The sequence below is a fragment of the Thunnus maccoyii genome, chromosome 23 (assembly GCF_910596095.1).
Source record: "Thunnus maccoyii chromosome 23, fThuMac1.1, whole genome shotgun sequence".
Taxonomy (NCBI): Eukaryota; Metazoa; Chordata; class Actinopteri; order Scombriformes; family Scombridae; genus Thunnus; species Thunnus maccoyii.
Window position 1 is genome coordinate 8917706 of NC_056555.1, and position 288358 is coordinate 9206063.

The window sequence follows — 288358 nt, forward strand, 5'->3', positions numbered from 1 at the left end:
AATATAAAATTATATTTCTAGAAAAGCATTATTTTATGTTCTGTAAATACCACCACTTTTAAAATTTGTGTTTGAATAATAATGTATGGCAACTGTATAAATAATGTTTCACAAACAATAGTAACTCTGCCGAAACTATAGATACATCAAATTATCAATATAAACTATTCAGGAAATGGCAAATATTCTCTCCCTCCCAGCTGGTGGTCCTGATGCTGGTGGTCTCTCTTCTGATTGACACACAGTTTGTAGTTTTTCTGTCAACAAAGCAGAAGACAGTGCAGCATGACGTCACCAGCCTCTACAGCCACCTAACAGCAGATCTCACTTGTGATTGGCCCGCGGCAAGGAAGTGCTGCTCCAAGCCAATTGCAGCCGCGTTTGCTCACCGATTAGGCAGTATCAACATGGCAGCTTTTTGAGTTTTAGAGGAGGGGAGCTGGTGTAAATAAACACAATATTTCACGTTTTACAAATAACGACAGCGTTCGGGTGCTTGTGTTTAGGGCTGTCAAGAAAATGTCGAGTGACGGAAACAAGAAGCAGTTCTGGAAAAGAAACGCAGCGAAGGTTCCCGGCAGGTGAGTGACGTGTTACCTCCTAGCTGGATAGCTTAGCATAGCTAGCCTTATTCATCTGACGCCGCACTGTTGAGCTTCAAACGCAAAAGTTTCACTTTCACTGACTGGCCTGCGATGCTGCACACAGTTTGCGAGTTTCACACCCTGTTATGTAGCATTGTCTGCGGCGAATTAAGTCTCACAGACACAGTTTACACCTCGCTGCTCGTAGCTGTCGAAGAGCTAACTACGTTGCTAACAGCGGCTAACACAGAGTTGTAACTAATGACACATCAACCATTTTATATCACGGAGTAGCTATGCCCTTACAACGTATTGATGCTATTTCTTATAAATCACACTTAGTCGCAGTATTACAGCGTTAACTGATATTGTTTTGAATATTAAGAAGCTAACATGACAACCACTCATGAATTAGCTCATTGGTTTACATTCTCTCTTCTCCACTTCCTCAGCATTCAGCATGTGTACGGCGCACAACACCCACCTTTCGACCCACTCCTTCATGCTAAGTAAGTTAAATGCACTTTGTCATGGTTGGTAAGGCTCACTGTGATTTTGTTGGAGTAGTTTGGCTAGTTGTAATACTTTTGCTCCTCTTAGTTTCTACTATACTTGAAACACTAGCTGAAGTTCTTGGCCCTCCTCTTTGCTCCCACATATTTTTAAAAGCTGATGTGACAAATTGGTTCTTGGTGAAATATTAGATGAAAGTATCTCCCCATATCTTGGAAGGCTCCATCAGTGCTCATTAATTAGACTACATTTTGACAAATGAACAAGTTTTTCTGGCGTGGATTAGGCCAAAGGGTACACTCTCTCCATCTTCAAATGGAAGGGGAATGATTAATCATCTGTGAGGTTAATGTGTCGATAACCATGATGGCTTGATTACCAAATGATGTGATTATCATATGGGATGACTTGTGATGTTTGGAAAAGTATAAAAAGTGGTTTTCAACCCAGTATTCCTATTTTGCCCCAGATGAAGGCGTAAGTTGAACTGTTGGGCTTTGATTCAGCACAGTGCTGTTTAAATAAAGCAGAAGTTGATGAAGCGAACAAGTCTGTGCATAAATGTGATGGGGTTGAGGTGCTTCCTCATTTGAAAACCACCAGCACCTACCTCATAGTTGATCACACAAGACCTTTAATGAACTATTAGTACTTTGGAGTTTATATAGATTTCTCACATCCCAATTGGCTGGCAGTAGACATTTAAGATGAAAAAAAACCAAACCCAAAACAACAAAAAAGATCTTAAAGAGCAGCTAACCAGCCACTCACAGAAGATAGGAAACAGCTGCTGCACTATCCTCCATGGATTGACACTTAACAACATGTTGAACTTTTGGCCACATCCCAATCAGGAATGTGGAAGCAGCTGTTTTGCAATTTGACAGGTGACTGAAGACGCCGGCTTGTGACATCACGGTTTGGGATGTTGCCAACATATTTGAATGTGTGAAACTATATATATTATATTTGGTCTTGCAGTGTAACTTTTTGCCTGCTCTTCTTCTTATGTCTGAGAAAGTGAACCTACCAGAAAATCTTGTTGGTAGCTGGCTGCATGAGTAGCTTTAAGGAAATAAGGCATGCTTTAAGTTTGTTTCATTGTAACTAAGTTGAAAGCTTGTAATCATTCTCAGTACAAATGATTACATGATCTAAGAACTGAAACAGAAGTTGGAAGTTAAATATAATTTTTTCCAGACTATAGAGTACCACTCACAGGTCTGGGATGTGTGACAGTATTAAAATAAATGACTATTCCCCATTCCCTCAAACACCCACACATTCAGAAATAGAACAACTGACTATTATTCCATAGTAATCCTTTTCTTTCTTTTGACTGATGTTTAATAATATGGATTTCCACAGAGGGTTGAGTTTAATTTGCTTGTTTTTTGTCGGGGCATAAGTTCAGACGCTCTCTTTTCTTCTAAGTTGTGATGGAAGTAAGCTAATATTGACAAGTCTCCTGCTTTATTATGGTAATCCTCGTCTTTGTAAGAAATCAGAGCACTACTTTTACCACACAGAGCACTCTTTCCTCTACTGCCCTCCTCCCACCTCCCTTTTTCTGCATTGCATGATAAAACAGTAAGTTAGTAAAGCTTTATTTATATAGCACTTCTTAAAACACACAGTTACAAAGTGCTTCACAAACACACACACATTCAAAATTAAACAAATAGATTAACAAAACAGTGTAATTTACAATATTAAAATATAACATTGCACAGAGAGAAACAGACCAAACTGAAATGAAACAAGATATGAGAGCAGGAATGGAGGTCTGTAGAAAGGCTTGCCGATATAAATGGGTTTTTAGGCACCACATAAAACAGTCCAAAAGTTCAGCAGATCTAATTGATTGTGGAAGATGATTCCACAGAGTTGGGGCTAAGACTGCAAAGGCGCGGTCACCTTTTGTTTTGTGGTTAGTGTGGGGGATGAATAAAAGGCTGACGTTTGAGGATTGTAGTGGTTGAGAAGTGGAATGAGGAACGACGAGGTCAGAAATGTAGCTAGAGGCAAGGTCATGGAGTGCTTTATACGTAATCAGCAGGATCTTGTAGGTGATTCAGAATTTTCAGGAAGCCAGTGGAGGGAAGCAAGAACAAGGGTAATGTGGGACCCACGGCTGGTTCTGATTAGAAGTCTGGCTGCTGCATTTCGGACTAACTGCATGTTTTAGAGCAGAATGACTGAGGTATGTGTAGAGGGAGTCACGGTAGACTAGCCGGGAGAAAATGAACGTGTGGATTAATTGTTCAAGATCAGTAGAGGACAATATAGGTCTTATTTTGCAATATTTCTTAACTGATGGAAACAGGACTGGACAAGCTTATGAATATGATGGTCAAATGTTATATACTGGTCAAAGATGATTCTTAGCAGTGGATTTAATGTTTGGGTGAAGTGGCCCAATAAACTGAGTAGCTACAGTGGCAAAGTTATTAGGACCAGGGTTTAGGTGGAGGAAATTTTGAGTCGTCCACTCTTTGGTGTTGGCTAAACAATCATGGAGAGAGGACAGTTGGTTCAAATTATTAGGTTTGGTAGAGAATTAGATCTGTGTATCATCGGCATAACAGTGATATGACTGACCCAGAGGAAGCATGTATAATGAGAACAGGAATGGCCCAAGAACGTCACATGATTACTGACACAGACATTAAAATATTTATTTGTTAAATATGAATGAAACCAGTTTTAAGCTGTGCCAGAAATGCCCATCAAGGCCTGTCAAGTTAGATGGCCTGATTGATGGTATAGAAGGAGGCAGCAGTTAAATCAATTAGGATGAGAGTGGAATATTCCCCTATGTCTGCATGCATGAGAATATCATAAGTTACTCTAAATAATGCAGTCTCAGTACTGTGCTTGTGATGAAAGCTGGACTGAAAATTATCAAAGATTTTATGATCCTCAACCAACTTCAGGAGTTGGTCAGTAACAATTTTTCAAGGATTTTGGACAGGAAAGGTAACTTGGAGGTTGGTCTATAATTCTCTAACTGGGCTGGGTTGAGAGAGGGTTTTTTTAAGGAGAGGCAGGACACTGGTGATTTTAAAATAATCAGGTACAGACCCAGATGTGAGAGAATAATTAATAATGGAGAGCAGGCTTGGAACTAATACAGGAAGGACGGATTTAAGAAATTCAGTGGGGATCATATCACATGAGCTGGAGGAGGGACGCATTTGGGCTACAGTGTTTTAAGGGACTGGAGGGAAATGGGAGAAAATTAGTAAAATTAGACAGCTGAATGGAGGGTAACACAGTAGGGGTAAAATGCAACCTCAGACAATTGATCTTGCCAACAAAGACAGATAAGAAGTTTTCACAGTCAGAAGAAGAAGAGGCAGGAATGGCAGGAAGAGGTGGATTTACAAGCTGGTTGATCATGCTAAACAGAAACCTTGGATTATTTCTATGACTGTTAATTAAGTCAGAAAAGTAAGCTGTTCGCGCATCTTTAATAGTTTGATTCAGTTCAAGCAATAACTCCTTCAGATGGAATTGATGAACTTCAAGATTAGTTATTTTCCATCTATGTTTTGCCTTCCTGTATTCCCTTCTTTGTTTTCTGATACTGTCATTGATCCAGGGAGTTGTGTTAATAACTGGAACAGACCTGGAAATGAATGGAGCAGAAAAATCAAGAACTGATGCGCATAAATCATTAAACCAACTAACAAAATCATTAATATTAGTGAAGTGAGGAGGGCAATAGGCCAGACTAGAGAAATAGCTTAAAAACAAGACAGCTGATTATTCATTAAAGATCTGGGAGCGGATTTTACATTTCTGAGTTATTGTAGTAGGTAGTAAGTGTACACAAAAGATAATACATTTATGGTCAGAGACTAAATCAATCGTATTCAAGGAATTAAGAGACGTGTCCAGAGTCAAAACTAAGTCAGGGGTGAGTCCGCGGTTATGGTTAAATCCAGAGACATGCTGCACAAGTTTAAAAGAATTGCAGATGTTTAAAAAAATCCAAGGCAAATGAGTTAAATGGATTGTCAATATGGATGTTAAAATCACCAACTATAATAGCCTTGTCAAATTCAACCACAAGAGAGAACAGCAACTCTGAGAATTCATCAAGAAAACCCATTTGAATTGGGTGGTCGATAAACAATTACAGAGCAAATTGGGTTGTCACACACCAGTTTTTAAAAGAAAGAATTTCAAAACTAAAAAGCTGAATGGAATACAAATAAAATTATTCTTAAAAACGGTTGCAGTGCTGCCACCATGACGTGTTAACCTAGGAGCATTCAGAAAATTATAATTTGGTTGGCAGAGCTCCACTAGGGGGAAGCATTTCCCAGGTTTAAGCTAGGCCTCAGTAAGGAATAGGAAATCGTAATTATGGGCTGTAATTAGGTCACTGAGAATAAAAGATTTGTTAGACACGGATTGAGTGTTTAAAAGAGCAAAGACAACAGAATCGAGTGACTTAGCTGAACTGGAGTTACTACAGCAGAATGCAATCAAATTATCTAGCCTAGCAGTTGAAAACACAGGACGCATAGGATGGTGGGTATTAGATCTAGGTGTAATCCTAACAGGGATACTGTATGAGGCCAGGGAGGAACAATCAGATGGATTAACCATGGGTCAGGAGGAAGTTTAATTGAGATCAGGAACAGTTAAGTTTAATTGAAATCTCTTTTTTTCTGTTTCGTTTCTTGTTCCCATTGGCAGAATGAAATGGTGTCCTTGCAGCACAAAGAAAGCAGCTCAGATTCAGTCTTGTTAGGTTTTAGAGACCTGCTTTTGATTAAGAGTCTGTGTGCGTAGAGGTGCTGACTGTGTATTATCACTGGTAGTACTATCAATTTCAGTGTGTAAAATGTTAATATTTTACAGACTTTGTTCAGGCCAAATGTTAATTTATTGATCGTTAAGCTCTTCTCTTTTTTCAAAGGGCTAGTTTTTTTTTGTTGCTTTTTGTTTATGCACCTGTCAGTGTTTAAATGATTCACTGTTTGTATCTCTGTCTTTTTCCCCCTTATCCTCACTGTCTGCTTATTTACCTTATCACCCTCTCCTTTTGTCTCCTTCTCTGCCTCTTTGCCACTTTTTCCCTTTCCCTACCCCAACTCCACCCTCACTTGCCGTTCTTTCAATTTCTCTAATCTTATCCTCTTTCTCTTATCTCCCCTGTCTTCATGGTCACGTCTCTGTTGTCCAGCTTAATTAAAGCAGGCAACAAGCCTCCTCCAGCCACACCAGGCAAACCCAAGAAGGCTACCACCTTCCAGGAGTTTGAGAGCATCACAAGTGACGCCTGGGATGTTGGGGACGATGACGACGAGTTACTGGCCATGGCTGCACAGAACCTCAACATAGAGGTAGTCATGGAGACTGCCAATAAGGTGAGTGACCAGATGCAGGAGCATCATAATCAGGAGCAGTTGCTAAAAATAACAGTTTCTCAAACAAATGTCAGTAATGTCATGTCAGGATTGAAATTGAAGTTAGGTGTCTTTAAGATGTACTGCTGTCATTTTAAGATTGGTGTATGCAAACAATTTTTAGTATAGTCACTTATAACTTTAGTCACTATAAATCTTAAGTTGCCAACTTTGTTTACCAAGTACAGAGAACTGCACACTTTTAATATTTTACATGGATTTTTAACAAGTTATATCCAAAATCAGTAAAACCTAAAGCTCATCAGTACCTTGTTTTTTCTGTCAAATTACCAGGTGATTGAGAATCACAGCAAGCAGCAGGAGAGACAGCGGCAGGATGACACAACAGAGCTGGAACAAAGAGAAGAGGACACACAGGAGGAGGTGGCAGAGGATGAGGAGGAGGATGAGGAAGATGAGGAGGACAGAGTGGAGGAGGGAGATGTGACCAGTCCAGAGGTGTCATTTGCCTCCCAGAGCAGCCCTTACACTGACGGTCGCCTTGTGAAGTCCCACAGCGAAGCTCCAATTGGGTCACCTAAAGGTTAGTGAACACCATTGCTCAGTGTCCAAAAAGTTTTTTTTTTCCTCACCTGCATAATAAAAGCTCGACTGCTTTTACTTTTAGAGCACCAGTCTTATGGAATAATAAGACTATTATCATCTAAAACTGTTAACGGTTAATCCTATGCCATAGATAGAAAATATATGTTTTATTAGATAGAAAATATATGCTTTGTGAAACATTCGCTCCAGAAAATAAACATATTCAGGGTCTTAGCTCATATCTTGCTCACTCATACAACACACTATATAATGTTTTTTTGTCTGCATCCGTTTTTTTCTTCATTTACTGCGGCATCACAGCTGCTGTGTGCCACCATATTCAAATAACATCATGTCGCAACAGAACCACCCAGCAGAGTCCAAACAGCAGAGAAATAGGAGGAAAATGTTTTGGCAGATGTTATCTGTGAGCAGAGCAGACTGCCAGTGTTGAGCTTTGATTTGACTTGCTTTTGGTTCATGGAGTATGTATAGTGCTCAGCATTGACACAGTTACATACAAAGACTGAAGTCTTTATAACCAAGGCATTCAAGTTTTAATTAAAGATACTGTTAAGTGTGGAAAATGATCCTTATTTACATATATTAGGTGTCTGTCAATGTTACTGACAAAATTATCTTACATAACATTTTAATATTATGAGGGCTGCTGCTGACGATTATTTTCATCATCGATTTAATATGTTGATTATTTTCACAATTAATGTCAATCAATCAATGATGAAAAATGTTGATCACTATTAACATAGTCGGTTTACTATCATAGAGGACTAAAGAAACCAGAAAATATTCTCACATGAGAAACTGGAACAGGAGAATTTGGGCTTTTTTTATTAAAAAAATTGACTATGATTAGTCAATTATCAAAATAGTTGGCAATTAATTTTCTATCAGTCAACTAATCGATTAGTCGACTAATCTTCTCTCATAATCACAATTTAAAAAAGCAAGAGAAAAAAAAATCTGCTGTAGTGAAGAGCAATTTTCAGTCCTTGAGGCAGGTGTTTCTGCCCCTTCCTCTGCTTTTACCTTACTGTGCTCTTACAGATAAACATCAGATGACAGTGCAACCATCCCTTCTTAGTTTGAGTCTGTTTCTCCTGAGCATGTCCTTTTAACCTACACAACAACTACTCTCAAAAAAGGAAAGTTGTGAAGAGATTGTACTTTTGCTTTATAGACTGTAACATCAGTAGCAGCAGCGGCAGACGCTGTACATCATGAACGTCTGGCTGACTGTTGGCCCGTCTTGTAGGTCGTCTGCCTGCTTGTCTGCCATTCGGCTTGTTGCTGAGTGTGTTTAGATATAGATTACATAAGCAGTTCCTAGGCAGTTCCTCTTATCTCCTCAGAGGAGACACAGCACAGGCCTGCGTGCGCTGTCACGTCATGCGCGGACAAGGATATCTGTAAGACGACACCCTTTACGCCTTTAGTGGGTATCTTGAGAAAACACAGACGCTTATCAATACAAGACTTAAGTAAATACACACCTAATGTACTTGGCGGGTGGGTAAACAATGTGACGTACAGTACAGTAAGTCAGACAGCTGGTATGCTGGAAACTGTATATTTGATTTTCATTTATTCCAAGGCTTTGCCCTCTCCTCTCGTCACCTCTCCTCCTTCAGAATGTATGTACTGTATGTGTGTGTGTGATGACAGTAAAGGATGCTTCACCCAGCCTAATTAGATACAGCATGGCTGTCATTAGAGAGCCCTGGACTCCCTCCGTATACTCATATACAGTATATACTCATACTTGGCACTCACCATGCCACTACTCTGGAACTAAGAGAACAAGGGCCTCACAAACACACTCACACAGAGAAATCGGTGGCCAGTGGGCTCTCTGCAGCCTCTTGCGTCCCTTGAGTGTTCTGGAAAAAAAATACACACTATGCTACAGTAATTGTCCATAATAGGCGTTTGGGAGAGTGCTCTCTGTTTGTTTGTGCACTTGCATTCATGTATTTTTCCTTTCCTTATTTGTAATAAGTGATGCAGCATATTGTGGCAGACAAGTGAGCATTACTTGTCTAACTTGGCTTTTTCTTTTATGGCCCTTTTGGAAGATAAAATTTATTAAATGCACTATAAAGAGGGCATATTGTTAAAATCACACAAGAGGTTCCACTACAAAGAAGCTGCCACTGGCTTTAATAATCTTTTTTAATTTTTGTAAGTGCAAATAAAGCAGTTGAGAACAGATTGTAGGTTTTTATTTGTTCTTGTAAAAATTGAAAAGGATATTAAAATAGGCAGCATTCCAGTTCTCTTAATTGCAATGTGGTGTTTGTGTGACTCTACCTGCAGCGGATTTGTGGTGATTTGCGCTGAGAAATATTGGCAGCACTCCTCACAGGGATCTTTAATAAACTTTTGCTTAGCGTCCAGTGTGACAGTATGCGTCCCTCTCCACATCGAAGTCCCAGCCTCACCATCTAGCTTGTTCATGACTCGTCTGCAGTGTCTCTGTTTCGCTCTGTGTAACTCTGTCTTTTTTAGTGCATCTGGGGGAACATGTGGTCCTCAGCAGACTGAATTAATATATTAGTCTACCCATTACAGAGGCTGCACAGTTGAATCACAAAGATTTTGCAACAACTGCTGCCATCCTGGAGGCTCATTGCAAAACAAGCCACAGTAACTGCATTCATTACTACTGGGCTAAAAAAGCCAAACAATGTTATAGCTAAAAGGCAATAGTCACATTGGCTTCTAAATTTAGGTTACTGTGGCATGATGTAGTACATAGTCTTGTCTTTGCTATATTCCTACTCTCAAGTGCAATATGAATTACATGTTGCATATCGCAGTATACTTAATATAGCTCAGTTCAACTGAAAAAGCAGCCCCTCTATTTTTTACTCTTATAACAAACAAGCTAACAAGGAAGCAAACCAACATGGAAAGTTACAGTACATTAATACAGGGATACAAAAACTGTACAAGACAGAATCAAAGAGGCTCTGTTCAGAGGAAAGTTAATGTTGGACTACCATGTAGCTTCGGTGTAAACCACAGGGTCTTTTGTAATCACAATTATCCTGGGCACAGTTCACTGATTAAAGTTTTAAGGATGGCGATGTTGGTCTGTTGGCTGGTCGGTCCACCCCTTTTCAAAGTTTTCAATATCCAGTGAATCATGTCAAAATCCAAAATCTACTTAATGGATCAACCCAAGATTTGGTGCCAACATTCATGATCCTCTCATGATGAATTGTAATCAGTTGGTGATCTCATGACTTCATCTAGTGCCATCAACAAGTCATATTTTGGGTTTATGATCAAATACCTGCAAAACTTATGAGTTATGACTAAACTTTGTGATTTGTGTGCTAAAACACTAAACTAAGGTGGTGGTGAACATTGTAAACATTGGACCTGCTGAACATCGGCATGTTAGCTTTCTGACATTAGCATTTTTAGCTTTAAGACGAGCAAATTCTTTGTTTGGATACAAAACTTCTCACACTCTCCAAACGCATAATCCCCGATCCCCAAACATGGGTGTTTACGTGTATTGACAGATGTTCTCATCAGTTTGGAAAAAAGCTATAGACCTTTACAATACCCACAAGATCATGTGCAGCATCATCTGAAAGCCCTCTGTTTGTTGTCTGTGTGTTTATGTAACCTTTTTCCCTCTCTCATCTCTTGATCCTTCCACCAGATGCAGCTGGTGAGCACGCAGCTCTGCACAGACAGCGGTCTCTGCCCCACCGGCCGCCCGTCATCCCGCTAGTGGCTCGCATGGCTGACCAGAACACATCTGGCACTCCGGCCATGACCGAGAGGGAAGCATCCCGTCTGGATAAGTTCAAACAGTTATTGGCTGGGCCCAACACAGATCTGGGTAAGAGATACTCATCCTGCAGCGTCCACATAACTCTTAGTGTGTGTTACAGTGTGTGCTCTTGCACGGTCCACTTGTCGCGCTACTGTTGTGTGTCACGCTACATCTTTGAGCTTTTTTTTTCTCAATGCTCCTTTACTTTTTCATTTCCTTGCGCTCTTTTGCTTCTCACTCTTAGTTTGCTCACTCTCAGTCTGCCAGCTGTGCCGCGCTTTTAACGATGCTGTGAGGGGGAAAGTCATCCAGCCATCTGGACATGCAGATTACGAGGGGAAAAAATACCACCAACAACAAAAGCAAATGACAGGCCTTTGTTCTAAGCAAACGACAGGCCTTTATTGTTTATCCAACCCTAGAGACTTTGTTTCCTACCACTGGCACCCCAGTGGCCATGAAATCCCCACAGACCCCCCTCTCAGCAGATGACTTTCTGTCCTCTGAAACTAACTTTTGGCGACTGCTGCGCACCAACAAGTCTGAGTATATGAATGTTTAGATCCATCCAGCGACCAGTCTGTAATTTAAAGGAAGGATATTATGTGGTGAAGTGCTTACACTCGCGGAAACAGAGTATTAACTGTCAAGGATCTATAGAGTTATATGTAGTTATTAAAGCTATGGTTGCATGTCAGGAAGGTGGAAAAGCAATTACTTAACATCTGGTTAGACCACAGCAGCATTTGCAGTTACACCAGCTCTTTTATAGAAACAAACATTGAGAGGATAGGGCTGCCAAAGTAGCACATTTTTTATTTAAACAGTTGGTAAACATATATTGTTGGTATATCATTAGTAATAAGACATTTAATTTAAAATGGAAAATAAAAACTAAAGATGTTGATGTAAAATGCAAACTGTGCAGTTAAATATTGTGTTCCTTGAGTTAGAAATATTAATTATGATTATGAATTAGGATCACAATCTGTAGGAAAACTGTGGTTATACTTTTAGCCAAATGAAATCCTGTTACACCAGTTAATTGCCTTAATGATGCTGTCAACATACAGGTTAAGACAATGTATTTTTATCTGTATCATCTCATTAATTTAGCAGTAATAGTTCTCGGATTTCCAAATACTGTTTTTATACACCGTATGCTCTGGGTGTGCTGTTAAAATTTGTGCCGAAAGAAAAATTTTGCTTGAAATTGTAGTTGGTAGCTTGTCGCCCTGACCTCAGCTAGTCAGTTTGGTTAAAAGCACAGAGACTTACTCATAAGAAAATATCAGTGATGTGCTGATTATTAGTGGATGGCGTACTCTTGAACTCTCTGTAAAATCTCTGTTAAAAGCCTCTTTACTTTCATATATGCTCGATGTTAAGACTTAAAATGCACATCTGTTGTCCTTGAGTAGAGTGTGAGAGCGTGACAAAAAGGGAGCATGAGGAGAAGAAGAGTGCCTGAAGAGAATCAGAAAAGTGCTGTGTTTAACAAATAATGGCTTATGCACCTAAATACTCTAAATATGCTAAACACCAAGAGTGTGTCAGAAATATTTCAGTGCAGAAATGACACAGTTTAAATACCGTAGCCTCCTTTCTCAAATAGTGGCTGTGGTCTTAATTTACCTTTACTGAAGAGACTAGCAGGCATTTATTTGAGGCAGTGCTGGGCCTTTTATTCAGATTGACTCTTTTTTATAATTGTATTTATATTTTAGTAAGAATCTTGTCAGTTTTATTAATCTGCTCTTGTTTCTTGGATAATTTAATAAAAGTGCAGCACCTTCTCCATCTGTTTCACATTAAAAGCCTTTCAGCGTTTCAGAAGGCATTGATTCCTGAAATATTTGCAGTGTAGCTCGACAGATAACAGATTTTTGAGGCTGACACCGACATAGATGTTTGAGAGTTTAAAAAAGTCAATATCAAGGGATCAAGATAATAATATAATAGCTGATATCATTAGAATTTTTTTAAAGGAACAAACATTTTTGATGTTTGCAATAAAGATGCGTACTAAGCAGATATGTTTTACAATTGATAACATAGTTTTGTCATTTCTGTACTGACATTTCTCGTTACTTATTGTCCTACATATATGGCTATATGAAGATAAGATCTTAAAATATCAGCATTTAGCCAAAATATCGGCTCGGCTGATTTATCCGTTAGGCTCTGATTTGCAGAAAGCTCACCTGAATTGTGCATTTAAACTATTTCTCAGTACATTTGTGATATTATTGTTGATTAATGATGCCACCACTAGATTATCTTGTCCACTATGTTAACATGCATCCGCAGATCCTATGGCATTGGCAGACATGGCTGATAGATTTGCATTTGTTTGAGTTAGGACCCCTGGTTCCCTTTGCTTCTGCTTTACCTGGCACATGTAGATTACTCTAAGGTACACACAATAAGAGCATTGGCTAAGATCCTAAAATGTAAATGCTAGATTTCATTAAGTTTGAATGGCCTTAGTCAGCACAGCAGTTCACCTCTACGTGTGATCCCCTTGAAAACTTTTCAAACAAAACAAACTGGTTCACAAGTCATCAGCGTTGGTCAACGATGGTTGCGGCCCGCTGGGGCAGAGTGTATCCTGTACATCAGCAGAGTGTCTTGAGATGTCAGCCCTCATTAGGGCCTGCCAGGCATCACAAGCCGGCTGTCTAAATTTAGTTTAGTCTCAGCGCCATGATTAGATAGCCCAGAACGGGCGAGCCACGCTGCCGGCTGCTGGCAGCATGAAAGATGAACTTCATTCACGGGACATAATTAAGTGAAGGATAGGGGTGTGGGGGGTGATAGGGAAACGGAGAGGGATCGGGGCAGATAAGATAAGATAAGATGAAACTTTAATGATCCCCGTGGGGAAATTGGGTCATTGCAGCAGCAAAGAATGGGATATAGATGAGAACACAAAAAGAAAAAATGAAATCGTCTGAAGGAATTTAAGCCTAATGTAACAAAATATTTTTGGGACAAAAGTAAATATCACTGCTCTCATAAGTATGAGTCACTTTTGGACCTTGGTTTGCAGAGTTGCCCTGCTTTTGGGCATCAAAATATCTGAGTTTGAAATACTGATTTGATTTTTTTCCACTTAAAGACCCCATGAACTAGAAGTTAGAGCATACAAACATACTATGCAATGCCCTATTCCTTAACGGAGTTACGATACCAATAGTTTCCGAGGTAACGACATAGAGATAGACTCACGTACTGGAACAGCGCTGCACAGAGACTCCCAAACTCTATTGATCTCTGAATGAATGGATATTTGGCATTATTTTTGGCATTAAAAATATTTTTTGACCTAGCAGTTTCCATTAGGTTGGACGAGTTCAAAATTGTGAAAACAACGGGGGTGTTTTGAATACACATTCGTTTGACATTTTCACAGGTAATTTGTTAGTCTGTCCCTCCCGCCGCAGGAAATAATGGATTAATCCTGGAACGCTGTTGATGTAGCATTTTTCTCCTTATGAAAGTTACACTGCAATTATTCAACCAATGAGAATTTGGTCGGACGAGAGCATATCGACCAACTAATCGACCAGTCGACCAGGAGACTACAGCCCTAAGTATTTGAGCAGTGTACAGTTACAAGAGGGATTTAAATCAAATCCTTCACATTCAATTGGACTGCTAAAAAAGTGGGTGGGGCTTAGAGTTTCATGTGATGCAGAGTTGCAGAGAGAAACGGAGCTATGGAGGACTGTTGGCTCCACACACACATCCTCAACTGTTGTGAGATCACGAGGGAGAGATGAATGAATTAGACCTCAGCCACACTGTTTTGGAAATGAAAACAAACTTTTTGCCCACTGATATCCAAACACACATCTCTTTCTGTCTCTCTGAATACTGCTCTGTTAACTGCTACGACCCACAAATGGTGAAGTGCGGTTTTATATGACCAGAGTGGCTAGCTACTCGCCCAAAGTCACATTTGGTTGAATGAACTTTTGTAAACACTCCTGAGTGCAGGATGAGTCATCAAACATTTGAAAGTGTTTTACAGACAGAGAAAAGACAGGGATTTTGATGTAAAAATACACTGATACTGATTTTTTGACATATACTTGGCATTTAACAAGAGATAAATGAAAAATTAACACAGGGACACAGAGTTAAAACTGGGAAAATGTATTTTTCATTGCATGGGGCCTATAAAATAAACTTTTTAGCCTTTAACTTTTCACAGAAAGAATAGGTGAAAAGGAAGATGACATGACGGATTAAACTCCTTGTCCTTAAAGGGAGGTCATCATCCCTGTACACGGCAGGGTGGGTAATTAACTTTTTAAAATGTGAACATCTACCAGCCACTGACAGATAAATGTCCAACTTCACCAGCTACTCAGTAGTAAATCATTATTTTGTGTCTGAGATCTACCAGCCACTTTCATATTTTACCAGCATTTGGCTGGTGGCCGGTGCTAATTTCCCACCCAGGGTCTGCGACACATTTACATTCATACAAAATTCTCGCACTTACCAGCAGACGCTGTCGGTAGGGATGACGCCCCCTTGTGTAAAAGAGAAATTCGACCGACTGTCCTTGAGCTCAAAGGAGGGGTGCAGGGATGATCCATCGGCTGGTTCCTCACTTGAATGGTGTAATTAATTGCAGAGGCAGCCATGTTTTTGGGACAAGCCCCCCGACATGTCAGGGCTGGCAGTCTCTGGAGTCCACAGGTGTGTTTGTCTGACTGTGTTGGTCAGTGTGTTAATGTGTGGGATTTTTCTAAAATCGATGGACAGCATTACAGCCAAGTCGGTTTAGTGGTACAGCCAGGCTAATCTAGTCAGGGACTGCAGCAGAGTGCACTGAGCAGTGTAAAGTTCTCTTCATGCTTCGATACTTTGCCAAACTGGTAGTTTGAAGAATATTGTATTGAATTTAGAGGGATGATGGTAAAGAAAGACATATCCATTTTCTGCCTTTTTTTCCCCCTCACTTGTCAGTTTCTTCTTCTCTATTTCTTGATCATGTAAAATCTGCCCAAGTTGCTTTCATGATCTCCTTTGCATTCTGATCCTTCACACCTATGTCAGCTTCCTACTATCTCTCTCTCTCCCTCTCTCTCTCTCTCTCTGTCTCTCCCTCTCTCTCTCTCGACAGGTTGTGACAGCGGTCTGTTTAGCATGTAAGGTCATGTAGAGGGTGGTGACCTGTGCGTGTGCGAGAGCGAGGTGATTGATGTCAGGTTGATCTCAGCTAATTATTCCTGGTGTCCTGAGGCGAGCGTGTCTGTTGTGTGAACCTGAACACAGCACCCACTGTATGCACAGTATGGAGGGAGCTACTTCAGCTGAAACTGAGGGAAAAAAATGAGCCGATATAGCTAACCCCATCATGAGTTTCACTTCTTGTTTCCATAACTGAAGAGTAAAGTCAGATTGGAAGAATATGCCTTAATATTTTGCCAATTACTAGACTTTCCTGCATAACTTGACCCAATCCAAAACAGCTCTTATGAGTCCAGGTGAAATGAAAATCATACCTTGATGGACCAAATTTCTACCAAATGACAAGGGGAAACTGCTTCACAAATACAATACTAGGTGATGTGTCTTATTGTTTTTAGCTGTTCAGTTTTCACCTTTTTCAGTCGGTAAAATGATCTGATTGCCACCTGAAATTCAGGAATAAGCAGCGTTTGTGTCTGTGTGTGTATTGAAGTGTGTATGGCTGTAAGTCACAAGGCCAGATTTGACAGACTTTGTGCATAGCTTTTTTTCTTTTTAATAGATTTTAAGACTCAGAGCTGGCATCTAACATCAAGCAGTTATTGCTGGATGGCAGAAATACTGCTGTTGCTATGGCAATGGTCCTTTCTCCTCTTCTCTTTCCTGGCAATTTATCCTTACTCTATCTTTTACTTCCTCTTTTCATCATTTCCTTCCTTTGTTTGTCTCATTTTCTTCTTTTTTTTCCTCTCTTTTTGCTGGCTCTTTGTATTGAGATCACCTCACACATGTACATATTACAAAAAAAAAAGAACTGCCCACACGAATATACACACATTTCCTTTCATCGCGTTGCTGCCTGTCGGTGTGTCTCTACCCTCTGTTGGGGGTGCTGCAGCTCTTTGTTACACCTCCACCGCTACAGTATGCTTCTCCCCAACTGCCGTCACCTTCACTGCAGCAACTACGGTTAGGAGGCTTGCTACTTTCTGCCACGGTTGCTCGATTCAAATTGTAGTGCTACAATCCGCAATCCTGTTACACAGCAGCCACCATATGATAGGCTTACCATCAGCGCTGTTTGCAAAGTTAATAGCCGCCATCAAAGTGGGACGAGGCGATGTAATTCAATTTAACTTAGTCCTAATGCCTCGTTCAAAAGCACTGTCCATGTGTGACAATTTCAGAGGTGTCTGTCACAGGCTGAACAGTGTAGAAGAAGAGATAATTTGGCATTAGACTGTGTAGGTAGATTAATATCTGGGAAATATGGCAACTTCACTAAGAGAAAGGTTTCTCTGTTTTGAAACCTCAACAGCATCTATTTGATTATAATTATACTCCACTATGTGTTCCCTGCATAGTAACTGTTTTAACAATCGGGGGCATATGTATGTGCGCATGTCATGAATGTTCATGTGTGTGTTCTGCCTCCTAGCATGTCCCCAGGCAAAACACCTGACTTAATAAGGTTGGTCCAACCACCAGCTGTCTCCTGTGTCAGTAGTCTCCCGGATTGTCTGGCTTAGTTTATTCATATGTTACACCATGCGGTCTTCGGTGTGAATTTTTCATCCTTTCTTCTCTAAGAGAAGGTTGACTGAGCACACTTTTTACAGCCCTTACAGTTCACACCTGTGCTCCGCTGGCCACCGGGAAGTGAAGAATTGCTATATGTGCACGGAAGACATTTTGTGCCCAGAGCAAAACCGTTTCAGTATAATCCTACAATTCATTATCTACTTTTAGTGATTTATTAACTCAAGGATTTAGAAAAGAATGACACCTCCATCTAATTAGATATAGCCAGAGGTTTATTTGTAAAAAAATTCTCTTAAGTCTACTCACAAGCTAAAACAGCATTGTAAGTTTAGCTCTGATTAAAAGCACAGCCTCATGTCACAAACCTGCTTTAATAATGTTAAAGTTAATAATACCATTTTCTATACCAGTGCTACTGATTCATCCAGTAAACAGATAAGTAAGCTGTAACCTTGGTAGAAGTAAGACCAGATATAGATATACAATAGTTCATGAAAAGCATCAAGGTTTGACATCTTGTCTCACCATAATAAATGCAACTATGGTTTATGGTTTGAGTAACCATAAACCTACTTGAAATAGAAATAGTATGTATACTTAACTGCATAGACTGTTAAAGTGCAGGGAGTACTATAAGCCTTTGATTGACAAAAAAACAACAACATTCCAGTCAGTTTATTCACCATCTTTTAGTTTAGGAAACAAAGTATTCACCTACTCTTGGTGATTTAAAAGCCTTTGGAGAATTTGGAGGGGATAATTGAGCATTGACAGTCTCAGTATGGCATTTTTTGGTCAATGCCACAATGTGGGGAGCAGGTTTCTTTGTAACTTAATATTACAGCCTCCCTATTAACATTATTTTCACTGAATTCCACATCTGCCAGTTGCACTGCGGTAGCTCATTATCCTTTGAATCTGCACTGGTTTCATTGAGTGTATTAATTATTAATTTTTTCTTTTTAACAGTTCCTCCCAAACCAAAATATTCATTACCTGCAACAGTAACATAACTGAAATTCTGAAATGTCTGCATATTCCCTCATAAACTTTTCTTAAAAAAAACATAGAGTCACCAGGTCAGATATTTTGGAACCTGTTTCATCTAAATCACTTAAAGGCAAGGCAAGCTTCAGGGACTTGACTATACAAGTCCTTGTTATAGCACACAAGAGAACACACACACATACACGCACACTCCCACACCTGTACGCTCATCTATGCTCGGTGTCCTCTCCCAGCCATCTGGGCCATCCATCAGGTCTCCTGAGCAGGTATAATCCAGGGGGAAGTATCTTTTTACAAGACTCCCATTAGTTTACGGGCCGTCTGCTCCCTGGCGCCATCACTTTGTCCTTTAGACGAGTTAGACCATTCAGGACTTTCTCATAGCATTCAAGGTTTATAGGAGGGGAGCTTAACTTTTTAATACACTGCATGATAAAGGTGTCTGTCCTTTATAGTATTGTTTTTCTGACCTCAGTCGCCAATTGCGTCAGATGACACTGGGACAATGTCTGCAACGAGGGAGAAGAAGTGATGGCGTTAACCTACTTTTGATCATAGCAATAATATCTAAGACAGGTGCTTTGGATGACACTACTGGCACACATTGTAGTAGCGTAGAATACACCTGTAAGTGTTCTGACTTTTCCATATACTGTGGAAAAGCCTTTATTCTAATTCCATATATAAAGAAGATACAGAGATGGCTTTTAAAGACAAAGCAAGAGCTACTAGTTAAAGTTAAGGCTGTGCTTGTCTTTTAGTTTGGTACTACAGTAATGTCAAGTATATACTACTGTATTTAAAGCAACTGACAAAATTATTGATAGCTGTGCTACTGAAGTTTCAGACCACAATACATATGAAAACCTTAGTGCCACAGTCCTGATGTCGGATTTGCTGAGGCAGCTCCTGTTGCGGAATATAAACGCCATTTTTTTTTGGCAGGTGTGTGTGGTATTCACGTGCGCGCAAGTTGCCCAGAACCTTGTGGTGTTTTGCCCCAGTGGTCGCGCTCCGTCTGAATGATGCCTGAATAGTGCATGGCTCCGGCCCGCCAACCGTCTTCCCTCCTGCTCCCGTCAGCTCCCTGCTCAGCCAGCACTGACTGACAGCACTTTTTCCCTTCTCGCTGTCTTCTACTCTTCTTACTGGCCGTCACACAGAACCATGCACACAGGGCAGGTAGACTGACTGACAGGCAGGTAGACAGACAGACATGGCAGTGGTGCAGGTACACACACTGACATACACACACTTACAATCATCCATATACACACTTCCATACTTCATTTGATTTTTTTTTTTTCCCCTCAACACAAGAGCCCTCTTCTGGAGCCCTATTGTTTCTTTCCTCTCAGGAAGCAAACAGTCTAATGAATGCATGCATGACTCTAGTAGTGGTGCTTAACTGTATTCTTGGCTTTTTGTGTATGAGATTAAGACCCTAAATCCTTAGATCCAGCCCCAGTGTAGGCCCTTGCCTTCGAAAAATGTTGTTTTGTCGCCAAAATGTCAAAGAAATGTTCCTCTGACCCAAATGTAAGTGGTTCAAATCCCCAACCAGCCTTGGAGAATCTGGGCCAGAGAGGTGAATAAGACACATTCTTTCCTCCCTCAGCAAGTACAATCGAGGTGGCCCTTATCAAGACACCCAACCCCATCTGCTTCACTGGAGCTGCTGTCGGCAACGGTACATGAGTGCCTGCACCGGGAAACTCCATCATTTGTACATCTGATGTGACCTTCCCTCCTCTTCTAACTACTCTCGAGCCGCATATTACTTTTGATTATCCTGGCTGGTTAAATGAATGAAATACAAACATGATATTTAGTTGTATTTTGCCCTCTGAATGTTGCAAGAGTCATTGAGCATTCATTAGCTGTGAGGGTCCCATATCAGAGCAGCTGTTGTGGGTGTTCAACAGAAGGTACATGGTGTCCTAATCACCCCCTGTGGTCCCTAGCTTAACTCCAGCCAAGACAAAGTGCACCCCTGTAAGTTCATGCATAATGGAATACAATAGTCAAGAACACAGGGAAGACTTGCAGCAGTTGTCCTTGAGTCGCACATTACCGATGTTACAGGTGTTTTTCATGCCAGTGAGGAATACCGCTTCCTCCAGGGCTGAGTCTGTACCTCCAGACCAATCCCCCGAGCTCTGTGCCTGCCAGCATGATAAACACCCACAGCACTGATCACACTAATTCCAAAGCATGTATATAATAATGTGATGTTTTATTGGTCCCAGTAGGGAAATTCTGTTTTCGCTTGGCCCCTGCTTGCACTTGTATATGTATACTTTAAAATTTGATTGCCTGCAGGGTGACTTGACTGTAAATTGAGTTTTAACCTTAGTGAGTTGCCTTTGCATAGTTTCTATAGAGACCTGTTAAAGGAATGTCTTCACAATTTCAATTAGTAGAGTTTTTTTTTTTAATAGTTATACAGATTAAAGATGTGTGAGGGGGGGAGATGACAAATTTGTCAGCTAAAAATGGCTTGTTTGCATTGTTAACTTTGTTCACCGAAACTGACGGGGACAGCTAGTCCCTCGCCGCCTCGAGGACAGTTGCAGAAACTTTTCGCCCACATTGTGACAAGTGCCCGCTGAGCAAAAACAACAGATTAATTTTCAAAATGTCACGAAATGCCTTTAATTTATTCTAGTGGAGCTAGGGCCCGGCTGTCTCATTCATAATACACAAGAGATGCCCTAGAGAGTCAGATATGTTTTCTGAGAGATGAGCTAGCCTCACACTAATGAAACGACATCTGCAATTTAGCCTGTACGTCAACTATGCTCATGTCGCCTTCTCTGTCTCTGCCCACGGTAGGAAATGGAATTTTACTCCTCAGAAATGATTTCCCCGGCATTGGAGCGGAGATGAGTATGGCTATAGAGAAAGCATTTAGGAAATGGTGGGGGGGGGGGGGGGGGGGGGGGGATGGACATATTCCCATGTGAGTGTATTTGCATTAGAATTAAGCATCACCACAGAGTGTATTTCACAGATGGATGATAGATTACATATTTCCTTCTGTAGATCTCCTCTCAAATCAGCCTTTAAGGCAAGGACTAATTAAAATGTGTGAAACTGGAAGAATAGGATGAAACATTCTTTCCTAGTAGACATTGTCCTTTGATATACTGTACAAGCGCAGTGCATCAGTACTCTGACAGTCAAGCTGTGGGTCTATAAGTCATCTAGACTCATCGGGTGAACTGTGAATTTGGATTCCGCAGCGGTCCGGCTCACTGCTGGAGTGTGAGGAAGGCAGCGAATTGCAGGAGTATAGAGGCTGTGTCTGCGGTTTTCTGTCTGTGATGCATGGTTCTTACCGGGCACATCTGCTTGTTCTGCCGGCCACATGGTGCCAAATAAATAAACACCCCTTACTTTTTCTACACACTTACACATGCCCACACACATACACTTGCATAGATGCCCCCTCTGACACACACATTCTTTCTTCCACTAGCTGTCCCTGCAATGGTTAAGTGTTTGACCAGAGGGGACGGGGCTCTGTGGAGATCACTGCAGCATCAGGATGTAAAGACCATTAGCCAACTCGTGCCTCACGCCCCTTCACCCCTCCTCTCTATACCCCCTATGGTGAGATTAATGCCAGGTGGGGGAAATATAACATAGTTTAATTAAGCCCGTGCCCACAAGATTCATGGACTCATTTCTTTGTCTGACAGTGCAAATGAAGGTTCAAAGGGTGCTAGGCAAGAGGAGAGACACCCTTGACTTGCTGTTAGGAGCGTAACGAATGTAGAGCTGCACATAGGATAACGATTTCACCCTTAAAGACTCGGACTTAGTAGTTCCTACGTAACTTCACTGCAGCTGACCCGTTCCACATAAAGGTGAATGTCATCGAAAGCAGCCGAACGGTGCATTCAGACATTTTAATGTAAACACGCACACATGAGATTTAAAGATATAAAAATTCACCCAGGCGATAAAAGGGATCTGTGAAATTTTTATGCTAATTTCTAAAATTTATGCAAGTGTCCTTTGACACGCAGTAGTGTCAATCAATAGCCACAGCTCTCGAATCAGTCTTTCATGAGCCTGCAAAACGGGATGTACCCTAACAAACCACATCGGGACTGGCTGTGATTGCAGCACAAAGACAGGACTGCAATGCCAATTAAGTTTGCTTGCACTGGCTATTATTGTATTATTTATTATATGTCAGTAACATGAGGTATTGTATAATAAAGAGGATTTCCTTACAAAACAGAAAAAACAGCAGTTAATGAACTAATTTGTAAAGTGCCATTATACAATGGTACTCTGTCTTTCAAAGAAAAAAAAAAACAGACAAATTGAATGGAGAGTATGTACATTGAATACTACACATGCCTAAGAGCTCCTGATTCAGAGGGAGGCAAAACATAGCTTGTTCCTCTTTATCTGTATGTCTGAACTCACACCGTAACTCTGCGCTTTCATACATGTTGCCTTCCATTTGTAGTCCTGAGGAGAGGAGATAGAGCCAGGAGACACGGAGAGAATCAGTGGAAAACCTGCAGCACCTTTCCTTTTTGTAATTTTTAAGGTGTGTGTCACATCTGAGAGACTTTTTCTATCAGTTTTTGAATGAGACTTGCTGCTGCACAGGTAGCCTTGGGGTAATCGAAACCTTCCCATACTGCTGGGCTCTGACTCCCTCCAAACCAGCAAAGCCACGCTGTGCACTAGATCACTGTATTGAATATCTATATAATTAAAGTCACAAGGGACAAGGTAAGGGAGAAATTTTAAGTGGAAGATGCAGAGGAACTATAGTGAATAAATAGCTACTCCCATCAGCCGAACAAGCTCTAATGCGTTTCACTCAATTTAGCCAATGGACTTAGCCCATTGCTGTTTATCTGATTGCTATTTCCTATTCTGCTATCTGTCACTGACGCTCCGTTGCATTTGCCTTGAAGAACAGGCAAGGCAGAGTCATTTGGCAGCACTAATCAATACCGTTCACTCTGCGCGAAGGGCTTATCAATTTCCAGCCAGCGCCTTGAATAAGAGTCTAGGAAGAATTTGGCTTATTCATTAGGTACATTTGTTGTTTTTTTTTAACCCAGAAAAGTATGTTAAGGCAGTGCCATTTGATTTGCACTGAAATCAATTTCCCCTCTTTCCCTTCACTCTTGGAACGCAGGTAAAACAGTGGCAGTGCAATTACAAGTGAAGAGATTTCCACTGCGTTTTCATGTTTGTCTCAGTTCGGCTGTGGGAACTCATCCTGTTGAATGCTAATGGCTGTTTGTAGACTCGCAGGGCCTGGGCAGAGGGAGACCTATCTGTGAATAATGGATGAGTTAATGCTAGCGAGAACCCATCCAGGAACCTCCTGCTTCTTAGAAAACAGTGGTGGACAAGCGCACAGTCATACATCTTGAATATCCTAAGCTGCCTGGTCTCAGTAGATAAGATCACTTAATAATTTAACTTGCCTTTCAGGGCAGTTATTTGGATATGTTGTGAAGAAAATGTATCAAGGATTCCACAGAATCATTATTTCTGTGGATCTGATGATGTAAGACAGATTACCTTCTACTTGTGAGGCTTAATTGTTTTCAACTCGTGTGACTTGACTATTATGTCATAACACAAAAGAAGCCCCAAGGTGGGTCAGAATCAGGCAGACTGACAAAGAATGTGTTAATGCACTGGAGGTAGACATCATGGATAAGGTAAAGGTAAACAAACAATAGCTTTAACTCTAATTACAAACATGATCTCTTTATGGTGCAGGGAAAATTACATCCTACACTCTTATTGTAGTCTGGTTATTATATTTGATTCACTGAAACTAGGATGAAAGACAAGACAGTGTTTCCCCTCGGATTTTGTTCAGTAGCGGTGCTGTTGTTCACGCAGAATCCATGTTGCCAGGACCCGTATTTGCGCACACTAGCAGTGAAATAACTTAAAAGTACAGATAGATAGATTTATTTTATGTTCATCGAGCCATGTGTGTGAAAATTTACAGGAGCTTTTGACACCAGAAGCACTCTGGAGGCCCAGATAGTTATAGTTGTAATAAATGTCAAAGAATGAAAGGCCCCAGCATAGTCGGGGGGTGATGATGATGTTATTTGACTAAAAACTATGCATTTTCACATCATTTTAGACCTTACAATATTAATAAAAAAACAACACTGGTTGTAGTATTTCAAATTACACTCAGACATTAGCAAGAAGTGAAGTGAAACAAATATGCTCACTGATGAAGTAAACACCTGAAGTAATCCTAATTAAGAGCAGGATTAGAATTGATTTATATTTTAAATATCACAAAATATTGTTTCCAGAGCAGCAACTGTAATGTTTACAACAGCAAAGTCACTGTATAAACTCAATAATATCTCACTGCAAAGAAAAATAACATGTCAATAAGATAAATGTCTCTGACATGAAAAATACTGAGTGAAGTTTAGAAACACTTAAGAACACAGACATCAGTCACTGTCAGTCATTCATCCTGTCCGGCCGCTTGAAGTGGAGAAAGCGTGCGTGGTTTGCATTCGTCATGACTATTATGTACAATGTGAATTTTCAGCAGTGGCTTTCATCATTTAGCAGCAATGCTATGCTGCTTTTAAAAGCATATATGAGAAACACTGCAAGATCCAAGTTACCAGATACCAAGACAATGTATTTTCTCTTGAGCCACTGTTGATCTCTACCTCACACCCTCCATCCCCTATTACTATCAAGATGAGTGTGTCAGAGAGGTTGGATGTAATATGTAGCATTGAGCCATATTTTCTTGGTCTTCATGGACCCATAGGGAACTGCTCTCCTCCAATTCAAAAGTTCAATTTGCACCTCTCCATCAGATTTATTTTACGTTATAGCCTGCCGGCTCTCCCACCTGGCCAGGAGAGAATGTAGTTAATAATCCACTTCTAACCCCATCAGATAATTTCAGCGAAGAGAGAGTGAGAGGCAGGATAGAAAGTTTGGACATTGAGGACATGGCTGGTTGGTCGGTTGATTGATTGATTGATTCAGCTGTTCAAGAATGACTTAATGATCCTATAATGATTTTAAAATTGTTCTTAATGGCTCTATTTTATGTCATGGTAAATTGATTTCTTTTATCACAGTGAGTCTGTATTTGTTAGCATACAAGAGAGGTTATGACGTCAGTATTTGGTTTGCTGCCACTACTGAAAACAGATGGGGCAATCATTTATGCAACGAGTGTTTACTGATAAAAATACAAACTGTTATTGTGGAATTTTATTGTTTATTTTGCAATCAGCTCAATAACTGATAATGAACACATCTACACAGTGGATCACAGCTGCATGATGGTAAATACATATGTTAAGCCCGGTGGAAGGTGGAGAAAGCTGTTTTTATCGGAGGCTGAAACAGAAACCGTGGTTCTCACCACCATGAAAAACTGTCAGCAATGAACTATCTTTGATTGTATTCCAAACTGGATAACTGTTGAACTGAACATCTAAGTCTAATAAATCCCCAAATAAATAAATCAGTAAATAAATCAATCTGGATGAACTAGATTCGGTTTTCCAGAGCAGCAACTGTAATGTTCACAACAGCAAAGTCACTATATAAACTCAATGATATCTCACTGGAAAGAAAAATAACATGTCAATAAAATAAATAATATTTCTGACATGAAAATAGTGAGTGCAGCTTAGATAGGATGAAGAACACAGACATCAGTCACTGTCAGTCATTCTGCTGCTGATGTGATTCACTGCTGCAGGTATCACTGGTAGAGGGAGGGGCTGGTTTCAGAGGGAGGGCTGCCATATCTGCTTGTAGCTAAGTTGACAAGAATTTGCCAAATCGGCCAAACCAGTTAATCGGTTGACCTCTACTCGGCATCGCTCTCAGATGGACAAACTATGTGATAGAGACGCTGTTTATAAATGACCTCACTCATATCTCTGGTTGTCTATCAACTGACATACTATATATATAGGCTACGATATATCGTGAAAACCTACAGCCATATAGTGAATAATATTGCCTCATCAATGTATCTGTCATGCTCTGGAGGGAAATCGAAGTCTTTGTCCAAAAACTGCTCAATCTAACATGGACCCTCTGGAATTTTTTGTTGTCTTTCTACAGAAGAGCTACGGAAACTCAGCTGGTCAGGAATCCCACGACAGGTTCGACCAATCACGTGGAAGCTCCTTTCAGTAAGTTCCATGCAGACACACACACACACACACACACACACACTGCATATATATGTTCAAATATCAGCAACATCCTGAAACAAATACAAATTTATGCAAAACGTGAAAACACTCACAGCTCACAAAAACACTCGGATACAAGCACACTCAGATGAAAAAACTATGTAACCACATACATAAACACCAATGTGAAGACACAGATTCATCAAAAGCACACACACACACACACACACACACACACACACAAAATTGCACAAATAATAAACCCATTACAGATGATCTCAACCACTCACACACACATGCACACAAAGTTGCTGTCATGTTCTCTCTCCCAACCCCCTCCCCCTTTTGATTTATGAAGACTGGTAACAGTCCTGCTTTTTTTTTTTTTTTTTTTTTTTTTAACTTCAAAAGGGAAAATTAATTGCGAGGCACAAATAATTTATTCATGAGACGCGTGGTGTGTTTACTCATTAAGCCATTGTTGTGGTGTACAGCTCTTAGTCTGCAGAGAGACGACTGGCTTTTTGAACGCCATGACTCTCCCATTAATTACCGCACAATAGCTAATGTGCCGCAGAAAAGATGTCATTAAAGGTGTGTGTGTGGATGTATGTGTGGCTGTTTGTGTTTTTTGGTGGTGGGAGGTTACCAACTGGGCGCTTTAAGCATTAACGACCGCTTTGTTTGGTACTCTGTTGAAGTGAGGGCTCATAATGTCGTATGAAGTTGCAAAGCATTGGCTGCAGTGTAGGCAGCCAGGCATAGGGGACGGGAGGGGCACCTCTGTACTTTAGTTAACTGTTTGTGTGTGTGTGTGTGTGTGTGTGTGTGTGTGTGGATGTTTTAGCTAATGTACCATAGATAACACCCTGTTAATGGTTTGTTTGTGTCTGTGTGTTGTGTTTGGCTTTCTGTGTTTGTGTGTATACATATTACAGTATGTGTGGGTAGCTATTGTGTGTGCACATGTATGTATGTATACGTACATACAGTTGGTACATATATATGAATGAAGAGAACACTGCTGTGAACTTTGGAGTTGCAGAGCACAGCTGCCCTGTAGCCTATATAAATGATGGTTGGACCGCCTCTGCTTCCCTGCAGATGAAAAGATGGAAGGATCAAAGATGAGTATTGTGTGGAGGGCAAAGAAGCACGAGAAAAACACAAAACACAAAAAGCTGTGTTTTTATGTTGTAATGTTAATAGGAATATGAGAAAGAGAAATACAAGTATGATCCATCCTCTACAAGGTCTTCCTTCTCTGTTACGAAGCTTCGTCTGAAAGGAGTAGTTTGATATTTTTGTCATGTCTTGTGATTTCTGTTTGTTTATGTTAAATAATCAGTTTTAGAGGTGCTGTATTTTTCTAAATTTTGATAGGGCTAGGCTAACTGTATCCCACTGCCTCCAGTCTTTATGCTTCATATTTACCACAGAGTCATAAGAGTGGTATCAATCATCTAACTCATGGCAAGAAGGCAAATAAATGTATTTGCCAAAAGTCATACTTCATCTAAAATGCTTGAGTGTTCATATATTCACCCTGTGTAGGATTACAAGTTTTAGTTTTTGTCTTTATAGATTAATTAAATGTGGTGAGCTTGAATTCCATGGAGAGGGTTCACAGAAATCCCTCAAACCTCTTCTGCAGTAATCTATGTGTCTGTTGTCCAACAGTGTGCAAAATACGTTCCAACAGTCATCTTTATGCCACAATAAATGCTGCTAAATGCATAACTGCAGTGTCACACTCACCTTTTTTAAGCTCCGAAGCCTGAAAGCACCTCAGTTCAGGAGACAGTCTCAATATTTGATTTGCAATTTTTTCGTCTGTTGTTAAAAACCAAGGTGGTGCTTTGCTCTCCAACATGGTTACAACAAGCTGTGAAATTTAAACTCTTGTGTCTCTCTTTCAAGGACAAATTGGAAGTGAGATTTTAACAAGTTGAAAAGAGCTATAAAGGAATACAACTCACATCTTCATTGAGGATATTTGTCTCCATATGATAAATATGTAGGGGCTATTTTGACCATGATGATCCATATCTGAACTTATCTCTGCCCCACCTTGCAAGATTTTCAATAGATTAAAGCAGGAATAATCCTCAGGTTAAACCCAAGGCTTGGATTAAAGCTAAAAGTGGGCATAGTGTCAAAAGCACTCATATCTTCTGAAGTGTCATAACACTTGACTGCCTTTTCTGTCCTGTCTGGGGTATGATCCAGTGGAGAAATAGATAGGAGGGATCAGGCTCGAAAAATCTATTCTCTGTCTCGCACGCATACACACATACACACACACACACACACACACATTCAGACTCCCTGCCCACGCTGTATTCCATAAACTTGGCAGAGGCACCTAATAAAACTTCACTCCAGTGGTGTCCCTTGTGCCCTTCTCCTGCTCACCAGTGTGCACCAACTTATTTGATTTTTTCCTCCCCTCCAGCAGGCATGCTTGAGCCACGCTCGTCTTTGCCCGACAAAGACGAGAAACAAGTTTTCCCACTGCGGTCAGAGCTCGGTAATGCTCCCCCAACGGCCCGCATTTACCGCCACATCACAGAAACTGTACACAAAGGTCTCCACTGTTATTAACCAGTGTGGAAATTAAAAAGCAGGAAGCAGGTGGAAAAAAAAAAATGGAGAGAGGGAGAGAGTAGTTTTTATTCTCACTAGATAGCTTCCCTCTGCCTCTTTGCAATATATGAGCACGAGGCTTCACGGGTTGCCCCTGGCCTCAGAAACACATCCGGTTGAACTTCCCATTATTTCAGAAATAATACCATCTTATTTCATTTGTTTAAAGAGCACTTGGTGTTGGAGCCTGAAGGAGAAGGGAAAGAAATTAAATGGCTTTTCTGCTTTGTGAAAGAATGTCAGCCTGTGGCAATATGTACATTTGCTAATGGAGTGTGGCTGTTAAATGTGAAGTGGTGGGAGAGGAGAAAACTAACTGGCTGTGGAAATATTGATAAGGCTAAAGGGTTATATGAGATGTATCAGGAAGCACCGGCAGCAGAACTGATTTAGAGATTATTATGTTTAACTGTTACTGTATAACAGTACATATAATTATATTGCCAGAGAGAAAAGAGTAGGGTTGGTTTTTTTTTTTTTTTTGTCTGGGTATGCACAATCTTAAAGCCATCTCACACCTCGCTAGAACACGCTGTGCCTTTTTCAGTACATTCATAAGAAGCGCAGATTCAATGTCACCTCTCAAGATTACCAACTAAGTCCATAGAAAATAGTTTTTCGTAAACAAGACAAGAAGCAGGAGAAAAATGTTGCCTTTGTGTACGCAGAACTTCAGTTTGTACATTTGTGAAGAAATACACTCTGTATTTCACCTACTCCGTTAATGAAGATCAACAGTGAAGATGAGCCAAAAGCAGCGCTGCCCACCACTGACTGCGTAGTACGTGGTCCTCTTTTGGATCATATCAGTGGTGTATTGACAAAGAACGAGGGGGATGTCATTTTATTTTTTCTTAAAAACTTGAAGGGCTTGACTCCAAAGCCTTCTTTAAACCTTAAAGTCTCCCTCCAGTCATAAATGTGTTTTTCATGTTCTTCCTTCAGTCGGATGTTTGAGCTTCTCTGTGCAGAATGATGTATGTGCAGTTTGACACTAGAAGGCTGTTTTTTCATTCATCTTCTGAAAGCGGAAAGTTTCTCTTTGGTCATGGAAAATCAGAGTTAAAGGCGTGAACCTACAGGAAGGATTTGTGACATCTCAACTAGTTTAGAGCCAATCGAGGGCCGGTATACAACCTACACAAGTGTGATGTGGATACTTGAAACCTCCAGTGCACATATACTGAGAATAGATAGTAAATCCATTAAAAGTCCACTGAGGTCTTCTATCAGCTTATGTTGGCTAAAGTCGGTCATTTTTGGTTAAAAACCTGTAGCGGCAATAAATATGACACAGTGAAACCCCAGTGAATCTTTTGCATATTTATATTTGTTTTAATTCAGTTTGCAAAAATGAATTTAAAAAGCAAAACTTGTCTCACAAGATGCAAGTGCAAAATGGAGACAAATAAACATAGAGACGAGCCTTTTTAAAGTAAGATAAGTTTTGTTTCTTCGACCTTTGCTGTTCCCATAGCAGGACAGTTTGTTTCCAGTCTACTTCCACGATAATGCACTCCTGCTAAGTAAAAAATAATTTAGATTCAGAGTAAGCTTACTAAAAAAAAACCCAACAAAAAACAATTTCATTTAAATTCCCCAAATGGATTCCCCAAGCATATTTGTCCTGTTTTTTTTTTTACAGAGTTTACTGAAGTGGAGGATCCATTAGAGGGATGGAAGGATTGAGGAGTTAGTAGATTGATGCAGGGAAGAATGAAGAGATGAAGTTTATGCAGACAGATTAACAGAGGCAGGAGGAAGCACTGCACTGCCACATTTTGTACCACTGGCAGGTCACGCAGATCTCCACTCATTCACCCTTTTTAACCAGTAGACCAAGACATATTGCAGCAGACACATTGAAATGTTTCAATTATGATTAGTAATAAAGAGTAGTAATGAAATAAAACCACCAAGTTGTGCATGACACACTTAATTGTACTACCACAGTTTCGTCCTCTTCATTGTCTTCAAATCTCCCTGTGTGTGTGTGTTTGCGTGTGTGCGTGTGTGCGCGCATGGTCCTGCCCTATCAAGCAGTAATGCAGCTGCAGTGATTGACCTCTATTAAGCTGTCCATTAACCTTCAACACACGCATGCTCTCTTCTTCTTCATTTGGCAGAGTGCACATAACACCAGAGCCTACTGTTTTGTAGCTGGCCTGTTTTGTCTTGCGTGTACGCATGTGTTTTGTGTGTGTGTGTTTGCATATGGAGCAGTTTCAATATGTGACGGATGGGCTTTTTGGCAGACAGCTACTGTGAAAAAGTCACAGTCATTGCTTAGGCGGATTTCTGCGGGCAGAGATGTGACCGTCTGGCTGACTGGCAGCACCGATGGAGAAGCAGCAGTCAGGTAGATGGGACGGGAGGTGTCTGCCATCTTTTGGTTGTGAAAGGCTGACAGTTTTGTTTTTCAGGGCTAGTGACTTAAACCAACAGATAAAGAGAATGAGAAATACTTCGAATGGTGGTGCTGTGAAGGGTTGGGATAAGATGGATGGGCTGACAGAGAATATAAAATGAGATGTGTGTTTATATGTCATATCATCCGCATGTGAGTGTGTTGAACCAGGGTCTTACTGAGTGTATTTTTCACATTTTAGTTCGCCTATGACGTTTGTTTCCAGTGTTTGTATGTGTTAGCCATGTGTGTCGTACGTGTGTTTATGTGTCTGCAAGCAAAGTTGTTGAATGCAACAAATAAACCTCTAGACTCTCCAGACATCTCTTGGGGTCTTGTCTAGGAAAAAAAAAAGAATATCTCTATATAAAGCAAGGAATCTCCTTCTGTCTGTTTGTATGTGTGTTTGTCCTTCGCATATCTTGAAAACCATTCATCCAATCTACTTCATACCTGGTTGATGTATTGCTGGGGACCCAAGAAAGTGCAGTGTCAAGTATGAAGTTGTTTGGATGAGCGCTTCTCAAGAAATATATAAAAATACCTCACAAACAACATTGATTTACTTTTTCTTCTGCTGGTGGAGTCAACGGGTGGAAATATCAACAGTGCCATCGCAACCCACATTGTGGTCGGACCTCGAATTGCATTCGTTGTGGACTTGGAAAAAGTTTAAGTGACTTAAGCACTATTATTTAATTGTGAAATGTGAATGAAACTTTGCCTGTCCGTTCAAGACTCACTCAGGATGTCTCAGACACGTTTTGAACGGGCACTGCAGTTCATCTAACTAAAAAGCAAGGAATCTCTGTCTGTCTGTATATATGTATGTGTGTCTTTTGTATATCTTGAGAACTGTTCATCCGATCTACTTCACACCTAGTGAGTGTATTGCTGGGCACCCAAGGATGTGCAGTGTCAAATATGGTGCAATTTGGAGATGTGACATGTTTAATATTAATGAGCTTCGAATAAACAAGCAAATAGTGAGACTCTTAGCTCCGTGTCTGAACGCAACGGGGACTGTTTGATATAAACACTGTCACGTCACAGCGGGGTCAGTTAAATTGTCCAAGAAAGAAGAATGAGTGCACACAGGAGAAAAAAAAATGGAGGTGGAGTCAGTAAAACTAGCCAATAAGAGTGCAGGCACGTTTGATTGGCAGCAGAATCAACCAATGGAAGATAAACTGCTTGTGCAGTTCAACCTCTGTTTAGTCTTACTGGTAAAGTTTCTTTCTGGATTTAGACCATTTAATTTATTAATTCCTTTTTAAATTAAAAAAATAAATTTTAAATCCTTAATTACAAACCAGTTTGCTGTCTCTTTTTCGTGGATCTGAAACCTGCATCTCCACTCTTCATATGCCTGCTCACCAAAACTTTGTTCAGTGCTCCATGAGAGTAGTTAACGTCATGGATATGATTTGGATTGTGATATTAAAAATAAGATAATAATGTTAAATGGGACATGATGTTATGATATTGTTGTACCAAGCACAGACACACAGACGCATGCTGTGATGTAATGCCCCCACCCCTCCTTCTTCTGCTGCCCCCTTGATATTGCATCTCCTATCAGTGATCTCGATTAGCCACAACTGGACGATATGAAAATAGAAATGATCGCCCAGCCCTATAGCAGAGTCACAAGAAAGACAGAGGTCCATGTAGATGACAAACACACACAGGAAACATCGGCCTTTTAAGGTCTGTTATATTTTTCAGAGACTGTGTGTGCAGGTAGATGAGTTTAGTTTGGTGGTGATTCCACTAAAGCCAGTCCAAAACAGAGTTAATCTCAGATGTGACTGAACAGCAGCCAAATGTGTTCTCAGAAAAACCCGCTTCCAATTTAAACAGTTTAAATTGGAAGTGATGTCAAATAAATGAGAGACAGACAGACTGATAAAAGGGAGCAGGTATACAACAGCATCTGTCTACTTAAAAAATCCTTCACAAGGGAATACAAGTAAGATTTGATCATAAAAAAATATTTACTCAGTGTCCAATTACCAACTTTTTCCTTTCAATTGCCTCTCACGTCAAGGTCTTCATCAGTGAATGGAGTTTGCTCAGTTTTCATGGAGACGGCTCAGTAGTTACTCAACAGGTGGTTGTTTATCACGTGACCTGTCATCATATGGGTGAAGGACCATGTATGCCTAATGGATGAAATGATGCCTTAAAAAAACTTAAAGGAATAGTTTGACATTATTTCTTTTGTTGCTGAGAGTTAAATCAGAAGATCCCAGTAGCTGGAGCCAGCAGTTGGTTAGCTTCGCTTGGCATAAAGTCTGGAAACAGGGAAAATAAGCTTGCCTGGCTCTGTCCGAAGTTAATAAAACCTGCAAACCAGTATCTCTTAAGTTCATTCATTAGTTGGGCTTTAGCTAAGCTAACAGCTTGTTGGCTATAACAAAGTGATGTCAATCTTTGCAACTAACTCTGTTATTCATAATGTGCACTCAGCTCTTGTCTTGTCAAAAGGAATGATACAAAGTAGAAAAATCGATCTTAAGTGCTCAAAAGGGTAACAAAATAGATTAAGTTAAGATAATGAAATTAGGAAAGATTAATTACACCCTACTCAGATGAATGTGATGAGTAACTTTTATCATCATATTGTTGAGAATTAACATAAGAACAAAATATCCCTAACCAATACACGCACATGCAAATAAGACAATTTAAAACACATCAACAGCTACGATATGGATGACAAGTTTTCAGAGCAAGCAGGCGTGTTTGAGCTCTGTTTTGAAGACTTTAACTTTGTGAATATTTTAGAGCCCCTGGTCCCAGCTCTCGTTTTTAATAGACTTAAGATTTGTTGTTCAGTTTGGAGTTGACTTTCTCCTCATTGCATAAGCCTGACCGCACAAGGACAACGAAACACACTTTCACAAATGTATGCTCACATAAATTGTCTGACAAACATGTTCCCAGAAGTATACACACACACACACACACACACACACACACACACACACACAGAAAGGTAGCTCCCTTAAGAGGTGGCAAACATTTTGTCAAGAAAGCAGAAAGTTTCCTTTGCAAAGTGAAGTGTGTCATTTACAGACTATGTAATCCCAGGTGGAGGAGTTTGGTTTGTGATTGAACTCGGCTAACAGACTCAAAGCAAACAGTCGAGGTTTTAAAACAAGAGTTTAGAAATAAAACCTCATTAAATAGTGAATACTGACAGACAAATAAATAAGAAAGAGACCGACAACATAAAACGCCATGTGGTTTCAGAAACTGAAGAGACTTTCTTACTGAATATCTACAGAGCTGAATTAATGAGTCCCATGTGGAACCCACTAGCACTAGCGTGTGTGAGAGTGTGTCTGTGTGCATGTGTGTTACAAATAGACAGGTGTGTTAGTAGAGACCATTACCAGTTACTTTCTAAAGTTTTTATTTGGGCCTGTACAACTATCTGTACACAAGTGCCAGGGAGTTATGGTAATGCATATATAAAATGGTTTAGTGCTTTTAATTTTGATGCAATGTTGTAGCATGCCTTAATTGGACAGTACAATGATTGAAGTTATTGCCATTTCAATGAGAACAGATTTTATGATGTTGGACATTTAAAGGCATACTTCAACGTTTTGGGGAGTATGCTTATACACTTCCTCATGGACACAGTCAGGAGACAGTTAGCTTAGTTGGGACATAGCCTGGCTCTGTCTAAGAGTAACAAAATCAACCTACCAGAACCTCTAAAGCTCAAAATAATGCATCATAGTGTTTGTTTAATCCAAACAAATCCGTTTTTCGAGACAGATCCGAAACGTTATTTAATCTAGTTAGTAAGAAGAAATAGATAAACAGAGAAATACTGTATTTTGGACAGTATGTATGATGTTAAATATGGTATATCAAAGAACAAAACAGAGGAAAAGATTGTATTTCACGCCAAATTTAATTTTTCATCACAAAAGTATATATTTTTCTTGTTCAATCATTATTTTTTCATCAGTGTAAGCTTGTAAGACTGAATTCTTTCTTCTATCTCCTCTATTTCCTTTTCTTTCTCTGCTTCCTTTCTTCTCCTGTCTCTTTTTCAAACTCTCTCTCTCTCTCTCTCTCTCTCAGGGTTACCTGCCAGCTAATGCAGAGAGGAGAGAAAGCGTCCTACAGAGGAAGAGACAGGAATATTTTGGCTTCATCCAGCAATACTACGACTCCCGCAACGATGAACACCATCAGGACACATACAGACAGGTATACATGCTCATGCACTCCAAACCACACACAAACATATATTTTTTCTTCATGTAATGATTTCTATTACATTGCTTTTTTCCTCCCCCGCACACCTGTCTGAATCCCAGAATTTGAAGGACAGGAATGAGAGAAGGACAACAAAAGGCTCCATTTCCAATTACAAGAACAACTTCTTGTCACTAATGTATTCCCTCAGCAAAAACCCAGGACACAAAGATATTCATGTGTATGTTTGTGTGTGTGTGTATCTGAGAAAGAGTGTGTCTTGACAGGGTTGCGCCCTGCAGCCTGGATTACTGAAACCAGTTATCTGGCAAAAAGTGCTTTTCCATGTTTTTTTCCGCTCTCTGTCCCTTCCTTCTTCCCCTCATGTACTCATAGGACCGTTGTCTGTCTGTCTGTGTTGACATGGAGGCAGTGTGGTCGAGCTCTGTTCACAGAGCAGACACAACCCGCCCCGAGCTTCAGAGAGCTGCTTAAATGAACTCTTGTGTTTGGCTTTGAAAATAATATCTAGTTTTACTGTCTTTTCTGTCTGTATTTATCTCTCTCTCTCTTTCTCTGTCCCCCCAATACTCTTTCATTTTAACACTCAACTACTTCCCATTCATTTCAAGCCGATAAGCAACATCAAAGTGGGCTGTAGATAGCGAAAACCCACATTTTTCATATTCTGTCCAATTTCCCATTGATCTCTTCTGCACTGTGCCAGAAAGCCAGCATACTTTGTTTTGATGATTGTTTGGCTCGCATCTTGAAGCCTCTTTTTCTGCCAAATTCCGCTCATTCAAGCACTGTTTGTGTTGATGGAGAAAGGGATGATTTCTAGTGATTTTTTGTTGTTGCCGTGTGTGATTACGTGTGTTTGTTCATATGTCAGTTTATGTTTTGTGTCTAATGTGTTTAAGTGGCTTTAGATATATTTACGTACATGAACCTATATGTTTGTCTGTTTATGTGTCTGTATTCATACAGGGTGGTCCATCAGCCAGTCTGAATTTCTCCATCTGTGTCCATAGTTTGTGTCTCTTCTCGTGTCTGTCCATCTGTCTCCTTAATTTATCCGTTTATGTAGTTGGTAACCTGCCCAAACAGCTTCTGCATGTGTATACATATGCATATGGATGTAGCCACTGTAGAAGTCCCAGCCTGCACTGCAAGCTTTTTGAAGTACTGCTGCAGTTTCATTCCATCCCAAAAGAAAGTGTTAAAAAAAAAAAAAAAAAAAATCAAGCTTTGCCTTTTATAAAGCTGTCAGAATACACAAGATAAGTCTGGTAGCTTGTTGGATGAAAGACACTGGAGATGTGTGTTTGAAGCAACTGTTAAAGTTGCATTAAACTGCCCCCACTAAGGGGCAGTAAAACCAAACATTTGCTTGTTATATTTTGGGTTTGTCAAGCTCTGGTGGCTAAAGTTTAAGCAATCATCCAGCAGTAAAAACGTTGGCAACCCAGTGGAATCCTTCCCGCTACCGGTCAGATGTAAGCTCAACATTCGTTTGCTTGTCTGTTTGTCTTGGTTTCTTCCACTCTTTTAACCAGTCGCTTATTGACGTCGTCACTCAGTCATTTTGCACTTTGCAGAGGCAGATTGAACTCAACCATACAGGCAAGCAACTCAACGAACTGAATGCTGCTGGAAGTCGTATAGAAATGTTGATTCCCAGTGGGATCAGTAGTATAAGCATTATACAGAATCAGTTTACTCAGTGTCATTTGACTAAGTTTTAATATCACACATAACACTCCTTGAGGGCAGTACATTTGCATTCACTTGTTGAAGGAAAATTCCAGATTTTCTTTTGTAGATGACTGTATTGGGATCTACTTTAGTCAGTTGATCCTCATTTATTAGAATAAGGTTGATGGATCTTAGAATTTTCCTTTAAATCTTGACATGCTCATTTCCTACAGCTAGTTAAAAACTGCTCTAAACGCCGAGGACAAGAGCATGAAGGGGACTTCTACAGTGGTACTCGTGAGTGCAAATGTGCGCGTATGTGTGCGTGTGAGTGTGTTTATCTAACACTTTCTCTCCCATGTTGCTGTCAGATCCACATAGACATTCCTAGGATGAGTCCTGAGACTTTGGTGCTGCAGCCAAAGGTGACAGAGGTAAGGTGGACAGGACTGTGAATATAGCTCAATCCCCCAGTCCTGTCAGCAACAAGCCACACACTCTCGCAAACAGTCCGATGCAATCTGGACTATTTTCAGTTGGCTTGGCTCCAGCTGCTGTCCCGCATCCGTCTGGCTCCCTTCTGACGAATCTGTCCTCCTGTTATATTGTTAATCTGTGGGGTAGACACTCTGAAATGGTGGAAACGTGGTCTTATACACACACACAAGCACATATTGTACTATCACAGATATAACTTGACATGCATAGACACATATGAGCATTTAAGATCACTGCCGCCATCCATTTCAGACCACCGAAACCCCCCGTCCGCCTTCAATCAAGGACACCAATCCACTAACTGTTGCTCTCTCTCTCTCTGATCTGTGCTAACCTGCCCGTTGCTTCAGTGTTTGTCTTTTTTCTCTCTTTCTCTCTCTGCAGATTCACATTGACATACCGAGAACTAATCCTCTTATTCCTCTCTTTCAACAAGCTTCTGTCCAAGAGGTGAGACCCCCCCTGCTGCACACACACCACCTCACCTAGCAGGGTTTTCCCCTCTGCTTTTGGGCAGATTTGGGTGGTAGCCAGTAGCGACTAGCTGTATGACACACTGACATTGTATGAAATACAGAGAAATAAGGCTAGACTGAAAGTCAATGAGGAATCATAGTCTAGATACAGAATAAATGATCTTATGGGGTGTGTTTATGGTATCAGTGGGTGTCATGTTAGTATAATCATAAAACTAAAGAAAAGAACATTCAGAAAGGAGAGTGCAGCATGAAAAATATTCATGAGTCAAGAACAACACGTAGAGTTTTTTTTGGTGTGTTTTCCTTTAACATCTGCCTAGGAGTTTGAAATGGGAAAACCCTTGCTGTTGCACACTGCATGACCTGGCATGGACGAACAACAAACACACATACAGACGGCCCACAGAACTAAGAACACACAGAGAAGAACCGAATCATACCTGCAGTCATGCATGATATCAGATACACATAAACCTCCACCCTGCATGGTTAGCACTCTCATGAAAGCTTCTTTGTTCTGCTTTGTTAGTGCTACTGAACAAAGCATATCTTGTCACTGCTGGGTACTGTGTTGTAGGGGATATAGAAACTAATTATCTTAAAAGCCTCTTAAGCATTATCTTTGATAAAACAATAACTATCAGAGGTAGTTAGAGCACATTAGAAAAACATACGGCAAGGCGGACATTACTGGACCAAGATGCTGAATCCTTACTCTTTGTAAGTTGCTTTTGGATAATAGTGTTACTCACGGTAAATATTTGAAGTGTAAATGTGGTTCGAGTCACTTTTTGTTTCTGCTGCGGTGTAAGAATAAGCATGTGTGTTAGAGGTCGGCTCAGCAGGCCTACGGGACTATTAGCACAGCTCCTCAATACAACTTAACACTAAAATTAACTCGACGCCATTCATTTCTATGGGGTTAAGTAGATCGTATTATTACAGTGCTTCTGGGAGGCCCTGCCATACATAGAACCACTGGCCTGAGAAGCAGCAGAGGTAGAAATATCTCATAATGAGGTGCAGGCTAATGAGGTGGCCAGGGCTCTCTTACCTTCAGTGTGTGTGTGAATACACCTACACATACAATAGGTGTGAGCAAACACACGCATATACACTCCTAAAAGCACAGACACCGACGTATGCATGGTTATACACACGTAAATAAAGGCAATCGGAGCACAAACTCATACATAAGCACATGAATTCATACACACTCAGTCACACACAGTTCTGCAGGTAACGCCACCTCCCGTTGCCCCTGTATTGTTAAGGATACGACTCTGTAACCTGGGTGGTAAGGAGGGAATAAATAAGATCAGACGAGGAGAGTGGCTCTGTATGCTTACCTCTCTCTTTGCTTTCTTTTGTACAGTATATACTATGACCGTCTATATTCTTTTTTATTTCCCCCCTTACCTCCTTTTCCCCTCTTGTCCTCCCAGAAGCCGTGTCTCTCTCCCTCGCGGTCCCTGTTTACCAGCTCCCCTCTCTTTGCGTGCCAAATGAAAGCCACCAGAGTGCATTGAAATATTCAGGCAGCGTTGCTCCTCTTATATTTTGGTATTCAACTGACTCCAATGGCCCCCCCGTTTTTTTTTTTTTTATACGGTTATACTTGCTGCGGCGCCACCTGAAAATCACCTCTGCTTCATTTCATTCAGTTGTTTGTCTCTGCGCTCCCCTCATGGGGCTCGGGGAGATTTAGCCAAGATGGAAGGCAGTCAACAGTCTGTTCCATTTTGGGGAGAGAGGGATATTGAAGCAATTCTGCAGTGATTTCCTAAGTGGTATCTAAGTGTTTGAGTTTTTCTTGTTTTGGAGAACAATGCAGTCTTCACAAGATGCAGATAATCAGCAATTACAAGTTCCCGACGTGAGAAGAAAACGCTCACTTTTGCCTCCAAATTGTGATTACAGGCTGAATGAGCAGGATTTATTATTAGAGCTTGGTGTCTTTTTTTTTTATTTTTTTCATTTAAACATTTAACTGATGCCTTTCAAGTAAAGAGTGCATGCACATGTAGCAATTTGAGATACTGAACCTATCGTCTTTTGACAGTGGGATCGTCTTTTAAACCTCCAGACCCCCCTTTTTACTCCTTTTCACTTTGTGTGTGAGATGTCAATGAAGAGTTCTTTGACTTGACACCATTTTTGTTGTATCAATTTCCTTCCTACCCCTTGAGATTACCCTTATCAGGGTCCCAAGGGGTCTGGAACTAATGGGATGGAGCCAAAGCATTATGACACAGGAGACTCGGGAAAGCTGATTTCCTGTCCTGGAGATGCACGGCATTACCAGAAGAATATGAAATTAATGTGAGATTAACAACATTTACAGGAATCTAGTTTGCCGTCTTTTGAAGACTAAATGAACTTCGGTCAAACCTGAAGACAACATTGTTCGGTTTGAAGCCGGTGCTTTCTCCTTGTCTTGGTTTTCCGTCATTCACATTCAAATGTTGCTGCACACAAACACACACAGGTGGGATTCTTTGCCAATAGTAAAGTGGGTATGGGAAGGGTAGAGTGTGTATCAGTGGCGGCTGGTGAGGACAGGAGGAAAACCAACCCATGGTGTCTTGTTATTTTAAACTAGTCGGCTATTTATCTCTATTTTCTTTTGTTCAAAGTTAAAAGAGGCACATGGAACAAGATTTTAAAACACCAACATAATTTATAGCATAACATGTTAAATAATAGCAGCCCATATTCAAACAGAATGTAACATGGAATATTACAACAAACCGTATCAAACTATATCATTGTCACCCACCCGATGAAATTGAATGGGGGACAATTTTATATAAAACAATTTGCTTTCAAAAACGAAAACCCCCGAGTGGTGAAAAGGCTGCTTCTTTAATGAAATATAGCATATACATATCTTAGTATACAGAAATATATTAAGTACCACAAAGCTTATAATCTGATACAGGTACAGATCAGTGCTGAATACAAGAAATTACTTTAATCTTATTACTCAATATACAGCTCAGCTTAAAAACAAACAAGAATGAAGAAACTGTCAGAAGCAAGCAGCCAGACCTCCTGCACACTCATTCACTAATCACACAACATCAACAGGTGACTGAACAACAACTCAATGAAAAACTGGATCAATTCCAAAAGAATCAGACTCCTTCCATGTGAGACGAGACAGTTCACTGTAACTTCAACAAGCAAACTACCTGCAGCACATTATATGATCTCTGCTGCATTCTGGTTAAGGAGATAAATTCACACAGCAGCCACACAGAGAGACATTTAACAATCCGAGATGAAATTAGTGACCAAAGAGACAGAGAGAGAGAGAACATGTATCTGACTCCTGTTATCTAATGTCCTCATCCTGTCATGGAGATGAAGTATTCATGTCATAACACTGCATTTATGGCTGTTGGTCATCTTGTTTGTTTGTTAACAGAACTGTGTCGCTGCTGGTTAACCGGTCTGATATCATTAGCAACAATGACAAACAAGCTAACTCTCCTGGTTGTTTCATTTAAATAATGTTGTTAACTTTCTATTGTTGATGAGAGGAGTTCACTTTAGAACTCCACCGTAGTCCCGCTGTGTGTCGAGCCCGGACAACTGAGGCAGATAGGCCCGAGGCTGCACCAGCAGAGCATAGCTCTCTATCCGCTCCCCTTCAGCTTCCTGCCACTCTTGCGCCGCCCCTGTCCAAATCTATTCTCCTGTTAGCTTAACTGCAGTCCTTAACAGTCCTTCAGGGCTGCAACAACAAGCTAACTGTTGCGTTTGCCAACACAAGTAGCTATCTACTGCTCTATAATAAAGGGAAATGTAAATCTGAAAAAAGGACTCTGTTGAAAAGGTCTAAATAAAATGTAATTTCTCAGTGATGTGTTTAAAAGTAGTTTGCAATTTGGACATTATCATTTCTTTTCTAATATGCTACTATATGAAATATGAATCTATTGCTTTACTGCCAGTTCATCACACTCACATACAATACAGTGGTGGAGAATTGAAGATGAAATTTGGAAATGATCATTGGATCAACACGATGTCAATATTGTATTCTGGTTGTTGATTTGTTAGGGAGGACGTCCTTTTGCAGTGTCATTTTACTTGAATTGGTCCATAACAGATTAGCATGAAAAAAATGAAGTACATGAAATTGATATGAAATCCCGCCCTGAGGAGGACAGCAGGAGCCCGTTCTCCTCCTCCGCTCTCCTCTCCTCCCGCCCTGCAGGTGTCCCTGTTGAAGCATTTTAATCAGCATTTCAATAATGGATTTTTTTCCAAAGAAGACAGAAAAAATATGTTATAGATGACACTGAGATTTGCTATTGGTTTATTTCAACCAATTACTCTTTTTTTTAATATTTTGGTCTCCCTTTTACCTCTCAAAAATAGAGGAGGAGCAACCTCCTCTGCCTCTATGGAGGAGCCTCCTGCGGTGTGTGTGTGTGCATGGGTTCACATGCAGCGCTTCTCTGTGTCGGTGCCAATGTGAAATATGTATGTCAGCTTTTGAGGTTGCATGAAAAGAAAGTCCCATTACCCACTCCCCCTGCTAGCACCAGCACCTCTCCATGTTTGATGGATAGGGCTTTGATAAGGAAAGAGGAGGTGAGAGGTGTGGAGGCAGGTAAAGGGGATTTGAGGAGAAAGTGGCACAGGGAAAGCCAGAGAAAGTTGCATCTTCCCAATCTGTCTGACTGTCTTAATGTTGATGGAATTACTTTAAATAAAAATGAGGGGTTTTGTGCGCTCAGCTTTCAAAAAAACCAATATCACCATGACTGTGTTTTTTTCCCTTAAAACAATGAGCTATGAGGTTATTTAGAAAGTGACAGAGACATGACATACCCCCCAAAAAATATGAAGGTGTTTGATGGGTGTGGTGCAGAAAGGTGTGAGTGGGTTTCTGTATTTTTGGGAAAATCCATTTGAGCACTAGAAAAACAAGCTGAACATCAAGCCTCCTCTAATTCACTGGGGCTGACAGCATTAAACAGCCACCCATAACGAAGATGGAAGTGTTTGCTTTGCAAAAAAATATTGAGGAGCAGGGAGAGAGCCAGAGAGAGGAAGAGATGGAGGAGGTGCTCAGATGGGAAAAGCAAGAGACAGAGACAAACTGAGTGAAAAACAGAAGAGAGGAAGGACGAGACCAACAGCAAAGCAGAGTTTATTAGATTTCACTGTGATTGTACCTTATATGATTACATGTGACAAATAAACTTGATTGATTGATTGAGAACAAAGTTCCAAGTGAGCTTTTGGTGCACAAAATAATGCAGCTGAGAAAGTGATGCGTGAGGTGTCGCTCTGTGCTGAGAGAGAGGAGTTAGCAAAGAAAATGCCATCATAGATAAGACTCTGCTCACCCCGTTTTAACATCCGAAATCCTTAGTGCAGATTCTTATTCTAAATAATTTATTTGAAAATCTTTAATTAAAAAAAGTTATTTGGGCAAACAGTCATAACCTAATTTGAAAACAAGTGTTTTAATTTGCAGATTACCTAAAATACATTTAGACAATAAATACCAATATGAAGGTGAGACTATTCAAATACCTATTGCACACACACACAAAAATAAACAAAAACAAAACAACACATACATTAAACATTTAACTTTAAGGGTTGAAGATAGAATATTTTATTCACATCTCATGTAACATTGAACTCAAGTATTGAGGGTTTTAAGTCAGTGATACTGTTGTTAGAATATATGCTATTAAAGGTGCCCTGTGGAGTTTTCTTATAAACACAAAAGTTTTGTTTACATAATTTTTTTTTAACTTAAATGCAGCGTGTGTATCCTAGAGACCTGATAAATATTTTGAAGGCATTTCTTTCCTCATAAAACATTTGAAAAACCAATTTTTAAAAAATATTGTAAATCCTCCATCGTTTAATCAATGTTTCCTAACACGCTTCTCTTGCTTGTCTTTGTTGGCGCATTCCTTCGCTTCTGTGCGCATTACTACCATCAGCTGTCAATTAGTAGGATAACTAAGCACATATGTGTCCTGCGTTCATAATACACCCCCCCCCCCCAAAAAAAAAAAAAACAGGACATTGCTCTATAGCACTACTAGTGTTCAAAAACTTCACAGGGTACCTTTAATGTTGTTCTTCCAACACATCCACCAACAAAGGAGATGAGGTTAAACAAAAATATGTTCAGCTTATGTGGAATGATGACTGCAAAAAAAAAGTCAATGTTTGAACCAAATGAATAATACCTTTAAAAAGGAAAGTCTACATCTATAGTTTTCCAACAAGGTCGTCCTCATTCAGCCGCTTTCCTCTCCTCGAGCTTGGCATGCCTCAAATTGTTTCGATTTCTATAACCACCCTCCACACCTCACTCACTTTCTGAAGTGTACACGTTTATGGAAACCTGTAATTCTAACCAGATGTTTTCTATGGCATGCCTTATTTGCTGTGCGAGAATAACTTTTAAAGGTGTCAGAAGATGTGAAATCTTTTACAGTGGAAATGATGAGTTGATTTTTCAATTGGTTGATTGATAGATAACTCAAAAGATCAGGGGAGGGTTCATTGTTAGAGTTAAAATGTTTTAGTAAAGTCTTTAGTTTTATACTAAACATTTCCAGATTGTAGCCACTCTAATAGAGAGGTTAAATGCTTTTCTGTTTGGTGTTAGTGTAAATTCAATACATTTGTGCATTAGTGTTCAATCTACAGACTATTCTGACAGTATGTCTCTGTGTATGTTTGTGTGTAAGATTTTTGAACGGATCCTGTTTATTTGGGCCATCCGCCACCCGGCCAGCGGCTACGTGCAAGGCATCAACGACCTGGTCACGCCGTTCTTCGTCGTCTACGTCTTCGAGTACATCGGTGAGTAGCACCTCTCACTCTCTCTGCCTCTGATCTTTCCCTTTTAAAACTCCTAAATCTTTTATGTGATATGCTATTTATGTGAGGTCATGTGTGTCATCTTTTTTCCTGCCCCTCTATTGCAAGTGCTCCTCTCCTCAGTATAGAGCGGCACCTTTTGTAGCCGGCAAGACTCCGATTTATTTGCCGGTTCATCACCACAGGTCACAGGGAGTCGACCCCAGGACTCTCAAGACAGTCTGTGTTTTAATATCTTTCTGGCCGTGGAACTATTCCTCCACCTCTGCCTCTTCTTTTTTTCTTCAGTTTATGTTTTAAATGTGCTCTATTTATCAAAGCGCTGTGTTTAATCGTTATGATTAGACGGGATGTGTTGAGTATGAGCGAGAGAACATGACATGTGTAGGCGTGCGCGTGTGCTCGTTTGCGCACGCTACATCGTTTTCTCCAGAGTTCTCCTGCTGTGTGCGTTTATGTTGAAAGTACAAACATACTTCGTCAAATACAAAGCACACACAGACTCTCAGCAGCTGAAACGGAAAACCAACAGTTAACATTTCAGGAATGTACATTGTATGGATTGTATGGATTGTAATTGTAAAAACTGTTGAGCTTATTTTCCACCTCAATAATACTTTATTTTCCCTTGTATTTTTTCTTTTATGAGATAGCTGACAGTATAGAAAGTAGTGATTCTGTGTTTGTATAGACAACATCAAATGCACAAAGTTACTATTGGTGCATAACATACTTTATAGTCAGTGTTTTTTTGTTCATGTGTCAAGGATTCCTCCATATTTTTCAGGAAGTTTATGAACAAACCCCACATATATTTATTATAAGTTTCTTTTACTTACTGCAAAAGTTATTTATTCCTATAGAATGAGACCACCTACTGACAGTTGTTTTTCTTCCAGTATAGAGCGAATGCTTTATTTTTGCAACATACTCCTTTTCTTTGTGTGTTCTGGTGATAATCGGCAGTAAAAATAGCTGCTGAAGCACACACATTATACAGAAATGCAACCGTAAGCAATGGGAATTGACCCCTTGCTGTCATGACAGGTTTTTAAGTAGTAACAGCTCTACCGGACATGTCCAGCCCCTATTAATGCATCCCAGCAATATACTGTGTTTGTGTAGTTTTTTTTTTTTTTTTTAATGTTTTGGCCCATCAAGCTCTCTTTGAAGCCATTCAAAGTAGAACTACCGAATGGAAACCACAATGCTCTGTGGAGTACCTAGCACACTCTGAACCAGCCGCGGTCACGGAGGTACAATTAGGATCCACACGTTAAGTGCTTGTAAGCACGCAAGAGGTTGGAATCTCTGACCCCTGTTCTCATTTGGCACACAGCACTTTACTCAGCGTTAGTGAGAGTTTAAAGAAAATCTTAACTTCTACTTTAACTTCTTTTTAGTATAATGCAATACAGCACAGAAGCAGCATCACAAGCTACAGTCCAACCTTCAGAATGACCATGAAGTTCAACTTGGAGCCCTCCATAAAACAGTTTCAACAAAATCCTGAACATTACACCCTTCACGAGGATATGATTTATTGCTTTGCTCTTGTATTAGACTACATTAGTTTTTATCTAGCTGTCCCTATTAAACTGTAAACTATTCCAAAACGGGATTTCTGTCGATTGAAAATATGACTGATATTAGATCCAGTTAGAGCTGCGATGATCAGTCGATTCATCGATTAGTTGTCAACTATTAAATGAATCACCAACTATTTTGATAATCGTTAATCATTTGTGATCATTTGTAAGAAAAAAAATTCTCAGATTCCAGCTTCTCAAAGGTGAATATTTCTTGGTTTCTTTCGTCCTCTGTCATAGTAAACTGAATGTCTTTGGTCGGGACAAAACAAGACATTTGAGAACGTCACCTTGTGCTTCAGGAACAGTGATCGACATGTTTCATTTTCTGACATTTTTGACAAACAATTGAGATTAAATGAGAAAATAATGGACAGATTAGTCAATAATAAAAATAATCATTAGTTGCAGCCTTAGATGCGGTACGACTTTAAGACGTTCACTCACAAAACAGCTTATAAAACAGTGTCTTACAAATAGAATTATCTATAAATATGAAATCTTTACACATCAAATGTAATGATTTTCTTTTATGAAACAGTTGGTAAACAGCGCTGTTGTAGTGAGGAAACATACGCAGATACATAAAGACTGCATGTTTCTTAACCACAGTGACTAGTTGTGAGCACAATGACGTGCGAAGACGTGACCCACCTGACTGTTTTTTTTTCTTCATTTAGCCTCTCTTGTCCTTCACTTGTTCCTTTCTTTTCCTTTATCATATTCTCCTGTGTCTTGTTCCATCTGCCTCGTCTGTAACTCTTTCATTTTCCGACTTCTCCTCTTCTTCATCCCTACCTCTCTCTCTCTCTCTCTCTGCATTTGTTTCTCTTCCTTTCTTTGCCTTTTTCTGTGGGCGAGTCAGATTCTTGTCAGATCTTCAAAGCATCACCCCGTGCTTTGTTCCCCTGCATCTCCATGTGCTGATGAGCCTCGAATAACACACACAGCCAACAAACCTTCAAATGTGCCTGGCTGGCATTGTACATGATGGGTTGATGCGCTGTGTTGTTGTTGTTAGGTGCTCTTGTTTTCTGATGCAGAGAGAGGTTTGGCTTTTTCATGGGCCTAATTTTGGTCCTTTGTGGAGGAGTAGGAAGTGTGAGATATACTCTCTGATGCTTTCCTGTTCTCTCGCACTCTCTGGCTGTCTCTCTTCTTCTCTCTCAATCTCTCTTTCCCCTCCCTGCATTGTAAGTATGCTCATGAATGCATCTTGAAAGTGGGAAGTTTCTTTTAAGTCGGAATGTATTTCTTCAAGAATCATTATTAAAAAAAAAAAAAAAAAATACTCATACACCCCATGGGTAACGCAAACATATAACTATAACACTTGGCACACAAACAAACATTAAAATAGTCATGTTTGAAGGTGTTTGTAGGTCATACACCCGAGATACTCATCTCTACGACTTTTCCTTTTCTTCTCTGAATGAGGTCAAAGATACAGGAGGCCTGAGAAACAAAAGGGCCTTTGAATTTCAAGTGAATTAAATCTATAATTTAATGTATTTTTTCTCTCTATGAATCTCTCTCTCTTTTTATTTTTTTTAGCATGAATCAGCAGCCATACACAATGTTACCTCCACGTGGGGAAAACATGCGCAGGAAGACTATTTATTCCAATCAGGGAGAAACAATACAGATGAAGTGTTTACACGGTTATTAGGTGTTAATATTTTCCTGTTGAAAGGATTATCAAAGGTTTACACCAGCCCTCTCTACCAGATTGAAAATTCCTTCCAGTCTCTTCCGAATGAAATGGTGACACAAGGGATTTTTATTCTGATCGGACTCTTATTCTGATAATTATTGGACTATTAGGGTCCATGTAAACGTAGCCTATGTCTCTGTTGTTTTTGAGTCTCTTCAGTCATTATTTGTCAAAGGTTTTTATTTCTTTCCGCCACCACATCTGTACAGGTGGCCCTCAGCAGCAGGCAGGGATTATGTGGCTTGCTCAAGGACACACCAATAGTGAGGAAGCTTGAACACAGGGTCAAAGAAACCACCCCCCCCTAAAATGTCAGTCAAACTCTGCCGCCCACAAAATGCCCCTGAATGTTTGTTAGTTTGTGTGAATTAACTTGTCTTCTTTTCGTCGTGAGATTTTTAAACTGTCACTTTGTTAGCGTCTCTTGTTTTTCTTTTTAGCTCCTTCGCTCTATTTCTCTGTCTTCTTTTTCCAAGTCACATAACAGCCTCAGTCTGGCACTGCAGCGCTTGTTCAGCTGCCATACACTCCATTTACCTTTTGATGATGCAATACAGGGTGATGGCTCGACCTCTTAAACACTCTACACATCTTCGCAGCACTTCTCCTTTTCTTCCTGTCGCCAGCTTTCATCAACACCCGACTGTTAATCCAGACTGAAAAGTTCCAATTGGTAGATTATTGATAAACTCCTCCGATGCCATGAAAGGAAAAAATACCACTAATGTCGTTGTGTATCCAACTGGACTGTTAAGCAATCTAGCAGGTCTCCCTCTTATCAAAGGAGAAATTGATCCGGAGAGTCTATCGTTCCTGTTCCCCAGCTGTGAGGCATTACTTTGCTTTTGTCTCCTCTCTAACTTCCACAGTGTAGTGCCTCTCCCATTAGTCGACAATAATAGTCATCTAATTAAGGCCAGGATGGGCCATGACGGGCCAAGGAACAGGGCCAGTTCTCCTTTAATGTGGAGCGGAAATTGATCGGCCAGTGGATCCATAATGTAATCTGCATGCCAATGTCTAAGTATGGATCCACACTGAAGAAAGATGAGAACAAGAGAGCAGGTTAGTGAGACAAGGAAAGAGATGAAGTAGTATATTAGAAGGTGGCCAAAAATTAAAAAAAAAACAAAACTCAAGAGAGGTAAAGGTTCAACAGAAAGAAGAGAACAGTGAGTGAAAGATAATCAGAACATGAACGGAGACAAACACAGCATCAGAAAATAACAGTAGCCTCTTGGTGTCTCTCTCTTGCAGGCTTAAGAGAGAGAAAGAGTGAGGGCATGTAGAATGACAGAGAGGGACAAACAACAGAGCAGGAAAACAAGATTTTCAAAAAAGGAGAAAATGACCAGCTTAGAAAATGCCCCCATGCTGTCAGGAAGCAGCCGAGCCAGGCAGTCCTTCCTCCTATCAACAAAGAGATGAATGGCCTGGCGCGCCCTATCACCATTCTCCACTTTGAAGCTGTACTTGTCATAGCAGGCCGAAAGTGGCTAGCAACAGCTCCTCTGTTAACAGCTTCTCTGTTGCTAGGATTTTATGAAAAAAAGTCAGCAATTAGCTCAGTTCTGAGAATGTTGGTCACCGCTGTGAGAAAGCACTGTATAGGATTTATATGACTCCCTGAAGAGCCAACCAAGAGCTTCATGTATATACTATGGTTCATAGAATAACAGTACGTACTATATCTGCTCCCACAGTGAAGTATATTGTTTTTTTCCCTTCTTTTTGTTAGCATGAAGGGAGTTCTGAATGCCAGTTTGACAGGATATATTGTAAAGTATGAACCACAATAGCTCCTTAAAGCTGCTATAATCAATAGTTTCATAGTAATAATACATCAAATGACTGTTTGTAATGTGAATGGTTTTCCAGGTAGTGTTGAACCCAGAGAGAATTGTCACCCCAACTCTGTAGTTCCCCTCAGTTAAACGAAGCTTGACAGCGCATTTCAACTTATCGTTTTGGCTTTCGGGCTGGCAACTTCACTGCTTGGTTCACCGCTCTCATCAGCGTCCAGCATCCAGCTGAACTAGCTCTTGGTGCACGCTACCTGCCGAGCACCAAATGGCGACTAGCAGGTGAACTTAGTGGAGCATTTAGCTGCTAAAAGAGCCACATATTTTTCTCAGGACAGCAAAACCTGACTATAAAGAGAGTGAATATTGGACTCCCATTCATTAGGATTAGGATTAGGACACAAATATCACTCCAAATGAATGCTTATGTGGCTCTGTATCCCTAACAATTTACACACATCAGCTTGAAAGGTGATTATATGTCAGTTTTGTATTTTCTGCTCGTTTCACCTGAATTTCATGAAGATGTACTGTGTGCAGTGTTAATGTTAACACAATTTTCACCTCATGAAATAAAACATATGGGCTCATCAGTAACATAAATTCCATTCATTTGCCAAAAGAAAATGAAACATAGTGTTTTTTGGTTAACTTCCGCAAGCCATTGTCTATACACCATAGACTGTATATAAAGATGGATGCAGCGAGGTGTGACATCACCAATTGGTTTGCACTGGAGCTGGTCTGAAGACCAGTGTTGCAGCTTATTATGCACCTTAGTACTGTCTAAGGGTAGTACTTATTATACAGCCAAAGGCAGTTACCTAGAGAAAGAAAAAGCACTCTGTATGCGACATTAGAAAAAAAAAAGAGTTAGCAGGGTCAAAAGTTCTCAAACTTTTTCTTAATTTTAAAAAATCATGATGTACTTTATACCATTTTGTAGGCATATGTTGGAGCTCTTGTAGAAATAGGATAATGTAGTGAGCAGGGCCCTTGAGGAAGAAAGGACGAGGACAAACCTAAAATGTTCTAGGTTAAGTGTATTTTGAAATTTTAAATGCATTTCATCGCAACAGAAGCAGAGGCTCTTCATAAAACGGAAACGGCGAATTACTCAAGAAAAGGGTTTGAAATGCAGTAGGCACTTACACAACTCAACTCACATCACTTAGCGAGGGAGGCAAACAGCCGTAAAGGGACAAATAAGGTGTCTAACCAACCAGAGCCATCAGTAAAGTCAGATTCTGCAGATGTGTACTTGTGGGTTATTAAGGGAGATGGAGGAAAGGAGGAGCAAGAAGAGCATTATGCCTGTGTGCTGGTGCAACCGGAGGTCTGGATAGTGGAGCGGAAGATTGTGTATGTGTGTCTTTCAGCCAGCCTTTTTAAACCATAAAGCCTCCTCAGATCCCTAGACATGTGCCTTTTTCTCCAGAAGCTACTTAAAGCTCTCACAAATGCAGACAAATATGTACTTTTCTTCACAATATACTCTTCAGCATTCGCTTCTGTATCGCAACTGGTGTCTGCCTAGGGCACATTTGCAAATTATACATGCAATTTTTATTCAGCCTTTCGTATGAAAGAATTTTGTCACCCACTTTTTCTTTGGCATTTTACAATGTTTTAAGAAGTTTTTCTCAGTCACTTGTCGCAAAATATGTTTCACAAATTGAGAATACTGCTCAAACCAGAGAAGAAAATGAGAGATGAGTGAGAAGTGCAACATTAGTCTTCTGTGATGATGTTTATATATTTTCCTCACTCAAGGAAGAGAGGGAACTGTTATGCAGCTATTAGGGGAATGTGTGTGTTTTTGCGTACCTGGTCTACCTGTGTGTGTGTGTGTGTGTCTGTGTGTGTGTGGTGTGCATTTGGTCAATATAAAATTAAACGTGCTGTTTTCTGTTGAGAAGTCTTTCTTACTTTTTACACCTGTTTTCATTTTGACATTGGAAAATGAATGTCAATTACAAATATGCCCTTTTCAGATGGGGGATATATACATTTGCTGGCTATATCTATTATTTAAAAGGGCTTTTGGTGAGTCAGATGTGAGTGTCTTTGATGTAAATCTTTCTTACAGATTTATCCAGACATGGCAGGATATTCACAGAATGCAAAATTGGACACCTGATGCACAAGAAGAAGTGGTAGCACAGCTGGAAGAACTTAGTTTAAGGAGTTATGATATGAGAGACATTTTAAAACATATTTTGCCGCTTAAGCTTTAATATAAGTCATACATTTTCTCATCAGTTTCAACATTATTAGACAGCGAATTCTAATGCTTGTTATATAATGTCAGTCAGCGCACACGTATTGCACGGCAAGATTAGCTCACATGCTATAAGTAAAGCGCTTTGCAGGATAGTCGTTCATTCATTTGTTCAGTTAGCTTTAATGAAACTTGAACATAAAGAGAGAGTGCGCCGCTATGATTATTATAGCGCTTGTACATGTATTTTTATCGCCTCTTCTGCCTTCTTTTTTTAACCTCTTTGTTTATAGACTGATCTCGAGGAGAATGATCCCCTCAGAGACTTCAAATCAACTCATTCACAGTGTTTATTAACAATTTTATTTTCTTAGCGCACAGGAGATAATTAAGTGATACATTTATTGCAGTGATCTTAGAAGGCAGAAGAAGAGCGCAATTAATATCTCTCCATGCATGCTTTACCTTGTGCTGCTGCAGATTTTACATTAATATGACACCATTCAATTCAGACCTGTGAAGTGTTTTACAAGCGTTAGAGGAATATTACGGTCGAGACTTTTCTGATAAAAGTGACTTATTCACTTACAACGTCCGATGCGTGTCGTACTTTATTCATGCACGTGTCTGCGCTGGCCTTATGTACCATCCATTCCACATAATGCTAACGTATGGTAATGCAGCATATAATTTTCTCCACATGAAGCCAACTGGCTGTAATTGTAGATCCTGACGGGGTCCAGCTGTGAAACTACATGCTACTAATGTACCACAAGTTGGTTATTAAAGAACATATATCTCTTTATAGAATTGTACAATGCCTCAGAGCTGAGGGAGGGAGCTCCGCTGGATGTCTCTTTGAGAAAGTCACTTATACATGCACATACACACAAGCAGAGGCCCTGCATTGTCACTGTGTGTTGGGGGAAGAATGTGTGTGTGTGTGTGTGTGTGAAGGGCTTGGAGTGGGAGTTGGGGGGTTGGGAGGGGTGCAGTATTGCAGATAGACTGGCTAGGTGGAGCACCCAGGGACAAAGCTGGGAAGATGGAAACATAGTGTCAGTCAGCTGTGATGAAAAGCCTGCAGGAGTGTAACACTACACACACAAACACAGGGCACAAGCTGGTGAGCCACCACTAACACAAACACAGTCCGAAGCAGATATCTCTCTTATGTACAGAGAAACGCCGATGAAAACAGAAACTCGAATCCGAACGACACCGGAATTGAAATTCTTCTTCTTTTCTGATGCTTCACTCAATTTTTGTCCATTACATCTTCATCATCTTTTTTTTTCCCTCCCTATCTCTTCTCCACATCATCTCCTCTGATCTGTTGTTCGTCCACCGGCATGAAGCTTCAGTCACTTGTATTTCAATTGCATCCTCACATCAGGAGAACACACTACCGAACCATTACGTAACGATCGACTCGACGTGCGGTCGTCGAAAGATGGTGACAATTTTAGAGGACACGCAGGTCTCGGTAGTTTTTTTTTGTAGCTGGAGTACAACATGAGACAGATAGGAGCAGCAGAGCTGTGATGAATCGTGTACTGCTGCTTTGAACTAGGGAGACACCCATCAGACTTGTTCTCCTCCAGTACTGATACCTCAACTTACGGTATCCGCAGTCACAGAGTACAGATCCGATGTCAGTGCTTTTTCCCCCCCGAATTCAAAACCTTTATACCTCACCGGAACGGAACTCAGTAGACTCATTTTTATGAAAGGTAACTATAAGATCAGGGACTCCTCTCCTCTCCTCTCCTCTCCTCTCCTCTCTTCATCCATCTGCCTGTTTGTCTGTCTATAGATTGAGCAATCTGTGGAGTGGATCTTGGCCAGTAGGCGGTTAACTAATATTGGCTTCTTTCTCCCCGTGGTCTGGCTACTGTTGGTCGAGCCTTCTATTCTAAGTCTCCCTCTGATTAACGGCTGTTATTAGCTCTAATGAGCTGCTTAGTGATTGCCCAAGCACAGCTGCTGACATCCAGCAGGAACACTGTCTTTTCTACTTTGTTCCTTATCTACTTTTGCTTTCTCTAATTTCTCCTGCTTTAATCATTCATTGAGATTATTGACTCGGCGTAGGCATTATTTCCCCCTCCTCCCCAGACAGTTTGAGATTTGTTCTTCAATATTCTTTGACGCTGTCTCTCTTTGTTTCTCTCCTGGCTTGAGCTTTGTCTTGGTCTCCTCCCCTCTCTTTGGTTTAGAATGCAATCACCATGTTTTCTGGGGTTAAGTAATAGCATTTGGAGCGGCAGAAATTGAATCAGCTGTGCGGTTTTGACCCCTCAGTCTCTGTCTATCTCCATCTTTAGCTGTGTCAATGTCTCTATTTCATTCCTCCTAAATATGTTCTTTATTTTCAGGCTCTTTTTGATGGTTGTCATTTTAGATTCATTTTCTAGCTATTTTTCATAAGTGGTGGAATGTTTAACCTTTTGGTTGTGGAGCACCATAACACTTGGTTGCCACTGGATTTCTTGTTTTCATGCAGAGAGATTTTATTCCTTTTTATCTGGTTATTTATTTGTTTCAATGTGTCCATCTAACAACAGCCGTGCTGTTGCTTTCTAAGCATGTATCTGTTTGCATTTTCTTAGAAAGGACTGTACACTATAGACCATACTATTTAATCTGGACCAGGAACAATATTTAACCACAACCTGACCTCACATCTCCTCAGCTATCATCATTCAGCCGTCCACTAGGTGCCGGTTGTTGTTTGCAAGGTTGTTGTGGAATTTAGGAGCTCTGGTTGATAAAGTAAAACGGCTTGTTCAAAACTAGCCGAAACAAAAAAAAGAAAGGTTGACAGTGAAAAACATGCGCCTAAGGATGACTGGACCGAGAAATATGTGTTCATTTTTCCCCGAGAGAAGTAGGAGACCATTGTGCTTGATTTGCAATGAAACAGTGTCCATAGTGAAGAGCGAGAAAGCGAAGCGCCACCACAACACCAAACACGCCTGTTTTGAACAAAACTATCCAAGAAATGCGGAGGTAAGAACCACAAAACTGAACCATTTTAAGTCATGAAATCAAGAATCCAGCAGAATAAAGTGTAAAATCAAACATTTTCAGCAATGAATGCAGTGAAGAACCCATTAATGAACACTTACATCAGTGTCTCTGCCTGGCCATCACACATTTTTATACTCAAGTTTAAGGACTCGGTTACACAATGAAGGTGTCAAGTGTTCTTGAGTTTATATATTGAATTATCATCATGTAATGCACCCTTACTGGACCTACTGGACCTACTGGACCTTTGATGCAGTGGATATTTATTAAGTGGACTTCTAAGACTTGTATTTAAGTACCCCTAAAGAAATAGTTTCAACCCAGAGGTGAAGGGAAGCAAGGAAGTATTTTAGCCATTTAAAACAAATTATTTTCACTGGTGTTGTTTCTAAAAATAAAAATATGTGACAAAAAATAGGACACAACTGTGGTAATTGTTTTCAGGAATGCAAAAAAATGCTCAGTAGGAAGTGGCATAAAATATGATTACAAAACTGTAATATTGTATTACATGGAAAATCTCCTCTTCGAGCTATTTGATAGCCATTTGCAAAGGGAACGTACCACATTTGTTGCTTTGTTGCTTTTAATAGTGTGTTGTGAAGTGAACATGTTTTAGCCTGTGGTATAGAAATGACCAGTGAAGTCACAGAGACCGTAGTCAGTGCTTGACAATAGGATATATAAAGCCTGAAAATCAATAGCTTTCATCTGCATCCGGCCTGATCTTATTTCCCAGCATTACCAGAGATTCTCTCATCGCTCCTGATAAAAAGCAATAGAGCTCAGAAATGATCCAGAGAAATAGTTCTGTCAAAAAATGATTTATCTTCTGTGAATAATCGCAGGGGTTATTGAATATTTTTAGATCAAGTTAATTACTTGACTATAAAAAGCCATAAATTGAAGCTCTCCTCACTGAGAAGCTTCAGATCCCTCCAAGTCTCTGTTTCTCGTTCTCTCTGTCAGCCGTGTGATTGGGAAAAAGAAAAATCTGTTTTATCATTCTGTCACCAGCGAGACGCGTTCCGCTTGACCTGATGCAATTGCAGGCAATTGAAACAGTCATCTTACTTGCGCGGCTGCGATGGTGGTGTGTGGTGTTTTGGGTTGCATCATGACCATGTGCACACGCATGCACACACACACACACACACATACACACACACACACACACACACAGATGTATTCGCACGTTTGCACAGACACAGATATGTTGGCTCTTTTGAAACAAGTGAACTCACCCACAAAGACATTCACCCATGTATACAAAAATACACACAGACACAAAGGATTTGGACCCTTACATACCGTATATGCACACACATACACGCGGGAATACACTCTCAACAGCGTATGCAGCAGCACAGGATTACATCTCGAGGTGTCTCTTTTACCGCCGCGCCTGTGTGTTCAAATGTGTCTGCTGCCGTTCATAATGTCTGCTTATTACTGCTCCCCTAATGTTTTTTCTTCCCTAACTAAGCCTGCAGATTACACACGCTAATGACTTAATGGACTGATCCTTCACTTACATCTCAGGAAACTTTCCTTCAGCTCCCAAATGTGTCTTGTGCATTAGGCAGGCAGATTTATTATGCTTCAACTGGATTGGACATCTTAAGTGATTAAACAATGTTTATGCGTGTTAAAGGAGGCAGCCTATATAAAGTGGCAATGAAGATGTGATTGAATTCTTCACTTTATCTGCTTGGCATGTGTGCTTTTAAACCATTTTAATATAGGAAACCTGTACGATGATGCAGAACCTAGTTATGCATCATTGTGCATTAGGCTGCTTATAGAAGTAGAAGGGTATTACATTACATGCACTGAAAGAAGTACTAAAAAGAATAGTCAGTAGTAAGACAGTTGGAATAGTATAAGAAATAAATAAGAAATATCAGTTTAAATATACAGTATAAATATACACCACGGTATTGCACAGTTGGATTGTTGCACAAAATTTTTGTACTGTTAAGTCAGTATTGCACAGCTGAAAATATAAATTATAAATGATGGGGTTATGAAGCTGCTGACATGGGTGAAATAAATACAAAGGGCCAGTCTATTGACTCAGAGTGTCTGACACTCTGAGGGAGGAGTTGAAAAGTTTGATGGCCACAGGCTGGAACGACTTCCTGTGGCGCTCTGTGGTGCATCTTGGTGGAATGAGTCTTGCACTGAATGTACTCCTGTGTTAGAGCAGCGCATCATGGAGTGGGTGGGAGACATAGTCCAAAAATGACACGTAAGTTGGACAGCATCCTCCTCTCTGACACCGCCGTCGGACAGTCCGGCTCTACCCCCACAACGTCACTGGCCTTGCTGATCAGTTTGTCGAGTCTGTTGGCGTCTGCTGCCCCAGCACACAAGAGCAAACAGGAGAGCACTTGCTACCACAGACTCATAAAACATCTTCAGCATTGTCCAGCAGATGTTGAAGGACCTCAGCTTCTTCAGAAGGTAGAGACAGCTCTGGCCCTTTCTTGTAGAGGGCTTCAGTGTTCTTAACCTAGTCTAGTTTATTGTCAGTGTACACTCCCAGGTACTTGTAGTCCTGCACAATGTCCACACTGACCCTCTGGATGGAAACAGGGGTCACCAGTGCCTTGGCCCTCCTCAGATCCACAACCAGCTCCTTTGTCTTTGCCGTGTTGAGCTGCAGATGGAGCTGCTCACACCATGTGACAGAGTTTCCCACCACAGCCCTATACTCAGCCTCCTCAGCTTTGCTGATACATCCAACTATAGCAGAGTATTCAGAGAACTTCTGAAGAAGGCAGGACTCCGTGTGGTAGTTGGAGTCCGTGGTGTAGAGGATGAAGAGAAAGGGAAGAGCAGTATGTATCCTGAGAAATAGTTACAGAAGGGCACAACTTAGAAACTTAATTAGTTACTTGACTAAGCCAAAAAGAACAAGATAGAAATAGATATTTAGGAAGTGCGAAAAGAGCAACTGCATTAAGCGGCTGTCCCGGTTGATGCCTGTGTACATACATGCATTCAAACCCATCTTACTCGACCAACTCTTCTGTCGTTTGTGACAGAACAAGTCATTTCCAGTGCATAGAGCAAAGTAGGGCTGCAGCTAATGATTATTTTAATTGCAGATTATTCCGTTGACTATTTTTCAGATAAATTGATAAAACTTTTACTCTTTAAAATGCCATAAATATTTGAAAAATACCCATTGCAAAGTTGAAACAGCCCAAGGTTACATCTTAAAATTGCTTGTTTCATCCAACCAACAGTATAAAACCCAAAAGTATTGAATTAACATTGATAAGAGCAGAAAACCCTCAAATTTGAGAAGTCGAATCTGTGTTTTAAATCTTTTTTAAAACTTAAATAACTTCTGAATGAATGAATTTTGATTTTGATTAATATTTGGTCAACTAGCTGAATAATAACTTAATCAATCATTTCAGCTTTATACTTCAGATTCACTACTTAATACAAATGTTAAACAATACACATCTGGTTAATGAGACCAATTGTTGCCTCATTTTTCAATGCCTGCTCCCCCTTTTGTGTCATCACTGTGGAATTGGAAAGCTTTGGTGTAACGCACAAACGAACCAAATCCCAGGCAATGTTGCGTCTCTCTGGCATCGCTACGGCGACACCATCGTAGAGCTGAGTATGTCGCCAGCTTTGCGTATGTTAAATTACATTTTCACACACATCTGTGCTGTACAAACGCGCCACAGGCCAATATCAGGGGGTGGCGTTGAGGAGGGCTTGTAGTCTGAATAGAGACATTGGCAGCAGTAGCAACAGTTAATGCAATGCGGTGGCCTTAGCTTCCTCATACAAGACACCATCTCACCTCGGGGTAAGTGGATCGTTATGTGTCTGCACATAGGCAGATATGGTATTAATAACTGTATTCCATTTGATGTCAAGGACTTACATTATCTTGCCAACAGCTGTGGGGCCTACTGTTTGATGTATGGACACACAGCTTATAGTGCTGATAGTGGGAGATGGGAACATGGTTGTAGTGATTGTGTAGATTTTATGGCCTAAAGCCTTCCTTATCACTGGCGAGGCTGACGTTCAATGCTTTGAATGAGTAAGCTTTGTGGTGTACTTTGAAGGAAAACCTTGTAACTTCTAAGAGCTATGAAATAAAGACATTAGATGACTTCCCATTGACTTGCTTTTTTGGAAACTAGACAGCAGACTTGCAATAAGTTTCTTGGTCTCATGACGGCAAAGATTCATGGAAATCAAAGGGCTTGTTTCACGAGAAAGATTATTCACTCAAATTATGGAAACAATTATCTTTTCTTTCTCCTCCACTCATATCACCTGTTCTCACACACACACACACTCCTACCCTTACCATCCTTCACCTCCAGCTGTCTATTTTCATATCTTCACATCTTGTTTCTTGCACCACCATAATTCTATTCTCATTGCACTCTCTCAGTCTCCTGTGTTTCCGTATATTTCCATATATGTGTGTGTGCGTGTGTGCTGTCAGTGCGGTGGTGACACCAGGTTTGCCAGGTTGACTCGCCTCTTAATTATCCGACAGTATGAATGCCACCTCTCTGGAAAATGTTCAGCTCTCATTAACAACAGTGTTATCACACTAATTGTACCACGGTGAGGAAATCTTTTTTTTTTTTTTTTTCCCCCTTGCAGAAGCCTGAGTGAGAGGTGGGATGGGGGTTCGTCTGAGGTGTGGGGAGGTGGCAGTATTACACGTCTCTCCAGCAGCTAACGCGTGTCTCATTTTTAAGTGTCAAGCCTTCGGCTCTGTCACTTGGGTGTCATTCTGAAAGTGGAAAGTGGATTGTAACATGTTTGGAATCCGCACCCAAATTGTAAGTCATTAGATTCATTAGATTTAAGCTGAACCGCTGCTGTAAATGATAAGTAATGACTGCACCACTTCATGTGATCTTATGAGCTTTGGTGGTGAAATCTTGTTAAAACCAACAGCTCTGGCGGTCGGCAACTCAGGTTTGCTTGTGATTAATCTGAACCAACAGAAGGTTGTCAAATGGGACTGTTTTTTATTGCCAATTGCTGTCTGCACAGACACACTCTGACTCACCACACACACACACACACAGACTTTATGATTACATCAGGCTAAACTAGCTCGTTTATCATCTTACATCACATTACCTTGTGGCCCATAGTTGTAGAGGGCAGATGGCAGCACTGGCGTGCGTGTGTTTGTTGTGTGTGCTCGGGTGCGTGCACGCTTGTGCGCATGTAGGCCCCCGCACTCGGTCTCCGGAGGTGTAACCCGGCTCTGCATGCCAAGCTGTGCCAAGTGCTCACAGCTGGCAGTGACCAAGCAGTTGGTCTCTCTGGACAAGTTGCCCCCTGCGCCAGGACAAACAGGAAATGAGCCCTGGGGCCTGGCAGGAAACTGGCTCTGTGGCCACTAGGAAGGAGAGGCGTGGAGAGGGGCAGGAGAACAGCTTGGAGAGGCAGCAGGGCTCGAGACTAACAGCGTCCTGTCGTCCTGGAGATGGTAGAGAATGTGTCTGGGACGAACAGAGATCTTCCCTGGGACGCCTCAGGGACGAAAGGGATTATTTATTTATTTATCTGTTTGTCTAAAACTACTGCAAATGACAAACTGAGCTCTGACTACAACAGAGCACGTCTTCTCATGCTCTGACTATAGTCACTATCACTGCACTGGTTAAACTAAACACAATGCTGCAGCGCTGCGTGTGAGTATATTAGCTAAAGCATACATTTAGACGATTTCAATATATTATTCTGGTCTTTTTTGTTATAAACTAGCCTTGAACACTTCAGGTCATAAAAAGTTACATTCTGATTAATAGCAGATGGCTCACGGGTAGTGAAATAATACACCATTTGTAAGGAAAATATGAATAACATTCTCTAAAATGTGAACATAGCAGAGAGCAGAGCAGAGCTGCAGTCAGCTGTTGCTCAGCTTCATTTTTCGTCAGGCTCGAATTACTGACTCACAACTAAGCAAACTAACAACAGGGAATACTAAGAAATATACAGACACTAATAACAATCATTTTTACAATTATACAAGAGAGATTACAGGAGAAATTGGTGCACTTAGTATGCTACAATCTTGCGGACCACAGGGATTACCAGGAGCAGAAACGGGACCGCAGCAAACATAGTACATAAATATGAAACTGTATTACCAAGGTACAGTTCACCATGGAAACGTTCACAATTACTGAAAGAAGCATCCCTAATCTTTAAAGTAAAAAAACCACTCATACATCAACAGTGGTGGATTTAGTGATTTGGGGCTCCAGGCAAACTCTGTCTTGCTTTACAAAGTAAAGAAACATTTAGATTTTTGGACGGTTTACATTCACTTCGGAGCGATTCGGGACGGTGGTGAAAAAAAGTGCCCTGAGAGGCAGGATAGCGATAGCAACAGAATAGATGTCAAATGGTTGTATAGAAGAAGTGGAGGGAACGAGGGAGGAGAGAACGTGGAGAGGAAAAGCACTGATGTACCGAAGGAGAGATCACCAGACTACTAGAGTAAAGCCAACATATAAAATGAGATAAGAGAAGGAGACATGAAGTGGCAGAGTTGAAACTATGTCAAGAGAATAATAGTTCACCTAAAATTCGGGTTGTTGGAGAAAGTTTGGATTCCTGAATTAAACATTTCCCTCCGCAACAATCAGTTTTGGGGTTTTTCTCTGTCACATCGAGACCAAACATCAAAGAAAATGTATGATTCTGACTTCAAGCAGACAATTACAGCTCTGTGTTGTGTACGTTTGTTTCTTCTGTGTGTGTGGATGCATGTGGCACTCCTTGGCTCTGCCTCCCGAGTCTGTGGTCTGCAGTGCCGTTCTGCCAATTTGATCACAAAATCTTTCGGAGCATCTTTGTTTGCGCCGAGACAAGCGAGTTTGTTTGTCTGAGAGAGTTGGCTTCATCAAACAAGCCCTCTTCTCCTACTAAGGTGAGTTCACGCCAGACCCGCTTTTCTCAACAGCTGCCACTCTTCCTCTGAAGAATAATATTTGGTGAAAGATGACTTAAGGGGGGCCCCATCTCACACAGAACTAATGCCACTGAGACTACCATCCTCTGGTGCGAGGCTCACTGAAGCTTGAACTTCCACAAATTCCCTTGGTTCTTATTTGTAAAGAATTTCTACTGAGACACGGATCATGTCCCAGACATGTATTGTCAGCTGGTCCTTAGTGTGGAGGCAGAGCTCCAAAAGTAATCACCAAGAGAATATCTTGAAGGAATTTCTACTGAGGCATGGATCTAGTGAAAGTAATTAGCGGTTTCTTCTTTTGAAGGCAGGGCAACTGAGACACACACTCCGAGGTATTCAAGGTGGCCTACTGGGGCCTTTTTTTTTATTATTATTCTACCAAAACACTAGTTTAAAGATGGATCAAGTGGGTCATGAAAACTGAATTCAACTACTCGGTGTTAAATTATCAGACATTTAGCACACAGCTTTGATTCTTTTATCCTTTAAACAGTGAACAGAAAGAGCTGTCTGGACTACCTGGCCATGAAAATGACTAATGACCTGAGCTTTGACTGTTTTTGAGCATTCATCCGTGTAAAGCCACTTATTGGGTGTTATAATCAGTTCCACCAGTGATCACAGGGGGCACTGTTGCCTCGCCATCCAGCCGCAGTGAGTCCCAGCGCGCGGCCTCAGTTCTCTCCTCCTCTTAGCCCTTCCTCATGTGTGTCCTTGTTATTGTGATGAGCTATGCCCAGTTCCAATATGACCACTGGATTCTTGGAAGCCGTCCCTTTCAGTCTGCTCCAGAGTCAAGGTCTACGGTTGAAACCGAGCCTGACAGCAAGGCTTTAGCCATGACAAAGACTGATTTGAGACTTTGGGACACTCAGGGTCTCCCCAAACGGCAGAGCGAAGGCACTTCAACACCTTGTTAATCAGCAACGACACCGTGCGAATTGCCAGTCAGATTGTTTACAATTAATCTTTTCAACTACAAATTTAATACCACGACCGGTGCCCAGAGCCACCGCATCCCTCAGAGAAAGGCTGCATTCATGTAACGTCATTGTGTTGTGCATGACTATAGAGGAGCTATCAAATTAAATACTGACTCAAAATTGGTCAGATGGTGGCCTCCTTTGTCTCTGCCTTGCTGGAATAGCAAGCTGCTCTGACACTACATTTAGGTCTAGTTGATTGTAGTTGACTTCTGCTGTGGCCTCAATTTAAGAGTTTTTATCCCATCAGCTGTCTCTGACTCATAATATTTCTTGGTGGATGACCTCTTCTTCTCTGGCTACACAATCCAATACACTGGAATTTTTTTTTTTTTTAAGATCTCATTCCAATAATTGGATTTTATGAGATTATATATCTGTATATTTTACTAATAATAGCTGTTATGTGTCCTGCAGCTGTATTACATTTTGCTTTTCTGTTGTTTTTTTCCCCCCTCTTTGCTTGTGTTGGTATCATGGTTAGAATGAACTATACTGACATTTAATCAGAATACAGCCCTGACCACTTCCATATCTGTTATTAAAGATCTGGTAGCTATGTGAACAAAATTTGATTTTTTTGCACGTCTGGAGACCTCGATCCGTCCCGGTGCGATAGGATGAAAGGTCTCACTGAAATGAATGAACTGTAGCCTCTTTCTCTGCTTTCTGTCCGTCCTAACCTGACTTCAAGCAGACCATACAATGATGAGAGCGCCTCCATGGCAGGATGTTGAACGAGCGCACACACATATACACACGCACGCACGCGCATGCAGCCTAGTTGTTAGTGGCTTTGTAGTCCTGGCCCACTGCCAGCTCCCTGTCTGTCTGTCTGTCTGTCAGACTGAGCATGCTCATTACAACCTTGACAACATTCCACTGGGGTTGCCAAGGATACCAAGCAGAGCTGCCAGGTCCTGTGTATGTGTGTGCGCGCGCGTGTGTGTGTCTAGTAGGAACGCACTACCTCGCACAAATTCATATACCAAACTCCGTTTTTTTTTTTTTTTGTAATATGACCACACACACATACACACACTTTCCTTTTTTCTCTCTGTCCTCCACTCTCTCTTTTCTTCTTCTCTCTAGATCATTGTTAATCAGTCTCGTCCCATCTCCTCTCCACTGGCTGTCAGTGGCTTGTCAGAAGCCCGTCAAAGCCCCTGCAGTCCGTCACACACTACTGCCGTTAATGACATCTGATGACACCCATCGTTGAAGTCACCCACTGGAGATGACTGGGGACTCAGTGTGCTCGCTGCTTGGATATTGTTTTTGCTCTGTAGTTTTACCACATTTCTAGGATATGTCTGAAAATTTGAAAATTCTGCTTTATTTATCATCTTACATATTTCATTTCCCTCTTTACAATTGCTGTGCCCGCGCCCCCCCCTTTCTAGTCAAAGTAAAAGTGTAAAGTCATAAAATGCAGACAAATCTCAGCAAAAATAAAAAAAAGTATAAGAATGCAAGGTAAAACTAAATAAAGAGTGCGTTATGCAGTATGGAGGCAAGACTTGGAAAAACTAACAACATGAGTGGTAATTTAACTTCAATAAGTTCAGTCGCTCAGACAGAATATATGTTAAATACATTCACTGTGTCCGCAGTATAAAAAGTATATATTATGCTGTGTGCGTGGAGACCGTGTGACATTTTCTAAATGCTCAAAGTAGCCATGGAAAACGGTTGAAGCGCTGTTTTAAAAGATGATAATCGTTTGGCTGCTCCATTACTCTTTTACCTCGCTATTTATTTTCTTCCCACACCCTCAGCCGCCGTACTCTCCGCATTGTTTCATCCCTACTTTATTCTTGAGCTTCAATTTGTCAGCTTCTTCATTTCTTTTCATACACCTCTTTCATAACCCGCCCCCTTACCTCTTCCCTCGCTCCCTCTCTCCCCGTTCAGTTTGTCCTCCCTTCGTACCGCTGACTTTCTTGTTCCCTTCCTGAGTGGTGGGCTTATGACGGAGCCCCTGCTGAGCTGGTAGACCTGAATTGCTCTTTACCTCTCTCTCCCCATTCCCTATTCCCCCCCCCCACCCCCGCCCCATTTTGCTTTCCCGCCTCAGGCTGTCTCTCTCCTTCTTTCCATCTCTTCCCACTGCACCGCTTTTTTCTCACTCTCTCTGTTCTCCTTTCTCTTCTCTAGAGGAAGAAGTGGAAAACTTTGACGTGTCCAGTCTCCAGGAAGAGGCTCTGAGGAACATTGAGGCTGACAGCTTCTGGTGCATGAGCAAACTGCTGGACGGCATCCAGGTAAGCATATGTGTATGTGTGTCGAAAAGATGTAGGTTGTCTAAGAAGAAACTCTGATAAATCGCTCACAACATACTTTTATACTTTCATATCAACACACTGTACATGCTCATTCTCCCACTGTCTCCTACAAGAATGTAGCCCATGGGTGAAATCTTACCAACCATATAGGCCGTTGATCCAAAAAGAGAGGTTTTCAAACTGCGAGGCGAGCCTCCCCGGGGTGGCACAAGGGAGTTGAAGGCAGGCGGGCGCGGTGGGAGAGATGTGAGCCGCAATTTGCGTCAGTACTCACACTCAATACTCCGTCTTTGAGTCATAACTCAGTCAAATCTGAACACACAGACGCGATACACGTATTTTTATGCCTCTGTGCTGCAGACAGCCTTGGTCAGAGGCATTATGATTTCAGGTTGTCTGTCTGTATATCCATCTCATTCTTGTGAACACAATATCTCAGGAATGTCCAGAGGGAATTTCTTCAAATTTGGCACATACATCCACTTGGACTCAAAAATGAACAGAATTTGTTAGTCAAAGGTCAAGGTCACTGTGACCTGACAAAACACGTTTTTGGTCATAACTCAAGAATTCACACACTAATTATAAAGTTTCAGAAAAAATGTCTAATAGGATAAAATGATGAAGTGATGACATTTTATATCCCAGAGGTCAAAAGTCAACTTTACATCATAATGTTCTGCAAAAACACTTTTCTGGCCATTATTCAACACCATAACTCACTACCGAATTGGTGACACTAATCTTGGGTGCCCATATTGAAACTGTGGTGATTGTTTAGATCTTCTGTCCTGCCGGATTGAAGGTGTGTGTGAAACATCCATGTTTTAGAATTTGTGGCTTCTTAGCAGCAACATCCACATCTGAAGCTTTGTCTACTGTCATGGCTACAACTTTGTGTTCAGAATCAGCTTTATTGGCCGAGCATGTGAACACATACAAGGAAAATACACTTAATACTTTTTATTTCATTCCTTTAAAGTCTTCACTACAAATATGAGTCTGGACAGACATGTATGTAAACTGCAACTTGACTGTAGACTGGTTGGTGGAGGCATACTTACACTTCCCAGATATATCACCATATATGATGTGCATCGCAAATAAACCATAAATCCATAAATCTGCTAAAAGCCAGAGCATTATGGGAACTGTAGTTCTAAAACTGAGAGCATGATTATCCCTCAAATCGAAGTAAGACAAGCAGTTGTCTCAACATTGTCTGAGAGCGGGACAACAGTGTCAGACTTTGATAACCCATGATCCAAAACAATGAGCTGACAGTGGCTGGAAGCTGTGTACAACAGTACGTTGGGATGTTGCTTCTCAGTAGTATTAACAGCATTGGCGAGTCTTTCACATTACAGGAAGGTCATATTAACATGTGGTTTTAAGCTAAATCACTTGTTTCTTTGTTGTTAGTGCTGTAGCTTTTACATTCAGTTTATTGCAATTTGCATACTAACTGCTCGGTGCCACTATCCTACAAACTGGTTCTTTAAACACCCAAGGTTGTATTGTTGCTCAGCCTTCGGCGTGTGTGCCTGACATATCAATACAAAAAACCCTAAAAAAGCATGTTTACATGTACAGTGTTAAACGTTCAGGTGGTTTGAGACTCCTGTTCCTTGTGAAGCCTGCAGGACTTTTACAGTGTGAGCATTGCAGTATGTATGAAGCAGCTTTTCTGTGGGTTTAAGGAATATGATTGTCTTGCATATTCTAAAGCAGGCTTGAGTGTCTGGAGACCAGATAATTGCATACGGACCGCAGCACAAAACTTCATTTTGTTTCATCATTTTTTTTTCTCAAACCCTTTGCCCACCAGCTTTCTTAATCGACCTCGCTCTCAGCAATCATGGTTGAGCCATCTGTCAATTCTGAACGTGCCTGCCTGGGCTGGCGGTAGATTCTCCCTCAACAGCAGCACTGTTACTTACAATCCTCAATTCTGTCTCGGTTGTAAAACACGTTTTAACCATCTCTCTATGCTTGATTAAAGCACCAATTCTTCTGCAATGCAGCAGAGTACCTTTGTCTGCTATTATTGCTGTGAGGAAAAAGTGGAAAACGTTAAAACATTTTGACACATTTGACTACATTCTAATATCTTTCGGTGCTGAAAATGATTCTGTTTGGTTCTAATAGTTATGGCCTGAGTGTTACAGGTTGTGTTTGTATTTCAACACAGCTACTCTAATCATTCGTTTCTGGCACAGTTAAAGAAGCATGTGCCAAGTCTCCCCAGCTGGGTCAATGACCCTAATCTAAAGTAACACTTAAGAGGAACAGCCGCAGCAGTTAGTCTTTCAACGTATTGATTTGGCAGTATGCTTACTGTTGTATGGAAATTAGTGTTAAAGGGGTGAAAGAAACGCCCTGAGTCTGGCTGTAGTTACATTTTCATATTGTGCGTCAAAAATACACTACATAATATGAAACCTGATATATTGCCCGGCCCGACACTAAAGGTAATTGTGTGTGTGTGTGTGTGTGTGCACATCCATAAATTACAACCAATTGCTAGGCTATTCATTTAAGAAATTAATAGACACTGTGGCTTGTTGCCCCGGAGAGAGCAAGAAGGAGAGAAAGCAGAGGAAGTAAAAGAGAAGAATAGGGTGTGTGTGTGTTTGTTTGTGTGTTGTCCCCGTGCTTGTGTTTGTTTGTGACCTTGGCTCCGAGCTAATTATGTGCAATGCATCAGGGAAGGCCATGTTTCCCCCCCTAATGCTTTCTAAACAATCTGACGGAGGCTGAGTGCCTCAGCACCGTAATTAGTTGGTGATCCTTTGCCCTGACCTCATCTCAAACCCTCTCACATCCACTACACACTACACTTAACTGGGGGCCTAAAGGTGGGGGTCTGGGGGTTAGAGAGAAAGGTAGTCTGTCAGCGCAATTACATTTTCCCACTGCCTTTAAAGCACCTTTATATATCCAGTATATCCTCTGGAAATGGTGCCACACTGTTTTGGACCAATTTGTGTAAAATATTTAAAGGAGTTTAATTGCATCACAATGCTCATAGAAGGATGCTTTGGAAACCACTAAATGGTCGGGAAACCTTTTCGTGGTTTGTTGTGGAGAGAAATTAACTTTTTCCCATCCATCCATGAACCATAGCTAGTGTGCTTTTCCTGCAATTTTATATAATTACCTGATGTACAGTGAAAATACTTGAAAGTTGTTTTTTTTCTTATCTTTTAATACAGTAAATTGGCCATTAACTCTGGTTTTAGAGATTCACTACCATGCTTCTCTATATACTTACTTACTTACTTATACTTCTGCTATTTTGGCTGTCAATTCACTTAAGCAGCTTCTTTAATGAGCTGCTGTTTTAATTGGCAGCGCCGCAACCCCCTCCTCCAACGGCGCAGGCTGGGGTAGAAGGTAGTTTAGAGCGATCAGTCGTTTTCAGGCAAGTTTAATGTCAGATTTACTTGTAAAGATGTCTTGTACAAAAAAAAGGATGTTTTATTTTGTGAGTAACACATTTTTTCTGTTAGACTTCACACTTCAAAAGGACTAAAATGCACAAAAATTGTCATGTTCACATCCTTGAATGCCCCCTTTAATGGCTTGGGACTGTAAGACAACCATTGATAAAATTAAAGCTGTCATCTAGGCCTACACACACACACACCAGAACATAGTGCACACAATCCTCCCCCCCCCCCCCCACATCGCTTGAGCAGACAGTGAGTGACAGTTTCAGGGGTAAATGAGTGAAGACAGCAGTTCCTCTATCCTGGCACGACCTTTAAGGCACCGTTAAACGGACAAGCATTGGTGTGAGCGTGTGTATATGCGTGTGTGCCATCACACAACAGCATCAACGGGGTAACAGCACACACAGCTTCTCCACAGCCCATTTACACATCAAACAGGCAGCTCACAGTAGCCACATTGACTGTAGTTCTGACATGATCAAAAAACATGTCTGAACCACCTAAGCTACCGGACTGGAAAGGGGCACATTAGTCATGTTGAAATGGGCCAGTGTTTGTTCATTATTATCCAGCCATGTGATCCATTAAAGTGCTTTTAAAAACTACTCTTCCTCACCTGCTAACCCATCATAATTATCTAAGAATTAGGATGAATTAGATTGACAGCTAAACATAAAACCGATGAGCAAAAATGGATCCTCCTCTACATTTACCCATTTGAGACACAACTCTGTTAATTCGACCTCAATGTTACCCCAGTCTCTCCAGCAGCCAATTAGTCTGTGCTGTGCTAAATTGGACAGCGCCTCTGGCTCACTTGATTAATTTAACTTGTTAAAATGGTTCCATATCTGCCGTTTCAAAGACTTTAAATGGAACTGTCATCTCCGTCCAATATTGTGCTGTTGATTTAAACATGTCCTGTTAATCCCAAACCGTAATGTATTATTAATGTGCGCAGTAACAGTCACTCAAAGCGTCAGAGTGATTCTAATCTTCCTTACAGTTTACAGGTATAGACAGCTGGAAGCGCACTCAGTATGTAACAGCTATGTGCTGCCCATGCACAGCCGGCGAGCGCGTGTCTTACCTGCCATGCCCAGAGAGGGAAATGGAAGTCAAAAAGTTTAAAAAGTCCATTATTCCACCAGCACACCCCCGAGGGTTCTGTTTTAAAGCCAGCAGATGAAAACCTGCCTTTTATGCTAATTCTGCAGATATGCCTTTTACAGCAGGGGCTCTGAAATGTATTTTTTCCACCGAAGACCTAACTTTGAGAAATTTAATTTCACCCTGGGATCTGAACTTATTATATTTCAATGCTAGTCATGACAAATGGGGGTCCAACACGAAAATGCCTCTGACCCTTTTTTTGGTTTGCATGCCGCAGTTTGACATACTACTCTGTTGCATGATGCAAACTTGTTAGAAAATCTGTTAAGCAGGCACACAGTCGGAGCTTTTAATTTAACCTCAAAGAACATAAAAGATACTTGTATACATTCAGTTGACTACAACTTTTTGGCTACAAAGTTTTAACAGACAACCTAGCAATAATAATACTTTAAGTTTTGAATCAGGTATTGTATGTCAGGTTCTCTGCTAACATGCTCCAGATGCTAAAAAAGATCAGCTGTTTAACTTTATCACAAACTCTTATCAAGTGAACCCGGCTGCAGTTAAGGCATCAACACAATCAATAAACAGAATTTAATTAGTGTAAAATATGCAACGATTTAATGGTCAACAGCTCCTTCTCTTGCTCCTCCACGTCTGAGCTGTCTCCATCCCCTCCCTTGGAGCACAAACCAGTCGGTGTGTGTCTGCTCATTGTCAAGGCAACCATCTGTTTCCACGGTGCCAGCTAGAGATGGGGTCTCCCTCGAGCGGGAACAGGGGTCCGAGAACCGACGTCTAGCAGACGGTAGCCAGACCAAACCAGACGCCATGTCCTGTTCTGAGGTCCCAAAGGGATCCCTACCGTCACCTTGGGCTGTCACTCAATCTGCCACCTACACACACACACACACACACACAGCCAGCTGGTGTGTCTATGTGTGTGATGCTTGACAGCGTTCTTGTATACATGTTTGTATTGTCTGTCTTCTGAGCCTTATTGGTGTGCAACTAAATGTAGCCACTGTTAGAGAACAACTTAGACCTTAAAACACTCAACCTCCCTCTGATTTTCTTGTTCTCACTTGTACATACTTTCTCTCCTCTTTGTTTCCTTTTCTTTCACACATTAAAAGGCATCATGTTAGCTAAGCTATCTTACATGCAGGTCAGTAGAGATGGAAGCAGTAACAGCTGCTGGAAGGGGGGGGGGATGAGGATAAAGGCTATAGCTGGAAAATCAGGCACAGGAAGGATGGATGGAGACAGTTATGTAATAAGAGTAGAAAATTCACTGTTATGCTGGATGAAAACTTGTTAGCAGACTGACAAGTGGTGTTGATTACGTTATGGGGTCATGAAAGGCAAGACAGGTTTATTTATATAGCACAATATGTTCACAAGGGCAGTATCAAAGTGCTTGTTAACTATCTCCAACATGTACTTTCTTGTGATAGAACAAAACAGCTGTTGCATTTGCCGTTGTAAATAAGCAGTTCTGAGTTGGTCTTTGTTGATGATGTGAAAGATGTGAAAGCAATAGGTCAACGTTTTGAGAGTTAGCCAGTGTTTCATTGCTTTAATATTAGCAGTGCTCGGTCAGCAGGGATAAGACATTGCTGATCTCATCTATGCCTCGAAGTCTTCTACCTCCTCCAATATATAGTATCTATCAGATGCAGGAAAAACAAACAGAGAGAGAAAGCAAGAAATTAAACAAAGATTATATGACCATTATGTTCCCATCATCCATCTCAACAAGGGTATAATAAACCCTGTACTTCAATAATTTTGTGTTTGGCTGTGAAGGTCCATGATATCATTAGTTCATAGTCTATAGTGAGTATATGAACAACCCAGACTGTTGAAAAGAGTCTGTTACTTTCTGAAAAACCAACAGTCCAACAAGCACCTCATTCAGCCTTTGGCCAGATGTGCCAAATGTGAGAAAGTGGGCATTTCTTTTTCAGCTCGTATTTGTATACTTTTTTGTGTGTAAAACCGAGTGCAACACCATGAATTGCACGCTTAGCAGCGACTGTGTGAAGACCATCATTTGTAAGATGAATTGCCTCTCTCTGATGGCAGGCTTTTCACACTTGTTTGGGATGTGGCCACTCAAAACCGCTATTGTATGCTTGCTGGGTCTGAAAGTTGTGGACTGCCAACACACAGTCAAGTTTACTGCCCTCAAACTTGAGACCATAAACGTTCACACACACACACACACACACACACACACACACACACACATGAGCGAGACAACGGACTGAAATATGGCCAGTCCTCTTGTAGCTTTGAACAACTGTAATTACCTACACCTTTGTCTACACCTTATCGCAACCTGTCATCTCTCTCATATAATCACTTTTCTGCCTCTCTCTCTCTCGCTCTCACACACCGACACACACGTACCAGAGAATAACGGATCACTGCCCTGTCCTTCAGTCTTCTCTCCAACAATGAACGTCCATTATTGTCTACCCTTTATCTTTACCTGTCATCTCTCTCTTTCTCTCTCCTCTCTCCTCTGTCCTTACGTCTCTTTTTCTCTCTCTCTCTCTCACACACACACGTACCCTCGCAGCGTTGTTGTGTTGGTTCTGTCCAACTCGCTGATAGACATCCGGTGCCACAATAGGAGGCAATCTTAGTCCAGCGTGGAGCCATTGTTGTCTCTAATAGAATGGACTGAGAGGTGAAGAGGAGCTATTGATTCAGCTGACTGAGAGAGAAGAGGGGGAGAGCGAGCGACGGAATGAACAAAGAAGGAGAGAACGAGAGGCTGTTGACACCTGGATGAGAAAGAGAGACTTTATGTGCTTGTGTGTCCTTTCGTTCAGCGGACCGGGTCGGTTCCACTTTTCTTGCTGGGTCAGATTTAGTGGATGGACAGATGGCGGGAGAAGAGGAGAATGTATGAATAATGAAGATGTGAGAGTTTCCTCCTGTTGCCTCAGCTGATCAAAGATCCAACATATTGGATTTGACAAAGAGAAGGGAGTGAGTGGAAGAAGGAAGGCATAAAAAGGGAGAAAATAGAAAATGAGACCAAAAAAAAAAAAGGATTAAGGAGGTGAGAGAGTGAAAGCAAGGGAGGGGGATTGGAATGGGGAATAGGAGAGGAGAGGAGGAAACAAGGTGAGAAAAAAGGAAGGGAAGCAGGTGAAGACAGAATAAGAGGGAAGTAGAGGAATAGAGATTAATATGATGGAGTAATAAATGTGCTGAAAAGGGAGGAAAGAATTAGAAAAAAAGAGAAATTTCTCCATCGTATCTCATGGGGGGAAAAAAAATCCCCAAATCTAACTAAACATCAATCGATCACAAAATAAAATGCAGTGCAGCATGGAACAAAATAAAACACCAGGGAACAAAACAAAGCAGAGGAGACATAATCACATGTTCAAAACACTTACTCAAGTCTAGCCTCATTAGCACCACCAAAATGATGAAAATAAACAAGGAAATGAAAAATGTGGGCAAGGGGAAGAGTTGGAGTTTGATAGAGGGAAGGAGGAAAGATGTAGAAGATGAGGAAGGGGGGATAAGTGAGAATAGAGAAAAAAGAATGGAGAGTGCAATGAAGGGAAGGGAGACAGTCAGAGAGCAGCAGAGGGTCAGAACAAAGGAGGTAGATGAAGCGAGGAACCTGAAAGCACAGATAGACAGGAGTTTTAAAAACCTCCCTGCCCTTAAATGCATTACCATCTTTTTCTACATCTAGTTGAGATTACATAACCCGAAGTGGGGAAAAAAAGTAAAATAATCATAATAGCACAATGAGATACTATTTATAATATTAAAAGTAAAAGTCCTGCTGATAAAAGTTGACTCGGAAGAACATATAATATAAAAGTACTTATTTGGAAGAATTTTAGCACAACTAAGTCCTTTACTTTGCACTTGCATAACAGGAACTGTGATCAGAATAAAAGCCAGATTTAGAGGGACTGCAAGCACACACAAAGATGCAAACTGATTCCAGTTCAGTCTCAGTGGCGTGAATCAAGGCAGACGTCGGTCTAAATGAGTAGAAATAGGTGCTGGGAAAAATAAATGAATAAATAAATAAATAGAATAAAAATAAAAAGTACTGTGTCTGCACTTCACTGCTTCCAGGAAATGGTCACAGTCTCTCAGTCTTAGTCCATCATTGACAGCTGCTGCTGCTACCATCTCCTCTACATTCTTGCTGCCCTCAACGTTTCCTATACATGCTGAGCTGCTGCACGTATACTGAGGAGACCGCCTGGGTGCTTTTGGGCTCATCAGTTTGGCGAGATTCGCTGCTGTAGTTTGGATGATAGACCAGTAATGTGTGTGGTTACTGTCTCCATTCATTTGTTGTTACTGCTGCTGTCATTAAACAACATACATATTTGTTCATAGAATATTGTAGATTTACTGTAAAAAGTAGAATTAACACAATCATTACAGAAAGTAATGTAAAGCACGCCGTACTTCATAAGTTATTAGCTTAATGTAGACTTCAATTTCATATTTTGGAAGCATAATGAAAGTAAATTGCTTGATTTTCTCTCATTACCAACACATCCTGTTAGCTTTCGCTGTGCCGTGGCCTAAAAGGTGCACAATGTCTTATACTCAGAAACCTGAAAAACTTGAAAATTCTATATATTCAGAGATATAAGCTCTATAGAAATTTGCATACATTTTAAACTGAAAGATCTACCAGACGGGATGTAAAATGTTAAAGCTGAGGAACAAGAAGAGCAGTCATACCTTTAACAACAACTTCATACAAGTAATCATTTTATAAGTCGAAAGGTGGAGACTGTGACAGACAGATAGACAAAGTGAAATTGTCTAGAAAGCCAGACAGAGGTATGAAATATGAAGAGAGTGTGAAAAAAAGTCACAGAAGACAGAGGAATCACATCACCCCTGTCCTCCAGAACCTCCACTGATTCCCTGTCCCACAACCCATCCAATTCAAAGACCTTCTCTTCACTCATAAAGCCTCCGTAACCAGGCTGATGTGTGATTAATGTTGTGTGTTATGTTTTCCATTTTGTCGCTTTCTTATTTTAACTTATGTTAAGTGTCTTTGAGTACCTTAAAAAACTATCTATAAATAAAATGAGATAAAGAGAGAGAGAGACAGAAAATAAGAGTGATTGAAAAGCATTACAGAGAGTGGCAGAGAAGAAAGCACGAAAAGTAAAGTGAGCAGTTGAGAAGGGGTATAGAGAGTTTTCAAAAGCAAGATAGAGAACTTGAAAGTGTTAGAAGGTGATTTTGAGGGAGGTTCACAGAAATGAACAAAGAAAGAGGAAGCTGGTGAGAGAAGAAGAGAGAGAGAGAGCAGGGCAGTTGATTAAAGCCAGCAGCTTCAATAATGCAAATGTAATTACTTGTACCGGCCCTCACACTTGCTTAGCACCTAACCACGTTAACGTCGGTGTAACAGAGAGAGACAGAAAGAAAGAAAGAAAAGAGAGAGCTAAAGAAGCGATGTACAAAGAAGAAGTGACGATGTACAAATGTAAAATTCACAAAAAAAGCAGTGAAGTAGAAGGGCACAGTGAATCGGATGGTGGAAAGAAAAGTGCGATGGAGGAAATATGAAAAATATATAAAGGAGGAATCAAAGAAAGGTTGATGGAAGGAGGAGGAGGACAGATATGTGAAAGAAGAAATGGAGTGATGGAGAAGAGATGGGTACAGAGCCTGGCAGGTGTCATGGGGGGAAAGATTGGGAGGGAGACAAATTTGTGCACACGAATTTATCATTTGTGGTCTTGAATTAACAATTTGTGGGGGCAAATGGCTACTTATTACCATAGCTATATTATTTACTGTATTAGTTACACTGGTCAGTTAGGAAGGAGAACCAGAAGTGTTGGTGGCTGACTAGCGGCCATGTCTATAAATAGTGAATAAATTCCTTCATATTTACATCGTTAGGTCATGGACATAGTGTGGATTTTTCACGATAAACAAAGTGTTGTCTTAGATATCCCTTCAATGTAGAGCTGCAGTGATTAGTTGATGAACAAAAAATTAATCGGCAACTATTTTGATAATCAAATAATGGTTTTAGTGATTTTTAAAGCAAAAATGCCAAACAGGTTGCAGCTTCTCAGATGTGAGAATTTGATATTTCTTTGGATTTTGGACTGCTGATTGGACAAAACAAGACATTTTAAGAAGTCACAATGAGCTGAAATGATAACAGGCATTTTTTACTATTTGACATTTTATAGACAAAGTAATTAATTGATTAATCAAGAAAATAACTGACATATTAATTGATAATGGGAATAATCATTAGATGCAGCCCTATTTGTATGTATGTTAAAATATTAACAATACTGTACATCATGTTGTGTTCATTCATTTGCACAAATTCAAAAATTTGAGAGCAAGAATTAGAGATTTGTGCACACACATTATAATTTTTCCCCCCTATGACAGATAAATGGATAAGAAAAGGGATCAAACAAAAACATCATCTGATGAGGAGCAAGAGAGAAACTTTGGTCAATGAGAAAGAATGGGGAGAAGAGGGCTGCTATAAATGGAGGAATGGAAAAAAAAAAAAACCAGGAGAGAATGCGGTTTCTACCCTGCCAGCCTCTGATGGACTCAGGAGGACACACACGCCTTGGTTCTGCTGAGCCTGAAGGACAACCGGAGCTGTTTATTACTAAATGACCCCCCTCCCCTCTCTCTCTCTCTCCCTCTCTCTCACTCTCTCTCTCTCTTTCTTTCTTTCTTTTTCTCTTTCTCCTTCTCATTTTCTCTTTCCATCCCCTCTCCCCCTCTCCATCTGTTGGATAGTTTGCCACATCAGCTGTTCTCTAGCCACACTGAAATGACCCCTCAAGGAAACGTAATCCTCGTTCTATGTGTGTGTCTGTATACACACCTACAAAATGCTTATGTGCTGTTCTCCCATGTATTGTATTCTGCAAGTTCAACCGCCCTAACACTGCCCACACACTGTTATTATATTATGATTCTTTCAGTCTGCATATCCTAAAATATCTTAATTAAAAATCATTTTTATATGCTGTTTTAAATAAAGACAATTTGTCATACATATGTTAAAACGCACAGATTTTTAATTAAATGATAAAAAGGTGACGCATAGACATGTTTGAATACATATTGAGTACTCTAAATTAGTAAAATGACAATAAATCATAGCATGTTAGCAGCCAGGAGTGGAATAAAATCAAAAATAAGAGTCACAGCGTTAATAAAAATCAGTAAAATGATATCTTTTAAATGTAGCAAAGCTTTTCTAGCACACAGAATATTAGATTAATGCTTAAATGACCATTTAGGACATTAGAGACTTAGTGTCCATTTCCCTACATTTGGCTTCACTTGTAGCTTTATAAACACCTCTCTTGCCATCTAATTTTCAAGCTTTATTAACCAGCTGGCATTAACTAGACTGGAAATTGAGGCACAATAACTACTTGAAGGGAACGAGGAGTGAAATGAAGTCCTCAGCCATCAGCTCTTTGGAAAATTTTATTATCTTACCACTTCACACCAAATATGAGGCCAGGACCCATTCATCGCTCACATGTTATTTTTTTCTTACAGCCGCATTCACAGTCAGCTCTCCACTTTCTTTTCAAGGCTACATGTTTTGTCATGCCAGCGTTAGTTAGGCAGCCTATTTTTTATTTTTTTTAATCTTTATTGATGGCTCAGGCTTTGTGTGAGGTGTGAATCGCGGCCCTGGCAAACACTTGAGATCTGTAATAGTTACTGCACCTTTCTGTAAATGAACCATCAAAGTGAAAATGTGAAATTTCAAACCCCTTTGAGTATGTGCTATGATACAGGCCAAACGGCCGCAAAACGTCAATGTGGAGACAAATCATGTTCATTTTCTCAACAAGGGATCAATTTCACAGTTTATCTAACTATAAAGCAAGGAATCTGTGTGTGTGTATGTATGTATGTCCTTCAAATATCTCGAGAACCATTCATCCGTTCTACTTCACACTTGGCGGGTGTATTGCTGAGGACCCAAGGAAGTGTAGTATTGAGTGCAAGCTCATTATACTCATTATAACTGATGAATTATTGAGAATTATTACATTTTGACGGAGCGTTTCTCTTTTGACGGGCGCAGCTTTTCCAGCCTTTACGGCACTGGTTTAGCGGCCCAGGAAACTCATAGACCAGTTGCATGCATTGTAAATCATCTCATGTGATGCCACTCAGCCAATCAAATCTGTGCATTCCGACAAGCACACAGGGGAGATTTTTCTCATGCATTGAAGCAGCAATAACAGAGGCCAAGCAATCAGCCCGTTCCAAACAGGCCTGTTCTGAATGGGCACTGCGCTAGTCTAAGAGCGAAATTACAGAGAAATATCATATGTAATGTAATTTTTCAGTAATAAAATATCTGCTTGATTGTTTCAGCTCTAGTTTCGGCTGCTTTGCCCTGCACTTACTTGTTATGTGGTCATTCTAGGTTCAAAGAGTATTATCCACTTACCAGTCTGACCTCTGTACTCTTTAGTGTGGGTTGCTTGTAATAATTAAAAATTGTCTTTGAAGCCAATTTAATTCCTGCATTTATTCACTTAAAATATTTAAAATAATCTATATTTCAGACCAATTATTTTTAGTTTTTTCACTGTTGTAAATGTAGAGAGCCTCTGTCCATATTGACTCTCTCTGGTTTTTCTACTTCTCAGGACAACTATACATTTGCCCAGCCAGGCATCCAGAGGAAAGTCAAGGCCCTGGAGGAGCTGGTCAGCAGGATTGATGGTGAGTCATCTGCCTTGCCTCCATCCATCCATCCTTCCACCCATCCATAAAGTACTTTCTGCTCACAGCCCTCCCATCTTTACTTGATTTCCACTTACTTTTACCTCTTCTCTTCTTCTCTCCTCTCCTCTCCTCTCTTCTGCATATCAGTTCAATTTTCTCCCTTTTATTTTGACTTTCGTGAATACCTAAACTTTCTTTGACAGCTTTGTGTTAGAACTAGATACACACCAGCAAGTAACATTTGTTTTCTCGCTTCGATTCTTCAGTGGTTTTCATTGGCTTGTAATTGCTCGACACTGTGATTGCGTCTTGCTAATTTTCATTCCACTCGGCTGTCTGGTAAATATGGTGATTATTAGTACAAAACAATGGCCTGCTGAGGGCTGGAAGTTAATATATGCACACAGAGTGTACTCACAAACAGCTCGATGACATTTCACATACACTCCCAACTTAGTGTTAATTAACAATGCACTTTTTTCATTACCCCCCCTTCCCTTTCCCATTTCGTCAAAAAAAAAAAAGGTGTAAATATCACCTGGTTGGAATAGTTTCTTATCCGAACTTGCCTTTGCCTTCACTGAAGACGTATGTGGCGTTTGCAGCAGCCCACAATGCATTGTGCAAAACAAGGTCTTATCAAAGCAAGGCTTTGTACAATGGTCATGTTCCTGGCTAACCTTGGTGCTGTCCGACTATCCTGTCACCCGCTCTGTCAGCCAGAGGGAGGGGAGGACTCACTCGCTGAATTCAAATGGATGGAGAAAGTGCGTACGTGTGTGTCTCTGTGTGTGTGCGCGAGGGGGTTGGGGGTTGTGAATGTCAGAAAAAGTTAGTGTGTATATACAAGCCTGTCTGTTTGCATGTGCGATTGTGACAGGGCGAACTTGCAGAGGGCATGTGTGTTGTTGTTGTCTGCTTGTGTGAAAAAGAAACAGATATACTGTAACAAGTGTGTTTTGTACCTGAGCGTGTGTGTGTGTGTCCCGTCTGTGTTTAAAAAGGAATAAAGTGACAAAAAGGAGAAGAGAGTCCTCTCACCTCGTCCAAGCAAAGACATAAAAAATGATTCAACGTTCTTACTGTAACTTATTCCATAAGTGCCCTGTCATCATGGTTGGGGCAGAGACATTTTATCCCTTGCTAGCTTGACATTACCACCTCTAATGAGATCACAGATAGCTTTTATCTTGCGTTACAGGATTGTTTTTCGCTTGGCTGTTGACATAATATCTGTTTTGGGAACAGTGGCCTCTCATCTCTTCCAAAATTACCTATCAGCGCTTATCAGATGCAGGGTTATCCAGAGTACGGTACGTCTTGATCAAGGGTGGAGTCTGTCATAACAAGCTGATGGTTTGGCAACTTGTAGAAATGTACCAATATTACTTCTTCACTGCTGATGCAAATCCCAAGTCATGCAATCAATTTTTTATGAGATTGTTTTTATTGTTTCTCAGTTGTTTTTCTCTTTGTGTTAATGTTGTTTCTTTTCAGATTACCAGTCCATTACTTTCCCAGCACTAATAGTAGTTAATCTTGAGGCTCATTATTTTGACATCTGTTGGACAAAACTTATTGCAAATTAAACTAATTTATTTTTTTTACATTAGAAGGAGCTAGAAAACTTTGGAAAAAGCAAAATAAATTGCTTCAGCTGTTGCTCGAAGACTTTTTGTTTCAGCCTTGTATCAGCTGGGTATCTAATACAGGGACAGATTTGTTAAAGGTGTGGGAGGAGAGACAAGAAAGGCAGCAGGGCTGAAGGAGGGAGTTTGGGATGTTGTTGACCTCAGCCCAGTGTCATTGCATTAATGTTCGCAGTACTGGATCAGCAGGTGAAGGACATTGCTGATCTGTCTGTCCCTCTTGTTTGTCACCCGGCAATGACTGCATCCATTACTTACTATATCTTTTAACATGGTGGGGGGAGGGGGGAGCGAAATGATAAGACTCTGGATCTGTGCTATTGATGCCTCAGTCACTCTTCCACAATGTCCTTCCACTTCTCGTCCTCCCTGCTTATCTACTGCAAGTTTTTGGAAGAACTCTTCCACACTTTGAACTGCACATTTGATGGAAGCAATGCAGTGATGCTGTTGGATCCACAGGAAAAAATAGGATTTCAAAAGTACAAGTACACTGTACAAATGTTTATACACATTTATATTACAAAATGTGATTTAAAGTAGCCTCAGTCATTGTAGAATTCTGACAATGTATTTTCTTACTTTTGATAGGAGCTGCCACGTCATCAGATACACATCAATGCAATCACCTATGCTCTGTTAAGATCACCATTTAACATACTTTCAGATTGGAATAATCACTTATTTCAAAGGCAGCAGCAATTAAAACAGCTTGATTTGTAGTCTAAAGACACTAATAAATCACATATTTTAAGGATAAGGTTTAGTAACCTTAATGTCTCCAGTTTATGTCCTGGAACGGCTGGAAAAACAGCCCCTTCTGCCATAAATGTTCAGTAGCTTTAAAAAAAACCGAAGGTCACTCGGGTGGTTTCTCAAAAGAGCAAGCTTGCTCAGTCAACTTTCCCAGGTCAATAAAGCTAAAAAAATATATTTTTTGCACAAAAGATACTGTTCTTTTATGATCAAACATAATTCATATTACACTTTTTTCCCTGTGAATTCAGCCCTACAGTGTCAAATCTAATTGAAGTTGAAGTAAGGAGGTCACAAAAACTGCGAGGATTTGTTAAAAGTTAAAAATCAAAGGTGTTTATTTCTTTTCTTTGGCTCTTCTAGTTGAAAACAGCTGCTGACATTGTTGAATGGCTTTTACTTACTGAAATTTCCTTTGTTTCTCCGTGCTTACCTCCCCCCTTACACACACCCCCCCCTCTGTAATTATCCTGCTTGTAATAAATGACGCTAACTCCCATTAGCCTTGCTTGATGCTAGCACATGTACCTCCTCAAAAGACAAGCCACTTTGTCGGCATGCTTATAATGTTTCTCTGATCTCTTTATCTCTCCCTTATCTCTTTCTGTGTATTTGTTGCAAGCAAGTGCATTAGCACAAGTTCATCAACATGCAAATTGCCCAAAGGTGAATTTAGTTATGCAAATGAGAGGACGTACTAGCAGCGAGCGCTCTGAGCCTGAATTGTGTTAAAAGGCTTGTAGCTGGATTGTAAGACTGTATTGCATAATGAAAGGCAGAAAAAGGCTAGAGTATGTTTTTATGGGTTTTAAAAAAAAAACAAAGATAATTTGCCTTTTTGTAAGAGCAGTCGCTGTGCGAAGTGGCCGTGCGTTTTGTATGCACAGTATTTATTCTGTGTATATTTATGGTAATGTTTTTGGGTGAGGGGAGCAAGATTTATATCGCAATTCACACTCGTATGTGTAGCTCTAGCAGAACGTGTTTTGATTTTTATGTTTCATGTCAACTTTTAAAGCCACGTTTCAGTTCAGGATCAGGCCAGCTCTGGTTTCTTTCAACCTGGCCTGAGGTCAATTACATCAGCTCTTCCTGCCTTCCCACACAGTCTTCCACAACCTATAGACGTCACTCCTACAATGTTAACGCACTCTATTCTTTTTGCCCACAGCAATTTGACATTTGACATCTTGTTTTCATAATGTGTAGCATGTTTTTATACACATTTTATTTAAATGAATTTACACGTCACCATTAACTCTATTTTAAATATTCTATACCAAACAAATATTGTATACCAAAGTTCCCCACAATCCCTTTGATTTTAAATTTACACCCCCTCTGAGAGCAAGGTTGATATAGTCTGGAAAAATCAGGAAAAATCAGGAAAAATCATAGAATTTGAAATTGGCAATTTCCAAGCCTGGAGAAGTTTTGGAAAAATAAATAAACCCAGAAAGTTTTGGAAAATTTGCTTCACAAATACTTGTATATGTGACACAGATAAGACTGAGGAAAATCTATATTGGTTAGATGATTTGACATTATGTTGTTCTCTGCTGCACATTCCAAAAAATATAATGATTTTTCTAGAGTTATATGGTATTTCTTGTGTGTTAATTTTGCTCATTTACTATTCTTATGAACACATACTCCTTCACAAACAGCCAGTATTCATCATGTTTAAACATCATTTACAGTTTTCAGATGTTAAGTGTTTGGAATATGAAATGTATACATACAGTATGCTGAAAAAAATGACAGAGAGAAGCATTGTAGATATTTGAGAACGCACTCATATATGTACAGTAACACCATGAAAACATATTATCTTCCCTCACCATTTCCTGCGGCCTCCCTCGGGCCAGTCAGTAACAAACGTGTGACCTTGTGCTTGTTGATTATGCAAGAGGAATAATTAACCGAGCGTCACTCAGCGGACACTATCATTTGTACTTGACTCGGTTATTAAACTTTCATTTCATTTTGACCTGTTGTAGCCGCACCGCGCTGAAGGATTTCGCTCTTTGTGCGAGAGACTAACACATTTATTCAGAGTGCAAGCACAAAACGCGCACACCTGCTAATATGTATACACACACCTGCTATTATTTGAATACACTAACACAGACTCGCAAATCCAGGTTGACACACACAAGCACAACAGATAGTCCAACAAATAATACAAGATCAACAGTTGTAGACAATATACACAGCCCAAAATAGACTGGTACATACATAGTGGTGACATAGTTGGTATACACAATCCTGGTTACAGTAAATTAAACACTGGTGAGCAAACAGAGCCTTATTGCCTGTTTTGTGTCAACAGTTTGATCTGTTTGAAACCTTTTTCAAAAGCTGGCAGGGGTATAGAGCTGCAATGACTAGTTGATTAATCCGTTAGTCGCCACCTTTTTAAGTAAATCACCAACTATTTTCATAATTGATGAATCATTTTTTAAGAAAAAAACAAACAAATTCTCTGATTCCAGCTTCTCAAATGTGAATTTTTCTAGTTTCTTTAGGCGTCTATGACAGTAAAATGAATATAAACGGTTGGTCGGGATAAAACAAGACATTGGAGAATGTCAGTTTGGGCTTTGGAAAATAGTGATCGACATTTTTCACTATTTTCAGACATTTTATGAACTAAACAACTAATCAATTAAATGAGAAAATAACAGATTAATTGATAATGAAAATCATTGTTAGTTGCAGCCCTACAAGGATAAAATCAAAGCAAAATGTATAAAGGTTTATGTTTACAAAAGGAGGGAGGAATGTGAACATTTGACAGTGTAAGAGCAAGTAAACGACACACAACAGATTCAGTATAAAGCAGGTGTGTTAGAACTGTGAGATGGTAGAAGAGAAAAAAAAGGCAGCAGGAGAGTGGGAGAGGGGGGGAGAAAAAAAAGTATGTAACTGTAATTACGTTTTGTACCAAGGAGAGCATGAAGTCAGGCAGTATCGGCCTCATCAGCAGAATCCTGGGAGCCGCTCACTAGTCACTGTACGACCTCCGACCTTCTGCTGTCCACCCTCACTTCACCAGCCACGGGCCGCAGTCCACTGTGGAGAGCAGACTAGCCGGCATCATGGCCTCTGTCCTAAACTTTACCCAGCAGTAGGAAGGAAGACAAGACTCATCAGTCAATCAGTGTCTATGAAAGATGTCATCCTCAAGCTCCCTCAGCCCCCGTAACTACGCTACCCAGCATGCCGAGCTCTGTGCCAGCTGGACAGCAGCCCAGGGTTAAAAGAGTCACAAGTTTTAGCACTTTGGTTCATTGTTTATTTCATTCATTTTTTTTCCTGTTGTGCTTTTTTTTTTTTTTGTATTTTAATTTTAGCTCCTCTCTTCTCCTCTCCTCCTGCGATAAGTCGTCATGACAAACGACCGTTCCTTCCACCACTCCCCCATAGTGCACCTCTTCCTCCTTGTGTTTGGTGAAGTCGCTAATATTAGGCAGAGCAAGTTCATTAGTGTAATTTAACATTGTCTAAAGTTGTTCCACTCTCTCTCCCTCTGTTTGGCAGCTAGCTAAGATCTGTCACCATGATGCATTCGTCGTTAATGAGCTTGCCTTGTTTATGCTTTTACAGCAGCATGTGATAATTAAACTGCAGAGAGGAGTGTGAAATAATAGCTTTGTGTTTACTTCGCGCCCTGCTTATGTGGTGGAGTGTGTGTATAATTGTTAAACATGCTTGCGTGAACATTGGTACACAGGTGTCATTCAAGTGTTTGCTGTGTGTGTTTGAGAGCAACAAAGTATGTGTTCTTGGCTAGATATATCTTACATAATATTCCACCAATTAAAGCTGTATTTGAGACTGTGTGTGTGTGTGTGTGTGTCTGTGCTTGTCAGTCAGCCCTGATTAAGAGCACAGAGTGTGAGAGGAGAGGATGCTATAGTTCCTCCCTAACTGGCTTTTCTCATAGATTGTCTGACAGCTCAATAATTACAGCTCTATTATGAGATGTGTGTGTTTTTGTGTGTGCGAGAGAATGAGTGTCATGGGTTTGATGACTGTGAAATAGGGAGTCACTGAATACTGAGTGGTATTTTTAATCTTTTTGTTATGTAAAGACGCATAAAACAAACATTTATCAAGAACAGAGAAAAGGATCAAAGGCAGCCAGCCGTTCTATGTGTTACAGCCCCTTATGCAGTAACTTTTCAACCGGCATTTTACTCTTCATCTATTCCTTTCAGCGAGCGTTCACGCCAGCCTGCCGTGCCACGACACCGACTGTAACCAGGTTACTCAGAGAAACCAGGTTACGCGGGTCATTTTGTTTACATGAAAGTTGAGAAATCATCTCACTGGAGAAAGCAGACTGTAACCCGGTTACTTAAGTGCATGTAAATTCACTGATTGATGTCTGAACATCACATCGAGAGCATATGGAGACCGCCTGATACAACTTATGGTCCTCTCTCTGATGAGAACATCATCTTGAACCGATTATAGAGACAAAACAGACAAAACAGAACACATTTTATGGACATTAGTAGGCAGATGTGGACATCTAATAGGCAGCTGATGTTTATGTTTGGAAAGCCAACTCTGTTCAGCTGTGTATTGTGTGTTCTCAGCTGGTGTCTGGTGATATATATTTTTCTTACTGTCAACAAATCCCATGAAAAGACCAAATCCAACAATGGATTGATCCCACTAACAAATAATGTCAGGCCAAAGTCTGACATAGATTATATGTTTGTTACATAGACCTTCATAATCATCCAAAAACACTTCAATGTGTCACACAGTTGCACTGGTTGACATGTCCTTTGTAGTGCCATAAATACCTGCTACAGAATCAAATGTGTATTAATCCATGACTGAAAGTAATTAAATTTTTATTTACTCTTTGTCATGTAACGTTAATGAAAAACAACAGTACCCAGCTGTTTAAGGAAATTATTTAGTCTGTTTTCGTGTCCCGTTTTTTAAGATTTACATCTTTATTACCTTCAGTAGATTGCGTATGATTTGTTGACGATAACAAAAAAAATGCTATCAGAGCTGATGCACCTTAAAGGTTCCATTCGGAGTCATCTTATAAACAAAGTTGTATTTAAATTCAGTGGCAAATCTCCAGAATGTATTTCCCACATGAAACTTTTGCAAAACTGATTTTTTTTGAATGCATCGTTCACAACCAGTTTGCAAGCTTGCAATCTTCTTCTTCCTCGCCCTTTGTTGTCAGATCGCTACATTTCTACATGCCATCAACATGAAATCAGCAGCAGGAATGTGTATCGCTGACAAAACGGTGACCCACTTGTAAAACATAGCCTCACAGGGCTTCTAGCGGTCAGCTCCTCAGGGCACCTGTAATGGGAAATGTGAAATGCAACTCAAGAGGTACATCTTAAAATGCACCGTTAACTGTTGGGACTGGATTTAAAATATGGAAGGACCAAATAACAGCTGGTATTTGTGACATTAATTAATACTGAGGTAAGGGAAGAAAAATGACACACATATGCGCTTGGTATGGGATTAAAATCTCTATTGAGTGCGAGAAATATTCAAATCACATAGACAAAAAAAGACGGAGGCTTGAACAGAATTAACTTGTATGACAGATTAGAAATCAACAGTAATACATTAATAATCAGCTCCTACCAGAAGCAATAACAAAGAAAGGCAAAGAAATAAAAACACTATACATTCTATAAACATGCCTTTTATCCTCTCAACCAGATGCCATTGACCTACAATATATGCACCCCCATTCCTCACCGGACTGACATGCAATTGCTTTGGAACTTAATTTAACAAGGAATACACTCTTTCTCATCCCATTCTGGTGCGTTGCTTTTCCCAGACAATTCTGATAGCTCCGTAATTACATCTCTATTATGAGATATGCGTGTGACACTGACTGCTGAAGTTATTAACAGAGTTATGAAGGAATCTATCTACACACTTGTCACCATTACTTTACGCAGATTCTGAAGAAGTTTTTCTGCATCTTCACCCTTTTTCTGTCGCTGGTTTTAACACAAAGGTAGATGCAAGCAGTTGAACCTTAATCAGTGTGCATTATTATTAAAAGAAAAATATATTTTTATTTTGGCAGAGTCTGTGCATCGCCACATGCAGCAGTACGAGGTGGAGTACCTGCAGTTCGCCTTTCGCTGGATGAACAACCTCCTGATGAGGGAGCTGCCACTACGCTGCACAATCCGACTGTGGGACACCTACCAGGTACAGACATGCAGCAAAGCTACTGTTGTTCGTCTTTTTGTTATCTGTCCATTTCTATCTATCTGGCTCTGCGTGGGATTTCAGAAAGGAGGATATTCTCTGATAATGACATCTATGATTGCCTCAGAAGCGGTGCTTTTGTAATTCCTACCATTATATCTCAGCCAACCGTAGCGGCGCGATGCAACATAATACAGATATTTTTTCTGTAAAGGCATTCAAACACGGCAGCTCTTTCTATGATAGTCTTAATTATACAGAGCCAGTGACACAGCCTTAGTATGCCGCTTGGCCCCGTCGCACAGCCCATACAACTGACAAATTTACACTTCAGTTGTTAGTTTAACAGGATGTGTTGATTTGTTCACACATATGGAGTGAGATAGTGCTGCGTTTATGTATGGTAGTAATACAAAGAATACATTAAAAGGATGGAAGGAAGGAAGGAAGGATAGAAAAAAGACAAATGGATTAGTGACAAAAGAAAAAGAAGGGAGAAGAAGCCAAAAGCTTATCAAAAAGTGTGAATGAAAATACATTCCCTGAGACAATTTGGAAGTGAAGGATTGTGAAGGATTAGTTAATTCAGTAATAAAAGAATGATGTCAGTAAGTCCTTTCATAGACGGAACAAAAGTTTTTCGTGGTAATACTTTCTATGACGCCCATGTCTATAATGCATTATAAACATAATAATGTATTCATAATCTGCTTATAGCTTTGTATAATTATAGTTATAAGCATAAATATTCATAATGCTTTATAAAAACAATCATACATTATAAAGCATTTTATAATGATTTAAGGAACATAGTGTATTATAATTCTCATAGTTTTAATACAAATAAATAAATAAAATAATTTTATAATGCATTATAATCACTGTTATAATGCATGGTAATGTGATTATAAGTTACTCTGAGTGGTCATCGGGTGCTTTAAGTAAAGTGAGACAAATATTAAACCTATGTGTAGTGAGAAGGGGTACCACATCGGCTCTTGAACTGACCACAGACGGCTACGCTAACTAGTCAGCCGAAGAATTAAACCGTTAGCATGTCTAGTCATCCGTGGTCGTTACTCTCCAGAGGGATCAGGCCTGCACCGTGACACTATCCAATAATAACTGACAAAAAGCTGTAAAATTAATTTATAACAGAAATCGAGTACTCCAATTTGACACAACTTTTTGATTGTCTCACCACACAAGCGTTTCATCCCATTTCAGGTATTATCTATAATTTGAGTCAATATAGTGAGTTTTTTGGGGAAACGGTACATCAGTGAAATGTAAATGTTCATCATTCAGTTGTTCATTATCAAAAAGTTGTGTCAAATTGGAGTACTCCGTTAAATATATAAATGAATTTTACAATGTTTTGTGTGTTATTCTTGCACAGTCTCAGGGTGCAGGCCCGTGCCCTCTAGAGAGTAACACCCATGGGTGACTGGACGCGCTGGCCCTTGGCTAACAGCTTAATTCTTTGGCTGATTGGTCAGCGTAGCCGTCTGTGGTCTGGGAGATGAGGGTTCGAGACCCAGTGTGGGAACCCTCCTTCACTACACATAGATTTAATGATATTTTTCTTACTTTACTTAAAGCACCCAATGACCACTAAGAGTAACTTATAATTAGATTATGATACGTTATAAGTGATTATAATGCATTATAAAATGATTATAATTATTACAACTATGAGAATTAAAATACACTATGATCCGTGCAAAAAAAAGTCAGCTAGTGACCAGCAATTAAGAAGTATTATGATACTTGACCTTATGCCATTAAAAGATGCTTTATAATGTGTTATGATTATTGTTACAAAGATTATGAATATTTGAGTGCTTATAACTATAATTATACAAAGCTATAAGCAGATTATAATGCATTATAAGTATGTTTATAATGCATTATAGACATGAGCTTCCTAGAAAGTGTTACCATATTTAACTTGTGGTTTCATTTTGTGTCACACAGCCCATGACTATGTTGATGTGTAAATGTGTGTGAGAGAGCACAATCTTAATCCCATTTAAACACATCTGGACCTTTTCATTCTGCTGCCCTTTCACATTTACACACAGCTTTAAAGGAGGCTCCTACAGTTAGGCTAGTTGTTAACCTCAGTTGGCGTTGTCAATAACACCTAATGTCTGCTATTGATTCAGTGAGGTGTGTGTGTGTAAATGCATATACGTGTACGGACGGCCCAGGGCTCGAGCTGAGTACATATAATGGATTTTCCAGTTGATGCAGAGGTTGAGAGTGTAAGACATGTGATCGCAGTGTTTGATTAGATGAGTAGAGAGGTAGTCTGGAGAGTTGAGCTAGGGTTTCAGAATTAGTGGCACTTGAACTTCCAACTGTGCCAGGCACTCGCACAAACATATGTATGTGTCTTTCCTGCTGTCATCCTAGCAGCAGTGTCTGCAGCTGTTTACTCCTGTTGTTCTTTCTCCTGCTTCTCTCAGCATCTTCACCATAACTCTGTGGCTCTATCTCATTTTTTTTTCCTCTGCATATTCTCTTTATTTCTTGGAAGCTCATTAAATCGGGGTTGGTTTGTTGTTCCTTGTCATAACCTTTGGTTTATGTCATTTATATTTACTCGACTCAAAAGTTTGACATTTGCAGGTCTAACTATTAAGTCTGACATTTCCAAAACTCTGGAGTCACTGGGTGAAAGTAGAATGTAGCAATGTGAAGTTTATTGTTGACATTCGTTGAAGTAGCTTCATTTTTGTTAAATTTTCATTTTTGTCAAATTTGATCGAGTAAAATATAAACTTGCGTTCCTTCAATGGTATGGGACCATTTGTATGGGACCGTGAATGCAGATAGAAGGGGAAATGTAAGAGTGTTAGATACAGAAAGGGACGAAGTAAAAACAGACAAGAACAAAAATAAAGAAGATGTAGGAAAGAGAAAAGTGGAGAAATTTTATAAAAGTAAAAAAAATTAGATATGCACACATTGCATAGCCCACAGCCTTCAACAAACCATAGCTTAGGTGAATAAATACCAAATGAATCTTGTCTAAATCTTTATGAACTCTGACTGACCTTTGGTCAGCATAAGATAAATTTCAACTGACAGATAAAAGCCTCATAAGCTCATGGTGGAGCAGTTTGGCCTTTCCATTAAAAAAAAAAAAAAATCTTATGTCAGCATGTCTTTAATATCCATTCCCCATTTATATTGTATGATTAATAAAAACATACACATTTTCTTATCATCTTACGAAACTTTTATTTTATACTAATTGCTTTATTTTAATAATGCAAACTATTATATAAGCACAAAGTGACTCAATCCAAGACTTTTTGCTTCACTGTTGCTTCCATAGATTTATATTATTTGATCTCTGCCAGTACTTTATTTTTTTTTACTTTCTGTCTCCTCGATGATATAAAACCGCTGGGTCAGCTACAGTCCACTCCTTGCGAACCAGGAAAAAGCACCTCCTGAACACTCTTAAGTCCCTCCATTTTAAGTGCAGTCTCTACACTCAGCTGACTTACTTGAGCATCGGTGATTAGGCAGCTGAAGAAACCTTTTTTTCTCTGAAAAAAACACTTTGGCTGACCTGACAGCAGCACTATGTTTTCATGAACCCCCCTCCTGCTCAGCCATCCCTTAAAATTACTGACAGGCATTGGATTTTACTGTAGTGAAGGCTTGATACTAAATCATTACAACAAACTCCAGTGCCTCACTATTTAGGAGGTTCTTCTTTGTGCATTTGCGGCTAAACCACTGAGGCAGACATATAAAGAGGTGTAGATCTTGAAAAGAGTGCCTTGCAGGGAGTTTTGACATTTCAGAGAGTGGAATGGCAGATAATACGGATATTATATAGTGCAAGTCTGTCCTGTTCATGTCCTGGCAGGTTATCTGACACATTTCCTTTAGATGGACTCCTGGTCATTTAAGTTGTTCTTGATGAATGGATTGATGGGTTGAGTTAGTGAGGAAGGCAAAGAATGAGAGACGGAAGAGGAAAAGGTAAGGAAATGTTTTTCTGTACATGCCTGGACATTCATGAAGAGAATAAAGTCAGGACCAGACTGGGTGACCTTTACAAGACTTTGGATCAACCTAATGAAGCAAATGAACATATAATTGAACTCATTTTGAACACAAGCTCGTGGCTATTAAGATATAGCAGATGACCCAGTTCTGCTCTGTAGCTGACCCAGCTCTACTACATAATAGTCTCTATTATACTTGATGTCTATATGGTGTCCATAGTAACAAGCAGTTATTTTTCTATCATGCATCATCAGTTTAGAGCCCAGTGACCCATCTAATCATCATCCATTTGAAAGAAGGGAGGAGGTAAAGCAGAAAAAAAAGCAAAACTGATGATCAAAATGGAAATACAGAAATACAGTATATAAAGGGTGGTCTGAGACACGGGCTAAAATATAGTTACTGTTTTCAAAATGGATTTATAGCATCATAAATTACTCGTGTGCCAAAGAAATATGCTCAGTACCTCCTGCCTGACATTTAGTCACAATTCATGTCTCATTTCCTGAACATAATTTTCATCTTGACGTCAGAACAGCGGGTACACTGATAGATGAGTTAACACCACAGGGCTGCCTTTGTTTAAATTGTCTTTGTTATGATTTTGAATAATTGTCATGATTTAAAAATGATACCTAATCACAAAGGTATTCGGATTATGTGACCCACTCACCAAACACTGCATTGATATTGGATATTACTGAAAAACCACAGATTAGCTACATTTAATGACTGCTTTTTTTTAATGTAAATTCAAACGATTAGTATTCCTACAGTGTCCATGCTTGGCAACAACAGACCTGTAACACACCCGTCCCCGAACCAACCCTTACTAACTTCGTTTTTGCTGTGCTACATGGCACTGAGAAGGCTTACGATTGTGTGCCCAGGGTTATCTTGTACTGCAAGATTATGGGGTACTGGGATCATTACTTCTAGCCATTCTGCTGTCTCACCAGAGTGAGAGCTGCATTCACATTCTCTAAAGTCAAGCATGTTCTCAATGAGCATCGGGCTCAGCCAGGATTGTGCCTTGTCACAGATTCTGTTCGCGATTGTCACGGACAGAATCTCAAAGCACAGCTGAGGTGTGAATAGTATCACTACGGGTCGGGAGTGAGTCCCTTCCCCTAAGAGAAGGAGTCACGATTTAGGGTAAGATGGAGTGTTAGACTGATAGACGGACTGGTGCCACATCCAAATCTCACCTATGGTCATGAGCTTTTTGTAATGACAGACTGCAGAAACGTGTCCTGGCTCACCCTTAGAGATAAGATGGGGTTCTCAAACATCCAGAAAGAACTTCGAGTAGACTTCTTCGCGTTGAAAGGAATCAGCTGAGGTGGTTCGGGCGTATGATAAGAATAGGTGTTCCGAACGCGTCCAACTGGGCGGAGACCACAGGGCAGACGAAATTACATACCCCATCTGGCCTGGGAACGGGATTCCACAGGAAGAGCTGGAGGATGGAGCTAGGGAGAAAGACATATAGGCTACCTTGCTTAGTCAGCTCAGATTTGAGAATAATTCCTAGAGAAACGGGCTGGATTCAACCCAACTTCAACCATTTATTGTTTGAACTCACCAATAGTAACATACAATGTATTAACTCGGTGCAGCATGATGGGTCACAATGTTGTTTTGCCTTCAGAGTCTTGGGATCCGAACCCTTGTGAATTGTGCATGTTTTTCTGTGGTTTCCTGCTACCCTGAACAGAAATAAGTGTGTTTAGATGGAGTATATTGTCACGATTGTAGTTTCAAACAAAATACCTGTAACCGAACCACACAAACTACCCCCATACGTACACCGACCACCATAACTCTAAAAAAGAAACAATGGATGAATGATTAAACTGTGTTGTTGCTTTGTCGTGACTTGACAGCAACCCAAGTACACATTGTACTTGTAATCCATCCTCTAAATATTTGATGTTTTACAATGTCGTTTGGATTGCAGCCCCAACACACACACACACACACACATGCACAACACACCCAAACACAACACACATACACCTATTTTTTTTTTTTTTTTTTTTGGCAGGCTCTGTCACAGTCCCTCACCTCCAGTCATACCCCTGGTAGGAGAATTAGGCCATTTCCACTCATGAAACTTTCAGTAGAGCTGACAGCAAGGCACAAAGCTGTTCTTGTCTGTTCTATTCTGTTCTCTTCTATTGTCCTTTTTTTTAAAAAACCAATCCTTTTCTAACCTTCATCTCCTCCTCTCCTCTTCTTCACCATAGCTGCACTTAAACGATGCTTATGAAAAACAGTTCACAGCATAGACCTAGGCAGACATTGAAGTGCTGTGCTTGTAGGTAAAGAACCACAACATGTGATTTCTAACAAGCGGCATCCTTGTGTGAATATACAATGTATTCCTAAACTGAAGCACAATGCTCTTGAATCATGAGTGTTTGCTTTCTGTTCAAGAATTCATAGATTGACCTTGGTTAAAATGCTTTTGTTAAAACAAGCTATTATGTGTTTTGTAAGCGCTTCCTTTACTTGTCTGTATGTTTTGCTGTGTTTGTTTATTTGAGCTTACATCACACCATACCAACCTTACCTCTGACGCACAGATATTTACTGTTTGTCGGTTGTATAAGCTGCTTTTCAACAAGACCAATTACGCATTATGTATTAATATCTAAAGAAACTTGATTTCCAAAACAGACTGCTACAGCTTTTTGAGAAATGTCCTTAAAGCATATCCATTAATCACCACAAAATAGAAAGATGTGTTGGGACAAAAAGTGTGTTTGGGTCTCTCACAAATGCCTGTAATAAACAGAAAGACCTTGCCCTTTGCCACTGAGCTTCTGTCTGTGTGTGTGTGTGTGTGTGTGTGTATGTGTGTGTGTTCCAGGGGAGATTTTAACCTGAGTGTTGTAATGTCTCCACTGTGGTCTTCTCTCTGTGGTGTGGCCATCTGTTCAGCAGCCTGATCCAGCACAAGACAGCTCTTACTCTGTCTTTCCCTCCATCTCTGTCATCTTCTCTCTCCCTGTCTTTCCACTATCTGCTGTGGGTTTTTTTGTTTGTTTGTTTGTTTTTTTTGCTCTTTTTGCCTCATTTCCGCCATTCTTTCATTATATTGCTTTTTCTAGATATCTTTCTTTTTGTTTTTCTATTTTTCACTTTTTTTGCCCATTTCGCCCTGTGTCTCTTTCTCCCTTTAGTCCTCTTTTCCTTTCTCACCATTTCTCTATTTGTCACTATTGATCTCAAGAAGAGAAGGAGAAACAAAGAAAGAAAGACACAAGGAGGGATGATGTAGAGCGAAACAAACACACACACACACACACACACACACACACACACACACATACACACTTCTCCTCCCCGGCAGGAGGGCAGACAGAAAGACAGACAGACAGGGACCAAATTATCCCTGTTGCGTAGAGCATGAAATTAGCAAGTAGCACAGTGTGGCAGCATTAGCATGGCTGTTAAAGGGATACCGTGACATTTTCAGGTTCTGAAACATGGTCCTTTTTCCATATGAATGGTTAAATTTACCAAGCAGGAAGCTGTTTAGCGTTGTTAGTGACCATGTTTAAATCCACTGTGTAAGATGTGTGCAAGTGTGTCAATTCCTGGTGTGAAATTCGGTAATTCACAGCAACACGGATCACAAGATTAGCGACAATTAAGATTAAAACAGCACAGACTAACAAATCAAACAGAAGTAGCCAGATTCTACATGTTGTATTCGTTTTACACGTTGTCATGTCAAGTTTCTTCTTACTTAGATTAGATTTAGATTTAGGCTTTTCTTTGCTGGTCTTAGTTATACAGCTGTTACCTCGACATATGTTCTAATCTATTCTAGCTTAACTCTAATGTATCGCCCTCTTTCTTTTCATTAAGCTTCATCTTCTGTCAAGGTGAACTTTTCTTTGTAAAGCATATTTTTGACATGCTGTATTTTTCTTCATGCCTCGTATGACCTCACATAATGAGTATTAGCAATTGGCCGGCTTCAGCACGTTATCTTTCATATTTTAATGTGAACTCATATAAAGGAAATAAAGGAAGTAATGAAGGAAATACGTAGGATTAAATTAGATTTAAAGATAGCACTTCTAGGATGTTAACAGAAGATTAAAAGCTCCTGGTAAGATGGCTATTTATATATATATACAGACGTATTTGTAGCAAACCAACATATTGTATGCATGCATGTTTGTGAATGACAGACCCTTAAACTTCTAAAATCCCCCTACTACTAAGAAACCAAATATTAAAATGTTGCATAGCCTTGAATATTTACAAAGCAGATTCATTCTTCCTTCCAGTTTGACTGCCATAAGCAAGGAAACAGCGGTTGTTTCAGTGAAAGAGATGCAGCCCTTGAGCTTTAATTTCTTTGACAGCATGGTTTAATGAAAAATAGAATTGTTGCTCTGAAGTAAAACCAAGAAAGAGATGACATTTTTACCCCAGTCCTTAATTCAAACCCACTCACAAAGTTGCGCCAAAGTCAGTTATCAAACCACACCATAGGTTACATGACTTCTTACATGAAAGTGAATAAAACACGTACCTGCCAGCTAAATAACTGGATGTGGATGTGTGTGTGTGTGAGAAAGAGAGAGAGACGGAGAAATAGATTGCGCGGCTGTCCCAGGGGAAGTGGCCCCTCTCTCTTTTCCTGCCTCTCCGCCTTCTATCTGTGGTAATGGTTGGCCCTGTGGTCATTCTAAACAATAATGCAGGCCTCTGTAGACAGGACCCTGGTCATACACACACACACACACCAGGTCTTACTGTCATCCATAAATTCACTCCTACTGGCGTGAGCATCAGTATTTCTCTCTCTTCCTTTTTTTTAATCCTCTCTCTCTCTTTCTGACACATTCTCATCATGAAACAAACGTTGTAAGTGTCACAAAGGTTAAATTTATTGCAGAGTTAATTTACTGGGCTTGAGTACATTGCTTTTAATTTTCTTGTCAAATGTATGTTTCCTCTTGCGTACATACACATTATCTTCATTTTCATATACATATTTTATATTCTCACATTACAATTTACACTTTTTTTTTTTTTTTCTACCATATTCAACATACATATACAGAGTGAGGTTGAACAAGCGCAGCAGGTACTAATTCCATGGCAAGCTAGAAATTCTGATTTTATTATTTTTTATTGCTTTCCCCCTATCTTATTAACCCTGGTGCTTAGTAATTTAAAATGTTGCCTTAAAGCAAGACATATTGGAGAATCACACGCAGGGACAAAAACCTATGCTCTAGTGGATTTCAGTTTTATTTAGTGCTAGAACTGAAGCCAGCCTAAACTTTTAGCACATATATCTGTCTATAAACTTACCTCCTTCCTCTTCTACGGGATTGCACCATAACCCAACTCTTGTCATCAGTTTCTTTTTCTTCTTTCTTTTACTGTGAGATCCCAAACTGTAATTTAAGATTCAAAATGTCTCTTCCCTGCCATATATACCCCTTTTCGACCAAGGCAGTTCGAGGGCCGGTTCGGAGCCTGTGCCTTATCTCGAACCAGTTCTTTGCGTTTTGACATCTAAAGAATGGCGGGGATTTTGAGCCAGTCTAAAAGCTGTTAATATTTCACTTTATTGAGTTTTAATATTTTTTCAGGCGAGAAAGTAACCATGCAGATTCCTAATGTGGTCGGTTTATCCAAATATCACCTGTTTGGGAATTTGCTGAAATGTTTGTCAGAGATGTGAAGATGCTGCTGGCTGGTGTTACACGGTATTTGGTGACCCATTAGATTCTGTGACCTGCAGTGTCGGAACAAGTATTCAGATTCTTTCCTTAAGTAAAAGTATCTGACATTAATTAAATTTAACAAAAAGAAAGTCATTAATACGGATGAGTCAGTGCATAAGGAGCATTGTAATATGTCAGTCACAGCCCAGTTTTCTGTAAAATTAGTACTTTTAAACGCAGGATTTTAACTTGTAATGAAGTATTTTTACATCAGGGTATTGATAGACTACATTTACTTAAGTAAAAGATCTGAGTACTTCTTCCAAAACTGCAGGTCACAGACACTGATGGGTCACCAAATACGGTGTAACACCAGGTGAGACAACCGTCAGTCTTGTCATACAGTCATGTCTTGCTTGAGTATACTTCAGTGTGACCAGTCTGCTGGTACAGTCATACTTAATCGTTCATTTAGTAAACAGTATGCAGTACATACGAGAGAAAGTAAAGCTATGATGTAGCCTGCCCTGTTATTGTTGTTGTGCTTGAAGTTCTTCTTCTTCTCTTTTTTTCAGTTTTATGGTGGGTGGCAACCAGCGTTACGGTGAATTACCGCCACCTACCATGTTGGAGTTTGAAGTGCTTGAAGTTAGCGTTAGCGTTGCTAGGATACCGGAGGTGTGTACAGTTATGTAACGACTTGGCTCTCGAGCCCATGGAAAAGCAAGCCGGTTCTTGAAAGGTTCACTAGTTGAACCAACTGCGAACCAACATCAGCATTAGGCTCCAGTTGGTGGAAAGGGGGTATTAGTGTTTAAATTCCTTGCACCTACACTGTAGACACTGTTCCAGCCCCCAGGGATGAATGACAATGGCTCGGCTGTGATTGCCTGAATGCAAAGACGTTACTAGGACGAGGGGAGGACATTTCTCTTCATTTGCTAACGTTAAAAATAAAGTTAGACTTTTCTGTCGGCTTCCGGACTCATTTTAAAAAAAGATGAGAGAGAGAGAGAGCTAAGAGCACCAGCGAGAGAGAGAGCAGCTGTGGTTGAGCGAGCTAGAGAGTGAATGAAGAGAGGGAGCAGTGGTAGCGAGAAAGCCGGTGAATCAGACCGATGAAATGTTATTTTCTGTTTCCTAGCGTTTGCATTCTAGAGCACAATCGCGGCCACGCCCCCACACACCTCTGCTCAACCCTGCAGCGGTGTGCTACAAAACCTGATTTGGTCTAAATACGGCCTGACAGGCATACAGCACGCTCTCAAATGCACCCTGAATGACAGGCACACAGAGAGGGCTTGCAAAAACAGATATGTTTTGATGGTCCACCAACCCAAAAATGTATTTTTTGACAGCTCAGTGGGATGTGTCCCAGTATGCCTGATGGCCAGTACGCTCTTGCCGTCACACAACCCCCACGAAATTACTCGTGTCATTATCAGAATTGGATCCATTTGGTCCGATAACATTTGGAAAGTCATGAAGAGCTGAGCGATTAATGGCTAAATGCCCAGTGCGGGAATGTCGCCCCTGACATGAGATTTAAAAACTCTATATACTGTGAAATACAGAGAGATTTATCTGTCTGTTATAGCCTTAATCAGCATTGTGTGACCTTGTTTGGCAAGGGCTCGACTGTAACAGACATTCATTTATATGTAAAAGTTCTGCACTGCAGGTTTAAAGTTAGCACTCGAGTGCCGGCGCTTCATCATATTCTATCTGTGTAATTATTACATCAGTTTAAATCTGCTCGTTTCACGTTGCATCACCCTGCAGCACCATCACCTTTTGACCTTGTCTGGAGTCGGTTCGTCAGAGTATCGAGTTAGTCTCACGTCAGGCCGGTTTGTTTTGGAAGGATGAGACGTTTTGACTAGTCAGACAGCCAACGCAGCAGTTTAAAGACACTGTGACATTGCAATACTCCTCACTCTCACTGTGCATTTTCCTCCTCTGTTCACCTTCTGCTCTCGTAGCCTTCTACCCTCGACGTCTCTCATGCACTCCCCCTGACTTCTCCTGCTTTTCCCTATTGACTTCTCTCTCGGTACCCCCTTCACCCTTTCTCCCCCACAGCCTCTCCTCAATCCCTACCTCCCCCCCCCCCCCCCCCCCCCCCCCACACACACACACACACACACTCCCTACTTTGATCAGCAGCGCTTGTCAGTCAGAGTCTCGCCTGTCTCAGCCAATATGGCTGCCCTGACACAAGGGGGGTGGAGGACCAGGCATAACAATGGAGGAGGAGAGAGGTAGAGACAAGTTTGACGGAGTCACCTTGACTCCCATGACAAACTTTATTTTGCAAATCATAATGATGAGAAAGCCTTGAGTTGAAGCAGCAGCAGCAGCAGTGAATTGATAGGGCAGGAGGGAGGGAGGGATGGAGTGTCAGAGAGAGAAATGGGTAGTAGAAATAGAGCAAGAACAACGGGTGATGGGTAAGAGAGAGAGAGATGTTGAAGTTTCAGGCTGTAACATTTATTTTCATTCACAAAATTTAAATATTTTCTACATTCCAGTGTAATAGGTAGGACTGAAACTAACAGTTATTGCCATCATCATTAATCTATTGATTTTTTTTTTCTTACACACGAGTGCCTGAAGTTAGCTGTTGTATACATTTATAGAAATAGTTTTACATTTTGGGAAATATGCATATTCACTCTGTTGAGTTGAATGAGAAGATTAATATTAATCGTGTCTGTGTGTTAAGTATGGAGCTAGAGTCAGGGATTAGCTGGGCTTACTCCAAAGTTCAAAAATACACCTACCAGCACCTCTAAAGCTCACCAATGAATATGTTATATCTCATTTGTTTAACATGTGAACAAACAGAATGTACAAATGGCAAGTTGTGGTTTAACAGGAAGTTACATGCTGTAACTATTTCTTGGCGACCAGCAGCTGGGCTAGCTGTTTCCCTCTGCCACCTCCTGGCTGTAGCTTCATACTCAACGCACAGATATGAGAATGGTATGGTCTTCTCATCTAACTCTCTGCAAGAAAGCAAATAAGTGTATTCCCCAAAATGTTGAATTACTCCTTCAGAGAAGTCAACCTGTTTTTGATTTTTTTCAGCAATTATAACTAATTGTTTCAGCACTGATACAACATTTTTTGTCAGTCTGCCAGTCAAATACATACAAGATATTCTGCTATTAAAGAGTATAAATAATGAAATATACATACCATTCTGATTGTGCATAATCATTCCACAATGTAATGTGCCTCTATTGTGTTTCAGAGCTCTTTACTAGCTCTGACATTACAATAAAGGAGCAAGAAATTTCACTTTAAATACTAACGCTTGAGTTGCACTACAACAGAGTGAACGTTTTGTTCTTTTTCAGATCTTTTCTCATTTTGTTGGCCATGATTTAGCTGCTAGAAGCACGTCACAGTGAGCAACAGAACAACTCATATATACTGTCATTAGTTTTGCTACCTGCCGCAGCCAGCAGAGGCAATGGATTTTAAGTTAATGGCAGATCACCATGGAAATGATAGGTGGCAAATCAAAACATCAAGATTGCTTGTTAACAGAAGTTGTTTTTGATAACGATGAATCACTCTCTCATTAGTGAAATATTCCTTAGTCATATTAATGAGAAAGAAGAGTGGTTGACGGACAGTCGGTGAATTAGACTCAAAGAGGTGACAGATGGCGAGAGCAGAGGATAGATGGAGGGGTGTTTGAAAAAGAGCGGCAGAAAGAGAAATTGAGTGGATTTCAGAGTTTTATAGAGTTCACCGTTGCCCTCAACCGTGAACTCGCACTCTCACACACACACACACACACACACACAGACACACACATAGACTCACAGAAGAAAGGAAATTAAAACTGTGCAAATCTTTGGGGACTGATAAACATTGCGCTCCCGTATGCCAGTCATATACTCACTCATCTGTGTTTGTGTGTGTGTGTTTGGATTGGAGCTGCAAGGTTAGACCAACAAGCCAATCACCTGCCAGTTTACAACTCACATCACGCTATGCTTCACTGTTCACAAACCTCTCTCTTTTCTTTTTTTTTCTCACAACACACTATACTCTCTCTGTATTACTCAATTTATTTATTTTCCTCTCTCACTCTCTCTCTCTCACTCTTAAACACACTCTCTGTTGGGAAATTCTGAAAAATTGGTTTAACTAAGTGGGAGGTAAAGCAAGAGGAAACCCAAACAACAGGAGATGTACAAAAAAGGAAGTGGGGGATCAATCTGTCCAGAAAAAAAAACAAAAAAACAACAGCGTAGTAAAGAAGTAGCGCTCCTGTATTTTTAAGATTATCACAACATCCTTGTATTAAAATCCATCTACATACCATTAATCTGTTTATTTCTTCCTTTCCTCCAGTAGGGAAATTCAATTATCACAGCAGAAAGGCAGTTTCTGTTAATTCCTGCTGCCTAATTCCTTCCAGTTATGGCTAGGCCTCACTCTTACACACAAATGAGTGTGGTGATTAAAGAGCTGCACTTGCAGTTAGTTTAAGGTGACATTACCCAGACAATGTGGAAATGAGTAATACTTCTCCCTTTGTGTAATTGAAATCCTGTAAATTAGCAGACAAATGTGCTAAACATGGTTGAATTATTGGAACGTGAGTTATTTTTTTTAACTAGCTCACCTGCGCTGAAGAGACCACAGTATAATATAGAATTTAAGACTGTTTCCTTAAACTCAAGGTTGGAAAATTTACATCTATTTGAATGCAGCGTTGCATCTTTGCTACTACATACTATCAAAGTAGACACATCAGAGAGCGCGGTTGCAGAATAATTCATGATTTTGTGCTATTACTAAGAGTTTGAGTGTATTTGTGTGTGTTTCCTCCACTCATGTACATCTACATGTTGGGTAGTGCACACACAAGAGATTCACGAGTGCAATTCCACACTTTAATTCCATGAATTCTAAGCTAAAATAACATATGTGTATGCATCCTGACACGCTTGTCAGAATGCATTCAGCAAAGCTCAACACATTACATTGTGTCCCAACCTTTAAGGGGACATATACTTCTAAGTCACTTGCATTCAAAGGCCTGGATAATTATCCTCACTGTGATAGGGCTCTGGAGAAAAAAATGAATAGAACAAGGAGCATCTCATCCTTTTGTCTCTCTCTCCCCCTCTTTAATTCCTCCGCTCATTGCCGAGTCATAAAAAAGTGAGCCGCCAAACGTAACGAGGGGCTGAAATAAAAAGCCGTGCAAAGAAGAGAGGATTTGTATCTTTCTTTGTCTCGGTCGCCCTGCAAATGCAAATTTCTGGATTCTGACAGAAAAAATGTTTTATATTCTGCCTTTTTTTCATTTCTTGTCTCACATTTTGTGTATACGGCAGACTAAATACATCATGTAAAAATGGTTCTAAATCTTTCAAATGAAATTAGATGAAAGGCGAGAGCTATTAGAGATACATCCTGAAAGCTTTCTCTTGCATCCTTAATCTTCTATTTGAACAATATAACATATCTGTGATGGAGGTATTCGTTTTAAGATGATGAAATGTTAAACTGTAAATCAACATCTGTCCTCAAAATTTTTATCTCTCTCTCTCTCTTTCTCTCTAGGCTGAACCAGAGGGTTTCTCCCATTTCCACCTCTACGTGTGTGCTGCATTCCTGGTGAGGTGGAGGAAAGAGATTCTAGAGGAGAGGGATTTTCAGGTAATGTGCGCACAAGACACAGGGGGCGCTGTAAACCTTTGTGTTCCTACTTAGAAGTGGGACACAGACCGGCATGCACGCATATGGTACACATATAAAGACATACACACTTCTGATATCCAGCTGGTGACGCTAATGGTGATATTCTGTATATAGCTGTGTATCTATGTAAATTCATCTCAGTTGTCCTGGTTGTGTGCAAAAACCAAATTAAAGCAGTCCACCAGACTGTTATTGTAGAGTTGTTCATGGCCTACATCCTTCTCCATTACCTCCCTGGTCATTAACTGTGAGGTTCAAAAGTCGTTGTGAGTGCATTAGTAGATGACAGTAGACAGCTGCCAGAAGGTGACTTTGGTTGCCAGCTCACTGGGGGACCTGGCTTCTTAACGGTAGCAACACAGTCTAATATCATCACATACAAACATCATCTCTGCTCTTTGGCTGCTCCCTCCTCTTCTTCTCTACTTTTATGGTGCACAATTTCTCAGTTATCTATTCTGTCTTTTCTGTTCTTTTGACTTCTTCTGGTGTTTTGAGGTTTTCACCTTTTCCTTCTTTTCTTCTACTCACTAATAAGAGAATTTCAAAATGCCACAATAGAAGAAGAAAGAAGAAAACTGAGAAGAAAGAAAAAGATAGAGGAAAGAAAAAAAAACAGAGTTAAACATCAGCTCACATTCAGTTTGAACTTAATGGAATCCATAAGACAACGTCAACCAGCCAGGCCTATTAGATATAAAATGCCTAAAGGGGAACTGCACTGATTTAACACATCAAAGTCTGTTTACAGGTCTTGAGAAGTACTACTGCATATGTGAAAAAAGTTGTATAAAGCCTTTTGTGACTCCAGAGATGGGCAAAGTGTGATGAATTGTCTCAAGTGATGTCACTTGAGGCAAATTGTCAGCATCAGTTGGGGCTGAAGACTACAAATTTTGAAGATGAAAAAAATCTGGAGGAGTTTAGTTAGAATGACGTGAAGTTGACAGAACTCTCTAGTCCCACTCTTCATTTCTGCTTGAGGTTAGCGGGTCAAGGCTACTTTAGCTGCTAGTAGCATAACACACACAAAAATGTACAAGGCAACATGCACTGTGGGTAATGTAGGCACCAGGTTTTAACAAGGAAGAAGGATGCATGGAATAAAAAAATGTGCTCTGTCAGGTGTGACATTTCCAGCAGTGATGCTGGGTGTGGTCAGAGGTGAAACTTTCAACCAGAGAGGGAAGTAAAACATTGCTTTTCAGCCCAGTGTTAAGTTATTGTTTAAGTACTCCTGTCTGTGCACTGTTTATATGTGGTTTTAAATTTACCTATTTTTATAGTACCCTTTAATTCAGTATGATCTTTATTACCAAACATGCAAGCACTCATTTCTCCCATCCATATAGTTTTACTCACTGGTTGGCTTGCCGTGCAGACTACCAAGTGGTGCACCAAGGGCAAAGAATCCATCCTCATGAAGATGAGAGGAAAAGAGGAGGCGTACAGGGAGGAGAAGATCAGGGTGGCAATGAGAGGGTTGAAAGAGGGGTTGGAGTAGAGAGAATAGTTTTTACAATGAGAGTACATTCACGGAGCGGCAAACCTTTTATGTAATGTTATACCTCTATGCTGTAATATCAAAGACATTTTATTATGAGCACTGTTACAATTGATTAAAAGAAGCTAATACGCAAAGGGCTGCAGTTTGTACTTTTAAGGCTTAAAGGCTATATCCACCTTTCTATATGGATACAATGATAAACAAACAGACTGCTATATTATCAGTTTCCAAATAAATAAAAGCAAAAAGGCCTTTCAGAGGTTGATAAGAGAAGTTTTTACCTGGGCGAAATTGAATCAAAATGTAATAACTTTCATAAAAATACTTAACATGTAGGTTAAAAACATAATTAAAGCAACTTTCCTCAGCACTGCCACTTACTGACCAAGCTTTTTTGAAACGAAGCGGGAGTTCTCAAAGCATGTCATAACAAATCTGAAAACAGCATTTACCTACAATGCAAGTAAAGAATGAGAATTGCTGTGAATGACACCTCGGATCACAGTAGCTGTCCTTGTGAATATTGCCATTATGCTGTTTTTTTACTTATTAGATCCCTGTAGAGATGTATTATTTCTTGCTTGAATGTGGAAAGACTTTCGGCACTTTACTGTTGCTGCCCTCAGATAGGAACACCGCAGAAAAGACGGACAAAGCTGATACACTCACCACTAATATAATGGGGTTAAAATTAAAAATGTGTGTTCCCGACATTGACATTCAAGTCCCCTACTCCATCTTCTCTATGATAAATCAGAAGAAGTGTTCAAAAGTGACAGCAGTCAGAGGGTTAAGGTTCTAAAGAACTTGGGTTTTAGATGGAGGCCAGTTGATTAAAGCTGTTTCACCCACTGAGTCAGACACTGGAGGCTGTTGGAGGTTTGAAGATGAGACATCAACTGACTCATCTGTTCTTACTTTCATACTCTTCTCACCCTCTCTCTCTCCTTACCCCTTTTCTCTCACTCAGGTTGAAGCTTAAATAAGATTGCTACTTTTTGTTGGATTCCATTTCAGATTGAACTTAAGGTGGTTATAGGTTTTTTAAGTGGATTTCTGCAACGGTTTTTGAAGTACACACACAGAAAAGCCTTGCTAACCTTTGTACAGTTACAGTGTGTCCGCTCTTGCGTTAAAAATGGTAAAAGAAAAAAATCAATGCGTTTATGGAAATTTTCACCATTTAAACAGGACTATGTAGGCTTATGGAGAGCAGATAGAGCCTGTGGGGAAGTCAACAATGGCACATTCGACAGACAGCTAGGTCAGCTTAATTTTGTGCATGATCAGAATGTGTGCAAGCACAAATATTAGAGAAGCTCACATTAATAGAGGAAGAATCACCTTTAATCTCTGCATTTGAAATTTTCTCCCCTCGTTTCTTATTCTCTCTGCTTAAAAAAACATGTCTACCTCCAACATGTACTCAGGCTTATACCTCATCAGTACAAACTTTCCTGCAGTAGTAGCTCTGGAGTCTGGACTGGAGAAACATATAATATGAGTATTGTATACTCCTCATGAAGACTGCAGGAAACTTGCTACAGTAACCCAAAGGCTGTAGATGCTTTAAACTTTCAAATAGTGGCATCAACTGCAGAGAGAACCAGGCCATTATTTGAAACCGTCTTATATTAGACACTAAGGCTGTCAACGGTTGACTGTTAATCAGTTAACCATGAAAAATATATTTTACTGGTCACGCATGTCGGTCTTTAGGTTAATTTGCATACTAGGGTTGGGTACTGAATTTGTTACTTCACGTTATTTTTGTTCTAAATGTTATCAGTCCGTGCCAAATTTCAGTAACTTGCGGGACTGAGAGTGAGCACAGCCCTGAAATAAGTTTTAAAAACACACATTTACCAACTGAAGCGTCTCACATGGAGGCTCCGACACTGACAGGAGCACCAACCCGCAGAAACAAAGAGACGTGACAGATCCATTTTATCAGCCTGCACGGTGGCTAGCAGCTAGTTAGCATGGCTAGCATCATTAGCATAGCTGCGCTGTGCTGTGTGTATATGTGTATAATAAGGTGTAGCTGCGGTGTCTCCAGTTTAACAGCACCGTGCTCGGCAGGTGACAGGTGCGTTTATGGTGTTTGTGTGCTCTGAAAGACATCAGAGCGCGGAGATAAAGTCACACAGCTGATGGACTATTAGCCTAGCATGCTAATCCTATGGTCTATCTGTTATAACAATGTAGGTGTTATTTTGTTATTAGGCCATCACCCAGTTGGTGTGCCGAATGATTGAGACCGATATGCTGCTATATCGAGTGAAGAAGGATGAGCTAAAAGTCAAGCTAACCAGAGCAGACAAGCTAGCTCTGACCACCGACTGCTGGACAGCTCTCACAAACCAAAGCTAACTCACAACTTTTCTTAGAAATTAACTGGTTAAACTGACATCCCTATTAGACACAGACCCTTATTTCTAATTTTCTCTTTTATTTTTTGTTTTTATCACATTTTAGTAAGACATCTCTCTGTTTTCTCATCTGTTCCCATTTTCATTTGCTGTTCACGCCATTTGTTTGTTATTGCAAACCTCCATGTCTACCTGTTGTCTTAATAAATCCAGGATCATGTACATCTCCACGGTACTAATTCCATCAGCGCAACAGTCATGCCATACACGCTGTTTCTCTTGTCATTCTCAGGAGTGTGGTCTCGTCCTCTTAAAATCCAGCTACACACACACACGCATACTCAAACACAGCCAAATGTCATCCTGGCATTTTCCTCTGCCCAGTATATAGCAAATGAGCTCTCATTGCCTATTTGTTAATGTCTTCACAGGATGTCTGTTGTCTGTGCTTAATGGAACACAGATGTCCTGTCTGTCTGTGTGTGTGTTTGTGTGTGTTTGTGTGCGTGTCTGGCTGAGTTTGTATGTGTCGCAGAGTGGATTCATATATATTCAGATTCAAGATCTGAAATTACAATATAACAGTGTAAATGTCTGAATTTGAATTTGCTAGAAAACATCTTGTTGGCAGGTCTTAACAGTTAGTGTGCATGCAATTGCACATTTGGCTGGTGTTGTTGGAGATCTGGTTATGAGAGCAAATTGTTCTTTTTCACAAACTGATCTACCAAACATAATACAATTTACTAAGTATTTTGACACAGATTAGTGTCAGTGGGGAAAGAGAAAAGTAAAGATTTCTTCTCTCCTCAGCTTTAGTGGTTTAATTCCAAGAGATTTCTGCCTCTGATCCACTGAGTCTCAGAGTTCAAACGTAGGCCTGCCAGGTTCTTAAGGGCCTGTTGAACAGCTCTTATCTCCTCATGCTTTACCCAGCAACCCTCACAGCTTCCCTCTGCTCTCATGACTGCCTTTTTTTTTCTCTTTCTATCTTTCTCCGTCTCTGTCGCTCGATTACTATTGCTTATTCCTTGGCACACTGTTTTTGCTACTCCTTCTGTCTCAGTTTTTGTCTTACTGTCTCTTCTTTTCTACAATTTTGTCTTTTCTTGCTTAGTTTCTCTTTTTTCATTTTTTAAAAAAATGTTTCTGTATCTCTCTGTTACTGATTCTTGCTTTTTCTTTCTTTCTTTCCATCCCTTCCTACCTTCGCCCCTCCCCTCATGGCACTTCATTCATGACATCAGTAGATGATGTTTTTTATTCCAAAGGGCACATATAGCAGGATAAAAATAACACTTGAATCCAACTTAAGCAAAATGGGGAAGTCAGCTCAATGTCTTCCATTACTACTTGGCTAATTTTACAGTGACAGTACAGAAATTGCCTTCAAATATGTAGCAGACACATCCTTAACTTATCTGAGTTAAAGGCATACTCTAGAGATTTATTATAGCACCTCAAATGACTCACATGAGGTGGATTAAAAAAAAAAAGAATGGTCAAAATCGACGCAACAGGGACCAAGATATGGTGACTCTCTCTTTAGCATGGGTAAAGCTCCAAAAACATTGGATCTTTCAATTCCCATAATGCATCTTCGATAAGATCCCTCTGCCTCCAGAAGGCCCGCTATCTTCAAATCCTGCATCTCCAGTTTATGATGCAGACTTTGTGTAAAAAAAGAAAAGACGTCTCCAGCCCAATCTGAGATAATCCTGATGACATTATAACAAACAAGTGTTTTCACTGGTGTCTTCACAAGTTAACTGAATTTCATTTCAAATTGGTGGAATGATTCATAAGCACATAAGTAACAAAACTGATGTGCACAAATCAGCCTAGCCTTTCCAGCCCAGCACCTTCCTGCACACATACAAACATATGCTTCAAGCAATATAATAAAGGTTTTCAACCCGTTCTCATCAATCTCCTCATTATTATACTGAAACGCTACTCCAATTTCCTCAACCCTGGAGGCTAACTAGACTTGTAATAGCTAGTTATCACAGCACATTAACAGCTTGTTGTTTTGTTTCATAGCTGTGAATTTACTGTTTTGATTGATTCTGTGCTTTGTTTGGAACCCGTGGGCCCCTGAAATACATTAATAACTTATATTCTGGTTTGAATACCTTTTCTTTGACTCCGCCACAAAGCTGTGGAGACTTTCCAGGTGTGGGTTCAAACCTACTCCTGGAAATGTGGGAATCAAGAACCAAATGTTCTGTTAAACGGGTAACTTTTTCATTTTTAAGACAACACAGAATCCTCTAAATCTGCTCAGTCACCACAGTCACTTTGTGTAAAAGTATGAGCTAATTGTCTTTTAATGTAAAATGTAGAACGCGAGGAGCAGCGGTGTATGACAAACTGCTGGCGAGTTACATGCTTGAGGTCCTAAGAGGGGAAAACGAATGATTGATTCAGTTTAATAGTTTTAATTAAAAAATGCATGCAAAAAGTAATTTCAAAGGATAATTCATGCATTGTTATCAAACATAGTAAGGAGAGTAACTGCGAATCTCCTCTCCTGTTGGTGGGATTGGATTGGTTAAGCCGCTAAATGAAAAGCAGGAGGAGTATGGCACTCCCCAAGCAATCTGCCTTCCACCGTTCCACCTCAGCTAGCACACTACTGCTAACTGCAGGCCTGGACTGCGTGGATAAGTTAGCTCGTGCACACACACACACAAACACACATTTTCAAGTATTTTCTCTGTCACTCAAAACCACACACTCTTAGACACTACAAACTAAACATGCGCACAAACCATTCTCTCTGCCCCCACGCACACATTGTCATTTTATTCACACATTTGTGAATCACCCGTCACACACACATTCGACACACACACAGAGCACACACGGTAATAGGCAAGTGGTGAGCTATTATGCAGCTGTGTGCACTGCTGTTTTTTAGGAAGGCCAGCACAGTCAGCGCCATTTCCCATTAGTCTACTACCTGCACACACCAACAGGGCCACTGCAGAACTGCTTCTAAATGACTGTGAAAAACCTCTGCACTCTGGTTTTTAAGCCTGCAAATGTGGATCTATACTTGGGCCTGGAAATTTGAGAACAGACCAATCCGCATTTGGAAAAACCCCTCAAGGTTGAGATGCAGCAAAATAACCATGTTTTTCAGTGATATTTTGAAACGCAGCCATAACCACAACCCAGCAGCCAGAAATTCAGGTTGAAAAGGGTTTTTGTCAGGTTGGTGCACAAATGTCAACTTATGTATACCGGAAAGAAGTGAATCACTGCTATGTTGACATTTTACTACTATTTTTGCATTTCGCAAGTCATCTCTAAAGATGACAACCTCATAAAGTACTAATTTACTTCACTCCCAGTGGTGAAAAAGCTTAAACAGATGTGCTTTTTTTTTGAGCAGTGAACTCTCCTTTGATTTTAAGTGTATTCAACATTTTTAAGCACTTCCAAATCAGCACTGCCTTTTTCACTCAGCATATATGATACGCTAATGTTTATATTCTACGTATATATTCTTTCAAGTTTCAAGAGTAATGTGAATGGATGAGAATACAGCAAGCAACAGAAATGCTACACTAGTTTTTTTCTTGACATTCAGTACCTAAATCCAGAGTTTAGAAACAGAACATGCTAAATAAATTTAAAAAAAACAACAACACATTGATAAATCCAAAAATAAATCCAATAAGACCAGTAAATTGGCTGAGTGGGCTGATATCAGCTTAGATATTATCATATAAAGATTGGTATCTGTATATGTTTGCTGATAAGTAATGTGAAGAAATGCCAAAGAGGTGTTTGAGGTACTTTAGAAACCATGTCTCCATTACATCCACCAGAAACCACCGACAAGTTTGTTTTTCACCTGTAAAATGTCCCGCTCAGGACATATGTCTACTCTCGCACCATAACAACAATGAAGATGCATGTTATGCACAAACATTAGTACACAATTGCTTAATAAAAAGTGATTAAAGAAACAGCTGGCTGCTAAATTATGTGTGAGATCTACCCCGTAACTGTTGTAATCTATACATTTCCCCATAATTCTCATTCATTCTTTCTACTTGCCATATTCACTGCTCTATATTCTCAATTAAAGTCATTTACACTGGAAAATGTAAAAAAAAAAAAAAAAAAAACAAGCATGTGGTTTAAATTATTAAGAAATACAGAAAAGAAAGCAAACACAGTCATTTAAGTTATAATTAGCAAATGTCTATTTTTTACTTGACAAATGACTTGATAAATTTTGACTGCACAACTAATGAGTTATCTTAGACTTCAGTGATCATCTATATTACTCACAAAATGTTATTTTTAGAATTGAATTATGAAAGATTAACTAGTCTATTGTATAAGATGTCTTTTGATTCAGCATGTTCCAGGATGTTATACTGCATTGTCTGATTGAATGTTTCATGTCAGAGGTCAAGCAGCGCTAAAGATTATCTTTGGTCTCACAAGGACATGCTCACATTTGTGCTCATTCACAAACAAAACTGTCTATATGGATTTCATGGCTATCAGTGTAACGTCTTGATTATGGCCATCTAATAACATTTCTCCTGATATTTCATTAGTAAGTGTTACTGAATAGGCCCCATTGTGAGGATCCAAATTCTGATCGTGAACGTGAGGTCAAGCATTTCTGTAAGTAGAAGCTATAAGTTCTCTGAAAATGGAATCTCATCTTCACTACACATTTTTCCCCAAGACATGCAGGAGAGCTGTGGTGAGGAAAGAAAGTGAGAGGTGGAATTGCGAATGAGGGAGACAAAGATTTGTTTTCACTTTAATTAATGGTGTGTGAAAAACTGTGGACCTTTGTAAATGTCAGCGTCTGTCCTCAGATCAGTTATGTGTGGAGAACGCCTTGGGTTAGGCTGCCTTGGCAATAAAGAAAAGGAGGGCACTCCAAAGGAACTAGAGTGTTCTGGAAATGTCAGCAGTATTTCAATCACCGTGACCAGGAACACAACGTTGTTTACGATTAATTTTTACATTTTAGAGAAGCTTAAACCCTGAAATGTTTGCTAGAAAAGTTTTTGCGGTGTTGGTTTGCAAGTTTACTCTGTCGTTCTTGACTGTTTTTATATTTAGTTTTTTCTGTAGTGAAGGGACAGTGATTTTGTATATTTTATTTGAGACCTCAGGCATCATATACAGGCAGGCTCCAAGCTGATACTTCTTTTTTTGTATGTGTAAGAGAAATAGAATGGGTTAGTTAGTAACTGCAGCATCTGCACAATGCACATACTGTACAATGTACGAGAGTCCAAATTACACTGCATTTGTAGAGCTGACGGCACTACTTGGGAATAAAACAAAAAATTCCAATACTAATGTACAGAGAGACAAAGAACAAGTGCACTATTCTCCACTACTGCCAACGAAAGTTTCTTTTCCATTTAGAACACTGGTATAACCTGTATGTAGCTTTGATATAGCCTGATATGACTGACTGTTCTCTACATTGATAAAGAGGGTGAGAAGGACAGTTTGTGTTCTTTTCACCCTCCTTTTTGAGTGTTAATTTACCCCACCCATTGTTTTGATAAAGCCATAATTTGCCTTGGTGACATATCTCACAAAGATCTCTTTTAAAAGTTTATTTTTGATAAAACAAAATTTCCACTCTGTCTAATTATCAGGACAAAGTGTGTCTCTGTCAGGACGCCAGGACAAATGCTTGAAAATTGGAACTCTCATGATTTAATGGGACATCTGGTCACTCTAGATGCTTTACTCTGCCAGCTCAAATGCTGCAGAGTACTGTAAACAGTGTAGTACACAGGACTCTCTGTTGGAGCCCTCTTTTTAAATCTGTATTTACTGTAATCTATCCTACATGCACAGTTTTTGTCATTTTATGATGTGATATGAGACAATTACAGTATAATTGCATAGAATCAAGCCACTTTTGCCTTGTTCAGGCTCTGTATAGTACATGCTCATGAGTACAGTAGAGGTACTGCTAACTGTATTTTTAAGACTACTAGTTGAGTAACTTGGAAGGGAAGTATATCATTTGTGGAGGGAAATATCGTTTTAATCAATAAATGTGCATTTCAGTTTAAAGATCCCCTAAAGATATTTTAAGATCAACGTCAAATCCAAAGGATGTGACGTTTTTGCACGCTCCCAAGTGCCTCGCCTCTCTCCCGCTAACGTCAACAAACAACTGGCATCTACCGCAACAAAAAACGTTTCCATCCAACTAGAAACACCCTGCAGATATTAGCTCTCCGGTTAATGAGACAGCTAGCTGCCTCCGTCAACCACCACATATTTCACAACAAAACTCCGTACACACACAGCTAAAACATTATTTCCTCAACAAAGGAGCAGAAAATAAGCTCCAGAGCATAGCTTACCTCTTGTTGTCTTTCTGTTGGTTGTCCAAAGGTGGAAGGCTGACTGCAGCTCACTTAATGGCCACCGGTGTCACTAATGAGAAGGAATTTCTGAAAGTTACACGTTGAACCTTTAACTGCTGGACACAAGATGTCTCCTGCTTCGCTGAAAATCCCATTATAAGTGTATGTGCACTGGAGGTTTCAAATTTCTTCATCACACTTGTGTAAGTAGCTTTCTAGTTGTGATGTTACAAATCATGTTTGTAGGTACAAGCCTTAAACTGAGATTTAAGGTGAGCACAGAGAAATTTTCTGCATCTGATCTGATTCCATGATGAGTATGGCGCAAGCAGTTTTCCACACAACAGTAGAGCACAGCAAAATTTGTTACTTCGCTGAGAAGTTGGAGCTGTGTAGTAGGGCTGCCCTCTAAAAGTCGCTGAGTCGATGCATCAGTCGATAAACCCCTGAGTCAACTCGCATTTTGTCAGTAGAATTGCTGGATTTTTTTTAAGCCACATCATTATACACAGAGTAACGCAGGGTGACAGCATGACAGGCTGTACATTTTTACAGATTCTTGTCTCTGAATGACCTAAATACATAACTGTGATGGAAACAGAGAGGGATGATGGAAACGGAGGACAGCGAGACGCAGAGCGACTGTGTCTCCTGCTCCGAGCACTCAGCTCCGGTGTTAAATACTGCGAAGTAGTTTCTTCCTCTACTGTCCAATATGATCTACTCCTTGGCTGATAGCGCTGTCAGCAGCCAGGCAGGAGGGGCGCTTGGATTTTATAACTTAACTAAAACCAGGACGCACACTTTTATTTCTCTGACTGTGTGGAAATCTGACGTTTTAACATCACAGATGATGAACAACAGCGTTAAAATGCAAGTCTTACATGAGACTCACATAGGCTGTTTAGTGTTAGGTGGCTGCTCTGCAGTTGCACTTGATTGTACTGTAACTGCATTAACTGGGCGGAGATATGAATACTATTTCTCATAGGAGGCTGCATAATACACGTGACAGTATTAAACATGGTATGAGTTCATGAAAATCTTAAGGATTATAACTTTAACATTAGATCAGTCTTTTCTGTCAGTCTTTCCACCATGTGCAGTGTTTCCCATATATTCATTCATTCATTTGGTGTACCGCTGCAGAATTATGAGCACCACTGCTAACATTTCACATGATCATCAATATCAATGGGCTACTAATGATTTTCACTCAATTTTCATCTGGCAGTAAATGTACGGTACAGGCTACAGCTGGTCAGTTAATAAATGCTGCAGCTTCTCAAGACCAAGAAAACTCTTGTTTGTTGTTTCACCAACCGCTGGAAAAGAGAAGGTTAGCCTTGAAGTAAGCGACAATGGGATAGCCTAACCTGACCACGCTCGCTTAAGGTGGACTGACCTTTAAGTTGGACCAGCTATTCTCATTTTAGTGTCAATCTCAGCCGCTCATGCTGTAAAAAGAGAACCAAGAAATGTCTGGCTGCTCAGATTCTCTCGAGTTTGTTTCATCTCCCCCGCCGCCACCCCAAAGCAGTCAACCAAGGGGAAACACTGATGTGCATGTGTGTTCCCGTGTGTGGAGCTCTGATAAATGTCTTCACTGCATATGTGTGTACCTCTTTTTATTTTTTTACCTGCATGAGCAATAGCAGTTCCCCATTAAGATCACCACCTTGCAATTTCCAGTAAAGAGCTTTGTCCCTCCTCTGATTAATTCCATACTTTTCACCCATTTATCATGACAAGACATCCTCATTTTCTCCCCCAGAACTTTCTTCCCAAACTTGGCTTGCATTGAGCAGACCCTCTCAGGGGTTTGCAGCTCTCTCTGATGGATGGCACTGTAGTCAATAGTGTTGAAAGTGAGACAAGGCCACCCCCAGTAAACAACTTTTAATAATCACCCAGTTGATGGAGTGCTGCGCCCGATGTGGCATATGAATCTATTTGTGCCAAAACAAGAGGAGAAGAGAAAAAAATGAGAGGAAAACAGAGGACTTAATATGGTGGAAGTAATTACGTAGCCCTCCACCCCATCCTGCCTCTTACTCTGTGACATCCTTCTTTCATCGCACTCCTTCCACGTACATACTCTCCATCACTGACAACTAAAGTTTGCTGTAAGGCTAACTTGTGTGGGCCTGTACGCTGAATTATTGTGGTGTACAATTTTGATGACCAAAGCTGCTTGGAAAGTCAGTAGCGATCAGTCATTGCATGGCATTGGGTAGACATAAAGTGAATGTGTGTGTGTTTCTGCTACAATGTGTGCACAAACGCAGTTGTTTATTAGATGTACAACTAAGTTGTGATGTCGCTTCGTTGATGAATGCATACAAGCACAAGTTTGCCATTACGAGGAGTACCTTAAAAGCATTCATCAACCCAGAACAACGGTGTGTGGGATGATTAGCTGTCTGGGTGTCGTTACTGACATTATCATTGGCTGAGGTTTATCTATAAGAGAGAGGAAAATAGAGATAGGAAGAGTCAAGAGTTTTATGGCTTTTTTGCCCTAAGATAACAGTAACGGCTTGCTCTGTCAGTGCATAAGCCAACTACATAGGCCCTTGCTCAACTCAGTTAAGATACAAAAATGCCAAATAAACTGCAATATCGACCCACTTGTAAGGAATAAACAGACTGAAGCAGCAGGAGGAGGAAAGGGAGAAATAGATTTTTAAGAAAAAGAGAAGAAAAGAGATTTGAGGAATAGGCTGGGTCTTGAACTCAGACATAAATATTGAATTTTAAATTTAAATGCTCTTATATGTAGTCAAAGCGAGAACTGAGGCTTTTCTGCTCCTGGGTTTTTTACAGGGATTGTGAACTCTTGATTAGGGCGGCATTAACCTTTCTGAACTTGGCAGTGGGCGATGGCTGCACTAAACTGTTAAAGGCACTATTTTTCCTTTGTAGACTTTAGTATGTCATGGTTCATAGGCCCTTTGTTCTGTAAAGTATCCATTAAAGTGTTGATACTGCCCATTTTTCAGAGTAATGGTCAAAACAGTATTCTACAAGCGTAGACATACAGTATAAATTAAATCACTACATTGACTCAGACATTTCTGAAATATTTTTGCAGGTTTGACGCAGTGCAGAAACATAAATGTTTGGCAGATGTTGTGTGGTCATAGTAGATGCATTGGTGGCAAGAAATGAAATATCCATTCATTCAGACGTCAATAGTGTTTTGGAGCCTCTGTGTAGAGCTGTTCTGAAATTTGAGTAAACCTCTGTGTTGTTGCCTGGGAAATTCTTAGTAGTGCAGCTCCTTCAAGGAATAGGAAAGAGCGCAATGTGTGTGCGTAGCGAGCGTGTGGTTGAGCAAGTAGAGAGAGCGAGCAGCAGAAAAGTGGCTGTTGTGGAAATGTGCTATACAACTGCTTTGCCATGAAGACTGATTACTGGTGAACGCGAGCGGAGAGGACGAAAAGGTTAGCAATAACTTGTCAATCTGGCAGTAAATGCACAGTACAGGCTACAGTGTGTCAGTTGGTAAATGCTGCAGCTTCTCAAGACCAAGTAAAGTCTCATCTGTTGTTTCCTCAACTGCTGGAAAAGGAAAGGGGGTTAGCCCCGAAGTTATTGACAATGGGTTAGCCTAACCTGTCCAGGCTCACTTAAGGTGGACTGACCTTTAAATTGGACCAGCTATTCTCATTTTAGTGTCAATCTCAGCCACTCCTAATCAGAGAAAAGAGAAACGTCTGGCTGCTGAGTTTTGCTCAGTGCACCCCCCGCCCCCCACACCACCACCACCCCACCACCCCAAAGTGGACAACCTAGGGGGAAACACTGCTGCTCTTGAACTTTGAAGCTGTATGTGCTGAAAAGTGAAACTACTCAAGCAGAGTGAAATATCACTGTAAATGCTTCGATATACAGAAGAAGCACAGACAGCTGTTTTAATGTTTAAGATTGCTTCTGGCTGTATTTTTCTAAAGGTTATGAACTTCTCACTGGGCTGGCATTGACTGGTAGAGAATGGGCACAAGGCTAAAGCCCGCTCACTTTTAGGGTGGAATGCTCAGAGCAAAGAGATCCAAGTTCCCGTTTTCATAAAAGGATATCCATTTACTCTTTTGTTTAGTTGTAAGTAAAACCATTAAAATATAGATGGGTGACAAATTAAAGGAAAAACCAGAACAAATGAGTGGAGAAACATAACATGTATGGTACAGTTAATCGGTTAATATCCAATCATGCTCTGTAGCATGTATAAAAATGCTGAGCAGGCCCAGTTGATTCTGATTTTGTATGAAGATGGCGAGAGGAATAGGGTCAGAAACTGTGGTCGACAGCGCACGTTTGATGACCGTAAGGAAATACAGAAGAGCAACTCTTCCTCAGGTGACTGAGAATGTCAATGTAGGACGTGATCAGACTGTGTCAGCAACAGTCTGTTGACAATTACATAGAGAGGGATAATAGAGTAGGGTTGCACCGCATAAACCCCTTATTACAAATATTAGGGCACTTTTGAGAGTTCAGTGCTGCACAAACCATAGGTACTGGTCTACAGACATGTGGAAAAATGTTATATGGTCAGATGAGTCATCCTTCACCATATTCTTGAAAAGTGGGCGAGGGCATGTGTGATGTTCACCAAGAGAATGGTACAGGCCAGAATGCTTGACCCCTACAGTGACGGGATCAGGTGGCTCTGTTATAATGTAGGGGGCATTTTGCTGGCATGGTTTAGGTCCACTTGTACCCTTAGAGGGAAGGGTCACTGCAAATCAATATAAAGTTGTTCTGAGTCACTAAAAGGATGTGTTAGACAGTGCTCTCCACCACCACCATCAAAACACCAAATGAGGGAATATGTTTTGGAAGAATGCTGTCCATCCCTCCAGAAGACTTCAGAGACTAGTAGAATCAATGCCAAGATGCACTGAAGCTGTTCTGGCAGCATGTGGTGGCCCAACACCTTCCTAAGACACTTCATGTTGATTTTTCCTTTTATTTGTCACCCATCTGTATCTTTCTATAAGGTGTCAGCAGAGGTTGGAGTATCCAAATGTTAACCTCAACACCAAACACCCACGCCTGTGGTTTCATCTGTACTGAAAGCTTTCAACAAATCTGTCATCCACTCTCTCACGCTTTAATCTTATTCACATTCCCACAGTATTTAAATTAAGGTTCTACCCACATCCTACATGTCTCCTTAGTCTTTTCCTTTCTTAAAAGAGATAGCAGGACTTCATGAATTAGTTTGATTTTTATAATTTGACTGATATTTATATCGTGCACATTAAACATATCAAAAATCCAGATTAATTTACCCACACATCTTTTTTTCCTCCAGTACATTTCATGACTGTATGATGTTCAAATAGCAAAAATACATAATTTACTATTATCTATTAAAATTAAAGGAATATTTAGATATTTTGAGAAATTTGCTTATTTGCTTTCTTATGGAGAGTTTGCTGAGAAAATTGATACCATTCCCATGTCTGTAAAGTAAATAATGTTACCACCAGCAGCTGGTTAGTTTAGCTTAGCATAAAATGCTGCCAGTCCCTCTAAAGCTCACTAATCAAATTAATAAATCTGTACATGTTGTATTTTTACAGGGGGTTATGTGCTGGACTATTTCTGTCCAGGTGCAGTGACTTTCTAGGGTCTCCACTTGTTACCTGGCAACTGCTCCTGGTTTTTGTAAAGATTAAATAGAGAAGATATAACATGTTAATTCATCTAACTATTTGCAAAAAAGCGAATAAACATATTTCTCAAAATGTTGAACTACTCCATAAAACTTCTGATAATGTTTTACCGTTCCATGCCTAATAAATTATAGCTCAGAAAATAATCCCACCAGTTCACAAGTGCCGGTTTGTAAGCAGCATGTAAAGGGATTTAATCATTTCTACAACAAGTTAACTGGTTGCTGTAAAGACTCAATTAAATCTCAATAAAAAAACACCAAATTATAACTCATAACTACTAATAATCTCTTTAATATGTTTATTTAGCTAAAGAATGACCCCATTATCCTTAGGAACAACTTAATATATCCTGCTAGTCCTGCTATACATTAATCTGCTGAAATTTTAGCGACCACCCTTTTTACAAGACAACTTGCATGTGCCATCCTACATAAGCCCCAACCACCACCACCACCACACACACGCTACAGTGCCCGACTCCTACTCTAGCATCCACTGTTTGCCAGAGTGCCCATTTTGTGTAATTATACAAACTACAGCAAGCTAATGGCCCTGACAGAGCAGTGCTGAGGCCCATTACACCTCAGGGTGCTGCAAAACACCATTACCACCACCAGCAACCTGGAGTGTTCGAGCAAGCAGGTGATAGTCTTTGTGTGTATATGCAGCTTCATCTGTATGTCTATGGTCATGTATATAATGATGGTTGAAAGGGGTTCGGAGGTGGAATGATACATGTCAAAGAAACATAACAGTTACTACGGACGATTGCCATTTTTAGGCACAAATGTATCTGTTGCTGTGTTTGCGCGTGCCATACCTGTCATCTCTTCCCCATTAATTTCTCCAGGGCTTTTGCTGCTCGCTGCAGTTGACACCACAGGAAAGACAGGCTCATTGTACTCACTTCACTTAGCACCATCTCATTCTCCAAGCAAATAGACTATCCAGCTCACAGGCATATTAAGCTTTGACTGTGTTCTATGTCTATATATATGTGTGTGTGTGTGTGTTTGTGTGTATGTGTGTGTACGTTTGTCTATGCGTCCAGCAGAAGCCACTATTACTGCCGATAACTTCAGTCAGTGCATTAATAGTATTTGAAGTTATATTTCTCTCTGACTTCATCTGACGGTTCAGCTCTTCAACTAATAGTCTTCTGATTCAGTGCTCACAGTATGACTCTAAACTCTCCCTGGTAAAACATATTTCAAAGTCTGGTGTCCTCATGTTTATCACCCCTGCTTTACCTTGAGTTACTGTGCGACTTTTGTAGTACCGTATTTACTCCATACCTATTATAAGTTTAGCCATTTCTGACAGTGTGAATCAGCAGCACTCCCACTCGCCAAGGTGGTGGGTTTTACAGTGAACATGTCTTGCTGTGTTAAATGTGTAGTGCAGTTGAGGATAGAGTATTAAATCAGCTCACCCCAGTTAAATGCAGGTTAAAACAATAACTACACACTGAGCAAGTAAATTTCACTTGACAGTAGGGCTGGGCGGCATGTATCTCTACAGTATATCTATATTATCTCAAAGGACATATAGGATGAGACATTACTGTTTAGATCAATATAGTTTGATGTGGCATTAAAATACATAACCCAGTGTTTGCATCTCTTTGATCTCACACTCTCCACGGAACCCTGGCCCCACTCTCCCCCTGCGCCTTAAACTGGCCCCACTCGCTCAAGATTGTTGGAGATGGTTCGGATTTAAAAGATCAGATGTGCAGCAGAAGCATATCATTTGTAGGGAATGCCATAAACAGGTTGCATCCAAAAGTGGAAGCACTTCAGATATCTTCCATCATTTACAACAGCGCCATAAACTGCAGTACGAAGAGTGTATTAAACTTCGTGCTGTTACTGCAACTTCAGCTGCAAACCCCTTCGCAGCCCAAGCTTCATTTACCCGTGGTGTGCCTTATGAAAAGAATAGGAGGCTTTAAAAAGCTACTAAAAACTATTGACCCAAGATACCAGTTGCCCAGTCGCAACTTCTTTGCAAGTCAAGCACTGCCAGAAATATACACTGAGGTTGGACAGAACCTTACCAACTGGTTCGCAAAAGTGACTCATTTCGCACTGACAACCGATATGTGGTCAAGCAGGACATGCCATATATGAGTTTGACAGTACATCTAATTGAAGATTGGGAGATGAAAACTGGGCGTCTCCAAACCAGCTATTTTCCCCAAGATCACACCGGAGAGCATATAACTGAAGCCTTGTAGGATGCCCTTACAAACAGGAAGCTTGACAAAGAGGGACTGGTTACTATAACAACTGACAATGGGAGCAACGTTATCAAAACGGTGCAACTAAAGAAGTGGATGAGGATGCAGTGTTTCGGTCACTGACTTCCTCTGACCATTGGTGAGTGCAATGTTAAAGGAATTGATGCGGAAAAAAGAATAGATGGCAGGCCTATCACGCTCAGCAAAACAATCGTTTGCAGTAAGAATCACTTATAGTAATATACCTAATGACCATAAGAAAATCTATTTTAAATGTTGAGGCTAAATGGGGAAGTATCAGTAATACAGTACAGTCATTTCCATGAACTTGCACTTCAGACATATCGTCGAAGATACCAGGGATGCATTCAAGTGCAACAGCGTTTGAGAATGCACAAATCTAAATATACAGCTGTTTTCACACATTTGACTGGTGATTTTACCAAAATAGTTTCACCGAATAGTATTTCCTGAGTCGACTAGCAGGTGCAGCAACATTTAAACGTGTAGTCGTTTAATCACGCACATCCCTATTCAACACAAGTGATCTGCCTCTTTAAATAAAAAAATAAATAAAATGAAAAAGATTTTAGAGGTATTTTTCAGTTTTGTATTACTGGACATGTCATGGATGACAACCACATCACCCGGGCCATTTCTCTTTGTAAGAGGATTGTCAGCAGCTTCTCTTACAGCTGGAGGAAAAGAAGAGAGCTGGCTGAAGTCCAGATTCAGCTGGGTCTGTCGGCTCACCAGCTCATCACAGAGTCAGCCACACGCTGGGGATCAAGGCAGCAAATGATCGAGAGGGTCCTGGAGCAAGAGGGAATGCTCACAAAAGTCCTGTCCACTGACCAAAAGTCCAGGCATCTTGTCCCCACATGCCAGGACATAGAAGTCCTGGAGGCAGTCCGGAAGGCTCTGAAACCCCTTCAGGACTTCACTGATGCTCTGTCAGATGAGGAGTATGTCACCCTCTCATGTGTCAGACCTGTGCTGTACCTTTTAAACACAAGTCTCCTGGCACATGGAGGGCAATCGCGAACTGTGCAAATCGATCAAGACCTGCACTGTGGTTTACCTCAATGCCAAGCATGTCGATCCAGTATGCCACTGTTGGACATGGCCTCACTTGTGGTTCCACGGTTCAGGGCCAGATACATCCCAAATGAAAAGATCGATGCATTGAAACACAAAGCTGTCTTGGAGGCAAAGTCTCTGCTGGCCAGTCAGGGCAGCTGTCAGCCTGACCCAGCTGTGCCCGCTGTGCCTGAGCCTGCAGACCAAGAAGCAGCAGTGCCACCAACAGCTGAGAAGAAGAAGTCAACAGCAAGCTTCTTCAAACAGAGCAAAGCCACCAGCACCGCACTGACACAGAGGGAGGCAATTCAAAATAAACCTTCAAGCTACAAGTGATACAGATCCTCCCAAATGGTGGAAGGAACATGAAATTGTCTTTCCAGCACTGAGCCACCTGGCAAAGAAGTATCTTTGCGTACTAGCCACTAGTTCCCCTTCTGGAAGGATTTTTAGTTGCAGTGGTAACATTGTAACCTGCCACAGGGCATCCCTGAAGCCTGAGGCTGTTGATAGGCTAGTTTTCCTGGCACAAAACCTGTAAGAGATGTACAGGGCTACATAGGAGGAAATACTTGGTCTAGTAAAGAACCATTTACCTCAGTCGACAACCTGACTACTTTGTCAGAGCAAGTAGGCCTGTTATTTTTTTTCTGTTTACATTTTTATCGTTATTTGCACAGCTGTGTATTTTGTTAAGCAGGAGAGGAAAACCTATAAATGTACTCTTTTTAAATCAGTCTGTTCTTGTTGAAAACAACTGAAGGAGCATTCCTAGAGATAGGCCTGTGTTTATTCAATTATAGGCTATTTACTTTATATAATTTTTCATCTACATGTTGATATATTGTGCAGCTGTATATTTTCAAACAGGGAAGGGAAGCCTTTGCTTGTGAATCTCCCACGTGGCTTTGACTTGCAACTGAACATTTAGCCCACTTCATAGAAAATACCAAGACATAAATTGCGTATCGCCATTCAGTCTACCGAGATTTTTGGTCTATATCATGCAGCCCTACTTGACAGTGGCTTTAGCTCTCTGTATAAGCAATATGTTATCCCATTTTCTTTTTGAAGAAAGAGCCTTAGCACTGATTCTATTGACAATCTGCTTTCCCCTCACTATCAATAGCCATTAACCACTTTAAGCCTTGCCAAGCGTAGGAGATGGAGAGCTAATTGCCTTTTTTTTGGTAGCATACTGTATACAGTAATGGTGAATCAATGTGTTATTTAGTACTGTGGAATAAATAGATATTCATGCCTAAATAACCACAAGGACACATACACACATAAGAAGGCTACGTAAACAATACACACACACATCCTTCTTCTTTTTCTGTCTTGTCTGTTATTCCATTTTACTGTTTCATCTCTTCAATTGAATCATCCCTAGAACAGAAACACATACTGTAGTAAACACTCATACATCTTCTTACACTCCACATTCTTGTTGGTCCATCTCTCTCCTCTCACCGTCATCGTCACCCCCAAACACCTGCAAAACATACATCGGATTTCACGGATCGCAGTTTCCTTCTCTATACACATCACGCTGACACTTGTGGCCTCTCAGCGTGGAGTGTTGCCACCTGTGTGGAGTGGAGTGAGCGCAGCGTTTCCCCCTGACAGCGAGATGTATGCAATTAAACCGTATTAAAGTCATTAGCCTAACAGAAGTGATAGCCAGCAGATGGTTACCACGCAGAAATATGCCCTTAATGAAGCTCCTCAGTTACTATGGGTGTGTGCTTGTGTGGTGGAGCATTCATGAGTGCACTCGTGTGTATGTTGTGTGTATGTTTGTGTGGGTGTGTTCCCTAACGGCTGTAACACTCAAAGCAGTACTTGATTAGACGGTGGTTGGTCCTTCTCCTGTAGCATAGCAATTACTGCCTATTGTTAATTTATAAAGATTGGTAGCACATGGTAAATTTCCCTCCTACTACTTATCCATCTCTCTGAGACATTGAAGCTGTCCATATTAATATTAAGATCTCAAATTGTTTTAATTGTCAGCCCAATCTCTAAATCAGAAAGGCCCCATTGTGCAGTGTGAGGAGTCCATAATTACCCAAAGCTCTGGCAGTTGATTTTGTTAATATTCATGGTCACTTTTTGTGTAAAGAACTAAAACTAAAAACGAACTAACTTGGTATTGGAAGTCTATTTTCGAAGCTCTCTCTACAGTCTTAACCGTTAAAATCGATCCAAACCCTCTTATGTCACTGTTTGGAATCATTCCTTAAGGGATGCAGTTACCTGCGGGGGGGCCCTAAAGTCATCGCTATCACTACTCTCCTGGCGCGCCGCCTGATACTTTTGAGGTGGAAGGAGGCTGCCCCACCTTCAGTCTCCCACTGGATAAGTGATGTGTTGTCTAACCTGTAGCTTGAAAAAAATCAGATATACACTACGGGACTCTGAAAAGAATTTTTAAAGTGTGGAGATCTTTTTTTGACGTTCTTCGACAAACCCTCCACACAAGCACAAGAATAAATAATTAAATTATCGTGTTTCGACCCCTGACATACACCTGCATGTGGTTTTTGACATTCCGGGATTGGACATACTGCCTCTGCTAGACCTCTCATTACAATTTAAATGCTATTCATTCTTCAATTTAACTCTACATTACTAAGTGCCCTCTATTAACTATGGTCTTTCATTATGTACACTTTGATAGACAGGCATACTATGTTGTACTTTCCTCTATAAAGAAGTTTAACCTTATCGTGTGACAGCAGGGGGTAGGAGATGTTCGCTGTGGGGTGGGAACGATGTTCTTTTTGCAAATGTATGTAAATTGCGAAACTCAATAAAAAGAACTGTGAAAGGAAACTCACAACAGGTAGTCTTGTGACCTCAGCGCTCCATACGTTGCCCCATGATTCAAAACACAACATAAATTAGATAACATTGATTTTTTTTTTTTCTTTTTCAAAAATGTGTTTTAATTCCTGTAAGACTCTTGACGATTCATCGTTTATCGATAATGTTAGGCAACATTTCTCATCCCTAGTATCAAAGGTTTGGCATAAAGCAACAACATCAGCAGCATTTTAATTATCTGGTACAGTTAATAGATAGTCCCACTCATGTCAGGCATCAAAATTCATTTAAAAAAAAAAAACAGTTTGAAGACTCTTTTTGTCCAGCGATGTCTATCAGCATTTATTAATTTCACTGAACATAATATAATCAGAATAGTGTTGTTATTCCATAGGGAAGCTTCCTCTTTCTTTGAAGAGCCCGGGGCAGTGAAGTACAGTAAGAAAGGTACATGGTGTCTAGCCCCAGGCATCCAGGACTGCTGAGGTGATGCATAGAATACTTAAAGATACACACATGTTCACGTAAATACATACACATGAACTGTGCTCTTGATGGCTCGCAGACCCATAAACTACACAAATCAAATTAGTGGCAGCATGAAAATCTCTTTCTTTTTTAATAATTTATTTTCCTTTACCTGCTCTCTCTTTGTTCTATTTAAATGGACTATTAGTTAAGGGTGATTTGTCTTCATCTTTATGTGCCTGACAGATGTTCAGCAGGACATCTGCATTTGTTTATTCAATTTTTTTTTTTAAATTGAAATGTTTTTTATTGCATTTGATTGTTTTCACACGAACAGACGTACCATTAACATAAATACATGAACCCGCGCACACTCACATGCGGTCCGTTAGCTGTGAGCAAAATTGTTGGATTTCGCACGTGCGCGCGCGCGTGTGTGTGTGTGTGTGTGTGTGAATGTGAGGGAGGGTGAGTGATGAAAGGGGAGAGCTGATAGTGATGCTCTATTGAATACAGATGAGAAAGAGGCAAACTGAATTCTGATCAGGCTGCCTCCTCTCTTTCTTCCGCTCTCCTTCTCTGCCCAACCCTCAGAAAGAAAATACTTCAGAGAAGTGCGTCTTTCTGAACTGAGAGGGAAGTCATTAGGTCAACCTTGCAAAGTCAAGGTCCAGGTCTTCTTCTCAAAGCAGCATCTATTATACTGTATTTTTTAACTGTAGAGTTAACAAGCTGCTGGATTTTGATGATAGTGATATGCTCCAGTATTTTAGAGAGAATCTCATGAACTGAGAGAGTCTTGTTTCATGTTTGACGACACCAGAGGCCGAATGTGTTAGAATTTTTATCAGAGCTCACTCACTGTCTGAGCATTTTTAAAATACTCCAACAGATTTTTAACTAATTTTTAAAAGCCCAAGGCTCATAAAAGTCAGTCAACACAGTAATCAGTACCTACTCTTTCAGTTAAGTTAAGAAAAACAGCAAATCTATTTAAATAATCAAATTTGACTACATGTCAAAAATTAATGCAGAGCAGCGTTCAGTTATTCAGAAGACAGAGGTGAAACACAGCTGCAGCCTAATCTGTAAAATCTGGCTAGGATGGCAGCTTTGAGCTTAATTAGTTGAAGAAAACTTGTACTTTTCCACACTCACTCGGAATACAAATGCTTTTTGTTGAAAAGTCATCGGGGTCGTCTCACTGGCTCATTAAAAACGAGCAGGGAAGGAAAAAATTAATGGAGCCAAACACCTTCAATTTAATATGTACGAGGGTAAAATAATACGAAGTGCACTGCTGTAGTAAATATATTCACTTCAAGTTTTGTGTAGTTTGACTTCCTCAACAACAGTTGTGTAAAGATGACGGCGGATGTGTGAGAAAATTTTGTAGAACTTTCACATGCTCATAAAAAAAAAGAAGGTTAAGTTTGAGGTTAAACGGACTTGTTACAATTCTATTAAAATACACCAACCATCGGTGTTAAAACACTTTCTGTAACAAGGTCACATCCTTTCAGAAAGCTGCAAACTGCTCAGGAGTCAGATGAGTAAAGACACCAGAAGACCCAACGTGATTTGTCCTTCGATGTGATTATCAACACCATGATTGGTTGTAAACCCTGTTGTCACGGCAATGATTTCGGGCTTGATAATGAAAGCTCTCGGGACACTGATCCATAGCATGCACCTACACACACACACACGTACTTACACCCACACACACACACACAGAATCAGCCTGTCGCACTGCTAACCAGTCTCATTCCCCTTTGAGAGGGAGGCATTAGTCTGGGAAATTGAACTTGTATATGTGTGTGAGTGTGTGTGTGTGTGTTGCCGTCGTCTGTCTTCTTACTTACACGGTAATGTACAGAACAGGAATCTGGGGAAAGGCTTGAGCTCGACTGAATTGCACTTGACACTTCTTTCTTTCCTGATTTTTTTTTTTTTCTCCTCCGCTACCATACCCGCACCCACCTCTTTATCTTTTTTCTCTTTCTCTCTCTCACAGCTGTTATTAAACCACTTTGACTGTGTTAATAACATCTGTGTCACTCTCACATACAGGCAGAGGCAGAGAGCAAGTGTAACTGTGCCTGTCTGCTACACTAGAATTACTCTTGTACGCACTAGACCCCAAAGGATATACTGTGTGGGATCACGAATGAAACTACAACCTGAGATAAAAATTTTGGCCTGCAGTTGCATTGATATAGTTGATTTTAGGCAGTGTATTTTATTCATTTCTTTTTAATTCATGTTCCTCGTGGGTTGCATTTACACCTTGTATTAGCAAGTGACCTCTATTCTGTCTTCATCTAATGTTCAGGAGAAAAAGTGTAAAATACATTACAGCTTTTTTCTGTAGTTGCTCCATCACACTTTTACACTAAGCTGAGATCCAATCAGAATGCCTCCTCCGTCTCCCAATGTGGTCTATCTGATTCGATAGCATTTGAGTGTGACGGGTTCTTTCACCTGGTATTAACATGTCATCTGGACATCTGGATACATTACCTGGATAATGACATCCAATCCACGGATATTTGCATTCACACCTGGCATTAAAATGCGCTCTCGTTTTCTCCAAAGTGCCTTTCATTGTGATCAGATCTCAATATGCAAATTAGCCAGGTGGAGCTGGCGGACTTGTCAATGAACATGGTGTCTCCCAGGTCAAGGAAACTGCTGCTTAAATGATCTGAATGATCATATCTGGTCTGAATGATCTGATCGTGTTCTGACTGCATTTACACCTGTATTAACATGTGTTTGTCCTTATCCAGATAAAATATTAATTAAAGGATGCGTTATATAATTATAATAATTACTTTCATTGTCAATTCCTGTGATGATTATTTTCTTCATTAATAGATAAATCGTTTGGTTTATTAAACATGAGAAAATCTGTTTTCCATATTCTAAGGTCTTCAAATGTCTTATTTTTTCTGACCAACAGTCCAAAACCCTAATATGTTTATGTTGACATAAAACAGAGTCAGTGTTTGCTGTTTCTGCTTGAAAAATGACTTAAATAAATGTCATGCAATAAAGTATTATAAAATGCATCACCTACCGCCTACCTGCCACCCACTTCCTCTCTCGTCTTATTTCCTCCTTTACACTCTCTTCTATTGAAAAGTTGCAGATTCATCTTTGCTTTTCTTTTCCTCCAACAGTCGACTCTTCTACTAAATATTTTATGTTCTCTCTTACTCTGAAATTGACTCAGTGTCTATTGTGCTTCTTCCTCTGTCTCCTCCTGTTATGTATTTTCTCTTTTCTCTCTAAATAATTTGTCCTTTCTTTCTTTCTTTCTTTCACTAGGGTCTGATGATTCTCCTGCAGAACCTCCCCACGATGCACTGGGGCAACGAGGAAGTAAGCGTGCTGCTGGCCGAAGCCTACAGGTTGAAGTTTGCCTTTGCCGACGCGCCCAACCACTACAAGAGATGATAAGCGTGGCTCTCCGCAGCTGCCCTCCCTTCTCCTTTTCCTCTTCTTCCTCCTTTCCTTCCCCACACTCGTCTACTGAACTTCGAGGCCCCTGCTCCTCCGTGGAAGGACTGCCTCCTTTTCTTAACCCCCTTTTCCCATATTGCCCAATGGGCCTTTCAGCTACTAAGAGATTTGAATCAACCAATGACTGAGAGGACGTGCTGTGTAGCACTCTTAACATGTTGATGTGGAGCCTTTTTTTTAAATTATTTTTTTTCTCTGATCAGCTCTGAAATGCGCACTCCTGCAGTCCAGCGCAGACCTCAGAACCCTCTTCATCAATGAAGCTTGATCCGCTCAAGCTGACGCCTCAAAGTACAACCTCAGGCGTGATGTAGGACCATGAGCTGTTGCTCAGCACCGCCTGGGGTTTTCTTCTGGCTCAGAAAAATGTTCTTTCCCGCTTATTGTTATTTCCAATACCACGGCAATACATTGTTGTTGTTTTTTTTTGGTTCCCTAAGGCAAAGATTTGACCTTTTTTGTCAGTTTGCCAAGACAAAGAAAGATGGCAAAAGGGCAGTGCGCTAGATGGTTTACATATCTGAGCCCTCTCTCCTGGTCACAACACAACCTGACAGAACGTGACCTCTCCTGTTTTTCTAGGGTTTTTTTTTTTTTTTTTTTTTTTTCCAGCGTCATGCCAGGAGGGACGGATTGTTTTCCTTCATGACAAACTAACACACTAGGATTCTACACAGAGAGAAAGATTATCTGTCTGTGAGTGGAGGATTGTCTCCCTCTTTCTACAAACCACACACACACCAACTGAGTCTCCTCCCTCATCCCATCCTCCAACATCCCAGTGTTTGAGTGTAAGACAAACAGCGGTAAGAGGCTGCAGGTCCAGAGAGTCGCACATACGCAGATCGACATAAAACAAAGTAATAAGCCATTAGGAGTAAGAAAGCTACTTTTTCCCACTCATTAGGTTTTTCCCTATGAAGGGCCATGTCTTATCTATTAGCTACTCCTCCTCTCTGAACTTAGGACTACCTCAGAACACACGTTAACACGCAAGTAGTGAGAACTTAAGATCCAACTGACCTAAAAATACACACATTGTTGCATACATCACATAACAGCAAGACACAAACTACACATTCACATCAATTTGGGCGTCAAAATCAACTGTTAAATTACAAATCAAAACAGTATATCTCCTCATGGAAGCTTCATTTGTTATTCACAGAAAAGAAACAGATCCAAATGTGATTTAAATTTAGCCTTTATTAAAGTAAAAAATTAACTTTCTCTCTTTGCGATCTGTCAGCACCTCCTACGCTCCTGACATTTCGGCCCTATTTTCAGTTTTCTCTTGGTTCAGTGTTTTGACTCCCTCTGCAGCGTGTTAAATACGGCATATCGGTAGAAGGGGTCCGCCACTGTTTGCTGAGAACAAACTTCAGAGCAACATGTCTGTTTTCGCCTGATAGTACAAATGAAGCACAAATGAAGACGTTTGGGAAGTAAATGCCTCTATCTTTAAGAAAGTCTTGCATCATTGTTAATGTCTTTCCCTAACTTGGAGAAGCTGGTCCGAAGTTCTCTCCAATATGAGAGGAGAAGATAACTATTATTCACCACGATCTTTCATTTTAAATATCCCATTCTTTTGCATATAGCAAGCTGCACAAATATGAACAAAAACATCTGGTGCGCCTAGATTAACCTCATTATTCTTGTGCACATGACCCTGAGCTTTTCACTGATCATCGCAGATGTTAGGAAAATACCTTTTTTTTAAAAAAAATGTTTTTGTCTTTATGTTGCTCTGTTCGTGTAGAGCACATGGGATGTCTAACCCAAAGTCAGTAGCACCATATTGGTGTAATGTTGGGAGGAGGGGGCGGGATGGTAATCAGACATTCATGACATAACACAAAGCGGTTAGCGTTCAGAGCCTCCTGTCGCGACTCCGCCAGGATCCATTATTGTCACCGGAGCTCACAAAGATGGTGCGCGTAGGTGTGTGAAGGGGAGATGGAAGGAGAGAGGGAGGGAGTTGTGTTTCTTTGGAAGTTTCAGCACTTTTTCTGTGAGAGCTGTCAGTCTTTGATCACACGTTGGGATTTTTTTTTTTTTTCCCTTTTTTTCTTTTTACACAATCTGCACCAGTTTCACAAGCCCCTCATCTCCCATGCTCTCTGACAAGGAAAAACTGCACTTAATTTAAAAGTCTATAGCCTTTTTTCCTTTTGTATGAGATATATTCTTTCAATCAGCGTTTTAAAGATTTGTCTTTCTCTTCTTGGTTTTATTTTTTTATGCTGTTTACATGACAAGCCTATTAAGTTGTGCCTGACTCTGGAGACACAAGACAACATCCTTGTTACGTTTTTGACCTCAGATTAACTTGAAAGATTTTAGATTTCTGCAAGCAATAGTATGACATTTTGAATTTGTTGTGAAAAGACAGAAAAATATCTTCTTTTTTTTTCTTTCTTTTTTTGTACACATCGAGTTTTTAGGTGTGTCAACCACAAACTGAACTGCTTGATTATACACTGGGCATTAATGTCAGATTAATAGTTCAAACATTGACCATTCGATAAACCCCTCCCCCAAATAATGATTGTCCAATCATAGGCAGACCTGTCAAGCTTCTCCATATCTCAGAGCGATGTGAACGGGGATGTAGTAAGCATTGAAAGAGTTTTGAGACTCATATGTTTTTTCTCGTAGCCTCTCCAAAGCCAGAAACACAAGAGGATGTATTGAGTAGTGTGTTTGAGGTAAAATACATTCATTGGCATGTCCAGCTTACTACATTACTCTCCACAGTAGTAACCCAGTGATACTTCCCAGGTCAAGCAGCACATTACTAACTAACATTAGTTTGTGGGGTTACAGGTTATGTAACATCCACTGTGTAGTATTTCTCCACTGTGTGGGGTGCCTAGGATGAGTTTAGGGTAACATTAACAGAACACAACATTTGGGGAAGTTAACGCTCTAGCAACCCAAGCCAACATTACCCAAGATAATGTTTTGTTTGCCAAATACATTGGTTTAATCATCATTCTCAGTATGTAAACCAAGCAGCCAAACAGATTTATGTTATGAACGAAGTAACAGTCTTATCTTGCATTTTTCTATATAATTACTTAAAATACTAGGACCAACTAACTAGCTTTAGACTATACAAGAACAATGCTGTTTCTTTACTTACATGTCTTCTACATGGACTATCAACTGGTGAGGATGCTGACTTTTTGCCTAGCTTTTAGCACATTATCATGTATGTTAAGACCCTTTTTACAGGGTTCTTGTTTTACAATAGGTCAGAAACATTAAAAACATTGAGAAGCTAACATTAGCTCAGTTTGCTGGCTAGCTAGAGCTAATATAATCTGCTGTGGGTAGTTGTCATTCCAGGCAGGAAAACTGATAGTCGCAGGCTAGAAATGAGAATCTGGCTGTCTGAAATTAAAGGAGCCATTATTCCATAATGTTTTATAAATTTTGAATAGTATGCTGCTAATGTCACAGTGTGAGAATGGAAAGCTTGACAGGCGTAGCTAGGGGAGGTGGGGTTTAGCGAACAGTCAATTATTATGCTGTTAATTACCCAAAGCCCTACTTTTCAAGACGTTATGTTGCCTTATTGCACATATTAATATTAAACACTGTGAGGTGTGCTGAAAACTGAAAAAAAAAAAAAAAAAAAACTGAAAAAAAATTATTTAAACACAGACTGCCGCAATGGCCAACATCCTCAAAAATGACCAAAAGTAAAAGTTTTTTTGCAATTTCTAAACTAGGTGGGAAGGCAGACGATGTAAGAATTAGCTGCCTACACAGACCTTTGTGAAAAGAGATGGTTTAATGAACAGACATGAATACGCAAACACCCAAATTAGCCTGCCTGTAACCCACTGTCTCTCAGCACACATACGTCTCCATGGTGATGAAGGCCTAGGTGGTATATGGCTGGAGCCTTCTTTCTATTAGCACGCACACACACACACGAGGAGGCAAACTTCAAACATTCTTTGCAGCATCTTCAGGAGGGTATCCTTAAGTAACATTTTCAGCTGCTTTCATTTTTTTTTCTTTTTCTTCTTTTTTTTTTCTTTTTTTTTTTTTGCTCTACTTCTCCAGACATGAAAATATGTTTATGAAAACCAAACTGAAAAGAAAAAAAAATCCTCCCCATGTCTTTTGCCTCTTGAGTACTCAGAAAATCTAATAATACTAGAGCGTGTGGGTGACAGGAGTAGTGGTTGTTGAATTTAAAAATGTGTACAGAGAAGATTTTCAAACAAAATCTGTAAATAGAAAGTGTAAATAAATCCTATATATGACAAAATTACTTTGGATCTGGTGTGTAAATGTGTTTTCTTAGGGTGTGTGCTTACTTACGAGCTTCTGTCAGAAGATTTTGCTGCCGTGTGTTTATGAGTGAGAGAGAGAGAGAGATCACAATCGGAAGGTACGAGCAGAGTGAAATTCACAGCATCTCTAAATATTCCTTGTCCGACTGCCATCAATTAAAGTCAAGGTACAGTATGATATTTCAGAACATCATGTCCCCAGTGCTTCACTATCTAAACAGCATTGAAACTTGCAGCAACACAGTTCTGCAGTGTAGCGGTCTCTACCCCAGTGAGGCTAAAATAAAACCCTTTACTATGATGAAAACCCAGAAATGATGCAGAATTTTTTAAATCACCTCTGCTGTATGTTGCACATGTGTAAAGAATACAATTAGTGCAGCGGTGTGTCTGCGCATGCATTAGCCAGTGCAGCGAGCAAGCCACGGCTAACAGCAATGCTAATGTGCAGCGTGTAGCTAATTGTATCGGCTGTATTCACACACCATTCCCATACACCCAGTCTAACAGGTAAACACTTCTTGTCTGATCCCTCTGGAGGAAATGGCAGCACCAGCTTGGTTAATGAGACTTTCTCTGTCAATGTGTGTGTGTGTGTGTGTGTGTGTGTGTGTGTGTGTGTGTGTGTTTCAGAGGAGGGGAAGGAAAGCGGAAGACAGAAAAGACAAAAAAAAAAAAATCAGAGGCAGACTGCATTCACTTGCAAATGTGAGTGCGTACCTGTGTGTGTGTGTGTGTGTGTGTGTGTGTGTGTGTGTGTGTGTGTGTGTGTGTGTGTGTGTGTGTGTGTGTGTGTGCGTGCGTGCATGCATGCAGCAGCCCACAGTAGAAGCTCCCTCGCTCTCGTTAGGCTGACTGATGTTCACTCAGGCAGCCAATTATGGAGTGCCGGTCACTGAGGACTCCAGTCACTTCATGGGAAATTAAAAATACATTAAAACCAACAATGGTCGCAGGAAGGCACCCACTTGTGCCCGCGTGCGTACACTCATACACACACACACACACATATCAGGGTAGTAAGAGAATGAAAGATGAAAAAGTGCCAACAAAGAGCCAGCTGGAGCACACTATGAAGCAAAAGAGATACAGTGCAAATATTAGCATAATCAACTTTCCCTTAAGTCTTTTGCTCATGGCCATTTTCCCCTCACATATATATATCATAGTATTTCTTTGTATAGTAGGTCACTATTATAGTATCAGCCTATATGCTGTTTAACCCCCCTCCCCCCAATTCACAGGCATATAAACTGCCACTTGCCAGCGTGAGTCCTTTTCATCATGGTCTCACTCAGGGTCTCACAGGCAGAAATGTCGAGACAGACTTCACGGCATTTTCATGGGATTCTAAGCCCACGTCTGAAATCAATTTCCTGATTCAATTTCAAAGAGAGGATCTGCACAGCAACAGCATTATTGTCACAATGAAGGATAACACGCAGATTGAGGATGTCTCTGGAGAGGATTTTAGATGCACTGTGGAGGCAACTGTGATGTAAATCAGTTTCAATTGAAAGTTTCTGCTGAGGCAATGAAGGGAATATTCTGGGTGTTCAATGGAAAATTATTTGAGGCTTCTTAAGAGCGGCAAATATAATGTTATGCATGAAATGTAAAAATATTTTTTTATAATGGTGACTTGAAAATTGTGAACCTATCCTTTAAGTCATCATCTCCATTTCATCTACAGAAGTACATCTAGCGCTCTGTGCATCTACAAGGAGTTACAGCTTCTAACTGCTTGAGTCCACAGAGCTTCATAGAGATATCAGCAGCTCAAATATTTCACAGTGTGCATCACATGTGAATAGCAATTTCTTTTTCTTGCAATCTTCTGATTTCTCATCCAGCTGAGGAAGTGCGTTAGAACACCTGCACACTGACCGTGATAATCTTTCCGGCTAAGAAACGCCGCAGGCACATCTAATCTTAGCTGGAAGATTATCATGGTCACTGCACAGGTGTTTTAGTTTACTCAACATGCTGTTAAATGCTGGCTCCGACTGGTAAGTTTGGTGTTTGATATACAAGTTACATTAGCAGGTGAATTGTCATGGTTTAGAATTCATGAACTGAATTACAAAGGCCAAATTTGAATCATTTTAAACTTAAAGAGTACCCGAAATAGACTGATCTAAAAATTAACTGATGAAAAGGGTTTGGCTAAGACTAGACAGTCATTATGTGGTGAAAAATAAGACTGATAAATAACTGGATTTAAGATACATATTTTATTTTAGTCAGCTGGTAAAATAGTAAAAGTAGCTTAGTAACATTCGGATTTATCATCCATTGGGACAACCTTCCCTGCTCCTGATGATGTGGAACAGAGTGTTCTTCAGAGATTAAATTCAAAGGCTATTTGAAGAATGCATTGCATGCTTCATTTGAGCTCCTGCAACAAAGAATATTTTCAAATCTCGGTGTCTCAGTGATGTCTTTCTGAATCAAGAACTTTGTGCAGACAATTACACAACTGAAGAGTTCTGAACTTTGACATGACATTTATTTTACTTTCTTTCTGTGTTTGTCAGTGAAGATTTACACAGGATGTGAATATTTTTTTGACTTTGCACAATTAGAGCAAGCCTTCAAACTCAGGAGACTTTGAGTGATATATTTGCTCGAGAAGAGCACTGAACTCCCCAAATAAACTGTGACTGCTTACTCATGACGTCAAGCTGAATTTCAACAGGACTGAACTCCCATCAAATCTACTTTATGTCTTCTCTTCATCACTGACAGCGTCATGGTGACGAAATTTACAAGACTTTTTATATGTGTCACTCTCAATCCGTCTCCACACTAAGGCCCTGCTCAGACAGACATAAGCACTGAGTGGAAAAACTGTTGCCCTCTCGTTCAACCGCTGCCTCGCTACAACAGGTTCCCGATGCTGACCTAAACTTAAGCCAAACTTTTTCCGCAATCAATGCAACAACATTGCCTCAGAAATGTCAAGATGAAAGATGAAACTGTTGTCACTGTGTAAAATACTGACACGTAGTATTATAAACAGCAGTGCAGTGTCTTGGCATATGTTTAGCCTTCAAACTTGTGCATCGATTACTCAAACCAGCCTTCCTAGATCATATTTCATTGTCTCACCAGCACCTGAAGCAACCAACATAGCCCCTTACATTTTTTAAAGGGGATGCATCATGCACATTTCCAGGTCTATATTTATATTCTGGGGCTGTACCAGAATATCTTTGCATGATTTAGAGTTCGAACAAGTCCTTATTTATCTTATACTGAGCCTTTTTTTCAGCCCCTCAGTTCAGCCTCTGTCTGAAACAGGCTGTTTTAGCTCCTGTCTCTGTAGCCCTCATCCTACCAATATAAACATAGCACAAAAAGGAAGGAAATTTGTGTTTGGTAGATTATTTCTTTGTTGTAACAATGCTTCTTGGCAATAAATCTTATACCGTTGGAAAGCCTGTTTATTTCCCTTTTAAATGGTGCCACATTTATAGGGAACATTCATTTGTGGGATGAGCAGCAGAGTTGAGTATGTGGCTTGCGCTCATGAAAAATTTGCCAAATCTTCTCTGCCAATGCCAAACAGCTTATTTTGCTGTTGCTATTGACTCTTGTTTTGAGCTTCTGGTACCCCCAGGTGTGGCCAGGAGGCTTGCCATGACCCTTCACCGTCTGGCCCGTTTGCGCTGGTGTTGGCAACACGTGCACTGGAACCTGAACATGTGGAGGAACGTTATGTTCAGCGATGAGTCCAGATTCTGCCTACAGCAGTTGGATTGTAGGGTCAAAGTGTGGAGAAGACGCGAAGAACGCTATGCTGATTGCTGCACCGACAGAGTAACATCTTTTCGTGGGGGCAGTGTGATGGTGTTGGGCGGCATCTCCCTCACTGGAAAAATGTGGCTTGTCATCATTGGAGGCAATCTCAATGCAGAGAGATATTGAGATGAGATTCTGCAACCAGTGGCAATCCCATATCTCCACAGTCTGGGACCGAACTCTGTCCTCCAAGGTGACAACGCTCGCAGGGTTTATCAGACCTCCAGAATTTGGGAGTGGAGAGGATGGAATGGCCTGCCGGCAGTCCTGACCTCAACCCCATTGAACACAGCTTGGGCGTGCTGTTCATGCCAGAGTGACCAACACAACCACGTTGGCTGACTTGCGACAAATGCTGGTTGAAGAATGGGATGCCATCCCACAGCAGTGTGTGACCAGACTGGTGAGCAGCATGAGGAGGAGGTGCCAGGCTGTTGTGGCTGTGTATGGTTCTTCCGCACGCTACTGAGGCTCCTGTTTGTTAAATGAATAAATTGTTAAATTGCCAATATGTCTTGTTTCTTCAAACCTCAATCATCCAATCTACCAAACACCAAACAATGTCAATGGCAGAATAAGCTGTTTGGCATTGGCAGAGAAGATTTGTCAAATTTTTCATGGGCGCAAGCCACATACTCAGCTCTGCTGCTCATCCCACAAATGCATGTTCCTTACAAATGTGGCACCATTTAAAAGGGAAATAAACAGGCTTTCCAGCGGTATAAGATTTATTGCCAAGAAGCATTGTTACAACAAAGAAATAATCTACCAAACACAAATTTCCTTACATTTTGTGCTATGTTTATTTGAAGTAAAAAGTAAAATGAAAACATATACTTTAATTCAAATTTCAGCTTTTATCACAAGTCGCATCTTTTTAATCATGTTGGTCTTCCAACAAACTGAACGTCAAATTTAGATCTCGTCAAAAACTGCTAAACTTGAAATCATCAGTCCTGTGTTATAGTGTGAGGAAACTGAATCTTCTGAAAATGTGTATGTCCTAATTTATCCAGCAAAAAGTCTTATACACCAGACAGTCCTCATATCTCGAAACAACTTGCCAGTCGACAGCTAAACTACATGTAATCTCACATATAAACATGGAATCTTTTGTAAACTCTCTCTTGGTGCGAGAAAAGTACATAAGGTCAGTGACAGGTGTCGTGTTGGAAGCATTAACACTGTGCCAACTATATAAAAAGTCCAAGCAGACAGAGACACAAGTAAACATAATATATTGAAACCACGGATAGTGCTTCATGCCTCCACGTGTCACTGCCATTTTATTTAGGCCTAGGCTACTTAAAAAGAAGTTTCTCAATTTTTCATAAATGACTTCTTTAAATGTATTGACATCACTGTGAATGTTGCCTCAGTGTTAGACATACTTACATTCTGCAACACCTGTCATCTGTGACCTTTCTCTCACACCAAGCTTTAGTCTCACTCGCTCTAACTAAAACTCCATTGTGTGAAGTGTGAATGTTTTCTACCATCTCAAACCCGCACATATCTCTACATTTCCAGTTGCCATGGTTGTGTCCACTCTGCAGACCCAGTTTCCACTTTAGTTTTAATAGATTCAATATTGCAGCTGAAAGAAGAACGCTTGCTCAAGTGTTGCTCACGAGTGCCATCCAAGAGATGGATCAGTCTAACGGACTGTTGCCTTTTCATACCGATACAGATGTTGACTCTCCGTGTTGAGGAATAATTTTATCCTCTGAAACAACCGCGGGAGGCACCAGCATGGATTACTTGTCTGTTACAGAGATGATATAGCTGGAGCTGCATTCTTAGATGCTGCAAGTTTTTTTTCCCTTGTGTGAAAATTCAGTGAGCAGTAAGCTGACTGATGATGAGTCACGCCTTGACACCTTTGGAAGCTGCTAAGAAACTGGTCTAACCATACTGTAACCATGCCACATCACGCCTTGCCACCCGTTCCTGTCTGATGTGCATTTTACAGGCTGTATCTCATAGACAGCGATAGACTGAGAGATTGTACTCATGAACTGTTGAGACAAAACTAAACATCATTTGTCTATTTGTTGAATATACAGTGCGTTCACTTTTTTTCACATTTTATGTTGCAGCATTATGCAAAAACTTATTTAAATAATTTTTTTCCCTTTTCAATCTACACTCAATACCCCATAAGGACAAAGCGAAAACAGAATTTTTGAAATTTTTGCAAATTTATTAAAAAGGAAAAACTTTCTGCTGTTCTTCTCTGCTGATCCTCTCAAGCTCTGTCAGGTTGGATGGAGACCGTAAGTGGACAGCCATTTTCGGGTTTCTAGAGATGGTCGATTGGGTTCAGGTCAGGGTAACAGAGTATTTCTACAGTGTGTTATGACTACTTTTACTTAAGTAAAAGATCTGAGTATTTCCTCCATCACTGTCAGTTACAATGTATCCTGTAATTTCCTTTTCAGAATGAGAGAGCTTAAGGAGGAAGACACTATACATATAGCACAGCTAGATTCAGGAGTGAGATGTAAATGGAACTGGGCATGGCTTAAAGTGGAGGCGAAGATTGAGGTGAAGGGAGTCTGGCACACATTATCCCTTTCTCAGTATTTGAAGAAAGTAGACAAACTGGGACATGCTAAATGTACCCTCTGTTCAAAAGAGATAATTATGCCAACAAGGGTGTGCATGCCCTTTTGTCACACTGCCAAACAGACAAACACCAGCAGAAAGTGTGCACCATCATGACAACTATGAGTGTTTTACCTGAGAATGCAGTTTTCCCAAGGGACCAGAAGTCAGAGGAGAGCGAGTGCAATTGCCTGTACTTACGTTTCAGCGTGTTGCAAATGCAGAGGTTAAATAGGCTAGGCTTGATTAAGCTACAGTAACTTACAGTTGATATAAAAATTGAATGAATTATTGATGATTGAATTTAAATTATAAATTGAAAAAAGACATTTTGTATTCATTTTATATCAGCCATATAATACGAAGACAATTAAACACAAATAAGACATGCTGTTTCATCATAGTAATGAAGGGGGGAATGTTTACCATTTAAATTGAATCACTTTTTATTTGTTTTGCTTTTAGGCAATGGTTCTTGCTTCTCTGGCAGAACATTCACTCCCTTTCATTATGGCACCTGTGGTTATGGAACTGGCACAGACGTTGGCTGTTGCACTAAGCAGAATGAAGCTGTCAAGCACATCAGCATCTTATAAAGTGGTCAGTGGATTGTGGCAGATCATCACTGAGAGGATCTTCAGCAACACACAGAAGCATCCATTTTCCATTAACCTTGATGAAAGTAACTCCAATGGTGATAAAAAGGTGCTTTCCATCCTGGTTATCTACTTCAACCCAGAGAGGAAGACCAGTGATGTTGAGCACCTTAGGTCTTTTGAAATCTTGAAGATCACTGCAGGCATTCTGGAAAAGGCTGTGGATAAGTTCTTCAAAGATAACAACATCCCATGGTCCAACCTTGATGACAGATTCCTGTGGTGTCATTCAAGGCACCAAGATGGATCTGGAAACAAGAGCGTGACAGAACTACTGCCTAAAGCTTCAAAGAGGTTTTCAGATTCTTTCAACAACCATCTAGAACAGCTTTTCTGTGACCTTCATGCTGATCACCAGTGGGCTTCTGACCAGGTTAATATATACAACTCATTCTCAGATCTACTGAGATCCCATGTGACAGCTTGTCATGATTTCATTGCTTAAATAATATAGCAATCTGCAACCCTGTAGCAATCAGTCTCTATACATCAGACTGATCTTACTGTATCATATTTCTTTTATTCATAAATACATCTTAAACAAAAATAAGTTTAATGTTTTGGTTGTCCTCTTATTCATTACCTCTTTGATTAAATATCATATGTAATGAAATCCATGATCCGAAACAAATATGTTTTTTTTCTGTTTTTGTCAGCAGGCTTACCTCCAAGAGGTATGTGAATATCTGAAAATTCCTGGATCAACTCCCAAGGGATTTGTCCAGCAGGGTTGGCTGTCAGCTTATGATGTTGGCATCGGCACTCAGACAATGCTTCCTGCCTGCAAAGTCCTGTACTACGGGTTCATGGATGAAGAAGACAAGGCCCTCTACAAGGAACCTTCGGAACAACTCTATGCCAATCACAGTGTGAACGAAAAGGCCCAGAGACGTATTCAGTCTTTTCAGAGTGACCTCAGCAGGAAAGGTAATTCAATCCATTGTAATTGTAAATCAACTGGTATACAAGGGTGGACAAATTAATTGAAACACCCATGGTGTGCCAAATGATGTGTCAAAGTTGGTCCGAATGTCCTCTATCTGATATGTGCATTAACAATCGTATGTATGGGTGTTCCTAATAATATGGCCAGTGAGTGCATTCTAATTTTGTAGAGCTTTGTTTTTACAAATGTTCTCTTCAAGGAATGACACAGCAGGCCAAGCACAGGAAAAAAAGAGAGTGGTTAAGAAGGTGTGGCATTAAGTCACCAAAACAGAGCTGCATTTCAGTGTTTATACACCGGTGTCCTGGCTATTCTGAAAGAATACGCCACGGTGTTCCAGGTTTTTTTTATGAAATAAATATCCCACTGATTCACAACTAAGATAAACTCCCACTTAAACTGATTCTCTTAAAGCTGGATAGTTAGAAATACAACTGATTTGCAGCCCCAGAAAGGTGTTTAAAATTAGTCTCTTTAATATCAATCCAGATGCCAGAAATTCACATCCATCTCTCAGACAATATTACTTCTTCCTCAAGACAGGGACACCTGTGTCCACAAGTTGCACGACAAGCAACTGCAAGTTTTCACCAGCTTCCTTGCATGCGTTGTAAAGCCAGAACACCTGCCACCAGTCCCCAAGACCCATGTACACCTCTATTGCAGGCAGCAGACGAACTGCTGCCTGCAATAGAGGTGTACATGGGTCGAGAGGCAGACTGATTCAGAAGGGCCTATCCACAACACCCTGAGAGCAGTTGAACAATATATAGAGTGATATAGTACTGGACTATAGGTTTTATAAATGTTGCTTCATTATCACAACTAATAAAAATGGGCAAAATATACAACTGAGATAATCCAAAAGCTTTTCAGAGAGAACCTGAAACATCTGATGGTAGTTATAAAGGTAGTTTACTAGAGAACATTAACATTCAGAAAGGGAGACACTAACTTTTGAACCAAAGCAACTTTTACTACTACCAATAATGAAAGGGCACAACTAGGCCTGTATGTCATCTTTATTTCAGCTGCTGAAGCCCTTCATAGACCGAGTATTTCAGGCATACACTGCATGTGGGAAATACATGCAGAAAAACCTGCTACTGGAGAGCAGGACCCTGCAGTGCCTGTCTGCTGTCGACCCAGTTGCAAGGGGGCACTCACAGACTGTATGTTAGCTGAGAAAACTAATTGAGATGTTGGGCCAGTTTCTACCTGGTAATGTGGATGCTCACCGAGAGGTTCTGCAGTATGCCATGGACCAGAGCCAGTCCACTTTTAAGGAAGGGGACAATGCTGTAAGATGGTTGGCTACTATCTTTGAGACCAGAAGATATCCGGCTCTCAGCCAAGCAGTGAAGGCTGCATTGTCAGTGCTCCATGGGCCGCTGGTGGAAACCTCTTTCATTCTCATGTCAGACATCATCAACCCGAGAAGCACCAGCATGAACATTTCCACACTCACTGCAATCCAAACTGTGAAACACACCCTGCCAACCCGGAAGCTGACGGCAGTGGAAATGTTCAAAAGAGAAGACATTAAGTTTGGGCCAGTGGACACGAGGATGTGCCACAACATGACATCAGTGGGCACCAAGGACAAAGCTCTGATACAGCAAGCAGCTCTGAGGGAGAGAGAGCACAGGAGCGAGTTTAACTGCCAGCCATGCACAAGTGCTGCTGAAGCAAGACGAGGCATGGCTGAGCAGGAAAAGCTGGAGCAGCGCAAACGTGCATGTCAAACACTTGTACAGGAAAGAGAGTTTTTAAAAAATCAGAAAGAAAAGCATGATGTGTGTTTTCTTCTCTTCTTCCCCTCTCTCGCCTGTAGTTAGACATTCTGGTTAAAATAATCGAAATTCAGTAAACTTAAGTGTTTATCAAAACATGATGTTATTTTCTTGTTTTATTCGAATCTCAAAACACAAAAAGGCTTTATTTGCAAATTAAAATCTCTAAAATTTACTTCCGATGGGGAGGATGCCCGCAGACCTCCCTACCTGTATTTTAGTTTCGTATCTTGTCACTTTTTTCGCTACTCTAGAGTTTGCAGGTCTGAACATAACAAATTGTGAAAAAAGTCAAGGAGTCTGAGTACTTTTTGAATGCACTGTAATTAGCTTCTGCACAATCTTTGGAAAAGTTTTTAAAAGCACAACATTGCAATCTCTCCCAAAACTAAATACAGCTTTTTGCAATGAAGCCCTTCAACCGGATAAGCTACCTACTGTACAGCACATTTACAGCACCTACAGTATGAGTTGCTCTCATCCCTTCAATGCTGCGGTGGCTGTTTTTTTCGAGGTGATTGGGTAAGAGCGGCTTTGAGTAGAAAAACGCAGCAATTCAGGCCCACATCAATATAAAAACTGCAATACGAATGTCTTAACCCTCATACGTTGGGGTGTATGTGCGTTTTATGTGTGTGTTTTGGTGGATGTGTGCACATCCTCTATCTGTGTTAGGCCACCAAGCTGCTGCGTTAGCTAAAATAGCAGCCGACCCCGCTGGCCTAAGCCTAAGTGACTCTGTAGCGATAAAGACAGAATGGTTAGCAATGACACACTCAGGATATGTAATTAACTGGTGTGTACGTGTGTGTGTGTGCGCGCGTGCTACTGTTACTCTCGCTTTTCATTTGGCAGCTTAACCAATTCAATCTTGCCAATTGGACAGCAGATTCTTTCACACACACTAATGGCAGCCCTTTTTGAATTAGCTGTAGGTTAAACAAATGAATTAGAATTTATTCTTTTAACCTTATCGCTGTGGCTCTGCAATCAAGATAACAGATTTTACACAGTGTGTGTGTGTGTGTGCATCAGTGTACTATACGGACATCTATATGCATGTGTGCCTGTGAGAGAGAGAGAGAGAAAGTTTGATCCAGTCTTGTCATTTCTGCTGCCAAATGACAGTTTACAGAGTGCCATGCTGCATCGCCTTTAGCATTACAAAACCGCATACTGTGACAATGTGCCACCTGGCAAATTGCCACAGTGTGTGTGTGTGTGTCTGTGTCTGTTATATGAAAGAGGGAGAGAGAAAGTATAAGCTTAAGGCATGTTGTACTGTCTTTTTATTTGCAAAGAATTTGTGTATTCTGTCATTCTGTTCAATATCCGGTTAGAATTTTTTAAGACATACATAAAACTCAATCCTGCAGATCAGTTAACTGATCCTGTGTTCAGAGTTGCAGGTGTTATCTTTTATGTCCACAAGACACCACGTGTTTACTGTTCGCTGGTAGCGCTTCAGAAGTCGAGTGTCCTCAAGCAGTCTGTTCTTCAGCTGACACATTTCTAACATTGTTTAGAGTCATTTCCCAAGACCTTTTGTGTTTAAGAAGCATACTGGATATATCTTTCCACCTTGCAGTATACTGGATATGTTGTAAAATATACTTGTGGCTGTTTTAATTTGACTGCAAACTTCAATTACTGTGCACAGCACACTGTCTTATCTGTAATTTGTATGTGTACATTTGTATGTGTACGAGAGTACATTAGCAGACAGATTTCATCTGAGACATGACATAAACAAACAAGAAAAACTAAATAGAAGTTTAATGTTGTGTGAAGATAGTGGAGCAGATAAAAATGTTGTGAATGGATCGCTCTGCTCCCGTCTCCAGTAGCCATGACAGACCCGAAATGTGATGCATCTAACAGGCATTAAGTTCTATATTTCTGATCAGAACAGACCCTAAAGCTGCCTTTAGATGATAAGAAATTTGCTCTTGCACTTAGTGCAGGGGCTCTCTACCTCCTCTGCTTGTGTGTCGCTTCTGGCTACATCACATACCGCTGTTATCTCATTGGTTGTGCTTTGAATGGTCAGCAGCAGCTGAGGTCAAAGTTGAAATAATATGAACTTTGAGCACAGCGCCCAGTAGCAATTTCGAGCGGTGCACCACGTTAAGGGTAGCGTTTCTGCCTAGTTGGGCGCCACCGCTCTCCAGCACAGAGCGGTTTTACCGCTGATCATGTGTGGGCACCTTAACAGTGCATGTTTCTGAAGTTGAGCAAGATCCTCCTGCATGTTTGTTGCATCACTGCAATACATGACTTTCCATGTCAGATTTTAAAAACAGCTTAAATAATCTAGCTGTCGAGAGCCAGTTAGCCTGTCTCGCCTGGCTGACGGGTCCTCACATCTCTGAAAATGCCTGAGCAAATTTTCAAATGGGCATTATTTTCATAAAATGACCACATACTCAGAATCTAAATGGTTGTTTTCTTGCCTGAAAAAATGTTGAAACTTAATTTAAAATATAAATAAGCCTGGCTCAAATCCCCCTCTGTTGCTGCCAGTCAATGTGAAATGCATGTAGTGCTTGGGCTGTGACTGATGTTTCACAAGAACATCAGAACACAAGTACAGTACAGACAAGAACACACCACACATACCCAAACACCCAATGCCAACACACATGTTTGTACTGCTACAGTACACTGCTCTGTGGACCATCAATGACATTAACCTAAACATAATTCTAACCTTTAACGCTCATGTAACCAGTAAAAAATGAGGACCAGACAAAATGTCCTCACTGCTAAAGTCAAAAACGCAAACTCATTCTCACAGATTGAGCACAGTCCCTCTTACTCTTATCACTCTTAAACAAAAGTTGTTCACTTTGATGAAACTCAGAAGAGCTGAAAAAGAGCTAATTTGTACAAAATTTCAAAAGCTGGACTCATTATGAGCAGATTCCCAAGATATATAAAACCAAAAATACAATCTTCAGTGCAATCAGTGGTAATTAGGCTTCCTGATAATAATAATGTTATTAGTAATGCTTTGGTAAAATGTTACATTAGCATCATCCCATTTGCAACTGGTTTTCTTCTGCTTAAGAAATCAGTGCCCACTATGGTAGTTAATATTTTCTCCCTCAACTGTTCAGAATATAATCTGTTTTCACTCTGCCAACAAGTTAGACAGGCGAGGAAAGACCAGAGCAGCCAGCATGTTAGTGGACCTTTACATGTGTTTATTTGATGATTGGCTTTGATGTTTGGCTGGTTTAGTTTTCCCAAAGAGGTTCAGTGCAGGAATGTGTGCACAGAGACAAACATGCAATCAGAAATACACATCCTGTTGAGAAAACATGCAGAAAGTGATGTTTGACCCTGCATTTGTGTTTCACAGCGATGTTTTAACAGCCAGTTTACTTTTCTACCAGGCTAGTAGAGCCATTAGAGGGCAGGGATACTTTGTGGTTATCAAGTAAACAGTCTACCTCCACCTCACCCCCTCACCTTTTCCACTCCCACTTGACTACCCTGAAGAGTGTACAGCAGCCTCTACAGGAAAAAAAAAACTGAGCCTGATGGTTTAGTACTGTGGGAGGACTTTGTTGTACAGTTTTTAGACCACCTTGGCTGGATTATACTGACTGTGAAGCACCAGACAGCACTACAGGCAGTCTGAGTGTGTGCCGGCTCAACTCCATCTTTTTGTTATATAAATGTGTAAGAGGGAAAACAGTAAGTGATTGTAGGAAAAAATAACTTTAAAGGCAATGCCACTCAGATTCAACTCTTCAACTATGCTGGACATATTACAAAATAATAAGAGTTAAAAAAAACACAGGTTTTGCATCATTTCAGTCTACAAACAGTAAACCCAGTACGCTCTGAAGAAATTTTTACATTAGTTAGGGCTCTGTGCAAATTGAGGCACTTCACAATTCTGGTTTAAACATTAAAGCCAAAATAAAATTTGTAAAATGCAATAAGAAGCACCATTTAAAATTGCCCCCTCGAATCTGATGTCTTACACAGGTGTAATTTTGCAAACCCACCTTCCCCTGTGAAGCTCAGTATTGAAATGGACTCACTACCCTCAGTTATCTGGAAGGCATTTTCATACCCAACCTGACCTGTTCCAGCAATAGAATAAGTTCAGAGCCGGCTGCTGGCACAGTCAGCACAAAAAAAGCAAAGGATACCAAGGGTACTGAAGAGGCAGACAATGGCAGTGGGAAGTGAAAATTTCTAAAATTATTTTTAAATACTGCGGCGAGGAGTTTTTCGTGTTTTAATGGATTATGTTCCTTCGTTCCCGGTCAGAGAGGCACACACCAAAAACATCCCGATTTTACACACAACTCTTAGTTTAGGTATGTACCAAATTATTTAAATCTGACTTTATTGGTTATTGATGTTCTGTGCTAATTGACATGCTACTGAGCTCTTCCAAAAAATTCTAATACTGTGAAATTGTTTTGAGTAGTAGCTGACTTTTTAAATTTAAGTAAATCTCTAAACCCTGAGATGTAAGCAGCTTTCCTCACTGACTTTTAGGATTGATTAAAATTACACTGTTACTGTCAAGATGGAAAATAAAACACTGTGTGAGGGAAATTACACATAATACACCTATAATCAACTTTGAATATCTTTATTGCAGGTTTGAACACAGTTACTGCACATGTAATCATGTTTAATTTCCACTATATTTGATCTTTCTGAATCTTACCGTGTAACTTTTAACTGAGAGAACTTTAGCCTGATTACATACTTATGTACTATCAATGTAACAACAGAAGGGTTCATTGAATGTGTTTCTTGGTTTTTTTGAGGTGTTAGCAGAGAGTTTGATAACTGTTCACTGTTTAGAAAGGCCAAGGCTAAAATGGTGTGTCAGAGAGTAGCAAGATTGCCACAGTACCTTAGATGGGAACAAAACTAGATGAGGATGTTTACTTGAAGAAGCAGCTTTGACAAGAGGGAAGAGTTCCAAGGTATAAAAGGTGTGAACAAACACTTTGTGCTGTGTACCCTGCACTGAGCATTACTAAAGTCTATCAATACTGCAAGAGATTTTTGTCTTTGTTACTCTTTGTCAGAGAGGAATTGCGAAATTGCCACGACAACAGCAAACCAGACATTATTTAAATTTCTCTTGTGTATTTTTCATTTCATTTAAATTAAAAATTACCTTTTTATACCCCACACGGGTTACTCATGGGTACCTGACTTCTGCTGCAGAACTCTAATTAAGAGGGGCGAGGGAGAAGATGCTTTCCTAGTCAGAGTAGATACTTTATTGACATCTGAGCACACATTATATAAAACACAGTGCCTTACTGAAGCACTGAAATTCAGGGATGTCTTCACACACAATCACAGTCCAGAAGAAAACATACTGTATATCAAATAGCTTTAAACAAACACTCAAATAATCCTCCTCAGCTAATAAAGACACAAAAAGTCTTGACCTATCAGACCTGCAGTGGCATTGCTGGGTCACAATTACACACTCAACCATTGTCCCATTGTTCCAGAGATACATCATGCCTGACCTATCGACACCTTTGAGCCTCAGTATCTCTTTTGCATCTGTATCTGCTCTTTTCTCACCTTGCCCCCATTCCACCCCTCTTTTCTTCCTCCTCTCTGTCTTGTATGAGCAGTGAATCACAGTCTTTGGAGGGCTTGCTGCCTTATTAGTGTAGTGGGTCTGACTCTGTGTGGTGTTGTGTAGAAGGCAATGACATACTTCCCGGGACTGTCTCTGAGCAATTTATTTTCCAACTAGCAGTAACAGCTACTCTAGTTGTGACGAAATAAACATTCACAGGGTTTGTCTTGCATAAACGCTCTCAGCGCCTGTGTAACATCATGAGAAAAGTCACTAAATGCCCCATGCTAGCAAACACAGTCTCAACAGCACACTCTAGCATGACAAGCCACACGGCAGCCCTGCAACACACACAGGCCTTGACATACTTCTCCCCTAATTAGCAGATTTATACATAAAAATAAATAAAATTGCAACTCTAAAATGTAACAATAACTTCACATTCAGAACAAAAACAGTGACAGTGCAGAGAGAATGAGTATCTTTCCAGGAAAAGTCCCGACACAAAGAGAAAGAAAGATTGTCGCTATACTTCAGATGATAACCCCCATTATTTCCCTTTATGGAAAGGTGTTTAACCTTAACATGAAACACAATATACTTATTAACACAATTTCATAAGAACATACTGACGACATAACAACTCTTAAGGTACATAGGGAACATGATAGCGGAAATGCTAACTGGCATCCTTCAAAAAGGAAAATCTGTGCTTCGATCAATATAGAATTCTTCCAAAATGTACAATACCCTGTTCATAACACAGCACAACAACATCACACTGCTGCATTAGCAGTGCTGATTAATCTCCATTTGAATTTTGGAGGAGGGCTAAACTACTGCATTGCATGGAGGTGGTGGTTTTAGGGATTGACAGGGATTTCGAGATTGCTCAACCTGATGTGATATACATACTGACATGCAACTAGCATGTTGTTGACAGTATTTCACAGTAGATTGTAATATAATAAATTACGATGTAAAAATGCTCATATAAATGTTTGTCTATATAGCTAATAGTTTTAATTAAATACGACTTTATTAAATTAAGTTACATTTGGATAAACTGTATGCCATGTTACACTATAACAAATCAGGTAAGAATAAAATACAATAGAATGAATAGAAGTGTCCAGTCACGTGGTCTGTGTGGCCTACATATTATTAGCCTATTGGCCCATGTTCAAGCAGTGTTTGTCCTTGTGCTGGAGTCAGTTATTTTAGGTTCCTGCCTCCTCCTCTGTCCAGTTGACAACACACTGAACCCTGTTTAGAGTGCAAGGTCACTGACCATCTTCCTTTGTCCATCTCCTTTGAAAAAAAAAAACATAAAAAGGCTCACCTTGAAAAGGCACTAACAACAAAGAGTTTTATTCACTCGGGGGGAAAAAAAGAGAGTAAAATGTTTGATGTTCCCGATTCTCTCCCCTGAAAAGTTCTAAAACAGCAGAGCTTGCTTTAGACTGTAGACTTTTTAACTTCAGATTCAGACTCTTTATTTAAAGGCCTTGAGTCTCAGTTTCTCTGTTATGAGTCTGTATCAAGAGCAGGAGTTGAAGTAATGAATGACGTTTACCCTTGTGACTGTAACAGTCATTTTTTGTGAACTTTTTAGTTTTTTTCTTTTTTTTTACATGAGAATTTTTTATTTCAAGTTTTGTACTTTTTTTACATTTCAAGTCACATCAATTACAACAAAAGTCGCAAGAAAAAGTCACAACAAACTATGTGAGAATGGAACAACAGAAAAGTGCCAAATCTGCACGACAGAAGAATCTGCTGGTGTGGCTGCAGCCACTGGGGGGCAGTGCTCCATGTCCAGTGACATAAACTCAACTGACATTGTGTAAAAGATGAGAGAGAGGACTCAAAAATTCTCTGAACTGTTAAATGTTTATGTATTATACATACAGATGATACATTTGTCCCAGCGCTTCTCCCATTCCTGGAAACATTTCTTGTAGTCATCTTTTGTCACCATGTCCAGAGCATCCACCAATTCTTCCTGGATTTCCTCTACAGTGGCGAATCTTCTCTCTTTCACCCCCAGTATGCTGTAGGCATAAACTACCTAGTGGCAAATCCCATAACTACACCCTCCTCCAGCGCTATGAGTGGCTTCTGGGAACTTTTGGGTCCCCCCTCAAACACATATGTTCACATACACAATGATGTTAATTAATAGAATTAAGAATGACTTTCTTAACTTAATTAATCACGTAGCATGGGTACATGCTCATAGTGGTTCCTCCAGCAGTGACTTCTACATTCATTGAGGAACTTCTACCTTCCGTGATGCATGAACCACCTCTCTGCTGTTTTTGACAAGTGCTGGTTTAGCTCAAAATTTTGGAGCTGTATGGCAAATTGTTAAGGACTGTGTTGCGCAAGGCTCACAGAATGCTGCTCAGACAGGTGAGCATGACAAGCTCACTGATGGTTGTAACTCCAGAGGAGAACGTCACGTGTGTGTGTGTATATGTACATTATAGTTTATAAAGTTACTACATCTCCCAGTTGTCAGCCTTGAAGATGCTTTATTCTGTTGTTTATCCTTTAAGAAGTAACAGCTATTTAATGTAGCTTAATGCTTGCTTTTTTGAGTTTCATCCTCTTTTCTGTTTAATTCTACTTCACTGAGTAAGGTGGAGGCTGTCTATAAGAAAAGGAATTTATTGTTGGTTTAGACATACTCTAAGGGCTCAGTGGAACTTTTCCTGTTTTCCCCATTCTGCTGACATTGCAGCAACAGTCCAGACTGACAAAACTGGTCAAAGTTGGCAACACAGAACTCTGGAACCAAGCTCGGTGAAAATGTCAGAGAAGTCAGTCTGTAATTGCCTTCAGCGCCTACACCACTCCAGCCATATTTGCTATTGCCCGAGTTCTGTTTGATTGTTGAATTTGTTCCACCTCAGTTATTTCTTTAGTATATAGGAATGTTCTACAGAGCTGGATTGCTTGAACTGAACCTGCAAAATTATATTTCTCATTTCAAAAATGTATTATTGTGTGACTCAGAAAAGAACATTACTGAATATTTGTGAAGATATTTGAATTTTTTTAATCCTTGACTTTGGATTGAAGCAAAAAGGAAATTTGACCTCCAGTGTGTTGACAGATGTATTCATTTCATTTCCACCACACACTAATTTGGATTGAGATGAAGGCTCAGAATGTCAAAATAAATCCCTTGTTATACTTTGTAGGTACAGTACGTCTCTAGCACTTTATTACAATGGAAGGAGCTTCACTCAGAAAAATCTGGCATCAAACCTCAAGATCCGTAGTGAGTGTGAGGTAGCTACTTGACTGCAGTGTAGAGCAATCTTTTTGTTCAGCTAATTGAAATGATGCATCTACTTTGACACTTGACTTCTCAACATCTTGCATACATTTCAAATGCTAATCTCCCTATCTGACTGTTGTGCTAGGGCATTCAATTAGTTTACATTTACAGGTAATATTATGAGTCTGTTTTTGATCGGGTCTTGTTGTCTGACACTTTGTATCTGCCTTTCTTACCATTTCTCCTTTCCTTTACCTTAAAGGGGACATATTATCCACATTTACAGGTCTATATTTTTTAATCTAGGGCTCTACTGGAATATCTTTGCTTGATTTACAGTAAAAAAAAACTCCTTATTTAACTCGTACTGACCATTTATGCAGCCCCTCAGTTCAGCCTCTGTCTGAAACAGGCTGTTTTAGTTCCTGTCTCTTTAAAGCCCCCCCAACCCGAGGAGCCCGCTCTGTTCTGATTGACCAGGTCTTGGAAGCTGATCAGCTTCCAGCGGCGGCATCAACAAACCATGAAATGGACTATAATAGTAGGATCTCACCATTTTTCTCATTTTTTGCTCTAAATATCGACGTCCTAATTACATCTGTACATAATTGAGCCGAAATTGGACAACGCGAACAACACATTGAAAAACCTTAGCAACAACTTAAGCAACAAAAGCTACGGAACGGATGGCCTCCGCAAACAAAGTGTTCAAGGCAGGTTGAAGCCTGGGCTTTTGACTCACAAAGACCATTTCTACACACCTTAACCTCAAGTTTTGGAATTGTGACCATGTTTAACATAAATATCCAACATCATAAACAGTATAGAAATACCAGAAAACCACAAAAAGAAAAATGTGTCCACTTTAATACACACCAGATATCCATCAGCAGTAAGCCTGGTGGCCCAAAAAAAAGAACCTCACTCCCATACATTCACTCAGTATTTCCAGGTACAGCTCCCACTATACAAATAACAAGCAGTTGCTTAATTTAGCAGCCAACTGTGGACATATTGTTTTGAAGTAAAGAGCTTAGTTAGTTGTGACAAAGCAGCACTAATTCAAATGTGTGCTTTTATGTTTCAATAATGATGTATGCTGTTTTGTAAATGAAATGGAATGAGAATTTTATAGACTGAATTGATTTGTTTCTCAAGCGTAAAAGCGTGTCAGTGTAAAAGCCTTGTGTTGAATACCGTCATATCTGGCTAATTAGAGAGGACTAATGTGTTTTTATGTTTTTCCTCTGAAGCTTCTCTGCTCGGTGCACCACTTCTAAATGAAATCTAAATGGAGTTTTGTGAGGTGATATCTTTCTCCCACCTGGCTGCCGGTGGAGATGCTGGGCAGCAGCTGGTAGAGTTACGTAAGATTAACCTGTCAAAGCACATCTGATAATAGAAATGGGAGGAAATCGAAGCACATTGAGTCCAAACACATGCACAAACACATGACAACTGCACATGTACCTCTCTGTCCTCATAGTATTCTCTGCACTCATGTCTCACAAACGCACACATTACATAACATATATAACTCAAATACATTACACTGCTCTACAAAGGCAAACCACAGTAACTACGCTAAAAATGAAACAGAGAAAAATGGCCTAAGTTTTTTGACCATCCAACCAAATGTGTTGACAAGCGATATGTGCTTAAATAATTTTCACGACCAATTATTTGACCTATGACCCCAAAACTGCAGATACTGCACTCTGCCTCTGTATTACCTTAAACAGATACCGTATATAAGTAGTGCAAAGGCAAAGTGCAGTAACAACAATCTGAATGTCATCTGCCTGTGAAAATCTAAATCTATTTTGATTTCTTATTACATTTAGACAAGATGAAACTTTATTGATCCCTCGAAGGGAAATTTAGGTGTTAGAGCAGAAAGTCTATATAAACAATGTACACAAACAACAAACAAATACCAGCCAAAAATGTAAGACCTGAGATGTAACTGCTTCAAAGTGACAAGTGCAAGAATATGTAGGAGATGACAAGTGCAAGAATATGTCAGCAAAGACCCTGGAGTTGTGTGGTTCAGTGTGAAGAGATATGACACATATCACTGGTAATACTACTAATAAAATGATACTACTACTACTACCGATACTAGTGATACCACTGTGACCGCTGTGATGACTGCTGCATGTGTGGGTGGAGCAGCCTGTTGCTGAGGGAGCAGCCCAAAGCACACAGGTACTCATACAGGAGGTGGGAGGTGTTGTCTAAGATGGCCCAGAGTTTGGCCATCATCCTCCTCTCACTCACAACCTCCAAGGTGTCCAGGGAGCACTCAAAGACAGATCCTGCCCTGCTGTCCAAAGTATTTGAGGGCCACCTCCTTCAGGGCTACAGCTGGGTCGTCCACTACACTGACCAGGGTTGTCAGCAGGCACCAGTTCTTATTCAGGGCAGTGCAGTTGTCTAGCCAGTAAATGACTTGTGTCACATCCCTTTCTCTCTGAAGAGAGGTGGCATAAGCTAATGCCACCTCCTCTGCCTTTCTTCCAGTGACACCCTCATGCCAGATGACAGAGACGCTCTTCTTTTTGGGTTGCCGACTTTTTTACCGACAGTGGCAAAGGTTTTGTGAAAGGTAGCAATGCGTTTTGTGAACATGGCCGTTTTCACCTTTGGTATGTGGTTCAGCATTATGACCTTTTGCAGGTCAACTGTGGATGGTGAGGTCAGCTGTTTCCTCTCTTTCTGCATCAGCTCTGTAGTGATGCCTTCACTTATCTGCTCTACTCTTGTGATCCTCCCACTTCTTGCACACAGCACAGTGTTGACGGGGGTTGTCTTCTTGGCATGTGTTCTGATGCGCCTTCAAATGTATGTTGTGCTGCAGACACTCTTCACATTGCTCCTCACCCAGCTTGGTGAAACTGATGTTGCATTCCTCGACTGCTTGACAGTATGTCTCATAGGAGCATTTGTGAACAAGCTTTTCCTCTTTGTAATACATGTACATCTTTTGAGCAGTGATGTCACTGGGCAGGTACCTAAGATTTGGGGCATGCTCTCTTCAGTAATGGCTGATAGGGTTAAAAGATACAATTTGTTCATGTACTGGGGCTGGATTGAGTTTGTTGTTTAGTTTGCATATTTTCCTCTCCTTTCTTGGGGTGGTTTCAGGCTTGATGGGGTAGTGTTTCTTATCATGGTACTGATCAGTCTGTCATTTTCTGAATAGTAGCCAAGAGTGGTCAAAAAGAATGTTTTGCAAACATCTTGTGTTGACTGGCCAAGGTCATCAGTGTAATAGTACACAAGGGATTTTTTTCGTCTGCTGGGAACAGCTGAAGTGTGGTGTTTTGTGTAATCCTGTGAGACCGTGTGGAAAATAAACACTCTTTTTTCCATGTAGGACATCTTCCAGTATGTGCTAAACACCTCTTTTCTTCTGTCTTCTGCCTGCAGTGATGCAAATAACTCATCCAAGGTCATGTGTGGTGGTAAAACATGGTATTTTTTTGCAGGAGTACTGGGTGCTACAACAACTCAAGATCTTATTTATTTTTATTGTAAAATTTATGTAAACCTATTTTTAGAATGTATATGCTCTTATAGGATATAATCTAATTCCTGTCTTAATAAATATAAATTATATCAATCAAATCTAGCTTAATAAACTTTAAAATTGTTGTAATGTTTGCTGTATAGATAAATTGAAGTTATATAAATTATGACTTAGCTACATAGCGTGCAATGTAACACCTCATTATACAACTTTTGTATAATGATATATTGTATTACATATATTGTATAATACTATTGTAACAGCTACTTAGCTGATAATACACAGATGAAGTAAGTAGCCTAACAGTTCATAGTGGAGAACATGAAGATTCCCTCCTTTGGACTGCCCTGAAATTGGCTAGAATACAGGATATACAGATACTGAAGCCTCATTCATTAGCAATTTGGACGGCTGTCACTGCACTCTCATATCAGGGATTAGCTAACCATGTTTCCATTGACTAGCTCGGCTAACATAAAGCGGATCGTGCTCTTGTCTCAGATAGCTGCCCTTTGGTTTTTATTTATTTTTTACCACGATTGGATTGTTTAACTAGAGAGGGAATCCCAGTGAGGAAAACGATGATACAAATGAAAACAAAGATCATTACTTGACATTAGGATTATTATGAGGCGAGAGAATCTACAGTGTACAAGTATTGAAGCCTTCAGGGAGAAGGTAGGCAAGGGTGACTAGTTATATTGTACAATATAATTATAACACTAGTTCTCATATTTTGTTTGATGTCTTCCTTATCATTTTTTGGATATTTGTGATATTTCAGAGAATGCCAAATAAGATCCCGGTATTCCAAGGCAGAGCGCAGTAACTACACACACTGCAGTTTGCCTTGGCTTGTGGTTGGATTTTGTAGTTACTGCCATTTTTACACTGTGTTTTCTCTAAGATAGAGCAAGACTGAACTTACACAATTTGTCATAAGATAAAACAAACATTAAAGAGTTCAATTTCAGCTCTAACCCAAAATTGTAGTTACTGCAGTTTGGCTTTGTAAAGTAGTACAGTGCTGTACACCTCCCTCTATATGCACCTTTCTGGTAGGTACACACACTGTGCATTCTTTCTTACCTGTTGCCATGGAGGCCACTAATATCACAACGCTCCTACAGAGATTGGGAATCTATTCTTAGAAATCTTCTTTTGACAGTAGCAGTCGAATTAAATAAAATAGGCCACTGTTATAATCTGACCATGTTGAACACAATGCATGTTTTGTCTACTATTGCACTGTTTTTCAATCAATCAAACGTTATTAATATAACACCTTTCATACAGGTTAGTGCAGTTCAAAGTGCTTCACAGATGCCTGACAAGCCAATGATAAGACAGCAAAACAGTAACACAAGAAATATATTATTAAAATGTAATAAAATAAAATAGATTTAAAAACTATGATAACCATAAAATAGAGAGAAATAAAAATTAGATAAAAAATAGATATTTAAAGATATCAACACTTCCAGCTGCTCTCAAGGGTAACACAACCACACTTGATGCCATCAAACTAATTCATGTTAGGATTATCTGTGTGTAAAAAAAAAAAAAAAAAAAAATCCTATTACATATATACTGTAACAACTGGGCATGTAATTGGCCATGAGAAGAAAAAGGAAACATCGTTGTGGAGGTCATTTTAGCCACCAGCTACTATATCTGTACGTCCCTGAACAGATGGTCTTGGCAGTGGTTCTTTGTTCAAACCAGATCCTTCTGGCTCTGTGGGAAGCTTGAGGAAAGGTTTTTCTGCTCCGGGTTTCTGCATGAATCTCTTGAAACTTACCAGTAAAATCTAGGTATCTAGAAAATTCAGGAATTTAGCAAGTCAAAATGTAAGCTTAAGCTGAAACTCTCACAATTCAGACATATTTATAGAGAGCTGATTTAATCTCAAAGATCCCCTCCAGACATGAATTAAGGCATAAAAAAATAATCTGCTTGAAACAATAATGTGTGTCTGATGTGATTTTTCCACAAACAATGTTCAAACTACCATGTTAAAATCCTTAAAATGGCATCTGCTCCTTCTCCCTCATTAGAAATTCCAGAATCTATAAATATGCAAATATATTTAATCTCAGAAGTTTAACTACTGGACACAAGATGTCTCCTACTTCACTGTAAAGTCCTTTCTCAGTATATGTGCACTGGAGGCTTCAAGTTTCCACATCACACTTATGTGAGTTGAATTTTGGACCATGATTGGCTCCAAACTAGTTGTGATGTCACAAATCATACTTGTAGGCCTGCCCTTTAAAATCAGATTTTCAATGAGCACAGAGAAACTTTCCACTTTCAGCAGATGAATGTGAAAACAGTTTTCTAGTGTCAAACTCTGCACAAATATCATTCTGCACAGTGAAGCTCAAACATTCAACTGTAAAGAACAAAAAGAAAAACATATTTTTGAATGGAGGGGGGCACAAAGTTTGTGTGTGTGTTTCAGTTTGAGAACCCACCCGTGTTTGTCTCCACCCCATCTAGGCTTTGCCCTCTCTGAACTTCAGTAATAACTTTTTTGATCCTGGGATGGTGGGCTCAGGCTCTTCCATTATTGACAGAAACATGGACTTTCTTTGGTTTTCAGCACTGCTTTCTGTTCTGTTACTCCTTCTTTTCTGTTATGAGTGGTGCTATCCAAACCACTGCAAACATAAAATGATGGTGAAATATCTTGAATCTTAAAACTTGGTCATAAATCATTAATAATGCGCTCATGGTTTGTGTGCAGAAACACAGAAAACCTTCTTGCATCCATGAGCACCATATTCAGGTCGATTCTTTATTGAGAAAGTGATGTTGTCTTAGCTTCTGCAAAGATCATGTTGATTGGACTTCTTAAAACCTAAGCATAAATCCTCAGTACAAAAACTGCCTTGACAATAAATAAGAGAATGTTTGGATACCCGTTTGAATTGCTCGAATGAAAAAAAACAAACAAAAAAAACATGAATACTTAATATATCATATAATATAAACTGAGGCTAAATAAAAGCTGATTATTTGCAATCATATTACTGTATATGATATGTAATAAGGAGGAATTAAAACTAAGGAAAGTAATTATGCCAGTATTAAAAATAAAAAACCCACACTGAACCAAGAAACCGAGAAAAAAAACAATAAATAAAAATCTGTGTAAAGATAGCAGTTTCTGGACACTTTTCTCCCACTAATTTAAAGGCAGAAACGGCATCTTTACTTTTGTTGTATTCCTCTTCAAATGCCAGTATAAATACATTTTCAGACTGTGATAACAAATTTCACTTATAGTAAGTGTTAAAAGATGGATAGTAGGTATAACTATATTTTGTGCTGGAATAGAAATAAAACACATTTAATCAACTTATCTTGCTAACACTTTTATCAGTAAATGTTTTCTGGCCATTATATCATATACATTTCTCACTATTCATGGTCCCCATTTTGATTGGTTGTCGCTCCATTACAAAAAGCCAATGTAAATAACTGAATACGTGAACAAGCAGCACAAAAATGCTAACCCATTTACAATCATACTGCTAGCATGCTTATTTTTACCAATCAGAATCTGTTTATTAGCTAAGTATGCAAGCATACAAAGAATGTGTCTTGGCGTTTGCTCCCACAAATGCAACATAGAAAAATAAAAATATAACAAAAATTAAATGTGGCGTGCAATAAATAATTAAATCATATAACAGTAGAGGTTGAATGCGATGTACAATGGTAAGTCCAGTTTGATGAAACATATGAAAGTGATCAGTGCAAGGATTAAAAAGGGATGTGAAATGTAAAGTCCTGTTTGATAACAGAACAGATCAGCTATTTAGTAGGGCAACAGCTTCTGGAAGGAATCTGTTCCTGTGTCGGCTGGTGGAGGTTTTTATGGATCTCAGTGTTTTTCCTGAGGGAAGAAGTTCAAAGAGTCTGTGTCCAGGGTGGAATGGGGCGGAGATGATCTTGCTTGCATGCTGCCTGGCCCTGAGGGAGTGCAGCTGATCAGTGGGGGGGTTCGATGGTCTTCTCAGCTGAGCGAATGATGTGCTGCAGCCTTTGAATGTCCTGTTTGGTCGCTGCACTGTACCAAACAGTGATGTGAGGATGGACTTGACAATGGCAGTGTAGAATTGGATCGACACTGCCTCCGGCAGGTTGAACTTCTTCAGCTGCCTCAGGAAGAACATCCTCTTTTGGGCCTTCTTGGTCATGCAGCTTATGTTGATGTCCCATTTAAGATCCTTGGAGATGATGGTGCCAAGGACCCAAAAACTGAACAAAAACACAGGAGCAAAATACCATGGCTGCCATCCACAGTGCCATCTTACCCATGTTACCAGTAACAAAATGGCTAACTGTCTCACTAGCTTAAACTTATACAGTCAATAGCATATAAGCTTCAAGATATCTAAAGAATTTATCAAAGCAATGAGGAATCACATGAGGACTTTCCTTACTCCTAATACACGTAATACAAGGATTCAATGCTAATGGTTACAAATACTCATTTAACCTCCATATGATGTGTGCAACAAACAAGACTCATTTACTTTCATGTAAACCAAAAACTGCTGAATAAATCACCTACATTATAGTAGAGAACACCCTACAGTCAATCATTTTGGGAAAAAAGTATTGACCTGATGTCAAAACTGTATAAACAGAGTTAGATTAGTTCAAATAATTAACAAAAAATTAGGGGGTGTCTGTTTACATAAAAAACTTAACATATGGCATTTCCAACCCATTACACTAGTTGATTAAAACATTTTACTGTTTTTCTCTTTACAGAAGAGTACTACTCATTTTCCAGTGACAGTTCTGTTTTATTCCTCTTCACTCTTGCCTATTAATGCCTTCAACTGTCTCTGTCAGTCATGTGATCCTCCCTTTGCAGGTCATAGTTGTCCATCAAGAGTTTCTCTCTCAATTTCTCAGTCACTGAAAGAAATGAATGCCAAAACTAAAAATGATTGCTAGCTTAATAGCTTACTTTGTAATTTTAGCTTAGTAAGTCATTTTTGGTACTACAGGGGCAGCAGCTTTAGCCACATTAACAGCTATGTGTAGGTGTCTCTGGTCTCAAATATTTGTGAGTGTCACACCCTCTCTCGTTTCTGCATTTCTATTTTATAAATACAAATTTATGCCTGTGAAAAGGATGTTTTGTGTGTCTTATGTATCGATTATATATCTGACCCCAGGAGTGACGCTTCCTTATCCCCTCTAAACATCCTCCAAACATTTATCTTTCAAAACATTTACATAAATTTGGGCTCTTTATAGTATAAGACTGGTCAAAGCCATGCAGAGACAATAATTGTACATACACCAGATTCTGATTCCTGCACAAAAGTCTATTTGGCCTCTACCTTAGCTGCAATTAACTGTCTATACTCGTCTTTAGCAATGTGAAGTGCACTGATGAAACCCTGCGCTCTTGAATGAGTTTTTTTTTTTCTTTACCTAAGAGATGTCTGACAGTCATCAGTCTGGCTGTCTGGCTTTGATGAGACCTGCTGGGTAATCTGCACAAGGAGTTCTCCACGTCATGGCGCTGAAGGGGGGAAAGGTAATAACAGGACTTGGATACGCATATACAAAAAAGGATATACTGGAACTCAGTCGACACATGCACATGCAGATTTGTCTGTTGAGGAATCATCTCACAAGCCATGTGGGATGCCAAATTTTTCCAGTATTTTTCCAGTAGTACTCAACTGGTAGTGAAGCCCATTAGATGGCTAAACTGCAGTTTCTCCAGGTAACTTCAATTCTCTCATTAACAGTTTCAGCTGCAGCTCAACAGACAAACTGTTAAAGCATGTGACATCACCAGCTTAATTGAGATAATGTAGTGACACACCTGGTAGAAAATGCCTCCGTCACTGTTCAGAGCAACTTTATTTTTACTTTGTCTGAATATTTATGGAATTCCTGGATTTTGATTGGATGAACAATCCAAAAGGAGGTGTTTTGGCAGGTCATGTTTTGGCAGGAAAAGCACAGGTGTAAATGATTAAGTTAATGATGGTATTGTGCATGCTGGCTCACTGTCACGACATCATGGCTTACTGGGACACTTGATTAGAATTGAACCATCGTTATACTGTTATCAAACTGGACTTTACATTTCACATCTCTCATTTAATCCTTACACTTGTCACTTTCACATACTTCATCAAACTGGACTTGAGATTTTGCATTGCATTCAACCTCCACTGTTACATAATTTAATTATTTATGTACATGTCACATTTAATTTTTGCTCTTGTCACCTTCATATATTTCATACACTTAATTTCTTTGTCCATGCAGTCCGTATTTCCTTTATACAGTCAATATTTCATTTAAAGTTTTATATTTAATTTCACAGCTATTATTATTCCATTCTGTGAATTTATTTTAATATTATTTTGTTTATTTCATTATTTGTTATTTCCTTACATTTGTTCTACTTTTATTCTTCTATATTGCTTGTGAAATATTGGAATGTCCATTTCTACAGTCATGTAGGAAGGAAGTGTTTTTGTAATGTTTGATGAGTTAAAATTGAATATAATATAGGTTTAGATTTTGTGTCAGTATTGTAACTGTAGTGTTGAAATTGAATAGATGAAGAGAAACTCAACATCAGCTAAAAATCTTGTTTTTGCTAACCTCCTGTGGCTTACTACACACCTTGCTGCAGTGATGTAGAAGCGTACTCTAGAGTGTATTGGTACACAGTGACATCACTGTTTGGTGTGGTTACAGGTGCAACAAGCTGCGCCTTACAGATACTCTGCAATGTTTGAAAAACCCAAAGGGTCATATAACAATACTTACTGCTGTTTTGAAAGTATATCCAGAATGTTTGAAGGCTCTTCTAACCATCTGGATGAAAAAATATGTCCACTGCACGATAAAAAATAAATTTAACCTTCTACCCAAGTCACAACTTTTTGTCACTTGTTATACGTCCTTCTGGGTTTTTCAAACATCAGAGTATTCATGCTTAGCTCTTTGACTCATATGTAATGCTAATACATGACAGACACAAACTGAGGCTATATAGACCCAACATATTGTTGGTGTTGTATGACAAACAATGCTCAACTCTGTTTCCTCTTTTGGAGTTTTAAATATACAAAAGATAATCTACTTTCTCGTATGCCATATTGCTTATGTGAGGTGGGGATTGCTTCTTGAAACTGCTGCAACAAATCTCATCTTTATTCTGATATCTGTGGGGGTTTTCTCAGCATTATACACTGTACATCTTCCAAAATACTCTCCCCACCAGATTGGAACTGGTTGTACAACACATGTTCCCTTGCATTGCTTTATATTGCTACATCTTTTATAGTCTCCCAGTGTCTCCTCAAAACCTTTTTGTTTGCCAGTTCCTCTGAGAACATGACAGGATTTTGCCTAAAATATGGCTCCAACACTCCTTACAGGAATGTAACCAGCTGTTACTGGAGAGTAACTCCACCACCAACACACATTGTTTGATCGAACCCAGAGCTTGTTTGACACTGGGTAATCTATCATCCCTCCATGTGTCGACACTAGTTTTTCACACCCTGAATTATTTCTCATGGAATAGAATAGAGAATTCATTAAAAAATGATTGAGAGTTGTTGAAGGGATAGTTCAGATTTTTTGAAGTGGGGTTGTATGAGGTAGTTAGTCAGTGTATTACCTGCAGTAGATTTGGGTCAGCGCACTCCCAGTTTGGAGAAGCAGACAGGAGTACCAGCATGGTAGCTAAGCAATGTACTGCTGTGGACGGAGCGAACAGCAAAACGTCTATTAGCCACCTAAAGAAAATCAATATCTGTTTAAGTTTAAGTGTACACTGTATTTAGACTATTTTCACTGCTTTACCTTGCTGTCAGACAGCCTTTTCCTTTAGATTTTATAATATATAATATAATGCAGTGCACAACATGCGTAGGAATACAGATATATTGTAAATATAGTGTATACCTAAACCGATATTGATTGTTTTAGGTGGGTTGCTAAAATATGTTTTGCTTCTGGCCCCCCTCTATAGCAGTACATTGCTTAGCTTCCATGCCGGTACTCCTGTTTGCTTCTCCAAACTGGGGGGGTGCCGACCCAAATCTACCTCAGGAAATACACTGACTATTGATAACTACCTCATACAACCTACTTGAAAAAATGTGAACTATCCCTTTAAATTGTGAGCGATAATCATGAAGTTAGTGAGTTATGTAGAAACCTAACAGACTTTATGTAATATAAATAGCTACAAATGAGGCCATATGGATGAACACACGGACATGCATTGTGATTAGCAGGAGTCACACTACTCCACAAAGACTACATGAAACATCCAACAATAGAGTTCATTGTATATACTATGAAGTCATGTGGAAGCGTACAGCATCTCCTCTGTTCTTGGTAGGGGGTCCCATGAATGTTGCATGCGGAATCACAACTGTGAATTAACATTTCAGTGTGCTGTGTAAATTGTGGATGACGGGAGGGAGGAGAAGGTGGAGGCAGGGAGGAGATTGTGGGAGGAAGCTGGGCAGATTTCAACACTACCGGCAGCCTCCTGCCGAGATGCTGCCTGTTTCGTTTCAGGCTCTAAACACTTGAGCCGCAGAAAAATGAGTGGGAAAGAGAGAGACAGGACAGATGAAGTGGGACCGAGGGAGTGGGAGAGGTAAAGACGGAAGGTGGAGGAGGAAAGACGGAAAAAGATTATAACGTTGAGTGAGGACACGTGGAGGAGGGGTGTTAGAGAGAGGTGGTTGGAGAGTCAGAGGGAGCACAGGGTAACAAACAAGATTTCACAGTGCGTTCTCTCCGCAAGTGTGCAGCACTCAACCCACCAGATTAACACTATTCATTTGTACTGTAGATTTCCACACTTCAGAGGCCGATTTGTTCAGGCGGCACGCTGGGTTGCACAAGGGTTTGGGCAATCCATTTCAACATATTTAAAATTGTGGCTTCATCCAGTGCATCACTTTCCATTCACTCACTCACTACTCTTTAAAAAATGATCAGTTTATTTTCCAAATTAAGCAATCATTTGGCTGTTTTCAATCATGACCCCATTTTCCTCACAATTTTACACTAAGTGAATGCAGGTGTAGGTGCAGGTGAGTGCAGGATAATTTTTTGGTCCAGTAGTCCAATAAGTCTGCGTTGTAGGCATGTTTACATGGAGCTCACACACCGCCACAAAAAACATGAGCCAGGCTTCACAGAGCACAGTAAATAACACAACTGAGCTCAGGTTTTTTTGTGCAGTGAAATCAAGCGCATGTATGAGAAGGGCAACCATGTGTTTGACTGATCATAAAAGAGTGTTTGAAAAAAAGAAGTATTAAGCAATATTTTTACCTGAGGAGACAACAATTGTGATGGTTTTATTTACATAGAAGTAATTTTATTAGAGGAACTCTGTTTCTCGAAATACTGAAGATTATTCAGACCAGGATTTATAGTTTCCTGTCAGATAGAAATTACAGATGAATTAGAAATTTAAAAAAATATCTAGTAATTCACAAGAAAAAAACAAACATTTAGGACATCTAAAAAAGTAAAGATAATTTTGTGTCTCATGACCCCTCATATTTATCTTGTAACCTCTTGAGGAGTCCTGACACTCAAGTTGGGAAGAACTTAAGAATAATTGAAAGTTGCATCTGAAGTGAACATTTTTATAATCTTCCAAATGTAACTTTCCAAGTATACTTTTACACTATATTATGAAGTGCATTTAAAAATGTTAACAAATGTATTTTATTTTATTTTATTTTATTTTATTTTATTTTATTTTAAGTGTTTTATATTAACAGGTATATTTTTATCTTGAAGAAAAAACATTATTTCTTATCTGTTAAAATAAATCTAGAGTGATTTTTTTACCAAAATGGCAGCTGACTTTTTGGTACCTGTGGTAATGTAACGTAATGCTTAGTAAAAACTGTACACCAAAATAACGAAAAATACATGAAAGTAAAATATCAATATATTAAACTGTTTCTTAAGTATAACTTTTAATTCACTAAATACAAGTTTAGTGTTTTCAGTTCAACAGAAGGTTAGTATTGGACTGAAAACATTAAAGGCATACTTTCTAAGTTAAGAGATGAGCAAAACTAATGAGCTTCAACATAATACAGAGAACAATGCACAGACACAAAGTACATAAAAATGTCAATCTGCCTCAGGAAGCACTTTTTTGAAATATGAATCCCCCCTCAAGGAAATGTTTAAATGTACAGTAAATGAAGCTGTATGAATCCATAACCTACAAAGGTTTTCCAGTTATTGTCACACTGCAGAATACTTGGTTAAGAAGTATGACATTAACTGTAGCTTGAGTTACTTTCATCAAAGCAGCCCTTTAGTCGCTTGACCTTTCTCCAAACTCCATCACTAATTGTGTGTGTTTCTTTGGCCCAGCTTCACAGCGGCTGCAGCCATTCTTCCCCCTCACTGAGAAGAGCTTAGGAGTCGAACATAACAGCAGCTTGACCCTCTTTCTGCAGTGCACCGCTCTGCTTCTCTTGTGGCCCCTTTTTTATCTGCCAGGTTTCCGGCTCCCTGCTGAGTCCCCGTCTCACCGCTGAAATTGAAAATAGGTATTGAATTCTGGCCTCGAACCCTGCTTTCTAAAGTAAGCCCACTTTTCATGCTCTTTCTCTCTTTTCTTTCTGCTGCATTTATGTTCCTGACTGGTCAGACTCACGCTGCACCAGTGGCTTGTGTGTATGAATGTGCGTCAGTGCCCATTCGCACAATTCACTGAATATGAGAAACTTCCAAAGAAAAAGTAATGTATGGAAAAAGCACAGAGAAGAAAAAAGATATTCAAAGAAATGAAGGCAGCTCTAAGATGTAAAACCAGTTGCCATGGCAATAGAGTCATGCTAGCACTTAATTTTTGAGTCCATTATAATAGAGATGGTAGTAATATAGTGTTAGAAGTGGAAATGTCAGGACAGAGAAAAAGAGGGTGTCATGTAGAAGTATTAGCCTGGTGTTTGCTGAAGCCTTTTTTCTGTCAGAGGGTTGCTGTCTACTGGACACAGGTTCTGTCTAAAAATACTAGTGCTCTGCCAGTGTGTCTGTGCGTAGCAAGAGTGTGTGAAGGGTGCATGAATATAGCAGGTGGTTGTGTATTTGTGTCTGCTATGTCTGTTTTGATATTTCATCCTTGTGGAACCTTTTTTGTGATTCAAATACAGCTACTTTTTCATGTAATATGCCAACAAAATCTGGTTATACAACCATGGAATCAGTGTTTGCAGCTGTGTTTAATCATTTTAATGAAACTAAAGCTATTTTCTCATATGAACTGTGGAAAATGTCCAGAGAATCAGGTCTGGACTTTGTCCGGAGTTGCCCTTTCATAAATGTAGCACACAACAGGAGACTGTCTGTGTCAGTTGCATTCTCACCTACTGGATATACTCCATTTAGTTTAGGTGAGGTTTTGCACCTGTGCAGAGGGTGCAGGAGGCAGGACATGACGCAGAAAGTATGCATGGTCACGTAGCCAGTTTGTAATTTGAGTCTCCTGCCATTCCTTGAATTTGTCTAACAATTTTGGCATTGGCTCTTTCCAACAGAAGTTCGTGAATCTCGTTGTCTCTCCAGTTAGATATTTTCATTGGCATCCTCATGTAAATTACCCTTCTTCTTCACCCCCCGTTTCACGCCAGTCGCATGATAGAAACATCATTAACACGCCCACTTGCTTGCTGTGAATTCTTTAGAAAATGATCTGCTGTATTCACACATAGGCTCAATCAGACATTAGATGGACTTTGTACTAGGGAGCTGGCAGGGTCAAGTCTGTTTAATGTCCAATCCAACCAATTAGGACATTTGCGTTCTCACATACAACTCCTCGGTGTAATGTCCAGATAACTTTGAGGTTGCAGTGCATGTGTGAAAGGGGCTTAAGTGTACGGCTATGTGATGAAATATAAATAATATCTAGACGGCACAAAAAATGAGCACATAAATAGAGAAAAATCAATATTCTCATTGAGGATTATTTTGATAGTAAACAAAAAAGTCAAGAAATCAGGTACACAGAGACACAATTATTTCACAAAAAAATCCAGTAAGGGAGATGTCCTCAATCCTGAGGGGTGAATGAAACACACTCCAGAACAAATGTAATTCCTCCAACAAGAAAACAGGGATAATGAGTACTGGAAGGAGAAGTAAAGAATAAAAAGCATGAAACAAATAAAAATAAAACAATTCTAAGAAAGGGAGAAGAAAAAGACAAGAAAAAATCAGTACAGACAAAAGTGTATTCAAATAGTCTTCATGAACCCGAAAGGCGTCTCTTTGAAAAAGGAGCATTCATGTATTGGGTTGATGTTGCTGTATGGCGATACATTTATTTATATATTAAAACTGTCATTGGCAAATATACAGTGTATCCTCAAGTACCTACATCTAATAGAAATGCACAACAGCCTCAGACATCATAAGTCATGTCTTAACTTTTAGGAAACAAAATACCCTTCAGTGATGTCAACAGAGTTTTCTTTAATAGTGACCGGCAAGAAAGAGATGCAGAAAAAAGAGAAGAAATAGGTCCTTTGCATTCAGGTATTCCACTACCTCTCCTCTCTCAATCCCGTTATCCATCTCTCCTCCAACTACAGATTATTTCACACACGATTTCTGTTTCTGTCTGTCTGTCTCTCTGTCCCTCACCCCTTCCCTTCCTTCACTCTTTCCATCCTTCTCACCTTCCATCTCTCTCCGCTCTGCCCTCTTCTCTGCCTAGCATCTGCACCGAAGCAACTTCATCCATGAAGAGCTTGAAAAGGCATCTTGAAAAGGCTTGGCTTGGCAGGCTAGGAAGGAAAACAAATTAGGAGTTCAAAACTTCAAACGGAGCCTCACCAAGGCAACCCCTACTCTTCTGCCAAGGTTTTGCCTCGCTTGCTCCAAGACAGCCCGTGAGAAGAGTTTTAATAAGCACAAGCTCCATCTGAAGTCCTTTGGTGTAATAAAGAAGGATAGCATTTATAATCTCCCTTTCATTTGACTATGGATTTGTTGCCTTCTCAGACACTGTGCACTTAGTTCCTCGAAAAATATTGTTAATTCTGAGCTAAGTCTTAAATGGTGCACCAGAACTGACAGCAGATTAAAGTTTTGTCACTTTATCGCACCTCCGTCCAATTTGTACAGCATCACAAATGAGCAAAAGAAGTTTGCTGACTGGTCTGGCGTGAGATTTTTGAGCAGACAGAGAGAAAAAGATGTGCTCCAAGTTTCTTACATAAGTCTCCACTGTATTCTGAAGCTAAGAGCTTTACTGACTGCCAAAGAAATCTGCCTGAGAAATGTCAGCAATTACTCCTGTCAGCCGTCTTCCTATTCCCTTGTTTACCTTGGAGACTGTACCTCGCTATTATTGATCTGCAGTGTGTAAAAGGTCACAGGATTGAAGATGACAGCAGCTGTAGTAACCATGGAGACTCCCTCTCTCTATCTTTATGACCGGGCACAGTATCAGTTGGTGGGTGAAACTTTGATGCTTGCTGCTTTATTGCTTAGGTTTCTTTACAGGTGAGCGGGTTATAATCTCCTCCCTGTTGGTAGCATCTGCGTTTGCCCCATCAACAGTGTAAATGTGTGTGCAAGTAAGGCACAAACTCTCAGACACACAGCCAACTTAATTTTTAACCACACAATCCTTCGTGCATCATTCAAGGATTGATTAAAGCCATTTCCAGACATTGATGTTTGTTCCCTGCCAGCAGGGAGATTATTTTACAATCTCTCTGGTATTCCTTCAACTTGGATCAGTGGTGTTTGATAAATCTTCTTTCTACTGGACATATTTTCTCTAGAGCAGATTCAGTTACATTAAATTCAAAATACAATAGGCAGCTAAAATATGCTCAATGTATGGCACTCAAAATGACTTGGCCAAGGACAGGGAAAGATAATGCAACAAGAAGAATATGAAGGGCTGCACTCCCATTATGTAATTCTTCACTTTATTATACTTTTTAGTAGCAGTAAGAGAATAATAGGCCCCATCTTGTGATTTCAAGTGTGTCATTTCCAGATCAAATCAAGATTAAATGCACTTTCATTTACACTTAGCTACATATATGAGTCTTCAGTAGCCAGATCACACATCTGATTGTGTCCATCTTGGTTGACTGGCCTATATGCAAATCAGGTAAACCCCTATTCAGTCCAGAGGTTGGTAGTATTGCACCTGAAGCTGTTTGGTAACTGCCAAAAACACCAGAAGAAGAAAGGTTTAGCTGTTTAGTAACAACAGTAACAGTTTAGCTAGCTAGCTAACAGCTATGCAAAAACAAAAATATAAATGGATGTCTAGCAGGAATGGACGATAAGCAAGAAAACAATTTTATTATCAGATTATTTTTGCACTGATGAGTATTTGGATAAACCTTACACCTTCTGTATGACTCATGGATATAATTTTCTGTACTATGGAAAAGTTTTACAAATACTAAATCTTTGTGGTTTAAAAATGATAATACAAAGAATAATAATTAACCATGTTTGCAGTAAGAGGTATTCTGTTAACAGTTTTACAGATATCTCTCTCTTCTATAATGGTGGTTGATGGGGAAATGCTTTTTGAGCTGCAGCTCCAACTCTCTTAATATATCCATAGTATAACGGCAAGTGTTGAAATTGCTTGATTATCTGTCTTTCTTCCTGTCACGTGAAAGTGACAAGAAGAAAGCTATTTTTTACTCAGGCTATTTTCAGTAATTACAGCATGACTTCAGCTGCTATATTCACAGGGGACAGTGCCTGTAGAGGCTACTTCCTTGGACAGCAAGCTTACTGACATAATTGTACTTTGGAAGAGTAAAGAGCACTAGAATGTGTCTCAGACCACCTCCTGAGGTGGCAATCAAATTTCAATCCAACTGTAATGCTTTTGGGCCGCATTTAAGCTCGCTTTTTTGATATCTGATAGCTACTTGATCCAGCAAAGATTCATGACGTGGTGAAGTTTAATAAAGACCTTCAGTTTATGGTATGGTACTAAGAGATTCTCAGTAGTTACACCCGATCACAAGTATAACAATCAGTTCATTCAGTCACATCATTACCTCCATAAAGAGAAAGAGAACCACTGAAGGGCCAAACTGACATTCATTATTCAGCCTCATCTCAAGCATTTACCTGAAATAATCTGAAATATGCGAAGTCGCAGTAAGGCCAAATATTATGGTCATAGTCACATAATAAACATGTCAACGGTATCTACTAATATGAGATGGGATACAAACACTTATTTTACAAACACACCATCACATCCACCACTGCTTCACTTTTTGCTGCACTACATAAATTTTACACTTTGTCCTTATGAATGTAATTCAGAGGAAACCATGATATTAAAGTTTTTTTGTTGTTGTTGTTTTTGTTTGAAATGGCTATCAGATGACAGCAAAATGCTGTAGTGTTATGACACAATCAGGAAACACAATCAGAATTATCATTTGTTTTTTGTTTTTGACACCAATTTTATCCCAATTGATGGCATAAAATTTAAAGTTACTATTCCAGGTGTGCTGTAGCATTGAAAGATTGCTTTTTAAATTTCATCTCACTATCTCATGGAAGGTCCATTTCAAGCCTTTTAGTTTCTTGATTAATGAGTCCTTGCATTTTCCACTATTAGATAGTTTGAATTAGGTTTTTCGTGTTATTTGGTCAAATTCTTCATTCTAAGGGGGTGTAATCTTTTGCTGAGTGAGAATGTGTGCAACCAGAAACATCCAGCAGGAGCAAGTGCCCCAGAAAGAGGCCTCTGCCCTCTAGCCCACTCAGCACGAGCTCGGCAGCTGGTAGTCGCACCACTGGGAGGTTTGGTTCAGTATAACTAAAAGAAACAGGGTGGCTATCTCCCGACCAGAGGGGAACCCTCTGGGCTCTCAAGGTATCCAGTGAGGGCCTAGGAAAAAATATTGAAAGAATTTTTGTACATTAATTGAAATAATAGTAATAATTTCTAGATCATCATTATAAACTTGCACTAATATGTCTTGGCAAACAGTAGATTAATATAACGGAACGGGAAATGGACCAAACACAATTTTTCTTCCGATGGTATCTGGATGAATCAGCAACTCCTCCCTGCCAGGACCTTCAGTAGCTGTAACAAATGCCTGTGTAGTTCAAGTCAATGTGGGCATGAATTTGATTTTGACAGTTGTCTTAGCCAGTCATATTTTTTAGAGTTGTGGGTGGGACAATATCCCGACATCTTCTGGGCATTCGTGAATACTTAGTGGTTAAGCGACCCTTGAAAGTAGTCAGCGAGTGAGCGAGGGAAAAAAGAGACGACGGAATGACATTGAATGGTAACTCACTAGCCCAAACTTTCCATGATGGCTTCACTTTCCATAAAGAAGCTGAAAGTTGTTGATTGCTTCATGGGCACAAGTTTCAGGTTGTTAACTGGTCTCATTTTAAGAATTGTCAATCTGTGGGCATTTATTTGTACAGTTATAATTCTTATTTTAGGTTGATTTTTGTTCAGTTTTGTATTGCAGTGTTCAGACACAGAAGTCAGTATAAAATGGATAAATTTGTCATGCATTTTCGTATAACTAGCCGGCAGTCAAGACACATGTCAGTGAGAAATAAACAAATTAGTTTTTATCATATTATTTTTATCATTTGATAAGCACAGTTTTCTATGCAAGTTGTAAAAAGTATACTGTAAACCTACAATTTGCATCTCTAGTTTTATTGCCATGGACATGAAATGGCTATAAGTGGCTTAATTAAGACTAGTCAAAAATGCCGTGAGACCAGGATCCTCCTTGTGGCACTGGCAGGTAGTGGCACCTCAGTGGCAGCCTTTGGTACTCAACTGTCAGCAGTTTAAAGACTCGCTGTGAACTAGCGTAGGGCCAAATTTCCTGGTTTGTTTTCATGACAGGTCAGCAGCAGTAAGTCTGTTTTATGATAGTTGTTGAGAACCACGTTCTACTTTTTTGTTTTTCATTCTTTTTATGTAATTACTTCCACCAAGTTATGATTTTGCCCGTTTTGAAATTGTGGACTTTTGTTGGATGTCACCCCCATCTCTCTCTCCTTTTAATTGTACCTTTCAGGTCTACACTGTCCCTATAATAAAGACAAAAAATGCCCCCATATATAAATCCAATTCTGAAAATATATTAATATTTACTCCACTTATGTCAGTGTCAGACCACTAGCTGCCACAGGAGTGCCACTAGCTGCCACAGGAGTGCAGCTAGTAGCAGCTACTGGCACTCCTGTGGCAGCTAGTGGAAGCTGACACCTAAGAGTGACAACAGAGTGACAACTGACACTGACATAAGTCGAGTAAATATTAAAATATTTTTATTTTTTGCAGGGACATTTCATGCCTTTGTTATAGGGACAGTGTAGATATGACAGGAAAAATAAAAGAGATGGGCGTGACATGCAACAAAAGTCAGCTGCCAGATTCGGGCCACAGACATTGTGGTTATGAGGCATGCGTCTTAACTAGTAGGCTACCAAAGTGTGCCATATTTTTCTTTTTTATCTCATATTTGAATATTTACACCACTTAACCATGTCAATGTCAGTTGTCAATCTGTTGCTGCTTAGATGTCACAAAAAAGTGAAAAACAAAGATGAACTAGTGAAAAACAAACAAGTTTGTGAATAAAAATGTGAAAACAACATATAGCTGACTTTTCATTATTCTATTTTTTATTTATTAAGTAGCGTACATGTTACTAAACTTATGTTTGCTCGATTATGTTTAAATCTGTGTTCATGCAATTATGTTTACATAACAGTTAGGGTTTGGGTTAACTCTTGCAATAATAAAATGGAGGATTAGTAAAGATTTTATTTTTATTCCTTTTTATTTCAAAACGGGTGAAATCATAACCTCCTTGGAGGAAATAATTACATAAAATTAATGAAAAATGAAAAAGTAGAATGTGGTTGCTCAACAACCATCCTAAAACAGACTTACAGCTGCTGACCTGTTGTGAAAACAAACCAGGAAATTTGGTCCCACGCTGGTTGACAGCAAGTCTTTAAACTGCTGACAGAGTGCAACAGGCTGCCATTGAGGTGCCGCAGGCTGCCACTGAGGTGCCACTACCTGCCAGTGCCACTAGGAGGATCCTGGCCTCTCTTGAAAAATGGCTGAGCATAGCTTACAAAGAGCTTGTGCTTTTTCCCATTTCACCTCAGGAGGTGTTGGCTGGTCAGTATGAGACATCTGATATCTACATTTAACTGGTTTGTATGGCATTGCTGCCTTTTCTTCTGGTAAAGGGATATTAAATCTACATTGAAATTCAAGTATGTCTAAGCAAACAAACAAAAAAACATTGGATTAGCACTGGACCCATCTTTAGTTTTTGAACAGTAGCTAATGATTATTCTAGAAATTTTACTTTCATTCCAGCTAAACAAATACATGAAATAAGTCAATGTGATTTGCTTGTTTCATTTATTTTCACAAAATAATATAGGCCTAGTCGTAATTTAAAAAAATTAGTAATGTCATGATAGCCAGCTTTGTATAACTGGTTTTTCGGAATCACCTTTGTGTGTTGTGAAGCCAGTTAGGGCAAAGAAACCTTTATAACACTGAGCTTCCATGTGACGGGGCTGTGGCTATTATTGTTATTGCTGTGTTTGATTTTTTTATTGCCACATGTGGTCCTATTGAAGGCCCAGGGTGTAGGGCCACGGTTCGCCACTGCTCCCTACTGTATAACTAAGAGCACTGTAGAGCATATTACCTGCATGACTCATGCGGCCCTGATCCCAATTCTCTATTTCTTTTCTGGTCAGTGCAACAGAGCTGGTTGGAGTGACTGCACACTCCAAATGGTAGAACCACCACCCATTTTGTGAGCACCTACAACATATTACAGTGGACACCAAAACATGGCTTCAAGTTTGGTGAGTCAATCACTGTTGACATATTATATGAATTGAAATTTGTTGTAATGTCATCTCTTCAAACTGCAGTCACTTATTTCCTTTTTTCTATGGGGCATATATCACAATTTATGTTTGGTTTTAATTATAGTGCACAAAGAATATGCAGCTTTAGATTAGAGTCTCTTGAATGAAATTGGTGCCGTGCTAACTCTGGATAAAAGCTATTATAATCTTAGTCTTTGGTTTCCTAAACATTTTGTTCTCATTTACTTCAATTCATTTTTAGTTAGCACAGAGAGACAGTTCATTGTGGATTGGTAAAGGTACAACTGTGAAGGAGGAGTAGCCACCACATTTGCAAAGTTGGATTGAAATGCAAATATTAGGCTTTAAATTTAAATTTTTAATTAAGTGCTATTCACATATTCTGTTTGCAATAATGTACCCCTTGCAAGAACAAAGACAAGACAGAAAGAAAGTCCTAATGTCACCCATCATCTGTAATTTCTGCATTTTCCTTATCAGCCAGCTATCATCCATCAATTTACTTGAGAATAAAGCTTAATTTCACATATTTCCAGATTATAGTTTATTTGTGCCTTGTGTTAAGTATTGTAACCATTTATAGGATGAAACTTGATCTTCATTTTTAAGAAATAATTCACTAAAATGTTATCAAGTTGCAAATATAATGAAAAAAACAATTATTTTATTTTGCTTTCACCTCATCAATCATTTATTTAATGTTGGACTCAGTGTCTTCAGCTTGAGCTGTATTTTTATGATACTCATTCTTTACACACAATTAAAATAAAGATGGTTTTATGTAAGTTTATATCTTTGCATTACTTCTACAATTCTATTTTTATACATTACCCATTCAAAGAGTGACCGCGGATAGCACGAGCACCATTAAGTGTCATAAATCCAACCATTAGTAAAGCAACATGTCTGTTTTGGAGCAATTTGCTGCTTCTCATTGCACCCTTTCATGCATAATGTAATGATTTTAGTCTGGGTGATCAGAGCAGAGAAGAAGTGAGCTGGGAGATCTCGGCTAACAGCTCGTTACGCCATGCATTCCAGTAGCTCATCAGTGAGCAGCCAGTCAGCCATTAAGTGTAATATGTTATTAAATATTTATTTGGTCCAAGGCCACTGCTGTGCTACATTAGATCTACATGTTCATCATTAGAGGACATCAACTGCATTATGAATGCAGAATGTGAAGCACATGAGGGCAAGTAAGAGTTGAGGTTACACAGGGCAGCTGAAACCCAAACACCTGCTGGTTCACTCACAATCGCTGACAATAGTGTTCCTGGAGATGACTGCTGGTGTTCCTTATATTACAGTTTTTGTACTATTCATTACTGGAAATCCTGTGAACAAGGTGATCTGAGACCTGCTTGCGTCTTCTTGTTGCATGTTAGATATTATACTGTAGTTTTTAGCCATTGGCATTGTCAGTTGGTCATTTGGATCCAACGCTTTGGTCTAGACTGAAATATCTCAACGCGTGATCCCCTGACATTTTCTCTAGCATCAGGCCAAAATATGAATCTGTCCAATACTTTGGATTATGACCAAATACCTGCAAAACTAATGAAATTCTCACCCAACTTCAGCTGTACAGTTCAGGCTAACACACCAAACTAAGATGCTGAACATGATAAACATTATACCTGCTATGTTAGCATTGTCGTTGATTGTCAATCATGAGCATGCTAGTATGCTGATGTTAGCATTTGGCTCAAAGCACAAGAATACAGTCTGACAGAGACATCTGTAACAATGTTATCTCAATTACCTCCAACTCTGTCTTTTGAAATGAACCACTCATAGCAACCCTGCAACCCAATAAGGCAGCTGTGGCAGTGAAACTGATCTTTATTGTTCAGTATATCCATGTCTTTACACAAGACAGGAAAGGCTAGTAGGCTGAATATTAAGCAAAGTCTGGCATGATCACCCTAAAGCTTCGCTTCACTGACCTCACTTTTGGGATTGTATTTGTGGTGAGGTGTTTAGGCTGGATAGGAGTATGTTGGCTCCTATTTTGACTTGCTAGCATTTAGACTAAAAGCGAATCTCATGAAAGAGCTCATGGGATTGACAATGAACTTTTCTTAACAGATGTACTTTGTGGAGTCAATATCACAGCTCACTTTTTCTACCTATAGAGGGGCCACGCAGAGAATGTATGAAACCAAACTCATTGTCTCCTGATAAAGGATTAATGTTAGCTGATGAGGTCCAAACAATTTCTCCCAAAAGACTCTTTGTAAAGGTTGGCAGCTTATTCTGGTATTTCAGAGCACATTATAAAATGTTCTGTATTGCACCCTTAACTACAGCAGCACTACAACACATGTCTACATACAGTAGATCATTGCTGTTGTCAGAATTAGACAGTAAGTGAAGTACTAGAAGTGCTCCTCTGTCTTTAAAGCTGCCTGGCCCTCTTTGAATGATTTTCCGAGCCGTTTAAGCTGTTCCACCAAGTCCAGTTGCCCTCGATTCAACCCTCCTTGGCTCAGCCGCACCTATTATACATCTTTATTTAAATCTATAAAGAGCATTCTTCCAAAGCTCAGCACCATTTCTCCAGTACATTTTGTTACAGTTGTGATTTGGGATAATACGTTTTGGCATAAAACTCTGTTTATAGCTCTTAAAGTTTGGGTCCAATTTTGCTTCACTTTTCAATTTTAAACCTGTTGACTGCAGCATTTATATTTGGTGACTTAACAGTGAAAGAAGCAATAATACAGCACATTAGCCCTACAGTACTTGTGCTTGCATTTTGGGTGAATATGTGGTCTAATACAGTAATTATATTTATTTACTGCTACATAACCTCCAGCAGTGGAAGCAATGTTCTTTTTGCAATAAGAGTAACCCAGTGCTCCAGAAATAATAAAGGAAGAACATTGTGTGCATGTACTGTATGTGTGTATTTGTGAATGTGTGTTTGTATATGGTTTTTATGGAGTCAATGAGGCACAGGAGGAGTGCTACAAAGTGGGCCTCTTACTTCACACCACAGTGAGGTGCCACTATTCTGGGTTGTGCTGGGTGACTCGACATGGTTTACACTATAGACCTCCCTGCAGGATGCATTTAGGCGCACACACACACAGCAGGGTCCAGCCACAGCTCATTACTGCCAGTTGAAACGGAGCACAGCATACACACTGGGATTAAATGGGTAAATAGCTCAAATAGAACAGTGTGAGCTGGTCTTTGTCATTGTTCTATGTGTGCGTGGTGTTTGTTGTTGTACTCATACACATATGTGTCTTTACTGGGCAGCTCAGAGGTCAGAGACAGCATGAGATTAGTGATTACGGACTGATACACACACACACACACACACACACATACTGCTCTTGCTTCACTGTTTACACATAAACCTCAGTCACCCTATGTGTCAATGCCGGAGGTTGGATATCTATATCCAGAGCAGCATAGAGCATTCCTCATACACCACTGAGCGATAGCCACATTATACAGTGCAGAAAATCCAGTTCCAGCTTTATCAATATCCGGCCCTGCGGCCAAAAAACCCACCACAGCCAACAGAAAAATATGACTGCAGGAGACATAGAATATTCATCTTCGCTGGGGAGGAAAGGTTGGCTCTGGGGAAACTGCAGGTTGTTTGTTCAAGCCAGACAATGTTGTGTTTGTTTATTGTTGAAGTCTCTAGCCAGCTGGCTTCCCCTTCATTGCCACAGGACAGGAATAATGGACAGCCTAGCAGTTGGGGGAAAATCAACTACTTTTTCTTGTGCTTTTCCCCCTAATATTGGTTTGCTTGAGCGCTATTTCTCTTTTTGCAGCGACACCATGCTAAATGCTGTTACACACGTTCACAGCTGTAAGTTGCCCCGTGCGACTGCAGTCTTATGCTGCTGGCCAGAGTGCTGCTCCACTGATGCTGCTGAGGTAGTTTGTTGCCTTTCTCACCTTGATAGAAGCTGCTGAGAGACTAGAGGGAGAATGCTATTCATGTCTTTCCCTGCCAAGATTTCACTGCATTCAAGCTGGTGGGTGTTTTCCTCCTATAACACTGGGTTCTCATCCCCACAACATGTACTGTACTAAAGGGTAACTGTGGTGTTTGGTGGCCTAGGTGACAATGGTGGTCAGAGAGATCATTCACTATCTGGAAAGTCAGATAGCTCTCAGCAGCAGCTTGTGCTTGTGATTTTGTAGTGCACAAGAATAGAATAAGAAGAAAAGAATGTGTGTCATGTCATGTATTTCGTTTGCAAGTATTTGGTCATAAACCAAAATATTGGACAAATTAATATTACAAGTAAAAATTTGGACCTGATGATGGCAGTGGATAAAAGTCAGAGGATCACCAAAGTTATTAGAAATTATACTCAGGGGAACATGACTTTTTGTACCAAATGTCATTGCAATCCATCCAATAGATGTTGGGAAATTTCACTGAAAACTGCAAATGTCAGCCTCATGGTGGCACTAAAGAAGAAGTCAGGGGACCACCAAAGTCAATAGAATTCATTCCCTGGAGACTAGAGAGAAAAATTCATGGACACCCATCTAATAATAGAAATTTCAGACCCACGTTGCCATCCCTGGAACTTTTCTGCTAGCGTGGCTAAAAATACCCTTCTAATGCTTATTTAATATTTGATATCTTTGTTAGTTCACAAAAAATAGAATAGCTGTTTCCCCCTGCTTTAGTCTTTATGCTAAGCTAAGCTAAGCTAACCGTCTCCTGGCTCTGTAGCACCATACTGATTGTATATACATGAGAATGATATCAGATTTTTGGATTAAATCTTGGCAAGAAAAGATATTTTTGAGTGAAGAGTGTTTTCTAAAATGTCGAACCATTCCTTTTAACAATGGCATGACATTAAGACAAAACTGAGGCATCCATTGATGATTTCATTGAAGATGTCAATGCAGCAGCCCATGACATGAGAGTGGTATTGATCTTCTCTTCTAACTGTTGGCAAGAAAGTGAATAAATGTATTTCCCCAAATGTCAATCTATTCGTTTAAAATTCACTATTTATTCTATATTTTAAATTAATCTAATTGAAAATCAAATGTTTTTAGTCATTTATGAATCCTGTCTTGTTTTGGTCTATTCATTAATGGGTTGATTTATTTATTTAATTACAAGCACTTGCAGTGGGAAAAGAAAGTGTTTAGAAAATAAAGCAGACTGTAACAGAGAGATATAAAATATGAAAGAGCAGTTGGGGTATTATGAGAATTTTTTTTTCTTTTTTCTGTTAATAAAGGCAGACTAGAATTGACTCTGCAGCTCTGACCGACTGAACTGAGAAACTTTCACCTCCGAGAAGCCAGGAAGAAAAGGTTCGAGTCCATGTGGACATCAGAGCCTGGGTTGGCATGTAGAGCTACACAATGGCCTCTTCATGCTTCCTTTGTTCCTGAACTGACAGTTTCTGCTGCCCTGGCACTGAACTCTTGCATCTGCCGCATTTCTGTGCTTACATACTGTGACTGTACTGTAGTATAACATGATTCTGAAGTCTTTAATTGTATATTTAGAGACTGAAGCAAGATGTTCTCTAACGCTCTTCTCGCTATGTCTCATTTTTTCTCTCTCTCTCACTTTCTCAAGCTGTTGGATATTGGTACCAGATGATGTTGGAAGTGCAATCACTAATTGCACAATGCTGTTCCCTTCTTTTCTTGTTTTTTTGCATGCTCAATTTGGCAATCATACAGGAGTAGCTGTCACTCAGCAAATTGCATTATGTCTTCTAACATGTGGAACCAACAACTTTTACATCTTCATTTTTACATCTTATAGATTACTCTTGTTGGTCAACAGAGGCAAAGGATACTCTTGTTCACTTGTTTATTCATAGTGCCACTAAACATCATGCAAAAGCAGCAGCCTTTGGTTTATAATTTCAGTCAAAAAATGTTAACAGCCCAAAAATATAGTGCAGCACATCTTTGCTTGAGAGGATGTTTCCAGAGAAACGCCTACCTGTAATGTAACAGCTTTTATGGATGTGTTTACACAGCTTTATATAATTATTTAATGTTGATGCTCTATGTGTGACTTAACATGCTTCTTAGGGCATATATTTTATATTTAATATATACAGTATAATATAGGGCATATATTATATTTTTTATATATACAGTATAATATTGAGCATATATTATGTATTTTATTTATTTTTAATGATGCTCTATGTGTGACTTAACATGTGTCTTAGGGCATGTTTCAATGCAAGGTTCTTTACTATGCCATTTGTACAATTTTAGCTTGTGAATTGCCTTTTGAACTTGAAATCTCATGACACCATACTGTAATAGAGTAACAGTGTTTTTTTTTTTTTCATTCAGCATTTCTGGGGCAGCATCTGGTCTGTATGAAGCAGCATTTGTCTGTTTAGTGTCTATGCAGTGCTTGGTCTGGCCCGCAGGGTCCTCTCCTCTGCTCTGGCTGGTCGATAGAGATAGCAACCAGGGAGCAGGACAGTGAGAGGAGAGAGTGGTTTGATAATGAAAAGACCTTCACCAGATATTCTCCCTGATCTTTTGAAGCTCCCCAGAGTACCGGTCACAAACATGTGAGTCCATGTACTAAATACACAGATCTGTCCACATATGCAGTCACAGAAAAATATTCAGTGAGAGACTAACTGTTGTAGATACACTGTCATTTTACTATAAACCTTAGTAATTCTAAAATTTTGAAAATAAGAAAGGGAGGTTTATCTGACTAACCTATGTTAAATTTTGTGGGTTTTTTTCAGTTTTTTTGTGTAAACACATCTGTGATTACCATTTCAGAATTACCCCAGAATCACACGCCTTTGATTTCGCTCTCAAACCTTTCAATCTCCTGGGGTATTCTTCATGGTTGGCACAGCTGGAATCATAAAAAATGCATTCAGTGTATGTTCATCCAAAGCAGTAACCACCACGGCTGAGCAGAGAAGGCAACGCAGGACTGCCTTAAGATGCAGTTTGTCTAATGGCCACTAAGTGCTGTCTCCAAGAAGACTCAGATTGTATTGAAGTCTATGCAAAGAATCAATATTAGTCTTTTGAAATTCACAGTAAATTATTTTGTTCTCTATAAGAATTAAATTTAATTCTAGTTCTTCCAATATGTTTGCAAGAGTGCTTTCAAGTTACTCACTAACAATCATAGTTGACAAAAATCAAAAATGAAAAACTGAAGCATATATAGATATATAGAAATATCAATACAAGTTTCATACATTTTTTTCTGGGGAACTTTTAAAATAGATAGATGGAAGATGGAAGACATGGAGTGCAAACAAGAAATGAAGTTTTGATTAAGTTTTGAAATATAAGACATTTTGTATATTCAATATTAGAACTTGGAATATTGGTTTAAGAGAAGTTACGTTTGGAATAGCAAGCGTGCGTTGATCCCAGAAGAGTAAAGTTGTGTGGAGATATTAGCCTGATGTTGTCAGCTCAACAAAAAAGACGAGTGATTGACTGACTTGTAAAAAATAGTGTGGGAGGTTCGTGTCTAAACTTTTAAACTCCTTTTGATTAGACTTTTGCTGTTAACAGATAAAAAATATAACAGGTTCAACTTTTGTACTTTACAGGTATTACTTTCTGATTCAATTATAACAGAAAAAACACCTGCGTTGCCCACTCAATTTTCTCAGCTTGTGCATTTTATCCTGCTTGTAGACTTATTAGATTAGACAAAAGAAATTAACAAAATTTAAAGTTACTCTTCACTTAAAAAATATGTTTTTCTTGTTCCTTCAGTTGGATGTTTGAGCTTCTTTATGCAGAGTTTGACATTAGAAAGGTGTTTTCACATTCATATGCTGAAGGTTTTAAATCTAAGTTTGAGGCGTGAGGAGGATTTATGACATCACAACTAGTTTGGGGCCAGTCGTGGTCCAGTATACAACTTACACAAGTGTGACATGGAAACTTGAAGCATCCAGTGCACAAACAGTGAGAATGGACTTTACAGTGAAACAGAAGACATTTTGCATCATTTTGCACAGTTTAACTTCTTAAATTGAATGTAGTAGCATATTCATAGATCCTGAATTTTTTAATGAGGGAGTAATTATAGGAATTCTTAACTAGGTATTGTCAGTCACATATTATTATTCAAAGCATAGTATATTTATATGTCTTAAAACATGTCTTGGGGAGATCTTTACGTTTGAGAAATGTCGTAATAACTGGTTACTTTAATTGAGGCAGGAAGTTACCTGTGTCTCAGAAAAGGTAATTAGAGTGCTCTGTGAGTGTTACACAAATCCTTACGCTGGTTTTGAATATTGTATTTCAATTATTTCAGAAGACATTTACAGAACATACACACGCTTTGACGACCCACATTCGTCCGTGCATCACATTCCCTTCACAGACGCACATTCCCCTCTTCCTCAAGATGAACACACCTTTCTACTGTTTTGCCTTTCTACCGTCTTCACACACACACACACACACACACACACATGCATGCACACTTTTTCATACATATACTCAAGAGGGACATTAACTGGAGATTAGAGAAAGCACAGGCAGAGACAGAGTGCTGCTTCATTACTGGTGGCATTTAGCAAGAAGACCCCAGCACCTTATCCAAGACAAATGCCAGTGTGCAGCACACGGTACCACCTATTATATACTGACATCTGTGGAAAGGTTAATATAGTCCTTAAGTGGAGCAGGTGCCCGGCTGCTCTGAATCGCTTTGGTTTTCTCCACTTTCACTGGTCCATGTGATGTGAATGGTAGAAAGAGGGGCATGTGTGTGTTTGTAAATGTTGTGTGACAGCATCCTCTGTGCCTTCTTGTGCTTTCTGCTCCCGAACATGTTTGTTTTTTTCACATATAAAAATGACAAAGGATGAGGAAAAAGAACTCTAATTGAGTAGGTGAGATTGAAAAAAAAAAGCAAAGTAGGAAGGTGCCAAAAATAGATGACAAGCTATACTGTAGCGCAGCTTAATTGGAAAACAGTTTCTAAGCTCACGAAGGAAGAATAGGGTGTCAACGAGTGAGAAGTTAAGAAAATTTAATAAAAAATAAAATGCAAAAAAGATTGAATAACACTAAAATGAGAGTTTGTGGCGATGTAATAGGAAGAAGAAAAAATGGGTGCATTCTTGTTTACAACCACAATACAGTTTTAACCCTACCTGCTCTTGTTTATCAATCCATCTGAGATTCAGACCTTGGAGTTCAGTGCACTGATAAAGGGCAAATGCTTTGGTCACATATTGACATACACTGCATTCCTGTCAGTTAACCTCAGCAGTACATAAACGTTTCTGACATTTCTACTCGGTGCTGTTTTTTTTGGCAGGATGAAATGTACCTAGTGACACTGCTTACAGACAGCTGAGAAATATCTCTATACAACAATATCGTATGAGCCTGGTTTCTCATACTGTACTATGAGCCATTGTTTCTATGCCAATGGGTATGAGTCAGCAGTGTTTTGTTTTTTTTTAAACCATGACCATGATTGGCTTGTGACCTTAATCATATGATTATCATTGTAGCCATGATATTTCCCTGTCCCGTCAGATCCAAAACACATCTATGTGTCGTTCTGGACTGCATCGATCACAGACAGTATAAAGATGGACATAATGAGGTGTGACGTCACCTGCTGGTTTGCACTGGAGCCAGTTTGAAGCCCAGAGTTGCAGCTCATGGTTGGTACCATCTTTTTCATTTGGAGTCAGTATTCCAAATAAAAAGTGCGGGGTGTTGCCTTTCACAGTCTGGAAACACGCCCTGCTTCCTTGGACCTAACTTACTGGGAACACCTAGTGGTGCACTTACGTTAGCTACTTTAGTTAAATTGTGCTAACAGGGCAGATGTTGTAATCAAGTAACATTAAACTTAGTGAAATATTGCAACAATAGATTGACTCAGTGCGAGTCCTGGAACGGAGGAGAGCAGCAGGTGAGTGAACTGTCAATCACAGTTGTCAATCAACACCCACAAGGCACACATCAAAGCTACTAGTCTTCAAATCTTGTTAACGGAGCAATAATTTCCAAATTGACTGCCAGCACACTTGAATGAAGATGGCCTGAATTTAGCGTTCAAGACCATAATGTCTCATTGAAAAAAATTATTGACTTAGTATTTCTAGACAGAAGTTGACGCTTTTTGAATGGGAGCCAGTTGGAGCCAGCATCTAGTGGCCAACAGTGACATTGCACTTTTAGGTACTTCTGCATTGGCTTCAGCCTCAAAATGAGGTAGTTGCCACTTGAAATGGACCAACCACTTATTTTGTCTTTAAGTTTGGAGAACTTGTTCTTTGAAAGGCAAATGTTGTTCTTACTTACCTTACTTTTACAGATGCATTGTAGTTACTAGTTACTTTGAAGATCAAGATTTTAAATACTTAATACATTATCACTTTATAAAATTTGCTCCTCCTTGACCAGCTTTCAAATGCAACATTTAAACGCTGCTTACATAGTAATGCATCAGTAATAATAATCCACTCTGCCAGGAGCTATTCTGCATAATGAATACTTTTACTTTTGATACTTCTTCTTTTATTTTTACTTAAATAGAATTATTATAGAACTCTTATAATAGATCATTTTACATTGTGGTATTGCTACTTTTGCCATGACTGATTATACAGTATGTAGCTCCATGTCAGTTAAATAACCACTAAAATCGAAGTAGTAAGATCACTAAGTTAGTTATTCCCTGTAGTGTCATTACAGCCATTTCCAGGCTAATGAAGTTACTGGCGACCTTATTTTTTTTTCTTTTTTACTGCATTAAAGGTATACTATGCAGGATTTTCCTAAAAAAAAAACATATAGACTCATGCAAAAGTAATCCCTCTCAATCATCACTTATGACCCTGCCTTCTGCCGGTATTTTCTTATCATTTTGCTGTGTTCAGGATGTTTCTGGGCATCAGCCTTTGTGTGGGTGAGTGTGTAGCCCCCATGGATATACTGTATAAAGAGCTGCAGGTCTGTATGTCTGCTTGAGGGAGGGCAGGGCTGAGCTACACACATGCAGAGCAGAGAGGCCACAGTAGACAGGATGAAGCTCTGCATTCACACAAAATCTGGCAATGCGGCACCTTGCCGTAGGGTTGTGCGGAGGTGTGCCACTCGCTGCCCTCATTCAATCTCTAGCTCGCTCGACCACTCTCTTTGCTTGCTCGTTAAGCTGGGGAGGAGGGGCTAACTTTGAATGCTGTGTGTTTTCAAACGCCAACTGACAAATCCTGCAAAGTATACCTTTAAATGTCAAATGCTAATTTTCCAAACCAGCTTGTAAAGTCTAAAAAGTCAGACCATTGCACTGTGGAGACGCTTGGATTATGCTGCACAAGCTGTTTACAGAATTCTGACAAATATTTAAATGTAGCCATTGGCAATATATTAAAATATGTGGGCTGCAAGTCCAGTGTCTTACATTGGACTACTGGGGCTAAGTTGTTGTGTTTGATGATGGTCCTATAAATTGTCTTGGATATTTCCTTTTTTTTGAAGTATTCATGGTATCACACCCCTCTTCAGCCACCCTCCTCGCTTCTTTTACTCCTGTGGCTCAGTGTCACTAGGAATAAACTATAACAGCGCACCACTACTTCCCCAGGGATTCTTTTTAAAAAAGAAACCTGTAGAAACAGAGCCATGCCTGCTGTTTCTCTTTCTTTTCAAACAAAAAACAATGTCTTTTGGTGTGCAGGGAGGACAGGGAATCAAAGAAAACATGTCTGCAGGTAAAAGATTAAATTAGGGATTTTCACTTTACTGCCGGAGGGTACTGTAGCCTCTGGAGATGGCTTTAAAAAACACTGACGACTTTTGTTTGAAATTTTGTCCATGGCCCCAGTTAGCACAGCTTTGAAAGGCTGTGTGTTGAAGGAGAGTAATTAATTTAAGTGGAATGGGAGTAGTTAATATTTATGGAATGAGAGTTCTTAATGAAAGAGGAAAAGAGAATTCTTAATACAGTGGAATGTGAGTACTTAATGATTTTAGTGCTGATCTCAACATCTTTGCTCACAAACGTAGCTTTAAAGAATAAAATGATGTGTGTCTATATAATGACCTGGATGTTGGCTTCATTGTCAGTAGCAGGAGGCAGTGCAGCTAATCGGGTTAATAAAGGCTTACTAATTAGTGATTGGCTACTATGTGTGCAGTAAAAGGTGTTTCAGACTGACTTGAGATGGAATGAACGTATTAGACTTCAAACTGATAGGACAAAAAGAAAAAATATATTAATCCAATGAATTAAGGAGGTGGGTGTGTAGAGAAAAATGACAGGATAATGTTTCTAACTGAACATTCACCAATCTCTGTTTAGTCACCAATGCAACCCCATCTCTAGCTTTGGACATAGGGTGGACCCAACATCAGTCTCCATTTTTTCCCCCGCTGGAGGAGAATGATATAATATTTGTGACACTGTACACTATGCAGATTTTGAGATTGCATACGCAGTACTTACTAGGTTAGCAGAGGTTTACAGAGCATCCAAGTCTTAAAAACGAAATAATATGTTCTGTTACCAGGACGTTTTCTGATCTGACGCCACTCGGATTAAGTTTTTCTTGGTTTATGGCCAATCGTCATAGAAATCAATTTTAGAAGCATTTTTTTACATCCGTCACTCGCATGTCTCACAGAACTGATACACTTTCATACGCTCTGAGTCTATTTAATCTAATAATCTATTTTTCTCTGGCGTGTTTAGTGAAGCGAAATCTCTGTAGACAGACAGCTGTTAAAATACAAAGCTCCAGCCGTATATACGTTCTGACATATTAACTGTGTCTATATTGATGGATCACAGCTCCCAGTGTGGCTACGACCTTGCTGGTCTACTTTGCCCGCTGTGTGGGTGGGGAAAGAAAATACAAATACTGTTGATTTCATTCCCTGGAGCCTACATGAAAACTATTTTTGTTCAGTAAATTTCTGCTGTCAGTCAGCCCGGTGAAGACAGTTTGGCTGGCCACTGTCCTCTCTGCTCCTCAGGAGCGGCTGCTGACAGATATCTGGTGCTGCGGACACAGTGACAGCTGAATACAGGTCGGAGTTGGAGTACACTAAACGCACGCTTTGATAGCGCTTACGCACCGCTTATGTCTCACTTTTGATGTGGAGTCACACTTAGGCACTAAAACTACCATGTTAAGGTTAGGGTAACATTGTGGTTTAGGTTAAAATTACTATTTCGTTAAAGTTAGGGGATCTTCGTTGTTGTGGTTACAATGATAACCTCATGGTTAAGATAAGGAAATGACTGAATAAAAGAAAACCTACGTTGACTGAACTGCGAAATGAACATCGCTCTCTTGTGTTAAAGTTGTCGTCCCGTCCATCTCAATCTAACATCACCCGACTTCCTCCTCTGCATCCATCATAATTACTGCTGCTGCTGGTAGGCGCTGTCACGTGAAAGTAAACATATTTCATTTTTGTGCTTTTGGTGAAATGGGTGATTGTCATTTTTCTTGGAAGGACAATCTCTGTTTAAAATAAACCAATGTTTAATTTCATGTCAAAGTCAGATGTTTTTGTATCAGTATCTTTCCTGTGTCCTTTCCCCCTCCACTTCCTGCTGTGTCAGTAGTACTTTGTTGGGGATAACTGCAGTGTCTGACCAACAACATACCAGTACTTAAATTTACTATATTTAGAAAGTGGCAGAATGACTCTCTTTGCTGATTTAAATTTTAAGTTGATGGTATACTTGTAACACTTCAGCACTTTGGGGTTTTGTGTTATATATTCATATATTGCCATAGGTCATCATAAAGATACAACTAAGCATTAGAGATTTTTAAACAGCTACAATATTGTGCCTTTTAAATTGACTGTTCTGTGTGGATTCAGGAAGGAGGTGCTCTAAGATCCCGATAAACACAAGTCATCATGCTTTTTTGAAGATTACACTTTTGTAATAGTGAATAAAAAATACAATAAATATTACAAAGCGATTTGATAGTTTCTGTTTTTGAAGCCAAAGTGTGAAGATTCAATGAGTTAAATATTGTAAGGCCTTAACATAAATGTGATCTTTCTTTCTTTGTAACTGTATGTTTTCTAAAACCTGGGTAAGTGATTTCTAAAAATTTTCACAACCTTCGTCATTTTTGAAATGATGACTCATGTTGGCCAAAACTGCAAGACCTTGCAGTATTTGCATGGAAACTGTTTATCTTGCATAAAAAAAGTCCTCCGTTGCAGCATCCTGGAGATTCCTGGAGGGGCTGGTTAATGTTGGATGGAGTCATGTCTAACTTGTTTGTGTCAACGGGTCGGAAGAAGTTAAAGTTGCATGATTCTGCTGTGATGTTTGAACAGGGAGTCTGATTCAGCGTCTTAATCATGCTTCCCCGGGCAAGAGCTGATACAGAAATAACCATCCGCTTCTTCATGCCTTCTGTTGACTCTCAAGTTGACAGGCACACAAACAAACACATGCACAAGCATGGGTGTTGTAACACACCTACACACAAAATACGTATGAGCCCACACAAAAGCAGGCTTACACGCAGGCCTTGTAACACATTCACAAAAGGGTTGCTGCAAGTCTCTATCTTACACACACACGCCCCTCCTTCATTTTTCTCTAAATGATTTATCTGCTCCGATTTGGGAGAAATGATTCTCCGTAATGAAACAGACAGAGAAGATGATTTTTTTATTCATCTCGGGACAAAGCAGGCTGTGGCCCTTCTCTTCATGGTAGACAGCTCGTATAAACACCGCCAATGAGTTTGGAGTTTTCTCATTACCCCCTCACACCCTCTCATCATCTCCACTCTGGATTCAGCGGGCTCGGACAGACAGTCCATCTAATGAAGGCCTGCAAATTCATTGCAAAACGCCTCGGAGAACCACGCAGAGAATCTTTCTGTCACCATCCTCTCCTTAATCAATTTACAGGTCGTGAGCTGCGGGCTTAGCTAGATGATTATTGTTATGGTGAGGCGGGCGTGCTCGTCGATCGCTGTCTAACCTCGCTAACACCTCCAGAGCAGGCGGCCAGATTGAACGATAAAGTCGTCTCTGCAAACCCATCCTGATTTAGAGCCCCTCGTAAAATTGATACTTATTTTTCTCTTCTCCGGTGCTCACTGAAGTGCGATATCATAAACTGCTCCTCCTCTCCTCTCCTTTTTTTTTTTTTTTTTTTTTTTTCTCATTTGGAGATTTAAAGCTCTGGGTCACAGGGATCACTGAGCAGGGCTCTCTCAATGTCAGTGATCATCAAGCGACTGCCTCTGAAGTCTGGAATTCTATTCGGCTGAGGAAAAAAAAAAGACAAGGCAATCCAGATCTGAGTCACTACCAGCGCCTGAAAAACAGAACAGAGAAGGATGCATGAGGTGGGCTCTTTGAGTGCTTTGAACAATTTTCATTTTCGTGAGACTTAAGTGGATATTCGGGGCCTTGTGACCCCACCTTCCAATCCCTCTCTTCTTTCTTTGTCTCTCAGCCGCTCACACGCACACACACACACACACAGGCACACTAACACATACAGTAGAAGACAGGCTTTGTGCTCCACTGTTATTATCTCCCTGTTAGTAAGCTGGTTATATGAGCTGCAACGCAAGAGTGGGTCAAAAGCTGTCATATCTCCAAGGTGATTGACAGACAGAAACAGGCACACGCAAGACTGCTGAATATACTGCAATGTGACTGAACAAGAAAGCTTTTCAAACACAAGACATAATATGTGAAAAAAAAATCTGTATGTCTCCTTCAGAAAGCATTCCAACAACTACCAAATAAACAGAAACGCAATGTAAAGCCCCTTGATTTACATGAACATGAATGCGAATCAACTCTGCAATAGGCAGTTCCTCCCTGTGAACAAGTGTTCCTGGACTTCTAGTTTATTCCCTGCACTGGCGTCCACACTCCCTTTGGGGCCGTGTGTTTCAGTGTAATGTTGAGGATGTGTGCATGTGTAATGCAGTGGAAGGGACATGACCTGGGGTTGTACACTCGAGATACGAAGGGTTTGGAAGGGGTCAGGGCCGTCTGAATCTATTTTTTATCAAATCTGACCAATTTTAATTGCATGGGTACTCCCAGCAGCAAGTTTTGTAGCTAAGTGCTTGACAGACTCTCACAGCCATTAACCAATATGTATTTACCAGTATGAAAATATATCAGTGTAAAAAAAGCATAACTAATTTGTGTTTGGGTACAGAAACGTTTCTCATATTAGCTTTGATCTTTGGAGTTATGGTTATTTTGGCTAATGTCATGGGAAGGTTTTGGTCATGATTTTGCTTGATTTATGGTAAAAACATCACTACGTGCTCTACTTATTTTCATCTATATCACAGAAAAAGCGTAACATTTACTCTCATTCAAGTGAGCACCATGAGTGCATGAGATCAGAATGAACTGTTTTGTCCTCTATTTATATGACACTAATATTGCTAAGAAAATCCACGCAAGAAGAATTTCATTGAGTTCTTCTTCTGCATGTCTCTTGGCTGTGGGGGATGTGTGTGTGTGGACACTGCATGTGGACAGTTTGGATTGAGATGTGGTGAGATTTAGAATTAGAGAGTTAAACTCTAGAAGCCCCAGGTTTGAGTGACCACTTCAGATATATATATATACAGGGAAGAGCAAAGCTCACCTAAATCCTACAAATTCCTATTCCAAATTCATAGCACGCTGAGTCTAGCAGATCAAAACCAGCAAACTATGTGGTGGTTTAGATGATGATGATAACTCTGCAGCCTCTCGATGGATAATGTCATCATGTGTGTAAATCTAGCAGTCACTTATTTGGCTGTTGCAATCATAGTATTTGATATTTTTCCTCCTATTACTTATGATATATAATTTTTTCTTATTACTAATTTTCTTATGTATATGTATTTGCATTTTTTATAGAGGTTTTGCACATGATTGGTATATATACATACATGCATTTTTATTGTTAGCATTTAAATCTATCCGTGACATATCTGACTGTTACTGTCACAATAATATACAATATATATTTGGTAAATCCATCAGTCACTTACTTTGCCGTTACAATCACATGTATGATATATTGAGTAGATCAACTAGTCACTCATCTGGCTGTTGTAATCACAGAATGTGTTATATTTCCTCCTATTAATTTTCTCTGATTACTAATTTTCTTACGAATATTTTTCTGATTAATATTTGTCTCTTGAGGGTTGTTGATCATGTTTATGTACATGTACTTGTAGGCTATTTTTATGGAGATTCTGCACATGATGAGGTGTGAAAATCAATCAACCAGCTATCTGGTTGTTGCAATCATGTAACGTGATATATCTCCTCGGATGGCTTAAATTGCCTTAAATTTTCCTCTTATTATTTTTCTTATTAGAACAGTTTTTTTGATGATGTCTGTTTGGATAATTTGTATTAGCTGGTTGTAATCACCAGCAGGTTTCTGGCTGCGGTTTAATCGAGGTTACACCTACAATTGTTGGAAAGCCTAAGGCTGAAACGTTTTTTTTGCTGCTGTGCATCATTAAAAAAAAGTGATATACGGTTATTTATGAGTGCTGACAACTTTCATTTATTATTTTGGTGGATAACTTCAGCCAGAATGTGACAGCAGAGACAACCTTGTGAGTGCCACATTCATCCAATCAGGTGTACGAAGGGCTGATGTAAATGCTTCAGTTCAATGTCTCACATCACTTGTCAATCATATGTTTTAGAGTATTCTAAATGTCACCTGTCTCAAGAAAATGATATCATTAACACTTTCCAGACCTCAATGAGTGAAAGCAAAGACTGTGTGGTGGTTTTGTGAGGCTTGAAGACTTATACCAGTGCACTGTTTGTAGCAGACGAGATGGTAACTGTAGGTTTGACAGTTATCAGTGCAAAAGCCTCCGTGTTGACTCTGAATGTTTGCACTTTAAATATGCATGGAAGGAGTATGAAGAAAAACTGCTTGTGTAATTACAGCAGAAGCAGCAAATCATTTTCAGTCTTTAACACATGCCCTGCTTATCTTTCCTCTTTTTTTCTACCTTCCTTCTCTTTCCATTCTGTCTTTTTTTTAAAAATCTTTATCTTTTCCCTTCCGTTTTTTCCTCTTAATGATTCCCCCTTATCCCTGTTTGCTCATTTCAATATTTAATTGGTCAGCCTTTACATTATTCAGTCAGTGTTGAGGCAAGGTGTGTGTTGTATTTCTACATTTTGGACAGTCCTCACTTCCTTAAAGGGGTGTTTAAGGGGTGAAATTTGGTTATAGGATTAAGATTAGAATTAGGTTTGGGTAAAATTACCAAGGATTTAGTAATTTCTGTTATATCTGTCATTTGTATTTGCATGTTTTTTAAATACCTTTTGCCCTCTCTTTCTTTCTGTTCCTCTTGCGCTTTGCCTCAGTTGTCATCCTTCTCTTTTTGGATCCCATCTGTTTGTTTTGGGGCTGAGTATTTTCAAAGGTCTCGTTGAAGCAAGAAGAAAGGCAGATTTTGCCCACTACAAAGCAGTGAGAGCCCTGCTCCTGTATGAAATCTCGTGGGCTTACTGAGCAGCTTTGTGTTTTGACAGGTTGGAGAAGCAGTGTTTTGCTGAGGCACTTGGTCTGGGCAGGTCGGTATAGATAGGAGAGACATGGGGAACAGTTTGTTTTGTTTTGACATTAGTTTCATGCAGGGATATCTTACCCTTTCTTAGCCTGTTTTTTGGAAAGCTAACATTTAAAATGTAACTATTCTCTTCCTCCAAAAGAAAAAGAAAAGGGCATTAAAGGGGAATACTGCCCATTTTACAGTTTTGGATTATAAGCAGAAAAGCATGAGGCCTTGTTAAAGAAATATTTTGATATTTTGGGAAATACACTTATTTGCTTTCTTGCTGAAAGTTAGATGAGCACATTGATACAACTTTTATGTCTGTTGGTTCAATATGAAGCTAGAGCTGGGAAACAGTTAGCTTAGCTTAGCATACCAAGACAGTAGCTTGGGCAAACAGCTAGCCTGGCTATGTCCACAGTAACTAAATCCACCTGTCAGCACCTCTAAAGATCACAAATTAACATGTCATATACTGTATATATATTATGGACATTATACGATACTGTTGTTTTACAGAGGGTTAACTGCCAGACTATTTTCTGTTAATGTTAATTTGTGAGCTTTAGAAGTGCTGGCAGGCAGATTTTGTTACCTTTGGACAAAGCTAGCCTGGCTAGCTCTTTCCGTCATCATGCTAAGCTAAGCTAACTGGTTGCTGGCTGTGTTTTTGTATTTACCTTACAGAAATGAGAGTGGTATCAATCTTCTCAAGTCTCTGAAGAAAGTGTTTCAAAAAATGTTAAACAGTTCCTTTAAATGTATACGAGTAGCATTTAAAGATATATAAAATGGATGTGATCTACAAATAGAATATATTCCTGGAGTAATGGAGTAATCTCCAGCTGTAGGTCCAACATCTTACATTAAGAGTTCCTCGACACAAGTGATATGAGATGCTTACAGTCAGCAGTACAACACACGCAAAGGACTGATTGAGATCCCTGTACACCAAACATAAATGAACGCTCTGGAAAAATGATTTGCTCTTGACATGTTGAGAGTGCCAAGCAATTACAAACAACATTAAAAATGTAATGAACCATATTTGCTTCTGGGCCAGAAGAGAGATAGACCGGAGTGAAGGATTGTAGAGAGAGAGGGAGATATACAGAAAGATACAGAAGATAAGAGGACTTGATAGAAGTGTGACAGGGGGTACAAATACTAGGGGGAAAGGGGAGAAAACTGCACCAAAGAGGTGGGGAGAATAAAAAAAAAAACTTGAGGGAAGAGCGGGGAGAAAGACACAAAGATGGAGGGATGTTGAAATAGTCCGTGCTGCTCAGTGAGTTTGTAGTCTGCATGCAATGTAAGGTCTCCTGCAACAGAGCAATAATAAAAGGCCTGCAGACACTGGGGGTAATTTGATTTTTATGGCGGCTCATCAAATATAATTAAAAGTTGGGATATACAGAGTGGCACCAGAGTTTAGACAGGAGAGGTGGCTTTGTGAATACCTTTGTCTAACATAAAAGAGAGTGTGTGAAAAACTTTAAGACAAGGCGCAGACAGACAGTTGTTGAGCCGATTATGAATATGAATTTTTTTGTGACGTCAATTAGTGATGAGTGTGTTCCAGACTGAGTCAGTTGGTATTTACATCGAAAGATCAAGTCAAATCGTCTGTGGTGTTGAAGGATTCTAGTTGTTGCCTGTCATTTAATGAGATTTTACATTGAGCTTTAAGGATCATTATTGACTGTGGAGGTGGAAATTTGACAAAAAATTCTCAGCACAAGTACGGTTACTGGAAATTTTACAAAGCAGCAACCACCACAACTTGAGGCTGAAGCCAGTGTGGAAATAGCTATCTTAAAGTGCAATGCTACTGACAGCTGCTAGATGCTGGCTCCAGTTGACTCCCATTCAAAAAGGGTCAACTTCTCTCTAGAAACACTAAGTCAGCTCCTCAGACTCTCAGAGCCTCTGTTTGAAGAATGAAATGTTTTTTTTTCTCCAGACACACACTTTTACTGTGTTTCTGGTTAAGGAGTTAAACCAATAAGACTCTCACAGGATGCTGTCACTCAATATTTTGGTCAGTTTAATGTTACAATACCTGCCCTATTAGCACAATTTAACTAAAGTAGCTAACATTAGTCCAAGTGTGTAGCAGTCAGTGGTTCAATTACTCAATTGAAGTTAATCAATTGAGCCTCCAGTTCGTTTTTAGCATCTCTCCTTCATTTCTTTCTCTTTCCCCCATGGATTACATTATTAATTAGCAAAGCAAACTCTTTTTTAATGAATGTCCAGTTAGAATTTATGTTCTTGTGGGATTTTAGTGGTTGCCCAGCAACACGAGTGTAATCACAGCCAACCTATCACCTGATGTGTTGTCTCTGTATTTACTCACTATGTGCCCCTCTCTGACTGTCAAGAAATATGTGCAAGTTAGTGGAAAACTGTCATTATGTGTGGTTTGTACAGTTTTTATGGGTTTCTGTATATATCATGTCAAAAGAAATGTACAGAAAGTGGTTGTCACTACCAACTGAAGTCATTAATCAACGTATTTTCTTATAAAAAATCATCACAAGTGCATGTGGAGTGAAGTGTGATTGTGATTTAGATTTTTTTTTCAACTTCATTCTACTATAATTTATTAAAACAGCAATTATTTAATTGCTGTATATTTAACAAGCTGTAATTAGCAAATGGAAATAAGTCAAAGCTTGTGCATTTAATTTCAAATCAGGCAAATGTAGATAAAAACCTTGTGAAGCTTTAATATTGTAAAACCTCATACAATAATCATATATTAAGCCTGCATTGGCATGAGCAGCTAATGTCTCCAACTACATTTTCATATGGTAAGTGGTTCATATTTAGGATGAGGCTTGTAAAAATCCTGGCCACTTTGGGGAACTGTTGGCACTAAAAAAAAATCAAACATCTGCAAACATGCTGTTGCAAAGTAGGCTGGGGTAATGTTTTACCATGAGCCCAACTTCACACAAGTTTTACAAAATGACAGAACTAAATAAAACACTGGCATGCACTTAAGTAAGACAAGAATAATAGGGGATACGCTCCCAAATGGAAAAGAAAAGTGGAGTAAATGGTCTGGTGTCACGAAGGAAATGCAAAATGAGCAAATGCTTGGATGAACGATAGCAAGAGATGTAAGAAAGAAATAGACTTCACAGAAAGAGGAACATCACAGGCGCGCAACTCAGACACAACAGAAGAAGAGAGCATGTGTCAAGGATCTAGAGAGAGAGAGAGAGAAAAGATTTTTCTCCCCCCATCGGATGACACTCAGATCTAATTCAGTCATTTGTCAGCCACACAGGCAGTATGGCTGGCTAATGGACTGGGAAGGCATGAGAGACACAAGCTCAGGGAATCCCTCTGTTTAGGCACGTGCACAGATAGACCTCAGAGGGGGCTTGAGCACCTGCACGTTTGGTCTCCTACAGAAAAAATGTCCCTTTTCTGGGGTGTTTTTTTTTTAAATAAATAAATGAATTCCTTTTATTTCTGCTACATCCAGCATGACACCACAATATACTCAGTACCTCATCTTGTTTCTGAGTATAGCTGACAGACTTATTAGTATATGTTAGTGTTAATAGTTGACAGTGAGGTAAAGTGACTGAGGTTTATGGAACTCAAGTTTGCGTGGAACTAACATTCGGGGGGACTATTATTGTCATAAATAAAAGCGGGTATGGACAAAGAGTATAGAAGCACAAGAGATGAAGTCTGATGTTTTTTTGACAACCACCGCTAGACGGCGCTGCTGTAGCACCGCCGCCATGTTGGACTGAACGCCATCACATTCAATCTAATTCATCACATCTTACGCACCCAAAATCAGCGAATCTCACAGCCAAATCAGAAGTGCAATAGAAAATTTCTCAAAATAAATCATCAGTAAATTGTATTACACTTACAGTATATACTAGTGATGTCACCATGCTAGAATTACCACTGAAGTACCACTACTCTCAATAACTGATTTGATATCATGGCAAAACCAGAAATCCCACTCAGGACACACTACTTTATTTAAAAACTTTATAAACATTAACAATTGAACAGAAACTTTGTGTGTTTCATTATGTAAGCATACAGGCTGCATTAGAATAAGAGTTACAAAATAAAATTGGCCTGTAGCCTTCAAGTAGAAATCAAAGCAGCCCAAAAATAATAATTTCAAATTAGAAGAACTGTATGAAATGTCATGCTCTCAAAACAAATACAATTGTGTGATTATGTGCTCTCATTTAGGTTTGCAATCTTATAAGTATGACTGAAACTTTAAGTGTTTCGGGATTTAGACAAACACACTCTGGCTATATGAGAGTAATAACTGAATTATGGAGTGAAGTGTTGGTACCACCACACTCTTGTGACATCCCTAATTTTATCCACTCTAATGTGGTTATCCAGTCGTTTAGAAGAATGGTTTCCAAACGGGGATCCGAAGACCATCAGGGGTCCTGGAGAAGGCTGCAGGGGGTTCCCAGCAAAAGGACAAATGGATTAATTTAACTTTTATTACACTAACTTCCAGTGAATGTTTCTTCTTAGAGGGGATTCTTTTGGACAAAATCCTCTCAAACACGGGTCTATGGCCTATTGTGCATCTATTTTGGAGATCCTTGACATGTAAAAGTTTGAGATTGCCTGGTTTCTCAAAATCCTAAGAATGCTGGATTTTTCTAGCTCACATTTATGTCCATTGCTCACTTTTTGCTCCTCTGGAAAGTGGGGCAAAAAGTTATGTTATGTTATGTTTTTCTATTTAGAACACTCAGAATTTGTAAATCTGAACCCATGAATTCAAAGTTTTTGTTGTTTAACTATAGTCAACAGTGATGTTGTTATTGTGTTTGTGCTGTCCGACATTAAAGTAATGCTTAATGTACGATTATATGTACAGTAAGAATACATATTTCCTTTCTTTGTATTTTATGTTATATTTGCTCAACAGGTAAATATGTGTATAAGGACAGTAAATGCAGCTACATTTACATGAATGTTGAGTGTTAACTAGTTACTAAATGTCATTATATATTTAGGCAAATAGTTAAGTTCAAGCACTTTTGTCAGTATATTTGGTGGGAGGGAAGGAAGGGATGTTAACTGTTAAAATGTTTTAGAAACCAGTGTCTAATATACCTTATCTAAAGCTTATGTGTTGCTTTTTAGAATTGTGGCTTAAATGCATGATGTCTTCCAAGCCTCAGTACTATGATATGATGTGTGAATAATCTCTCTACTAAAGGAGGAACTCTCTGTCTGTATGTCTGCATGTATGTCCTTTGTGTATCACTTGAACTGTTCATCCGATCAGGAGTGCAGTGTTGAATTTGGTGTAATTTGGACACACGATACATTTCATAGGAAGCCACTCTGCTTTGTGCAGGGGCAGGGCAGAGTCAGTTCTGCCAACTGCCTATATCACGTTACAGAGAGACCAGAGACAAGGCATGACACGAGTCAGAGAAAAGGGGCTCTAAAGAGAGATGAGTAGACAGTGAAAACAGAATTTTTAATCAAGAATGGACACTCTTACCCCATGCCTAGACAGAAAGCATAGCCTTAGCAGCACATTTAACAGATCAGCTGTAGCAGTGAGTGACTACACAGGAGGTGTTCAGGTACATTGTTGAGTGTAGGTCACCTGTGTATCAGAAGCTCTTAAAGCCCAATGCACACCGGACTGCACTGCACTAGTATTACGCTAATTTGTTGGCACATAGTAATCGTATCTTAGCCATACAATATCAGCATCTTGTTATTGCCTGTTATTACTGAAGCAATTATGCCTTTTATGGAGAGGTGGTAAGAGATGAATATAGAGGCAAGAGAGGCAACCATGCAGCCAGAGGAGGTGCAACTTTGTCAGCAGTATTAAGCTGAGCTTCTGCAAGTGAGGATGTCAGTCAGAGGGCTGGGTAATTGTGCTGGTTAACATGTGAGGAGAATTTACTGAAATACACTTAATTTCTTGGCATGTATCATTAAATAACTGTAGCAGTGTTTAAACCAACCTCAGTCATGGGTTTGTTTTAAATACACATATTTTAATATCCCTTTAACAGTGTTGCAAAGTAATCCTTCCTGGCATATATTTATTTAATTATTTGCAAAAATTGCCTTTTATGAATTTGGGCCCCTGCCACCCTAACATCCTCTGCACCTCCCTGCCTCTGTTGTTATCTGCAGGAGACATTATCAGACCTACTTACTGAGAGCTGGCTGACAACAAAGCTGACACCAGGAATCGCACTTTAGCCAGAACTGATGGGGAATATGGCCAATAATTCGGGGTTAGAGAGAATAAAAAACTACTGTAATCTCATGACAGTACATGTGATCTGATAAGAAAAAATTACATCACCTTTGAACATGGAGCTTAATGCAACTAGTAGTAGAGCTGTTTGGAGGGGGCACCACAGAAGTCTTTGGTCACACTGGGTAGCGTCCATTAAATTAACCTACAGTATATGAATTGAGAAAACAATAACACAGTCAGAAATTTGGTTACATTTATACAGAACCACAGATCTGATCCAAATTTGGTGTAAAACAAGAGTAAGAATAGATAAATAAACCAATATTAGCAAAGTAACTTTTTCACTCTAGGATCAGTCATCTTAATTTCACAGCATCTTTAAGAAGGCAACATGGTCAACACAAGTAAGTAATGCTAATGTGAACACGTAATGCTATTTTTAATTGGCCTCAGCACCCCAGTTTCTGAAGCTTTTTTATTTGTATTGACATGCAAATTTACAGTGTAAAGTGACTACAGTGAATTAATGACACTGACCCAGTAGCTGAGGTGAAAAATACTTAGCATTATTTTTGTGGTCCACCTCCTTAGAGTCTGGCCAAAAGGTTAAACAGTGTATCAAGTATAGCCGAATTTACCTGCCTACGGACACTCAATTGGTTTGGGGTATGTGGAAAACTCATGACACCCTTCGACATTTCCATTGTAGAGTGAGTAATTACCTTTTATGTTATTACTTGGTTTGGTTAATCTCTTGACAGGTATCAGGAGCAGGTTGCCTCACATAGTTCCTTGGTGTTAAACTTCCTGATATGTGTCACATTTTAGCAGTTTCAACAGTTCCTCTGTATGGAGAGTTTGAGCTTCAGAGTACTAATGGCACTAACTGGTCAAGAAATAATTTTATCTGTCATCAAACTGTTAATTTCTCATGATGAGGCAGCTGATGATGAGTCTTCTGTTTAACAAGTGGTGGGTAGGGTTGGTGATAATATTTTAACCATTGATTGGTTTGAATGACGTTAGCCGAATGTTCAAGATTCAAGAGATTTAAGAGCTTTTATTGTCACATGCACAGCAACCCAGCTGTACTGGTTTCATGTTTTATAAATTCACTCAATATACATTGTATTCTGTGTGTGGTTGTGTGGTGGGCTATAGGATATGTTTTACATATTTTAATGATATATTTTATGTATCTTATGTTCAAGCCTGTGTTCTCTGTTTTACCTGCCTCTGGGGATGATAAAGTGGAAGTTGAAATTTACAGCATGAGTTCTGATCTAACTAGCAAATAGTGTACCAGGTTAATTGTAGAATCTGTATATCCATGTTAACTCCTCTTAATTGGTAACACCATGTGATGAAAACATGCTGTGGCTTCTTACAGCAAAGCAAGTGGAGTTAATGCCTTGCTTTCTTCATTTTATACACATATTTATCACGTTTTTGCAGTCAGGTAGCAGTATGTCTTGACTTTATAAGTTGATAATAATGGCCCAAATGCCTTGGCGCAATGGATTATGATGGCTACAAAGATTTCATAGGGTGCAAAAGATGAGTAAATTTCTTGGCCACATATGAAATTAGACGTCCTTTTAAGCCTATTATAGCATACTAAATGTGGAAATTAAAGTTTAAACTGATTTGTATTGGACCCTGAATTGGTACTGGACAATATTTTAACATGTCATGAGGTATTTTACCTTGTGAACATTAAATTTCTTTCTGGGAGTATCAGATCATTGGCAGTAAGCAGAGTGTTAAATAATGTGCGCAATGAGATGAGAGCACTCAGTGTGAGGCCCATTAAAAACACAATAATACACAAACTGTGACACAGCTGAGTTACATTTTTATGTTTGGTGTTATGTATTATTGAGCTCAGACAACTTTTAGTTCCGAGGAAGCTGTTTTTCATTGTGCAAAAGAATGAATGGCAGAAAACAACTATGTTGAGACACAACAAGGAGTAATGTGAAGTGGTATTGACTTCCACAAAGTTGAACAAAAAAAGCTCAATAATTTCAGCAGGTGGGTGTTTCTTTCATTGTTCCTGCCTGTTGGGCAGACAGAGTAGATTTGTTCAATTTACTGTGTACAACTGTTCAGTTTCCTTCAATGTCATTCTCAAGTGAACACTAATTCATCTCTTTCTTAGTCTGTAACTATATAACTATATTTCTACCTCTATTCAGTTTCAGGCCTGTTCAGCTCAGGATTGGATCTTTTATGCTGTTGTCCACATGTGTCATGACAGTTTCATTTTGTAAAAAAAAGGGACAAATAAAAGTTCACATGTTCACCACTATAGTTATTTCTGAAGGGAGTAAAGCATAGACACAAGTGAGCAGCCTGATTATTCACCTTACTGAACTGTCCTTGAGCAAAATGCTGAATCCTCACAAGTCCCAAGAGTGCTTTTGTCCTCGCATTATAGGGATCAATAAAAGAGAAAAAACACATTATCACAAGCCAAATTTCCATCCAGCCAAGTAGCACAAATTTTAAGTATTTCCAGAAAATCAGCAAAAGAAAATGTGAATTAACATGCGTTTCCATCCACTACTGTTATGTGAATATTAGGAGACAGGCTCATCAAGATAAGCAGTTGGTGGTGCTAATTCTTTAAACCACTGCAGAAGAAGAGGGTGCAGCGAGATGACATAATTAAAAGAGCACCAGTCAAACCTCAAATGATAGAAAACAACTTGGGAAAACAACTTGGGAAAACAAGATGTTTCATGTATTAATTTGAGGAACATTACAGCCTCCCCATCAGTCCATCTCATCAGGCATCTCTCATCTGTACCGATCTGATGTTTTTGTTTTTGTATCTTCAGTGGAGTGTTTGTACTTTGCATTTTCTTTACACACCAACTACACCAACTTTTCAATCTCAGCCAAGCATAAAAACTGTTTTTGCAATATTTTAACAGTTTTTTTTCTCTGGCATTTCCGGTCAGGTGTTTTCATGCACACATTAAAAAAGCGCATAAAAACTGGTGGGTGGAAATGCATTTACAGTATTGGTTGTATTATCTCAGTTTGTTACTGGTCATTGTGTTTTTAAAATAAAACCACATGTGCTCAATTGCCCTGGATCTGCATCTCTACCCAGCAGCAGGGGGCAAAACATCTGTCCCTTTGGTTTCACTACATGTCCACTGGGGGCACTGTGCAGCACATCTGGACTGGTTGACCGTTGCCAAGGAGCTTCAAAGAACCTGGCATCCTTTGATGTTCTATCACATTGTCTGTACTCGCCAAGAAACATCCTGTTTTTGGCATCAGGTGCCACACCAGACACGCCAGAGTATTCATCCACAGCTGGGAGCAGGTGAGAAGTGCTCCCAAAAGCAGGAGGGGGGATGCCATTGTGTTTATTAGCCAAAATTATTATATGTATCCACATATCCACATTTGACTATAGATGTTGAAGGTGAAAGAACATCCTCTTACTTTTAGTACTAAAAATTTCATGGCATTTGTACCATACTTCTGAAACAATTTTAAAACTGTTATGTGAAATTTGTAAGACTGACCTAGTGGGATTTGGTTTTCAGCAGATGAATGCCTTTGTTTTAAATTTGTCTCACATCATTAGTGCATGGCGATGCTCATACGGACAGATGTGTGTGTATTTAGATAAATGACATTTGCAAAATTTACCACAAATATGTAAATGGATGGGAAGTTCAAGGAAATATGAGTTATTTAGTTTATGAAACACATTTTAAATATTTCTTGGCCCCTGCTGTCATCAGATAAAGTGCAAGTTTGAAAAAATGGCTGAGGGATATTCAGCCCTGCAGTCACTGGGCTGAGGTACACTGATTATGTTGGCAAGCATTAATACTACGTGTCTGTTTGGAAAATTGTTATTTATGTTAAGATTACTGGTAGCATACTCTCAAATTGGGAAAATTGCGTGTGTGTGTGTTGTGTGTCTGTTTTATCCTGATTGCAATACTTATGTTATCGTGTTTGTTTCCAAGGTGTAACATTTTAATTCACCACAATCTATTGCCATTGTGAAATCTTTTATTACATCAGCCTGCAGTGGCAGCCTTTGCCCATGGACTACAGATGGGAATTAGTTTCATTTGGTGCAATAAATGTATTGTTTATCATCCCTGTTGAATAAACAATAACATTTAAAAATATATATGTATATATATATATATATATAAAAGTTTCAGGCACTAAAAGTCAAGAAGATGCTTAAAAAATAATGCTATAAATTTTCATTTATCAATTAACTTCATACAAACTGCAGTAAAGAGTAAAAAAACTGAATCAAATAAATAAATAGTGCCAATTCTCCTTGGTACACTTGCACACAGTTTTTCAAGGTAATACTGTTCCAAGCAGTTCTTCACAGTTCCTCTGTTGCAAGTTCATGTCTCTTCATGTAATCCCAGACCGACTCAATGATGTTGAAATGAGGGCTCTGCAGGGGAGCTATATCATCTCTTGCAGGATTCCCTGCTCTTCTTGTCTATCAAAATAGTTATTTCTGACTCTGGTCATATATTTGGGGTCATTGTCATTCTGCAGATTAAATTTTAGACCAATCAGGGGTCTCCCTGATTGTGTTGTATTATGGGTAAGAATCTAAACATCTAAAGTGCCTAAAACATTTGCACAGTGCTGTGTATTCTAAAATAGCAACTTGTTGAACTGCGGCCACTGTGGCCACAAGTGCTAACTACAGGATGTGAGTATGTTTAGGTTTGCCTACATTTCCCAAGATTCAATTCACACAGTCCCTTTAACTATGTCATCATTAGGTGACCTGACTGAGAATTCAGAAAGCATGGAATGAAAGAAGTTAGTTTGAAAATATTATATTTAATTTTGAGTTTTATTTGCTTATTTTATATAATTCTCTTTTACTTTTGTTGCCCAGTGTGTGATCCACAGTGTAGCAAAGTAGAAACTGTTAAGACACAGCAACACTGGATAAAGAAGAGGAGGAACACCTGACTGAGAACAACTGGAGTGTGACCAAACAGATGTCTTCTACTGAGGTACAGTGTGTTTAGCTATTGCTTTATTCCTGAGATAAAACCACTGAAATGTTTATCTGTGGTGTGCTAAAATATGGTGTAACAGTGGTGCAAGTAGACTCATAAATCAGTGAACTGTTTCAGTTACAGGTGCAATCCAACTTTTTTCCCCCCAAAACCAATACTTCAACTTAGGACTTTAACTGATAACCAAGTAGCAGTCCGATACCAGTATATTTTCTCAAATTTAAAATTGTGGAACTCATGGGGATCAATGTTACTGTATGTAAGGTAAGAAAGGGACAGCTGTGATGCTAACTGAACACTTCAACTGAATGAAACAGAGGAAACACAGAATTTTAGAATTTAATTGATCAAGAAACTGTATTTAATCTGGATTGGTCACCTAATAACCAATGCCTGATCTGCTTAATAAGGTCAGTATTGGTGCCAACACCAATTGGTATATCCCCAATCACAATAACATTACATATGCAGTTGACCACTAACGATTGTGGCAGTGCAAACCTGAAATTGAACTGAGCATATATGTATTTTTTTGCTTATGAATTCAACATTCACAGATTACACTTTGACCTAATTGACACTTAAGTCACTTTTAACTTTATCCTAGACTTGTATTAACAAAGTTAATTTCTAGGTTATTTTTGCTCACTGTGTTGTTTTTTAACTTTTTTTTTTTACTATTTTCATTTTTATACAGCAGAGATTCTGTCTGACCACAGAATGAGTAAATAAATACTTTTTCATTGTCACTTATAGGTCAGAGTCTGTGAAAATGAGAAGTTGAAAAGCTACAGGGCTATCTATCATTACCTCATCAGATGCATGTGACCTATGTGACCTCAACACTGAAGAATACGCTTTAGGTAGCAGCTGCTATATGATGATAAGATGATTCTTCAATCATCTCTTTGGTGCTTTTTATGCTCTACAGCAGTGTCACTGTATGATAGGCTACCCTCATTTTGTTACGGTCAAGTGACGCTTTCAGAAGAGCATAATAATCTATTTTCCAGCTCTCTTATTCCTTTGTGCGTGTGTGTCGTTATGTACTGTTATGGATCGTAGTGGCAGGTATTCTATGAACCCCATAGGAGCTCTGCCGCGGAGTGTTTCAGATGAATCACCTGGTAGGTGGCAGGGGGTTATTACAGAGAGAAAAACACCGAGATATAAAAAATCTAAAAGAGATAAAGAAGATTGATGCCTCTCCAGCAGGCACACGTGTGAAAACATGCCAATGGCTCTATCACCTTTCAGTCCTCGCTCTTTCTTGCTCTCCCCACTCCCTTATTTCCTTCTCCCTACTTCTTCTAATCACACAGTCACCCCACTGTTTCTTCTGTTCTTCTTTTCTCTCTTCACCTCTGGCATCTACGTTAATAAATCCCATTTAAGCTCTTGTTGCGACCCCTCAATCATCGCCCGTGACCAGCTTAAAATAACACTGTGGGAACAGAGAGAATAGGGCTAGTGTGCAGGAGCCCCCATGCCGATGTTATTAATTGTTAAAGAGATGAATATCCCATTACAGTCCGACTGAGGAATGGAGATGGAGCGGGGGTTATACCGTGATTAATGCTAAGTTCATGCAATGCATGATTAATTCTGAAGTGCGAGTGGGTGTTTAATCAAGGCCACATGCGATATGATCAATTATAGGGTGAAGAAAAAGAGCTGGATGATTAGACTACCTTTCAGAGTGTGGAACATACTCTATGTCACCCGAGGTTTAGTGGGTTCAGTTGTAATGTAGGATTACACTGGTGGTAAAAATGAGGAATATAACCATGGAGGCTGGATTACACAGTTGCTTCAAAAAGATGGGAGGGTTAGGGCTCATCCAAGTGTGAGCTGAATGTGTTCTGTACTTTCCAACTGGGAGAGCAGTACGAGTGCTCCACATGTAAGCCCACCTCGGGTATTGGACTGTTTTTATTACAATACCAAATGTTTCACGCTACACAATGAATATTCTTTTAGGCACAGAATTAAGTGACAAAGAGGGGCTGCTAGATGTTGCTGCACTATTTGATGGATAGGACTAAATACAGTTGTTGGTAATAATAGGTAGGTCTAAGGCACATGAAACTGCATTCTTGTTTAGATCACTACTGGGGACCCTCTTGCTCACAAGATAAGTATGTACCAATCAGTGTACCAAGCATAATCACAAACTTATCTTGTTTCTATCTCAATTGAAACTGGTAAAATAATGCAGTTGCATTATTTATTAATGCATTTTTTCTATTGAAAATTACCCAAATTATCCCACATTTATTCAGATATTACATTAGGGGTATACTTGACATTAATTGATACTATTTTTATTGATAGCAGCTGCATAAATGTCCACATATGGTAATAATTTAATATTTTAATAATGACAAACTAATAATGTTTTTGTATCAGATTTATGATCCCTCACAGAAATACGTTAAATGACCACAACCTCTCAGCACCACATTACATGGTGGTGGCACGTAATATGTTAAAATTCATGGTTTCGTGGGTTCGTGGTTATTTCACGTATTTCTGTGAGATCAGGTTGCATTTGTCTGTGCTTTCCAAAACTGTTACAAATCATTGTTAAAAAATAATTATGTTTTATGGTGTGACAACGCTGTGGTTAAGGTCTGGTTAGGTTTAGACACCCCCTTGATTAGGGTTAGGAAAAGATCATGATTTGGGTTAAAATGATCACTTGAAACATGTGTGGGTTAAAGTTACTACTTCCCTAAATTAGGCAACCTTTGTTGTCACAGCAACAGTAAACACCACAACAATCGTAGTTATGGTTTGTAAAAAACTGTCCCGACTTGCGGTTGGAAACCTGACAGTTGTGGTTGGAAGCGTGAAGTGAACAGCAGTCTCCTGCAGCTAAGTCCACTAAGTCCACCTTTTGCAATCTATCTATGTAGCCATCCACCCAGTGTGCCACCTCCAAATATGGACATTTTGTGACCTTTATATTGATGTCATCTGAACACCGTCACTTCTCCAGGTCATATTTGTGTGTCTACCACAACAAAGGAGCTTAATTGACTTTCCATTGGCATTGTTTACATGGTATTGTGATTTGACAGAGAGACTCAGACAATTTCACCAGCTGTCATTTACACTTGCTACCTGTCTGAAATTGATGTAAGGCAATCACCTAAATTGTTTAGAACAATGTCACCATGCTGTTGGTCCTTTGTTAAACAGCATGAAGACACAGCTGCTGCTTCTTCTTCAATGACAGTTGTCTCTGTAGTGAATTAAATCAAGAGTCAACAATTTTAACTCTCACTTATTACAACTTGTTGAGATACTGTCAATGATGTTAGTTATAGTTCAACAGTTTATTGTTCAGCCCTACTCTCTCCTCATGTTTGCAGTTGGCCTTTACTATGATCTATCAAATCAAGGCAAATGATGAACCCTTTTGGTGTATTAATTCTCTCCAAGTTAGAGGCACCATGTGCAGATATTTTTTGTCTGATTATAGCACGTAATACTGCCACCTCAACCAATATATTAAAATTTTGCACACTGGCTTTAAGTCCAGATTTAAGATGCAGATAAAAAATGCATCTGAAAGACAAGAAATTGTGAAAGCTACACTAAATAGACAACAACAGCAGTACCTTTCTTGTTAGGCCCTTTGCTCAATAACTCTTTGAATTTATCTCAACTCTATTGTGTGTGGTTTAGTTACTCAAACACAGCAAAATAAATATTTAAAATACACTGAAAAAACATGTGGCATTATATATTTATTCAGTATCGAGACCTTGTTTAATGTCCCCACCTGGTGCCAAAATGAAAGGGTTAATTTTGATTTTGATACCCACAAAAAACCCCAAAAGAAGGATGTTGTATGCGGTACAACAGGGATACATCAGAGCAGGTCATAGTATTTCCATGTGGCCAGTTTTCCATACCAACCTTCAGCTTTCCATGGCCTGGTGCATGGGGAGAACTGCTCATTTGAACATGCCCTTAATCTAGCCTTTGTAAATGGCTCTGTTGTGCCGTGCCAGCTTTCATATGAGAGGCACAGAGCCGGAGCAACATAGCCCAGAGCAGGACATCATAATTCACAAGGATAATTGGGGCATTTAAACCAAACCTGGGACCCATCCATGCCAGACAAATACAGGTCAGAGCATCCTGTCCACATGGGAGGGAGTAAGGGTTGGATGGATAGAGAAAGGATGGGTGAATATGACAAGGGAAGATATGGATGGTAGTAGGTGGGGGAGGAGAGAATGTGGACAGACAGAGAGGAAAAGATGAAAAATAAAAAGTAAAGTAAAGGTCAGCTTAGAATACAAAATGGAGGTAAACACACAGCTGAATAAAGGACAGAAGGAGAGGGAAAGAGGCAGGTAAAAGAGGCAAAATGAAAGAGTAACGACTAACCAGGAAGTCAATAACAATTATTTCCCTGCTCCATGAGGTGAAACGTAATCTGTGGTTTTCTCCCTTTCACAACTTTCCATGTGAGTTTACATCAGTTGATGCAGAATGTAAAAAAACAGCACTGAATCCTTTACCATATTTTGGCATGAAGGTTATGTAATATTTTGCTCAGCAGTTAAGATCAACATTGATTGCCTGTGAGCCAGGCTGAGAATTTTTTTTTTGCTAAAACAACAAATAGAAAAGGTTTTAAAATGTAATTCTCCTTCATTAGAACATTCATTGAATACATGTGATAGAATCTGAGAATTAATGGCCCTGCAGTGGGACCAATCAGCAAACTATGGGGAGACATTTAGATACTGAAGACAATGACTAAGGCTGGGCTGTACCAATAGCCTACTGGTTCCTTGTGATACTTCTTTTCAACACTTTTTTTTTTTACTGTTTTATACTTAAAGGTCTACTTAACTTTTAATTTTTTTACAAAATAAAAAATGGATGAGGTATTAACTCTCTGTAGGATGGGCTGGTTGGTTTGTAGGCTGGTAAGTCTCATCCAAAAAGTCTACAAGACTTTGCCAAATTTAAAGATGTATGGTTGATTTGGCTAAACAATTATATGCATTGTTAGCCTGTTCCTTGTTAGCTATTAGCCAAGCAAGCACTGTATGACTTTTTAAAACATACTTCAGATAACTGTAAATTGACAGCGGACATAGAAATCGCTATCATCATATCCACAAATCTATTATGTTTTTTCGCAGGTGCTTGATGAATTGCTTGTATTGTCTCCCTTTTTATCATGTGCATTGTTGTTGCCCACTAAAGCACTGTCTTGCTAACTTTCCTCTTGAAAAAGGCCTCATAATGAAATCACAGTGTGATAAACCTGCAACTTACCAAACTATGTATTGTAGTGGCACACAAAAGTTGTGACTGGAGGCCTTTGCGTACTATGCAATTGACGACTAATGCAGGACTTACTGTTGATTGCAAGCCTGTCAGATTGCTGTGAAGACACATTATTCCAATGTAGTTTGATTCAGCAAGCTTGCTAACATGAAACAGACTATCATTTGACCCAAATATTAAAAAATGAAACTACACACTACAAATGTTTAGATGATAATACCTTGTTAACTTTAACCTTGGTGTTGATGTCATATTGATATTGAGTTCTACTGTCCACCAGACACATCTTTAATTACTGTACCTTCAAAGTCTTGCTCACCTTTGTATCATAAGCTTAGCCAATTGAATCACCATATACTTGTACATAATCAAGGCAGATTGTCCAACATGGTCTTAATTCTTGTTTGGCTTTGCTTGGAGCATTAAGGGAAAGAGATGGAGCTTCAATTCAACATGACCTTGTTCCACGCTTCCACCTGGCAGAGACCCTGCAGAGATCTAAGAGTTGATATTAACCACATTACTAGAATCAATTACCCCAACCCCACCACCAACATTCTGCCCTCATTGTGTATCTTCTCTATTATTCAGGCAGTGAGACAACAGAGCCTGTTACAGACAATGAGAATTTGCAGAAGACAAAAAACAACTCCACACACGGGGATTCTTACATGGGTTTGAGAGACGGCTGCCTTATGGACTGTGCCACAGCAGTCCCAGACCACAAACCACGGCCATCTGGCAAGTAAGGCAGGCTAAGGCAAACAGTCAAACTTTCCAAGTGGATTTCAATCTCGGAACAGAAGCCCCCCCTTGTCTCACGCACACACAGTGAAACACACGCCAACCAACATCACTTCATATCCTTGGGCTTTGTGCTTGCAATGCTAGCCATTCTTGGCTCTGTTCAAGAAGATGCAGCCCTGTTTTTCCATTTCTGCTCAGTAAACACTACATATTAAGTCCAACAAACCAGTTCTTTCATAAGTATTCACTTCAAACACCAAGTTGTCTGACTGTATTCCCAGCACGCTCATCCCATAAGTTTCCTGTTTACATTGTTCTAAATCAGAGCCATTTTTGAGACTGACATTTTTCCTTGCTTTTTCATGATTTTAAACTTCTGCTGAGGTATTTCCACCTACTGTGTTTATCTATGCCAGAGAATTTTCCCTTACACAGCCATAATTTGTGAAAGCAGTTTGAATTTCAAAGGACCACAAAGCAACACAAAGAAAATAACAATGTTAGAAATTGTATTTTAATCAAGATTATGTCAAAAATGATTAAACGCTATTGAACCCAGCTCTACCCAGTTACTCTCTGCTGTGATTATGACCCTCTTCGCCTATTATTATGTGGGTTACTCTCAAAAAGCAGGTAATTTAGCTCAAAGGGAAACACAAAAGGGCTCAAATGAAAGAAACTCGTGTGTAATAACTGTATCTCTACTTGGAATGTCAGCTTGTGGCTTAAATGACTGTTATACAAGTTCAATAGATATTTTAAAACTTATTGCAATATAATATGCCTTCAGGAGATCATTTAGAATCATTATTGCTTATCTGGGCCTTGAATCATTATCACGGAATGGAAGTGGAATGGACTGCAAAAACAACATCATCTCCACTCTGTCTTCAAGCCCTCTACTTGCAGTGATCACTGCTATCTGTCACAGTGAATAAAATGACATAAATATGGAAGTTGCTTTGAATAGTCTGCTATTTAGTGACAAGACAACATTTCCCATCATCACTTGTATCATAAAGTAAATGAAAGAATGTAAATACATTTACTGTGGGCAATAAGCAAAATCTTAAAATCAGCATATTAACATGCTCACAGTGAAGATGTTAACATTCTGATGTTTAGTAGGTATACTGCTCACCATGGCTGCCTTCTCACTTTGTGTTAGCATGCTAACATTTGCGAATTACCACTAAATATAACATACAACTGAGGCTGATAAGAACAGATAAGAACTAAGAGTAATAACTACAACAAAATAAGAAGTCCAATAAATGGCATTCAATCTATACTATAATGTATACATTATAAACATAACAATACTTATGCTATATACATGGCTTGACTTGTGCATTGTAAAAAAAGTTGTGCAACATATGTGCACAAGTAATGGTTCTAGCAGGCATAGTTGTAGCAGATGATTGGAATGTCATTAGTTTTGCAAGCAATATATTGGAAAAGGTGAACATTTGACCCAATGATTAGGTTGTAATAATATGGATGATCCCATGAGTTTTCTAGAGATCCTCAAAGTTGCATTACTCAACAATGTCATTAAGTTTCATCCTGTGGTGATCTTAAATATCTGTACCAACTTTGATGACAACTGAGTTGTTGAGATATTTTGCAATGTCAACCTCATGTCGGTGCTTGAAGGAAACTCAGGAGATCACCAAAGTCATTAGACTGCTAGCATGGCTCAAATCGTCTTCGCTCATATATTGGGACTCATATTACCCTCAGTATTGCAGCATACCCACAATAAGTTTAGTATAGGTTGAGTATTATTCACCATGAAAGACTGCCTTCAGGCCATCACACAATACACAATATATCATTTGAAACATTTTTTTCTAAGTTATTACATGCTAAATCTTTCCTGTGTTTGACCCTTAATATTAAATTGACCCTGGCTCATCAATATAGACCTTATGTTAAGCTGAATCAAGGGAATGAATCAGGGTTAAAAACACTGTCTGAAAATTTGTACCCTGAGGCCTTATGGTCTAATAATTGAAGCATCAGTGTGTGGTGAGAAGGTCAAGACCTCGTTGCCTTGTCACATATCGCCCGAAGAGCAGTGACAATGCTCTCTACGTGTGTGTGATTTCTTCATCACGACCCATATCATTTTTAGTGACCTTTTTGTCTGATATTGCACAGTGAGTGATTATGATGGCAGTTGAGGGTTATTTCCTGTATTTACAGACACAGATTACCGGTAGAATGTAATTATACGGTGGTATATGGAAGGGCTGGGGTTAATGGTTTATATAGGCACTGACACGTGTGTGTGCATGGTGCCTTATATGGCCACAGACAGTGAACAGTGAGTGACAGTCTCTGTTCATCCCACAATCTAGAGTGCGTTTCCTGAGGCCTAGCCTTTGGCGTTGGTCTATCAGCAACCATTATCAGCAATTACACCACATACTGTCAACTGTTACCAATAGAAGATCTTTGTTGTTGCTGTTTTTCCATAGCAGGGCCAAATAAGATTTCCTGCAACATTTAGAATGCCCTTGAGCAAGATGCACAGCCCCTCATTAGTCCAATGGTGCTGCTCATCGGCCAAGAGTAAAAGGAAATGGATCTTTTAGCTGCAATGAGACATGAGAAAAAGACAATCACATTTTGTCAACTCCACCTTTTAAAAGTAAAAGTTATTTTAAAGCCTAGTGTCAACAAAGACCTAATGACTGATATTGATGCTAACTCACCAAAGGCTAAACAGGCTTCTATGCTCACAGAGATGAGCCATCTGTATTGAAATATTGTCTACAATACTCTGAATTGATTTCAATATCTGTATATTTAAGGGGTCCTGAAGACAGTAAGGAAGGCTTTAGGAGGGAGACAGTTGGACCAATCTCTTACAACATAGCCTATTCTGGTCTGAATCCTATGCTGAAGTTGTTGTCAGCAGGCTAGCCATAACTACATTAATGTGAGGGCTGCTCTGGGACTTTTGGACTTTGGGTGCCAGGTAACACTAGCAGTACAGGAAGCAATCATGTGTGTCTGTATGTGGGGTAACTATAGGAAGTGAATGATAAACAGGCTCAGTTTGACGAATGGGTAAACTCTCCTGGGATTACACTTGGCTAAATTGGCTGGAGATATCCAATCTCATTCTTAGCCATGCTAGCGCCACTGCTCCAAAGATGCAATGTTGTTTAGGTAAAAATTTTTATTTGTCCAGTACTTTGATATACGACCAAATACCTGTAACTCCAATGGCTACTTAGCAAATGTTAGCATGCTAACACACTGAACTAAGATGGCAAACATTGTACCTGCTGCACATTAGCATTGTCTTTAACATTAGCATTTGGCTCACAGCACGCTGTGCCTTAATACAGCCTCACAGAGCTGATGGTGTAGCTGCAGACTCTTAGTCTTGTTTCTCCATGACTGAATTTTCCTTTGACATCTACTTCCAATGCAGTCTTACATCTTCACAAATCTTTTTGATTTTATTTAAAGCAACGAGTGATTAATGACAGTAAAGTAAGCGTAACTATGACAGAGAGGAAAAAATGACAAGAGAATAGAGCACCAGGCAGAGACAGAAACAGAATGGATGGAAGGGTTACAAAAATGTGAATAAGGATGTATATAGCAAAGTAGGAAATATAAATGCAGAAGCTATATCCTCCCCTTTTTCTGTGACAATGGTTTTAGACAAAAAAAGTTCACTGGACATGTTCAAGACTGGACTCTGCAAACATCTGTAAAAACAGAGTGACCCCACCACTAAAATTGCCTGACTATGTCTTCACTAATGTACTAGCTGCCTGAAGAAAAATAAATGTATATTTGCTATTCACAATCATAAATCTGTCAACAGATTTTCTTTTTGCTTGAGATAAATTTAGATCAACTTGCCCTGATGTACTGCACCACATTACTTAACATTTAAATTACATTCAAATGGAGTTTTCACTGAAAGCGAGTATTTAAGGTCAATATCAGAGAGGATATTTCTTTAAGTGGAAGAGAGAGGAAAAGCATCAAAAAATCATTTTAAATGGATGAGTCATCAAATTTGCCTGAAGGCATTCTGTACTATTCGGATAAATGAACCAAAGGGGGAAATTCACCAGGCAAGTGCCTCTCTCGTTCACCGTTGCAACCAACCAGCAGATGAATGGAGCACTTTATGGTTACCTTCCAGCAATTTATGATAGTCAGTGGATCTGTTTGAAATAGCTGCATGAGTGACAAGAGATAGAAGAAGTTAAAAAAAAAAAGATAATATCACAGCATAAAGCACTGACCGGTTGATTGAAAGTATTTTGTATCTTAATTTATGATTCATAATAAGGAATATCAACTGAGTAAAGAAAATATGGAATAACAAGGAAGGTTGAAGTGACATGATCACCAGATGGAATACATTAGATCACATAGATAATATATTAGCTCACAGCATTTTACATTGCACAGTGTTATACCTCCATAAAGAAATAGACCCATTGTACTACAGTTGGGGACTAGAACAAACGCTTTGACAATGGATTGAAATGACTGATGGATGTTCATTGCATCAGGGAGCCAATAAGTCTGACCAATCAACGGGTCACAAATTACCCAAAGTTACCCCAAAATCAGACCAAAATCAAGTGAGCACACACAAAAAAATCTGTGTCAACCAAACTGCTTCTGTAGTCCAGTTCTGTAAACGAGGATAAGGTACCTCTCCTTTTGTAGCCTTCAAGTTTCTGTCAGCATAAATGAGAAACACACAAAGGAGAGACTTAACCAAAGTAAAGGTGAAGTGTACATTCACCCCTCTACCATCCCACAAAGCCACCTTTTTCCTCTCTCTTGTCAACCACAGTGTTGTTTGTATTCCCCTTCGTTGGCAAGTGTGTAGACCTCAAATAGGGTCACCTGCAGAGTTGTCTCATCATAACTCTTTTGGGACACCTTTTTTAAAAGCAATTCTTCTACTATACTAACTGGGCTTTTGGCTTCTATAATTTTTTCTCTGCCATTTGTGTTGCCCCGTGTCTCAGGATGAGTGTTCAGATCAGACTAGTTCAAGCTTGGTGTAAGAATTGCTCAATCATGACTTTGAAATACTCTTTGTACCCAAGACATCAAGCACATATCCCATCAATTTATAGTTATGAAAACTGACAAGTTAAGACAAAACTGAGATGTTGGTGGATGCAGAGAAGCACATATTAAACATATAATATGAAGAATAAAATAATGACAAAAGATAAAACAAATAAAACCACTGCTATTAACAAATTAAAAGAGCTTTTTTCAGCATGTTATAAGTTAGCAGTGTGTTCAGAGTCTGATATAAATAGAGATGAATCAAGCTTATTGCACTCCTCTGTTCACTCAGTTTGTTTCAGCTCTCTTCTTGTAATCAAGTACAGTCATGAGTCAAAATTGCTTACCATCTTTATTTTGCAGTACAATTAAAATCACTATCAGAATAGACTATCATTTATCAGAATACTGTGCAGATACTTTAGACTGCAAAAGATATGAGCTCAGATTTTAGGTGCACAGCCTGAAAACTAGCACGACCACCCCTCTAACTTAGGTCAGACTTATTTAAACCTCCTTCATGAAACAGAATTTTCTGAAAATGAGTCTTATTTACTTAATTGATACACATATAGGAAATAGTCTCCACCATAAGACAATACACACAAACAGAGGGAAACAATCATCCGTCACCCAGTGACATGCGTAATGTCTTGAAGATACATAACAGTATAATTGCCCACATTACGAAGTGACCTTTGCCACATTGTTGATGGTCTGTAGCCAATGAATTGTTTCCAGTTCACATAACAGAAAAATAGAATCACTTTGATTGAAATAACTGCACATGTAAAAGGTTTCTCTTGTTGCGCCCTCAGCTGTCTTGCCTGGTTTTTGTATTCCTTTTTAGTTTTGCAATAATAATGATTCTGACTTGCAAAACAACAACAGAGTACATGTGTTTGTTCCCTAGCTTACAGATAATGCACTCAAGTATAGAGCACCAGCTGTTGCCTGCAGTACAGTATGCTAATTGCCAGAGTTCTGAAAGAATAGATATGCATAAGAACATACAGTATTGCCTCTGCCTTTGAGACGTAGAGTGAATTGTGCAGTGTGCACAAAATGCACATTTAGGTATCGTTTAAAGTCATGCTGAGTTCATAATGTGTATTTTTTGCTACATCTATTTAGATTGGCTTTTGAAATGGTCTATGTTCAATATCAATATGATGTCTTTATACCATATTTTACTTTTTATTTCATGTGCATTTAAATGTTAGCAAATTGTGCATGAATATCATTGACATACAGATGACACAGTTTGAGCCTGACAGTATGACACAAAAAAGCCATTGACTGTTGAGCTAGCAAACTGTAAAAAGCTGTTAAAAACCTACCACCAAAAGGCTAAGTATGTGCTTTTAGATTATGAGTGGTGTTGTAATACCATTGAGTAACTTCTTTGATAACATCACTTCGTAACCTACAGCACATCTGTGACATAGCTTGTTGGCTGCAGTTACAACACAGTGGGTTTATCACACTGCATGCTTCTCACGCTTGTGGCTCACCACAAAAATGTAACATTAAATATTAATTAGACACTCAGGTCTGTCCCATATCATGAACACTTCACAATATATTGCAGTCGGGTACAGATATGTCTCAAACTATGCTCTAAAAAGTCATCAAAGTTACCGACACCTCTCTAACAGCAAACTAATCATAGCTGATACTCAGGTTTTCAGTTTTAACTAGGACAACCCCAATAAAACTAAGTTTACATATTATGTATGAACTGTATTTAAATATCTTTTAAAGTACTTAGTTGTTCATTCACATTACATTGTTCAATTGTACATGCACTGTAGAAGAGTATGGTTGCTCCTTCTTTTTTCTTGTGCCATTACTCCCTGCAACATTTAAAACTGATCCGCTGACCTTAAAAGCAAAAAATTATGTATTCTTATTTTTTAAACTCATATTTGATTAACAATCATTGTCCGTGCTAACCTCGGAATCAAAAATATTATACAGATCTGCTACGGCATTCAGAGACTGAACAATAGTGAGGCTGATATCACTCAGATGAAATTACAAACAGTAACGCTGGATTTCATGCATCCTAACCCATTGAATGTGTGGGGACAATTCCGTGATTCCAGCACAGTAATGGTGGACTCTACCACTAACACTGAGAACTACTATACAGTATAGAGAGATAATTACTTAATATAAATACATTGAATGACTTTTGCAGGAAATAATACAGATCATATAGTATAACCAGCAGTTTGATTTAATGAAAACCTTAATTATTATTTTAACTTTTTTTTACTGAATGCTACAGTATTTCCAAGCAAGCAGTTTTCCAGAAAGGAAAAAATAAAATAAAATAAAAACCAGAAAAGGACGTAAATTTTTACAACAGCCTCAGGACCTTTATTGCAGCATTTATTCACCCCCCCACTCCCATAACAACCTCCTTGTTTGCACACTTCACCTGGCCCTCTCTGTCAATGAATGTTGGGCTTGTGGGCAGATAGTGCGCAGATGCGCGCGCACACACACACACACACACACACAGACACACACACACATACACACAAAATGCAGGACTATTGATCTGTTGAGCACTGTGGTCGAGCAGCCCTGACTGGCCTTGCCCCTTGGGTGAGACACACAATCGGCGGCGGATGTGCTGCTCCTAAACTGTCCCTGGGCACCATTTCAAATCCCTGTAGATTCATGATATTGATTTGAACTATTTCTCCCTCCGCCAGCATCTTCTCCACCTCCATCATGTCCCCTTTCGTGTCTTTTTCATCCGACCTTTGTTGTTTTGTTTCTTGTTCCCAGAGGAAATTTTGTGATAAATAAAGGACAGGCATCAGTTCCTTTTTTTTCCCAAAAAGAAAAAAAAAGAAAGGAAGCAGCCATGGAAGAGGAACGAGGGGCGGAAATCATGACAAGAGTCAAATCTAGTTACCATTGTTGCAGAGGCAGGGGGAAAGCACTGTCATGCAAAGAGATAGAGGACCAGAGAAAAAAATATTAGGCCGGTATGATTGCATCAGGGCCCCTCACAAAAACACGAATATTCACTTCCATGCGCTGCTATCTCTCTGTCATAGTGATGTGTCAACGTGTATTCAATCAAACCTGTGTTGAATATGAATGAATATGTTTCTTAAACAGAAATAGAGGATTGAATTCGGTGCAGTCAAGAAATTGGTTTTGTGTACAGTAGCTCTTTTACATTTTCTTGACGGGTGAATAAAACGGTTACAATTTTGCTCCTGAGTTTTTCTTCATTTATGCTGAGTGAGACCTCGCTCCCTTTCCCTCTCTTTACCTCCTCTGTCAATTTCTCCCCCCTCCTTCCCTCCTTTCACTCACTGCCCATCGTTTGCAGCTAGTTCTCATTGTCAGACTGTGTAATTGAGGTAATGCTGTTAATGATGTGTGAGTGGTCCCCCCCTCCCTCCTCCCTCTCTCTTACACACACACACAAGCATTGATGGCAGCAGATAGAGCTCTTTCATTAGAGTTGGCACGGAAAAGACAAGGCAGTGGTGGCTTACGGGCACAGACGACCTTGCTGTGGGGGAGCAGGAGCTTTAAACACTAATTAGGATGACTTTGGGAGACAAAACAGGTAGGGAGGGAGGGAGTAGACAAGCGGAGGAGTGGTTGGAGATTTGAAAATACGAGAGGGAGGGACAGCAGAGGTGATGCATTCAGATACAAATGGCAGGGGGGGATAGGAAGTAGAGAGGGAAGGAGGAAGACAAAGATGTGAGGAATGACAATGACGGAAAAAGTCAGACGCAAATGGACAGAGACAGTGGTTGAAGATGAAGACAGAGGTTTAAAAAAAATCATGGATAATTTAGACAGAGTGAAACTCAGAGAGGGAAATTGGCAGCTTTACTGCAATCAGACAGGTCTGGCTGGTGAAGGGAGGTATATGAGGCTTCTAAAAATACCAGAGTACCTGATATGTCCACAGAGCTCGATGGTGGCTGTTCATATCCAGGGTACTTGGTCAGAAATATAATTCATCACTCATTTCCTCCCCTATTTTTGACTGTAAGAGAGAACAGTTATTATCCCCGCTGATGTCAGGGACTGCTACAGACATGACAGTCACTATGAGCGCAACACAAGGTCAACAAGAAATATCTATTTGACACTTTTGCATAAGGACTTATAGTCTTCTGAAAAGGGGGGTTTGCGCACACAGGAATAATACTCTTTCTTTGCTCGTAATATGCTTACGTATTAGATGTAATAACACCACGGCTGCTCTATAAAACCCATTATTCTAAACAGGAAGTGAAGTACAAAGCCAGCCAGGATGGGATAGAAGGATGTCAGCTCTTTTTCACAAACCAAATTAGAGCTGCAATAATTAGTTGATTAATCGATTAGTCTACTGACAGAAAATTAATCTGTAACATTTTTGATTGTTGGTTAGTCAGTAGTTTTTCTTTTTTTGAGTGAGTAAGGGTCTAAACACAATACATTCAATATTTCAACATGTTACATCATCATCATTTCTTCAAGAAATCAAATTTCATGATTTGACCTGTTTGTTTGAGTAACAAGTAACATCATATCACAGGTAATATTGCATCCCCACCCACTCAAACATACACACTTCTCTCTCTCTCTCTCTCTCTCTCTCTCTCTCTCTCTCTCTCTCTCTCTCTTTCTCTCTCTCTTTCTCTCTCTCACTCGCACACACACACGACAAAACTGAACAAAAATAGATGATACACAGGGTTCCTTTTAAATTTATGGATGCTGGGTGATTTTGCAGCTGCACTCAATCTACAGAGCTTCATAAATTGAGCTCCATATCTTGTGAAATTGTTTCTCTTCGTTGCTGTCCTCCCACATTGTCTTTCCAAAACTCAAGCAATATTTCATTAATGTTTTCCATTTTTGAAGTGTAGGCGCTTCCCTATTGTTCCTGTGTTGCAATATTAGCTTCTAGTACACTAATGATGAAAAAATGAATTTGCCATTCAGTTTGGTATCTTATTTTCCCAGCATTTTGAAAGAGACAAATCACTGTTGAAAATGCAACTTTACAGTTACAAGTTCTTGAAATCCATCTTTCAGTTTTCTCCCAAGTCTTTCTAATTTTCACACAATACCAAGAGGAATGTATGAGGGAGTCACTCTGTGTGCCACATTTTAAACATCTATCAAAGGAGCTGGTGTCAAACTTGTGAATTTTATCTCCACTATAGTGTATTCTTGTCATTAATTTATACTGAATTAGATGTAATTGTCATTAGTGGTAATTTTATATGTGAATTGTAAACATTCCTTCCATTTTTCTTTTGCATCTGCTGTACCAAGATCTCCATTCCATTTGTTATTATATGTTTTGTAGCAATTCTTCATTGCCTTCAGCTTTGGTAAGAATATTGTATACAGCACCCACTAATCATCTATTTAGAATTCCCCACATCTCAGTTGCAACTCTATTTCCGAAGTTCTGTTGTCAGATAATTAGTATAGTCATTAGAATTAAAATAAGCTCTCTTTCTAATCAAACATCCCAAGATATGAGTGGAAAGTATTGTTCTTGCAACTGCATTTATAACCTTTTTTACTCAAATGTAGCTTAACCATGTCATGTGACGCTACTTCGGTACACTTTGACAACAAATATTACTGGGACCACTAATTGCAGATGAACATTTAATATCCAGGAATTCACATAATTAACACTAACACTGACTATCCTTGTAACAAATTGGCCACAATTTCACACATTGGCCATACACGGTCTAGCTATATACTAGGTTTTGTTCCTTGTTCCAGATTACAGAATGTCCTTTTGAATGGAGGTCACAAGTTCAAAAACATACAGTAAATTACATCCACTCAAATATAAAAGGAACATGTTCTCATTCAAAATAAATGAATAAAAAGCATACAAGCACTGTGTCTTTTTAATTTTATAAAAATCCACACACCCACACATTTAAAGCAACATGAATACACACCCAAACTGCTCCCAAACACTGTATTTTACACAAACCAACATGCTCAGTCTAACCACTGAATCAAACGAGAGTGTAGCTGCTGTATAATGGTGGCTGTGGTGCATGTACACATGTGCACACTGACAAGTTGGCAGTCTGCTACCTGTCAGTTTGAACAGTGCAGCAAACAGAGCTAAATAGCTCTACTGTACAGCTCTGTGTCCTCCGCTCCTGTTGTAACACTAGACAACACCTGCTCAGGGGCTCCACTGCTTCACCTGTCAGCCCCAAAGCCAAAAGGCTGCCATATCACACACACACACACACACACACACACACACACACACACACACACACACACACACAAGAACAAGGACAACAACAACATATGTAGATATGGACACATACAGTTCATCCAGCTGCAGATTGTATGCACAGCACACACATACACACACACACACACATGCACCAACATACACATTTTGTTTTTTTGGTACTGTCAGTTTAGCCAAATCGCTGCTGGAACCGCTCATCACTACAGCACCTCATGGGCTGCTTCAGCCAGCAGAGGACAGATGCTGCGTAGGAGTGTGATTGCGTGCATGTGTGTGTTCAATTGTTTGTGCCTGGGAGGTGTTATGTCGAGGAGTACTCTTTCTGTGCGTGTGTGTGTGTGTGTGTGTGAGGGAGCCTGCCTAGCAGAAGCAGGACAGACTAGTTTAGCTCAGGGCCACTGCTCTGCACACACACACGCAAACACACATCTGCTTGCCTCTCAGCCATCTCTTCTCTCTCTGCTCCACAGTGGCCTCCCTTCAGTAAATAACACCATTCATTATCTGCATGAAGCCCTGAAATCAACTCCATGGAATAGATTGGTGTGTTGGTGAATACAGATTCCTTGTATCCGCCGAATATGACCAACAGCTGCTGTCGGGGAAATCCTTGTAACTGTTGTCTTCAGTACTTCTGTTAATTGAACTCAAGGTTTTTGTGATGTAATTATTTCTGTGTTCTCAGTATGACGCTGTGAAACCAAGAATGTGTATAATGCAGAATAGCTTGTCAAAACTCAAAGTGCTTTAAAAATGATAGTAGATAATAAGATGAGACTGCAATTTTTAAAATTTTTATTTTTAAACAGAGATTGAGTATTAAAAAATGCCCTTCAGAATGTAACGTATTTAGAGTTGGATAAAATCTTCTATCACAGTATATGAAATTTTACTTAAAAAGAGAAATAAATATGAAACAATATAGTTTTTAGAAAATTCAATGTTAAACAATTGAAATTTTTGAGTTTTAGTCAATACAGTAAATTGAATACCCTAAAAATCAAGGTATTTCGTCAAATTATTGCAAAATACATTGGTTACCACAATTTCCATAAAGACCCGCAAGTTGTTTGATTTTGATAATTGATCGATTTTCAAATTCTCTACTGGTTGACTCGCTTTGATGACTTCAGGGTACAGATTATCATATCACCCCAACCCTTTGTGAAATTCATCAGTCTCCACAGACACACACACAAACACACACACGAACAACTCATAATGACATACTGAAAACAAAATCCAAAAACATAAGATGGGAATGGGATTACAAATTGCATGTCTGCCAAGCAGATCTGCATTCTGTCATATATTTACTGATTATTCCTTGCAGATTTAGGGAGCATCTGTGAGCAGCTATTTTAATTCATCGCACAGATTCCCAAGAAGATTCAAGTCTGGGCTTTTGGCTTGAAAAATTATGGAATTCCATTCTCTTGTTCTGAAGCCATCCGATGTTAGTTTTGTTGTTGTATTTTTATTATCAGAATCAGCACTACAATCAGAAGTTTTTCTCTAGAAAAGTCCCTGTAGCTGCTCCCATTATGGTCCCTTCTATCATCACAAATCTCTGTGTGCTGCCACTGAAAAGCCCCCCAAACTCCGCCTGATTCTTCCACCTGCACGCATCACAGTATGGCGTTAGATGAATGATGAGCAGTGCTGTGCCAGGGTTCTGTCAAACATAACACCGGCTGAAGGTCAATTTTCCTTTCAACAGACCACATATTTTGTGTCACGGTCTCAGAGCTTTAACATGATCCCCTCGCCCCCCCAACATTGGACCTGCTGCTTTGGGTCTTTGGTCATGTCCCTGACCCGAGGTCCTTCATACCCGATTACTCAACTTGATAAAGCAGGAAGTTGATGGAAGAACCCACAGTTCCTATAGTTTTTCCATATCTTTTTAGGCATGCTGGCATCATGGCTGTATGGATGGTTGGTCAGTCGAGCTGACACTGGTCCAGATAGAAATACCTCAACAACTATTGGATAGACTGCAATCCTCCGACTTTTCCTCCAGCTCATCATCAGGTCAAAATTTCAATTTCTCCAATACTTTTATGTTTATGACTAAATACCTGCAAAAGTAATTGCATTTCTGTCAGCCTCAGCTGTGAAAGTTGCACAAAAATGACACAAATCGTATTCATTTTAAGTCGGGTATGGGTAATTTAAAAATAGGAACCATGGTTTTGGTGGAAACATTTCTGCTAAAATCTATGTTAATCACACATTTTTTGGTAATTGATGTTGCACAAAAACTGAGGGTTGATCTAAAAACTGTGTTATTTACTATAAACAAAATTTTCCAAGTGGGAGGTTGTTCCAAAACATGGTTTGGTAGCCAAAACCTTGCCATTTAAAAATATATAATCAATATTTGGAAATAATCAGCTATAATATAATATTTTTTCAAATGTTTTGTCCCAGTTCTCAAGAAGCAGTGATAGACTAAAAGTTATCCATTTCTAAAGATGTGTCTATTACCCAGTATCGAAATGTCTAGATATATGTAAATTTTAACACTTTTTAAGCAAAGTGGAAATAATTAAACTATGTAAAGCACAAAGTGTTTCTTTAACATGTAATTATATAAAATCAGAAAAGTTGAGATATAATCCAAAATAAAACTTTCTCATGGGAAACTCATATGTTTATGTTTTGTCTCAGTTCTCAAGAATCACTGACCCATAATAGAAACATTTAAGTATGAGCTATAGTTTGACAATCATACTTTAAATTTGTTCTGTTTTGTTTGGAGAGCTGATACACTGTTTCGGTTTTTCAGTTTTTGTCACTCACCTAGAAAAAAACTAGTTTTATTTGGGGTTGTGACCTTTTTCCCCCTGTAGTCCTCTTTTTCTCCTCCATGGCAAACAAAATAGTTAACGGACAGATAAATATTTATGGGATCAAGCTGCTTTGGGATTTTTACCAGGGTTCCCTATGAATTTTTCATCTACGGCAAAACTGTAGGAGCGCGCTGGGAGCTGTTCAGGCATCTGAGTGAACCTAATGTCAGGAGGCGCGTTGGGCCAATGTCGCAGTTAAAGTACATCTCCAGTGATACTAATGCTGCAGTGCTATGACAAGAAAACGCATGTTGGAGGATTGAATTACATTGAGGGTTACACTGTAGAGTTACACTGAAGAGGGTAAATGCTCTCTTGATCTGATAACTGCAGGGAGGCGGTGTGTGTGTGTGTGTGTGTATACACATGTGCACAATACAGTGTGTTTACAGTAAGGTGCACAGACTCCTGGATGTGCATGCAGATGTAATAATTGAGAGCATCCTTCCATTTGAATTTCTGCAAATTTTATAGACTTCCCTCCTCACTGCTCTGGGGGTCAAAGGTGACACCACAAGGTGAGAGGTCAGACAGTCAGAAATGAGACATCAGTGTGCAGGGCATCACATCTGCACAGACGCGGTCGATGTGTCTGAAAGCGGAGAGGCCAGCAAAGGTCTTGTTTCATGACAGAGGCTACAACCGCGCTGCAATTGCGGTTGCGTAGGGAATCTGTGTTTGTGTGTGTGTCCTGTTTACAGCGGGTCAGGCTCATTTGTAAGCTGTCAAACAGAGATGCTCGGACAGAGATCAAGAGCAGCTCACAGGGGCTAGTCCTGCTCTGCTTGGGGAAATGGATTCTGTTTGATGTTGTATACGAGTAGGAGCGAATGATGGCATTTGGCAGGGAACGGAGAATGGGTGAGAGTTGTAGTTGGAGTACACAGAGAGAGAAATGAATCAAAAGAGAGGCGTTAAGACAGACTATGCTTGAATGAAAGAGAGGAAAAAGTGAAAGAAAGCTAGAGAGCAGCTGTGAAGTTTGTCAGATTGAAGGTGACAACAAGGACATCAACAATTTGAGATGAGATAAGAAAACACAAGCTTGACTAATGGCTGCCAAAAAAAAAGGAAAAATCTCTAACTGAAGGGGAGGTGAGAAGAGAGGAGGGGAATGGTTTTCTGTTGCTAATACTCATCTGAGTGTTAATGAATGTTCTTGTATGAAGAGACAAGCCAAAGTCTCATTATCGCCCTAGCTCTGGAAACTAAACTGGATGAGTGGGCCACAAAGGGAATGAATTACAGAAAATCTGAGATGGTCAAAAGTCTTATTTCATTGAGACAAGATTTTAGAGTATATTGTTTGGAGTACCAGACATAGACATTTTCTGTGTAAGTTTTCTTTCTACTCTTGTTTATTTCATTTAAAAGAGGACTTGGCAGTTTTATTAAAAATGGACACATCTGGCTACTGGATACAAAGTGCTTGTGAGCTTCATGCTAACAAGATGCTCTGCAATTAGGGCTTTATCCATTTCAGTTTAATCAAGCGAGAAGCCCCAGATTGAAATATCATGTTGTCAACCTTTTTTTCCACTGCTGCATCATTGTCATAGAACAACACGGGTAAATGGCAAAGGGAAGCTACAAAGTTTGGCATTCTTTCAGGAACTGACAGTACCTGCCCCTTTGAGGAGGCTTTTTCGTGTTGGCACAGAGCGCAATTGCTCAACAGTTAACCTTAAATTTGAAAAGCTCTTGTAGATAAATGTGGAAAAAAGTCAGTTGTGATGTGATACTACTGCTACTTAAAGCCCGATTTGGCCAAGCAATGGATGAGACAGTCTTTAGTTTAAGTCTGACATGAAACTGATTAAGTTCATTACCTGAAGTATCACCATATAATAATACACAAACACAAGCACACCGTCTATAACCAGTATATCCAAGGGTTAATTAAGACTCCTCCGCTTCACATCAGGGTCCTGCATCACCTTGTCAGGGTTCATTTCGCAATAATGACCCGCTCACTGTACATTATCCCTTACATGGATGCACTCCCTAGAACGAGTCTCAGAGAAACACCCCTGCAAAAAACTGTAACATTACTTTGTGCTTTTCCTGCGTTAATGCATCACACATTCTGTTTTTTAATAGGAAAGGACATTGTGCTAATAGGTGCTGTTAAAAATGAGGGCTTTTAACTGATGAATGTAACTGATCAAGATATACTGTAAGCTCCCTAGCTGTAAACATTTCATACTGTGAGATTCATAAGGATTTAGACTGACAGTACTGAACTTTTTTGATTTTCTATGATATAATTTATTCTGTTTGCAGTTCATACATTTCTTGCCCATTTTCCAGGTTCTAAATCTCCTACTAGGGAATTTCAAGCTTAAGGGAATCTAAACCTCAACAGATATGGTGACTTAATTTATATCATGATAAATATTGACTGACATGAAAAAATACTGTCACACTGTCAAACCAAACTGTGGAAGAGTGATGGAAATTTTTTTCCTTCACCCTCGTTTCAGCTTGTTGCACCGGTGCTAAATGCTAGCAAGGTTGACCATACCACTCCTGATCTAGATGGGACTCTTGTACCACTTACTCTACTGTCATCACTACTTTGTCAGAAGACATGCAAGTGAAGCACCCCGCAGCACCTTACAGGCTGTTTGCACAGGATGCATTTCAGCCATTTTTTCAGTCATCCGTCACGTCATGTGTCTGACAACACACACTCTGTTTTGATCAATACAACTGTTGAGACAGGCTGTGGAATGGCTTCTGTAACCACAACCTCAACCTGTGTTTTAGGTACTAGGTACTGAAAAAAATGTGTAACCACACAGCAGTGCTGTGGCTAAATGCACTCTATGTAGACATCGATGATGAACCAAAGCTGCTGCTGTTGCTTTACTAAACAGCCTTTGTGGACACAGCGTTAGGATTTTACTACTGAACCATGGGATGGAAGTTTTTTGTTGTTTCTTTTTTGAGTGTGTTGTTTAAGTTTTTACATCACATATGTTGATCATGTCAGAATCATAAATTATGAGTAAAAAATACATAAGGTAATATGTACCATAACTGTGCAAAACTGTAAAAAATATTCAATATGTAAGGCCATATTGCTCAGCTCTAATGTGCTCAATCTCAATGTATGTCATCTCCACAAAGGATTAATATAGTTACAGGAATGGCACATTATGGAACATATTCCCATCATTCTGTGTACAGTACTATGATCAAATATAAAAATAACAGCTCAGAGGTTGTTATTTATAATGCGTGAGGGTATAGCAGTGCTGTCTTGGCATCACATCACAAGTACAGAGAGTCACAGAACAAAATCTCCCCCGAGAATCAAGGCCTTTATACAATTGCCATATGGCTGATGTATGGTGTGAAACGTTTTATTCAGGTTATTGCACATAAAGAATAAAAATTTTTAATGATCATTTGCTTGAGAGAAGGAAAAAAGTGTTGCACACTTTGTTCTTTGAATACACCATTGAATTGACAATCAGATTCAAGCATATGGCAATGTTTTGTCATTATTCCCTTTATCTGTTCTGCACCTTTAGAATACTCTGGTATAAATATTATACGGTTATTTGATTTTACTGTAGGTTTATTTTTTAAGAGATCAGACCTAGATCTGTCTTTTATTTTGGTGGCAGCATCATTTAGGACAGATTTCTTGTATCCTCTTTGTTGAAAGTTGTTTTTCACTCATGTTCCTGCCAAAATCATCAGTTTTCTTGAAAATTCGTTTTAATCTGCAAAACTGACAATTCGGCCCTTGGGTCAAAACATCATCTAAATAAAAAAGAGAAAAACATATAGAGCCAGAAATTGCCGCACTTTTTTCCTACTCTTAAGTCTACTTCCATTGATTAGCACCTCACTACAACCCTTGGTGTGTGTTACTTTTCCATTACATATTATCTTCCGTATATTGCACCCAAAAGTAAAAGAGCTCCAAGATGTCTACTATACAGTCAACAGAACTGTTAGATGCTGACCAGATATGCCAAGGATCATTTGAATTTAGCCAACACTAAAGAGAAGGTATCATCTGCAGCAAATCTTTGTTTAACCAATCATTGCTACAGTCTACAGAAGTCTCCAATGAACTTTTCAACCTTTTCAGATGCTGGGTCAAAACCCACCTACATGCAATCACTTTGAGTGATTACGTCAGACAAGCAGTCATTCCCTGAGGTCTTGGATGGCAGAAGGAACCCATGCTGGGCAAAAAAAAAAGAAGAATTCTGTGAACACTGGTGTGCCATCTTGAATAAGTGTGCTTTTGACCTTAGGACTCTGCTTGTTGATCAACAAAAAAGACCTGGATGAATTGGACAAATCAATTTGTGAGAAAAAACTGTCTCTATCCCAAGCAATGAGAAATGAAGAAAAATTCAATGACCTTCTCAAGGCTGATCAAGACATACAGGAGAAGCCCTCTAGAGAGATCAAAGAAATGAAAATCAAAAAATTTAACAGAGACAAAAAGGATGTGAGCGAGGGCAACATCTATTTCTGGAGGAACCTCAAACGGAGCACCAAAAGACGGCCTGCAGGACGTCAACAAATGGAGCAGCTCTCCTCTGACCAGTTCTCATCAGCCTCAAGTTCTAACTTTTTATCCAAACAAGCCATAGACGAGCCAGGCATGACAGTCGGAAAAAGGGGTTGAGGCTGAGGAAAGGCTGTACACGATGCAGGGAAGAAAGACCTTGGACCTGCTCCATGCTCCATCAATGGAGGAAATGACTGGCTTTAATCTGTCTGCTAAGTCTTTAAATGAATCTCATCTCTCTGTGTGTTAAACAAAGGACTCTCTTTCGTGCCTACTAATCATGTCAAAGATTTTGATGTCAAAGTACACCTGTTTAAGTTTTTTTTCTTCAACACTTCTACTAGACTAGTAGATGATGTTAATGAACTTTAAAAAAAAAACAGAATCATAAATTTAAAAAAAAAAATAACCAGAGAAGAGATGGCTGCCCTGAAGGACATGGAGTCAGATGAATCTATTATCATTAAACAAGCAGACAAAGGGGGTGCTATTGTGGTCATGAATAGAGTTGATTATGTTAATGAATGTCTAAGACAACTTTCTGATGAGATTTTTTACAATGAACTTCCAGGGGACCCAACTCATTCTTTTAAGAATATAGTTCATGAAGCCCTTGAGAATCTATTACAAAATGGTGAAATTTCTAGAAAAGAATATGACTTTCTAAAAGTTGAACACCCTATTATTCCTACTTTTTATACATTACCAAAAATACATAAAAGTCTTGAACATCCTCCAGGCTGACCCATTGTTACCAGTATTGGCTCTTACCTCTAGTTTGTCTACCTTTGTAGATTACTTTATCAGACCATTAGCTGAAAACTCTCTTCTTTTACAAAGGACACAGGACACATAGTAAACATTACAGAATCCAGCGACCCTCTCTTAGATGAGGAGGAACTTTATTTATTGTTCTTTGATGTGAATGCTATGTGTACATCCAAACCACATAATGGATGTATTGAGGCCCTGAAATTGAAACACAATTCTATTTGAAGTCCATCAAAGAACTGTCTTTTAGAGTTGGCTAAGTTGATTCTAAAATACAACTATTGGATGTTCTAAGATACCTTTTATATTCAGAAACATGGAGTACCTATGGGTAGTTCCTTTTCACTCTCATTTTCTAACTTATATATGGGCTTGTTTGAAGAGAAGTTTATTTACACTAATCATGGGTTCAAAGAGAATATATTCTTATTGAAGAGGTACTTGGATGATGTGTTTTGTTTATTTAAAGGGTCCAAGCCCCATCTAGAGTCATTTCTTTACATACTCAACTCATGTTCTGAATTTCTGTCATTTACTATAGATTATGACTACAAACACATCAGTTTTCTAGATTTATGGATCATTAGAGAGAATAATTACTTGTATACAGATCTGTTCAGAAAACCTACTGCTAGAAATACTTTACTTTGTCCTAAATGATGCTGCCACTAAAATAAAAGACAGATCTAGGTCTGATCTCTTTTAAACCTACAGTAAAATCAAATGACTGTTAATGTGTACAACAGAGTATTTAAAGGGTGCAGAATAGATAAAGAGAATAATAACAAAACATTGGCATATACTTGAATCTGATTGTCAGCTCAATGGGGTATTCAAAGAACGACCTCTCATGGTATATAAAAGAGGTGAAAACCTGAGAGACCACCTAGTACACTCATATTTACCTCCCCTTCAATCAGTAACAGCCCAAGCTACTTTAGCACTTATCCCTGAGGGCAGCTGCAGCTGTGGTTGTTGTAGTCAATAGCTGTGTCTCAATTCAGGGGCCGCGTCCTTCAAAGGCTGTATTTGACGACCGAATACATCGTCATCCCGGGGAGAATGTGATCCGATGAACTGATCTGTGCAGCTTTTTGGTGATCTACCACTGACTCTAATGTCTCAGCAGCATTTTGATATGTGATATAATTCCTTTTGAAAGGTAAATGTTAGATGAAATCTAACAATTGTAGCTGCCACATTAGTTTGTCTGAATATAAAGTGAAGCTTAATGTTTTTACTGGACAGCAACAGTCCTGCCACTGGGGCTCTTTATGTCCAGATATCACCACATTTAAATAAATATAAATGTATTAAAATGAACAGATCAGTCTGTATTACATTTCATTTTATTGTATTAAACTAGACAGTTTGGAATTTTATTTTAGCTACAGACCAAATAACATAATTTACTGCATCTCTCTGTCAATTAGGTTACTATTTTTTGTGAGAAAAAAAATGTCAGTGGAGCTTTGAGTTGAGATTATTTCAGGTCAGGTACAGTCAAGTAGTTGTTGTTGGAAGCTGAGCTGCTGCTGTCAGCAAGTACACTGCTGCAGAGAGAAAAGGGGGGGGGGGGCTCTGCAGGTCCAAAGTCTTAAATTCAATTCAAAATGTGTTTATGTATATTTTGTTTTAGCTGAGCAGGGAGTCCCTGGTGGTGCTTTTGGACCTGGATGGGCTGCCACAATGACAAAATTAAAATTTCTGGCTTCATTTCTACTAGCTGTGTCCCGATTGTCAACTGCAGCTGTCAAGGTTGCTAGGCGACAGGAGTGGCACTTTGTGACGCAAGGTTAAGGGCAGGAACAGCTAGTGACGCAGCTGGGAATCCTCCGTACACCAGACCGTCTCATTTAACAACACTCAGTTCTGGCCTTCTCAGTCTACGAAGGACAAGCCTTTGTAGATCGCATTCTTCCAAGGATGCGAATTGAATGGAATTGCAATGAATTGAGACACAGCTGGTGTAACTATACTTACCACTGTAACAGTTTTAAACATCCTCACTCAGATTAAGAGATCCCTATAAAGGGAGTTATTTCATGTCACACTAAGTCACACTATCTTATCACTTGCTCTTGTGGAAAGTCACATGTTTGAAAGAGGAGTAAAGCACTGAAAACTCATATTGAATATAGAAGCAGTAATAGATGCAAAAAATTAATTATCCAGCACATTATCAGCAGATTTTGTTGAATTTAATCATCCTATTTCCTTTTTAAGATATATTGGTATTGAGAAGGTATCACTCCCCCTAAGAGGAGGTAACTTGAATGTTTTACTTTCCAGGAGGGAACACTATTGGATCCACCATCTGAGAACCCTGTCACCTCATGGACTGAATATAGATTATGACTTGATGTGTTTTCTGTAATGTACCTCTATTTATTGGATATTTAGATTAAGTTGTTTATGATGTTCATCCACAGCTGAGGTTTAACTTTCTCTGTATATCTATTGGAAATCTATTCAAAATAAATGTATTTTTAAAAAATATTTTTTGAATATACTTAATAAAAAAAAAAATGTAAAATTTAAATCTGTGTGAAGTGATTTGATTGGCTGTAGTTCCTGTCACTGTTTGTTAAAAGTTTTGATTTGCTGAAGGTGTCGTGATTGTTTTTTTTTCACCCTATTGGTGGAACATGATTACCTTATCACCATCAGATGTGTTACTAGGGTGTGGCCTACATAACATACCAGTGCCTGTGTCCTGATATTATTGTTGATCTTGAAGGACGCCAGAGTGCCAAAATATCATCTAATTAAAAAGAGAAAAGCATATCGAGCCAGAGAGTGTGACATTTTGTTCCTACTCTCAAGTCTACTTCCAGTGATCAACACCTCAATACAACCCTTGGTATGTGTTACTTTTCCATTATATAAATGATCATTTGCTGCAAATGCTTCTTGAACTGCTATATAATTCAAATTCCACCAGTAGCTTACTACATGAAACTGTAAAATGTCATATAGCATGTACAGGTGATATATTGTAATGGCTGCTGTGACTCATTTCTGCAGTATCTTTTTTCACTAGTAGCTGTGAGGGTGAGATTCTGGTCATCATCATTTCATAATTACACTTCAGCACTTGAAGAGATGGAGCGAGAGGTATAGATTCCTAAAGAAAAAAGAAGTGAGGAGGGGAGTGTCATATGCAGTCTCAGCCCTATCTCTCCGTTCGTAATACCTCGTCACATATCTCCATGTGTCTCTTCATCATTCCCTCTGTCAGCACCTCTCCTTCACCTCTGCTCCCCCAGTCCTCCTCTCGCTCCCTCCTTTTCCTATCAAACTTTCTTCACTACACTGTCTTACTTTCTGTATCCATCTCTCCGTCCCTGTCTGAATCCTATTCCATCTCATTCTCACCTCTCAAACTCTTACCCTTCACTAGCCATCTCTTCCACCGCCCCCTATCCATCCTATTTTACTTCTGTTGGCATGACTGATTGCTGAAACTGGGCCGATTCTCCACCACACTGCCTGCAAAGTATCTCTTACAACCACAACTATGTCGCCCCCGATACCCAGCTGCTACGTGCATTGATTACCCCACATTGCAAGGAGATAATCAGTGGGCGTGACCAGATTTTGAAACATGATGGGTCCGTGCTTGTGTTTAAATGAAGCTGATCTTGCTGGTTTTTAATCAGAGGCGCAGAGGACGCTTAATCAAGCAGTATTTTGATGGATTCACGGAATGGGAAACCCATTCATCAAGTCAATTACACATTAATCACAAGCTCACCCGCAGATTTGGGAGTGAGACATGAGGAGGGGCTCCACTTTGTTCTTGGAATGAATAGCAAGCGGCATTATGTAAAACCCTCTTATCCATGGCAATGAGTCTGTGAATTATTGTACAATAACACACGGTCGTGAAAGATGTTGATCAGCCAACCATTTGTATGTTTTTCAAAGACAGATTCTTGAAGTGGCTCCATTTGATCAATGCTCAGTAAATTTCACCGTGGGAATATTAGCCTACATCAAAGGGCCATGTACAGTATTGTAATAAGTAAAAAGAAAATTGTTGATTGCATTGTCTATACGGTAATGCAGAGCTCTGAACAATGTGCATGAGATTGGATGTAAATTAAAACCCAGTCACTGCCAAGTGTAGACACAGTGTGATTGATATTTAAATATTGATTATCATATTTGCTTGCATTTGGAGTGCACTGAATGGACCATTTAATTTGCATAACTTCCAATACCAGTTAGTATTGAGGTCACAACAGGTGAACTATTCCCACAAAAGCTCTGGCAGCTTTCATCAATAAATCATTCAGATGGACAAGCTTTCAAGTTGTCAGGAAATCAAGGATGAAATATGAATTAGGAAAACTGTGGCAGAGAAATGATAGCGTGTGTGTGTATAATCATAACTTTTTTTTGCTCTAAACATAACACATCTTGGCAGCAACTGAGGCGAGTTAACTGAGAGAGTGAAGATGAAAGCGTAGTGTGGCCATTCTGTAAATTATGTACATCTCTTTCTATAAGCTCCACATCTGCCAAGGAATTGACCTGAAAAATCACAGCCTGTGCATATTCATAAAGGATGCAAAAACACTCAACATAAAAATAGTTTTCTTTCTTAAGAGCCATGACCTCGGTGTAGACAAGAACCAGAATAAAGATAAAGCAATGAAATTTAAAGTGAGATCTGACAGTTGACCCTGAAAGTGCATACATTATACATACAACATATACAGTAGATGATCTGAGTCAAAGTGGTTTAAATATGATTCCCTTCAGCTGTGATTTGGCCTTCATTCTGCTCAGATTTGATGCTTTCATTTGTTGCTGGTTAGGGTCAAGAATAAAGGTTTTTGTTGTCAATGAATTACAAAAGAAACATGAATCAGAAATACTCCTGAAAATTGTGTCCACTGCCACACTGACAATAGCAAATACAGGCAGTGACACGCTGGGTACCTGGTTAACAAGATTATTTTTTTACAAGCAGCAGCTACCGTGGCTTGATGCTGAAGTCAATGTGGAAGTACCTTAAACAGCAATGCCTTCGATGGCTGCTAGATGACTCCCAAAAAGCACTAAGTTCTCCCTAGAAGTACTAAGTTAATAATATTTTGACAAGTCACTATGGTTTAAATCACTAAATTCAGGCCCTCTAACAAGTGTGTTGGTGGTCATTTTGGAAATTGTTGCTCCATTGATGAGATTTGAAGACTTACAGTAAGCTTTTGTGGCTGCCATGTGGATGTTGATTGACAACTGTGATTGACAGTTGGCTCACCTGCTGATCTCCCTGGCTCCCGAATTCACTGTCTTGGACTTTTAGAGCTCATGTTTAAAGAATTAGAAGAAGCAGTTCTAGTGTTTTTCTGATTAAGGAGTTAAATTAACAAAACGGTCATAGGATGCTGTCACGCAATATTTCGGTATGTTTACTGTTTCTAGATTACAATACCTGCCCTGTTAGCACAATTTAGCTGAAGTAGCTAATGTTAGCCCAAGTGTCCACCAGTCAGTGTCCTAAGTTGTCAGAGCGTGTTTCCAAAGTATGAAAGGCAACATCCTGCACTCCTTATTTGGAAAGTCATGGCTCCGAATGGAAAAGATGGTGCTGACTATAAGCTTCAACTCTGGACTTCAGACTGGCTACAATGCAAACTAATGTGTGACATCATACCTCACTATGTCCGTCGTTATGTACAGTCCATGATTTTTCACTAAAGTGTTGCCATATGGGCTCATTTCAATAAAATAACATTGGAAGTAGCATTAGCTGCTAATACTAGTGTTACTCACCCTACTTTGACTGCTTCTTCTACTTTAAGAAGGTGACATGGTTTGTTGTGCAACTTGTAATATGATCATACAGCTACACATTTAAAGTCTGACATTTCTTTCACTAATATTTTTTTGATAAATTTCGCACAGAATTTGCTTTGAATCTGTAGTTCTACATTGGCGTAACTGTATCTCTGATTCTTCCATTTTCCAAAACGTATTGGTTAAACTTACATCTATTGTATTTGAGCATGAAGGCTATACAGTATGATACAAAAAACGACTACACATGTTCTCCCTTTTGTACATGAGATTGCACTCACAGATTTAGTGAGTGCAATCTCATGTAAAAAGGGGGAAAGTACACTCACTAATTTAATTCTCTGATTCAGGTTGTGAGAGGGAGGTAGCATTGTAGCAGGTGTGAGTCCTTATCTTCTTATAAATCGCAATTAACCTGAAAATTGGGTGCTCGTGAACAAGCTAAATTTACAGCAAGGGGACTGAATAGATGAATAATTAAATAATGGATAAAATAAAAACCAAGTCAATGACTCCTCAAGGGTACAGTACAGATCTAACTCCTACTGGTATTTTTAGACTGAAGGCACATATAAGGACTCTTGTTGGTCATCAGGTTGATTGAAGGAGGAGAGACAATACTTTTTATTACTACATGGTATATTGCCCAACAATATTGCAGGCCTCCTCTGGTTGATGGAACATTTTCACCCCACTTGATTATAGACGGCAACATTTACTTCTCTTTAGGAAACCAATGGTGCATACTCCCATGCTGTGTGCAGTTATAAACTGTCTGCTGTGTGCAACCAGGGATTTAGGGGTTGCCATTGCAAGACGAGTTAATATATTTAAAGTGCGCCTAACGTGCTGCTAAATGGACTAACTTAGTAGTAGACATGTCAGGTAACCACATTTGTCAGAACCACTTTTGCATCACAAATGATTAGCACAGTGATGGAGCATTATTTTTTAATCATGGAAAACCAATTCATCATCCTTAGGTGCCCTTAATTTAACATGAGTGCAGTCAATCATGGCAGTTAAATTTGGGAAAGTGGACATTACTGTAAATTGTGTTGTAATAACTGCCTGTTCACCTGCAGTGTGACAGAACCAGATGTATCTCCTATTAAATGCAATATTTCCCTTTTAAAATGTACCACTTACCAGTAACCCTATGTGTTTTAACTACCTTAATATGAGAAGGCTCTGTGTGTATTTCATGCAAGCACAAGACTAAGAGTGGCATAAAGCTTCAACAGATTGGCTCTAAGGGAAATCAAAACTGATTCATTCATGTGTCGTTATTAGAGGCTAGAAAAAGAAAGTCATTCCAAATTCAAATATTGCAGCACTAAAGCAGCCATTGTAATGGATATTGTTATGTAAGTTAGTACCATAATCCGTATGTACACTATTATACTAGATGGTATTGCTCTAATTTCATGTCAGTATTGTTTCTTACAGTTATTACGGAGCCCCCCTTGTGTCAGCTGAGAAAAAAAATGATCAATGTGTAAATCTGTACTCTTGGTTTATAAATCCTGTCCTTAGATTCATAATCTGTGCCCTCGAATTATGAATCCATGCCAATGGATTTGTAAACTGTCCAATTTTGAATAGTTCCATATATGACCTTGGCATATATGCGACAAATAAGAGCAACATCTATTTAACACACATGTGCAACAGATGTATGTTACATAATACTAAAATACAAACATGAAAGCATATTTGGTTAAAATATATGCCCAATATTTTAAAAAAGTGCACATATGACTTTATACTTTTTTTTATGTATGTAATACATAGATTGTTAACCATATAAGTGCATATGTATGTATGTACATACATGACATATATGATATTTTCATAAATGCTCATGTACTAGATTACCATATGGGCTAATTTGATTAAATTTGCATTTAATTATTTCAGTTGTTTCAAAGGTTTTATAATTTTCAACAATAACATAGTTTGTAATTCAAGGGCACAGATTATGAATCTGTGCGCACAGTTTATAAACCGTGCACACAGATTTCTTAACTGAGAGTACAGATTTACACATGGATCTTTTTCTTTTCCTCAGCTGCTCCATAAGTCACAGACCACTGCAATAACTGTCCCTCTTTCTGAGGGCTGGTGAAGACATGTGAAATATGATGACACCTATAACAAGGAAGGATACTGTAGATAGCATGGCTTAATATGGCTCTTTTTTGCATTGATTTGTTTACGCTGTGAGACGTACAATATGTTTTAATGAACTCTCCTCACCCAGGCAGCATGCCTAAGGAAGATTGCTAAGCTTGAAATGTGTTGTTTTTGCTGCGTGTAATAGTTGCAATTTATGATTCTTTTCTTTTACACTTGATGTGCTCTGCTTCATTGCCCCTACCAGCAAACAAAACCAAATAAAAATCATTTCATCCAATCTACTTTATTATTGTAGGGAATTTCAGAATTGGAAAATGTACCTACCTACTTCTTGCCTAAACATTTGTGTATGTAATGAGAATATCTAATGCCAATGTCTTTTCTATTTTGTGTTTCTGCCAGGTCCAGTCCAAATGTAGCTGGGTGCTTTCACCCTCCCCTAGATTTTAAGCCATGAATGGTTGAGTGTTGTTGGCCAACCTTAGCCAATAGCTGTCTCTCCCAGAACCCCTTTCTCCTCTGGCAGTCCCCAAGACCATATTTCTCCTGTCAGTTCACGTCCAGACCTGGAGTAAGCCAGCTGGCCTTTCTCAATCTCTGTCCCCAGCCAGGAAGCCATAGGGCTCTCTATCCGCTGAACAATTTCATCCAGAAAAAGTCACATTTGTCTCCCAGTGCCAAACAGCAGAGAGACATATGCACATTAAGTTCTCGATGCATGGCAGAGCTACAAAAAGTTGCATGAAATGAAAGGATCAGCAGAAAAAGCTATCATTTCCTATTTTAATATGATGCTGTTAGGTGAAACTCTGTACAATAAGGTCCAATCATATTGGAGCCATGAAAACTTACTGGCAAACAATGAAAGTGCTAATGGCTTAGTTCACTGTGTTGACACAGCTGCAGCTGCAGTGGGAGGGTTTATCTGTCTCCATTCACTCTGCTTCACTTTCTCATATAGATTTTGGCCTGCAAATCCTTATTGATGTGTCTATCCATGCAGCCTCTAAGGCTGACCAAGATAACCTCAGCAAAGTTAGATCACCTGCATCAGATAAGATGGCCTAAATCAGAGAGAGAAAAACAAAAACACATTGGTATCAGATACAAAACCACTTCAAAATAACACAATAACAGAGTACTTTCCAGCCACATTGAACCATAGATCCTCACCGGGGGATGAAGTATGTTCTGTAATATAGTTTTGACACGTCCTTACCAAAAATAATTTTTTTCCTTAAATATGAATGTGATTTTTCATGGTTCCGACTTGTTGGACTACATAATCTCTTCATTTGGAGAATAATCTATCCCTCTGTCTGATAACCTGCCAACAGAGTGCTGAGCAACATGCCTGGGATCAGGGACGCTGGTCCAGGGACCTGACTTTGAATAATGGCCCTCTATAGTTCCATGTAGATAAGACCGGCCAGAAACATACTGTAGGGATCTATCTGACCAGCCAAATGAGACGCACTAGTTTGCTCATTCACTGAGCTGTAGCCAGGAGAAAAATGTGTATCTTTCCGCAGCCACCACTCGCCAGAAACACTCTCACAAGGTGTCTCTATTATACAGTCCTGCTTATATGGGACTAGTGTTATTTCAGGACTGTTATGTCAGTAATTATCATCAGATCTAGTAGTTTATTGACAATGGAAAGGCCTATTCACTCAAATTTAATTCACAAATGTCTCCTATACATGGGCTCCTTTACAGAAATGTAAAATATCCTCCATATGATTAAACATGTTTAATGAAGAGATAATTCATATATTATTTAATTTGACTTGTTAAACTTATACATCCCATATTATTCAATTTTCAGGGCTTTGTTTTCAAATATGTGATCTGAAGTGTTTCAGGATAACAATGGCCTTAATAGTGTTTTGCAAAGAAAAAAAAAGTGTTTAACTGAATTTATTAAATTTAACTGAACTTGAAGCCAATTCCTCACAGGCAGTCACAATAAAAGCTCCTGATTGGCAGACAACACCAGCTCCACCAGCTCAACCTGCTGAGAGATTTACAGTCAGTGTGTCAGTTTAGATGCAGCAAACTGGCCTCATTACAAAGACGCCAGTACTTCTTTGCAGTTTGCCTGCAATTGACTTTTTAAGAAAACAGGCAAAGAAAAGTGTTGAGTAGAAACAATTAGTCGATTAACCCACACTGGATCAACTCTCACTCCTTAGTTGCTCCTTTTTGTTAGGGCAAAATTTACTGAAACTCAACCAATAATCAAAGTGAAATTGAGCGATAAGCCGATTTGGTACACCAGAGCATATGTCTTCGAATATTCTCCTGTGCCAAAGAGAATCCAGTATACTGACCTGTAAAAAAATATGATCTCTTTCACAGCGACAGTTCTGATATCTCTTTAATTCACAAAAATAACCTGCAACAACTGGCAGTCACCCTCCAAAAACTGCCAGTGAGTAAGTGGAAATTGTCACCATCTATCACTAATTGTCGAGCAATGACATATTACTTTAGCTGTGTTATTGTCCACATCAGTGCCTGGCGTGCATTAACCGGTGAAGATACAGGGGGCCACACAGATGTAACTGTTTGGAAGGGGCCTGGGGGTTTAAAATGCCAGAGCGGATTAATTCACCTCCTGCCATGACGGCTGCCCACTGTTTAGATCCACGGCCCGACAGCTGTCCTCACTGGCTTTGATATGAGAGTGCTAGGGAGGCTGAGATAGACAGGAGGGAGAGGGAGAATGAGGGATAGGATGGAGGGAACCAAAAAAGAAGTAGAGAGACAGAAACAGAGGATGACTGCATTCTATCCGCTTGTTAATTCCTGACATATCGACCTTCTGATAATACTCTTTCCAGGTCCAAACCTCTACCGCATTGGCTGAGGCTCCTGTCTTTTCAGTATGCCCCTTGTTGTTTGAATTGTTTGAATATATTCTAAATGAAGCTTGTCAAGGGCTTGATAACGTGTTAATAATTAGAATCAGGTGTTTTAGAGTGGGGAGATACCTAAACATGCAGGGCAGTAGCTCTCCAGGAGCAGGGTTGGTGACCACCGACCTTGACAGTGCTTGCTTAACTGGCATAAGAGTTACAGTTAAAAACAATCTGACCATCTGCAGCCAGCAGTTGCTACAATTTCTCAAAGTTTCTCAAAAAAGTTTTTGAAAAATTCAACAGTTTTAATTACTAGTTTTGTTTTGTTTTTGTGCTTTCTCACCATAATGTGTTCTTTGCTTACCCAACTGTGGCTCTCTCACTCTGCTGCTTCTCCTTATCTATGACAGCAAGCAATGACAGCACATAAAGAGCCTTGTCCTCAGCTTTTGGTCATAACCTGGGCTGGTCACCAGCCCATCAAAGGTCTTGAGCAGGAGAGTCTAGATTTAAAGTTAAGCACATAGTGTCACATATTTACAAATAAAAATGGTTGATTTCCTTGTAATTCAATGAGGTTTCAGTGAGGTGTCCACATAATTTTGACCACATAGTGTATACAAAATACCTTTCAATTAAAGCAGACAGTCTAAAGTCTGTGATTTACAAGGGTTTACACACATGTGTCAAACCGAATTAGTCATCAGCCTAGACTATGTAATGTTTGTTTTGAACTACACATTACACCAGTTTGACACCCCTGGTTCAAATTATGAGAAATGATGAAAATACTTCCTTCAAAGGTTGCCCAAACTTTTGACATTGTACAAAATTATTGAGTGTAGGATGACTTTACGCAAGCTGAACTGTCACTGATTTAATGTAGTGTAATTGTAATATTTCTGGTAACGTGGAGGGCACATCAAAGTACAAAAGACATAAGTTGTACTGGAGGCGTTTCTGGACTCAAAATCCACCCCATCCCAGTAAAACGCCCTTCCTTGTCCTCCTGGGTGACAGGTCTTTTGATTCCAGCTGAAATAATAGTATATAATGGGCAATAAAATGAGTAATAGTAATTGAGATCGTTTCAAGTGAGAATACTGTCTCAACTTAACAGCCTTTTATTAGCACTATTCATTTATAGCACATCTTTAAGCTAAGCCTTTAAAACTCAAAGTGTACAGCAGTGGTCACCAACCCTTCTCCTGGAGAGCTACTGCTCTGCATGTTTTAGGTATCTCCCTGCTCTAACACACCTGATTCTAATTATTAACTCTTTATGCAGCAGCTGAAGCTTGTCAAAGGCTTGATAACGAGTTAATAATTAGAGTCAGGTGAGTTAGAGTGGGGAGATACCTAAAACATGCAGGGCAGTAGCTCTCCAGGAGCAGGGTTGATGACCACTGCTGTACAGCACACCAATATTTTAATGCTTCAGAAAAGATGAATCACTGTCTGGCCAACTAAGATTTCAGTATGGGGATAAAGCTCAGGATCATGATTTTTCAGTAGTGCTACATCACACTATGAGTATGTGGTAGCACTGTTTGATAGATATGATTCACCTTCACGTAATACGATGACTTTAAACCACAACATTAAGCAAATAATTGAAACCATGAAACAACATCATCACCACTTGCAAATTAATTACTAACCTCGTGTTGTGGATGGTGTCATCTTGGACCCTCTTTTGGCTGCAATTTCATCCATTTTTGGTGTCTTCACCTTCTTCCACGTGTTCCATGTCAGTACATGTTTTTCTCCACCCAAATCAACAAGGCTGCCATATGGTGGCACTTGTCTCTGCCGAATGGGCGCTCGCAGGTGCTGTAGCTCACTGACTGACCCTTAACATTCATCTTCATTTATGTCCAAAGTTATAGAATTCCTGTACCATTCTGTTTTTTGTTTTTTTTAGAAATACCTCAGTCAGAACATGGCATCTTTAGATGTCAACTAGCTAGCTACTTCTAACTTCTAACTCATCTCAACCTTGTAAATCCTCTTTTTCATGGATGCCTGGACGCTACCCTTGATCATACCACCTGGGAGAACAGATAACTTAATCACTTTATTGGAGCTGAAAGAATTTAGATTCTTTATAACTCTCAATAGTGCCTCACTAAAGAAGGAAGTGATTGTGAAAAGGTTCACATGTTCTGCCATTGTGGTTTGCTTTTATGATCTGAAGGAACGTTTGGACCCGGAAATGGCTATTACGTCACATGTGGCGTCAGAATTAACAAGCGAATAAGCAAGGACATAGTCCAGATCGGAGGGGCGTGTGTATGATTGACAGTGCTTTGCTTTTGATCAGCCAGGGGAGAAATGGGATGGGACAAATGTGTGTGTGGCTGTGTGTTTGTGTGTGTGTAGCTAGGAGACAGTCCCCATGGAGACAGCTAGACTAAGCATTCAGTCAAGAGAGGGGAAGTGAGCACAGAGGGCAGTGTGTGTGTGTGTGTGTGTGTGTGTGTGTGTGTGTGCTGTGCACAAATGTGACAGTGATGTGATGAGACTGATGTCAGTGTTTGATCCTTTGGTTCTGGACTTTGGGAGTATGTTTCTACTTCTAATAGAAGCCCGGTGCTATAGTGGAACTAGTGGAAGTACACACATTCAAATACAGTTTGTATACAGTAAAGAAACAGAATGTGCATACATACAGTACATGTCAGTGTTGAATATGTTTGCCTATTTTGCTTCTGGCTGCATTATTCCTCGACCTGCATCATGAAACATGTGCAGTACACACGGGTTCAACCACTCTAAAAGACTGTTACAACCATCCAGCATCAACTACTGAAATTCTAAAACAAGGCTCTGTTTTCCTGCACAAATGTAAAGAAAAGGTTTAACAATCAGAGCTAATTTACACTGTCACATAAAACTATGACTGACATTGGAATATCTCCTTAAAGTCCAGTAGTTCACTCGATTATGAGAATCCAGTCATGATTTACTCACTTTAATGAAATAAAAAACCTATTGTACTTTGTATTTTGTATGATAAAATACTGTACATGAAGAATAAGTTGGCAATAGAGTAGAAATCTTTTCACAAATGCAAAAAAACGACAAACAAACATAAAACAAAAAACAACAAAAGACAATGTCTATCAGATATCTCTGTGATGTGCAGCGTAACCAAAGACGTTTGTAGCCAAACAGTTGTTAACCTCAAACAAAGGTTGTGTTGCTGATTCATTGCTTCACCGCCATCAATCTCAATGATGACATGTATTTACATGTAGCCTTATAGACATCGGGTCGATGTTTAAATTAGTGTCCAAACAGTTAATCGAGTTTTTGATCAACATAAAATTTACAACTTTTAATGACAAATGACAACCATTCACTGATTCCAGCTACTCAAAAGCCAAGATTTTGCTGCATTCCTCTTTTTTATATCAGTGTAAATGTAATGTCCTTGGGTTATATATAGTTGGTCAGACAAAAAACAGCTGATTGAAGATGTTGCTGTGGACTCTGGGCAAACATAATTTCCAACAATGACTGTGATGACTGAATTCTTCACAAATATGTAGTCTAAAGGCCTTTACACACCAGGGACATGACGAATAAACAACATGAAAATGCGAAATACACACCTGCGAACATTTTGCATCAAAACTATCCATACTGGCAGCGATACGAATTTGCAACAGAAACACAAATTTGCAAAAGAATTTGCAACAGCTCATTCCTCAGAAAAAATGATGGATTCAACATTATTCAGTGATTTTGATCTCCGACCTGCCTTCAGCATCTCTGTCCACAGAAGCAGCCGTCTGTCAGCAGCAGCTCGTGGGGAGGTGAGAGGACAGCGGCCGGCCAAACTGCCTTTATCAGACTGACTGACAGCAGAAATATACTGAACCAAAATAGTTTTCATGTTGGCTCCACAGGAAGAAATTGACAGTGCTTGTATTTATTGATTCATTGATTTTATTTCCCCGCCCACCATAGTGAATGAGAGGAGTCTGTCTGTAGTGAACAGACAGACTGGGAGCCTTGATCAATCAATGTAGATACAGTAAATAAGTTAAAAACACATATACAGTGGGATATTTGTGTGATTTAAACAGCTGTCTGTGCACAATCTCTAATCACAAGCCTTCCTGTAGTGTACAGAACTTCCCATCATGCTCCATCTCATTGTCCATGCCGCTAAATGGGCGATTTGTTCCCAGATGCCCTGGATCAAAGAGCTGCAGTACATGACACCGGGTCATGGAAAAGGGCAGAACGACATAGTGTACAGATGCCTGCGGGCTCCCAGGCAGCTATACATGCACATGTACATGTAGTTTCAAAGCACTACATTACAGCAATCAATAATGAATCAAAAAGATGAATATGTCTAAAAAAAACACAAATCAACTCAGTCATTGAACACTAATGAGTCCTTTGATGGTTTATAAATGATACAACAGCATAAGAAAAACCTCAATTAAACTCAAATTTGTGCTAGAAGAATGGCGATACATTATTTAGTCTTAAAATGTATTATTAATGCAGGTTAATGAATAAAATGGCCACAGCACATTTCATAATATTAAAATGTACAGAGTTTTTTGCAGCTGTGTTTAATTTAGCTTTGGTAAGGCTGACCACCGCAACAGCTTTCTGATGTATACAGTAAATTAATACAAATAAACAGAGCAGTACTGATTTAAATTGATTTTTTAAGACTAAGGTCTGGGAACAATTTTACAGTGACTCAACAAATGGAGCGTGCACATAATGCATGTCATCCTGCTTGATTGATGAAATGAACTGAATATGAGGTCATGATATACACTCACATAATGCATACTCTCATGATACTGTGAGGCACTATGCATAAAAGCATTTTGCTTTCCTTCTTATTGTTATGATGTTATTGACTTGTTGGTTGATTGGATGAGGATTACCACTGTTTATAGAGGCATTGTTTTGGCATGATTTATTGAATTAGAGGAAATTAATCATATTTTAATTTCCCCAAAGCTACAATCCAAATGGTAACGTTACCAACCAGTTATTAGAAAGAAAAAACAAAAAACAAATAAAACTGCCATCCCTCCGAGAACATCTCCTCACAGGCTCATAGATCAACTTTAACTTCCATTTGGCAAAGTTTAATGTTGCATCAGCAAGTCACATTTCACAAAAGAGTGGCTACAGGTAGCCAGTTAAAAGCAAAAGAGGGCATTTGAATTAAGAAAGAATCCCATTTCAGACAAAGTGCTCATGTCATCAACTTTTTAACCCTTTATGGCCATTAAAAAGTTCTACTTAATAGAGGTAGCCAAGTCTGCGCTGAAGAGGAATAGTAATCAAGCAGCATCCTTATACCACTGCTTTAACACACACACATGCACACACACACTTGTACAGTGCATACTAAACAGAACAGTATAGCCCAGCATTTTAAGGCTGAAATGGAGGCAAAACAACATCAACAAACTGTAAAACATGAGCAGAAAACGTTACAAAATATCCTGTAAAGAAACTTTCCAATCCCAGTCATTAAAAAAAAAAAAAAAAATTAACAATTTTTTATTGAAACTTTTTATTCTTAATCTTGGGATGGTGAGTTTTGGAGAGTGCACATCAAAAGTACAAGAGTGAAAGCAATATGTGTAGAGACAGTAAGAGGCTATTTGAGTCAAGTTTGTCTCATGCAAGTGAGTGATGGAATGAAGATAAAAGTTGTGATTACTGTAACTATTCTGCAAAGCAGATATAACTTTGTTAAGTCTAGTATGGTGTCCAAAAGACTGCCAACCTAGAACAGTTTGATCCAATTCACCCTCTTTACATTTTAGATTTTATTTTGAAGTAATTACAAATATTTGTGAAAGCATTTTATTGTAAAGATGAAAAATAAAAAATAAATCAAAACTAAACGCAAAGGAACACCACAAACCAAATAAGATCACCTAACAATGAGAAGAAGAGTGCAATCACATTTCAAGAATCGTGCACCAAAATAACAGCAATCCTGTTGTTAAGATAGTTTCCCAGACAGAATCTGACTCACCTGCTGAGCAGGATAACAATTTTCCACATTTGAGATTTCATCATTAAAATTCAAACTTTAGCTAAAACCGTTAACAAGTTGGTGCTAGGAAATGGAAATCCTCTCAAAGTAATTGGAGCTTCTTTTTTTTTTATCCCATTGTAGTGTTACTCTCATTTTCCCAGGCCGATTGCATGAAAAGCTGAGCACAGCAATTGGCTCTGCCTTTTATTGCCAATATTTTTTCCCAAGATGCCCTAAAATTTAATGAACTAGAATGCTTAACGTTTTATGACAATTTTTGGTGAAAGTTTCCTGTCTTGTGTGTGTTACATCCCCAACCTCACAAGACAAGGCATCCACATGTTATATACTGTACGTGCAGACATGCTGTAAGGCAGGCAGGATGAATAACATGCCTGCGAGAAACGCTCCTAATAGCCTTATATGTTTCCTTTCTCCTCTCAGATAGAGAAAAGGAGAGACAGAATTCATTTCCGTCACTTTCAATATTTTTCACATTCATTCCAGTAAAGGCAAAAGAATTTAACTGCAGAGGAAAAGCAATCAGAGAGTATAAAAGGGGTAGGGTGATGGAGAGTTAGCATACAAGATCAAGAAATACATACAGATTCACCAATATTTAGAGAGCAAGCCAAGAAAAATGTAAACTAGCCAGTCAGCATTATAGAGGAATCAGGACAAAAACACAGAGACATAAAAAGACAACTATTCAGAGAAACTGCAATAGGCTTTCAAATGTGACAGATGTGTTTGCATAGTAAATGCTCCTCTCTATTAGCAATGTCGCATACAGTATGTGTGGGGTAAGGGTGGTGATCACTGAGTTACTCGGGGTAAAATGTAATTGAGTATACTTTTGCAAAGTTAATTTTACACTATGCATTTCATGTAGTAGTAACTAAACCCAGAAGCAGAGAGTAAAATTAATGACAGTAAACAGCAAAGTAAATGAAAAATAATGAAGAAACAAACATTCTAGACAAATCCCAGGCTATTAACACAAGCTTATGTTTAAAATATTTCCAGCTCACCTCAAATCCTTAGGGAGGCTGTTATAGTGTCTATGGGAACATAGGATGTCTGCTTTCTCATCAAAGCTTTCTGTTCTACACTTTGGCACAGTTAGAAGTCTGCTCCCACTGGGTCTGACGGGTCTGCCTGGCAAAGACATGAACAGATTTTCAGACATGCAGCCCGGTCCAAGTCCATCCAGTACTTTATAATCCAAGTGAGAAAGTATCCCATACCCATACTGAAAGGATATTTTTTGTCTGAATTATGTTAAATACTTGCAATGTTCGGACAAATATGTTGTTTTAGCCCTGGTTTGACCCACTGGCCACTGTTAGGCAGCAATATAAGACAGTTCATAGGTGGACAAGTACAATTACTCTGTATTGGTGAGTATTGGCTCAATTCAAGCACTGCTGTCCACTGTGTTTCCCTGCCATCTGTCCATTGCATGCTGGAGTTGGCTCCATCCACCACTGTGACACTGAACATGAAGTAAGTGGGTAAAGATGATAAAAGAAGAGTTAATAATGTTTTTCCAATGTGATGTTTTTCCATTCTGGTTTGGGTTAAATAACAAGTAGGTGTGACTGCTTCATACAGCATACATGGAATCACAACTGCATTAAAACTAGGCAAGGTGTCAACAGTGAAAGAGACCAAATTGAGTTTTAAACCACACTTTGGAGTGGCAATATCCAGATTTTGAAACTGTGGAAAATCCATTTTCTCACAGGTTGGGTTTGTGACTTTTTTGGGGGGGAAGATACTGGGAGAACCGTCATGCCTGATTGGGGTGGGGTCTTTGAAAACGTCTCTGTGAGAGATAACCAGCACCATTCACGCATATCCTAAAATTCTGTATTTTAATACCAAGTACTCAAGTTTGTTTTCATCTATGTATTCTCACAACAAAATCTCTGTGAAGAGCTGGGCCTCAGCTGTCTGTCAAACACACATGCACAACTCAGGTGAGTGTGTAAGATGCATAGAGAAAATGCAGAGAAGAAAAAAGTAAATACTATGACTGAAACTGAACTGCTCTCACTTTTTGCAGAAGGAAATCTAAACTATAATGATGTAGCTAACTTATAAGGTGTAGCTAACTTTCCATTTTTCAAAAGAGAATAAAACCTTTTTATATTTTGGTAAATTTATGCAAGTGCTGATAGCGAACCAAAAATTAGCTGGCGAACACTAATGTGTATGGCTAGTGACTAGCCTAAAGTCTAAAATTTAATAAACCCATTAATATGCTGATAATGGCAGCGGATCTTTTTATTAACTGAATGTATGATTTAGTCTATGAAACACTTACATTCCTGCCCATGCGTAATGATTGGCCTATCTCTACAATGAGACAATTTTTAAAAAAAGGCATGGCCTCTAATGTCACCTCAATTATTAGAAAAAGCATTTAAGCAGCAAAATTGAAAACTCCCTGTAATAATAAACTTGACATGAAAAAAGAAAAACTTTTATTATGCTTTATTCTAAATTATTTCACCGGATAAACGTCTTACTGTTCTTATGTTCAGAAAAACACAGAACATCAATTACGGTTATATCCTGACCGAGCCTGTAGCCGTGTTGAGGGATTTAATAATTAAGTTAACGATACTGTGCCTTGTGCATAATGCGCATAGTGCGCCCTCAACTTTGAGATACACTTATATCGATCCTGCTTCTGTATGATGGCTATTTAATAAACTCCAAGGGTCAAATTTTACATACAAAGAGAACATAAGTAGTGATGTTTCTGCAAAAATCTGTAGGCTACAGCTATATTTTGTCATTAAGCAGTGGCTTTGACATAGACATCAGCTCCTCCGGCCCCTCAATAGTCTTAATTTTGGCATCACAGCAGCGCTATCACAGCAGAAAGATAAATAAAACTTAAATTTCTTCTTTTTGGGTAGTATAATTCTGACAAACTATGCAAGTCAAAACAAACACCAAGGATATGTATGCAGATGTCAATGAATTTTTAACGATTTTTGACTACGTAAGTGATTTATTATCTAATTTCAATTTGGTGCATTTTACCAGTGTTAACTATTGCAGCTTTAATTTCTGATCTTGGACTTTATTGATCTCTTTAATAAATATTAACTATCTCTCTGACTTTGACACTCTTTTCATCTCAATCTGCAGTATTTTTTTTTCTTTCTCTCCCACTCAGCTCATCTCCTGCTCACTTGCTTGCACACGCACACACACCAATCCTTTGGTGAGCTCTTCAAGTATTACCAAACCCTCCCCTAAAACTAAAACAGAGTAGATTTTTTTTTGGGTCAAAAAACAACATATTCCCTCCACAATTAACCAGCTGCTTTTTAAAACTAGTTTGAACACAGTATAACAAGAGTATCAACATAACACCTGTCACCATTTGTAAACTTACAACTTGAAATGGGAGGCAGTTTGTGAGAAAATGCTCGGCATACTGCCCTGAATTCCAATCATTTCCGCTTTAGGAGCTTAAGGGACAGATGCTACATAACATCTTTAATTGCAACCTTCTGCTCATTAATTTACAAGATATGTTTTCTAATGTAAATGAGAGTTAGGGTTGTAGGAGGAGGGGGTATGTGGGAACAAAGCACACCTCTGGGAATAATATGTTGGGTAGGTTGTTTATTGGATGAGAAAACACTGCACAATTTACCCTTACACCTACCCACTATGGGAGTTACCTGGCACCTGTGCTTTCAGTGTTTATTTTTTCATATTACCCACCATGAAATATTCTTCTTTTACGTTACTGAACTTGCTTTTCTCACACAAACTGATCCATCATTCACATTAACTATCAAGTGTACAGAAAAAAATGAATATGTATCTTCTTGTCATCCTGCCTGTCATCTAATAGATTGTCATTTGTAAAATTGAGCGGGGGTATTAGAAAACTAATTATTGAAGCATTCTGCAACAACAAGAAAAAAGAAGGTTGTATAAACATTATATCTGCATTCATAGCGTATATTATAACTTTGCAAGTAAACCTGCTGCATCATGACCCTTGACATCAGCTGTTGTTTTTTTCATGCTGATGCAACTCCTATTGTCCATATTCACAGAGAAAAACAGCAGGAAACAAGTAAAAAAAAACAACATATGTCAACACCCACACCGCGACAAGTAAGCTATACTTTGTCACTGTAATTCAGTTTGTTGACTCTGAACTGAGGTCGCAATTCTTCCAATACAATAACAGTGTGCAGTCTGTATAAGGTTTAGTAATGTACAAAAACCATGAATGGGCGGGGGGGAAGGAAGCTGGCCCAGATGAGCTGTTTACTGGATGCAATATCAACTACAGCACCGCACTTATCAAACTCAAAAACTGCGCCTAAGATTTTGTTGTACTATTTTTCTCTGCATCAGTGTCAAATGCTGTGACCTTAGGTGTAAATGCAACTTTACTGAAAGTAATGTAGTCAATAATCTGTTACATATACTCATATACTCAAGCAGGTTTATTTTAGGTGATAACAGGCTCTTTTCATTGCAGGCACTTTGGATTGTAATGGCATGAGGAGTCCAGGTGTAATTAAAAACATAAATGATGGCTCTGTTCCATTTAAGTGGTCCAGTTCCAGGACTGTGGTATTGAGCATGCTGCTTCACTGGCAGGACATGTAAATGGAAAAGAGCCATTAGTAATGTTATTAGTTACACATGTCAAAATGTCTACTATGAAAAAAAAGATCTGTCTTTGTGAAAGTGAATAAGCCTGTTGGTATAAATTGCCTGCATTGTTGATTATTAAAAATAATGAACACAGACTTAAATATGATATCCCCAGTGAACAATAAAATAAATGAAAATATGACAGAATTTAGTCTTAAGAGGCAGAGACTTTGACTTGTCATGGTAGAGAAAGCACAGGTGTTACTAATAACATTTACGATGGCTCCACTGTATTCAAGTGTACCAATAAGCCATGACAGTGTGACAGAGTGCCAGGGGGCTCCCTAAAAACTTGGTACTTCACCCTGAGGCAGTGCCTGTGTAGCTGATGTGTGTTCTCGTCAGCTAATCTTTGCCTCAACCCCAAGATTAAACCTACAGGAGACCTCATGCCTAATCAGAGATGATTTTTTATTTTTTTGTGATCCTCCAAAGGTACACTAAGATTTTTGCTCCTTGTACTGCTGGCGTGGCTGCAACCGTGACTAGACTTCCCTGCAGATTTTCAAATGACTTTTACCTGACTGTTGATAAATTCAAAAATTGACCATCATAACGATACACTGGAGAACTTGTACAACTTGCACTTTTTAGACGGTCCCTGTGCACTTCTCTCACAGCCAGCTGTACATAGAGACCAATGTTATTTGTCCAGCTCTGAGGACAGCTCGTTTTGGTGAAAACAAGGTTGTAGCTCTTACTATGGTAGGTAAGAGGCGTCATTTGTGTTTTAACAACATTTCGCTTATGAGTTCAGCACTATTAAGCGTCCTCTGGAAACACTTCTGTTGTCATCTCTGTAATGTGTTGTGGTATTTCTAAATGCTGTGCATGTGTTGTCAAATTGATACTGTTACATGACGTTACCAAGCGCTCTGCACATGAGGCTTGTTTACAAAGGAAACCTGTTAACGTAAAGTTAGCTTGTTAACAGTTAGCTAGCATTAATTAGCCAGTAAATTTCGTGGACTCTTTTCTCCACTTGAACCACATTTCCAGATAGAAGAAGGGAGAAAATGTGCAAATTCTTCTCCCTTGTGGCAGAAGGCCTTGGTGGCGACATATGTTCTGAGGGAGCTCTGTCGAAATCAACAGATGTGGATGGGCCTTGACTCCCACAGCTTGTCCTCTTGCCTTGCACCTCAAAGCACATCTCCACACAAAGAGTCCTTTGAAAGGATTCTTCCTCCACAACTGCAGTGAAACTGTTGAAGGTGATGTGATGGCTCTCACTTAAATTTGACTGAAAAAATCCACCATTATCCTCAGGCTTTAGTGAACAATGGCTATTTAAAAAAGTTTTAAAAGTAGTATGAGAAAATGGTGATGTTGAGTTAGGATGGAGACAGATTAAAAAGATAACCAAAGGTAACCAATTGAGCCATGGAGAGGCCAATTAGAGATGACAGATGGATATTGCAAATCTGTCTGCATGAATGTCATTGTGTGGTCTATTAATATAATTTTTAAGAGGACAGGGTTGCATTGTGTGCACATTTCATAAAATGGGAAGTGAGACCAACTTTAATTTCTCCAACTGGTTTCCTGGGACATGGCAAATTCACCCTCTGTGCATCTTGTGTGCATACTATAATGATCATGTATTTGTGTGACTACGGGAGTGCGTGACCATGCCCATGTGCACGTGTGTCTCTGTGCGTGAGAGCTCATCTCTTTAATGGGACCCATCCTTTGTCTACCACTGACAAGCGTGACCACTGTCCCAATCCCCCTCAATGTAGTTTCATGCATGGTTGAAACTAATCATTATGCATGTGGACACAGTGACAGTTTTACAGGGAAAGATGGAGGATATTGCAGCGGCATAAAAAAAGAGCCTGTTACTACTTTCTATGTAAGTAACAAATGTGAAAAATAGCTTTGATTATATGAGCTTTCAGATTTAAAGATATATGAAACATTTGCAGAAATTAAGTTTACTAGGAAAGTTGAACTTGTGCAATTTAAGACTCACAATATGTAAAATTATGTGATAGTATTTTATTCAAAAAGTGTTACCTCAGGTGAAAATTTGATAAAACAAGATAAAACTTTTCTCACCCACATTGAAAAGTCTGATTCAATTTTATTGATCCCCAAAGGAAAAATAATAAAGTATCATATAAATAATAGTGGCATTAAATAAACAAATATTATTGTGAATTTCAATATATTAAATACACCTTTGGCTGATTTTCAGGTTTATTTTAATTTCCAATATGATTTCTACTGCTATGATTACTGATTACAGTTTTTAATATATGCCCAGTATCTTTCCAGCTGCAGAGGCCTTACTTCTGCTGCCTACTGATGTGTTCTGACATTAATGGGAAATTTTGGCTGTGATATGTTTTGCTTGCTTCTCTCTGTATGCCTGTCAGTGTCTTTACAGCTATTTGAGTTGAGAACCACAATTCAAAACAATTTCCCAGCGGGATGTTATGAATACCCGGACATTTTAGAAGCTCAGGCTGATGTTGATAGTGCTGCTGCCTGGCTAATGGCCAGCTGACAGAAAAGCTAGCTGGACAATAAAGAAAGCTGCTTGGAGCCAACGGGTAGACTCAAGTGGTAATATTCATATTCCAGCTTGCTCCCAATTCCAACGGAAACTGAATCACATTGCTGCGGATTTTTTTGCCAGCAACTGGCCATACAATCCCCAAACCACTACAGAGAGAAGTTTAAGGTGGGGTATATTTCAAACCTGACATGGACAGCAGATGCAAATACAGTTCTGTTTATACTACACTGAATGCACACACTCAGTGTAGTATAAACAGGACTGTTTGTCATCATGTACAATCCTCACCAACATCAGCAAATGCTGAAATTTATGTCACACAGACCATCATGGCTACACAGAGGCAGACATTATAATTTGGTATTTACTCCGCAATTTCACTGCCATTGGCTGACAGCAATGAAAGGGTAAAAGCAACTTAGAACTGAAGCCAGTAGGAGCATTCTACAGTGCATTTGGATTTTTTTAATGAAACAGTTTACTTTTAGGAACACCCAGTTTCCAATGTTCATTAGTCCTTGGCTACTACTGGAGAGCCTGTGGAGGTCTATAGACAGACGTACACAGTACTACCTTCATGACAAATATTGTCACCATCCACTTCTTTTCACCTGCAAGTAATGAGCTTTATCAGGTAATGCAGGGGAGCTTCACCTTATCACCCCAGTGGGAGTCCCTGGTGCAGCATTATTACTTGAATCCTTAGTGGGCTTCCATGTGCAAACATGACAATTTGTGCTTATTGGAAAGCATGATGCTACTAAGCAAGAACATAAACACAGGTAGAAGGTCCTGAAGAAGGTCCTCTAGACAAATACAACATTCTTTGTTGAACTAGTCCAGGTTGGACCTCAATAAATTCTTCGGCTATTTGATAGCAACTGTTAAATTCACTCATCCGCATCCCAGAATGTGAAGCACACCTGAGGGAAAAACTGGCATAGCCATTTTCAAAGGGGTCCCTTGACCTCTCAACTCAAGATATCTGAATGAAAATGGGTTTTATGGTTACCCACAAGTCTCCCCTTCACAGTCATGCCCATTTTATGCTAACCTCATGTAGTATGTATTTTTGCCTATTCTAAAAATTGTGTATTTGAATATTTCTGTATACTGGGGTCACTAAACAGTCTTGGAATTACATAAATTGCATATGACTGGAAAGCTGAGACTCTTGTGGATTCAATGAGCCCAGTTGTATTCATGTGTGATGATGCGAGTCCCCATAGTAACCATTTCATTGTGGTGAGACCGTTTTTTGAAACTTGACCTCACTGTATAAAATGACCAATTGTGACCTCTAGGATAATCACAGCCTCATGAAACTTTACAACCACAAACTAGAGAGTGAGGGCATTCAGAGGATGTATCGCTTTCTAGGCATATTGACAATAAGGGGGTTTCTGAGCAATTTCCAGAACATAAGTGCTCGCCATCCAATCACCGAAAAATGCAATTCTTACAGAAATCTCCAAATGTCAAAAGTTTTTGATACCAAATCACAGCATGATTTGTGTTATGGTGTTCCTCAAGGTCTTGGTGTAACTGAGCATGGGAATGGCCATCATACACTTCTATCATAATGTTCTAAGCCCTTATACACTCTAAACATTCAAAATTTGAATAGGCACCTAACTAAAACACAATGTTCATTACAGATTTATTACTAGAAACACTTGATACACAGTGCTGAGCTGCATCTCATATTAATCTTCAGGCTCTCAGCTTTCAGATGATATATACCACTTCTATGTGGCATATACTGTTAACCTGCTATATCCCCCTAAACATCCCCTCCCCTGTCCCTGCCAAAAATGGGTCTAAGGTAGAGGGGTGGTAGTGGAAGAGGTTAATGATCAAGATGACCATAAACATCATGAGACTATCACTTCACTGTGAAATTTCAGCATTGGCACTAAAATGTAAATCATGATTAAAGGAGAGCAACCACTTTATCAGAAGAGACATTTTTACAAAACCCTGGATTATGTTTACCATCTTATCCCAATGCTTTTAGAATGATTTATTTCACAATATTTGCACATGGTAATAATAGTTTGTTCAGGGAAAGTTCATGGTTATGGGTTAATTGCAGTCTCTGGTCTCCTGCATTAAAGTTAGATGCATCAAATGCTCATCCACCACTCCAACCAAAAACCCTTCCATGTCCACTTCACTACTTTAATTTTACACTACTGGTGCTGGACTTAAATTGTGCATTGCAGGTTTCTTCAATATGAATATACTGATGGGGTGACATGTAACATGACAGGTATGTTGTCAGGTAAACAAAAATGCTAGCTTTTAACTTAACTCACTCAGGTATTGTAGACAATCTATCCCTCCTGGCCTATGTCATGTGTAATACATACTGGTACATATAGGCATGTCCATTTTATGTTTGCATCCAGTATCTAATACTTCACAAGTGCCCTGATCATTTCATATGAGAAAGTTAAATGGCAGCAAGAGAAATGCCATGGGACCAATATTACTGCAGTTTATGGCAGGAGGGAAATGATTGATGTGGCTTAGCCTGTTGGGAAGATTGTGTTTGACATAATCAGATAATTACTATAATATGGATGACTGCATATAAATGAAAACATTAATGGGATATTATTTTCCCTAGAATCAAAACATAATAATGAATGCATTTAAACAAAGGCATTGCTGATTTACCAAAAGCATCGCTCTCTAAATTAATTGTTTCCTCTTGAAGTCTCACAAGCTGAAAGGCTAAATGAAAAAAAAAAAAATGAATTTCAGCTAAAAAGCAAATCAGTGTTTAATAGCATTATAAGGCCATAAATGTGTCTGTTAATGATGTGCTCCTATCTCTGAATGATTGCTCATTTCCATTTCTAGTGTCTTCATTAGGCTCGACAGAACATGTAAAATTCAAGAACATATAGCATACACACACACAACAGTAGACAATAACTTGGCGCAACGCTGTAAGCACTTAGAGTACAATGTTATCTTGATCAGCTAATTAAACACCCAGTGTCAGAGCATACATGGTACTAATGATAATGAATTCTACTCCTAGTTTGTGTAAGATTTAATCAGTACCACGTGTCATCACCTTAAGGCACATTCAACCCTACCATTATTTTACACCATAAACAGTGGAAAGGTCAGAGTGTTGTAGAGAAGAGATAATATTTATACCCTCGTTTGAGATTTATTTGTGCAAAATCTTTGACCTATTTAATGGCATTCAGCTGCATATGAGCTCCATACTGTGATTACGAATGTTTTACATTGAATTATAACACCACTCTTTGTACTTGGCATAGACAGAGAGAGCATCACATACTCCGTATGTATGGACTTTGATGTATATTATAAAAAAAACAAGGGCACATTTACTGTTCTCTACTTGGACAATTTTCTAGTGTGCAGTGGTAGTCTTTAGAGTATCAAGTTTGTGGCTGGAAAGCTGCTCTGCTTATTTTCCCAAATCCTATGATTATGCAATAAAAGAAAGCATTTATTTTTGATGAATACCAGTGCAGAACCTTTGAAAAAGGTATTAGAGCCACAGCAGATCCTATTGTTCACTAGACAGCCTGAAGATAGTGGTTTCACTTGACGGCAATTTGATTGATTTTTAAAAATTCTACAAACAAACAAACCCATCCTTTTATAATACATTTTGCTGTCATTATTCATATGCCTACATTCAAACAAGAGCTATTTGTACAAATTTCCAGGGTCTTGTTAGGTAAAATTAAGGGCAGTAAGTTGTCAGTTGCAATGTAACGTGAAATTAATTCATTTGGAGGGCATGTTTGAAATCTTTTCAGTTGCGGTATCAGACCTCAGTTGGCCTTGCTGTGGAGAAAAACCGGTTATTTGATCATTATCTTCCATGCATAGAGTTATAGCTCCTCCATTCATGCTACGGTCTTTTCAGTCTGTTCAGTTTCTCTGGTTTAAAAATGCTCTCTGTCATTTGGTCTCAAGCCTGTCTTTCCGTCTACATTTTATCTCTCTTTGAATACTCTCTCTTTTATGTCACTTCTGGTTAAGACTTGAAATCACTTCTTACATCTGTCTATATGTGCACATACTCAAAATGGACTACATGTATTTCTTTTGTACTACAGGCACCACATAGGTTACATGGCTGAGGCAGCTTTGCTCCAACCTTCACTACTGGTCAGCAAGAAAGGACACAACAGCAACAGTTTACACCTGCAGATAAAGACATGCTAATGTTCGCCTCCAGCAGGTAAGCGATATTATGGCTTAAAGTGATTTGTTTCACCAACAGGCAATGAGTGTTATCCCTGCATTTTTTGTGTGTGTCTGTGTATTTGAGGCTTAATGTTTTACATTTAATTTTTGCAAGACGAAGGACTTAACTTTTAAAATAATCAGCTTTCTTTATGAAAAATGAGGTTGGAATCTCAGAAGCTTGGGACACTGGGTTTAGTTGAGCACACAGCTTATTCAACTTGTTTCGCATTAAAGACTAAGCAGATGTTGATGGATCCTAAATTAGTCTTAAGGCCCAGTCACACTTTAAAGTTCTTGCAAAATAGGTGGTGCTACAATCTTGGTGAAGAAGGTACTACTCACAGAGCTAGTTGGGGAACTACTGTACTGGCCAGCTGACGACTAACACACTAGAAAGCCATGCACATGCTAGCTCTAGTCAGTCACAGTAACTCTCTGAGCTTCTTTCTATTTTCTCTGTACTGTGCAGTTTAATCCTCTGTGGCATTTTATTCTCAGAACTGTACATCATTTCATTCAATAGAGGGTTACTGAAGACGAGGAAAAAGCTCTTCCAGCTAGATAGCTTTCTAAGTATCATTTAACAAGCTTGGTAGCTCAATAACGGGAAAATAAATTCACACAGTTTACACTGAATTTTCTCTCATAACTGTCTGTAAACCATGTGTGGAAGAATTTATTGGAGGGCTAAATAAAAGTGGATGGTGCAACATAGCTAATAAGCTATGATCACTCACTCAGTCCTCTGTTTTGGACTTTTCCGCCCGGGAGGCTCTCGAGGGACAACTATGACCTGCAAGGAGAGGATCATGTGACCGGTGTGGGTAGCCGAGCTAGCACTTTTGATAGAGAGCTAATCTACTAGCTTGTTTACCACCATGTACTACTAGCTGATACGCTATCTTACAGACCACACTGACTATGGTTGTACCGATGTTTATTTGATGAGTTTTTAATGAAAAATGTTACAATAGACACATTATAGTAGGAAATTACTGTTAAAAATGATGTTTTTTTTTCTATATTGGCATTGAACATTGAACTGTGACCTCTTTAATATCTGATATTTCTCTGAACAGACATACTGATCTGAGTTGGTGGAGGTCTTTTGCTGGGCGACAGATCCACACATTAAAAAATTTGATGGAAAATTCTGCTCATAGAACTATGATCCATAAATTGGGAGGTAATACTGAAGGGATCATTGTAATATAGTTTTCAAATTCTGATAAATGTGATTTGCATAAATAATCATAATGAACGTGTCTTATTTTGGAGGGAGGTTAGTTGCCACAAGTATTAAGTTTGTTTCACATCATTTAAACATTTATAAATCTTGCATTGTTCCAATCATAATTTGTCCAAACAAAAGAAAAGTGATAGCATAAAGAAATACAGCAGGATGGTTAACAAACTTAACTGTGTTTTTCTTTGTAGAGAGTTTTACCCATTTTCTGGTGACAGTGTTTTTCTCAGTGTTGTGTTCTTTTTGTTCTTCTTTACTGTTTTACAGTACAACTGGACAAGCTAGTAAGGCTACTGAAAACTCACCTAGTAACACCTTTGACTGTCTCTGTTGGTCATGTGAGCCTCTCCTTGCAGGTCATAGCAGTCCATTGAGAGAGTCCCTTCCAAAGGCCAACACTGTCAAGGCTGCTTGCTATTGGTCAGCAGTGCAAATTGGCGTGTGCAAAATATTTGCATAGATTTACCTCACCCTTGCAAGCGAATCCACTGATTGCTGCAATTCCATTGAAATGAGTTGATTTTGCCACAAAATGTGGCCATTTTAAATGCTTGTGGAAATGGGCCTTAAATGTAAGACTCAGCCTCAGAAAATTTTCCAGGTCATGCTTTGTAACACAATTTAGCGCAGAGGTGGATGAAATTAAAATTGAATTGAATTAGACACAACTGGGCTGTCTTCACGTATGATCCACCTGAGAAATGAACAGTGAGTACGTTTGCGCGGACCCTAATATTCCACTAATTATTGGAATAATAGCCCAGTGAGCATAATAGTGCCTCATGTAACCACCCCAATCGTAAAAGACTTGCCCAATAAGAAGGAATTTTCAATCGGGTTGAAAGAGATGGTGTAAACCTTTGATAATCCATTCAATAGGAAAATATTGGCACCGAATAACCATGTAAAAACTTAATCTTATTGTTTCTCTCTAGTTGGAATACATTTATTCTTTCTGCATGTAACCATGGCTAATGTTTGCTTAAAAATAAGTAGAAAACCAATTTAATTCAAATGTTGATATTGAGTAAATGTCCATGTTGGCAATTTCCATGTATGTTACACTAAAAGACTGCTGTTTTGCATTCATGTGTCTTTGTGTGATTCTGTATCTGTGCGTGTGTATGTGTTTGTTTATACTGTTTATGTGTAAGTGTGTGTACAAGTATATGGGCGTGTGTTTGTCATTGTGTTCCTGACTTGTTGCATCTTTATTTCGTGATCCTTCATACTGACACATGATTCTTCCATATCAGTATCTAATGGCTGTCTCGTGGCAGAAACACCAGGAACACACACACACACACACTTGCACATGCACACAACCTTTGCAACCCGTCCAAACATCCTTTTCAGACCAGGGTAAACAAGATATGCGAGGGCAGGTTTCGACCTACACTGTGTTAATCCACTCAAAGAACACACACACACACTATATATTTTTGATTCAGACCACATTCATCCAATCTGATGCAGCAGACTTGTTGTGTTTGCAGAGCAGACAAAGAAGGTAAAGAGACACAAGCCAATAAGTGCCTTTGCTATATTTGTATGGTCATCAGGCTCCCTCCGCTGCCACACTCATCAATGCTGAAATAGAGTTTGCAAAGCCTTTAGAGTAGGTGTGTTTGTGTTTTTGTTTGTGTGTTTGTGTCAAAGTGAGCAAGAGAAGGAGAGACTGAAAGAGACAGAGAGAACATTTTAAATGACAGTCTCCAAGTCATCCTAATTGATGAAGAAAAACTCCATTTCTAACTACCAGGACCTAAGTGCATCCACCATTAAGAAAATGACCATTTTCTAATGACAACTACCACTTGAGAGAGGCTTTCATTTGTGTGTGTGTGTGTGTGTGTGTGTGTGTGTATACTTGTGTGTGTGTGTGTGTACACATTTGAGATTGTGCACCACTTTGTCATCCTAATATTTTCTTTTGGTAATCACCGCAATTTGGAATTATAGGACATGTTGGTAATTGCTAGTTGGTAAAAGGACAGATGATAAGTGTGGCTGTCTTTTTCTATTTTGCTGGTCTTTTCCACTCATTCTACAATATATTGGTTTGTATGGCAGCGTGGCTCTTGCATACTTTACAAGTAGAAAGACTTTTTTCCTAATTGCAGAATTAGCCCTTACGCGATTCCATTAGAATCCATTTTCCATCACTTTTAGACTTGTTACTAATTACAGTTTTACGTTCATTCTATGAAACTCCAATTTTAAAAATAATCGGCACATAATCTATTTCAGAATTTCACATGATTTATAAAGCTTTAATAGAGATTACTACACAGTAATTGTACACAGTTTTATCAAACTGCCAATGTCTGAAAATACATGAAAAGGAATTACATTTGCATAGTATAAATTAGTGTTTGGACCGATGTATTGGTTTCCCGTTACTTAAGATGAATGTGTCAAGTCCTCCATTTCCTCATTCCTGTTGCCAGGAATGTGTAACAATAACACAATATACATCATTAACATTCAAAATGACCAAAAGAATAAGCTAGTTTCCCAGTGGATATTTAACCACCAATATCCCAGCATACCATTGTTTAAGGAATGGATCAACTTGAACTCCTTTTAGAAAAGTAGTACCTTAAAAGGCCTTTGATGAACCACTTTATAACATGTCATACAAGTATAACACATGGCCAGTGATATGGCTATTTTTAGAGTGGTGGATACCTCGTGAGTACAAATGCAGTTGCCTGGTTATATTCATGGACTGAATCTCAGATCTTCCAAATTGTAAACATTTACACAGGAGGTCAAATAGGAATCTTTAGCAGTGGGAGGTATAATAGTCTAAGACAAGACTACCAGAGCCAGAGCTTTTTTTATTGTGCATTCAGTAGAATAGTTTTCAGAATGTGAATAGACCTCTGGAACTGACATCTCATAATATAAGATGTGCAAAGGCTCAGCCTTAAATAGGGAGTGGAGTGGAATATGAACCTTTGCATGGGTCAGAGGCAATTGACATTGGCTGAGACATGGATCTTAAGACAGTGCACATCAATTAGTGTAATTGGAAGGCAGACACTAAGAGTAATTAAGGTGGATGTAATGGGATTTGTGACATCTGTAAAGTACATGGAGGCATATTGTTCTGTAAGCATGTGCTTGATGGAGAAACCTGTCTTGTGTTTCCTGGGAGGATTATGTGCAATGTGTGCAGTTTATCCCAGTGGGCCCACTCCTGCTATAGCTTGATAAAGAGAGCAACAACTTGCAATAAACAGGTTGTCTAACATCCATACACAGTTATTGTTGTCACAGATGCTTCAAACTGCCTGTCAAAATGGTAACCAGCGATCCTTCGGTGCCAAATGTGTAGAATATAGTGCTGAAAATTCCAGGTTGAGTGGTTTGATTATAACTCCGGGTTTAACTAAAATTGTCCACTAAAATTCATAGAATTACACCTCAGAGTCATTTTGACATAACAAGATGACTGCCTATTTTTTACATCTTTAAAGAATGCCATGTTCCTGTGATTACTCACATTTTGATGTGCAGGAGCTTAACTTAAAGTGGTTTGATTACAACATACTTACACTGAGAATTCCTTTGGACACAAATGGAGGCTTTTAGCAAAATGTCATGGAAAATGTGGACATTACTCTAATGTCAGATTGCTGTTTATGTAATTGACATGCAGTTTGATTTGTGTGAGGGCATGAACATATGTGTTTATCTGTGTGAGTGGTGTTTGCAAGTGTTTGACTGTGAGCCTGTCTGTCTGTTTCTAGATAGTCCAGTTGACTTGCTGTGTGGAAAACTGTACACCCACCCTTGGGATAAAAAAACATCAATAGTCACCTTAAATAGATGAAAAATGTACTAGGATGGTCAAGTGTTACTCTGTTAACACTTTACTTTAACCCACACTTTAACATTTATGGACAGTATATAAACACTTAATAAATGTTTTTTAACACACTATGCTAAAATGCTGTATAATGTTAACATGTTCGCCATCGTTTAACATGTTTGCTTGCTAACATCTGTTGATTAGTGTGAAACAAAGTGTAGCAGAGGCTGGTGAGAATGTCAGGTATGTGGTAATAAACCCATGTATTGGATAAAATTTTGACCTGCTGGTGTTGAAATTCACCCTGAGGGAAAGATGACTGTCTATAACAAATATAATGAGAATCTATCTAGTATTGTTGAGACATACCCGTAAAAGAAAAAAAATGTCAATCCTCATGGTGGCGCTTGAGGAAATCATGAAATTTTCCCCAGAGGAAAGTCCCCAGAGGACTTTCCTCTGGGGACCATGAACGGTGCAAAATTTCATGACCATGCATCCAATATTTTTTGAGATATTTCATTCTGGACCGACCTATAGCCCTAGAGCAACAATGGTAATGTGACTTACTGCATAAAAATAAAAACATACTGTAAGTACAGATTTTAAAAGGGCTTGAAACATTGACATTTCTCATGATTTTTTTCTTTGGCAAGGCAAAGTGATGAATACTTCCTCATTCCACTGTAGTTTGTTATGGCTGTCTATTGTTTGGAAAGAAATGCAAGCTACAATTGGTTTGGTGTATCCAACATTGCACAAAAAAAGAACAATACCCTTTCACAGACTCATATACTTCCCATGACTTTTATTCCATCATTTTTTTCCCCCCATTTTTCTGATCATTGCTCAGGGTTTTCCTTAGTCAGTGGGGCTCTGTACAGACGCTGGTGCAGCAACCCGAGCCATCCCCTGCGTCTTTACTGGCTAGGTGTATGTGAGCACGGCTTCATGCTGCTGTACAGTATGTGTGCACACATGAGGCTAGTCACACACCCAGTGGTTTAGAAAATGACTCAGTCTGACCTTAGTCTCGACTGACAGTGTGTAGGAGCTGCATGCCCTATAAACTGCACAATAGGCCCAGCGGCTGGCAGGTAAACACAGATATACCGAGAAAGGTCATCCTATACAGCTCCTAACAAGATTAAAAATGATTCATGAGACCTCAGTGATGCTTTTCATCCACCTACAGAGAATACTTCCTTACTTTCACAGCGGAGACAGAGGAAGAATATATATATATATATATATATATATATATATATATAAATTTTTTTTTTTTTTTACTTTCCAAACTTTTCGAACACCCAAACTATTACAGGGGTGAAACAGTGGCCTGATTGCCTGGCAGGTTGATCTTGAGAAGGACCTTATAGTAGAGTGTATTCGCCATAGCAGTTTAAAACTAGATGGAAAGTGCTACCGGTGCGGTCTTCCTCCACTGCAGTCGATTCACATCCACCCTCATAGTTCAGATGAGGTACAGCTTTGTGCACGAGCCTGTAAAAATATTGTCCTTCCTCCTATCTGCATGTGTCTATTTGTGTGTGCACGCACTGCATTTGCATCTGTATGTATGAGTCCTGAGACTGCAGGCCATTTTATTATCTAAATGGGCCCAGGCAGTGCTGGGCTGGAACCAATCACACAGACCTGCTATGATAGGAATCCCAGGGGACAGCATCAACTAAATTCCTTCACTATTCCATCTCAAATGTGGCTCTTCTTTACTTTATATGCACATGAATCAGCCAAATATGACCATTTAAGATAACAGCGGTCATCAAATTGTCAAACAGAAGAACACCACCTACATATGCATTGTAGTGGAATACAGAGTAATCATAACAACTTTTTACCTCGCCATTTGCATCCACACAGCCTATGCTTTTTATAGTTTAATATTTTGAAAAACTGATGACAAAACACTAACTCTTGCTGTATAACTGCTGCCACCAACATAATTTGATTTTTGATTTGATTTGATTTGATTTATCAAAAAAAAAAAAAAAAATATATATATATATATATATAAAATGCCATACACTGCAACAAATACATATTAATTGAAAATGTCGAAGATAACACAATAAATTTAAAGGATAACTTATTTCCATTGTGGTCCTCATTCAAGTTCTAATATTCTAGAACAAATCAAATGTAATTGTATCTCTGATTGTTGAAAAACTGGCATTTTATGGTGAAGTTTCATCACAGAGTCAGTGATTATAGAGTATGAGCAGTTTGTTTTATTTGTTATTTCTAAATTAAAAATGAAAGTTCACTTAAACAAACTGTAACAATAATTGTTTCAGGTGTCTTCTTCTTGTCTTCTTCTTGTATACACACAATGCAAAACGAAACAAAGAGTCTTGTTTACCATGATCACAATCTTAGTTTTACATGTTAACATGCTCACATTTGCTAATTAGCACTAAATACAAAGGAAAGCTAAGGCTGATGGGAATGTCATTCATTTTGTAGGGATTTGGTCATAAACTAAAGTATTGGACAAACTGAAATTTTGACCAGATGATGGCAATAGAAGAAAAGTTAGGGGGTCACCAGTGTGATCACAATTCATCCTGAGGGGGGTATGAATGTATGCACCAAACTTCATGGCAATAGTTACTGTTATATTTCACCAAACAGAAATGTCAGCCTCAGTGTGGTGCTAGAAGAAAAGAACAGGATTATCAAAGTCATCAGGATTCATCATCTCGGAACCATGAGTTTCTGCACCAAATTTTAAGTTGATTGATCAAGTAGATGTTGAGATATTTCACAAAATATGCAAAAACTTTGACCTGCAAGAGGTGGCACTAGAGGTATCACCAAAGTCATCGGAATTCATTCTCTGTGATTCTTGCAATTCATCCAATAGTTGTTAAGACATCTCCATCTGGATCTAAGTGGTGGACCAATCGACAGTCCAAATGATAAATGGACCACATTTATATAGCGCCTTCCTAATTTTCCGACCACTCAAAAGTGCTTTTTACACTACATGTCAACATTTACCTATTCACATGCTGATGGCAGAGGCTGCAATGCAAGCTGCCTGCTCATCAGGAGCAGTTTCTAATCATTCACACACCGATGGCAAAGCCTTCGGGAGCAATTTGGGGTTCAAAATCTTGCCCAAGGACACTTTGACATGCAAACTGGAGGAGCCAGGGATCGAACCACTGATCTTCTGATGAGTGGACGACCTGCTCTACCTCCTGAGCCACGACCGCCCCAACAGACCAACAGATCGACATTGCCATCCATACAGTCATATATTGCTAGCATGGCTAAAAGACATTCAGTATTCATTAGACCTTCGTCAAAGCCCCAAAGTAAGAAATTATCCCACTAAAATCTGTCCACAGCCTTTGTTTATTACATTTATAATTAAAAAAGGAGTGCAAATATGAAATGCAGCAGCCTTATTACTTATTCCAATTTTAAAGTGGTTGGGAGGCATTAGAAGTATGACTACTGATTTCTAATCTCAATAAACACCTGCAAAGTTGCTTCTTAGCTTCAAGGGAGTTTTACATTATTCCATATTAGTAGTGTTGTCGTGACCATGGGTTTGTATGCGGATATGATGGGCTGCATTGGTGGAGGAAGCGTTTCATAAATTGTGCTTTGTTTGCTTTACTCCCTCGTATTGATTGAGGATGGAAACTGCACCGAGCAGTTGTGCTGCTAAATGTTTCATAGAGCATGAATCAACAATGTGAGGATCCCCAAGGAAAGACAAAAGAAGGCAGGCAGATAGTGGGAGGAAAAAGCTATTGAACACTAGTGGGGATCACTGACAGAGAGTGTGTGTGTGTGTGTGCATGTGTGCACATGGTAGGTTAGTTTTTCTGGAAAGCCATGGGGCACAGATGCAGTAGCTTCTATGCTGCAAGGAACACACCAGAGGCAGGATATGCCCACACAAACAGAAAAGCACAAATCCTTGCACACACAAAAACCAAGTCACACACATATTTAGTGGAAGTCCACTCATGCATATCAGTAAAGCTGATGATCTTAAAGTGTAATCCATCCTAAACAGCAGCTTTGCTTGTTCCTTCAAACCCATTTCAGAGCATTTGGTTGTCTTAAATTTATGCTGGGATCAAAAACCATTTACCCATGTTTTGAAGCTCCTTAATTCAAATCAATAACAAAAAAAAGCTTGCAAAATCTCCTAAGGCTATATAAGAGTGGGAGACACAGAGAGATAGTGAGAGGAGAGCAGTGGGATACTGCAAACAAGGAAAACAAGTGACTGGATCAAACTTCATTCACAAATTGATGCTCTAGTACATTTATCTAAGGAAATCTCTGAATATCAGATCCACTTCCCTTTTATCGAAATCAGTTAAAGGGGACCCATTATGCTTTTCCTTATTTTCAGTCATATATATAATGTTACAGTATTGGATGTTTATATTAAATGAGGCTAAAGTGTCAAATAATGAGGTAAACGTATGTAGAAGTAATCCCTGTGAGCAAAAAGCACCGGCTTCAGATTGCTCTTGGGTCTCATTTATAAAACAGCGTGTAGCATCCATACTAAAAGTGTACGTGAGTACAAAAGCCAAAAAACAATCAGATTTATAAAACCGTGTGTATGGACGAATGCACATTTATTTCCCTTATTTCCCTTATAAATCATAGTCCACCTGGAAATGTGCGCATGTGGATCAGCCTCATATCCTGCCCTCTACACGCCCACATTCAACCATAAATGGATGATGCGAAAGTATTCATGAATATTGATATACATGTGTTTCTTTCACCGCACCAATCAGTCTCTCTGTCTTGAGACACCTGACCAGTGTTGAGAGTCAGTGTATGTGCCCTCTCACTCAGACTTGCACTCGGGCAGCTGCAGATGAAGGACAGCCATGAATGGACTTTTACTGTTTTAGTTCCCCGTTGTCGGACCTCTTGAAGTTATGTGTGTAAACCAAAACAACCATATACAAATTCAGTAAACATTCCTGTGGATCATAAAGTCAGACATCTCTGGTTAAGTTCTTACCGGACACCCTGCAGTGGGCCAGTTCCCAGTTAATCAGTTTTAAGCAGTTTTTAGACCACATTCTCAATATCTATATTCACTGATATTTACTCCAAAATCCAGCATACAGATGTTTCTCTAATTTACACAGTCCATATATGAGTGCAGTTGGTGAAGATGTGCCGGTGAGGTGACTGGAGAAGACAGAGTGTGTGTGGCAGCCACTGCAGTGTCTCCAGTGACAGCACAATCATATGTTCACTGCAGCGATTTTACACACATAAACTATATGGAAACTAAAATCATACCTGGTAATATATGCACAGTATTAGAGGATATTAAAAATCTATTAGCGATCTGTTCTGCAATTATTTACATTACGTTAGTTAGTGACCTAAGTTATTTGATGTCATCTTGGATTTCTACAACTGATGATGATAATTTCATCAGTTAGTTAACGTGGTTGAGGTGAAAAGGATCAGTATATTCACAATTAATATCGGGGAAAAGCAAGGCAGACTTTCCTGCAGCTGCTGTGCACTCCACAGCTGAGCCTCTCCTCTGTGCTCCGGGTGGGACAGTGCTGATGCAATGTTGAGCAGACTTTGATTTAAGATTTGAGTTAGCTTATATCTTCTCAAATTGAAAGGTACTTATGGAATAGCTATGGCTCACTACAAGCGCAAGTATTTTGAATGTTTATGATAATGTGGATCTATAAATAACGTGTGATATTAAGTGAAATGACGTGTGAGAGGATTATTGTACAATCTGGCTTCAATTCACTACCACATCTGCGTTGCCAGTTTCCCCTGTCTTTTAAATGTTGCATGGGTCACAGTTTACATACAGGTGTGCATATTCTCCCGTCAAGTTTGTTTCTATAGATCACGACTTTTGCATAGGAAGTGGCATACTTCTCTTTCAGGCCCCGATTTGTGCGTATGCAACGGTTATAAATGAGACCCTTGAATACTTGGTTTCCAACAGTTTTTTCTACTTTCAGCCTGGGCCAACGTCAGCTTGTGACGGATTTCTTTATATAGTCATCTGCTACATGCAGAGCGCACAAGTTCATTGCTCTGCTCTGCTAACATTATGGCATTTTTTTATTGTTTTCGTTGTTTTTCATTGTTCTCTGATATGCTTGCCCTTCGGCGGGCTTCTGGAAAGCTGGCCAATCAGAACAGATTGGGCTCATCAGTAGGGTGGCCTTAAAGAGACAGGCGCTAAGACTGCCTGTTAAGAGACAGAGGCTGAGCTGATGGGCTGCATAAATGGCCAGTATAAGATAAATAAGGATTTTTTTGAACTGTGAATCATGCAAAGCTACTCTAGGGGAGTTCTGGAATAAAAATATAGAGCTTAATATAGAGCATAATAGGTCCCCTTTAAACTTAAGTGAAGTGATGAAAGACTCCACCTTTTTCACCCAACTGCAACGTGTTTTTGGTGAGCTTTTAACTATAACACTTTGAGCTTTTTCAGTTCACAGTTACGCTAAATAACAGCTCAAGACAGTTGATTTTCCAATCCAAAGCAGCTGAGTAAAATCTACAGCCTACACTAAAGCCAGTGGGTTTTTTCAGGTTGCTTCAGTTTTGGGCATCAGCCTCACACCCTTCCTTGTTTATAGACAATTGACTACTACTGGGCCAAGGAGAAAATATACCTGATCTAAATGAGTGCTGAAAGAGAGGGAGGACTGAGCTCTCCAGGAAAGTGGGCTTTCTTCAGTTGTGGAAATGAGTGTTGGGTGTAATGGGTTCATTAAGGACTTTGCCAGCAGCCTGCACACTGGCATAGCTGTTCAAATTGTCCCTCTTTCAGTGAATTCCAGAGAGTTGCTTTTCATTGGGAAGAGAGGTGAGCAAGCATAGTAAGTTTGTGAAGACAGCCAGGTCTGTGTAGGTAAAGAAGCAAACAGACACACAACAGGCATTAGTGAACAAAAATCTAACTGCATGATTGAATTAAAGCAGGAAAATAGATGAAAAGATGTCTGATACAGTCGTGCCCTTCTGGGATACAGATGGTGAAAAACTAAAGGCAAGTTTCTGGAACTTCACTGAAGGGACGAACACCATTCCTGCAAAAGATATTCTCTCATTTGTGTTTGAGGGATTATCTAAGGCCTTGTTTTGACTGACTACCACTGTGTCTAAAAATGATCCTTCTCATCCAATTTAATGAGGCTACCAAGTTGCCACAGTGGAGGTCCCCACGGTGAGCGTCTCTTGCAAAAAAAAAATGCAGAGCAGTCTTTCAAATGAGGTGGACCTTGCTGAACTTTTTGCTGTAATGCAGTGCAACACATTTGCCAATCAAATACATACAAATTCACATTCTTAATAGATTACCTTGTAACTTATATGGCATAATTCTACTCTTCACCTTGAGATAAAATGACTTTTCAGAGTTAAAACCACAGTACAGTCCTTAGGTGTGCACTGGACTTTCATGGATCATACTTCAGGATTATGGTAGCTGTGGCAACATGCAAGGGGCATCAATGTAGCTCCTTGTTTTTCTCAGATGCAGTGCTATTTTAGGGTCGAACACATGCCAATCATAGGTGTCCAACTAGGTTGAGATCCGCTGTCATGTAGGCCACAACATATGATTTACATAAGTTTCACACTCATCAAAACAACTCATGATCCCTCTCTTCTGTGTGGAAACATCTGCATACCTTACAGTGTGTTTCTCTACTAATTTATTCAGGTCCTTAGAAATTATCTATATTGGACAACTCTGCACCTGACAATTTGCATCCATTGTCAAAGTTCAGTGCCAATGCAGGATGTAGTGTGCCCTTTGTGTAGCAAGGCAGAGAAGTAGGGTTTTGGAGGTTGGGGGTCGTGGATGGGCATGTAGTGTGTCAGAATTTCATATAGAAAACCAGAGTCCCATCACAAACTTGCAATCAACAATGGTCCATAACCACAATCTTTCCCTAAACCTTAACCATAGAATAGTTGACATGCACAGATATTGTAGAAAGCAAGTTTAAAAATGGTGGCATTGGAGGGAAAAAAACAAAACCTTATCTTGGGTTCTGCAGAGTTTTCCAATCTTTCCGTTCTTGTCTAGTGATAGGGTTGTTCTTCCTTTAATATGTCTGTAGACACACACACTGTGTACCAATTGCTTGAACTTTGCCTTATACAGTAGTTTGATTTGGTGCACACACAACCAGGCATCTTTGCAAAGGGCAGGCAGAGGAACATAGTGACATTTTAGGGAGCCTTGCAATCATTCATTCATCCCCATCTCTCTCCCGCTCTCCCTCAGACTCCCTCTGTAAACCAATACTGATCCCAAGCAGCAGAGTGGCTGACTGAGTGCCTGTCTGGTAGACACACCGACTGTGCCCAGTGGTGGATTAATGTGGTTACTATTGAATCCCCGGGTTAGGAATCGATCTGTCCGTTCGTGGCATGAATGCATAAGGAGGTGGGATCTGTGTGAGTGTGCTGTTTGTGTGTGTAGCTGCCTATGTGTCTACAATACAGAGGTGGATGAATGCATGTGTGCCGGTTTGGCCTATACTGTACTGTATGTGCTAGTACAGTGTCTGTTCCTTGAATTTGTCATGACCTTTAAGCTGTGCTTGTTTGTCCAGTTGTGAAGAGTGTGTAATACATTGATTTCAATACACTGCTCTCTCCAGTTTCCTATTACATAAATGCATCTTTGTTTTTTCATGTTTCCGTGTGTGTGTATAGTTTCTAGTCTACTTCTTTGATTCTTGTTAATTGTGTCTGTGGGCCATGTCTTTGCTGATCACCCGCCTCCATTTGGTCGATGGTTGGGGGGCTGATTTCACGATAGGTTTCTTCATTGCCCGATAGAGCTCTATTAAATCTGGTGTAATTTCATTTTCCTTGGTGATTTGGCCACATGTCTCCAGCACACAGGTCTCAATGAGCTCTAGATTGAATTGGATCAAGGCATATCAGCCTCTGAAGAGATCACCTTTACTTCCATGGCAGCATGTGTGTCTGTGTTTGATTTGACTGTGATAAGAAGGATCTTTTGTATGTTTTTGTGTGTTGTGTCGGCCCAAAAGTAATTGTGCTGTTTCTGAACCATCTGCCCCTTTTTCTGAACATCTGTGGGAAAGTGGTGGCAAGTGATAGATGCACACAGAAAATCCAGAAGGCAAGACTTGCCATGAATACTCAAATAACAGTAGATGGGAAGAATCACAAAAGACATTTCCATTGTAGAAAAAATTGGATGTGTAAACTGGAAGTAATCTGTCTTAATATCTAACTGATGAAGCTAGCTCACCCAGCATTTTTAGAAAATCTGTTTACAATTGTCGTTTCATGCTCTAACTTGCACTTTTAAGTTGTGTTGCAGCTGTTGAACTTGCACAGTCATCTCAGAGTGATTTTATAAAGATTTCATGCTTTGTCTTATCAGGCGTTCTGGGAAAGCAGGTCACACTCTATGGTAATCTTAGTTTCTAGGCGAAATCAACTGAGATCAAATGGGCTGTTTGAAAGTTTAAAAAACCAAGAACAACAACAAAAAAGACCAAACAAATGGAATTGAGTCCCATTGGTCTGTTGTAGAAGAATAAAATATTACTAGTTATTGTCGCTTTTCTTTTCATTTATTGTTCAAGAAAGGGTTCATTATTTCATTTGGATCTTTTGTAACCAAGGCTCTCAAACCAAGCTCTCATTCATTTATTAAAACCTTTATTCAGTAATCAGGATTATTGAGGAAAAGGCCTCATTTGTGCTTGTGTCAATAATTAAGAAAGCATACAATGATAAAAACACATAATAATATTACAACAAAAAACCTAGATTAATTTATTATATTTAAACCCAAATACGTATGATGTAATAGTGGACTCTTGATGTACACCATATACTATATGACTAATCCAAAGACACCAAAGTTACCCACAAATACCATATGTAGTAGGGATGTGCAGAGAGCCCAGTATTTGTATCTGTATTTGTTGAGGCAGGAAAATTATTTGTATTTGTATTTGTATTTGAATAAAAGTGGAAAGAGGCTTAAATATCCTGTTTTTGTTTTTATTCCACTTTTATTTTCAGAAAATTAAAGTGTTACAATAAGTGTTCACGAATGAACTACCTATGAAGGAGGTCCCCACACCGGGTCTTGAACTGGAGTCTCTGAGCTAAAACTTTACTCATTGCCTCATTGCAGACAGACCTCTACCTATTTATACACCCATAACACAGAGACAGCACACTGTGTAACATGTAGAGAAGTACTTCAAAGGTGATTATTGCTTTGCACTTTTTATTTATTGTCTATATTTTACAACCTAACATTATGGAAAGGAGAAGGGGAACAACAGGTTATGGAGAGTCCCTTGGGAGCACTTTGCTTGTATCAGTAGCTCAGCTTTATCTCTGGGGAACACCCCCGACTCTGGGAGTGATGTCCAAATTAGGAAATGTGCGTCATGTAGCAGGTGGATGTGACTCCCCTCGTTGAGATCTGCTGATAGATGTAACAGTGGAGCAGAGGACAAAGATTGAGATAGCAATGTAACTGACCTATGCACGGGTATTTCACGTTTTTTCAAAATATTTGTATGAAACAAATATTTGTAAAAAAAACCCCACTATTTGTGCTTTGCCAAATGACATATTTGTATTCAGACACACCCCTAGTATGTAGTACACATACAGTGAACGCACTCAACAATTTTGGCAGAAATTTTGAGCCTCCGCCTCCTTCCACTCACCAGTTATCACCTCTGGTCTCTAAATCAGTAGCTTCTGGTCGCATCCTTCCAGCTTGCTGCCTCAGTGTCTCCATGGGTGGGTCTGTTTGACTAAGACCATGCAGCAGCATGCAGCCTCTGGTGATGGATTGTCCCATTACTCTGTGACTTCCCTGCTGTTTGCCTGTGGTCTACCACAGTGTGTTAGAGTGGATTGTAGACTGTTTGTGTATGTGGGAGGCACTTTTGTATTCCTATACTTTTGAGGTCCAAATGTTCTCATAGGCATTCAAGTATAAGGAAAATCTCCAAATAAATACATTTTTCCACAGTTCTTGCCTTGTTAAGAGGTGAGTTTAGGGTTATTTGGATTGGATTTGGCTAATTTTGATTTGGCTTCAAGTTCAAAATTGATTGTTTTCCTTGGCAATTAGGAGACATTGGAATAAACTATAAATACAGTATTAATATATTATCTTGTTTTGTCAACCAAGTTGCTAACAATTGTTTATTTACATGTCCAGATGCAACATTAGCATTAATTTGAAGCTGTGTTTCCAGCTACCTAAAAATGATTTTATATTCATTTGTTTTTTACTGGCTCTTTAGCTGCTAAAAGCTATGGTAGTGTATAGTATATAGTATTGTGGTGTACAGTAGGTTTATGAAAGCTTTGCTGAAAACAGCTGCCTGCTGCGACTAGAAACAACACTGATGAGAGAGGAATTTGCAGACCAGAAAACCAAAACACAGAGCTGAAAGACACTCTGTAGAGCTGCGGGGAACTACAGAGTTGGGTGATACTCTGTGAGTTTCACATTGAGAGAATCACCTTTCATATTACACTTCACATCATTTGATTCATTGTTGATAAGTGCATCTTAAAGTTAAATATAAGGTTAATTTAAGACTTAAGAGTATAGAGTTCAGGTTTGAGTTAACATTAACCTTGAATGAAGAGTAAATGATTTGCATGTACTGTTGAGGATTAAGGTGTTAATGAATGTAAAAAGAAGGGAAGCAGAAGTGTAGTAATATAAATGTTTTAACTAGGAGTGTACATACAGTATGTATACATGAAAATACACATGGATAGAAGAACAGAAGAAATAGAAGAAACTAATGAGCCACTTTAAAGGGAATTTTGTGGACACTGAGTTTGTGCTTGTGGTCCACATGGTTCATTAAAATCATTAACACTTTGGCAGCATACACAATGACAGAGAAATTAGATCCTGTCCGACAGTACTTGCATGTGCAGTACCAGAATATTAAAACCACAGTTGGCCTGTTTTTCCATCATTAATACGATAAATAATATGTTAATACATTGCTGGATATAAAATATATGGGTCACAGTTATTTGTAATCTTCTGCTCTCTTTTTCTTGTAGCATTGATTCTTCCAGATTGTATTGGAAGAAACTAAACGTCTGCACAGGTCTTCTTTTTGAAGAATGCACAGATCTCCTCCCTTATTTTCCCCAAAAGCCTACACTCACAGAAGTGTCTCCCATGCCCACCCACCTCCTCAGCCCCTTGTATCTAGTCCACCCACTAGCCCATATTCTGCACCCATTTCCATCATGTCACCAAATGAGTTTTGAGCCCTTATTGAAAAGTTTGAATAAATATCCTCATAAACACAGTCTGTCAAACAGATCAATTGTCAGCTTTTTCCAGCACCATCAGTGTGAAGTACAACTCCTGTGCCCACCTGTAGCCTTGGACAAAGACCCTGCAGGTCCTGTACACCCATGGGCCAGCCCAACTCACACACATATACCTCTTTTTCAAGCTTTATTATACAGTCCTACATGCTGCATTGCAGAAAGAGGCAAAAGAAAATAGTCCACGGTCAAAAACTCATAACAGCACAGTGATTTGTGTTCTATTAGCATTGGCACAAATAGAACCAGTCAGCTTCTGGCAGCTCAATGTGAGTCATTTGGTGCTGTGGCCTGCCAAAATCAGCCACTGTCTCTGAGGCTGGGCTACTTCCTCCCTTTGTTGCATCTCCTCAGTACTGGACTCATATTGAGCTCATATAAGTACACTTTGACTCTGTCATCACTTTATAATATATGAGATAATATATGATAACCTCAGCAAATGTTCATTTAGGAAGAATACTTTGTTCATCTCGGCTTTTCCTTCATTCATCACCCTCTAAGCCATGCCTCCTGGCTCCTGTCTATTCATATTTTCCTGCTTCCCTATATCATCCTATCAACTTAAATCTAAGAGACAACTCATTTCATTCAATCAAGTAAGCCTGAAGCTACCACTCCTTTCACTTACCCACACAAGAACCAATCACTAATCACCATCTTCTTTATCAATCCAATTAGGTGTACCTGTAGAACACTTCCTCCAGATCCTAATGCTGATGCAAAGATCCAGCTGTGTTTGGATTCTTATCACTGCTTTTTCTAACTTCCTGCGGCACATTGCTGTTGCTGTTAAGAGCTGTTTGCTGTGCTCTTTCATCTTGTGTGGAGCTGGTTAGTGAATCTCCAGGGGCACCGCCTTCAACCTTGATGTAAACCTGCTGTTGAATCCTTTCTAATGTAAAAAAGTCTGTTGATACTGCCTCAAGAAGGCTTGTTATGGAAATTAAACTGTTTGCACCATCCAACCCATTGCTGTTGGTGAAAATACAGCAACTTGTTTCAGATGGTGTTCGTAATATTCAGACTGGCACATAGTAATAATGCCTTCAACCCAAAGTCACAGGGTTACTGTCATAATCATCATCATCAATGCTTTAAAGTCTGTCCTGATTGAAATACAGCACACCAGCTAGTAATTTTGACTTCCCAAAATGTATTTCTGAGTTTTTGGCTGACTCAGCTGTGGTATGCTGCCCAGAGACAGAGAGGGGAAAAATAATTTATCTCAGCCAAAAATCCTTGTCAATCTTTGCCATCCATTTTAAATACAAATTTGAACATGAATACATCAGTAGATGGCAGAGGAAAACTAAGCTGCTACAACAAGCAATAGTGAATGTAATAAACACTCCACCACTGTGACTAATGGAATGCATGGGAATTATGAGATATTAGAGAAACAAGATTAAGACTCTACAGCCAAGCTAGTGGCTCTGTGAGGCTGTAGATAGGCACAGTGGTGCTTAGAGCTCAAAATGGCAATGCTAACATGCTGTCAATGCTAACAAAGAAAGTATAGCCAAGAAGAGGTTGAAGGGAATGTCATTCATTTTGCAGGTACTTGGTCATATACTGAAGTAATGAGATGCAAAGTTGATATAGTTCATCCTGAGGCAGGCATGAATGGCTGTACCAAATTTCATGGCAATCCATCAAGTAGTTGCTGGGAAGTTGCATTTCACTCAAAACCACAAATATCAGCCTCATGGTGGCACTAGAGGGGGTGCTAAAGGAAAAGTGAGGGGATCACCAAAGACAGTAGGACACCTCATCTGGGGACCATGAATGTCTGAACAAAATTTTATGCCAATCCCTCTAGTTGATATTGACATATTTCACTGGATGAATGAGTGAAAACTTGGACCAGCAGTCAGCACTAGATGAAAGTCAGGGGATCACCAAAGTCAGTAAGATTAATCCTCTGAGCATATCTGTACCAAATTCACAGCAATCTATAAAATGGATGTTGAGATATTTCACACAAAAAAGACAACCTCAAAAGTAAGGGAATCATCAGACTTATTAGGATTCATCCTATGGTAACCATGGATGTAAGTACAAAATTTTCATTGCAATCTGTCTAATAGATATTTCAGTGTGGATTAGTAGTGGATCAACCAACAGACAGATCAACATTGCCATCAATAGAGCCAATTGTGCCACTCGTGTGGCTAAAAATGGACACGATAATAACATTTTATCATACTCCCAAGAGAAGGGGGAATAGTACATGGCAATCTTCTTTTTTTCCATCTTCTTCTGAAGAAATGATGAGTATTAGTGGTAATAATTGTGAGGAAACAAGGTGAGTTTCTAAACGAGGATAGTGGAAGGTTGAGGAAAAATAGTGGTTGACTCAGATAAAGGTTGAGACTGTGATTGGTGACTAGAGTGAGGACTGTGGCTTAATGAATAGGGAGCCTTTTTTTTTTTTTTTTACCAGTTAGCTCTGCCCTGCAGAGTTATGGCATTAAAATACAGGCCTTTTTTCTTCCCACTGAAGGGTCCTGACTCAGGGAAGGCTTTACAGAGTAAGCTCCTCAAGTATTTGGACAGTGACACACTTTCTTATTATTTTGGATGTGAAATGACAGTGTCACTGCTGACTGCCAGCTTTAATTTCAAGATATTTTTTATTATTTTTTTTAATGTATTGGTGAAAAAGCAGAGCAACAGTCCTTATTTTCATGTCACCCTTTATTACACTGCCCTTAAAAGAATTTTAACAGATAAGGATTTCAATGTGTTATCATCAGGTCCCTTTTCTTACTTGTCAGAAATTCTTTATGTGCAATTACTTCTGGGAGAAAAGACAGAATTGGAGAGGCAGAGCTCATTGCTGATTTGAGACAAGCAAGGTGATGGAGATGTGGAGACAAAATTAGAGAGGGAGCAGTGAAGGACAGAAAAAGACAGATAGGCAAAAAGAGAAACACCTGACAGCTCCGGCCCTTCCCTCCACTTTGTCAGTGTGAAGCTTTACAGTTCTGCAATATTTGCCCCCTAAACAGCTCCCTCCGTGGGCTGTCAGCCTCAAGACTGTCCATCTTCAGACCCAGAAGCTATCCAGAGTCTGACAGGCATGCACAAAGCCAAACTAACACAGAGACAGACATACACAGCCTGAAAAAAATAGTACACAGGTAAGCTGGTACACACACGCATCCCCTGATGGGTGCACACACATAAAAGCCCATGCAGATATACTCATAAGGCCAAGTGAGGTGGATGAAGAATCCTATCACCTGTCCACCTACAGATTGAGAAAGGCTGGAGCCTCACCTGGACACACACACACACACACACACACACACACACACACACACACAAGCACATGCAGGCTTGTCACTTTAACTGTACTAACCTGCTGTAGCTTGCATCTGATGGTGAAATATGGATGACAGTCTTCACCCTAACTTCCCTGCATCAGGATATAAACAAGTGAGGTGAAGTAAGTCACAGTTTGGATTACAGTTTGCCAATAAGAAATCCTGCCTTTGAGAATCATCATTTCATCAAATTGAATACCAGGAAGCAAATAGGACTCCTTTCAGCTAATTGTCTAAAAGGTGTGAATTGACTGATCTTTGTAAAAATGTTGTTTAGCCAGTGGAAATTTAGGTTACCTGACCCTGAAATAGTTGGTTCATTAAATGAATGACTAAACTGCTGAATAAACAAATAAATCACATTTTTACTGTGCTTTTTGACAAAAATTGGTTCTGCTTGCCAGCCTGAATGTTTTATTCAGTGCCATACAGAAATAGCTTTTTAGCCTAAAAAAAAAAGATGTTGATTCTCCAGCTGCACCACAAAGCCATACACCAGCAAATGAGCTTTTGAATGAACTGTCTTTACCTGAGTGAAATGTCTTTAACTGACATGAATCTGATATTACTTTCCTGACATCAATATGCACTATGTTTTTCAGGTGTCTCCTAATGAAAACAATTAAAGAGAAAGGAGCAACAGACGTTTTTGTGTCTGTATTTGATTAAGCCCACTCTGGCATCTTTTTTTGGCATCTAAAATGAATGATGAACACCATTCCTAATCAATAACAATATGTTTCACAGTTGAGCCAATTTGTGTGACACAGGAGATGTTATTAATGCAATTATCTCCTCTCATGCACCCCAATCAAATCAAATTAAAAAAATCTAAATCTAAATGTATCTTTATAGGCACATGTTCTGCAACTATGATTACCACTTCCCTGTACTGTCCATTCTGATGTCTTGCAGACAGAAACAAAGGAGACAGTGGAATTGGATCTGAATTTATATTGCACTCTTTATATTTTTATGACAGTTTGTGATTTGTAATATTGGGATTTACAAATAAAAAAATAACTTGACTTGATATAAAATAACTGAGTCAAGATACTTAAACAAGAAAAAATATCAAATTATCAGCCAACTTCAGCCTGGACCAGATGTGACCTGCTTGACCTCTGCCCGAATACCACCTATTTGAAATACAACAAGGGTTTTTACAGAAAGAGGCACAGCTGCGCCATGGGTTCACCAGTGCCTCCAATTGTGGCTAACCTCTAAATGCAGAGCCCTGAGTAGCACCTAGCCACTGGTTCAGATATGTGGACAACACCTGGTCCAAATAAAAACACAGGAGGATGTCTGGCTTTTGGCTAGTTTGATAGTTGATAGTTTGGCTTTTTTGGACTGTGCAGTGAACATTGTAGAGGACAGAAGCCATCACATCGAGGTACACAGGAAACCCACACACACCGATCAATATTGACTCTTTGACTCTCACTATCCCTTCGAACATACGCTCAGAGTCATCAGAACCCTGCAGCACTGTAATGAGAATTTGTACTGAGGTGCTGAGGTGGAAGAGAAGGAGCAACAACACTGCAAGAAAGTGCTAAAAGCGTGTGGCTACCCAAAATTGGCCTTTGGCAAAACAGCAACAAGACAATAAGACCACTACAACAACAGGTGGAGAAGAAAACAAGAACGCATACAACAACATTGTCATTCCATAGTTGCTGGAGTATCCAAGAAGCTCAGGAGGTTCTTCAACAAACACTGCATCCCTGTGTTTTTCAAGCTCAGCAACACATCCTAAAGACAACAAACCCAAGTGTGTGCACAGACCTATACATCAGGGGGACAAGACAACTGCTAAATAAGCACATGGCCCAACACAGGAGAACCAAGACCTTAATCTGAAGGGACAATGCTTTGAGGACTATAGCAATATTTTAGGGAGAAGATGCTTTGAAAGAGGAGTGAAGGCAGTCTACGACACCACTTATCAGCCAATTACAATGCTGTCCTAACATCCCTTCCCAGGCAGTTTAACATCCATTGACTCATGTGACTCTCACACGACAGCCAGGTGGACTAATAACCCACATGTGACCTCAATGACTCTCAGGATATAAATGACCCTACAGAGGTTAAAAGCCTGGGACTCCCCACCAGTCAGTCAGAACTGAAGAAGCCTGACATTAAAAACTCTGTATACTGTGAAATACAGAAAGAGTCATCGGGTGGAAATAAATAAAATTGATCAACAACAACTGAGCAATTATAATCAGTATCAGGAATGGGTCAGAATTTTAAGCAGATCTGAATTCACTTTTATCTCAGAAATTCTGGCTATAGTGATGTTAGCTCTCAGACATTAGCACAGAAATTATTGCTGATTAAAGCACTTAATATTGGCATTTTAAGGCCTATAATCAGTGTTAAGAATATAAGGTAAAAACATCAAAATTAAGTAAAAACTTGAAAACATAGTAAAATGAAAACAACTTCATGCATGGTTCAAATCAAAACATTTAATCAATGTTACATTGTTTTCATCATGATCTATTCTCCATAGTAATATTGCAAAATGCTGTCTTGAGCAAATAAACTTAGCACAAAAAGTAAGAAAATTTGTGTTTGGTAGATTATTTTTTTGTTTTGAGCCTCTGGCACCTGTGAGCGTGGGCCCTGCTACAGTGGTCAGTAGGTGTCTGCTCCAAGAATCGGCATGCTACGTTTGACTGATCTGGATAGGGCCCGTGCGATAGGGCAACTTGAAGTTGGTGTTCCACAAAACCAATTTGCGGCATTATTTGGAGTGAGCCCTAGTACCATCTCCAAAGTGAAGGCCAAGTTCCATATAAGGGGGATGTCAGAGACAGGCCGTGAAGTGGGTGTTCCAAGAATACAACACCCCAAGAAGACCGTTTCCTCACCCTGTCAGCAGTTAGGTACCGTAGGCTGTCTTCTACAGATTTACAGTCAAGGTTTGCAAGACGATATGGCTGACGGCTGTCTGCCCAGACAATCCGGAACAGACTGCATGCAGCCAATCTCCTGTCTCATAGGGCTGCCAGGAGGCCTGCCATGACTGCCCTTCACCGTCAGACCTGTTTGCGCTGGTGTCGGCAACATGTGCACTGGAACCTGAACATGTGGAGGAACGTTATGTTCAGTGATGAGTCCAGATTCTGCCTACGGCACTTTGATCGTAGGGTCAAAGTGTGGAGAAGACGCAGAGAATGCTATGCTGATTGCTGCACCAATAGAGTAACATCTTTTGGTGGAGGCAGTGTGATGGTGTGGGGTGGCATCTCCATCACTGGAAAAACGAGGCTTGTCATCATTGGAGGCAATCTTAAAGCAGAGAGACATCAAGATGAGATTCTGCAACCAGTGGCAATCCCATATCTCTACAGTCTGGGACCGAACTCTGTCCTCCCAAGATGACAACGCTTGCCCCCACAGAGTGGGGTTTATTAGAGACTACCTCCAGAATTTGGGAGTGGAGAGGATGGAATGGCCTGCCAGCAGTCCTGACCTCAACCCCATTGAGCACTTGTGGGATCAGTTTGGGCGTGCTGTTCGTGCCAGAGTGACCAACACAACCACGTTGGCTGACTTGTGACAATTGCTGGTTGAAGAATGGGATGCTGTCCCACAGCAGTGTGTGACCAGGCTGGTGACCAGCATGAGGAGGAGGTGCTAGGCTGTTGTGGCTGTGTATGGTTCTTCCACACGCTACTGAGGCTCCTGTTTGTTAAATGAATAAATTGTTAAATTGCCAATATGTCTTATTTCTTCAAACTTCAATCATCCAATCCACCAAACACCAAAGAGTCAATGGCAGAATAAGCTGTTTGGCATTGGCAGAGAAGATTTGGCAAATTTTTCATGGGTGCAACCCATATACTCAGCTCTGCTGCTCATCCCACAAATGCATGTTCCTTACAAATGTGGCACCATTTAAAAGGGAAATAAACAGGCTTTCCAATGGTATTAGATTTATTGCCAAGAAGCATTGTTACAACAAAGAAATAATCTACCAAACACAAATTTCCTTACTTTTTGTGCTAAGTTTATATGTTTAAGCAAGCAAAGTAAAATAAAATCATTTAGACATTTGTGTCAAAGTCCTCACAATCATTATCATTGCTTTTCTTCCAATCTGGAGTCAGGAACAAGTCATGATAATCTGTCCTCATTTGTTCAAAGTCAGGTTTGGTTTTACCAGTTTTCTCTTCATCTTTGATAGGTCACTTTACATATTGTTGGATTTGTCCTCCCACAACACCACCTATCCATCTGTACATCAAAGCTTTCATGCATGTCAGGGTATAAGTACAGATACAGTACACTGGAGTATGCCAAATACTGTCAGGACTGGAATGACAACTTGAATCATAACTACTCCCAATGGACCAAGTTTGTCATGCAGTCATTTCTTGAAATTGTAGCCTGCAGAATCTGAGGGACCAAAAGCATCTCTGATTTTTCCAAGAGCAGTTAACACACTTGTAACATTATCTTCATCGTCTGGGATTTACGTCATGCAAGCTTCTCCCATAAAGTTCACAGTTACACACAATCCCCCCATCTTAGCCATCAAGTAATCAAGTGCCATTTCATGCTTCAACAGAGTAAAGTGGTGAGATCTGTCATTGTCTGAGAGGAGTCGTAGTCCTTCGATAGTTTCATTAGCAAACCCTGACAGGGTGTAGGTTATGCTATCCAGGTGATCAGCCAGAAGAGTGACCCCATACCAAGGGGAAATGCTAATTCCCCATTTTTCCCCTAGAGATATTCTCCAATGGTAGGACTCAAGGGTATTAAACTCTGCCATTTCTCTCTTTTGCTGACTAGAACCTGGTTTAATGGGTTCCCCTGGTATGAAAACAACATTAATAGTTAGGTTCACTAACTGACAGCGTCCCTTCCAATTGTTAGGTAAATAGAGAAAAGCCTTCTTACCACACTGCCAATGATGATTTGTAATCGGGCCAACTCATTAGCAAAATCCACTCTGACAGAACTGTTAGCAACAATTGTAACTTAATCTATGTCCAAAGAAACATTTCAAAGGTTGGATTTCCAGTCAGACCTGCCGAATTAACAGTAAATTTAGTAACCCCTAGAAACTGTTTTCTTCCGTTATTACAGATAGAAACTGTCTCATTGTCTGACAATAATGGACAGCACATGCTAGAACTTCTGGAGTCAGTAAATCTGTAGCGTTTGCTCAAGGCTGCATGTGCCACACATACTCCCATCCTGTGTGCCCAATTCCTGTGAATACTGCATTTCAGTGTGGATTGGCTATGTAGAATACTCAGGATTTGTGGGACGCGTGGTGTAGGTTTGGCAGTCAGATTGAACATATTAGACCATGACATTGATGGCCCTTGTATGGCCAAAAGTGGCTTGTCCTCTCCCTTAGATAGCTTAGCTAAGTACCTGAGAAATGAATACCAAGAGCTCCCATTGCTTAAGTCATCTGATTTTAAGGAATTGGCATCAAATCCCCAGGGTTTCCATTCATTATGTTGAAACAGTTCTCTTTTTCATCTATTCTACGATGGCCAGATTTGTTGGATTCTTTGGTTTTGATTGGGTTTGGTTGCTGCTGTGAACAATGGTCATAGTCAGTGGTTTAGCGTCTTGTCTGAGTTGAAAGGAGGGCAGAGTGGTTGTACTGACATTGGCACTCCTGTTTGGTTCAAGAAACAAAACACTTGGGGCAACAATCACAAAGGCTAAGATCATAAGACAACATGTTATTCCCCTGAGACCATAGCCTGTACCCCTGAAGGGGTGCCAGTGTCTGTTTTCAGACATTGCCCTCAAATACCTCAAGAGCCTTAACTAAATCAGCATGTGTAAATGCATTGCTCCAAGCCTATCTTTCCTATATCTGTTGTTGTGACTTGTGGCTTCCCAAATGTGTTAGAATTGCTCAGCTTTGGACGGTGTCTTTCATGCATTCCTCAGCTAGGTCTGATAGCCCTTTTAATTGTTTACGTGAGTGTGCAAGTTTGCACAATACATCAGCATTTGATCAGTACATTCCTCTGTGCCAGGGAGCTGTCTTCTATCTGGTCCAATGCCTGTGTTCATTGGTCTGCCAACTAGGGTTTCAAAAGCACTAAGATTATTTCTGGGTCTGATGCATGCTTTCCAGGGGGAGAACCTTTGTCAAGCCCAGTCCTGTAATAGCACAATATTTGGTCAGTTTGCTTTTGAGAGTGCCATTTTCTCTCTCTACTGCCCCTCCACTCTGTGGGTTGTAGGGACAGTGTTGTTTTAGGTCAATTCCCAAATATTCAGCTAGCAAAACAATTGCTTTGTTCACAAAATGTGTGCCATAATTACTGCTGATTTTTCTTGGTATCCCAAACTTGGATAATATTCTCTTTCAGCACCTTTGCTACAGCACTAGCATCCATTTTTGTTGTTGGGAAGGCTTCGACCCATTTTTGGAAAACATGTCTACTATGACTAGACGGTATTTTTTCTCTCACTTGGACTCAGTTCAATAAAGTCCATATGTAGGTGATCAAATGGCTCATTTGGTGGATGGTGTGCATTCTGCAGTATTTGTTGTCCCCCACCAGCACTGTTTTTTGCACAGATTAGACATCTTTCACAAAAACTTTTTGAGTAATTTGAGAAGCCTTTTGTGTACCAATATCTGTTTACTTCTGTCAGCCTTCCCCCTTTTAACATGTGGTCTACACCATGTGACAACTTTGCATAAAAGGGAAAGAACTATTCAGATCGGCACGGATTACCCTTTGGTCCTACTCAGATACCATCCTGCTTTCTTTCGCTGGGCTTTTTCATGAAAAGGTGCATCTGCTCTCACATTTCCTGTTGAGACAGAGTCTGTGTTATTTGTGTGCGCCTTGCATTTGGATATTGCCAGCTGTTCAGGTAACATTACAGCATCCAATAAATCTGCTACCAGTTTGTGACATGCCACAGGTTTTCCCTGTCGCAGTCACAAACTGTCTGTTTTTCCACAATGTCCCGAAATCATGTACCACCCCGAAAGCATTCCTACTATCTGTATAAATAGTGGCTGTTTTCCCTTTTGCCAATTTGCATTTTTCTGTTAAGGCTTTCAATTCTGCTGCTTGTGCAGAGAAATGGGTGGGGGGTGGTTCTGCTTTCAGTGTCTCATGTTGTGTTACTACAGCATAACCTGCTCTTTTTACCCCAGTGTTTTGGATGGATGCTGATCCATCCATGGACAGCTCCAACTCTGCATTAACCAGTGGTGTGTCCTTAACGTCCAGCCTCAGGCTGCACACCTATAGGGTTTTTCCATTTGCGCTTTTGGCCGCACCGACTCAAACCATGCGGCGCTGATTTGCATTACCATTACCGGTTTTACTGCACTGAGTTGTACTGATTTGCACCTGAGATGGACCATTTCCAGAGTTGGGCGAAAACGCGCCTGACCCACCCCCAAGCAGGTTGCAGTGATGTCTCAATAACCATGGCCAACCTGTGAAGACTCCTCTTCTCCCCGTTTCTCCCCAAGACCAGAGAGAAAGCCATTTTTAAAAGCCTCTGTATGTTCAGCTCTCAGTACTTTTGTAGCTTCTAAGTGAATCTCTGTGCTTTGAGATTTAGTTTCTCTCCTGCTGCTGTTGCTTCCTATCAAAAGCTTTCCACTGATTGACAAACTAACTGGACTTTTATTGTAAAGAATTTATAGGAAATTAAATGTGTTTATCCACTGTTTACAGCTGCGACTTTGATCACCAGCCACAGCCATGATATGTACAGCTCGCTGCTTTTTGACTCAAGATGAGGGCATCATCCGTTAAAAACACACCCTCAAGTGGGTAGCCCTGTTGTAATGGAGATACAAATCCCAGCTGTACTGGGCTGATGCGCTGAGTAAAAACAAGGCATGCCAAACCAGCATGTGTGTATGAAGAAAGCCTGCTGGTTGACTGCAGCCACATAGTCGTATGGATCAACATCTTCTGCAGCGGGAAGGAGAGTTGCAGGGCTAAGCACAGTACATTGTTTCACTGTAATGTTTGGCATTTCCAACAACATTGCACGATATCTCAACCATCTAGCTGGAGAAAGGTGAGCATTCTTTTGCTCCAACTGAATGACTGACATGGAGTGTGGTACCTGTAGTGTCAAGTTTTGATAATCTACCAAATCTCTGGATTCCATAATGGTTTTTGCTACTCTTTCTGCTACTGTAGTAGTATGGAGGACATGTAGCCATTTTTCTTGTCAACAGTCTGTGTGATTGCTTTAGTCATGTCATGTCTAGTCATTTCTCGTCCTAATGTCGGTGTATTTTGTAGAGCTATTTTTAAGTCTGTAAAAGTTTTTTCAGCTTCAGTAAATGTCCCTCTCTGATGTGAAGTCAGCCCCTTCCTAAGTATCATGCTACTAACTGGCACTTCCAGCTCTGCGTAATTAGGGATCCATTATCTGCAATATGATGTCATTCCTAGACATGACATCACCTGCTTCTTTGTTTGTGGTTT

At 39.5% G+C, this 288358-nt stretch overlaps 2 protein-coding genes and 2 long non-coding RNA genes across 9 annotated transcripts in view; 3 read left to right on the plus strand and 1 right to left on the minus strand.

Moving 5' to 3' along the window:
* Positions 1-356: 356 nt before the first annotated feature.
* Positions 357-134122, plus strand: tbc1d22a (TBC1 domain family, member 22a). Of its 3 annotated transcripts, XM_042403461.1 has the most exons (15): positions 358-581; positions 1037-1093; positions 6298-6481; positions 6815-7064; positions 10764-10946; positions 26769-26839; positions 36000-36128; positions 38186-38248; positions 38697-38762; positions 45529-45643; positions 66158-66264; positions 79553-79628; positions 88137-88264; positions 103591-103686; positions 129630-134122. In XM_042403461.1, exons 1-15 carry the CDS (start codon positions 520-522, stop codon positions 129756-129758), a joined length of 1716 nt encoding a protein of 571 aa, XP_042259395.1. In that variant the 5' UTR covers positions 358-519; the 3' UTR covers positions 129759-134122. The 3 variants fall into 3 exon arrangements, with proteins under 3 accessions (XP_042259396.1, XP_042259395.1, XP_042259397.1); XM_042403462.1 differs by lacking the exon at positions 1037-1093 and having other exon boundaries at positions 357-581; XM_042403463.1 differs by lacking the exon at positions 38186-38248 and having other exon boundaries at positions 360-581.
* Positions 134123-140173: 6051 nt separating this feature from the next.
* LOC121891033 lies at positions 140174-175388 on the plus strand. 2 transcript variants are annotated; one of them, XM_042403745.1, is made up of 4 exons: positions 140174-140267; positions 141014-141577; positions 141861-142131; positions 175186-175388. In XM_042403745.1, the coding sequence occupies exons 1-4, from the start codon at positions 140250-140252 to the stop codon at positions 175206-175208; spliced, it is 876 nt and encodes a 291-aa protein (XP_042259679.1). In that variant the 5' UTR covers positions 140174-140249; the 3' UTR covers positions 175209-175388. The 2 variants fall into 2 exon arrangements, with proteins under 2 accessions (XP_042259679.1, XP_042259678.1); XM_042403744.1 differs by lacking the exon at positions 175186-175388 and adding an exon at positions 143182-143947 and having other exon boundaries at positions 141864-142131.
* A 27500-nt stretch (positions 175389-202888) lies between these two features.
* Positions 202889-288358, plus strand: part of LOC121890421 — a 113406-nt gene continuing 27936 nt past the window's right edge. Inside the window, exons 1-3 of one of the 2 annotated variants that reach the window (XR_006093782.1) lie at positions 202889-203479; positions 205052-205172; positions 258958-259082. This is a non-coding gene — a long non-coding RNA (uncharacterized LOC121890421). Of the gene's footprint in view, positions 203480-204912; positions 204973-205051; positions 205173-258957; positions 259083-288358 lie in introns of those variants that run through there. The other variant, XR_006093781.1, reaches the window with a different exon arrangement.
* Positions 241102-243378, minus strand: LOC121890422. Of its 2 annotated transcripts, none has more exons than XR_006093784.1 (3): positions 243239-243378; positions 241942-242080; positions 241102-241414 (listed from the first exon to the last, which is right to left on the minus strand). It is a non-coding gene; the product is annotated as an uncharacterized LOC121890422 (long non-coding RNA). The 2 variants fall into 2 exon arrangements; XR_006093783.1 differs by lacking the exon at positions 243239-243378 and adding an exon at positions 242779-242814.

Bases quoted from the DNA above. Each gene is read 5' to 3' on its own strand.
- tbc1d22a (XM_042403461.1), top strand. From the start codon at position 520: ATGTCGAGTGACGGAAACAAGAAGCAGTTCTGGAAAAGAAACGCAGCG. The intron at 10,947-26,768 runs GTAAGAGATACT...GTCTTTCTACAG, and splicing joins TGGGCCCAACACAGATCTGG to AAGAGCTACGGAAACTCAGC. The intron at 103,687-129,629 runs GTAATGTGCGCA...TTCTTTCACTAG, and splicing joins TAGAGGAGAGGGATTTTCAG to GGTCTGATGATTCTCCTGCA.
- LOC121891033 (XM_042403744.1), top strand. The intron at 141,578-141,863 runs GTTAATATATAC...TTTTGTCAGCAG, and splicing joins ACCAGTGGGCTTCTGACCAG to GCTTACCTCCAAGAGGTATG. The intron at 142,132-143,181 runs GTAATTCAATCC...TCTTTATTTCAG, and splicing joins GAGTGACCTCAGCAGGAAAG to CTGCTGAAGCCCTTCATAGA.